Here is a 236,480-nt window from a genome sequence, read left to right as displayed (position 1 = left end):
CTAAAATTATGTACTTTACAGGAATGAACCTGGATACAAGTGTCACTAGGGATCAAGTCAAAGTGGAGTGCGAAATTTGCACTTTGAAACTTTTATGGTTTCCAAACATTTGTGTGTGAGTAGCAATGGTATCTAGTGAAATATATATACCTACAAAATATTTAATGTAACAGCTGTTTGACAAGGTGGGCTCTTTGAATTTATGGTCTAGCATACCAGTAATTGAACTGTGGACTAGCTCTTGTAAACTCAACCCATAAAGTATCGAAACTATGTAGATATCAGATATATCGGGAACTGAAATATATAGCAAACACTTATTTAATGTATATAAAGCGCAGCTTTCTCCTGAGCATTTTGATACCTCTTTTGTTGCTCTACGATATCATTTGGTCGAGTTATGGGCGCTTGAGTGGCTTCAAGTCAGATTTTGAAAGTTGCTCCTATATTCAAGCCAAAAGTTAAGACATCTTGTTCAGAGCATGCTACGACGAATCCAGGCAGTGATAGACAGTGATAGTGGGCACACCAAGTATTGAGATTTCAGCAGAAAGTGTTCATGAGATAAGTCGGAGATAAGGGTAGCAAGTATTGAAGTTGGAAGTCGAAGGAGTAAAATAAAGTGAAGTTCATTGTTAAGTAAACAGAACGCATTGGTGTCCTTTGTCTTGATGGGGTGTGTAGGGGTGTGTATGTACACGACGAATGCTAATTTGGCTTGAATAGGAGCTAAGTGCAACTTTCAAAATCCGACTTGAAGCCACTCAAGCGCCCATAACTCGACCAAATGATATCGTAGAGCAACAGAAGAGGTATCAAAATGCGCAGGAGAAAGCTGCGCTTTATATACCGTATTCATTCCAATAAGCGCCCATGCCCCAATAAGCGCCCACCCAGGGTATATTCAATTTGCTAAAGGGTACCATTAATGTTGAAGTGACGGATACATGTTGATATAGTGAAATAGCTGGAGGACTACCCATCCGGTGTAAACTTGCAATACATTTTCTACATCAGAAAAGCTACTAGAACGTCTCAGGACCCTTTTATAACATACGTAAATTCATCTCTAATAATCACCTCTCACAAAAAATTAGGTAAACCAGGTAAAAAATAAGTGCCCACCCAAAATGACTTTGTTAAGTGCCCTGGGCGCTTATTGGAATGAATACGGTACATTAAATAAGTATTTGCTATATATTTCAGTTCCCGATATATCTGACCATCTATAATCGTTTCGATACTTTATGGGTTGAGTTTATTTGGATTTTGTGGCTAGGGACTGAATTTATCAACTCATTTCCAGTGCCATTGGACTTTTAATACACACTTGGTCTGGAAAGTAGGCCAGGACAACATACGACCTTCTGGTAACCTACCAGGAATTCAGACCGGGTAACTTGTATTTTTTAGGATCAGGCCGCAATTCGTCAACAGGAGGAAGTTTCTTCTTACCATGCTTACTTCGTGTTTAACCATGTCTAGTTTACTGGGACTGAAATCAAAAATGAACTTTGTAATTTACCTTTTAGCTCTTTTAGTGGTCTTCATGCATCTAGGTGGTAAACGGCCTTGCTTCTTCTCCTCGTGTTCTCTCTCTTCCCCCTAATCTTTTTTCTAAATTCCAACTTAAAATATTTATTTCCTGTTTCCTTACAGAGTACAAGCACCTCGTTCAAGAATCACAAAAAATACTCTACTACTTCAACCCTTCCAATGCAGATACTGTTTACGATGGTGGTCAAATTTTGAGGGGTATAGGACGCACACAAGAAGTCATCAGAAATGGAGAAGTAGAATCTCTGAAGTGCAGGAGGGTGACAGACTGTACCAAAGTCAAAACACAGAGCAAGTAGCACTTGATCTAGGACTCCCTGTTGTTCAAGGAAATGGATTTCAACAAACAAAAGGGACAATTGAATGTGACAAATGCAAGAAACATTTCTTAAAGCTTTCAGCATTTGATGACCACAAATGCATAACAGACAGTGGTTCAACTCATCAAGCGATTCATGTCCAAACAAAATGCAAATGTGCAATGGGTTTTGCCACATATGACACCCTGAAGGAACACAATTATTCAAATACATTTATTCAGAATTCACATTCTACGTGTGACCACTGCAAAAGGAGATTTGGAAAAAACTCATCTTTAAAAAAACATTTAAAGATGTCTCATTCTGTGGATTTTGCCACTAAGGACAATCGGCAACAAACAAAGAAAGTTTCCCATATTTCTGTAGCATATGAGTGCGACAAATGCACAAAGCGTTTCTTAACGCTTTCAGTGTTTGATAACCACAAATGCATCTATGACACTCAAAGTGGTTCAACTCATCAAGGACCTGGTATCCAGTCAAAGTGTAATCATTGCAACATGCGTCTTGCCGCAACATCAGATGTGGCCAGACATGAGAAAAGGCAACATTCGCTCCTCCGATGGATGTGCAGAAAATGTGGAATGGGTTTTGGCACAAATGATGATCTAAATGAACACAAAACAATACATGAAGCTAGCGACACTAGACAGCCACATGAAGATGAAACGGAGTACAGAAGTAAAGTGGCTAGCAGTTTGGTAGCCATTGAGTGTGATAAATGTAGGCAGCAATTCCCTTCCCTAGTGAGGTTTACCCTCCACAAATGCATCTCAGATACTAGAAATGGTGTGGCCATACTTCGTGCCACCAGCATACCCAGGAAGAGGAATTCACATCCTCAATGCGAGCACTGCAATAAGCATTTTGGAACAAAACCAAATTTAGAAAGTCCTGTAGATGCATTGAGTTTGGCCACTAAGGACAACCTGGAGAAAAATAACAAATTTATTCCACTCATCCAACTGCACAGTCATTTTTCATGCTCTCTGTGCAGTGCATCATTTTGGAGCCAAAGGGGTTTTAATATACATGCAAGGGTAGCACACCCAGAATGTCCATGCACTATTTGTGGGAAGTGTTTTATGAGCAAAGAAGAGTGGACCAGACATGATCAAATGTGTGTGAGAAATATAGGCAACAATGACAAGGGCGTACCAAGATCCTTAGGGGCCCATGGACAAGGAGCTGTGCGGGGCCCTTTAACAACTCCTTTATCAGCACTTATGTCATTTTCGCCTTTGCACAGAGCCCCTGAACCCTCGGGGCCCTTGGACTTCGTCCACCCTGTCCTCCTGCTTGCTACGCCCCTGAACAATGATGACAGTCCAAAAATTCTGAGTTGTCATCAGTGCAATAAAGTATTTAAATCTCAAACTTCCTTACAAAAGCATGTAAATAATCATGAACATAATCGGAAAAGAGAAACTGAGATGTGCATGTACTGCGACATGAAGTTGAAAGGGAAACTGTCTCTTACGGTGCATAAGAAACGCCATCATGGCGAGACTCCATTTGAATGTATGCAATGCTTAGAGAAGTTCTCGAGCAGAGAAGAGCTGACTCAACATCGGACAAGCCATGTTGATAAGAAAGCGCTGAGTTGTCATCAGTGCAATAAAGCATTAAAATCTCGAAAGAACTTACTAATGCACATAAAGAATTGTGAATGTAATAAGCAAGGCGAGATGGTGTGCCTGTACTGTGACAGAAAGGTCAAAGGGAAAGTGGGTCTTGCTTCTCATATGAAAACTCATGTCGGTGAGACTCCATTTGAATGTTTGCAGTGCGGGGATGAGTTTGCATCCAGAGAAGAGTTGACTCAACATCGGACAAACCATGTTGATGATAAAATAGCTCTGAAATGTCACCATTGTGTTACAACATTTCCAAGTCTGCTTAAGTTACAGAGACATTTGGGTGAAATTTCGACGGGGTTTAAACGTTCGAGGAGTAAATGCAATAAATGTGGAAAAGGATTTGCTTCAAATTATCGAAGGGATATTCACATGCGAGAAGCTCATACCGGTGAAGACATTTTTCGGTGTACAAACTGTGGAAAGAAGTTCCTACAAGAGAGTGAGCTAAGCCAGCATGTGGAAACAGGGTGTCAAAGTTTGAAATGCCATGAATGTGTTAAGTTTTTCAAGAGGAAAAGTTTCTTGAAAGACCACATAATAAGTATGCACCCAAAAGAAAAGCCTCCTCACCTTCAGCATGTTGAGTGCAAGTATTGCTTAAAAAGTTTATCAAGTGAAAGACAGTTACAAAGGCATATCAAGAGCATTCATGAAATTGACGTTTCAAAATGTGAATTTTGCGAGAAAATTTTTACCCTGGAGGAATATTTGAGGAAACACATAAAAAACAGGCATCCTGATACTTTGCAGTACAAATGCACCCACTGTGGGCATAAAGTTTCTACCAGCAGACACCTAGCGGCTCACATAACACTCAAGCACAGTGCTACTGAAACAAGTGGGACAAATGAGAAGCACCTGTGTTCATACTGTGGCAAGTGCTTCTCAAAAATGTATCAGCTAAAAAGGCATCAGGAGATACATGCGGTAAACAAACCTTATTTATGTCCTTCATGTGGCAGACGTTTTTCCACAGATTCTGGACTCAAATCGCATTTGAGAACCCATGACGGGAAGAAAGAGTATCAGTGTAATTTGTGTGGCAAAGGCTTTGTACATAGGTATTCATTGACGTCGCATATGAAAAATAACCACAAAGATAAAGACTAAATGAGGCTAATGATATGACCTAAATAGCATCCAATGGGCTTTTCCTGTTGACAGGTTGAAATCCATCACAACCCTATGGAAGACTGAAGGCATTACAGGGGGTGTAGATTTTAAATGGAGTTGACACTCAATTGGGTAATCCCATTTGAAATTCACACTCCCTGTGTGGAAGATTAAGGTCATGTCTACCATATGAGGTGTAACGATTTCAACTGGAATAACCTGCTGTGAATTTACACATCAATCACAATAAAAAAATCATCATAACCTATATAAGCCACAATTTATGTAATTTCATTTGACATTTTGCACAATTTAAAGATATATTAAAACATTTCCATAAGAAATAGAATTGTATTATTTTGGTATAAAATATTAATTTCCACTGTCAGATATGTCCTGTTTTAATTTGGGCCAAAAGATACGAGGTAATACAAAGAAAAAATCGCTATTTAATACCAGGGCATATGTCACCAATGCTGGTTTTAACCTGTTGTAGATTATGTATTTGATGGTTTTTATGCTTCTTGTAGTTTTTCTGCCGAAAGCAGTATGTATTGGAATTGGAACCTAAAACACGACTATTGGGCGGAATAATAGCGGATTGCCATGACAAATCATTCTGTCAAGACAGTATTAATAGCGGTCAGGTTTGGGTTACATTTCCCATGTTGCCCCGAAATTCATACGGTACAAAATGCTGAATGTGTCTGCATGTCGGGCTAATGAATTATGCATTCGAAAATAAAATGGCAGGGACGGTCATAAATTCTTTATACGGGGTTGTTGTAAAATGGTTGCCTTGAAGAGTGATTATAAAATATGTTTGACTTGATTCTGGACTTTGAAAAGAATATAAAGCTTTGAATGTGTAAAGTTTTTTTGTTTTAAAGAAGTTAATCTGAAATAAGGTATCTGTGAAGGATTTTAGGGATATTTAGAGGGCCTGCACCCCCGCCTTACAAAAATGTCGAATTTTTTTGAACGGCACCTAAATAGTTCAGCCTGAGACGAATATTTAGGGGAGACCGGGGCAAAGTGGAACACGGGGCAAAGCGGAATACCTCCATTAACTTTTGTATATGCGGCCCTCAATCGCCAAGCTCATGTAATAAGAACATCTTTTTAGCCAAATATACCACAGAGTCGTGCGATATGTCAAACTTTGCCTCTGGTCATAAGGAACATATCTGTAGGATAATTGGTTAATGAGATATAGTCACTTTTTCTACTTTGTGCATTTAACCCTCTATCTTGTTAACCAAAGTTTTCCTCTGGTCATAAAGAACAAAAAAGTCAGTGGTCGCATATCTGTAGGATCATTGGTTAATGAGATATAGTCACTTTTTTCTACTTTGTGCATTTAACCCTCTATCTTGTTAACCAAATATACCAGAGTCGTGCAATATGTCAAACTTTTCCTCTGGTCATAAGGAACAAAAAAGTCAGTGGTCGCATATCTGTAGGATCATTGGTTGATGAGATATAGTCACTTTTTTCTACTTTGTGCATTTAGCCCTCTATCTTTTTAATCAAATATACCACAGAGTTGTGCGATATGTCAAACTTTTCCTCTGTTCATAAGGAACAAAAAAAGTCAGTGGTCGCATATCTGTAGGATAGGGTGCATCAGATGCCCCTCATGTCAATGGATTCATCTGTCCCTAGTCTTAAAATGTTCCTATTGTCACAAAACTAACATGTGCCAAGTTTGAATTAATTCGGAGGTCGTCCTGGGGGCCACCGAGAGCCTAAAGTTACAATGTGTGTTCCTATGTAGTAAAGTTCGTTGACCCCTGTACAATTCCAATTAGAAGCCGATCGAACGATTTAAAGTAGCTGCCATATCAAAACCGTTAGGACTTAGAAGCTCAAATCTTTTGCGCTTATAGTACTGATAATCATCTTCGAATCGGTGATAAAAATTAATCACCAACAAAATGAGCATGTGTGGAATTGGCACAAGCGCCCTCGATACAAAATTTCAGTGAACTAGGCATTTTGTGGTAATTTTTACCTCAAATTTTACAAATGTTGATGTCCTGGTTGTCATTACACTTTTACAAAGCAGATTTTCTGAACTTTAGATCAATATATAATACATATTAACAACTTTCAGTGTGAAATAAAGTATTATAGCACTTGGTTAAGACAGAAATTATAGATTTTCCCAAGAATATGGACTGTGGGGGCGCTTTTGACAATAAAACACACACAGTCATTTCTTTGGAGATGGATTTTCATCACAGATTCAAAGATGATTATCAATACCCTTAGCTCCCAAGCACAGCAGCTGATAGGTGTAAAACACACACAGTCATTTGTGTATCCCATCATGCTCTGCGGTACTATAGTAGAACTGCACATGCCATAGAAAGTGTACACAAAATCCCTTCCTTCAACTTCCAATTACTTGCTTATATCAGGGAGCTTAGACTTTGTTTGAAAAATATGATCTCTGAAGTATTGTGAAACTATCCAAAGCTCTCAATATCTAAGCGGCTCTTACTTATGTTTTATATGTATTTGCTATGGAGCAAGAAGATAGACTGCAATGCATGATGGGATACTCCCTCCAGCTGCTGTGGCTCCCAAGATTTGAGCTTCTAAATCCAAACGGTTTTGATATGGCAGCTACTTTAAATTGTTCGATCGGCTTCTAATTGGAATTGTACAGGGGTCAACGAACTTTACTACATAGGAACACACATTGTAACTTTAGGCTCTCGGTGGCCCCTCAGGACGACCTCCGAATTAATTCAAACTTGGCACATGTTAGTTTTGTGACAATAGGAACATTTTAAGACTAGGGACAGATGAATCCATTGACATGAGGGGCATCTGATGCACCCTAGTGTGTAGGATCATTGGTTAATGAGATATAGTAGCTTTTTTCTACTTTGTGCATTTAGCCCTCTATCTTTTTAATCAAATATACCACAGAGTTGTGGGATATGTCAAACTTTTCCTCTGGTCATAAGGAACAAAAAAGTCAGTGGTCGCATATCTGTAGGATCATTGGTTGATGAGATATAGTCACTTTTTTCTACTTTGTGCATTTAACCCTCTATCTTGTTAACCAAATATACCACAGAGTCGCATGCGATATGTCAAACTTTTCCTCTGGTCATAAGGAACAAAAAAGTCAGTGGTCGCATATCTGTAGGATCATTGGTTGATGAGATATAGTCACTTTTTTCTACTTTGTGCATTTAGCCCTCTATCTTTTTAATCAAATATACCACAGAGTTGTGCGATATGTCAAACTTTTCCTCTGGTCATAAGGAACAAAAAAGTCAGTGGTCGCATATCTGTAGGATCATTGGTTAATGAGATATAGTCACTTTTTTGAAATTCACGCTCCCTGTGTGGAAGATTAAGGTTATGTCTACCATATGAGCTGTAACAATTTCAACTGGAATAACCCGTTGTGAATTTACACATATATCAATCACAATTAAAGGCAAAATCATCATAACCTATATAAGCCACAATTTAGGTAATTTCATTTGACATTTTGCACAATTTAAAGCCATATTAAAACATTTCCATAAGAAATAGAATTGTATTATTTTGGTATAAAATATTAATTTCCACTGTCAGATATGTCCTGTTTTAATTTGGGCCAAAAGAGATGAGGTAATACAAAGAAAAAAAATCGCTATTTAATACCAGGGCATATGTCACCAATGCTGGTTTTAACCTGTTGTAGATTATGTATTTGATGGTTTTTATGCTTGTTGTAGTTTTTCTGCGAAAGCAGTATGTATTGAATTGGAACCTAAAACACGACTATTGGGCGGAATAATAGCCGGATTGCCATGACAAATCATTCTGTCAAGTCGTCACCCTCATAACCAAAGTGCCCAAGTCATTATTACATGTTTCTCATTTGTAATTTTGAAGTAGCGGGATAGCAAGAAGAATTATTATGGAAATATGGGGTAAGTGGGACACTATATACTACATTTTCATTGCAGCACTAAATTCCACCAATACGATACCGAATTGTGACTTACCCCATTGCAAATATGTATGTTATAATTTCACTGCTCAATATTGGAGTTTATTTGGTATTTGAAATGCGGGTAGATGCTTGAGACCAAAATACAACCTTGATGTTGCGGGCAACTTTTATACTTAGGGGTGGTGCAATAATTATGTGTACCCCCGGGGTGGTGAAATATAGGGGGGGGGGGGAAGATTTTTTGGCAGGCCAAAAGGAGGGTGCAAGCATTTTTTGGGAGGTTGAAAGGGAGGTCAAGTGATTTTTGGCAGGTCCAAAGGGGGGGGGGGGCAAGTAGTTTAAAAGTTAAGATTGTAGTGAGTAATGGGCTATTCCAGAAAATAAGTGCACACCCCCTATAGAGGAGTGAATTTGAAATGAGAGAAAACTCGATTTCCAAGCTTATCACTGTACAAAAGTCTGGATTTCCGGTCACAGAGAATCAAAGAAAAAACCCGGGTTTCCATATTCTTCATTAAAAAGTGAAAATAACCCGGAAATTTTAACCACTTTCATGTTGAAGTTTCGGAATTCCAACTTCATATTGTACAGAAGGGTATAGAGGAGTGGCATTAAATATGAGGAAAAATCCGGATTTTTTAGTGATAAGTGGGTAAAAGTCCGGATTTCCAAGGGGTATAGAGGAGTGACATCAAATATGTTGAAAAAATCCGGATTTCCAAGGGGTATAGAGGAGTGACATCAAATATGTTGAAAAAATCCGGATTTTTTAGTGCAAATGTCAAAAAGTCCGGATTTCCAAGGGGTATAGAGGAATGACATTAAATATGTTGAAAAAGTCCGGATTTTTTAATGACAAATGTCAAAAATTCGGATTTCAAGGAGTATAATGGATGGCCTTAGATACGATGAAATGTCCTGATTTTTTAGCGACAAGTAGGAAATGTTCAGATTTCCAAGGGTTGTAGAGGAGTGGCATTCAATTTGATCAATAGTCTATTAGAAAAAAAAATATTTTGAGGTGATAGACATTAATTATGATAAAAGCAACAAAAATTAAAAAATTAAAAATTTTTGACTGTGAGTGTATGGGGGAACAATTTGAATACAGTATTTGTATTTTTTAGCCACAGCCTACATGGTTGATTTTTTACTGGTTTAAAAGTTTAGGACTTATAATTTCTCTTTTATATTTTCGCCAGCGTTAGCTGGCTATGATCTAATTCGGAGATCGTCTTTGTTTGCTAAAGAGATTACGGGGTACTAGCATTGGTTTGAATTACTTTGAGGAACTTTTTATGGTGAAAATATATAATAGACCTGTTATTGGATTTGTAAGAAAAAAGAAAGTATGTATTACCGTTTCAACGAATGAAAACGAGTGAGAATTTCAAAAGTTATGGTTTGAAGGAAATATGACATTAAAAGTTCATGCCAGGCCTATAATAGTTTCCACAGCATATCAACGAAAGAAAATTATAGAATCCTTGTTATCAGGCGTTCTTAGATTTACATTCGCAGACCTCCTGGAGATCAGCACAGCATGAGATGTGAGTGTATTGATAACATGATTAAAACCTTTATGGACGTAAAAGTCAAAGTAAAAATATCCTATAATCTGTATCGTTTTATGGATAAAAATGACTCAAAATGTCATTTATGAAATAATTTATATCTTAAACATCAGTTTTGTCTTTTCAACGGAAAAATTCGATGCAATTTCAGGGCCTATTTTTGATATGAGTATAATTTATATACATGTAGGCCTATTATAATTGAACAATATCAGTCTTTATACATTTTATAATGTGCTATATTAAGTATAAATTGCGAATTAATATAAAATTAATGTGCATGTATAAGGCAAGTAGGATGGCAGTTTTTAGCCAATTAACTAAAAACTGCATTTCTTTATATTAATAATGAGCTAAGGGTAGCCTAAAAGGCAGAAAAGACAAAAAGACAGAACAATTTGGAGTAATTAATTGACAGGAAGTTATAGGAGTTGTTTGGTTTGCTGTTTCTGTGTGCATGTTCTCATCATTGATGGTTTGGTGGACTGTCATGAAACATGATGGATCATAAAAAGAGTGATCCTAAAAATGCCACCACCCAAACTAATTACAAGGCATCTTCTGCATTGAAGCTGGCTTTCCCTTTAAAGGGAATTTTTATTACATATTAAATAAATGTCATTTTTATTTTTGACATGATTGTGAATTTAATTTACAGCTGTACAAATGTGTATGTTGTTTATTATTGAAGTTAATGGGCTACTAAAGTACTATTGAAAACTTTTGAAATTCCTTTCTTTTCAAGACAAATAAACCAACTGCATGATTTTTGAATCACACTTCTGATAGTAATCTGATATGCGTGTATTAGACTATGCTTTATCACAGACACAGGCAGAGCAGGGTTGTATATCTGATCTTTAACCTTGAGCCAACCACTATTTAACCTCTAGCTCTTTGATACTGTAGGGGGGAAATTTGATTTTTTAAGGTGGAGTATTTGCACTGACATACAAATTGCATGTATACTATAAGTATACTAGTACATGTACTTTCTATGGCATTGGCATTAAATGCTTTTGGCATTTTGCATATATATAATACTTATTTACACCTATTAAATATGTCATATAATTAAATACACAAATTTGTTTGTAACAATTTCCATGAGGAGGTTTTTTTTTGCAAAAAGGGGTTTATGGAAGTTCCCGAGGGAAGTTTATTGCTTGAAGGATAGGAGTCATAGGACTACTTCCAATGCCAGAATTTGGGATCATATTATCCTGTTTTGCCAACTTGCTAGTAACACAAACTATTATACTGAAAAGTCATATTTAATGTTTTATTGGTTATAGGTCTATATACCAAAAACATGTTTTATAGGGTGTTTTTGTATGCTGTGACAATCAACCCTATAGTAAATTGTACATATTCAGTAAATACCAGTCTATCATGAATCATGATATCAATATGTGACCCGCATTGACAAAACCAGGAACAAGTCGCATTTTTGACATTTCATAATTTGAATAAAATGTAAACACAAGACAATAAGCTTTAAAATGATACCAAAATTATAAAATAGCATCAATACTTTTCAAGATGAATAATTTTGTAAATGATACCTTGATATTTTTGTCAAATTGCTATTCTGAGTAATGGGCCAATTAGTTTCATAGCATCAATACTTTTCAAGATATGGATAATTTTGTAAATGATACCTTGATATTTTTGCCAAATTGCAATTCTGAGTAATGGGCTAATTAGTTTTCTGCCTATTGAATAGGGATTATCATATTTCAACTGTTATTTATTGATTAAATAAACCTCTTTTTAATAAGTACTTTCAATGATTTGAAAGTCCACTTAGTCCCACAGGTTTATACCATGAAATTAAGAATTCCACAATTTAATTTCTTTATGGGAATGTAATCTTTAAAGGCCTATAACTCAAAAAAAAAACATGTCTGGCGACTTGTTCCGGGTTTTGTTGGAGCTGGTCACATATGCAAAGGAGTGTTCAGAAATGGGGGTTTGAAAATAATATTTTGTAATGAGTCGAAATGGAACGTAATGGAAATGGGTCCAACTATTTACCAATAATGGAAATAGGTCCAAAATGACCCAAAATAATAATATTAATAATAATTATGATGATGATGATGATTAAGTTTTGTAACCTTAGGCCAAGTAAAAAGTGTTCATTTGTGGTAGGTAGGCCCCCTCTAATGATCACAAAACCTTCCAAAAGTGTTTCTTATATAAAGCATTTCAACTTCCTAGAAATCTTTCAAAAAATGTTATAACTCAATTTCAAAAAACTTTGAAATTGAAGTTACCTCAAAAAAGGAAGGGGTAGGGGATGAGAAACATGTTTTTTACTTGGCCTTATACCGGTACTGACTGGTATAAAATGAACATTTTATTTTAAAAGTTGATTAGTTGAATATGAACCGACCACAGAGAAAAGATCCATTGTCTACCCCGGGCGTTCCGGGGACAGGGGGCACTCCCACGTTTGAGGTGACTTTTTGCATGCTTTGCGTGCATTTTGGACTATTTTCATATTTTTAGCTTAAAGTTATTTTTCAGGGTCACTGACAGCCAATTTTTTGCACATGTGCATAATGAACCCAATTTTCTTGATGCCCTCTTTTTTCGACAAAAACTGCCATAGACCCCTAGTGTTGTAAGGCACAGGTCACTTTCATATTCGAGTCCCCCTGGCTAAATCCTAATCCTTTAGTTAGTTTTAACTGGCAATAAAAGTCAAATTTCAATAGTTTTGCAATTTGAGGGAAAATTACTAAAAGCATGCAATTTTGCATGATTTCTTACAATTGCAGTCACAATATTCAAAGCTCAATTCTATGTATTCAAAATTTTGAGTATAGGCTATGAGTTTGTTCATAAATTTAATATTTTATGTTAATTTTGAAAATTGAGAATAAAAGATATAATTTTTATTTAGAAATTGTGTTTTCTGAAAATTAGAATCCATAACCTGAAATTGGTTTTAGTACAAGGCTGGTCTTGATTGTCACGGCCAGGATTTAGCTAAGCCTATATTTCATTTGCCAAAACAGGATAATATTTATTTTATTACAAAAAATTAGTATTGTATTTTTCTGGAGCCAGTGTAGTGTGAGCATCGGTATTATTGGGATTTTAGATGCAAAAATTTAACATGGACTGCGAAAAAGGTCTAGTGTATGGCAATTAAAGCCACAAGACGTTCTGAGAATTACTTGGGCAAAAAATGCAAATTTAAATGAATATAAACAGACTTATAGTATTGGGACTCGCCATAAGTACAGGTACGGGTTTTGGACCATGAGTACGGCACGGGTCCCAGGCCATGGGTACGGGTATGGGTCCCAGTTCATGAGTACAGATACGGGTCCAAAGTCAAAATAGGGCATGAGTACGGGTAGTGCGGGCCCGAAGCCGTGGTACGAGTGCACGGGCACGGGTACAGAAATTGGGACTTGAGTATGGGTACGGCTCCCAATATGGGTACGGGTACGGGCCATGGGTAAAGGTGATGTAGCTTTCGAGTGTGGACTCGGACTCAAGATCACTTTTTACCGGACTCGGTCGGATTCTGCAAAAAAGTACTTGGGTTCAAGTCGACCCCGAGTCCGATTCCAGTCCAATCAATCCATGTACAATGTGGAAAAATTATTTATCACAAAACATCAATTGGAATTACATTAATTGTCCACAATTTTCCAAGTAAGTGGAATCATTCATGCAGTTGACATGCACATCTACATCCGCCAGATTATCCATTAGCTTAATCATAATTATTATCATTAATTATGCACATCCAGTTTATTATATCCGTGTTTTATTAATACCGGTATTTAAAACCCCCTATAAATCTCCTATTAACCCCAAATTTCTGTATATGGTAAGGACCTCTGTATTCATTGACTCAGATCACAGACCCTCCTTCTAGGGTCTGTGCTCAGATGCACTAGTCCAAGCCTGGGCACAAAAAATACATGTGATGTGGCTAGCTGGCAGAAAATCTCACACCAGTCACATTATCATGTAGTTCCACATGTGTGCAGCATACAAGTAGTGGAGTGTATTTGGATGGGGAATATCCGGGGGAATATCAAAATGATTAATAAACATAAAAGCTATATAATAATGATATTTTAACATGATAACTTGAAATTCCCCACAAAAGAACAAATCTTTTTGCTGGTTTTTTTCTGTATTAATTGATCAGTCATTGTGTGAATGAGACATGTAGCATATATGATAGCTTATGATACATGAATATGGGTGGCAAATGTGCACAGGCTGTTACAGTGAAGCAGCATTCATGACCATTTTGTGGAGCCAGGGCTGGGTTTATCTTTTTCAGGGCCATGGACCAAGCTTAAATAAAATTATTAAGGGCACTTGCTATAGCTTTCTATCGGGATCCATGTGTTACTCCCCAGTCCCCACCCAACACTGACACTCCTAGTCAGGACTTATGTCTGGCCTTGGAGGAATCTGCTTGTTTTTCACCTGCCATGGTGTGAATTCACATACATTTGCACCAAAACTACATGATTTGGATGCATTTCTGTGTTATTAAGTTCACAATTACACCCACTTGGCACCACCAAGGGACTAAATTCTGTAATTGTAACTAATTATTATAATCATGATAATGTCAATTTTTACCAATACATATACCGTATTCGTTCCAATAAGCGCCCGTGCCTAATAAGCGCCCACCCAGGAAATTTCCAATTTGCTATTGGGTACCATCAATGTTGAAGTGACAAATAGACGTCGATACGGTGATGGCTGGAGGACTACAAGTCCTGTGTAAACTTGCAATACATTTTCTACATCAGAAAAGCTACTAGCTAGAACGTCTCAGGACTCTTTTAAAACATACGTAAATTTGTCTCTATTCAACACCTCTTACGAAAAAATTATGTAAACTAGGTAAAAAATAAGCGCCCACCCAAAATGACTTTGTTAAGCGCCCACGCTTATTGGAATGAATACGGTAGGTCCTATTGAAATTCAATTACAAAATTTGACCAAGCTGTATTACATTTCAATACTAGGCCTACATGCAGTAAGTTACACGGCAAATGAAATAAAGTGTCCAGCTTGTCCGAGTCCGAGCCGAGTCCTATTGTGTCCGAGTCTAGACTCGAGTCCAACTCGATCCGGGGGTGCCTCGGGTCCGAGTCCAACAAAAATAAGACCCGAGTCGGGTGGACCCAGTCAGAGCCCATGCCGGGGTTTGGTGTTGGGGGTCATTTAACTTTATGTGACAGGTATCTGTCTACTGGCATTGCATAGTAGGGGCCTATTTGTATAAAATGATGCTCTAAAAGGGGTCACAGGGTATAACAAAATGAAAAAGGAGTAATTTGGTATAACATCTTGAAAAAATGGGTCATTTGGTAGAACATTTCCAAACAATGGAGAAAAATTCTAGATTTTGCTGAAATAAGAGAATTTGAAAGTTTCCTCTTTATATTTTATGGCATTTTGAAAATTATAGAAAGATAGCCAACCTCAAATGGAGCCTATAGTGACAGACTCATAGTAGGGAGACCGGGGCAAGTCCGCCCTCGGGCAAGTCCGCCCACCCCATGTTTCTGATCTCGTGACTGCTGGAAAAGTACAATGATGATGTAATAAGCTGGCACACGTCATAGCTAAGTACCCAAGAAAACAAGACAGTCCGACACTTTTCGCCAGAGTAATATTATTATTATCGTCAAAAAACATTTTTGAGTCGAGGAAGTTTACATTTTAAAAATTAGTAATATTGCAATAATCTCAAGACCTTACAGAGACGGTTTTGGTTCTTAAATTCAGTTGGAAGGTGAACGTTTTGCCAACATATTATGCAATTAAAAGATCAACATATTGTGTTTAGTCATGTTAGTAGGCGTACACACATGGTAAAGAAAAAAAGTACCGTTGGGGCAAGTCCGCCCTGTATGTGAAGGGCAAGTCCGACCTGTGTTTTCCGTGAGGCGGACTCCGCTATGGATTTGCCCCATCGGGCGTATTATGCAAAATATTGATAATAATACCTTTAAGAACGGTAAAACTACATGCAAGCATATTTTTTTAAGTTAAGTGGTATCAGTATTACTCATACCACCGTTTATGCTCTAAAATCATAAATGTTGAAGTTGTAAATAAAGGTTTGTTCATTTTGGTCCCCTACATTTATTAGCTTACATTATACCCCTCCATTAAATTTAGTAGACTCTTTGGAAGAGAGTGAGCGCCTAATATACCCTTTACTAAACGTTTGCATTAAATTTATAATTGTTTTGCAATATTATTTCTTTTTATCGGGGCGAACTCACCCCACCATAGGGCGGACTTGCCCCAGCACGGGCAAGTCCGCCTGTCATCATGATTTTTATTTACCCTTCTCCTGCCGTTACTGAAATGTGGTAGTATTTAGCTATAGTGTACAGCTTAAAAATGTAAAAACTATAGCCTTCTAACATGAGAATTGCCCTCTCTAGGCGAGATTGAAGAAAATAGGGCAGACACTAGGGTGCATCTCTTGCCCCTCATGTTACCCAAATTTCTTGTCCCTAGTCTCAAAACGTTCCATTGGTCAAAATATTACTCCATACCAAATTTAAAATTATTCCGAAGTCGTTTAGGGGGGCCTCCGTGACATTGAAATTCTTGGTCATTTGCCATACCATATGCATAAGGCAGCTATTTTGTTTAGATGGTTAACATTAGAAATTACTGCTGCCTTATGTATTTTGTCCATGTAGTTAGGACTATTATGAATCAAGATGTAAAAAAAGCCCATGTCCCAAAATTAAACATAAGGGAGCTATCTACAAGGACCAAGTTTATGTAAACATAAATGGCTGCCCTTTGCTGTCTTTACTGTGTAATTGTGAAATTACTTAAATATTCATAACTTTCCTGTTTCCATGCCAACTTTGAACCGTTAGGCTGATAGTTACTACTACAGACTATAATGATCACACACTTGCATCTAGACCTTGCTGAATTTGATGAGACAACACACACAGGACTGAGGTTCTTCAAATCTTGATATTGGATATCTCCGACTGGTACTGGCATGATCATTTTACCTCATTCGGCTTTATACATTGTCTTTGTTGTTGCCGTTTAAGCCAGTGCTTCTTCTGTGTTGGTACTTTGTCAATTGTCACTGCAGAGTGCAAAATTCTGCAAAGAGTACCATTTTGTTTGGTTTTACATTGCAACTTTCTTTTATGTACTATGATTTAACTGGCATTGAAATTATATGATTCACATACTTAAGTAACCTTTGTAGGCCTATGAATATTTCCATGAGAGGTACATGTAGTTCTTCTTGGATTGGAACCTCAATTCAAGTAAGCAGATCTTTATGGGGAACAAAAGTTTTGCCATTCGTCTGGCCTAGCATCTACAATGCTCTGGAATCTTAAACTTAACTTCTGAGTTTGCTCACCACTACCTACAATAATGCAATTCACAACTTCAAGAATCATCTCTCTGCTGAGAACTCCGATCTGAAGATTTGAAGAACCTCAGCCTTCCATTCTTTTTAACGTATAACATGATGCTGTCTCATCAAATTGAGCAAGGTCTATAAATGTGCAAGTGTGCGATCACTCTTCTGTAGTAGTATCAGCCTAACAGGTCAAAGTTAGCACGAAAACAGGAAAGATATGTATATCTAAGCAAATTCACAATTACACAGTAAAGACAGCAAAGGGCAGCCATTTATGTTTACGTAAACTTGACCTCTGTAGATAGCTCCCTTATGTTTTATTTTTTTGAGTTAGACTATTTTAACATCTTGATTCATTAATAGTCCTAACTACATGAACAAAATACATAGGGCAGCAGTCATTTCTAATGTTAACCATGCAAAACAAAATAGCTGCCTTATGCATATGGTATGGCCATTGACCAACAATTTCAACGCCACGGAGGCCCCCCTAAACGACTTGAATAATTTTAAATTGGGTATGGGGTAATATTTTAACCAATGGCACATTTTGAGACTAGGGACAAGAAATTTGGGTAACATGAGGGGCAAGAGATGCACCCTAGCAGACACGCCCCGGTCTCCCCTACCTGTCACTTGTAAAGTTGAGTGCCCCCTGCCAAATCCATGTCGAATATTAAGTTATAATGTTATAATTTTATAGCAAAGATTCCAATAGAGAATTTTGAACAAATTCCATAAATATACATGTACACTGTCACTGTAAACAATAGAGAATTAAGATTAATCAAGCTGCTGCACAGTAATGCTGTGGTCAGACTCTTCTCTGTTCTTTTACAATGAGACAACTATACCACCCCACACCACTTCCCCTATACACACCCACTGTCAAACCCCACCCCACACAAGTGTCACAGTCATTTCCATACCCTAGGTAACTCCGAAGGTAAAAACTACATGTACGGTATCACATGTCAACAGTCCGCTGTGACCAAAGTATTCTAGTGTGACACACACTACATATAAGTGGCCAGGTACTAGAGAAGTGTCACTAGGTTGCATGTGCAGCATACATTGTCATCATCATCATCATCTTCATAATAATATTAATACTTATAGAAATTCACCGTTTCAGAAATATGTTTTGTGTGATATTAATCAATTATTCTAAACATCTTTTTTATTTTTTTTAAATTGGATAAATATCCCAGACAAATGTTCAGTGACTGCCCGTAAGTAGTGAACACAAACACTAGCCCTATGGATGGGGTGTACATGTCTGTGTGCATGTTTTCTCTCTTTCAAGAGTTTAGCTCCATGAAAGAAGTTTTAGATATTTTTATACAGTCAAAATGTTTATTAAATTCTGTATAATTATCAATTATTTCATTAAAGATAACAGTATTGATTCTGGGAAGTGACAGATAAATCTAAATAATTTGGTGGATATGTAGGATATTATGACAGATCACAGATTTGACAGCCCCAATTAATTAGGAAAATGGGCAAAAGTGAAGTCAACAATTTTGAATCAAATTTGAGATCTATTTTGACATTTTTTAGATAATCATTTCACATTTTACATGGATTTAATTGGACATTTTGTGTCCAAGTTTGAGCCGAGCCGAGTCTGTTTTTGTCAGAGTCCAACAAAAAGTGGACTCGAGTCCGGACTTAGAAGTAGATTTCGCAACTCATTCATTTTACACTATTCAATATGCAAGCTACATTATGTTGAGAAAGGACTGGCATAAGGCAAAAAAAAAATTTTTTTGATTGATGATTTTTACAGATTTGTTCAAAAAATCAATGTTTTTCACTTAAAATTAATATTTTATTGAAAGACTAGTCTTTACTTGATGTCTAACAGGTATCCAGAAGTCAAAATTGACAAATGTCCCTAATTGAAGAAGCATTATTTAATATTTGAGGGAATTAAAAAAAACTCAACACAACATTTTTTTTTTTTGCCTAACTTCACTGTGTACCCGGGCTGTGCTTCACCCAGTATCAACAGGTATATTGAGAAGTTGATGCATATTTACAATTTAAGAGACTGAAAAATTATAAATCAGCCGCTTGATAGCTTGATAAATGAAGAAATTAAACTTATTTGATTTTTTATATTCTGTATGATTTGTTTAAATTACAACCTCTTTACAAACGAAATTTTGAACTCAATGATTTAAATTAATTAAAAGTAGCATTTCATCCAACCCTAAATTGTCAATCAATTTACAGCCGTTTTAGCCTAATTATATTTAAAAAAAATTGAATTAATAATTTTGACCCCAAGTTTCCAAACCTGCCAACTTGATGCAAAAAATTGTAACTTGAATCAATATCACATGTGGTTTGTTCAGGGACCTGTGGTATTGAAGTACACATACTAAAGCTGGAGCATCAGAGCTGCTGGGCTGGAGCACAGGGTGGCAGTTTGAACCAAAATCTGTGTACACTGCATGTGAAACAAATAATATTGTATTAAAACAAGTAAAATACCCCGTGTGGGGTTCTACCTGGTTGAAGGTATGTGGGGATATGCCATGATTTTGGGGTCCTTTTCAACGATTTTGGTATTCAGTGGAGACCAATATTTGGGGGGGGGGGGGATGTGCCAAATTAGGGTAAATTTGGGTGCTTTTTGTGAAAACTTGGAATACTCATAGCCGAGTGGCAAAAGCAGCAAGAAGTAGGCACAATTTTTCAGCCTGATGTGTCAGCAGGCCCGTACGCAGGGGGGGTATACAAAAAGTATACAAAAAGTCCCAAAATTTCAGAATCTGCAAGCAAAAAATCAGGTTTTTTACATTTTTTTGGTCAAAAAAGGTCCAAATTTGGGGAAGAAAGTCCACTTTTCACAAAATTGCCCCCCCCCCCTTGTAAAAAAAGTCCACTTTTTCAAAATCAGCACCCCAAAAAATCCTGCGTGCACGGCCTGTGTGTCAGTGACGTAATGCGGCTGATCCATGCGCGCATCTATTGCGCGTCTTTAATCACGTGTGTGCGTATGCCAGCACTTTAAGCGTCCACCAGCTACATAAATAAATAAATAAATAAATAAATAAATAAATAAATAAATAAAGCTGTGTAGCTGTGAAGCACATGAAGCTGTGTAATGAAATGCACACCGACATCACTGTTATATCAGGGTGAAAAATGGTTTAGAGAAATGCCTGGCACATCCCTGTAATCAAAATTACACCCCCCTCTGCGGGAATGCCTTTTCTTGTTTACGTTGGCGTTAATGTGTGTGTGTGGGGGGTCATATGATTTTCATGTAGCTCGGAGGGGGGGGGTCATATGGTTTTATTATCGGAGAAGGGGTCATATAGTTTTCGGCAGTGACTTTCTGTCTGCTCCCCCCTCCAGTAGAAATATTAAATGAACGGTCCCTAAACTTTGTGAGAAGTTGAAGTGGGATATATCTAGGCAAAATATGTATTATGATTATAAATAAATATTCTGTTATTAATTGATAATATTATTACGATTCAACTATTGTGACAGATAAATCTAAATATAGACCCCTTGGCAAATAAGTGAAGCCAACCAATTTAGGATCAAATGATCAAATGACTCGGCTCCAAGTTTGAGTCATATTTTTGGGTGGTGGTGGGGGAGGGGAGGTGGTCATCTCCTATTTCATAAAAAAAGGGATACTAACCCTTTTTTATTATTATATTTATGATCTTCTGGCTACTAGAAGATCATGGCCACTGTTTTATAATCTTCCCTGTTTTGAGACCCACCCCTGCAGATACCAGACATTTGTACGACCCTTCCAATTCACAGACACAAATACCCAGATATCTGTATTATTTTGTACATGTACATTGATTAAAAATTGTCTTCTTGATGGTAGTAAAAAACAGTGACCCACTGACCCCCTCCCCTTTCCGAAGAAAATGACTGCCCCCTTGTGTCCGAGTGTGAGTATAGCCAAGTCTGTTTGTGTCGGAGTCCGAATCCGACAAAAAAAGTCCGAGTCCAGACTCAAAAGATGAAAATCTGGATTTCGGAGCTTGGATGAATAGAAAAGTCTGGATATCCGAACTCCTCTATAGGTCAAGCGTATGGCTATGTCTGAGTCTTACCGGAGCTTGTATGCATAGAAAAAGTCTGGATATCCGAACTCCTCTATAGGTGGAGCGTATGGCTATGAGGGGAAAATGTCTGAACAGTCTGGATTTCCGGCGCTGGTATGCATAAAAAGAGACTGGATATCCGAACTCCTCTAGAGGTCGAGCGCGGTACTATGTAGGGAAAATGTTTGAAAAGTCCGGATTTCGGAGCTTGGATGGATAGAAAAGTCTGGATATCCGAACTCCTCTATATGAAAAGTCCGGATATCCGGAGCTTGGATGGATAGAAAAAGTCCGGATATCCGAACTCCTCTATAGGGGGTGTGCGCTTATTTTCTGGAATAGCCCAATCAGTGCTTGCCACTATCTACATTGCAAATTAATATAAAATTATTTTACAATAAAATGTGCATGTAAGGTAAGTTTATATAGTGAATTTAAAACTAAAACCTAGTGTATTTGTGACGTGGTATATCGAAAGCAGACACTTTTGGGCAGGATTGTAAATAGAGAAATAGCCAAACATCTGCCCGGGGTGATTTTTTCACGATTTGGGTTAATGTTTGAAATATTGTCTGATCGTTTCAGACCGGAATATTAACTTGTATCTTGTATTTTTGAGTCATTTTTAAAGGTAATTCCTACTCTCAACATTGTCAATAATATTTTCAAAGGCCGATATCTCAATTTCCAATTTTATAATACCATACGAACTCAATATCTTCACTTAGGAATGTCCGACTTATATTGGGGAAAACAGCATTGTGGAGCAAACTAGCTCTTTATGTAAAAACCTCAAAATTGATAAAAGTGTCTGTTTTTGACATGGTATGTCACACTTCTTAATATTAACAATGATAAGCATGGTAAAACAAAAAACATGGGACAAATTAAACCCCGTTTTTGACATATGTCACACTTCTTAATATTAACAATGATAAGCATGGTAAAACAAAAAACATGGGACAAAATAAACCCCCAAAACAGAACAATTATTTGGAGTAATGAATTAAAGGAGGATTTCGTGATCCTAGCATCCTCTTTTTATGACATGTTTCAGTAGATATCCACGAAAAAAGCTTATTTCCAAAATTTCAGTTGATTCCGATTTTGCGTTTGCGAGTTATGCATGATTATGTACACTGCTCCATAGACAATGTTTGTAATTTCGTTCTGGTGCACCAGAACGAAATTCAAATTTGGCGATATTTTTGCTAAACGAATTAATCTGCAAGAAATATTTGGTACATAAACATTATGTAGCCAGAGGTATCCAGTGGTGTAAAAATCTCAACTTTTTTTGGGAAAAGTGGGGGGATGAGGCTGTGGATCACGAAATGCCCCTTTAAAGAGTTGACAGGAGATTAGGAGTTAATGTTTTCTGCTGTTTCAGTGTACATGTTCTCATCGTTGATGATTTGGTGGACTGTGCATGTAACATGGTCCTAAAGCGTGGTCCTAAAAATGCCTTTCACATTGACCAAAAGTTATTACAAGACCTCTTCTACATTGAGGCTGGCTTTCCCTTTTAAAGGGAATTTTTATTCCTAATAGTCTGTTTAAAAAAAGACTTTGTGTGTTTTAACAATTCATTATTGTGGGTCTCTGGGGCGGGGTATACCACAGTTGAGACCAGTTCAACTGGTTTTTAATGATTTCTTTGGAAATGTACCGAATCTACCGATTTGGAATGCCTAATTTTAATATATTAACGAGAAAAATGTGAGCTTTCATATCTGATACCAAAATCTGCATTTTGATGGGGTAAAGTGGGGAATGAGGCTGTCAATCAAGTTACCTTCCTCACATCTTTTCACGTCTTTTGAACTGCTCACATCTTTTGAACTGGTTGTCCAAATTTAATAGGGTTAAAATTGTTTGACTGATTTTGCTTGATCACACCACATTTGCAATTTTCTTCTCATTCTGTATATAAACAGGCCTCGTATCATTTAGCATCTTGTATCAAAGGCATTCACGCTGCTATTTCACTAGTAAACCAGAGTTCGTAGTATCTGATCCAAGAAAATGCACTTACTGTGTACGTTTCAACAACCACTGTTGTCTTTGTCAACACTTGATGAGGAGTGACTGCAATCAAGTGTTGACAAAGACAACAGTGGTTGTTGAAACGTACACAGTAAGTGCATTTTCTTGGATCAGATACTACGAACTCTGGTTTACTAGTTTACTCTACCGATCCTGATGAATTTGTTCAATCATGCTATTTCACAGTTGAATAATTCTCTGAAAAATGACCATGTAACTAATCATTCAGATTTTGTACATTTATTGATACATTAAAGCCATATTGTAAACATTTCTGTAAAAGTAGATTAGTATTTTTTCCATAAATGTTAGCTTTTACTGTCAGATATGTCCCCTTTTAATTTTGAGCTGAACAAGTGAGGTACAGCAAAGAATATTAGAATTTACTACCAGCGCCAAATGCATGTTACACCAGCGGTCGCAGTATGGTACAATCCTTTGATGTGTCCTGCACGTGCCGTGTACGTAAATCTACAGATCCTTGTCAATTTTCATGACCCAAACGAGTAGTTAAAGTGTTATAATGGTTCACATTTTGTGACACTTTTAAAGGATGTCTCCAGCAATCACAACATTATGCCTTACACATAGACGAATCCAACGAGCTAAGTCATGGTCAGGATTTGGTCGGCCATTACTGGGTCCCCGCAGCCGCAGCACCAAACTGGTGTTGTGACTCAGTGCCCAATTGGGTGGATTAAAGCCGCTTAAAATTTGATGTTAGATTCTTTTGTGTTGTAAACTGTCATCATTCTTTTGTAACATCATGTGTAACACAGGTGATAGAATGCAGTATACGTATACCCTCCAAGGCCGCATCATTTCACATTTTAGGTGAGATGGAGCCGACAGGGACCCAGCTATGGCTGCCATTAACGTGCAGGAATGTGTGATTCGTCTATATGATAGAAAATTAATTATCACACGAATCACATGGTTTTTACTTGAAACGAACTCATAATGATTGGGCATATTGTTTCTCATTGATTAAAATAGTCCATGGCAAGCTGTAGATACCACTGAATCACAATGTTTATTGTCTACAGGCCTGGAGGGCAAGAAAACAATTTTTGGCCTTAGCCCAATATTATATGTGTACATCCATATCAAAAGGATGCACTTGTCGGCTGGTACATGTGTCTCATTGGGCTATTCCAGATAAATCATGCCCACCCCCCATAGAGGAACTCGGATTTCCAGGTTTTTTTTACATTATTATGGACCGGAATTCCAGTTTTTTTCCCTACTGAACACAGGATTTCCAGGTAATTTTAAGTCATTACACAATTTACCAACCGTGGGACCCATAGAGGATATCGGATTTCAAGTTTTTTTTTACAAAATTATGGACAGGAATTCCAGTCTTTTCCCCTACTGAACCAGGATTTCCAGATAATTTTAAGTCAACACACAATAAACAAATGTGGGACCCATAGAGGATATCGGAAATCCGGGGTTTTTTTACATAATTATGGACTGGAATTCCATTTTCCCCCTACTGTACAACATGCTTTTCAAGTAATATTAAGCAGATCTTTATTTCTAAAGGGGCTCTACAAATCACACTCCTGTGATGATGCTGTTAAGGAGAGCTGTAGGAGCTCTGGAGCAATCGAGCTCCTTAAAAACGAGACCCATAGAGGAGTAGGAAATCCAGCACCCCCCCTCGGACAGCACTTCCAGCTTTGACCTTTGACGTCATGAAATTCAGATTTTTACACAATACCTTTTTCAGTACTAAAACATCAATTTTTTTTGGACATTTTATTCTTTCAAAAACTGAATCTGATGTTACCAATATAGGATTCTTTGACTCATTTAATTTTCAAAATACTTTTATGTACTTTGGATTACTAGCAGCTGGCCAAGGCACGAAACGCTAAAGTGGTGGGTGCGGGAGGGGCACAGAAGGTTTTGAAATCGGCATGTACTTCATATGATGAATTTTACGAATTATATATTTTACCTTAAATTGTGAAATTTACCCTAAAATTAATTTACCTTAAATTAGGGCCTATTTGGGCCCTATGGTAGGCTACTTGAGGGCTGAGACGAATTCGTTTCAGCTTGGGGCCTACAAAAATTCTTCCGGTTCCATCCCGAGCCACTGGCTAAACATGTTTAAAAAAATGTCTATCATTGCTTAAAGCCCAGATTTCGTGCGTAAATCGATAGGCCTATGTTCATTCATCGTAGGCCCTATGCCAAGGAAAGTTTTAGAAAAGAGTTGTACTTGTAGGCCTATTGGATTTTATCGTTTGGTTCAAAGGGGGTTGCTAAACCCGCGATTCAATAGCAGCCCAATTGGACGAAATTTGGAGATTTTCATTGCATTGTCAGTTTCCACATTTTCCTGAACATTCCATAAGGGGGAAAGGGCGACTTTTCAACATTGGTGCACACGATCTTCAGTAGGTATAGTATCCCACTGAAACTAGTAGCTAAGGAAATAATTTATTAATTAGGTGACTTTTTGATGATATGACTCGCGATTGGGGCTGAGATTTGTTTGGCAAGCTGGGAGGGGCTATTCCAGATAAAACATGCACCCCTAGAGGGCCAATAAAATGTATTCTAAAATGTCTGGAATTCCGAGACATACTTGAGGAAGAAACATTTTTCAATTGACTAACCAAAAAAATCTGGAATTCCACAGAGGTATAGTGGGTTTATAAAAGTGCCCAAATAAAAAGTTGGAATAGCAATAAAAGTCTGGAATTACATGGATAGTATAGAGGGTTTCTAAAATTACACCAGTAAAAAGATGGAATTGTTAAATTGACTACCAAAAAAGTCTGGAATTCCATAGAGGGTATACAGGGTTTCTAAAATTACACAAATAAAAATAAAATAAAATAAAAAGTTGGAATTTTTCAGTTAACAAAAAAAAATCTGGAACTCCATAGAGGGTTTCTAAAATTACACAAATAAAAATAAAATAAAATAAAAGTTGGAATTTTATCAGGTGACCACCAAAAAAAGTCGGAAATTCCATGTTATTTTCTAAGGTCTTTTCTGCTTCAAATTGCCATGACTGTTTCCCATTGTTCTGATAACTTATATTAAACCATATTCATTTAGGAAAACTGGTCACAATTTATTAAAATAATTTTGTCACATCAAGATTAATTTTATGTCGATGTTTATTTTACGGCCCCATTTTGCAATAGTTACTTAGGCCTAAAAAAATTGTTTGATTGGTGTAACCCGACCGACCTTAAAAATAGGCCCGACCCTAGACTTTTTTTTTTTTTATATTTTTAAAAAATTGAAATAAAAAAAAAATGTTTAAAAAGTTCCAATTTACGCAATTTACAGCTTTAAATGTATGTAATTTTTTTTTAAATTGCCGACCGACCTAACCTTTTTTTTTCATGTTACGCCAATCAAACCATTTTTTTAGGCCTTACATGAAGGGAACGAGGTAATCATGTTGCTTTCTCAATGCATAGCAATATTTTGTTAAACCGAGTTTTAGGTCCATGAACTGAACCACGCAAAGGGAAGCATACTCCCGGGAGCATACTCTGGTGGCAGCACACATTTTGAACATGAAAGGATTGGATTGTGAAACTCAGCTTCTTGCTTCAGTTTTTGCTAAAAATTCAGGTTATTCCTTCATGTAATTTTACACGAAATTAGGGTTAGGGTTAAGGTTAGGGTTAGTTTAGGGTTAGGATTAGGGTTAGGATTAGGGTTAGGGTTAGGATTAGGGTTATGATTAGGATTAGGGTTAGGATTAGGGTTAGAGTTAGGATTAGATTACACGAAATAATTACATGAAGGATCGACCAAAATTCATTAGGGCAAAGTTCTATCTTTATGTCCTTAATTATTCTTTATTTAATCCTGTTCTTTCTTTCTTGAGGCCTAGATCTGTTTTTTCTACCTTTCAACTCGAATATTGTTGATTTGTTGGGGCCTATTGTCAATGGATGTACGTAAGAATTCAAACTTTCTTACTTTGGTTTGAGCGGAGACTAAAATACCTAAAGCCTCAAATGTCGTTTTTATATTAAATATACCTGTATTGGAATGAAATAAATATATTATACTAGATTTCGCGGTTCTCGGGTCGGGCGCCTCTCGTGATAGGCCCATTTCTAATTACCCAAACCCGTTACCCATTATACATGCCCTGACTTTTTAAACTACTGTGAAATGCGTCTCTCAATGATCAAGACCCAACTTGACACAACTTAAAGCCATATTATAGGCTAACATTTTCAAACAAAATAGATTACCTTTTCTTTGCCATAAAATGTTAGCTTTTAGGCCTACTGTCAGATATATCCCCTTTTATTTTTGAGCCGAGCAACTACGGCAAAGCAAAGAAAATTGGAATTTACTACCAGCGCACATGTCGCCAATACGTACCACTCCTTCGGTCATGTTGTGGTACGACCCTTTTGTATATCGCCGTCCCACACGCCGTGTACGTACTGTGTGTTATGAACATCGTGTATGCGTTCGACTAATAATTCCATCGTAATAATAAAGCGCCGGTTCCGGCGTTTTATTCAAAATATCGGATTTTGACAAAACTACCACACCTAGAGTCTTGATTTTTGCAGGGTATATTGGTTTAATAAAGTACAATTTAATCGTGTAAAAAGGGAATTTTAAAAATTCAGTGAGGGCGTCTTCCTCAGCAAATGTTATAATATGGCTTTAATCAACTCTGTTTGTTTTATAGGTGTGATGCTTACTTCGGTAGTTCGGTAGGCTTACCCATAATCTGGAAACCCACCATTTGCCTCTTCCAAGCCCTGCCCTGTTACCACCTAGTCCGAGGTGCTCTGACGATAACACTCCGATCGCCAGGCAATCTACGTTATTATTGTAGTAGGCCAGTGGGACAACGAAAACGCTACGTGAACGAGCTAGTTACCACCGAAACCGAAATTAGTATCTGGACGTGGATATCTGATATAGGCCGTTACTAAAGTAATGAAATCAATCGCGAGAAACGTGAACGCAAAAACGGTTATAGGCCTTACCACAACGGATAATTTTTATGTTACCCATTCTGGAGGATTCCGGAAATAGTCATGTTCTGCTGAAATAGGCCTATATGCACGTGTTTGGTGTGTGCACGTGTTTGGTCCGATGAGATGCACCTGTTAGTCACACTGTAATGCTTTTCCGATGCGCGGACTGTACTCCGCGCACACTCCCGTTGATACCATAGACATAGGCCTACCACCTAGACCTATTACTGCCCATCCTTTACCACAGCGGGAGGTGAAGTCCCGTATCCAAGGTGATATTGACGGATTGACGGGTTACTAGGCGCAGAGAAATATTGCATACATGTTTGACGCGCTCGTTTGCGTGATTACTGCGCCGTTATCGCCGCGTCAAATGCAACATGTTCCATAGACGCGGACATGCCTGCTTGTTTGCGTCCGGGTATGCGACCTTGTCAAATTCGTTGCTAAGCAGTGTCGGCTTCACTACGCGAGTCAAAGTCATTGGTCTGGGGTTGATACGCCGCGATAGCGCACCGCGAGCACGTGATAGTGCACCGCGTGAACGCGAACCGCGCGAACGCGCGGACGGACGGACGGACACGCCGTTATTAGTATTAAGATACAGGCTACATGATAAATACATGAAGCCACAGCAAGTAGAACGAGTCCGATCATGTCACGCCGATGCATGGTGCTTACCTTGGTACTACACAGGTGCTCCTTTGTTAAAAGGGAATTCCCTGATTGGGGACTGTCCACAGAATTAAAACCAGAGAACCAGGACTCGACCGCCATCTTGATACAGCCATGGAGCAAAAATTGGGGGTATTCGGTTTTCCTCGGAATGCGCTCGAGGCATTCGTTGTCATGCAGGCGCGACATAGATAATGGGCGCATTTGAGAGACGCACTTGATGCGACCTGCACGCGAGTACCAAGATGCTACAGATGAGACGCAGAATTGTTTTCGTTCGTCTCCGCGCACCGTCGGCAAGGACCCGAATACCCCCAATTTTCTCCCCATAGCTGACGGCGCGAGTGTGCAGTATAGGGAGTCCCGGTTCTCCTTCTCTAATTCTGTGGGACTGTCAAAAAGATTATTATATAAATTCTTTGGGGACTGTTATACTTTTTAAAGTTTTTTTGGAGTGGGATCATGTCACGCCGATGGTGCTTACCATGGTACTACGCAGGTGCTCCTTTGTTAAAAGGGAATTCCCTGATTGGGGACTGTCAAAAAGCTTATATAAATTCTTCGGGGCCTGTTACTTTTTTAAGTTTCAACGCCCGTGTACATGCCACATATATGAAACCTCCAGTCTTGAATTAAGTCTTTGTAATTTTCCAAGTTTTTATAAAAGCAGTGTCATAGGCTTAGGAACCGGGGGCTGGGGGTCTTTGGAATACCTTTCACCCCCCCCCCCCCAAATAATCCTAGGTGAAATTTTAAAATGATGACAAAATAGAGTGAAAATGGGTGTTTGTGACCTATATTTTGCAAATTTTTCTGACTCCAAGGGGGAGAGAACCCCACTCGGCACCCCAGAATGCCCCATAAAATATTTTTTAAATTGTCAGTCCCACCCCCATGTTAAAAATCTTCCAAAGCCAATGAGTGTTGTCATAATTTATACATATAGTGATCCATATGAGCCCCACTGCAGTAGACATTATTAGGACTTTCTGTGAAATTTTGTTGCAAATTGGGACTGTCTTTTACGCATTTTAATGTATGACTTTTTTTGAATTGTTATTTTTATTGACACAAGTATATGGTCGAATCCAACCAAAAGTGTCCACGGGCCAAAAATAAAAGTCTGAAATAAAAATGTCTCCACAATTTTTTCCTTTTGCCCATTGATTGATGACACATTGGCCTTACAGGAACCAAAAGTGCCATTACTAATCTTGAAAAATAAATCCAGGGCGTGTGATAGTAAATGTGATATCAAAACCCAATGTTACCTACTGAATACCACTAGGATGCTTTCACTATCGCAATACTAATCAACCTAAAACAAATGGAATATTCCCATTAACGCTTTTTTTGTAGTGTAGACCACAGGGTGTCAGGAAAATGCTAGCTCAACCAGAAAATATTTGTTTTTATTTTTATAACACGATCAATATGATCTTAGTCAATTTATGCTAGTTTATTTTTGAAAATGAAGTTTAGGTCAGTTTCTGTATTTTATTTATCAAATGAGTATGAATCAATTTACACACTGTATAAGAACGAGTATGATATATGTTTTCAAGAATATTAGGAATTATACGCATACACCTAACGCTTTATACAATGAAAAGGTGAAGAAACCCGGGTATTCGTAGGTAACATGAGCGATTTAACAATATCTATATTGAGTTTATAGGTTTAAATTTTGCTATTATGGTAATGAATTAATAAAATGGTAGTTTTTAGACCTCTTTCAGATGGTACGTCCAAATGAATAAATGCTATTACCTTAGATCAAAAATTTTTTGATGCTTTTAGCAAGATTTTGACCACTTCATTTTGATATACAAGTAGTTAATCAGCAATTTTACATAATAAATAATTGTTGAATGAATCCGTATATGGGTAATAATAGTGCCCTGGGGTACCGCTTAAAGTTTTTGACAATTAATTTCCATTGGTAGGGACACTTCATTACACATGTCATGTATTATGCTGTATTCGCAAGTAACATTTCAGTATTTGTAGGTAAGAATTAGACTTTTGGTGAATATCGCAATCAAAACTTCATTTTATAAAGCACTATGAATGTATTATTTTCTTTATGTGCGTTTATTGATACTTTAGACCCTATCATGTATCAATAATGTTGGTTCACAGCGGTTGAAAGAGGATTGAAGTAAGAAACAAAGGCACTAAAGTGACTTTAATTTGTAATTGCACACAAATCGCTTAAAACCGTTATTGCAGACTTGTGAAGTCCATCTTGGAGTCAGTTACGTCTTGTGGCCTTTCGTTTGAGGGCAACTACAATTAGCTTTATACCAGGGTCCATCAATGTGTTGTCTAGATCATGAGACAATGAGAACAGTCGTTTTTTCCATGGTATTCGTAGGTAACCTTAGCGAAAACGTCAAAAGTTACCTTGAATAAATCAATTTGGACACAAATTACTCAGAAACCAGAAGGTCGGTAAACATTTAAAATGAAGCACACATGACAGTTGACAAATCCAAGTATTTATCCCCATCTAATCTTCTTTGAATCTGATTTTTCTTTCAAATGAGCAGACCGTCGTCTATTTCAGTACATATTTTTCACCAATTAAGCCGTATTCAGTTTTGCATGGTGGGCATGTATGTGAATTCGCAACTTTCATTGACATATGATTTGATAGCAAACATACAGGCCTTCGTTATGTACCAATATGGGCATTGACATGAATGGCGGTGTTTCACAATACTGTCATGAAGTCAAAGTGTATTCGTAGGTAACATTCGGTTACCGAAATTTACCTACGAATACTTGCTTTTATTGTTGACATCTCAGAAATATTTAAACGCAGGTTATTGAAACTTGGTAGAAATAAAGAGTGTATTACCCTGCACCTATTGCTTATACTATTGTTTACTATTCTCTCACTTTGTGGAAATGGCACAGCTTTTAACATGTATTCGGAGGTAATGCATATTTTTTACCAAACCTACCTTTGTGCCATTTAGAATTTCTGGCAGCTAAACACAATAATAAAGATGTCCGAATGCAATGCATTTCAGTATTGGACATATCAAAGCTTGTATCAATTAAGCATTTATTAGTGATTTCCATTTTTTAAAGATATATCTAGTGCTATGAAAAATTGTATTCGTAGGTAATGTAAAAAAATACCACTCAAAATATTATCACAAAAAATTCATAATTATGTACAAATATGTGAAAAATTAAACAGGCAATCTTTGAATACACACCTTTCAGGCAATCAATTTAGATTCAATCCAATGACTTCTTTTCATAACTGATTTAGATGTTTTTAAAAATACTTTAAGAAATATTTTGAAAAAATGGGTAAAAATAGCATCTTTTGGGGTCTCTGTGTCTAAGTTTTTCACAGAAGGGGTCTTATTATATATGGTAGCGGCGTATGATCAAAAGCGAATAAACACAATACAAAAAAGAACGCCAATTGATTAATACTTTTAAGTTATGGCCCTGAACATGCCGTGTACACTTTTCGTTGGATTCGACCATATATTTACCTTTTCATACATATGCATATTGTGAAAGTGTCAAAGTTTTTTTTTTATGAAATGGCACTTTGTAGGTCAATAACATCGAGGCACTGAAATCATGCTTTTAGAATTTGCCAAAAAACATGGCCGACATGGCACAAGATCAACAGTCCAGGTATTTTTTTTTTTCACAACAAAATTTAAATGTTATGGGTTAATATGCATCAAATAGTAAACTGAACTGAAAAGTTTTGTGGATTTTTTTTCTGCAGTCATGTGTGCAGAATTCTGACATTTTTAGGACAAAATCGCCAAAATCCATACAAGCTGAAACTTGATCAATAATTATATAAATATTATTCTGTGTATATGTGTCAGGCTCCATAATATTTTTCACAAGTAACAGCATAAGAATATCCTGTAATTAATCTTAATTCAGCAACCTTGTCAGCAAAAATCACCATTTCGCCCAACCCATCATATTGTTGGGTTTTGTAATACACAAAATAACTGAATCACAAAAAAATGCATTTTTCAACTCAAGTATGAGTATCTCAGCCCACGTCACTTTTCAGAAATGTCAGGCGGGTAAAATGAAAAGATCATGAACGTGATTTTGGTCAAAAACATAGTTTTTGGTCTAAATTGTGATTTATTTTATTCTTGTATACATGTTTTGTTTTCCTTTTCTAAAACATAACTTGTTTTGAAATTGGGAAACAAATGGTAACTAGAGGCAAATGGTGGTCATAGACCACAAACCTAGCTGGGGCATGTTGGTGTTGTGGAGGTATCTGACCCCTGCAAAATGTTCCAAAAATGTTCCCCTGTCATGAGGTTTGTTGTCACCGAGTTTTGAGTCCTGTACTCCTCACAGATGTCCAGAAAATGCAATTCTAAGATTTGACCCAGATGACCTTTGACCAGACCCCTGCAAGATGTTCCATAATTCACCCCTGATCATGAGTTGTCACCGAGTTTGAGCCCTGTACCTCTTACAGATGTCCAGATAACGCAATTCTAAGATTTGGCTCCAGAACTTAGTGATGTCTTTTGAGCTGACCCGTGCAAAATGTTCCAATATGTTCCCCAGGTCAATTGCAAATCCACAGTAGGGTTGCAAATATACCATATGTCACTCGGAGTGCGACAATTTGTACAGATAAATTTATCACAGGTATTTTTTTATTAATTTGACCATTCGTCTGCATATTACCAAATATAACCCATTTTGGGCTACCGTTTTTCCTGAAGGTCATTTATGTCGACAAATTGTTCACAAATCCACAGTAGGGTTGCAAATATACCATATGTCACTTTCGTGGTCGACAATTTGTACAGATAAATTTATCACAGGTATTTTTCTATTAATTTGGCCATTAGTCTGCATATTACCAAAAATAACGCATTTTGGGCCACCGTTTCTCCGCGAACATCATTATGTCGACAAATTGTTCGCAAATCCACCACAGGGTTGCAAATATACCATACGTCACTCAGAGTGCGACAATGTGTACAGATAAATTTATCACAGGTATTTTTCTATTAATTTGACCATTCGTCTGCATATTACCAAATATAACCCATTTTGGGCTACCGTTTTCCCGCGAAGGTCATTTATGTCGACAAATTGTTAGCCAATCCACAGTAGGGTTGCAAATATACCATATGTCACTCGTAGTGTGACAATTTGTACAGATAAATTTATCACAGCTATTTTTCTATTAATTTGGCCATTCGTCTGCATATTACCAAAAATAACGCATTTTGGGCCACCTTTTCTCCATGAACATCATTATGTCGACAAATTGTTCGCAAATCCACCACAGGGTTGCAAATATACTATACGTCACTTTCGGAGTGCGACAATGTGTACAGATAAATTTATCACAGGTATTTTTCTATTAATTTGACCATTCGTCTGCATATTATGAAATATAACCCATTTTGGGCTACCGTTTCTCCGGGAAGGTCATTTATGTCGACAAATTGTTACGCAAATCCACGGTTACTTTTAAGGATATTAATACATGGCATAAAATGTGACAATTTATCAAAATAATTTTATAATGAACGCTTTTATGGATATTTGCCAATACAATACACCGTACATCTGACATGTACATGGTATATTAGGTATGCTAGGTGAATTCAAATTTGCCATCAAACTGCATCATTCTATATATCAAATTAAAGCTCTTGAGCAGGGGTAGCGTTTTAAGGGGTCTTGGGGTCCAGGACTCCTTGATTTGGCAGGTCCCCGTGATTTGGACCCCTTAATTTTGTACGTCTGTGTAGAATTAGATGCCTGGACCCCTTTATTTGCCAATTTGGACCCCTGGACTCAGCAGGTCACCGCTAACCCTGCTCTTGAGTAAACAAAGCCAAAACGGAAAACCTTTTTTTTCATGGCACTTTCCGTAGCAAAGTTACATCTTGTCAAAGATTGACTTTCATCAAAAAGATTCAGCTAGCAAAATTCCCCAAAACGGCATTTCGGGGTGTTTCTAGATCTTAGTCTCATTATGATAGCAGCTTTTTTTAATGGAACTGCTATCAATATCCCTCTAAAATTCCTTGTGCGATTGTCTTATCACCATAAAAAATCATATATTTGGGTCAAGTGAAGTATAGAAAACATATTTATGTAGGTTTCCTTCTTCGGCCAGTTGTTTTAAATTTCTATGTAAATATGCACATAGATGAACTCCTGGATGGGGCAGCTTTAATTAGCATGAGGCCACATTGATATGTAAATAGCGTATTGTTATTTAAATTTGTGCCCAGACGTATTGAGGGCGACAGTCATGTTACCCAGACGGAGAATGGCTGCATATGCCAGGCATGTCAATTTGCTGAGTGAAGGCTGATAATCACCTTTCTGTATAGGTAATAAGCTAGTATATTTCGTGTACCAGTTGGTTATAACAAAAAATGAGTATCATATTAAATATATTAAATGTATAAACTTTGAAATTTACATGAATTTGAAAAGCAGAGCTTCGAAATCTAGCTAAGTCAGGTGATGTGAAATTCTGCTGCTGATTTATCAGCATTTAAAATATATGTTAATTAACAAAGATAAATAATAAAGAGTACAAATGGCAATTAACTAGTAAACAAGCCTGAAATCTTAAAATGTTGCCACATGATTTCCCGAACACGTGATATTTCAACATGTGACCACTGTTCAGATTTACCGTAAATATTTGGAGTATGCTTGCACATCATGCACATACACTGTGCATTTCTTTACCTCCGTATAAAATCAATAATTCATGCTGGGAGCCAAGTAACATTGTCTACTCAGTGCAGATTGGTATTTTATTTTACTTGAGAGCATAATAGAAATACATAAGACGAATAAGGCGCCATGATGGAAGGTCAGGTCGGGTATCAAAGGTTATTATAACTTAAATACTACTTGTATTTCCCACATTGCCTCTGTCACATATTTCCTTCATATTATTGCCAGCAAGTCCTAATTTTGACTTTGCAAATTGCAAAATGTCATTTCATATCAAATTAGTAGACTTTCTTTGAAAAAACATATCACTGGTGCCTGATGGGAATACCCGTCCGCCATTTCATTAAACTGGATCGTTTTCGCCTGGTTTGTGCCCAGATGTATTGGGGCGCGCTATACTCTCATTGAACAGGCAAAGTTCGCAAAACTAACAACGTTGTTATTTGCGAAACTCAATTAACATGATCCAAGGGGTCGAACATGAATTATTCATAACGAGCTATAACGGATCGATAACTGGCCTCACTTTCTAGCTAGTAAACCAGCTGAATTTTTCATAGATTTTGCGTTGCTAATAGAACAACCGTGAATTTAGTGTCACCCCCTTGATTTGCATTTTGTCGGCGAATTTGGCTGACTAGCAAATGTGTTAACTAAGGTTTGCCTGGGATGAGTACATCATCAGGTTGTAGTAAGCTACAAATTTCAAATGTTTGAGGACTTGTTCTCATTGCTTACCTGTGTTTTCACATCATATTTTGTGGTCAAAATGATTACAAATGTGTAATTTGCAATCATTTCCGACGGCTAAATAAGATGGCCTTGAACAGGGATCTCTGATTTGAATGCACACTAACCAGGGCCGTGACACTCGTATTCAATCCCTGTATATCAGTAAGCTTAAAGACGAAATACCTAGGGGAAACTGGGGAAAAGTGGAAAAACATTTTTTGTCCAGCCCAAACAGGATTACGAAGCAAGGCAAGGCAAAACTTATTAAGGTTTACAAGATACATATTTGGTGCATACGCACCGATATGAACCTCGCGCCAATCAGGCCGTCTTCACGTACTAGAGGTAAAGTTTGACATATCAGATATCGCACGACTCTGTGGTATATTTGGTTAACAAGATAGAGGGTTAAATGCACAAAGTGCTATATCTCATTAACCAATGATCCTACAGAGATGTGACCACTAACTTTTTGTTCTTTATGACCAGAGGAAAAGTTTGACATATCGCACGACTCTGTGGGATATTTGGTTAAAAAGATAGAGGTTTGGTGCATAAAGTACAAAAAAGTGACTATATCTCATTAACCAATGATCCTACAGAGATGTGACCACTGACTTTTTGTTCCTTATGACCAGAGGAAAAGTTTGACATATCGCACGACTCTGTGGGATATTTGGTTAAAATGATAGAGGGTTAAGTACACAAAGTACAAAAAAGTGACTATATCTCATTAACCAATGATCCTACAGAGATGTGACCACTGACTTTTTCGTTCTTTATGACCAGAGGAAAAGTTTGACATATCGCACGACTCTGTGGGATATTTGGATAAAAAGATAGAGGTTTGGTGCATAAAGTACAAAAAGTGACTATATCTCATTAACCAATGATCCTACAGAGATGTGACCACTGACTTTTTTGTTCCTTATGACCAGAGGAAAAGTTTGACATATCGCACAACTCTGTGGGATATTTGGTTAAAAAGATAGAGGGTTAAGTACACAAAGTACAAAAGTCACTATATCTCATTAACCAATGATCCTACAGAGATGTGACCACTGACTTTTTCGTTCTTTATGACCAGAGGAAAAGTTTGACATATCGCACGACTCTGTGGGATATTTGGTTAAAAAAGATAGAGGGTAAGTACACAAAGTACAAAAAGTGACTATATCTCATTAACCAATGATCCTACAGAGATGTGACCACTGACTTTTTGTTCCTTATGACCAGAGGAAAAGTTTGACATATCGCACAACTCTGTGGGATATTTGGTTAAAAAGATAGAGGGTTAAGTACACAAAGTACAAAAAAGTGACTATATCTCATTAACCAATGATCCCACAGCGATGTGACCACTGACTTTTTCGTTCTTTATGACCAGAGGAAAAGTTTGACATATCGCACGACTCTGTGGGATATTTGGTTAAAAAGATAGAGGTTTGGTGCATAAAGTACAAAAAGTGACTATATCTCATTAACCAATGATCCTACAGAGATGTGACCACTGACTTTTTTGTTCCTTATGACCAGAGGAAAAGTTTGACATATCGCACAACTCTGTGGGATATTTGGTTAAGAAGATAGAGGGTTTGGTGCATAAAGTACAAAAACATGTGCAATTTCACTTAGTTGCCAGCGGAAGAAAACGGGAAGATTACAGTGGTTTGTTGCCAGCGGAAGAACCCGAACGATTACAATACCTAGCTGGGGGGTGTAAACCCCCCAGCTAGGTAATGATGTGGATATTTATTTGTTTCATATACATTAGGGAGTGTTCATAAATACTTTGGTGGGGGGTTGGAAAAGTTGGAACCTCGGACGTCAAAAATTTTGATCCCCCTAAAAAGGGTGGATTTTTTTATCCCCCTTTTATGGTCTAAAATTTTTGACCCCCCCTTCATGTCCTAAAAAGAAGCCAAAAATATACATCATTAACAGTGGCATAGATTTCTTTTTGACATATGGGTTGGTGACAATTTCTTGAAGTCCAGTGAATCCAGCACCTTTTGCTGACAAAATAAGTTTATGGTACAAATGCGCACAAAGCGCGCAAAAAAATTTGCCATATTGAAGCTAAACTGGTAAAATGTAGTACAAAACTGGAATTAATTTGCACGAAGCGCATAAAAATTGGCACTTAAAATAACCAAATATGGGGTTAATTTTGGTTAGAAACCCATATACAGGCGTCAACATTGGGGGGATGATTGTATGGACCATTGCCCCTAACAAAATATTGGGGACCGGAGATTTATCCCCCACCCCCGGGATCTACCCCTATGGTCATTAACTCATTAGCTAAAAATTACCGTTTGGAGTTATTACTCATTGAAGTCATAGTGTTACACACAAATTGTAAAGTGCGCACATTTTGTTGATTTGTAGCTTGAGATTACAAAATTGAATACTCATGCGCGTGGAGCGCGCAAAATTTTTGGAAATTGCCTTCTCGTACATTTTACCCCGGAATTTTACCCTCAAATATTTTGGACCCCCACTATTAAGGACTGATTTTTTTATATTTATTCCCCCTTTTTAGGACCCAATTTTTTTGATCCCCCCCCAATATTTTCCAACCCCCCCACCAAAGTATTTATGAACACTCCCTTACCAACCTAAAAATTCCGGACAGGTCTATATTTCGATTGAACATCTGCATTTTGTACCATTCAAAGAACAGTAGTTTTACTTTTAGCTAGTATACAGTTAATAATATTGATGAGAATTTTAATATTGGATTCATAGTCCCTTTTTTAAATGCTATCAAAGAGATGGATTCGTCTGACATTTGGTTTGTAATGTGGCATTTTACAGATACAAAACATGTAAAAAAAAACCAAAATCAATGTCCGGATTTTTCATTTAATATAAATTAATTTTAATATGCACTTCTTGATTTTTGCTTTTGGATTTTTAAACGTATATTTAAGAAATAAAGGGTAATGCATGATCCTTTACACGAAAATAATGTGTCCGAGGCAGTAAAAACGTAAATAATGGGTGAGGCGCAGCCGAACCCATTATTTAAACGTTTTTACTCCCGAGGACACATTATTTGCATGTAAAGGATAATGCTGCACCCTTTATTTCTATTCTATTACCACAAAATAGTGTGATTTAAAGAGAAAATATCAAAATTTTTGCCCAAATATTTCAAGTTGTTTACCTCAAGGTGGAGCGCATACGCGTAGCCAAAGCGTATGCACATTCCAATGACACAACCTAACATTCCATTCTCCCCTATAAGCAGGTATGCACATACAATAACACACCCCTGACATTCCATTCTCCCCTACATAAGCAGGTGTGCTGTGCGCTGTGATGATAGAAGAACATAAAGTTCGTTGCCCTTGACACATTATCGCTAATTAATGGTCTGTCACGTGACGCGTTTCAACAAATCACAGTGCGCGATTTTGAATAATGGGTCGTGGGGGTAATAGAATAAATTTTAGAGTCCCTCTTTCAAGTTTTATATTTATGTGTAATCTTTGTATTTCATCGCTATATGAATTTGCTGATACTTGGTCAAAATTTACATTAAAATGATCAGAAAAAAACTAGTATTGTCAAAATTTCAGTTTTTTGTGTCATGTTATTTATTAATCTAAAAGTATTTTAGGCGACGAAAAAACCACACCATGTTGTACGGGCGGATGAAAGTTCAAGTAGGGTCGGGTGGTTTGTTTTGTTTGTGTGCTTTTTTTTGAGGGGGGAGGCTAAAATTACCCTAAAATATCATCAAAATCTGAAGCCACATCCCCCCACTTTTTTCAAAACTGGAAACCTCTGGCTACATAATGTTTATGTACCAAACATTGCTGATTAATTCGTTTTTAGCAAAAATATCGTCAAATTTGAATTTCGTTCTGGTATACCAGAACGAAATTACAACACTGATCTTATGGAGCATTGTAATGCATCATGCATATCTCACAAACGCAAAATCGGAATCAACTGACATTTTGGGAATAAGCTTTTTACCTGGATATCCACTGAAAAAATGTCATAAAAAGAGGATGCTAGGATCACGAAATCCTCCTTTAAGCAAAATAAATGTTTTAAAAAATTCTCAAAAACACAAATTCAGGGTCACGAGCTGTCACTGTTGGGCCCGTATAGAAGGGTTTTTTCGTAGCCTTTAATACTATTATTTTTTTTTTTTTAAAGCGCACCAGTAAATTTTAAAACAGATGATAGGAAACATAAACAGGGCTACTGCAGGAGGCAAGGTTTATGACCAAGAAATACAATATTGATTTTCCCTTTGTGTGTGTGTGCCATGTACCATGAACAATTACGTAATAGTATTGACTTTTGTTGAACTTGTTAAATGTAGGCCCTAAAAGGTCAGTGAACCCCAATAGGTCTTGCAACTCATCACTCATCACCAGAGATCTTCTCTCTGCTCATAACAAGTGAACTTGTTTTCATTTACAAAAAGGGGGAGGCATTTCAGACTTCGCTCAAAATTGGGAATATTGGCTCAATTTTTATAGGCTAATAAAAACTTGGAACATTTTTTGATACCAAATAAGCTAAATTTTAGTCCAAAATTGCTTAAAAATCCAGGAAATTCATATATTTTGGTGGCTGTTTCGTTAATTTGATTTATTTTTGGGTCACTTTATAGACGATCGGATACACATTCATACGCAAACTGAAATCAGGACTGTTTTTAACAGTTTTTCAGCTATGCCCTATTGGAATTACAGGTTCCTCCCCCCATTTTATAATGCTTTCCATGTTTTTTGGGTCATAAACATAATTCCTATCCAACATAATTTCTCTATGGCTAATTGGAATTTCATTTTTTTTTTTTTTGTTGCATTTTGCAACAATTTTATAAGTTTTTGTCACATTATTTTTTTTGCTCCTCACTCCTGGATTTCCAGAAATTTTTTGGGGTGGCTAATGGAAATCCAGTTTTTTTTTCGATCAAAATCTTATTCCTCAACCCCCTACCACAATATTGTTAACCGGATTTCCAGACTTTTTTGCTCCTCACTGCTGGAATTCCAGAATTTTTTGGGGGATGGCTAATGGAAATCCAGTTTTTTTCCTGATCAAAATATTTTTCCTCAACCACCTTGAACACACTTGCTATCTGGATTTCCACTTTTTTTGCTCTTAGTGTGAGGATTTCCAGATTTTTAGAGCATCAGGTTTCCATATCCTCTATGGGGGGTGTGCATACTTTATCTGGAATAGCCCATTTCACATAATTACTGGGAATAAATACCAGACTCATTTCAAGCTGAGGTCACTTCAATTCATTCCCAAGTCACATGGCTTATTAAATACAGAGAACATTCCATAACCATGTCACTTGGGGATGATTTGAATTGACCTCCACTTGAAATAAGTGTGGTATTTAGTCCAAGCCATTATGTGAAATGAGACAGATGTAACAGCCGACAAGTGCATCGTTTTGATACGGATGTACACATATGAGCACTTATTAGAGCGTTTTGAATTTGAATTTTTAATTTCATTAAGAGCCATTCTCAGAGATTTACTTGGCTGAAAGCCCCATCTCTTAAGGAAATAGGGTGTCAAAATGTACCGGATTAGATAGTGCATCTATCAAAAAAACAAAGTTAGCCCAATATGGTTCAGTTTTGAAATTGTGATTATTTTTCCAAGTGTAAGCCAAGGATACTTTCTTGGAGCAGTATATGACCATTTTATAATGTTGCTGTGAACAATATAATATAAAGAAGTTGAATAAGTTTATACTAGTATTGGCTATATCTCAAAATTTACTTTCCCAACATCTGATTCGATTTGCTTGATCACGTCACATCAGCTTTCACAATACAATTAAGTAAAAAAAAAGCGCAGATTTATAGTGCGCTACGCACAGACACAACGCCTAGATGTTGATCCACAAGCCTCAGCACACTTTACAGGTTGTCACTGACCACTACGGCCCCACATCATTCCATAAACCATTTAACAACAAATCAGGGACTTTTGCTGCTACAAGAGCGCACACCCTAGACATTCCACAAATAACCATCGCAACCAGGATCAGCTCCTCGAGTTCCGTATGGGTTACAATGAGACAATTAGCAGTAAGTTCCTTGTCCAGGGGAATTTCAAGCTAACTTAATTTTTCCACAAGAGCATACTAGGCACCACCCGGGTGTGAACCTGCAACCTTACACCATAGTCGAACGCCGAACGATTGAGCTACCCACCTAACTATGGACCAAAATGGTCTCATCTCAATGGCATAGTTCAACTTCAATAACCTCAATTAAACAATCATAGTGCAATTTGACCTTAAATCACAGACTTTGAGTTTTTGTACCCAAATTTTCAACGGTCATTCAATGAATGTAAAAATGTATTGGGTTTTAAGAACTGCACCCATATAGATGTTGTGGCGATATATTATTTTATAGCCCGTGCCTTCTATTTTAATTTATTTATTTATTCAAAACTATGGTGTCATTCACCTCGAGTGAGATCACTCTCTCGTATCATTTCGATTAGACTATCGTTAACCGTCACCGTGGTCTTTTTTTAAAGAGAGGTTTTGTGGACGACGCAAACTGAGAATGAATTGTAGTCTGTGGCATTCACTCAGATGGTTAACATCTCTCCATAAACTCTCCGTGTGCGTCAAGATTTGAACACAACTTCTTAGTTTAGAGCGAGTACAATTCTCGCTAATTATTACTGGATAATGGAGTTTGTTCTACTCCTAGTTCTCTTGTTAGTTTTAATATAAAGTTTCATACCGAATGAAGAAGATGTAGTAAGTAATAAATATAACTTAATTAACTGTAAATTGGGTTTTGAATGTCTTCATGTTTGTGTGATAATACTCGTGCTTGGCTGATTCTAAAAGCCTAAATAAGTCCCTGGTTGAACCTCTGGTTCTATGAAGAACTTTATTTTAGCGCCCCTACTCAGGCCTATGATGAAGAGACGATGAACCGAATACCAATCTGAGGGACTAGTCGAGACGAGTGAACCAAGACGCATCTACCAAGCCGTGTGATTATTCCCTGGTACCTACCTCGCCGGTTAAAATATTTAGCGAGTCCTATTCCCAAAGTTCTTTATTAGATAGATGAGCATGTTTTGGCTCCTAGTGCCTGCTTTTACACAAATGGATGTTAATTAAGTCATACACATCAAATTAATTTTCCTCATCTAGTCTTTTTTCATCTTTGTGGTTATGCTTCATGTGAGACGTCAATGAATACGGATGTACAAAGCCTTTACCCCACAAATTACACAGATACTCTTTCTTCCCGTCATGGGTTTTCATGTGCGATTTGAGTCCAAAACCTGTGGAAAAACGTTTGCCACATGAAGGACATAAATAAGGCTTGTCTCCTGTATGAACTTTCAGATGTCGTTTTAGATAATACATTCTAGGGAAGGTCTTGCCACAGTATGTACACAGGGGCTTCATATGCGTCACACTTGTTTCACCACCACTGTGGTACCGTGTTACGTGAGACGCTAGGAATCTACTGGACGCTGATTTATGCCCACATTGGGTACATTCGTACTGTAGGGTATCAGGATGTCTACTTTGTATGTGTTTCCTCAAATAAGCCTCCAAGGGAAAAATTTTCCCGCAAAATTCACATTTTGAAAGTTCTGAATCTCAAATCTCATGAACTCTCTTGATATGCGTTTGTAACTGTTTTTCACTTGATGCACTTTTTAAGCAATACTTGCACTGAAGGTGAGGAGGCATTTCTTTTGAGTGTATACTTATCATGTGGTTTTTCAAGAAGCTTTTCCTTGTGAAAAGCTTATCACATTCCTCGCATCTCAAACTTTCACACCCTGTTTCCACATGCTGGCTTAGCTCACTCTCTTGTAGGAACTTCTTTCCACAGTTTGTACACTTAAATATTTCTTCACCGGTATGAGCTTCTCGCATGTGAATATCCCTTTGATAATTTGAATCATATTTTGTTTCACATTTTTCGCATTTATACGTCTTACGTTTATACCCCGTCGTAAATTTGCTCAAATGTTTTTGTAACTTAGCCAGAGTTGGAAATGTTGTAACACAATGGTGACATTTCAGAGCTATCTTATCATCAACATGGTTTGTCCGATGTTGAGTCATCTCTTCTCTAGATGCAAACTTATCCCCGCACTGCATACATTCAAATGGAGTCTCACCGACATGAATTCTAATATGAGAACAAAGGCCAGCTTTCCCTTTGAACTTTCTGTCACAGTACATGCACACCAACTCACACAGGTGCTTTGTTACCTCATACTGAGTTTCAAATGTTTTATCACATTGGCGACATTTCAGAGCGTTCTCATCATCAACATGGCATGTCCGATGTTGAGTCAGCTCTTCTCTAGATGCAAACTTATCCCTGCACTGCAAACATTCAAATGGAGTCTCACCGGCATGACTTTTCATATGAACAGCAAGAGCAGCATTCCCTTTAATCTTTCTGTCACAGTACATGCACACCAACTCACATAATATATTTTTATGTATGTGCCTTCTCGGTTTCTGGGTCTTATTTCCTCTTTTCTGATCATTATACTTTGACCTGTGACATTGCTTCTTACGTTCATGATTATTTACATGCATTTGTAAGGAAGTTCGAGATTGAAATGCTTTATTGCACTTATAACAACTCAGCGCTTTCTTATCAACATGGCTTGTTCGATGTTGAGTCAGTTCTTCTCTACACGAGAACTTCTCTAAGCACTGCATACATTCAAACGGAGTCGCACCACCATGGTGTTTCATATGCAGTGCAAGAGAAAATTCCCGTGTGAACTTCATGTCGCAGTACATGCACACTATTTCGGTTTCTTGCTTATCAAGTTCATGATCATTTACATGCTTTTGTAAGGCACGCCGAGATTTAAATGCTTTATTGCACTGATGACAACTCAGCGCCTCCTTATCAACGTGGCTTGTCCGATGTTGAGTCAGCTCTTCTCTACACAAGAACTTCTCTAAGCATTGCATACATTCAAACCGATTGTCATGCTCATGACGTCTCATATGCAACGAAAAAGCTATTTTCCCTTCAAACTTTCTATCACAGTATGTGCACACCATCTCGGTGTCTTTGTGATGTTGAATTTCCCTGTATTTATCCAGATCTTCTTGACTAGAATTTGCTTTTACCATACTATGACTTACAGCGTGCAAGAGACATGCTTCTCTGCTTATAAATTGCTGTCCACAAGAACCACACTGAAAGTGAGTCTTGTTATGTTCATCCAGCTCTTGTTTGCTTGCAAAATTCCTGTTACACAAATTGCACAGAAATTTTGGACTATCCTCATTGTCACCTATGTTTCTCACACACATTTGATCATGTCTGGCCAACTGTTTTTTGGTCATAAAATGCTCGCCACATTTGCCACAAATAGTGCAGGGACATTCTGGGTGAGCTACACTTATATGTATATTAAGACCCTTCTTGCTCCAAAATGATGCACCGCACAGGTGGCATGTAATATGGCCATGTGGTTGGATGAGTGTAACAAATTTCTTGTCATTCTCACGGTTGTCCTTAGAGGTCAAACCCATTACAACTACAGATCTTTCTAAATTTGGTTTAGTTCCAAAATGTCTGTTGCAATGCTCGCATTGAGGGTGTGAATTCCTGTTCCTGGGTATGCTGGTGGCACAGAGTATGGCCACACCATTTCTGGTATCCAAGATGCATTTGTGGCTGCTAAATCTCGCAAGTGAAGGGAATTGCAGCTTACACTTATCACACTCAATGGCTACCAAACTACCAGCCACTTTACTTCTGTATGCCATTCCATCTTCTTGTGGCTGACTAGTGCCGCTAGCTTCATCTGCATGTATTGTTTTGTGTTCATTTAGGTCATCATTTGTGGCAAAACCCATTCCACATTTCCTGCACATCCATTGGAGAAGTGAATGTTGCCTTTTCTCATGTCTGGCCACATCTGATGTTGCTGCAAGACGCATGTTGCAATGATTACACTTTCGCTGGATACCAGATGCTTGATGAGTTGAACCACTTTGAGTGTCTGAGATGCATTTGTGTTGATCAAACTCCGTAAGCATTAAGAAACGCTTCTTGCATTTGTCACACTCATATGCTACAGAAATTTTAGGCACTTTTTCTGTTGTTTGCTGCCGATTGTCCTTAGTGGCAAAATCCACTGAATGCACCATCTTACTATGTCTTTTTTTAGCTTTCTTTGTAACAGTTGTTTTTTGCCCATTGTCCTTAGTAGCAATATCCACTGAGTGCAGCAACTTACTATGTCTTTTTAAACACGAGTTTCTTCCCAATTGCATTTTGCAGTGGTCGCATGTACAATGTGAATTATGCACAATTAATTCATGTGCTTTTAGGGTGTCAAATGTGGCAAAACCCAATGTACATTCGCTGCACGTCCATCTGTGCAATGAATGTTGCCTCTTCTTGAGTCTGATAACATCTGATGTTGTATCATGATTGGCTTTTGGCTGGATATGAGTCTTTTGATGAGATGAGCCACTTTGAGCGTCTGAGATGCATTTGTGGTGTTCAAATGCTGAACGTTTTAAAAAACGTTTCTTGCATTTGGCACACCCATATTCCTTTTTTGTTTGTTGAGTTCCATTTCCTGGAATAACAGGGAGTCTTTGTATGTGGGTTACTTGATCTGTGTTTTGACTTTGGTACAGTCTGACACCCTTCCTCACCTTGGAGATTCTACTTCTCCGTTTGTGATGACTTCTAGTTATATGCCTCCTATACCTCCCAAAATTTGACCACCATCGTAAACAGTATCTGCATCTGAAGGGTTGAAGTGGCAGAGTACTTTTGGTGATTCTTGATGGAGGTGCTTGCACTCTGTAAGGGAACAGGAAATAAATATTTAAGTTAGAAGAAAGTTCAGGAGGAAGACAGAGAGAGCAGCACCTATGCTGATGTATGACAACCACTTTTATCTAAGGCAACCTCAATTTAAGACTTATCGTATTGTTTGTAATAAACGCTCCCCCTCTAATAAACACCCCCTCCAAATTTTCTGTGAAAAATTGACAAAAATGCAAACATTTCCATGCTATATCATGTGAGTAAGCTTGAAATTGGCAGCAGTCATCAATTTGTCAGTGATGATCGCTAAATTGCATGGACAAGACCTATTATGACTCACACTTCCATCCATTCCATTGCCTAATTATGGTAGAATTTCACCAGATTGTTGCTTGATGATGCATTTACGGGTGTAATTTTGATGTATTTACCACGAAAATGATATTTTCCATGGGCATCCCAATAATACTAGTATTCGTGTAGCCGTAAATCCCTCCTTTCTACAGGAGCACTATCAGTAAATTTAACCCGATTTTGAAGTCTGACAATTCACCTTCAATAAACGCCCCCTTTTGGAAAAATGCAAAGCCCCAGGGGCGTTTATAATATTACAAACAATATGATGTTGATTTTACGTAAGCTAAGGTAAACTACAAAGTCAATTTTTGATTGAGTCCCATTAGCCGCAACATCCAAGGAGGAGCATGGCTGTTGACCACCTGTGCATGACAAACACTTTTATCTAGGAAGGCCTTAATTTAAAGCTTATTGGTTTATGTAAGCTAGGTAAATTACAAAGTCAATTTGAGTCCATTAGCCACAACATCCAATTACAAGAGGCCACAGTTGACAGTTCAATTCAAATGCTAACTAGACCATAAATTCAAAAGCCAAACCATGGCAAACAAAGCTGTCATTTACATTTAATATTTTGTAGATATATTTTCACTAAATATCATATCATTGCTACTCACACACAAATGTTTGGAGACCATAAAAGTTTCAAAGTGCAAATTTCGCAATCCACTTTGACTTGATCCCTAGTGACACTTGTTCTCAGGTTACCCAGGTACATTCCTATTAATTACGTAAAGTACCCGGGCATAAAATTACCAGGAAATCACAGCCTTAATGGCTCGGTTAGCGATGTTTTCACATAATTTTTTGTGGGACCTGAGAGCACCACAGACATATCGAATTGCATTTTTCAAAACAGGAATGTCCTTCTGATATCAACAACAAAATCTGAAAAAATTTAGGTCTTTTGGAAAAAAAATCTATCTTTTTGGAAGGTCAAAACTTTCAATTAATCATCGCCTTTTCATCCCAGTTACACACACTTACAGTACATATCATTCATTAGATTTAGGCCTATACAATTAACAATTTACTTCCGACGACTGTTAAATTTCAAAAATATCAATTTTTAATCATTTGTCATAAAATATGTATTACATGTACATCGTGAATTTAAAAAAAAAAATCAAAATTATTTGATATCAGAAGGACATTCCTCGTTTTAAAATTGCAACTCAATATGTCTGATGTGCTCTCAGGTCCTACAATAAATATGTGAAAACATTGCTATCCGAGCCCTTAACAGTAACCTACCTATTTTGGCTATCGTGCATTCTGTATTTGGCTTTCATGTTTGGGTATGGGGACTTCACATGGTCTGGAGTTGACTAGTGTTGTTCCCCCAGCCAGATTGTTTCCTGCAGAACAAATCCCTGCAAAACAAATGCTGAAATACAGAATTGAAGAGCAAAATCAATAAGTAGTAATACAATTTGCACAATTTTTTTTGAGACAGGCTGTATTGTAGAATTTGATTATGATATGTTGTTATCAGTATGTATAGGAATTATTGTTAACGATATCATAACTTAATAATTGAGGTTTGATGACCAACACTATGACCCAAAGTCATAGCTTATTTTTCTGATATTTATGTGATTACCAAATTTCACATAATTAATAATGTCGAAGTTGGTCTTTGAGTTAAACACAATAGTTTTAATGAGGAACTTAAACTTAGTTGTGTAATTGCTATTGAAACTTTCCTAACTGAAAGTTTAACAGAGAAATATTTAGTCCGAGTTACCTGTGCCGACCCCTAGTCCGCACATTCATTTGTACAGAGCCATAGCAGAGGTGGTACCAAAAGTAACTCAGGATATTATTTTGTTGATGTGAAAACTTCTACCAGAAGTTCTAAGAAAATGAGTCATACCCTTGATAAATCAATCTTTTGTGCTATGCTCATCACCATGATGATTTATCAATACGGTGCCAAAGAGGACTTAATTTTACTTTGGAATCCTCTTTGTGGTCACAGTAGGAGCAAGGTGTTTGACCTGCCTACCTACCTGTTTGTATGTACTTTATGAATGCAGGAATGTAAATAGTATTAATTGGCAGTGTTAATTTGTTTAGATAATTGCGCCTACTTTTAAAAAGTCTTTCATGAATGATGACTTTCAATTTCAAGTATGACAACATTAAGATAATTACTATGTTTTTGGCTAAATAGTATGTTAATACAATCAGCTAATTAGTCACCCAGCTACCAATTACTATTTTAATGTTAATTAATTAGTCTTGATGCAATTAATTAATTATATGCTAATTCTAGTTTGTTAAATACCATTTGATCACTTTCATAACTATGAATTTGACTTTTGGCTTTAACTGATGAAAGATGCTCACTTCAAAAGATGTTTATCTAATTATATTCGAGTATTAAGGAATGTGTGGTGAGAAGACTCTAATACCCTCCAAGGACTTCTCTTTTACAAGTTTGAGTCACATGACTGCTCATGATGAATGAAGCTAGAACTTATTTGTGTTGCCATGCCAACCAAAGTGGTTGACCTTAATATATTTGGAACTGGGTCATGTACTTTCGCTTGTTAACAGTTTGGTCTGTTCTATGCATTTTATCAATTGATGATTGTGTATTATAATGAGATATTCTTAATAATATGACCATTAGGAGTTATGATGTGCCATTTCTATGACCGTGATGTAATACGCTCCTGCGAGGATGCGTTATGTTTTTAGTTTGGATTATTATATTATTTCCAATTCTTTACATTTCAGTCATGGCTTTGATGATTGACTGGCATGATCATGTTTGATTGTCATATTATCTGATTTCAATTATGTTTATGTTTACTTAGTATTTAGACTTATATTATTTTAGTAGATTTAGTTTATTATTTAAAATGGGTAATTCAAACCATTTATTGGATCATTCCAATACTGAAGCCAGCGACGGAACATCTGCACCCTTTGCTCTTAAGTCTCTTCTTTGTTTGATACAGGTGCCGGGACCATCAGCACTTGCCGACGACGCTCCATCATGATGTCGCCTGTCGCTTGAGGTACCCGTCACCAACGTCACTGTCATCATCATACGTGTATGGTTGTTTACCATTTCATAATCTCTTGACATGAAAGGCGATGAGCGCCTTCGCAGATTTACTTTAGTCAATTCAAGTTGATGAACTTGTGAGTTTGGATGCAACGAACTCTTTATCGCACCTCAATGACATGGGTGGCTTCGATCACTTTTTCTACATTTACTTCCATTTTGTTGAACGCATGAACTTGTATGCGTGATAATGAACTTGTGCGTATGTGGACTTGAGCCTCCATCTTCGCTTCGAGATCGCCGTTCATTATGACTCTTTATTCGCGACAAAATGGCCATAGTGTTTGTATATGTACACATGTGTTGATCACTGATTGTTCATGATATTATAATTTATGCTTTATATTTGTTTTGATTGCAACTGATTTGCATAATAATGAAGTATTAATAATAATAATTACTTTTGCTTTTGGATTACCTACAAATTATGTTATCCACTGTTATTGTTTTTAATTGCTTTTATTTTTAGTAAGATTACTTGGATCTACTTAGTAGACCACGAACCTGCTCCTCCTTGACCTTCTGAGTCTCGAGAGGGGTCACAAAAAAATTGATGTTTTAAGCTTCTTTTCAAAAAATGGTTTTAGCTTGTTACAAAAACGGGAAAAAAAATCGTTTTTAGCTTGTTTGCAGGTCTTTGTTTGATATTTTTGCTTTTAAAATAATAGTTTAAAGCTTGACTCCTTAGATGAAACTTAGTTTAAAAGGGCATTTCGTGATCCACAGCCTCATCCCCCCACTTTTCTCAAAAAAAAAGTTGAGATTTTTATATATCAGGAAACCTCTGGCTACATAATGTAGGTAACCCAGGCAAACCTTAGTTAACACATTTGCTAGTCAGCCAAATTCACCGACAATGTCAATGCATATTTACATAGAAATTTAAAACAAGTGGCCGAAGAAGGAAACATACATAAATATGTTTTCTATACTTCACTTGACCCAAATATATGATTTTTTATGGTGATAAGTCACTCGCACATGGAATTTTAGAGGGATTTGGATAGCAGTTCCATTAAAAAAAGCTGCTATCATAATGAGAATGAAATCTAGAAACACCCCCGAAATGCCGTTTTGGGGAATTTTGCTAGCTGAAACTTTTTGATGAAAGTCAATCTTTGACAAGATGTAACTTTGCTACGGAAAGTGCTGTGAAAAAATGTTTTTCAGTTTTGGCTTTATTTACTCAAGGGCTTTAATTTGATATATAAAATGATGCGGTTTGATGGCAAATTTGAATTCACCTAGCATACCTACATAATGTTTATGTACGAAATATTTCTTGCAGATTAATTTGTTTAGCAAAGATACCGTGAAATTTGAAGTGCACCAGAACGAAATTACAACACATTGTCTATGGAGCAGTGTAATACACATAATCATGCATAACTCGCAAACGCAATATTGGAATCAACTGAAATTTTGGGATTATACATATGCTTTTTTCGTGGATATGTGCTGAAAAATGTCATAAAAAGAGGATGCTAGGATCACGAAATACTCCTTTAAGAATAAAGAATCAGTATCCAAAAGTTTAATGCGTCATTGGGCCCATAATTCTTCAAACTGCAGGTATTTATGGAACATATCATCAGCAAGTAAAGTATATAGGCCTATAGTATCTACCAGACAATCCCAGACAATATTAAACCATGATGAAATAGTGATATTTGAGCCCTATAATAGCGCGGGTGGTCTAAAAGTCAGGATAACATCAATTATCAAACAATTCATATTCAAACCTTTTTACGTCAGCAGGTTTTCTTATCCAAGACCCAAGCTGGCAAGTAAGCTTATAGTAAAAACATGGAATAAGAATAGAGCACGAACACCACATCAGCACATACATATATCGGCAAGGTCATCAAGCGATCAAGCTTCCGGTTGATTTACCTCATGAAGTAACGCACAGATCCAGCTCAACCAACTTTAATATTTTAAAAATATACGGTGTGGACATTTACCCTTTTAATAGGTAACTTAATTTTTTTAAACAAAAGGAATAGATTTGTTGTTTTAAATTAGTAAATAAACAATTTATCTATCCGGACACTAATGTTATGCGATTTTAACCATAAAATAATGTTCAACTGAAATATTTTATTGAATATTAAAAAGTAGTAGCACAAGGAAGGCACGTTACAATTTACACTACCAGCGCCAGGCTAGCGACACTCCGGCACTTTTTGGAAGACATGAAGTACAGCAGACAGTTACATGTACAATGTGATTTTCTCATTTATAATTAGGATTACGTCATTGCCAGAATGCCAGAGCTTGTTTCATTTGTTCATTAGAATGATTGACAGCGGTGGGCGGAGCAAATACTCTAAAAATGTGATTCTCTAATAAATTATAGGTCACTAGGTCAATTCGGACCGTCTCTTCCTCAGATCTCTATGTAGGACTCTATGGTATCTTCTCATTACACGTTCGTAGTAAGACTTGGCCGGCGATGACGCCTGTCTTCAACCGCTGTATAGCACGGTATAGGCAGTTTGCAGAGAGTGTCGCTTCTCTACCTTTATTTTCTCTGCCAGCGCTGGTTTTTATCAGCTGTTTTTTGCGTGCAAACAAACTCGGGAGAGGAGACGAAGAGACAAACCTGTAAGTTTACATAATAATTAATATTATTTCAAAAGCACTCAGGCAATAAATATGAGTCAGGATTAAAGCCTTAATGTACGATCTTTTTAAATTTTTAGATTTTTCTCAGTTTTTTCTTCTAAAATGATAATATGCAATCATTATGAAAGTTCCCAATACATTTGGACGCGAAAAACATTGGGAATTTGCCCCGGGGGGGGCAGGGGGCACTTCAATATGAAATGGATATAGGTGTAGGGCTGGCACTTTCGCACTAAGGGGCATTCGGTGAGAGCAAAATGTAAAAAATATGGGGTCATTGGGTGAGAGCATGATTTTTGGCATTCGGTGAGAGCAAAATGTGAAAAATATGGAGTCATGGGTGAGAACAGTGTCCGAAATAAGGAAAATATGGAGGTTATCCTGAGGATAACTAAAGCATAAATTCTGCTTGTCCTCACTACATTTTGGTTGTCCCCAAAATGTGTCATCCTTTTGGAGGTAAAATATAGTGGTTGTCCAGGGGATAAGTACTTAGGTTAGCTCAAATATGGTTGTCCCCAGTGATTTTTGGACAAGAGGACAAGAGGATAAACTGTGCTTATTTCGAACACTGGGTGAGAACATGACCTTTAAATGGAATCTTTGGGTGAGAGCCAAAAAAGGGCCACAGAAACCTCGAAAATTGAGTATTTAGTTCTAAATGGCTTCAAATTTCCTTGTTTTTTCGAAATAAGTAACAAAATCCATGATAAATGAAAGTTACTGTTCAAATTGGACTTGGGTCTTTGGGTGACAGATCAAATGGAAAAATAGGGGGTCTTTGGGTGACAGAGCATGGACAGAGCATGTGTTCGTAAAAAAATATGGGGTCTTTGGGTGACAGCGATGCTGAAGCGGGGAGCCAAGCTAGTTTTGTACGAGACTACGGTTTGCGATCGTGGCCGACATAAAGTCATAATCTAAAAAATTATGACTTTATGTCGGACTAACAGAAAAATCGTCCCGTTTTACTACAAATAGGACGAATTTGACAGTTTGCTCATAGATTTAAGTTAGAACATGTGTAAGTATTACAAATATGCCAAAAAATCGGTTTTGAAAAAAATAAAGGTAAATTCTGAAAAAAAGATCGTACATTATCATGATTATGACTTTAAGGGACCGTTCACAAACCCCGGGGGGGCACCGTACTGGCGTACTTTTTAGTGGCAATGGCTGAATGGGGACGGGGTATCAGGGTGCGTCCATTAGTCTAGTCCTGCCAGCAAGACTTCAGTCTTTATCATAAACATAATCAGTGACATTGAATTAGTATGCATTGCTAGCTGTTCAATAGAAACAAAAATAATTAAAATGTACTTGTAACTTAAACTTTATCCAACTTCGTAAAAAAAATTGGTGACTGTGTACTATAGGGAAGCTACTATTCCACTACCCACTTCTGGCACTGAGCAGTTGATATTTATTTATGTGAGATCTGAAACAGAAAATGAAAAGATTAGACCAGAAGTAGGTAAGTGGAATAGCTGCCCTGTGAACATTTGGCAATTTACACTACAGTATATTATACTCATCTAAGCATATCAGCCACATCTGGCACTGAGCAGGATTTGCCAAAATGTGAGATAGAAAACTGAAAATGAACAGTTTGGACCATGCCTCTTAAATTTCTTTACTACTAGTTAATCTTGCTGTATTTTTTGTATTTCAGCATTTGTTCTGCAGGGAACAACACTAGTCAGCACCAGCCCATCATGCCCATGAGAAATCCCTGTAGACTCAACATTCAATAACCCAAACATGAAAGCCAAATACAGAATGCAGTGTAACCAAAATAGGTAGGTAATACTGTTAAGACTGGGATTTTCTGGTTATTTTGTGCCCGGGTACTAAAATTATGTACTTTACAGGAATGAACCTGGATACCTGTGTCACTAGGGATCAAGTCAAAGTGGAGTGCGAAATTTGCACTTTGAAAATTTTATGTGAGTAGCAATGGTATCTCGTGAAATATTATATATACCTACAAAATATTTAATGTAACAGCTGTTTGACATGGTGGGCTCTTTGAATTTATGGTCTAGCATATATTGAACTGATGTCTCTAGCTTGTATTTGGATTTTGTGGCTAGGGACTGAATTTATCAACTCATTTCCAGTGCCATTGGACTTTTAATACGGTACACACTTGGGCTGGAAAGTGGGCCAGGGCAAGGCTTGTAAACATATGACCTTCTGGTAACCTACCAGGAATTCAGACCGGGTAACTTAACTGTATTTTTTAGGATCAGACCGCAATTCTTCAATGGGAGGAAGTTTCTGCTTACAATGCTTACTATGTGTTTACGACTGCAATAAAAAATAACTTTGTAATTTACCTTTTAGCCTATGTAAAACCAATAAGTTTTAAATTGAGGCTGCCCTACATGTACATGTAGATAAAAGTGGTCTTTATGCATAGGTGGTAAACGGCCTTGCTTCTTCTCCTTCCCCCTGTGTTCTCTCTCTTCCCCCTAATCTTTTTTCTAAATTCTAACTTAAAATATTTATTTCCTGTTTCCTTACAGAGTACAAGCACCTCCATCAAGAATCACAAAAAATACTCTACTACTTCAACCCTTCCAATGCAGATACTGTTTACGATGGTGGTCAAATTTTGATAGGTACAGGAAGCACACAAGAAGTCATCGGAAATGGAGAAGTAGAATCTCTGAAGTGCAGAAGGGTGTCAGACTGTGCCAAAATCAAAACACAGAGCAAGTAGCCCTTGTTTCTGTTGTTCCAGGAAATGGATTTCAACAAACAAAAAGCACAATTGAATGTGACAAATGCAAGAAACATTTCTTAAAGCTTTCAGCATTTCATGACCACAAATGCATCTCAGACAGTGGTTCAACTCATCAAGCGATTCATGTCCAACCAAAATGCAAATGTGCAAAGGGGTTTGCCACACATGACCCCCTGAAAGAACACAGTTATTCAAATACATTTATTCATAATTCACATTCTACATGTGACCACTGTAAAAGGGAATTTGGAAAAAACTTGTCTTTAAAAAGACATTTAAAGATGCATGATTCTGTGGATTTTGCCACCGAGGACAATTGGCAACAAACAAGGAACGTTTCCCAAATTTCGGTAGCATATGAGTGCGACAAATGCTCAAGGCGTTTCTTAACGCTTTCAGTGTTTGATGACCACAAATGCATCTCTGACAGTCAAAGTGGTTCAACTCATCAAGCATCTGGTATCCAGCCAAAGTGTAATCATTGCAACATGAGTCTTGCAGCAAAATCAGATGTGGCCAGACATGAGAAAAGGCAACATTCACTTCTCCAATGGATGTGCAGGAAATGTGGAATGGGGTTTGCCACAAATGATGACCTAAATGAACACAAAACAATACATGCAGATGAAGCTAGCGACACTAGTCAGCCACGTGAAGATGAAACGGAGTACAGAAATAAAGTGGCTAGCAGTTTGGTAGCCATTGAGTGTGATAAATGTTGGCAGCAATTTCCTTCCCTTGTGAGGTTTAACAGCCACAAATCCATCTCAGATACTAGAAACGGTGTGGCCATACATCGTGCCACCAGCATACCCAGGAAGAGGAATTCGCACCCTCAATGCGAGCACTGCAACAGGCATTTTGGAACGAAACCAAATTTAGAAAGAACTATAGATGCAATGGGTTTTGCCACAAAGGACAACCTGGAAAAAAACAACAAATTTGTTCCACTCATCCAACCGCACAGTCATTTTCCATGCCATCAGTGCAGTGCATCATTTTCGAGCCAAATGGGTCTTACTATACATACAAAAATAGCTCACCCAAGCATTATTTGTGGCAAGTGTGGCAAGTGTTTTGTGAGCAAAAAAGAGTGCACCAGACATGAGCAAATGTGTGTTAGAAATATAAGCAAGGATGACAGGGGCGTACCAAGATCCTCAGGGGCCCATGGACAAGGAGCTGTGCGGGGCCCTTTAACGACTCCTTTATCAGCACTTACGTCATTTTCGCCTTTGCTCAGGGCCCCTGAACCCTTGGAGCCCATCTACTTCGTTCAACCTGTCCATCCGCTTGCTACGCCCCTGAACAATGATGGTGGTCCAAAAACTATGAGTTGCCATCAGTGCAATAAAACGTATAAATATCAAACTTCCTTAGAAAAGCACATAATGATTCATGAATGTGGTCAGGAAATAGGAACTGAGATTGTGTGCATGTACTGCGACATGAAGTGCAAAGGGAAACTGTCTCTTGCAACGCATATGAAACGCCATGGTGGTGAGACTCCATTTGAATGTATGCAGTGCTTAGAGAAGTTCTCAAGCAGAGAAGAGCTGACTCAACATCGGACAAGCCATGTTGATAAGAAAGCGCTGAGTTGTCATCAGTGCAATAAAGCATTTAAATCTCGAACTTACTTACTAAATCACATAAAGAATAATTGTGAATGTATTAAGCAAGACGAGATGGCGTGCATGTACTGTGACAGAAAGATAAAAGGGAAAGCCGGTCTTATTACTCATATGAAAACTCATGTCGGTGAGACTCCATTTGAATGTTTGCAGTGCAGGGATAAGTTTGCATCTAGAGAAGAGTTGACTCAACATTGGACAAGTCATGGTGATGATAAGAACGATCTGAAATGTCGCCATTGTGTTAAAACATTTCCTACTCTGCTTAAGTTACAGAAACATTTGGGCGAAGTTGCGACGGGGTATAAACGTAAGAGGATCAGGAATAAATGTGATAAATGTGGGAAAAGAGTCGATTCAAAGTATCAAAGGGATATTCACATGCGAGAAGCTCATACCGGTGAAGAAATTTTTCAGTGTACAAACTGTGGAAAGAAGTTCCTACAAGAGAGTGAGCTAAGCCAGCATGTGGAAACAGGGTGCGAAAGTTTGAAATGCCAGGAATGTGATAAGTTTTTCAAGAGGAAAAGTTTCTTGAAAGACCACATGCTAATTGTGCACACAAAAGAAATGCCTCCCCATTTTCAGTGCAAGTATTGCTTCAAAAGTTTATCAAGTGAAAGAGACTTACAAAGGCATATCAAGAGCATTCATGAAATTGATGCTTGAACATTCAAAATGTGAATTTTATGGGAAGAATTTTACCTTAGAGGTGTATTTGAGGAAACACATAAAAAACAGGCATCCTGATACCCTGCAGTATAAATGCAGGCATTGTTGGCATGCATTTTCTACCGTCAGACACCTAGCGGCTCACATAACACGGAACCACAGTGGTGATGAAACAAGCGGGACAAATGAGAAGCACCTGTGTTCATACTGTGGCAAGTGCTTCCCAAGAATGTATAAGCTAAAAAGACATCAGAAGCTACATACGGTAAACAAGCCTTATTTATGTCCTTCATGTGGCAGACGTTTTTCCATAGCTGCTGGACTCAAATCGCATTTGAAAACCCACGACGGGAAGAAAGAGTATCAGTGTAATTTGTGTGGCAAAGGCTTTGTACATAGGTATTCATTAACGTCGCATATGAAAAATAACCACAAAGATAAAGACTAAGGGTGTGTTCACATTAGGATTGTTGACACTGGACCCGAGTTAACACGGGTCAAACAGTTCTGTTCACACTAGCACAGCGAATCAGGGAAAAACCTGACCCGCATCGATCAAGATTGGCAAATCGGTATATTTTCAAAGCTGATGGCATCAGTTGTTTTGATTTGCAATTCGTTATGTTCGCGTGAATGCATAGCAACCCACCTGATTGGTTACAGATTGCGTCGTATTACCGCGTTCTGTGTAAATGAAGCATCAAATTAATCAAGTTGTTTTTGCTGTACCGTAGTCGTTCTAATAGCCGCTAATGTGGCAATGCCCCTATAATTAAGCGCCCACCCATCATATTTTGAAGTAATAAACCAAAAATAATCAACCATGTACCCAAAACTATTCATAAAGCTAACATACTGAATTCAATATGACTGAAAATGGCCAAAATCATCCTACATAAGCCGGGTCGAAATGGCATTGCTGTTCACACTACGATCGACCCAGGTCCAACCCTGGTCAGACCGGGTTAAACCCTGCACTTTCCCAGGGTTGAAATTTTCGACCTGGGTTGTTTTTCCTTAGCAATTTGCAAAATTGCTAAGGTCTGTTTCTGTCAAGTTCTTTCTTTGTTTCTTTCTTTCTTTCTTTCTTTCTGTCAATCTTATAATGAGCCACCGTAGCCATATGCTTTGAGCCATGTTGACCATAGTTGGTCATTAGGACCATTAGGTGGGGGACAAATGAAACATGGTCAACTTCAGGTCAAAGGTCATCCACTTCCGGTCAATGGCCAAAAACGTGATTTCACTAAAATGCTACTTCTTCCACAAATTATACAGCACGATGATGGCACTTGGGTACATGCATCAGCTATACCCACTGTCTAAAAGTTATTGTCCAGAATTGGGGTCAAAGGTCATTAAGGGATACTCACGGTATATGACCAAATACCCTAAAATGTTGCTGCTGTCGCAAATATATATGGTACAACAATGTTACTTGGTCATCAGGACCAATAGCTGGTGGCACAAATGTCACATGACCAACTCAAGGTCAAAGGTTATGGAAAGGTCATTATGGCCGAAAAAGTTATTTCCTGTTATTTTTACTAAAACTGCTACTTCTTACACGAATTACACAGCAAGATGATGTCACTTGACACATGCATTAGCCTTGAGGTCAAAGGTCATACTGAAGATCATTATGGCTGATGTGATTTTCTGTTCTGTTACTAAAAATGCTAAGTCATTCCACAAATTATAATATAGCATGATAACATTACACATTGTATTCATCCATTGGGGTCAAAGGTCATTGGGGTCAAAGGTCATGCAGATATTACTTCGGTATGTAGAAAAATACCTTAGGAAGTCGCACTCTAATAGCGCATGACCAAAGTTGCACAGAAATATTTACATGAATATTGAATAATTTTGGTTAACAAAATGATTTCACAACTGGAAAATAATTATGTAATATAATTAATAATTATAAGGCCAAATAAAAAAATAAACATGTTTCATGTACCCTCCGCTTCCTTTTTGAGGTTTCTTCAATTATATATTTATTCAGTTATAACTTTTCAAAAAATATATCTAGGAAGCAGATATATTTCTATAGCCTTGCTAATATACAAGAAACACTTTGGAAGGTTTTATGAAAATTAGAGGAGCCGCCTATATCCTCAGAACAAAAATAAAAAGAGGCCAGCTCAAATTATGGGTATTCACACCGATTTTGCCATGAAAATATAAAATAAAAAGCCCCTCTTCCTCCTTTTTTACAAAGACCGGACTTGAAACATGGTTTTTATTTTACTTGGCTATATGATACTATAAACTTCTGTTGTAGTTATACATGTATATTCCAATGAATTACACCAAACTGCTGGACCTTTTGAACTCACATATGCTATAGGTGAGCTAACAAATTAACCTTGCTCCCATTGTCCCTATGGTCAATTTCAAATTACAGTTCATTTCAAAAAAGACCTCTCAGTAAAATCAGCATATTATACTACTGCTGGCTGTTTATGCCTTAATACATGCATGCATGCTAGATAGCTGGGCTAATTAGCCATGGGCCTAGTTAATTAGCTATTGCTAAGGTCGCGTATATGTGTATGCGCAATTTAGCTCTAGTTTTAGCCTTTTTTCTGTTCACATTACACTTTCGATCCGGGTCATCCCAGGTTCAACTTGGGACGTGGGTCAAACTAACTATAGTGTGAACACGCCCTAAATGAGGCTAATTTCATGTCTATGACCTCTAAATAGCATTCAATGGGGTTTTCCATAGGTGCATTAATAAAAATTCCTTTAAAAAAGGAATGTGGCGCCCAATGTGAGCTGGACGGGATATGGTGAATTCCATGGTGATTAGATTTGGTATTATAATGATTTTTTAGGGAAGAGTAGAAGATGATCAAATCGAGAGAAATGCTTCATGGAATGAAGCTTTCGTGTCACTTTGTGATTATGTGGGTGGGAGTTCTGTTTTGGGGGCCGTTGTAGTGAGGATATTGCTTTGGATATTGAATATTGTTGAATTTCGTTATCAGGGCCTAGGGTATATGATGGATAACTAGAAGACACAAATAAGTAAGCTTCCCCCTAGTCATCTATATACACTCATTCTTGTCACACGAAAAATGGGCTCCTACCCAGTTGTCACTTGAAAGTTTCATAGGTGGCTCTCAGGGTGTTTATTAGGTAGAATATGTTAACATTTAATATATGCTTTACAGAAACGTGTGTACATAATACCTTTATTTGTAATACAGTGCTCTCAATGTATAAATTATGAATCATACGATTGTCCAAATTGGACCCTTTCTATATAATTTTGTACATGTATGCATGTATGTGACACGATGTGCTCCATGAAAAGTTATTATAATTGTTACCAGCTATTACCTTATACATGTTATACAAACATTGGGCTATCATATATTATATACTGCATACTTGTTTCTCAAGTTCTGTGATATTTTTGCCTGTATCTCAATTTCAACTTTCCTCCTTTGGCCCTCACGGTCCAGATAGCAGGATGGTGCAATATTCAGAATTCAGGTTTCCCGACGGCATATGTCCACATAGAAATCCAGTTGTCCGACTGATACTAATACTAAAACCGATGGAAAATATAAATTCAAAATATGCAATCCTATTGGTTTGTGCAAATCATGTACGTCATGAGTTTTCATTTTCTGTCAACATGGTGAATGTCTCGGCGGCACTTGCAATGATTGAACATGTTGAATAAACATAAACCAATTGAGGTGAAACTTCTGTGCCTTCTATCAGTTTTTGTTTCATAACTTGGTTATTTCTGTATCATTTGGCATCACTGATATCTGAAATTAAAGAAAATATCCTTGCTGTCTTTATGCTCACCTTGATTTTTGAAATCAACCTTCACTTGGGCTATAAGGTGATGATTCATGAATTGCGTGTACATATTCATTTGTTTTGACTTTTCTACTTTTCTTCATTTGGCTATAGACGAATCCAAATACACGCATTCCTACACCTGACTAGCAGCCTTTAGTTGGGTCCCCGTCGGTTACAATGCATCCAAAATGTGAAATGATTCGGCCTTGGCGGGAATTTTAAACTGCATTCCATCACTCGTTTTACACCTTCGCGGAAACACAGGTAGACAAAAGAATGATTAAATACAACACGATACAGTCCCAACAGTTGTGCAAATAAAAGCCGCCTTACACCTAACGAAGGTCGAGGAGGGTTAATTGAATAATAGGCCTATAATAGAGATAATTCCGCAGGTAATCCCGCCGTCGCATCTATTCATAGATGTACAAATGGATGAATAAAAGGACTATATGAATAGGTGCGGCAGGATTACCTCTATTGTATATATTATTCTATTATTAACCCTCCTCGTCTTTGCATCTTCTCTAGGTGTTAGGCGGCTTTTATTTGCACAATCGGGCGCTCAAAACACCAGGTTGGTGCTAGCAGGAAACTAAAGATGGCAGACCAAATCCTGACCATGACTTTGACTATGCCATATATAGTCGAATTTTATTTTATTAAAAATATGTTATTATTATGATGAACCCATTTCATTGAACTCAAAATTATACTGATGTTTATTAAAATTAAAGTACCGTATTCAATAGTAAAATGGTCATAAGGAGTTAAAAATATCAGACGATTAGTGACAATAAAAGTAATTGAATGCAACATTATCTTGCATAATTATAACGGCTCACTTTAATACTGAACAATTCTGATTTTGGAATCTACCAGTTTATTGATAGCGAACCCGAAAATTCGACTATGAACTTTGAATTGTAAGCAGAACTTTACCCCCTGGACTTTGCTCTCTAAAAACACACTGTCAAGCATACTTGTTTATCAGTCCATTAACCACTAGTACGCGCTAGATGTTTGATGAGAGATTAACTTTCGCGTCAACACAAAAGCGCCGCAAATACCACAGTTGTTTACGGTGTAGTTAATGGTAATGGCGCGGGCCCAGACGATTTAAACCATAGCGGGGTATGGGTGACCAATCACAAGGCAGATCCATTTAAAGATGCATTACATCATGGCCAATTTTAGTTAGGCCAGAAATTGGCCTAACTCTCCATAGAGTCCCGTGTTAAAAATCTTAACCGCAAGGCAATGTCAGTAGTCCACTTGGGAAGCTAACAAACAGAGGGAGTAGGGTGACTGATCAGATGTGAAAATCAATTGTGCACACATTAATTAAATCAGAGTTTTAAGCTTAAATACAATATCCAGAGTATGCACAATGGGCAAGTGGACTACGGGTTGCATGGATTCGCCTAATCGCCTATACTGTAAAAATCCTTTTTGAGATACAGGGTTCAAAAGAAATAACTCCCCCTTAAAATTACCAAACATTTCTTTGCATAACTTGACATATATTTTGTTGATTTGAAAACTGATCCTTCAGGCATCCATGCAACCATCATTCAGTGCAAAACAAAGATTTGTTGGATTTAATTTTGGCATAAAATTAGATTTCTTTGAAGTTTTTAATCAGCAGTTGTTTCAAAATGATAAATCACTATGAAGGAGAAATGAGCTCTCCACGCATAAAGTTGACCAAAAGGGTGAACATTTACCTGTATTGGGTCAGTTGAAGCATCTTGCATTTTGATTTAAAATGATGGCTTTCTTGGATAAAGGTGTAACATTCATGATGTGGCCACAAGAGATTGGCTGCATGCAGTTAATTGTCTGGATGCTGACTTCCGGGGCTGACTTCCAACCTCCAATCTTTGTTGGCCATTTCTTCTTGCTCATGTACGCCTTTATTCAAGAGAGCCGTTGCTATATAGATCTTTGCAACTGTTTCAGTCTACCATTTGCAAGTAAATTTTTCATCTCTTCAAACCAATGAAAGAAATAAGCATCACACTACAAACTCCTAGTGATTTTACCAATTTTCGAAACACCAACTGAAAACCCCTTTCATACCCAACTAAAGCTGCTAGTCAGGTGTAGGAATGCGTGTATTTGGATTCGTCTATACTGACACCACAGACCGAAGCTGACTGACAGTGCATATAACACATTGTAATCAGGTGTGGCGGCAAAGAGAGGCATGGAATCCCCCGTCCGAAGTCTTGAGTAAAAATCTAAAATTGTGAAAATTTACACTCTTTGCTGCAATTTTGCGCACAATTTGTTGATTTTGCCTTCCCAAATTCACTTTTCCCCCATGCCCCCCCCCCCCAAAAAAATCCCGGTCCGCCACTGCACTGGGCATACCCTTATTGGATAGGCTTGATGCCTTTGCCAGAAGCATGAAATCCAACTTGAAATACCGGTATTATTATCAAATAGTATACAAATATTGACTGCTATGAGGGGCATGGTTAAAATTATAGGCCCAAGGTGATCTCAAAACCATTACTATGCCCGAGGCGTGGCCGAGGGCATAGTCGTGGTTTTGAGATCACCAAGGCCTATAATTTTAACCATGCCCCTAATAAAAAGCAGTCAATATTTGTTTTATATACCAAATCTTAAGATTCTTGTCATCTGTTTGGTTAAAAGCATCGATTTTGGGAAGAGAAATTAATAGTTTCAATGCGAACGGCACACAGATTACAATCTGCGCTTTCTGCGTAATTATAGCGCGTGAAAACATTAACGCGTGCGTAATATCATTTACGCTCGGAAAAACGCGCAGTTTGATCATGACGCATGTGACCGGTCCATAGTTCATTTCCATGGACCGGTCCATAGTTCATTTTGCGGGCATAGTTAATTCAATGACTGCACTTTCAACCAATCAGATGACAGGAATCTTTATATGAGGTATATAATCAGTAATATCAATTTTCTTAGCCAAATGGCATTTTTGTAACTGCATGTGTTCATAAATTTACATTAAAGATTTTGTCCAACAATACATTCATTTTACTGATTTATTTTTATTTATTGTTGATGTCATGTATGTTTAAGTCTTGAAGTGCAGGTTAATCATTCATACTCACATAATTTCTGGATTTTCTTTTGTCAAATGTCAGAAATAAATAAGGAAATCAAGCCTGCATAATCATTTTATACCCTATCAAAAAGGTGTGAGTTCACTTTGGGCCTCCCTTCAATACAGGGGTGGGTGCATTAATTAAACAACATTGAACCAGCAAGGGTCCCAAACTTGCATTGAATGTAAATAAACCTAGCTGGCTAGAGGTAGCTCCATATTGTCAAGTTCAAGGTACCCCATAAAATTTAATGAAGTACTTGACTGAGTTTTGTCACAGATTGGTTTTGTGAACTAACCCAAAAGGTCATGGGTATAATGTAGGAGTAATTGAGGATCATAAATCGAGAAGTAGGCCCATTGCTATTATTATATTATACATTGCTCTAAATTACAATGATAATTTTTTCACTTTCCCAAAAAAGAATATGTATTAATTTGACATAACATGCTGCTGTAATAATTCTGAAGATAAATGAAGACTATTATAATATAGCATCACATGATTTAAGAATTACTCATTAAACATGGTTTGTAAATAAAAATTTAACCTCAATCGAATAAAAGTTGACATTATAAATTTATCCAGGAGTAAGCCAGCCCCTGATGTCTGATTGTCGGAGTCCATCATACTCTTTAGTCATGTCAAGTTTGCATCTTGAATGTCAAAACATGCCCATTCATGATAGGGAATTCCTACTTGGGTTTGATTTGGGATACTGATATTTTAAAAGAAACTCCAAAGTCCTCAAGTGACATTATTTATGGCAGGTATTAATGTTGTAAACATTTGGAATTTTGGATGAAAAAGAAACCCACAATGTGAGTGAACATTTGGCTAAATTTTTAGTCTAATAAATTCTCCTAAAATAATGTTGTGAAATGTTTTCACATGTCATTGCACAATATTTTGACATGAAAGTGGAAAAAATACATGAGGGGAGTAGTCTTTCAAGCAAGACTTGTAACCATTTATGACATATTTATGATAAAAAATGATACAAGGTACTGAATTTAATACAGTTACTAGGAGAGGGGGCCTAGGCATAGATCTGGCATGGGGTTTGGGATAAATTCCGTCTGGGAAAGGAACTCCCCAAACTTACTCAGCGAGCAGTAGGCCTACCTGACGATACTTGTTTTTGACTCGTAGTTGTAGTGCTCATTTTTTCAGTTCAGGCCCGGGTTTAGGCCTTGGAAGCTTTACTGAAACTGACTGGACCAAATGAACATTTATCCACAATATCTTTTTTTGCTGTGTTGTGCTAGCTACACACATGCACAATTTGTAGTTTGTACATGTATGCTCATGAACTTGACACTGGGACTTGGCAGTGAAAGTTACTTCTGGAGGTCACTAGGTTAAATTCCAAGGAGTTAGTACTGATAGGGTAATAAATTTTACTGCCCTTGTCAAAGCTTGCCCAAGAATCAAGGGTCAAATAAGTGAACTTTTTATATCGAGTTCTGTGATTGGTTTATAATCAATAATTACAAAAAAGTAGGCGGACTTGTAGAAATTTATAGCCTCTTCTACAAACTCAAGGTTGAAAAAGTCATTTGCTGGTACTCATGCATGTGATAAAGGGGAACTTGTGTACTTTGTAGCAGAGGTTAAATTGATGGCAGCAGACAACTATTTAAAAAAAAATCCAAATGGAGGAGCTTGACAGACTCCCTTTAATCTCACACACAGGGAGTGTAGATTTCCATCCCATTTGAGATTCGCACTCCCTGCGTGGAAGATCAAGTCCCATCTTCAATAGGGGGTGTGAGGATTTCAACTGGAATAGCACATTGCCTGTTGCTTGCTGTTGATTTGCGATCCCAAAGTGTCACAAAAAGTGGACCAGTATAACATAAACATTTTATATTTGAGTTTGGGCCCATAAAAGCTTGATGAGGGTGTGTATATTTCAAACCTAAGGGTCTGAGTCTGGGTCTGAATGGCACTTGAAGATTTTGGGTCATAATCTGCACTGGTTTAAACTGATGTGTGATTTGCATAAAGAATAGGTTCCTATTTAAATGTTAGTTTGTATGTATGATTGTATGTAGGCCTATGTATGTACTGATCACATTGTCACATACTCCCATTTTAATTTCAAGCCAAACAAATGAGACAAAGAAAACTAGTTAACTACTATTTCATTACAGCGCCTACAATGCTTTATATCATTTAGCTCGATCTGTGAACTCTGAATAAAACTGAAGATCTCTGGATTAATGGTAATATAAAATCTTTAATTTTATAGTAATTCCCAGCAAACACAAAACGTTTTCGACATCATTCGCAAAAGGTTATAAAAGGTTATCAGAAAACGTTTAAATGTCGGGTTATATAAAGGGTATATTAAGAGTATAAAACGTTTTCATAACCTTAAAAAACATTTTTGATAATCTACTGCTCAGCAAACAAAAATGTTTTACAGAAAACGTTTAAATGTCGGGTTATATAAATGGTATAAAAACGTTTAAATAACATTTCAAAAACATTCTTGAAAACTTACAAAACAAAACTTTCTAAACAGAATGTTATTTTGGGGTTGAAAAAATATTTTGCAAAAAATGTTTGCCAAAAATATTTTCATTAACGTTTTAAAAACGTTTTCATGACCTTTATATAACCCGACATTTAAATGTTATTAAAAGGTTTTGAAAAAACATTTTAAGAACATTTCTGTGTTTGCTGGGTTCAAATATTTCAACATATGTTATTTAAGTATTGACACAATATTTGGCAAAAATGTTTGCAAAAATAGTTTACAATAACATTTTTTGAAAACATTTCAAAATATTGTTGTAGTGTGTTTTCATACAAAACGTTTTAAAACGTTATCATGACCTTTATATAACCCGACATTTTAATGTTATTAAAACGTTTTACCTAAACCAAAAGCCAAAATATAACTTATTTAAAACGTTTTTAAAACGTTTTTGTGTTTACTGGGTTAAAGCACTTCAGGCTTATTCTTTCACATGTTATTTTAGTACACCACTGGGCATTACAATCATGAATGCAAAAAATACAAATTTTAAAGAAAAAATGAGGGAGCTAAACTGCATTCAGTACATGCAGTATACTACTTGTTTTCATGTACTTGAAAAAATTCTGCAGGGTTAGAATTTCATATCACAGTGTGAGAATTAATTTTGCTTACAACAGATTTTCAGGAATCGTTTGATTCTTACCATGCTTACAGCGTTAGTGTTTGTAGACTTCATAAGAAGTTATGAGGATCAAACTTCAATATCTGTTCACAAGAATCTACATTTCAATGGATTAGTACGTGCCAGGCGGACATATCTGCATTTTTTTTTTTTGCGTTCTGTATCAGTCAAGATTAAAAGGAAAAAATTTTCACATGAAAATTTTCTGGACATGTTAGCATTATCGAATGTGACCCCGAGCACAGCGGGTTTTCTTCCAATGTATTTGAATAGGAAGAATTTCTACTTGGATTCAAAATAAGTTACTTGTCGGAAGTAAATAATGTTATAAAAAGAGTTTCCGTAGATAAATATTTTTTCCGTAGGTAAATATTTTTGAAATTACATTTTATGATATTAATGTGAAGAAATTAAGATCCCATAATATTTAATAATTTTGCAATGCATTAATTTCTATCGAAAGTGCGGCCAAAAATACAATTCCAATTTAAAATAACTAAGACTTGAATAGCGAGGTCACCGCCGGGGGGTCAGGGATCAGGCTCGAAGTTACACTCACATTGATACACATGTCCAGAAAATTTTCCCATGAAATTTACCTACTAATCTTGACTGTGTATTGTGCATTTTTTGCATTCTGTATTGTGCATTTGGCACCAGGCAGCTAATATTACAGATAAGGCCTTCTTTCCCTAAACCCTCATTATGTATTTTTGGCATAAAATATTATGTAGGAGATAAAGTAGATATCATCAGCAGTGGGGGAGAGGCATTTTCCCCCTCCAAATATTTTCCTTGCCCCCCCCCCTCCCACTCCCACTTGTGAGGCAAAACCCACTTCTTACGGCAATTTTGAAATTAACTTTGCCCCCCCCCCCAAAAAAAAAAAAAATATTCCTGGTGCCGCTACTGGATATTGGTGGTTTAGGGCAAGAAAGCCTTATCTGCAATAACTGCCAGGTGTCATACTTTTTGTGTACAATAGAGGCCGCCAGCGTGACGTCGTATGCCGCCATCTTGTGGGTACAGCCTGCGATGGTCGTTCGATCTCCATGCGTGAACAGCAAAATCACCGTGGTGATGCGTGATAACAGCTGCGTGGTAAGCTGCGCCCTGCGCGTAGTGTCCGACGCAGAATCCAGCGTATCATTTGTATCCACAAGATGGCGAAAGGCTGACAGCCTCTATAGAATGCAGAAATTATCCAAATGTCTGTGGGCCAGGCAGCTATTGCAGATAGGGCTTCCTGGTCCTAAACCCTTGATTTATTCATTTGTAACACAATCTTGGGGCCAAAGATGGTAAATTGAGATAAAGGTTCCCCCGGCTACTGCGCCCAACAAAACTTTTATACAGGTGTATGCTCTGCAGAGTTATGCTAGCGTATGGGATTCAATATAATTATAGAGCTTATTTCATACCGTGTTTAGTCCACAAACCCATGTTTCTGATTTACCTGGGCAATATTGCAATAGGTTGTGATGCTATAACGTATTATAATTTTAGTTGGATGCACCATTACAAAGCAAACAGTGGATGGATGCACAGTAACAATTTACCATGTGAGGCTTTTGTTTCCCACATGAGAACAATAGTGTGCATATTGTTTTGCAGCATTGTTATGATAAATAATGGCTTGTTGATGGTACAACTTATTGTTGTAATGTCAAACTTGTCAAAATGATTGTGCTTGTATCACACAAGTAAATGAGACACATGGGGTTGTGGATTTAACACGGTTTGGAAATGAGCTCTTATTTGCGAAATCAGAGAAGATGAGAAATACACAGTTCCCTACATTGTAGGACACAAGAAGTCACTATCAAACACAAATAATCATTGTATGGATTAATATTATTTATTATCATGACAGATAATTATTGTAGCCTTGCAAAATAAATTAGCTTAAATTTATCAATACGCTGGCGAAGTTATGTAATAATCGGATTAACTACCATACCAATAGGTGAAAACAATTTTTGAATATATAAACCACACTGCACTGGTACGTATGTTCATGCAGTACCTCTGCATTGAGCCATTACCATAATACCATATGCTGATCACTCGCATCTGTAAGATTAGTATCTTTGAAAAGACTAGTATTGTATTGACTATTCAATCTATGATTGCAGACATACACAGGTGATGAGTGCAACCTGCTTGTAGTGCAGCACAATATATTCAAAATTGTTTTCACCTATTACTATGGTATTTAATCCGATTTATTACGTCACTTGGCCAGCGTATACACTTGATACAAAATGTGAATGATTGGTTACTGGTCATTTTTTTTAAATTTGTGAGAATGATTTTAACCCCTCCCAGAAATAGCTAAGTTGGTAAAATCTTATTACTTATATTTAAGAAATAAAGGGTAATGCTTTATCCTTTACACCCAAATAATGTGTCGAGGCAGTAAAATGTAAATAATGGGTGAAGCGTGGCAACCCATTATTTAAACATTTTACTGCCGAGGACACATTATTTATGTAAAGAGATAATGCTGCACCCTTTATTTCTATTCTATTACCAGAAAATAGTGCGAGTTAAAGAGAAGATATCATTTTTTGGCACAAATATTTTAAGTAGCAGTGGGCTATACAGAGGTGAAAACTACTTTTTTTGTCATATGATTTTCTAAACAGTTTTTATTTATTCCTTTAACCCTATCTCAATATGAAATGACACAATTTTTGGCCTGGTGTCCGAGAAAAAAGTGTGCAGCGCCTCTTGTGTCACCATACCTTATCATTGTTGAGGGAGTGGATTCGAGTTCAAAATCCTTCAAAGTAGTCCTTGTCTGGCATGTTGCTATGATTTTGGTGTCTAACTATATGTAAATGAGCTCAAAATACCTAATTTTGGAAGTTGCATAAAAATTGGACATTGCGTTTTCTTAAAAATGGACAATCCATTTTGGGTCAAAATTGAGCATGAGGGCGCTTTTCATGATCTTTCGAAAGTTAACGTCCATTCGCTGTTTTTAAGTTAAATAATAGCTATGAAGATGATCATTATAGTTCAAACTGCTCAAGAAATTTGAGCATTTTATCACAATTAGTTTGTCTGTAGCACTCGTTTGAATGTTCCTTCAATACTGCTATACAAACACATGGGGGTCAACAACCTTTTATCATGTACAATCCAATGGTGGCATCCAAATGAACGTTCTGATGAGCGTTGCGGACAAACTACTTCTGCTAAAAAGCTCAAATTTCTCAAGCAGATCAAACTTCGGTGTATCTCCATAGATGTAAACATTAAAATACCGAAAGGAGAGAAATTTGCGCAAAATCTTGAAAAGCGCCCTCACGCTCAATTTTGTCCCAAAATGGCAATTTTAAAAAAACCGGAATGTCCGATTTTCACGAAACTTTCAAAATTAGGTATCTTTAGCTCATTTACATATATTTAGACACCAAAATCATAGCAATATGCCAGAAAAGGAGTACTATGAAGGATTTTGTACTCAAATCCACTCCTCCACAAAGATAAGGTATGGTGACACAAGAGGGCGCTGCACACTTTTTTCTCAGACCCCCTGCCAAATATTTTGTCATTTCATGCTGAGATAGGTTATATAGAACAAAAAAAACTGTTTAGAAAATAAAACAAAGTATGAGCCATCTATAGCCCACTCCTATTTTAAGTTGTTTACTTCAAGGTAGAGCGCGTACGCTTAAGTGACAGCGAGTATCGCGGAAATATTGCACGCGTAACCAAGCGTGATGCTGTGCGTAGAATAGAATGTTTCGGCGCTCGACCCATTATTGCAGAATAATGGGCTCTCACGTGACGCTTTTCAACAAATCACAGTGCGCGATTTTGAATAATGGGTCGTGGAGGTAATAGAATACTAAATAAAGTTGAATCTGAATCTGAATCGGAAGTGTTGCTTAGACTTGTTACACTCAGTTGATACCACACTGCTAACTACTTTATTTCTGTACTCCGTTTCATCTCCTTGTGGCTGACTAATGTCAATACTTTCATCTGCATGCATTGTTTTGTGTTCATTTTGGTCATCATTTGTGACAAAACCCATTCCATGTGTTGTTGCTTGACTCGATTTTGGTTGAACAAAAGCCACTGAACTACTTTGAGTGTTTGTCACTGAACTACTTTGAGTGTTAGTCACTGAACTACATTGAGTATTAGTCACTGAACTACTTTGAGTGTTAGTCACTGAACTACTTTGAGTGTTAGTCACTGAACTACTTGGAGTGTTAGTCACTGAATTAATTTGAGTGTTAGTCACTGAACTACTTTGAGTGTTAGTCACTGAACTACTTTGAGTGTTAGTCACTGAACTACTTTGAGTGTTAGTCACTGAACTACTTTGAGTGTTAGTCACTGAACTACTTTGAGTGTTAGTCACTGAACTACTTTGAGTGTTAGTCACTGAACTACTTTGAGTGTTAGTCACTGAACTACTTTGAGTGTTTGTCACTGAACTACTTTGAGTGTTAGTCACTGAACAACTTTGAGTGTTTGCTGCCAAAGTTCTAGCCACTTTATTTCTATTTGTTGTTTCACTACCAAATGACTGACTTGAGTCACTACATGCAGCTTCATCTACATGTACAATAGAACCGCTGTTGCTCCTACTATCACTGTTACTTGAAGAAACTCTGTTGCTCAAATCATCATACAGATTTGTTTTTCTCACATGGGTTTGAGCATGTCCGAAACACTCCTCTCTGCTTATAAAAAGCAGACCACATTGACCACACTCAAATTTAGAGCAACTTTGGGAATGTTCATCACGATCCTGGTTGATAGAAAAATTATAGCCACAGATATCGCACAATCTCCTCACATGGATTTGAGCATGTTTGAAACACTCCTCTCTGCTTTTAAAATGCAGGCCACATTTACCGCACTGAAAGGAAGAGCAAGTCTTCGCATGTTCATCATAATCGTGGTTTTGCGGAAATTTTGGGCGTACAAATTTATCTTGATCACCTTTCCATTTCTGATGACTTCTCATGTGCTTCCTGTACCTATCAAAATTTGGCCACAATCGTAAACAGTATCTGCATTTGAAGGGTTTAAGTTTGATTTTACAGGGTTCAACAGGCTCACAAACCACAGCACACACGTCATGGCATTTCATATGCAGTGTAAGAGCCGCACTCTGTTTGAAGATTCTATAACAGTACATACATACCCACTCACTTCCTATTTTCTGGTCGTCGTGATGATTTAATTCCTGCTGATGCTGTTTCAACGCTTTGGGAAAATTGAACTTTAAATTGCATTTCTTGCACTGATGTACTTTCCTGCTGCACTTCTTTTGATGATCACCTTTATCTTTTACCTTATTGGCCTGACTATGATATGCTTGTGTTGTCTTCATTTCATTATGTTCACTGCTTTGAATTACAAATTCGAGATGTGTTTTAATGTGGTTGCTCAGATCTTCTTGGCTAGAAAAACCCTCCTTACAAAGGAAACATTCTAGTGTTACCTGTTTATCAACACGAACATTAGAACCGCTGTTGCTCCTATTATCATTATTGCTTGAAGAAACCATGCTGCTCAAATCATCATACAGACTTGTTTTTCTCACATGGATTTGAGCGTGTCTGAAACACTCTGAAACACTTTTAAAAAGCAGGCCACATTGACCACACTCAAATTTAGAGCAAGTCTTCTCATGTTTATCACGATCGCAGTTTCGTGGAAATTTTGGGCGTACAGATTTATCTTGATCACCTTTCCATTTCTGATGACTTCTCACGTGTTTCCTGTACCTATCAACATTTGGCCACAATCGTAAACAGTATCTGCATTTGAAGGGTTGAAGTAGTAGCGTATTTCTGGTGATTCTGGATGGAGGAGTTAGGATTCTGTGAGAAAACATGTCAAGAAAGTTTACATTGAATTTGACTGATGAAAGAGAGTGTACATGTGTATTGCAAGCCATCTGGGCCCCAGGATAGAGGGTTGGTGTGATCCCCCCCCCCTCCCTTCCCAACCACATTAATTTAATACCTACATCTGGAATTAACACTAATAAAGTCAACCAAAACAGCTCAATACAAATCAGGCCTTGCCGTCTAGATTTTAAAGGCGAGCGGTCACTCACTCGCTAGCATGATGCTAGGCGAGTGGTTGAAAATCGCTCTCTAGAAATTGAGTTTGGGCGAGCGGTGGCGATCGAGCGAGAGGGATCGCTCGCCTCATACAGCATGGCCTGTACAATACTTTAGCAGAGTTGGCAATTCCAATTTAAATGCAATAATCAAACAAACTTTCATTAAAAAGCAAAATAGTAACAATGTTTAATATTAACTGCATGAAAATTAATGTTGCTTCAAATTACTCCCAACAAGTATAAAAGACCTACCGTATTTGTTCCATTAACCGCCCATGCCCCTATAAGCGCCCACCCATTGACATACTACACATGATCCTCTATCATTATACGCAGAATCCATGCATGCAACTACTTGTGTATCAAACACAAGGCCTCTATACACAAAGTCCATATTCTGGGCCAATTTTTACATAATATGTAATAATGTAAACAATATAAAAAACAAGTGCCCACCCAAAATTACTTTGTTAAGCGCCTTGGGCGGTTAATGGAATGAATACGGTACATGTGCAGGGGAACTTACTATAATCATAAAGAACTTCAAAAATAGGCTGAAATAGATTTAGCTCATTCTACAAAATCCTGTGCCCAGGCCCGTACGCAGGATTTTTTTTGGGGGGGTGCTGATTTTGAAAAAGTGGACTTTTTCCAAAAGGGGGGGGGCGATTTTGTGAAAAGTGGACTTTTCCCCCCAAATTCGGACCTTTTTTGACCAAAAAACGTAAAAAACACAATTTTTTTTGCTCGCTACGCTCCCAAATTCTTACATTTTGGGACTTTTGGGATACTTTTGCAAATTTGGGGAGGTGCAGTCGCACCCCCCGCACCCCCCCCCTGCGTACGGGCCTGCCTGTGCCAATCACTTTCAAACCTGAGAAAATAAAAGTTGTTCAAAAAGACCTGCTTTTTGTGGTTTTTAAGAGTAAATATATCACTCCTTTTGGATATAAAACACCACACTTTCATAATTGTGAAAAAATCAGCCCATTTTAAAAGAATGAAAATTCAAATCTATTTGCTGGTAAAATGACTGCTTTAATCTTTCCTGTATATGGGATGTACATTTGTAAGACTGATGATCAGTCAGTCAGTCGGTAATCAGTCTAAGATTTTGAACCTTTGGATGATCATCATATATCATACATACAGCTTACCTATGACCATTCGGCATTCTGAATTACAACTTTACATCAGATTTAGTCTGCAGTCTGCATGGGCTGTGTGTTGAGCTGAAGAGTAAATGCTGAAATACAGAAAATGAAAATGGTTTCAGTACAACAAACAGAAAGGCAACTAATTTCAAACGGGACTATACCAAATCATTTAAAAAATAGCAAAAGGCAGCTATTGTACATGCAACTTTTTTACATTATTAACCCCCTGAGCACTACCTGCCGATCTACATTTGTAACATTGCCACTGATTGGTCAATTACATATATCTTCACTTTAATCACCAATCAGAATGGAGCTTTGCAAATAATTCACCCCAATTTTTTGTGTGGTGAAATTATTCTAACAACGTTGCTAATTGGTCCAATTGATAACTTCTTTCTGGCCAATTGGTCAATTTGGCGCCCCCTAAGGGTAGTGCCAGTGGCGTAGCTGCCGGGGGACAGGGGGGGGGAAATTGCCTATTTGGGCCCCCGCCCCCTCAGACCCTGCGCCCCCTAGCGCTATTTGGGCCCCAGCCCCCTAGCGAAGGGAAAAAAAAGGAAAAGGAGAGAGGAAAAAAGAGAGGGAGAGAAGGGGAAAAGAGATGGGGAATCCATACGATATGCAATACCGTACCATATACGATTATTGTCAATAAGCCTGGCAAAAATTGTCTATTTGGGCCCCCGCCCCCCTAGTGCGGAAAAAAGAGAAAGGATGGAGGGAGAGGAAAAAGATGGGGAAGAGAAGGGAAAGAGAAAGGGGGAATCCATAGGCCTACGATATGTAGGGCCATACGATTATTATCAATATACTCGACAATATACTTGTAATGACTTCTTGAAGACAAAGAAATATAAATCTTTTGAAATGCTAATTGCAAAAAAGCACATAGGAACAGTATATTGACTAAAACAATAAAATGGTCAACCCAAAAAGAAAAGTCGAAAAAGGTGGTCAAGAAGGCTGTGTCCAACATGTTTCTTGTAGCATGCCCCAACCGAAAATTTTCAGTATCGACACAAAATTGGCCGATTAAGTCATTTACCATTGAGCTATTTCAAACTTGGGGCCGGATTTACGATTAGACCAGATGGGTACCGGGTCCAGGCCCTAAAATAGCCTAAGGTATGTTCCCAAAACACCATGTTTTGGACCTAAATATGGTAACATTGCTTACATTTTATGCGGCTTGGCACAAGACTGGCCTTTTACATAAAATATTTACCTTCATTTTGGGCTACAATTGTCTGAAATTGGAAATTTTTAGCGCGCTTCGCCACTTTAACCAGGAAGTTAGCAAGAATTATGGCCAAAATTCATTTCTATATACATGTAAGACCAAATTAGTAATAAAAAAGCAAATTTTTCTCAGTAATAACCCGGTTTACCATTTTCTCTCTTGGGCCACTGTATTGCCAAATTTAAACGTATAATTTAATATTTACCTTTGTTTTTTATTTTTCTTTGATATATTTGAAAGTTGAAAGTACACTTTGTTTTCAATGGGGGTGCGTCGCACCACTCGCACCTACCCCCATTTTCGTTTGGTAGATTTGGGCCCCGTCCCATACAGGCTTGCCCCCCCCCCCCTGGAAAAAATCCCAGCTACGCCACTGGGTAGCGCCCGGGGCACATTTCCCCCCTCTGCCCCACATAGTTACGCCACTGATTATATTACACTGCTGACTGCTACATTCTGGTACACCAGAACATAATTCAAATTTGACGATATTTTGAAACAAATTAATCTGCAAGAAATTTTTCGTACAGCCAGAGGTTTCCAGTGGTATAAAAATCTCCATTTTTTTGGAAAAGTGGGGGGATGAGGCTATGGATCACAAAATGCCCTTAAAGAGGAAGCCCTGCCAGAGCAGTTCTTCTGGGATGAAATTCATCAGTGATAATTGAAAGTGACTTAGCTATATAATGACAATGTTTATACCACGCCAGAGTCATTTGTTTGGCAACATTTCCAAACATGATCAAGGACATTTATACACTCCCAGAAGGTTTGGTTCACCCCAGAAGAACTGCTCTGGCGAGGCTCCCACTTTATGACGAAATATTAATTTTAATTAGAGAGGGCGGCCTATCTGCTGTGTCCTGGCAGAACATCAGTCGATATGAGACATTAAATATTAAATGCGAGGATCCTCGCATTTAATATTTAATGTCTCATATTGACTGATGTTCTGCCGGGTGTTCTGCCAGGACACAGCAGATAGGCCGCCTCTAATTATAATTAAAATTACATTAGCCGTGAGACATTTTCGAGAGAATAAAATCATTACATGTTCAATTCGCCGATAGATTCGCCATGAGCTGTTGTGGCGTGTGGTGACGAGCTATACGACATGTAATCGTTAGTGCTCGCTGGTTCGAATCCGAGCGGTTCTGATTTTTCTCTCCTTTATTATAATGCCAGTTTGTCTGAGCTCCGTTTCTTTAATTGAAATATTAATTTCATAGCTAAAATGATAGACAAGACAACATTATACGGTATAGTAGTACTGGCTGGGCCACATCTAACAATAATAAAAATAATCGTAAATAAAGAAAGATTTCCATTCGTAAATAGGTTAATTTTTTTCAAACCTGCATTTTTTGCATATTTGTGATGTTTACACATGTGATATGTCCCAACTTGTACCTAAATAATAAATGGAATCAGCCGGATGTGCATATGTGTTCTGTTTGTACTCGTGGAGTCGTGAGTTGTGTATGTAGATCAAAAGCACAATTTTAACATAAAAGTCATTGACATTATTAAAGTTGATAACAAACTTAACGATTGAAGGAAATTGTAAATAATATGTTACATGTATGTCTTAATACATTCTGGATTGATCATTTGCATGCAGTGGTGCTGCGAAAATTGAAATATTTTTATAGATTAAAAAATACATACATGATCATTGATGATGTATGTAAGCCTGATGCCCTACAGGCATGATAGGCTAGCTACCATGTACACTATATTTACCCTGTTTCCCGGGGGGGGGGCACTCAACTTTAGAAGTGACGGGTATGTGCCTACCGGCGTCGCGAAGTAGGGGCCTATCGGGTTCAAAGCGTTATTTCAAAAAAGGGGGTCATTGGGTATAATATTTTGAAAAAAGGGGTCATTGAGTATAAGATTTCAAAAAAAGGGTCATCGGGTAGAAAAATTTGAAAAAATGGAGCAAAATTTTGACAATTTCGGCATAATTTTGAAAAAATTGAGCAAAATTTGAAAGTTTCGGCATTATTTTTTGGCATTTTGATGATGCTATTCTAGAAAATCTAGAAAAAAGGGGGTCATTGGGTAGCCGCAACCAAAAAAAGGGGGGCATCGGGTAGCCGCAACTAAAAAAAAAGGGGGTCATCGGGTATAGTCGACTTCAAAAGAGGGGGCCTATTGACAGGCACATACCGTCACTTCCAAAGTTGAGTGCCCCCCCGGGCCCTGTTTCCCACAGCTGATGATATTGCAGCACAGTCATAAACTATCAACCTCCATTCATGAATTTACACTATCATACATGTATGTACACAGTGATGGACTGATTGTAATGTAAACAAACCAGCAATGAACAATGAGCAATTTCCACTTAAATATAACGTGCCTTCTGTGCTATATCTACAAAATATAGGTGATTTGAATATTATGTGTTTTAATATTTAACGACAAATTTGCGCATAAAAATGATTTATAATTCATATATTATATATATTGATTTATAATTCATTCATATAAATGCTATTTTTGTGTGTCATTAACTATAAATTAATTCTCAATTCAGTACTCCTATATTTATAGCACATCAAAGGCACGTTACTGTTGGATTGTCAATTAAAGCTCTGATTAAAGGTCATTTGTTCAGCTGATCGTGAAAGAAGCAGAGGTAAGCTTAAATTTTCTAAACTTAAGAATGTACCAGAGCCATGTAGTAATATAACTAAAAATGTCGAACTTATTCTCTAGAACTTTCTTCTTCTTCCTTATAAGTGCCTCCCTCATATGTATGAGTATTATCGCACTGATGTACTTATTTTTTACTCTGGAACCTGGCAGTGAAGTACCGGCGGTGTTTGCACAGTACTGACGCGTTTTGGGTCAAGCTGGGAGAAAAAAATCCCAGGTCGACCCAAAATAACGTATCGCACACGATAGACCACCTAAGTTATCGTAAATCGGTTTCTCCCAGGTCGACCGTAAATTTTGGGTTGCCATATTCGGTCCGCAAACGCCCAGGATTTTAACCCAGGTTGACCGACGACAAGCATGCAAATAGGCCTACATAACGTGACCCGACCATGGGGATATACATGTGACGAGTATAAACATGTACAGCGTTCATTCACAACTTGTAAGCGCCAGTGACTCGGACTTTTACGATCAGTTTGTCTTGGCATCTAATTTATAATTCACAGTAGGCCTACTCTCATATTCGTATTTTATTAAAGTATTCTTGTTTTAGTTTGCAAAATACAGAGGCAAATTAATGGGATATATAGTCATACTTCCAAGTTTTCTACTTTCTTCAATTTGCGTCAACATGTACACACGAATACACACATGGTATAAAGGTTAAGCTTACATCCAAGTTCGCATTGACGGTACGACTCGATGTTTCAGACTTGTGAGAAAAAGAAAGTAATAAATTATGAGACGAGGTCACAGATAGGATCAAATAACAAAGAATCACCCTGCCTAAAGTGCCGGACATAGGCCTACATGTTTTACTTTATTATTATTTGGTAGACAACAACAACCACTACGAATGGAGTGCCAATTTCTATTAGCCTAAGCTGTCTTTTTATCAACAAGCACGGAATCTCCCAGCTTGACCAATTCGGCAGTACTGACTGTGCAAACACCGCCGGTACTTGGTGGTTATCACGCACAGGTCGCGTGATACGACGGCCTACATGTATATCTTGAAATGAGCACTTTTACATCTATAGACTAGTTCGTTAATGTCCATTTCATTCAGTTTACTTAAAAAAATTGTGACTTCTGGAGCATCGCGTATCTCTGCTGGTAGGAGATTCCATTCGATCCCGTAGTGCAGGGGTAGAGTGAGTATTGGTTCTTATTAAAAGCCGGAATGTATAAAAGATGTGGTCCATGAGAATTTCTGGTTTTGCGATTGGTTGTATTGCTTAGGGGCGGTGCAATAATTATCAGCCCCCCCTCAGGTCTGAACGGCTCGCCAAAAATCGCTTGTCCCCCCTTTGGCCCGCCAAAATTGCTTCCCCCTCTCAGCCCGCCAAAAATTCTTTCCCCCCCTTGAACATGCCAAATTTTTGGATCCCAAATTTCAAACTTTCAATGGTAGATGTATGTTGCGTGTGCAGCGAGCAGGAAAATTTGCATATATTTAAATGTTTCTAGGCCTTTTTAGAGCGCTTTTATTAAAAGGCGCCCTGTGAATGCGTACCAAAATCGCTTGCCCCCCTTCTCGGCTTGCCAAAATTGCTTCCCCCCTTTTTTGGCAAGCCAAAATTTCTATCCCCTCCAATTTTACCCTCCCCCCAGGGCTCATAATTATTGCACAGCCCGTTAATGGCTTAACATTCATTTGATGGCGCCAAGTTGTGAATTGTAGTTAAGTGGAGTTTGGTGCGTCGGTTTTCTAGCGTTTCCCATTGGAGATTAGTCAGCATTTTTGTGACACTTGATTTCCTGGAGTGATCATTTGGAACGAAGCATGCAGCACGGCGTTGGATTTTTTCTAAAAAGTAGCCTTGTTGGAGAACTATTGATAGGGATCCCAGATAGCGCTACAATACTCTAATTTCGGACGCACAAGAGCCTTGTATGCCATTTCTTTGACTGTCTTGTTGCATGAGTACAGATTTCTTCTCTAAAGTCCGAGCATTTTATTTGCTTTGTTCTAAGATGTCTGTTTTATCTGGTGGGCCCAATTGTGGTCGCAGCTGATTTCGACCCCTAAGTATTTCTGCTGTTTAACATTCTGGAGAGCAACTCCATTCATTGTATAATCATATGATGAACTGGTTTAGTCTTGTGAGTGACGTGCATGGAGTAGCATTTGCTTGAGTTAAACGACATTTGCCATGATTTTTCCCACTTGCAAAGAGTCAATGTCATTTTGGAGATGAAGACTGTCCTGAGCAGGGGTGCAAATTGTGATTTCTTCCTCAGGAGCAAAGGTTTTTAGGCTTCGATTTCCTTAATCATACCATGCATAAAATGCTTTATTCTTGCCTTCAAAAGATGAGAATGTTACTCGTAACATAGCGTGTATTTTTAGAGCGACTGTATATTAGGTCTTCTAGCATCAAAAAAAGGGTTTATGGTGACAATGTGCGCGCGTAGCGGGCAATAATGGGTATTTTACACTAGTTTGGGGTCAATTTTGGTCAGACAGAGGCTCCTTTCCCCTTTTATTTTCCTTTACCCCCATTCCTCTTTCTTTTTTTGCCAGAGGAGCACAACTTGTTTAGTGCTTTATGGTTCTTCTTTTTAAATTTCCTCAATATTTTCCAGTTTGTCCTCTTCTCAGTGTATTGATACACTGAATTCCCACATGACTTTTGTTCCCATAAAATCCTCATTGCTGCCTCTCTATATATTTCCTCAGATATGATTGCTGCCTCTCTAAATTTCCTCAGAGATGAGCCCTGTTTCCACCTGTCTTCATCCAACTTCTTTTCTTCCTGTTAAATTACATTGAATACCTCCTATGGTGATGAATTGTAAATTTCCTCATATCCCATTTCTATATTCTAACACCAACACCTTCTTCTTTTTTTTTTTTTATTTCTTATTTCTTGAATATCTCCAAATTTTGCACAACCAGTGTCTTTAAAGATATCCTCGCATCCATTCAGTAGCTTCACTTCCTCACAGCCCTCCCCTATTATCTTGTACCTCATTCTTCTTCTTTTTCTTTCCTCTTTTCCTTCTTCCTCTTCACTTTTCTTTTCTTCTCTTTCCCTCCTTTTTCCTCTCTTTCTTTTTTCTTCCCATATGGCATTATTTTCTCAATTTTGACTCTCATTTCCTAGGAGCGGTGCTCCCCGCTCCCGCACAATTTGCATCCCTGGTCCTGAGCACTCTTTATCTCTCTGTATATAATGCAGTCATCTGCAAAATGTCTCACTTTACATGACACAGCAGCCGGGAGATTGTTTATATAAAGCAAGGAAAGCAAGGATCAAACACAGTCCCTTGAGGGACTCCTGAGGTAACTGGTGCTTCTGGAGACGATTCTCCTTCAATCTGAACTCTTATCATATATCATACACATATCAGCCACTTGCGTCACAGTCGATATTGCCTAAATGTGAGATAGAAAACCGAAAATGAAAAGATTGGAAAACACATCTTTAAATTTCTTTACTACATGTATGTTTTAAAATTTGCTGTATTTTTTGTATTTCACTCAGCATTTGTTCTGCAGGTACTAGTCAACACCAGCCCATGTGAAGTCCCCCTGTAGATTCAACATTCAATAACCCAAACATGAAAGCCAAATACAGAATGCAGTGTAGCCAAAATAGGTAGGTTACTGTTAAGGCTGGGATTTTTTCTGGTAGTGTTGTGCCCAGGTACCTAAATTATGTAATTTACAGAAATGAACCTGGATACCAGTGTCACTAGGGATGAAGTCAAAGTGCCAAATTTGCACTTTGAAAATCTTATATGGTCTCCAAACATTTGTGTGTGAAGAGCAAATCGAGGGCTTAGAGAAAAAACTAGCTATGTCCACAATTACATGTTACTCATTTCGGCAACAAATGGATGGTTAATCATGCCCTCCATGCAAGTGAATTTGGGGTATATGCATGGTCACTTAAAGGGGCACTTCGTGATCCACAGCCTCATCCCCCACTTTTCTCAAAAAAAGTTGAGATTTTTATATCACTGGAAACCTCTGGCTACATAATGTTTATGTACAAAATATTTCTTGCAGATTAATTCGTTTAGCAAAGATATCGTGAAATTTGAATTTCGTTCTGGTGCACCAGAACGAAATTACAATGTATTGTCTATGGAGCAGTGTAATACACATAATCATGCATAACTCGCAAAGCGCAATATCGGAATCAACTGAAATTTTGGGAATATGCTTTTTCGTGGATATGTACTGAAAAATGTCATAAAAAGAGGATGCTAGGATCACGAAATGCTCCTTTAAACAGTTAGCATGGTTAGTTAGACGCAAGTGACCATGTACATACATACATGTACCCCCACAGGGTTCGTAGCGGTCATTAAATTCCTTAAAAGTCAGTGAATTTGAAGCAAGGTCATTAAAGTCATTAAAAGTCATTAAATTTTGTAGAAAAGTAAAAAAAAGTCATTAAAAGTCTTTGAAATATATTTGTATGAAGGAAAAAATAAAAATACGATGTATGTTAATAATTATTTTATTTAATTTATGATTACATACCTGCCAACCGTTCCGTTTTGGCAGAACTGTTACACTTTTTAAACCTCAAAGTCGGTAAAAAGCGGAACTTTTTGGACACATATATTTCCAATTTTAAAATGAAAATTCCTTAGAATCCTGACTGGATGACTAGGCTAGATAATGGTACTCATTTAACATGCATGTGGGCCCCCTCCCACATACCCGAAGGTGTGGGGGGGGGGTCAAAATTTGATGAATCATTGTTTTTATATTGCGCATTATATATATCAATTTCAGTCATGTAGGCCATGTTATTAGGCAAAAAAGAAACTTTGAAGGATGTCTCTCATGTACAAAACTATAGGAAACTGAAAACTTTAAAGCATGTTTTCTGGAAGAAGGAAGCACTTTTTATTAAAAGTGTAAAACAAGCCAGGAGCTTTGAAATACACATTAGTACCCCCTCCCCATGTGGGCCCCTCCCACATACCTGAAGGAGGGGGTGGGGGAAAAAATTTAATGAATCATCGTTTTTATATTGCGCATTATATCAATTTCGGTCATGTAGGCCATGTTATACAGGCAAACAAAAACTTTGAAGAATGTCAATAGTATAGGAAACTGAAAATTTAAAACCCCTTTTTTAGGATGAAGGAAGCATTTTTTCAAAAAGTCTAAAACAGGTCAAAAATGGTTTAAAAACCCTCTGGCTTCGGGGGGCTTCATCCACTCGACCCCCACCGGGGCTTTGCCCCTGAACCCCCGCTGTTATATGCTCGATCGCACAAGTGCTCCCGCGCAATATGTGTTCCACTTTTGGGGTTTCTGGGGTTGGCAGATATGTGATTATTATGTATTACTTTATACTTTCCCGTTAGATAAATTAGAACAGTAGATTAGTTGAGTAACCCTTCAGAATTCAGCAGCTGAACCTGCAGGCTGTAGTATCAATGTATATTTGTATAGGGTAAAACTAACTGGTACTTATATTAAGAGGTACAAACATAACTGGTACTTATATTTTATAAGATGTACAAACAATACTGTTCAACACATCCGAGGTATGAGATTTAATAAAAAGTCATTGAAAAGTGTATTTGAAAGTCATTAAAAGTCATTGATTTCACTGTGGGCTTGACACTATGAACCCTGCCCCAAAGTCACTTACATTATTATTATTATAGGGGGCAGAATTAACCGTCCATTTGTTGCCGAAATGAGTAACATGTGGACATAGCTAGTTCTTACTCTTAAGCATGCTAAAAGCCCTCGAAATGATATCTAGTGAAATATATATATACCTACAAAATATTAAATGTAACAGCTGTTTGATATGGTTTGCTCTTTGCATTTATGGTCTAGCATACTAGTAATTGAACTGTGGCCTCTTGTATTTGGATTTTGTGCCTAGGGACTGAATTTATCAACTCATTTCCAGTGCCATTGAAATGGCAAGGCTTGTAAACATATGACTTTCTGGTAACCTACATGTATTACCAGGAATTCAGACCGGGTAGCTTGTATTTTTTAGGATCAGGCCGCAATTTGTCAACAGGAGGAAGTTTCTGCTTACCATGCTTATCTTTGTGTTTTACCTTTAAGCCTGCGTAAAACCAATAAGTTTTAAATTGAGGCTACTTAGATAAAAGTGGTCGTAGGTGCATAGGTGGTAAACGGCCTTGCTTCTTCTCCTTCCCCCTGTGCTCTCTCTATTTCCCATAATCTTTTTTCTAAATTCCAACTTAAAATATTTATTTTCTGTTTCCTTACAGAGTGCAAGCACCTCCATCAAGAATCACCAAAAATACTCCGCTACTTCAACCCTTCAAATGCAGATATTGTTTACGATGGTGGTCAACTTTTGAGGGGTATAGGAGGCACACAAGAAGTCATCACAAACGGAGAAGTAGAATCTCCAAACACCACAAATGCATCTCAGACACTCAAAGTGGCTCAACTCATCAAGCAACTCATATCCAACCAAAATGCAAATGTGCAAAGGGTTTTGCCACACATGACCCCCTGAAAGAACACAATTATTCAAATACATTTATTCATAATTCTCAACCTACACGTGATCACTGCAAAAGGGGATTTGGAAAAGACTCGTCTTTAAAAAAACATTTAAAGATGCATCATTCTGTGGATTTTCCCACTAAGGACAATCGGCAACAAACAACAAAGAAAGCTTCTCAAATTTCGGTAGCATATGAGTGCGACAAATGCACAAAGCGTTTCTTAACGCTTTCAGTGTTTGATGAACACAAATGCATCTCTGACAGTCAAAGTGGTTCAACTCATCAAGGACCTGGTATCCAGTCAAAGTGCAATCATTGCAACATGCGTCTTGCAGCAACATCAGATGTGGCCAGACATGAGAAAAGGCAACATTCACTTCTCCAATGGATGTGCAGGAAATGTGGAATGGGTTTTGCCACAAATGATGACCTAAATGAACACAAAACAATACATGCAGATGAAGCTGGAGACAATAGTCAGCCACATGGAGATGAAACAGAGTACAGAAATAAAGTGGCTAGCAGTTTGGTAGCCATTGAGTGTGATAAGTGTAGGCAGCAATTCCCTTCGCTAGTGGGGTTTACCCTACACAAATGCATCTCGGATACCAGAAATGGTGTGGCCATACTTCGTGCCACCAGCATACCCAGGAAGAGGAATTCGCACCCTCAATGTGAGCACTGCAACAGGCATTTTGGAACAAAACCAAATTTAGAAACAACTATAGATGCAATGGGTTTGGCCACTAAGGACAACCTGAAAAAAACCCACAAATTTGTTCCACTCATCCAACCGCACAGTCATTTTCCATGCCATCAGTGCGGTGCATCATTTTGGAGCCAAAGGGGTCTTGATATACATACAAGACTAGCTCACCCAGGAAGTCGAAGCTTTGTTTGTGGCAAGTGTGGCAATTTTTTTGTGAGCAAAAAAGAGTGGACCAGACATGATAAAATGTGTGTGAGAAATATATGCAACAAAGACGGGGGTGTACCAAGATCCTCGGGGGCCCATGGACAAGGAGCTGTGCAGGGCCCTTTAACGACTCCGTTATCAACACTTATGTCATGTTCGCCTTTGCTCGGGGCCCCTGAACCCTTGGGCCCCATCTACTTTGTCCACCCGCTTGCTACGCCCCTGAACAATGACAATAGTCCAAAAATTCTGAGTTGTCATCATTGCAATAAAGCATATAAATGTAAAACTTCCTTACAAAAGCACATCAAGAATCATGAACGTGATCAGAAAATAGAAACTGAGATAGTGTGCATATATTGCGACATGAAGTTCAAAGGGAAACAGTCTCTTGCGACGCATAAGAAACGCCATCGTGGCAAGACTCCATTTGAATGTATGCAGTGCTTAGAGAAGTTCTCGAGCAGAGAAAAGCTGACTCAACATCGAACAAGCCATGTTGATAAGAAAGCGCTGAGTTGTCATCAGTGCAATAGAGCATTTAAATCTCGAAAGTACTTACTAAATCACATAAATAGTAATTTTGAATGTAATAAGCATTGCGAGATGGTCATGATGGTGTGCATGTACTGTGACAGAAAGGTTAAAGGGAAAGCCGGTCTTAATTCTCATATGAAAAGACATGTCGGTGAGACTCCATTTGAATGTAAACAGTGCGGGGATAAGTTTGCATCTAGAGAAGAGATGACTCAACATCGGACAAACCATGTTGATGATAAAATAGCTCTGAAATGTCACCATTGTGTTAAAACATTTCCAACTCTGGCTAAGTTACAGAAACATTTGAGCAAATTTACGACAGGGTATAAACGTAAGAGGCTTATATGCGATAAATGTGGGATAAGACTCGATTCAAATTATCAAAGGGATATTCATATGCGAGAAGCTCATACCGGTGAAGAAATATTTAAGTGTACAAACTGTGGAAAGAAGTTCCTACAAGAGAGTGAGCTAAGCCAGCATGTGGAAACAGGGTGTGAAAGTTTGAGATGCGAGGAATGTGATAAGCTTTTTAAGAGGAAAAGCTTCTTGAAAGACCACATGATAAGTATGCACTCAAAAGAAATGCCTCCTCACCTTCAGTGCAAGTATTGCTTCAAAAGTCTATCAAGTGAAAGACAGTTACAAAAGCATATCAAGAGAGTTCATGAGATTGGAGATTCAGAACTTTCAATATGTGAATTTTGCGGGAAAATTTTTACTTTGGAGGTTTATTTGAGGAAACACATACAAAGTAGACATCCTGATACCCTACAGTACGAATGCACCCAATGTGGGCATAAATCAGCGTCCAGTAGATACCTAGCGGCTCACATAACACGGTACCACAGTGGTGGTGAAACAAGTGTGACGCATACGAAGCCCCTGTGTACATACTGTGGCAAGACCTTCCCTAGAATGTATTATCTAAAACGACATCTGAAAGTTCATACAGGAGACAAGCCATATTTATGTCCTTCATGTGGCAAACGTTTTTCCACAGGTTTTGGACTCAAATCGCACATGAAAACCCATGACGGGAAGAAAGAGTATCTGTGTAATTTGTGCGGTAAAGGATTTGTACATCCGTATTCATTGTCGTCTCACATGAAGCATAACCACAAAGATGAAAAAGACTAGATGAGGATAATTAATTTGATGTGTATGACTTAAATAACATCCATTTGTGTAAAAGCAGGCACTAGGAGCCAAAACATGTTCATCTATAAGGGGGCAGTTCTGTAACCCCAATACATTAGTACATTAATGAATGACCGTTGAAAATTTGGGTACAAAAACTCAAAGTCTGTGACTTGAGGTCAAATAATTGCACTATGATTGTTTAATTGAGGTTATTGAACTATGCCATTGAGATGAGACCATTGTGGTCAATAGTTAGGTGGTTAGCTCAATCGTTAAGGCGTTCGACTATGGTGCAAGAGGTTGCAGGTTTGAACCCGTGTGTTGCCTAGTATATGGTCGAATCCAACCAAAAGTGTCCACGGGCCAAAAATAAAAGTCCGAAATAAAAATGTCTCCACAATTTTTTCCTTTGGCCCATTGATTGATGACATATTGGCCTTATAGGAACCAAAAGTGCCATTACTAATCTTGAAAAATTACCTACAAATACCACTAGGATGCTTTCACTATCGCAATACTAATCAACCTAAAACAAATGGAATATTCCCATTAACGCTTTTTTCGTGTAATGTAGACCACAGGGTGTCAGGAAAATGCTAACTCAACCAGAAAATATTTGTTTTATTTTTTATAACGCGATCAATATGATCTTAGTCAATTTATGCTAGTTTATTTTTGAAAATGAAGTTTAGGTCAGTTTCTGTATTTTTTTTATCAAATGAGTATTAATCAATTTAAACATTGTGTAAGAACGAGTATGATATATGTTTTCAAGAATATTAGGAATTATACGCATACACCTAACGCTTTATACAATGAAAAGGTGAAGAAACCTGGGTATTCGTAGGTAACATGAGCGATTTAACAATATCTATATTGAGTTTATAGGTTTAAATTTTGCTATTATGGTAATGAATTAATAAAATGGTAGTTTTAGATCCCTTTCAGATGGTACGTCCAAATGAATAAATGCTATTACCTTAGATCAAAATTTTTTTGATGCTTTTAGCAAGATTTTGACCACTTCATTTTGATATACAAGTAGTTAATTGCAATTCTTTGTAAAAACCACATGTGCCTGCTAACGGTCAAAAATTTTTTATTGCATAAGGTGAAAGGGCTTTGGTAGTAGGTTACAAAAAGTCACATCAAAAATTCCTCCGGAGCTTGTTGCCATAGCAACGGCAGATTTTATGATTTTGTATGACTTAAATAACATCCATTTGTGTAAAAGCAGGCACTAGGAGCCAAAACATGTTCATCTATAAGGGTGCAGTTCTGTAACCCCAATACATTAGTACATTCATTGAATGACCGTTGAAAATTTGGGTACAAAAACTCAAAGTCTGTGACTTGAGGTCAAATAATTGCACTATGATTGTTTAATTGAGGTTATTGAACTATGCCATTGAGATGAGACCATTGTGGTCAATAGTTAGGTGGTTAGCTCAATCGTTAAGGCGTTCGACTATGGTGCAAGAGGTTGCGGGTTTGAACCCGTGTGTTGCCTAGTATATGGTCGAATCCAACCAAAAGTGTCCACGGGCCAAAAATAAAAGTCCGAAATAAAAATGTCTCCACAATTTTTTCCTTTGGCCCATTGATTGATGACATATTGGCCTTATAGTATTTGTAGGTAAGAATTAGACTTTTGGTGGATATCGCAATCAAAACTTCATTTTATAAAGCACTTTGAATGTATTATTTTCTTTATGTGCGTTTATTGATACTTTAGACCCTATCATGTATTAATAATGTCGGTTCACAGCGGTTGAAAGAGGATTGAAGTAAGAAACGAAGGCACTAAAGTGACTTTAATTTGCTTAATTGCACACAAATCGCTTAAAACCGTTATTGCAGACTTGTGAAGTCCATCTGGGAGTCAGTTACGTCTTGTGGCCTTTCGTTTGAGGGCAACTACAATTAGCTTTATACCAGGGTCCATCAATGTGTTGTCTAGATCATGAGACAATGAGAACAGTCGTTTTTTCCATGGTATTCGTAGGTAACCTTAGCAAAAACGTCAAAAGTTACCTTCGAATAAATCAATTTGGACACAAATTACTAAGAAACCAGAAGGTCGGTAAACATTTAAAATGAAGCACACATGACAGTTGACAAATCCAAGTATTTATCCCTTCTAATCTTCTTTGAATCTGATTTTTCTTTCAAATGAGCAGACCGTCGTCTATTTCAGTACATATTTTCACCAATTAAGCCGTATTCAGTTTTGCATGGTGGGCATGTATGTGAATTCGCAACTTTCATTGACATATGATTTGATAGCAAACATACAGGCCTTCGTTATATACCAATATGGGCATTGGCATGAATGGCGGTGTTTCACAATACTGTCATGATGTCAAAGTGTATTCGTAGGTAACATTCGGTTACCGAAATTTACCTACGAATACTTGCTTTTATTGTTGACATCTCAGAAATATTTAAACGCAGGTTATTGAAACTTGGTAGAAATAAAGAATGTATTACCCTGCACCTATTGCTTAACTATTGTTTACTATTCTCTCACTTTGTGGAAATGGCACAGCTTTTAACATGTATTCGGAGGTGATGCATATTTTTACCAAACCTACCTTTGTGCCATTTAGAATTTCTGGCAGCTAAACACAATAATAAAGATGTCCGAATGCAATGCATTTCAGTATTGGACATATCAAAGCTTGTATCAATTGCACATTTATTAGTGATTTCCATTTTTTAAAGATATATCTAGTGCTATGAAAAATTGTATTCGTAGGTAATGTAAACAAATACCACTCGAAAAATTATCACAAAAATTCATAATTATGTACAAATATGTGAAAAATTGAACAGGCAATCTTTGAATACACACCTTTCAGGAAATCAATTTAGATTCAATCCAATGACTTCTTTTCATAACTGATTTAGATGTTTTTAAAAATACTTTAAGAAATATTTTGAAAAAATGGGTAAAAATAGCATGTTTTGGGGTCTCTGTGTCTAAGTTTTTCACAGAAGGGGTCTTATTATATATGGCGCGAAGCGTATGATCAAGGCGAATAAACACAATACAAAACGAATGCCAATTGATTAATACTTTTAAGTTATGGCCCTGAACATGCCGTGTACACTTTTCGTTGGATTCGACCATATGCTCTTGTGGAAAAATTTCAGTTAGCTTGAAATTCCCCTGGACAAGGAACTTATTGCTAATTGTCTCATTGTAACCCATACGGAACTCGGGGAGCTGATCCTGGTTGTGATGGTTATTTGTGGAATGTCTAGGTTGTGCGCTCTTGTAGCAGCAAAAGTCCCTAATTTGTTAAATGGTTTATGGAATGATGTGGGGCCGTAGTAGTCAGTGACAACCTGTAAAGTGTGCTGAGGCTTGTGGATCAACATCTAGGCGTTGTGCTTGTGGGCAGCGCAATATACAGGGTGTCCCAAAAAAAAGAGGCCCCACATTGCGCCCTCTTTTTCTCCTATTTCTGAAAAGTTGATCAAATATATTTTGGTATGTAAAGAAACCTTCAATCGTTAGCTTTAATAAACTAAAACAATTATTTCTATCGGCTCATAACTTTTGAAGATATGTCCTTTTAAAGAAATGTATCCGTTTTTCACTCTGTCCACGGAGGAGGTTTGGCTACTTCAAAGATTGGAAAGTGCATATACCATGCATGAATATAACACATTCCTCGATGATAACTTTATAAAATAACAACTTTATTTAAGGGAATGGGCTTTACCGGTGGGCTTATGGGTTATGGATTTTGTTAAGTGTCATTAATTTGGGCGAAATTGATGTGGGATGGGACTTCTTGCAATTACTTATGTTTTTCTCGTTTCTTGCTTTCTTTTTATTGACAGCTTAAGTCATTTCTCTTTTTGGAATAAAAGGTAGCCCTGAAAAGGGCAGTTTGTCTTTGGTTCTTTTGAAGTGAGTTTACTGTGCTGCTCTGCCCTCTACCTGGTTGCCTCAGTGACGAATACAGGTTTCAGCCCTAGTTCTCATTGCATTAATTGCGTTGCGTACCATCCTTAAGGCCTTGTGCGCCGGATACTTGCAAATGCAGCAGTAATATGGGGTTGCGAAGATGTTTGAAGCTAGCTGGTGATCCTCGCTTATAGTGAATGCTTTCCCAAGACTAATGCTATTATCTATCCATGTCATTAACCGTGTGTTTTGTTTAAATCTTTGATGTAGCCAAACCTCATCCGTGGACAGAGTGAAAAACGGGTACATTTCTTAAAGAGGGCATATCTTCAAAAATTGTGGGTCGATTGAAAGAATTGTTTTGGTTTATTAAAGCTAACGATTTAGGGTTTCTTTACATACCAAAATATATTTGATCAACGTTTCAAAAATAGGAGAAAAAGAGGGCGCAATGTGGGGCCTCTTTTTTTTGGGACACCCTGTACAATGTAAATCACTGCACTTTTTTTTACGTAATTGTATTGTGAAAGCTGCATGTGACGTGATCAAGCAAATTGAATCAGATGTTGGGATTTTGAGATATAGCCAATACTATAAGTATTCCGGGGGGGGCACTCACATAAATGGTCTGTACGCATGCGTGACCAAAAAAAAAATAAGTAAAAAGGGGTGTTTTTTTAGGCAAGGCAAGTTACGCGTGTGACGCATTTAGGGTCTTAATAAACACTGATTTTCAAGAATAAGGGTAGTTTTCAGAAACTGAACAACTTGTTTAGGGTACCTTTTCAAATTTTTGGTAAATTACGAATTCAAAAAGGGTAGGCCTACATTTGTTGCATTTTGACTAGCCTAAAACTCATTAGGGGGTAAATTCTATATTAAATTACCTTATTTAGGGGCTAAATTTGCTGGTAGAGTAAAATTCGTTTAGGGGGTGTTTGAAAAAAAATTTGGCCATGCATGCGTACATGGTCATATTTGAGTGATCCCCCCGGGTAAGTATTCAACTTATAAATATTGTTCTGAGCAACATTATAAAATGGTCACATCTCTGGAACCTTAAGAGATGAGGCTTTTAGCCAAGTAAATCTCTGAGAATGACTCTTAAAATGAAATCAAAAAGTCAATTTTGATCAACATCAGACTCATGTAGCTTGATCACATCATATAATAATGTGCTACACATGTAAATGTATGTAGCTGCCAAATGTATACAAGGGTTGTGCAATAATTATGTGTATCGCTGGGGTGGTGAATTCTCAAAGTGGTCAGCCAAAATTGCTCCCCACCACCCCCCCCTTCGGCCATCCCAAAAATCTTTGCCCCCCCTTTTGACATGCCAAAAATCCCCCCTCCTTTACACACTAAGATTTTGGGGAACCTGAATTTAAAACCTTAAATCGTCTTTTAATCATATAATGCGAGCAAATTTTGCATATATATTTGAACGTGTTCCTAATGTTTTCCTACACCTTTTTAGGTGTAATATTGTGATGTGCCCTCAGTAATTTAATATGATGATTTATCTTTGTTTACAACATGAGTGATGACATTTTGGGGGAATTTCCCTCTCAAATTGAGCAAAACAAGTTGAATCATATCAAATTTGGAATATTTGGAAAACCCCTGAGGTTATAAAGTGAAAATGATGTAATGGAATTCCCTAAGGAAGTGATGTAATGAGAAAGGTTAATGTTATAATTAAGGCTTGGGAATTCCCAAGATCACATTTGGCTATTAATACTTGGGATTTCCCATTGCTTGATATATAAGAAAATGTAAACACAATTATTTTCACAGTTGGTAGTGTTGATCTGGGCTAGCTAGCTAATATGCTTACAGTCCAATTCCTTCAAAGAAAGGAAATAACCAGAAATATTTAATGTAGTCAAAGTAATACTATTTGCCAGTGTTGTCGGAGAAGATCTAGAATACGTCAAAGAACGTACTTCTTCCAAGAAAGGAATATACATTCTTCTGCCGATTTGCTGAAGTCTGGTTAAAGGAGCAACATAACTGTCAAAATAAGTGGGGACAACTGCATCGCAGTCCTGCTTCCTGAAGATATTGTGTGAAAGGTGGAAATAGCCCCAAGTTTGGAGAAAGCAGCGCAAGGAGATAACGACAAGGAGAAAGCAACACCACTTTTGTGTGAGGATTTTATAAACTCAAGTGTACACTGGACTTCGCTGCTTTTCGCAGGACAAGTGAATAAGGATATATTACATCAGTCGTCCAGAACATTGCAAGAACTTTATGATTATGATGCTGGCTAAGTACTAAATAAGACAGCATTCAAGCTTTGACTTGCATTTGGCGGATACGCGTGTGAAAAAAATATTTAGGAGTGAAAACAGTCAAAATTCTTGATTGCTTAAATGTTTCTAGGGGTAAAATGTCACATATTTTCAGATTTTGGCACTTAAAACCCCTTATTTTTCACTGATTTTGAGAAAAAATTCATTTTTTGGTCCAATTTTGGCCGAAAATGGCCGTTTTGGGGTGACAAAAATTTTGACTTGCTAATTTCCTGTGAGTGTATGAACATGAAAACTACTGAGTAGTGCCTAATTTTTTATGCTAATTATGTGACAAAGGTACATTTGTGATATTCAAATCATTAAATGGGATAAATCTGTTTCTTTATTTTTGTAACAGGGTTAGAAAGTTGGGGGTCAGGGTGACAATTACTGACAATTGATTTGGGAAAAAATTAAATTTTCGCCCAATTTTGAGCTTGAAAAAGCCATAGCTCCTCAATGGTATGAGCTATTGAGATGCTTTTTGTGTCTTTATGTTCGGTATTTCACTAGCTAAATAGTGGTATAAAACTTGACACAGTTGAATGTACTGAAAAAAATTAGAGTAGTAATATGTTACCCCTACCCCTAACATTTCGGCGGGTGTGAAAAAAATAAAGGCCTTCGCAAAAAAAATAAGTCCTTCAAAACTGTGAGGTTTAAGGCTAAACAAATATAAACTTGCTATAGCCAAGACCTCCCTCTAGAGCAAGTTTATGTTTGTTTAGCCCTGAGAGTCCCAGTTTTGAAGGACTTATTTTTTTTGCGTCAATTTTCGCTCAAATTTGAGGACTTCGGGCAGAAATATGCCTGTACAGTGCTATGGGGAAAATTTTCAAGTTGACAATTATGCATTTTTTTATGTCAGATTCAGTTTCTACACAAAATTTCACCCCAGAAAATGTTCCTTTAAGTAGGATATCTTTCACTTTAAGTTCCCACCATTCTGTCCGCCAAACGCAAGTCAAAGCTTGAACGCTGTCGTAAATAAAGAGTGATTATATTTGATTATTGTGTATGTGCATTTGTTGTCATATATTATACCAATCATAATGTGCTTTCAATTAAAGACTTAGATTTTGTTAGCTTAACCTAACAGTGTATTTGTGTTGTGCATTCGTATGAGTTCGGGTAAAAGGTGATTTTGGCCTTGAGTCTAGTACGACTTGTAACAATATAGAAACGGTGCCCAAAATATCTGTGCCAAAAATCGCTTGACCCCCCACCCCTTTTGACCTGCCAAAAAATGCTTCCCCCCTTTTGGCCTGCCAAAAAATCTTTGCCCCCTCCCTATAATTCACCACCCTGGGGTACACATAATTATTGCACCACCCCTAATACATGTATGTGCTTTAACCCTGGTCTTACCAAGGTAATTGGTCCAGAGAAGATCAATGTACATGTAGCTTACACTTTTCATAATACATTTGTCCCATTTAATTTTCTGTACTGATTTGCTATCTAGTGCAACATGGCTTGATAAGTAACGAAATATACCTCAATGAACAGAGAACATCCAGATCTTGCAAAATATGTTTATTTCTTGACTATCAACCCATGTTTAGCCAAAGGATTCTGGGAAGGGTAAGATATCTTCTGGGTTGTCTCCAACAGGTTTTTACCTTGCGCACTAAAACGCTCCAATAAGTGCTCATATAATTGGGCTAAGGCCAAAAAATTGTTTTCTTGCCATCCAGGCCTGTAGGCAATAAACGTTGGTGATTCAGTGGTATCTACAGCTTGCCATGGACTATTTTGATCAATGAGAAACAATATGCTCAATACGAGTTCGTTTCAAGTAAAAACCATATGTGATTCGTGTGATAATAAATTTTCTATCATATAGACGAATCCCAATTTCACCTACACGTTAATGGCAGCCATAGCTAGGTCCCTGTCAGCTCCATCTCACCTAAAATGTGAAATGATGCGGCCTTGGAGGGTACGTATACTGCATTCTATCACCCGTGTTACACATAGACAAAAGAATGATGACAGTTTACAACACAAAAGAATCTAACATTAAATTTTAAGCGGCTTTAATCCACCTAATTGGGCACAGAGTCACAACAGCAGTTTAGTGCTGCAGAACCCAGTAATGTCCGACCAAATCCTGACCATGACTTGGCTCGTTGGATTCGTCTATATGTAAGGCATAATGTTGTGATTGCTGGAGACATCCTTTAAAAGTGTCACAAAATGTGAACCATTATAACACTTTAACTACTCGTTTGGGTCATGAAAATTGACAAGGATCTGTAGATTTACGTACATGACACGTGCAGGATACATCAAAGGATTGTACCATACTGCGACCGCTGGTGTAACATGCATTTGGCGCTGGTAGTAAATTCTAATATTCTTTGCTGTACCTCACTTGTTCAGCTCAAAATTAAAAGGGGACATATCTGACAGTAAAAGCTAACATTTATGGGAAAAATACTAATCTACTTTATAGAAATGTTATAATATGGCTTTAATGTATCAATAAATGTACAAAATGATTAGTTACATGGTCATTTTTCAGAGAATTATTCAACCGTGAAATAGCAGCGTGAATGCCTTTGATACAACTTACAAGATGCTAAGGAGTCCAAAATCACCACAATCAAAAATAAGGAGTCCCTGGACGCGCAAACTCCTTAAATCATGCGGTACATTTCCAAAGAAATCATTAAAAACCAGTTGAACTGGTCTCAACTGTGGTATACCCCCGAGACCCACAATAATGAATTGTTAAAAACACACAAAAAGTCTTTTTTTATTAGGAATAAAAATTCCCTTTAAAAGGGAAAGCCAGCCTCAATGTAGAAGAGGTCTTGTAATTACTTTTGGTCAATGTGAAAGGCATTTTTTTTTTTTTTTTTAGGACCATATGTTACATGCACAGTCCACCAAATCATCAACGATGAGAACATGTACACTGCAACAGCAGAAAACATTAACTCCTAATCTCCTGTCAACTCTTTAATTCATTACTCCAAATAATTGTTCTGTTTTTGGGGTTTATTTTGTCCCATGTTTTTTGTTTTACCATGCTTATCATTGTTAATATTAAGAAGTGTGACATATCATGTCAAAAACGGGGTTTATTTTGTCCCATGTTTTTTGTTTTACCATGCTTATCATTGTTAATATTAAGAAGTGTGACATACCATGTCAAAAAACAGACACTTTTATCAATTTTGAGGTTTTTACATAAAGAGCTAGTTTGCTCCACAATGCTGTTTTCCCCAATATAAGTCGGACATTCCTAAGTGAAGATATTGAGTTCGTATGGTAGGGTACCTGCAGGGAATATGGGACCATTAAGGACGTTTAGCTTATTTGCATAAAAACTAAAGAAGATATGCCCACAAGAGATTGTTATGATGAACAACCTGTCCTTTAAGATTAATAAAACAGGCAATGTTACCTTGTTTTTATGTTTGTTTGGACGCTATGACGTCAAAATGACGTCATCGTCAAGTGTCCCATATTACCTGCATGTGCAGGTAATATGGGACACAGTGTTATCTCTATGGTGAAAATCAAAAAGTTCAGAAAATCACTCTTTTGTTCTAAAAACATTTTTGTTACATGATTTTGAATGTTAAATGCAAATTTCTACAAGAAAATTCAATTTTCTAAATAGTTTTGCTTTTCGCATTGACAATGCACACAATTTCCTATGTGTCCCATATTACCTGCACCCATTCAGTTGAAAATCAGAGAAAATAATCATTTATAAAGGAAAGTGCCACTTGTCAGTGGAATTTTACCTGCTGATAAGCTTAACCCATCACCTAAAGATCATAAAAAATGACAAATGCCCCCTCAGTACCAGAGTTTTTGGATACACAATCATAAAATGTGACGTCATTGATTTTATATCAGGCCAAAAAAACGACGTAATGTTTTGGGCAATTTCACTCTTTTTGGCATTGATTTCCAAGAGTTTGATACACAGACTCCAAAACTGCATTTCAAGAGCACAATTGATGTCTCTAAACACTTAACAAATCAACTTAAAGTGTTTACCTTCTCAAGCTACTTTTTGTTAAAATGAAAACAGGTGTCCCATATTACCTGCTGTCCCATATTACCTGCAGCTACCCTATTATAAAATTGGAAATTGAGATATCGGCCTTTGAAAATATTATTGACAATGTTGAGAGTAGGAATTATACCTTTAAAAATGACTCAAAAATACAAGATGCAAGTTAATATTCCGGTCTGAAACGATCAGACAATATTTCAAACATTAACCCAAATCGTGAAAAAATCACCCCGGGCAGATGTTTGGCTATTTCTCTATTTACAATCCTGCCCAAAAGTGTCTGCATTCGATATACCACGTCACAAATACACTATATTTTAGTTTTAAATTCACTATATAAACTTACCTTACATGCACATTTTATTGTAAAATAATTTTATATTAATTCGCAATGTAGATAATGGCAAGCACTGATTACTCACTACAATCTTAACTTTTAAACTATATACTTGCCCCCTCCCCCTTTGGACCTGCCAACAATCACTTGACCTCCCTTTCAACCTCCCAAAAAATGCTTGCACCCTCCTTTTGGCCTGCCAAAAATATCTGTCCCCCCCCCTATATTTCCCCACGCCAGGGGGTACACATAATTATTGCACCACCCCTAAGTATAAAAGTTGCCCGCAACATCAAGGTTGTATTTTGGTCTCAAGCATCTACCCGCATTTCAAATACCAAATAAACTCCAATATTGAGCAGTGAAATTATAACATACATATTTGCAATGGGGTAAGTCACAATTCGGTATCGTATTGGTGGAATTTAGTGCTGCAATGAAAATGTAGTATATAGTGTCCCACTTACCCCATATTTCCATAATAATTCTTCTTGCTATCCCGCTACTTCAAAATTACAAATGAGAAACATATGTAATAATGACTTGGGCACTTTGGTTATGAGGGTGACGACTTGACAGAATGATTTGTCATGGCAATCCGGCTATTATTCCGCCCAATAGCCGTGTTTTAGGTTCCAATTCCAATACATACTGCTTTCGGCAGAAAAACTTCAACAAGCATAAAACCATCAAATACATAATCTACAACAGGTTAAAACCAGCATTGGTGACATATGCCCTGGTATTAAAAAGCGATTTTTTTCTTTGTATTACCTCATCTCTTTTGGCCCAAATTAAAACAGGACATATCTGACAGTGGAAATTAATATTTTATACCAAAATAATACAATTCTATTTCTTATGGAAATGTTTTAATATGGCTTTAAATTGTGCAAAATGTCAAATGAAATTACTAATAAATTGTGGCTTATATAGGTTATGATGATTTTGCCTTATTGTGATTGATATAGTAAATTCACAACGGGTTATTCCAGTTGAAATTGTTACAGCTCATATGGTAGACATAACCTTAATCTTCCACACAGGGAGCGTGAATTTCAAAAAAGTGACTATATCTCATTAACCAATGATCCTACAGATATGGGACCACTGACTTTTTTGTTCCTTATGACCAGAGGAAAAGTTTGAGATATCGCACAACTCTGTGGTATATTTGATTAAAAAGATAGAGGGCTAAATGCACAAAGTAGAAAAAAGTGACTATATCTCATCAACCAATGATCCTACAGATATGCGACCACTGACTTTTTTGTTCCTTATGACCAGAGGAAAAGTTTGACATATCGCACGACTCTGTGGTATATTTGGTTAACAAGATAGAGGGTTAAATGCACAAAGTAGAAAAAGTGACTATATCTCATCAACCAATGATCCTACAGATATGCGACCACTGACTTTTTTGTTCCTTATGACCAGAGGAAAAGTTTGACATATCGCACAACTCTGGTATATTTGATTAAAAAGATAGAGGGCTAAATGCACAAAGTAGAAAAAAGCTACTATATCTCATTAACCAATGATCCTACAGATATGCGACCACTGACTTTTTTGTTCCTTATGACCAGAGGAAAAGTTTGACATAAGAAGCATAAAAACCATCAAATACATAATCTACAACAGGTTAAAACCAGCATTGGTGACATATGCCCTGGTATTAAATAGCGATTTTTTTCTTTGTATTACCTCGTCTCTTTTGGCCCAAATTAAAACAGGACATATCTGACAGTGGAAATTAATATTTTATACCAAAATAATACAATTCTATTTCTTATGGAAATGTTTTAATATATCTTTAAATTGTGCAAAATGTCAAATGAAATTACATAAATTGTGGCTTATATAGGTTATGATGATTTTGCCTTATTGTGATTGATGTGTAAATTCACAACGGGTTATTCCAGTTGAAATCGTTACACCTCATATGGTAGACATAACCTTAATCTTCCACACAGGGAGTGTGAATTTCAAATGGGATTACCCAATTGAGTGACTCCATTTAAAATCTACACCCCCTGTAATGCCTTCAGTCTTCCATAGGGTTGTGATGGATTTCAACTTGTCAACAGGAAAAGCCCATTGGACGCTACATGTATTTAGGTCATATACATGAAATTAGCCTCATTTCGTCTTTATCTTTGTGGTTATTTTTCATGTGCGACGTTAATGAGTACCTATGTACAAAGCCTTTGCCACACAAATTACACTGATACTCTTTCTTCCCGTCATGGGTTCTCAAATGCGATTTGAGTCCAGAATCTGTGGAAAACCGCCTGCCACATGAAGGACATAAATAAGGCTTGTTTACCGCATGTATCTCCTGATGCCTTTTTAGCTGATACATTTTTGAGAAGCACTTGCCACAGTATGAACATAGGTGCTTCTCATTTGTCCCACTTGTTTCAGTAGCACTGTGCTTGAGTGTTATGTGAGCCGCTAGGTGTCTGCTGGTAGAAACTTTATGCCCACAGTGGGTGCATTTGTACTGCAAAGTATCAGGATGCCTGTTTTTTATGTGTTTCCTCAAATATTCCTCCAGGGTAAAAATTTTCTCGCAAAATTCACATTTTGAAACGTCAATTTCATGAATGCTCTTGATATGCCTTTGTAACTGTCTTTCACTTGATAAACTTTTTAAGCAATACTTGCACTCAACATGCTGAAGGTGAGGAGGCTTTTCTTTTGGGTGCATACTTATTATGTGGTCTTTCAAGAAACTTTTCCTCTTGAAAAACTTATAACATTCGTGGCATTTCAAACTTTGACACCCTGTTTCCACATGCTGGCTTAGCTCACTCTCTTGTAGGAACTTCTTTCCACAGTTTGTACACCGAAAAATGTCTTCACCGGTATGAGCTTCTCGCATGTGAATATCCCTTCGATAATTTGAAGCAAATCCTTTTCCACATTTATTGCATTTACTCCTCGTACGTTTAAACCCCGTCGAAATTTCACCCAAATGTCTCTGTAACTTAAGCAGACTTGGAAATGTTGTAACACAATGGTGACATTTCAGAGCTATTTTATCATCAACATGGTTTGTCCGATGTTGAGTCAACTCTTCTCTAGATGCAAACTCATCCCCGCACTGCAAACATTCAAATGGAGTCTCACCGACATGAGTTTTCATATGAGAAGCAAGACCCACTTTCCCTTTGACCTTTCTGTCACAGTACAGGCACACCATCTCGCCTTGCTTATTACATTCACAATTCTTTATGTGCATTAGTAAGTTCTTTCGAGATTTTAATGCTTTATTGCACTGATGACAACTCAGCGCTTTCTTATCAACATGGCTTGTCCGATGTTGAGTCAGCTCTTCTCTGCTCGAGAACTTCTCTAAGCACTGCTTACATTCAAATGGAGTCTCGCCACGATGGCGTTTCTTATGCACCGTAAGAGACAGTTTCCCTTTCAACTTCATGTCGCAGTACATGCACATCTCAGTTTCTCTTTTCCGATTATGTTCATGATTATTTACATGCTTTTGTAAGGAAGTTTGAGATTTAAATACTTTATTGCACTGATGACAACTCAGAATTTTTGGACTGTCATCATTGTTCAGGGGCGTAGCAAGCGGGAGGACAGGGTGGACGAAGTCCAAGGGCCCCGAGGGTTCAGGGGCTCTGTGCAAAGGCGAAAATGACATAAGTGCTGATAAAGGAGTTGTTAAAGGGCCCCACACAGCTCCTTGTCCATGGGCCCCTAAGGATCTTGGTACACCCTTGTCATTGTTGCCTATATTTCTCACACACATTTGATCATGTCTGGTCTACTCTTCTTTGCTCATAAAACACTTCCCACAAATAGTGCATGGACATTCTGGGTGTGCTACCCTTGCATGTATATTAAGACCCCTTTGGCTCCAAAATGATGCACTGCACAGAGAGCATGGAAAATGACTGTGCAGTTGGATGAGTGGAATAAATTTGTTATTTTTCTCCAGGTTGTCCTTAGTGGCCAAACTCAATGCATCTACAGGACTTTCTAAATTTGGTTTTGTTCCAAAATGCTTATTGCAGTGCTCGCATTGAGGATGTGAATTCCTCTTCCTGGGTATGCTGGTGGCACGAAGTATGGCCACACCATTTCTAGTATCTGAGATGCATTTGTGCAGGGTAAACCTTACTAGCGAAGGGAATTGCTGCCTACATTTATCACACTCAATGGCTACCAAACTGCTAGCCACTTTACTTCTGTACTCCGTTTCATCTTCATGTGGCTGTCTAGTGTCGCTAGCTTCATGTATTGTTTTGTGTTCATTTAGATCATCATTTGTGCCAAAACCCATTCCACATTTTCTGCACATCCATCGGAGGAGTGAATGTTGCCTTTTCTCATGTCTGGCCACATCTGATGTTGCGACAAGATGCATGTTGCAATGATTACACTTTGGCTGGACACCAGGTCCTTGATGAGTTGAACCACCTTGACTGTCTGAGATGCATTTGTGTTCATCAAACACTGAAAGCGTTAAGAAACGCTTTGTGCATTTGTCGCACTCATATGCTACCGAAATTTGGGAAACTTTCTTTGTTGTTTGTTGCCGATTGTTCTTAGTGGCAAAATCCACAGAATGAGACATCTTTAAATGTTTTTTTAAAGATGAGTTTTTTCCAAATCCCCTTTTGCAGTGGTCACATGTAGAATGTGAATTCTGAATAAATGTATTTGAATAATTGTGTTCCTTCAGGGTGTCATATGTGGCAAAACCCATTGCACATTTGCATTTTGTTTGGACATGAATCGCTTGATGAGTTGAACCACTGTCTGTTATGCATTTGTGGTCATCAAATGCTGAAAGCTTTAAGAAATGTTTCTTGCATTTGTCACATTCAATTGTCCTTTTTGTTTGTTGAAATCCATTTCCTTGAACAACAGGGAGTCCTACAACAAGGGCTACTTGCTCTGTGTTTTGACTTTGACACAGTCTGTCACCCTCCTGCACTTCGGAGATTCTACTTCTCCATTTCTGATGACTTCTTGTGTGCTTCCTGTACCCCTCAAAATTTGACCACCATCGTAAACAGTATCTGCATTGGAAGGCTTGAAGTAGTACAGTATTTTTGGTGATTCTTGATGGAGGTGCTTGTACTCTGTAAGGAAACCGGAAATAAATATTTTAAGTTAGAAAAAAAGATTAGGGGGAAGAGAGGAGAGCAGAGGGGGAGCAGGTGGTGTATGACGTGCAGTCCCTAAATTCAGTAAATTTTCATCGTCAACCGTGTAATTGAATGGGATTATTTTGAAATTTTAAAACGCTCGAAATATCACAAACAAATAGGCCTATGTTGATAAATAATATAAATACAAGCTAAAACCGTTGGGGTTCGATAATGAACCCCACAAAACTAACTGAGTATATGGAAAATGCCATACGGCCAGGCGGTTTCACGAGTTGCCGGTTCGATCATGTCATCCGCCGCCTGAGGGGGAGGGAGAAGGAGAACTGCCATTTACCACCTTTGTACATATGACCACTTTTTTCTTGATTGAAAGATTTTAGTTTGATTTGAGTCCCATTAAACTAGACATGTCTAAACACAAAGTTAAGCATGGTACGCAGAAACATCCCCCATTGATGAATTGCGGCCTGATCCTAAAAAAATACAAGTTTATACCCGGCCTGAATTCCTGGTACTATATATATTTACAAGCCTTGCCCTGGTCTAGTTTCTAGACTAAGTTTGTGTTAAAAGTTCAATGGAAATGAGTTGATAAATTCAGTCCCTAGCCACAAAATCCAAATACAAGAGGCCACAGTTCAATTCCTGGTATTCTAAACCATAAATGTAAAGAGCAAACCATGCAAAATAAAGCTGTTACAGTAAATATTTTGTAGGTATTATGTTTTCACTAGATACCATTGCTACTCACACACAAATGTTTGGAGACCATAAAATTTCCAAAGTGCAAAGTGCACTTTGACTTGATCCCTAGTGACACTGGTACCCACAATCAAAGACATTATATATAGTTGGCACACTTTGACAATATGTTGGCACTCTTCATTGCTCTGAGAGTTCAGTGAAATTAGTATATTTTCTATGTTTGATGAGAAGTACAAACCTTCCCCTTTCCCATTCCCATTCCCTCCCCCCATTCCCCCTCATCCAATGTTGGGGGAACTGGAGAGCCCAATGTCAAAATTGCTTCATCAACATTGAATTGGGGGAGAGAGGCAGCGATTCATAGTTATTATGCCAGTGGGTTACGGTTCGCTATCTCTAAGGTTCGCTATCCCTAAGGTTCGTTATCACTAATTACGAAAAAGGTCCACTATACCTAAGGTCCAATAACACTAATTTTGAAAAAGGTTCGGTATTCCTCAGGTTCGATATCACTAATTTTAAATAAGGTTCGCTATCTCTAAGGTTCGCTATCACTAATTTAAAATAAGGTCTGCTATATCTAATTTTAACAATCCCGGTATCCCTAAGGTTCGCTATCTCTAATTTCAAATAAGGTCCGCTATCTCTCCGCTATCTCTAAGGTTCACTATCTCTAAGGTTTGCTATCTCTAAGGTTCGCTATCACTAATTTCAAATAAGGTTCGCTATTTCTAATTTCAAACAAGGTTCGCTATCTCTAATTTATAATAAGGTTCGCTATCTCTAATTTGAGATATCTCATGGGCTGGTGTTGACTGGTGTTGTTCCCTGCAGAACAATTGCTGAAATACAAAATATACAGCAAAATTAACAAGTAGTAAAGAAATTTAAGAGGCATGGTCCAAACTTTTTATTTTCAGTTTTCTATTTCACAATTTGGCAAAATCGACTGCTCAGTGCCAGATGTGGCCGACATGCATGCAGGTATTCATTTTGCAAAAGTTTCTTACTTCTCAGGGGGCACATCCCCCCTCAGACACCCCCCCCCTGACGTCGCGCAAGCGCGATGCGATGTCCCCTACGTGGCCATTTTCAACATTTTATTATTTTTTATCATCACACCCCCCTTGAAAAATTCCTGCATACGCTACTGCTTAGCCGGTACTGTTACATGTTTGTAACAGTTTCCAAAATTACGTCCCCGCCTAAGTCCCCGGGTCCCGGAGCCTCGGAGGGAAGGGACTGCAACTGCAACTGACAGGGTTGCATTAGGGTAAAAAATCATGCTACTCATGCTAATTATAGTACTTGTTGTTCTTTGCAAATTTCAGTCTCAGAAACAGTGTTCGAAATATGCCTCAAAAAGTTACAGACCAAATGGGCTTGGCCTTAAAAAGTTACCGGCCAGCCAGGTCTGCAACTATATGCCAGTCAGAAAAGTTACCGGTCAGGCCAAAAAGTTACAGGCCAATGGCCGGCTGACCGGCCCTATTTTGAATGCTGCTCAGAAATACTTCTTTTCTTTAGGGTGGTTTTTGTGACTGAGTCCCGGACGCACCCTGATACCCTAGTACAGGAATCTATACGATGATTTTTATTTTGGGTGGATCATCGTATGTAGGCAAATGACATAAAAAATACATGTCACCCAATGCACCACGCAACTGAATAGCAAACCGGCACTGTACAGTACCGGCTTTGGCTGGTTACCAGTTGTACTCATTATGTAATTGGCAATCGGAGCCTACAAAATGTGGCGCATATATCATGCAATCTGGAATTGATGCAAATATTACGTACGGTAAAATCAGTCATACCTAGAAAGGATCAAATTTAAATTCAAATAGAGAAAATATTCTAGGTATGACTTTTTGTACTATAGAAAAATTATCAAATTTGTGTACATCGTGGAACATAGACCTACTCTTTGCATGGCTGTACGTAGTAGTAAGCAGTTACAGTACGCAGATAGCCTCGCTAATATGGACGCGTAGTCTAGAGTAGCGTTGAGTACGCGCGTGTAGTTAGCATGATTAGTCGCGGAGTAACAAGCGTAGTTGAATGTTCCACGATGTTCACGAATTTAATATTTTTTTCTATAGTAGTACTACTACTGATAGTACCCCCGCACAGCGATATTTCCCTACCCAAAAAATAGCGCCATCTCTTGATATACGGATATGTTTGACGGCAATATTTTGAGGCATTTCCGAAACATCTAGACTGGCCCCAGTCTCGGTTCGGTTCCATCTCTGGATAATGTAACAATAAATAATTACGTAATGCCCTATGAAAAAATGCCAACTCCCCCCCTTATTTTCTTCAATGCCAAAAACCCATTCCTCTTCATCCACAAATCGACGCCACTAATTACACCCACCACAGTCAACCATGCAGCAATATAGAAATATACTCGTATTATGTGAACGCGAAAGTCCATTGTGTATTGGGTTGATTTTTAATGCTATGTAATCTACATTACCAGTCGTTCTCCACGGACCCGAGGGAGGGTCTACGAAACATCCCGAGTAACTAAACTATGCAAAACTATCCGTACAACCACTTTCAAAACAAAACCATTCATGTAGAAGATCATTTTACAGCTCTCATATTCCCAAGAATACAAACTGTATTGTACAAAATAAACGGGTTGATATTTGAATAGTTTCAAGCAATTTCCGAAGGGCTATTTTTCTAAAATTTTCATCAAAGGCCAATATGCTGATGACATTTTGTATTCCAATTTTACAATATTTTTCGAGTTTTGTTGAGAATTTTTGAAGTTTTCTAGGGTGTATACAAGTACAATGCACTTGCATGCATATGGCATCTTCCGCCTTTTAGCGGATTTTTCCGCCTTCAACCATCAATTTGGTCATTTCTTCGGATTTTATCGGACCTGCCTTTTACTACATATTCCACGCCTCGACATGCTTTCGGATGTATTACAGTACACAGACCTACTTAAACAAGTAGAGGTTAATAGAAGCGAGTTTCAGTTTGCAGTTAAGTACCGAATAATAGCATGGAATGTAAATATACCTTGTGGTATCAGTTAAACTCTAAAGTTCTTTGAGCGAATTTTATAAACTCATCACAAGAACTCTGTTAGCAATATGAACAAAAGAGTAAATCCGAGTATTCATGAAACCAGCATGGTAGCCCTCATGATAAATGCCTGGTATTGTCTCTTGAACATGCTCTGGCCGTGCTTGGTACAACCTTGAAATAAAGTACAATGCAGTCTTGGGTTCGAGTCCAGTAGAGAAATAATAATTTGGTACGTGGTCAATAGATGAAATATCGCTGTGCCCCGGTGGGGTCACTCAACTTGCAATACTGACCGCACGATCGTTACCAAAATCAAGGAAAAAGGGGTCATTTTTAGGGCATGTCCGCGGACAAAATTGTCCGTGAAATTGGAAAAATAGGGGTGTTTTATTGCACAAATGTCTGCGAAATTGAAAAAGGGGTTCTTATTATTTTCTCCTGATCCCGTGGCCAGATAAAAAAAATCACAGGAATAAATTTGGTTTCCTACTTTGCACTCATCCCGTGATCAATATTGTTCTCGGTTCTGATTTATATGCAAGGGGTACTACTAGACTAATTCCAATCAGCCGTCTACAATTCGCATGTTGACGACTGAGGGCTGCAGTCTAGGGTACTACTACTTGAATTCTGTGACGCCCTTCCCTTGTTAATTACTGAAAAAAAAACATTCATAGGCCTAAAAATCCCTTTCTTGAAATGTTGAAATAGGGTCAAAATTGCAAATGTGTCTTCGGAATCTAAAAAATAGGGGTGTTTCAGAGTACCATTTTGTCCTTGTTTTGGAGTAAAAAGGGGTAAAATATCATGATTTGTCCTTGAAATCGACTGCAAAAGGGGGTAATTTGTACTTGTGGTAACGCCCGTCCTATGCATCCCCCCTGCCAGGGAGTGACCCCACCGGGATAGTGGAAGGTGGGGCATAACGGACCCCCGGGGCAAAACGGACCCAACGGAAAAATAGGCCTTGGCAATACTGCCGTCTATGCAAATTATATTGAGGAACACAAGTATGGCCACACAGATTTACAACAAAAAATTGATCTGAAACAATCTACTGACATCCGAGCAAGATCGAGTCAAAAATTACAACCTGTCTGACGTAAGATATGTAGATGTTTAATGCGCGGAAATTTTACTTCATTAATATCGGATTCCCAAATAATTGTGTATATTGTAAACACTAAGGTACTAGCTTTGAGCTGTATGAACTGCATGGCCTATATGCTACAATGTATTATGCATGCAACCTATTCCTAAAAAATCAGGTATAGGGCAAAACGGAACCCCTAGTGTGGGGCATAACGGAACAGGGTTCCGTTTTGCCCCAGGCGTTTTGCCCCACAGATGGGTTCCGTTTTGCCCCAATTGGACATAATACGTATTCACTCAAGGAAATGTAGGCGTTATCTAGGGGCCTACTCGAGCATGGTAAACACTTCGCTGAAACATAGGCATATTAAACTAGGCCTACAGATAGAATTAATGATTAAAAGTTAACTTACTCCACAGAGATGGGTAGGCCTACTTAATATTTCTTTCTAATCAAATATTGGTCATACATATTATAGGCCTACTAGGTCTATAAGTTAACCACTCACTCCATAGAGATGGTAGGCCCACTTAATATTGTTACTGAATATAGGCCTACATATAACTAGACCTAGGGCCTACCGATGGAACTACTGATATAAGTTTACACCCAGGGTGCCGTTTTGCCCCATAGGGGGGTTCCGTTTTGCCCCGATAGTGGGGCAAAACGGATTTATTTTTTTTTGATTATATTTTTTCATTATTATAAAAATTGTAAGATTCAAGTTATATTGGTTAATGGTATATTAAAGGTAAATACAAACTTCAACTGAACATATACTTTTTACAGTCATATTACTTATGGTGACGTCACAGAGCATCCTCGAAGTTAAGTGTTCCGTTATGCCCCACCTTCCCCTACCCCGTTCCTCCTGCCCTGGCACCTGCATTGTTTGGCTTTTGCCAGTAGGCCTAGCTATACTAGTGATTAGTGCTCCCCCCCGGGTTTGTGAACGACGGTCCCTTAAGTTAACCCCAGGCCTGAATGGCTCATATTTATTGCCTGAGGGCTTTTGAAATAATAACAATTGTTATTAAATACTTTAAATGTATAACTTTGCTAGTTTGTTCCTCATGTCTCTTCACCCCTACGTGTATGTGGTATACCCACCGGTACTCATACTCATGCACTCAATTCAAACAGCTGATAGAAACCTTAACCAGCGCACACCGACACCGCCTGGCTAATAATTATTTGGTGCAGAAGGGACACTAAAATGAATACACGGGATCGATACACGTGAATTGCTATGCACGATTTTGATATCAGACGAAAATCTTCTGATACCGGGTTAGAAAATGATGAATATCTCCCGTCATGATTTTTTCTCAAGAAACCAGATTTGGTCTCATAAACTTGGAAATACGTGTTGAACAGATATGATAGTCGCTAGAATGCGCTTTGAAAATTGGCCGTGCGCTTTGAACTCAAAATTTGACCATTTTATAATGCGTTGGTCCTGTTATGGACTACAGCGTGCAGCGTGTAGTACAGCTGCACTCACTGTAGGCAGTATAAAAGTCGATGACCATTGACCTCAATGGGGTATACAAGCTTAATCACGCACAACCAAGATCGATTACCCGGCTATTGTGAGTAGCCTTAGTTATGTCCCTCGACTAATTATTAGTTTAAAAGAGCTTTAAAGGTTTGAACCAAATGGCTAATCGTGGCTGTGGATTTAACCTACCATGGCGATTCCTGCCATGAAGATATAGGGTCGATGACACTGTGCAGCGCTGATACCAGTAGTGTAAATTGTAACGTGCCTTCCTTGTGCTACTAATTTTTAATATTCAATAAAATATTTCAATTGAACATTATTTTATGGTTAAAATCGCATAACATTAGTATTCGGATGGCTAAATTGGTTTTTTTACTAGCTTAAAAACAACAAATCTATTCCTTTTGTTTTACAAAACTCAGTTAGAATAAATGTTCACACCGTATTTTTTTAAAATATTAAACTTGGTTGAGCTTGATCTATGAGTTACTTCATGAAGTAGAATCAACCGGAAGCTTGATGACCTTGTAGTGTTTTTTATAAGCTTACTTGCATTGCGTGCTTGGACCTTGGATAAAAAATCCTCCTAAGGTTTGTTTGATAATTGATGTTTATTTTACTTTCTGTAAAAGGAACCAGTAATTGCTTTATAAATATTTATTTATTATTTATATTCATCTGAATGCTACGTCATGTACGTCGATCAACGTTCAAAATCTTGATGGCAAATTGGACAAAGTCAAAGACATGAAAGAAGCACATGGTCAGTGATGGTCCTCCATCGAGCTATTACATGATTAATTAAAGGTGAAACTCATTGAAAATAAAGTTATGCATGTATATGAATGGAAAGCTTATGATGTCAGGAAGCAGAAAAGAATATTTTTTATTTGCCTTACGTACCAGGCATGCTAGTCGGGATTATGCACTTTCAGTTTCTCACGCGTTTGAACGGGAATTGGATTGCGTACTTTTTCGATGTCTAGTGAGCAAATTTCTTCAATATTTTGAGAAAATGATGTCAAATTTTCTATTCTATATTGTTTGGTAATAATGTCTTTTGCCAATAGTATGTTTAAAGTTGTAATTTTGTGTTTTTGATCGCAAAGATCGGATATTTTCGTTCCCGATTCGAATTCGGAACCCTTCGCAAGGGTGCCGATTTCGGCAGAACTTTGACGATAATTTTGCCTTTTTGGACACTAAAATGCATTCGATCCTTAATTTTGTTTCAATCGAGTCTTAAATTAGCAAGCACAATAAGGTTGGTACCACTTTTATATACATTGATAAAATTGTAAAGATTTTTTTTCAAGTTTCTAACCGGCGCAAATCGTTAAGTGTGTATTTCCCATTGACATCCAAAATGGGAAATACGAGTCTGATGGACATAGGAACGGCGTCCATGAGACTCAGCGAGTCTAAGGCATGCAGGCGCTACTAGACATAATCTCCATGCAAAGATTGGATATTGGCACCCCCCTAAATTACATGCCAGGCAGAGAGGGTCTAATTCGAATTCTGCATAAAACCGGGCAACGTTATTTCTATAGATCTGCTGCGCATTCAAATTGCATTGTATTGCATCAGGGCCGTCGCAAGGTTGAAAAATGCGGGGCGGCCATCACAAATGTGGGGCGGCCAAATTACAAATATATACCCAAATTGAAATAAAGATATAAGGCCAAATAAAAAAATAAACATGTTTCACGTCCCCTCCCGCTTCCTTTTTTGAGGTTTTCTCAAATAAATTTTTATTTTTGAAATTCAGTTATAACTTTTCAAAAATATGTCTAGGAAGTTGGGATGCTTTCTATAGCCTTGTTAAGATACAAGAAACATCTTAGGAAGGTTTTGTGATCATTAGAGGGGTGTAACTCTCAGAACAACAAATAAAAAAGGGCCTCCTCCTTTTTCCAGGCATTATTGTATGTACGGATTATACGCTAAAACAGCTCTAAGTATGGGTATTTACACCAATTTTGCGATAAAAAATAGAAAATAAAAAGCCCCCTCTTCCTCCTTTTTTTTTTTTTTTTTACGTGAAACATGTTTTATTTTTTACTTAGCCTAAAGAAAAACATAACAAATGTCTTAAAAAGTGGGGCGGCCATGGCATCCCCGGCCGCCCCGCTTGCTACGGCCCTGTATTGCATCGTAATTTCATTTGTGTCAATTATGTTTAAGTGCGTACCACCAGTCAAAGCCCGGGGGGGTACTCAGTACAAATGACCATACGGGGACGTGCCGCAAATATGGGTAGCATTTTTTCAGCCTTCTGGTACAGCAATGACCCCTTTTTCAAAGCCTATTTTGGTATATGAATGGGTCCTTTTTTCATATTTTTCTCAATTTTTTTCGGAAAATAGCCAAATTTTTCCTTAATCTAGACAAAATTTTCAAAATTTTCCCTAAATTTTGGGAAAATTTGTAAAAATTAAGACAATTTGGGTTAAATTTGGCCGAAAATTTTGACTTTTGGTATATAAATGGGTCCAAATTTCTTGAAAAATTGGTATGTGGCTTATTCCATGAAGTTGGGGCACATTACAAATTGGCAGAATTTTATAGTATAAATGCAGTTTAATATTTCTTATATGAACCTTTTCTCCTCAGTTGATATTTTCTAAATAGATATGAAGTTTAACTTTCATGTAAAAGTTACTTGAAAATTGTACCTATCATATTTTTATTTTTACGGGCCATTAAGTGGTTGGTGTCCAGCACTTTTTAGGGCAAAAAACGTGACATAGACAAAGCAAGTATATGGAATACAAATAATTTCAATTGTAACATCAAACAGTCACAGTTTTACATAATATTACATGAATTAATGTTGGTAGTAACTAAAAAGTACATTTAAACAAAACAGAAACCAGTCAATTAAAATTTATGGGATGTCAAAAATGAGCTTCCCGATGCTACACGCGGTGTCCAGAAAAATAAGTGTAGCATCGGTATAACAGCTCACCCACAGCACATACATGTATCATTCAAATCAATTTGTTTTGTGTTTTTATTGATGTAAACGTGTTTATAGGAAATTTGACCAGCATTTGTGCCCAAGCTCTCAGTCGTTTTAAAATTTCATGAGAAAATGTCACTGTGGTGTCCACGTGTAGCATCGGGAGATTTCAAACCATTATACTTGCTTACAGCAAGGTCAGTACACATACTGACATGAATGGACTTATTTTAAGATGTGACTGGGTAGGGGTTTTCAAGGGAACTTGATTTGAGGAGCTGCCATTTTACCAAAGAGTAAATATTTTGAAAAAATGGTGCGGTGTCCATGTAGCATCGGGATGTAGCATCGTGATCAAAGTATAGCATTGGCCTTGGGAAGCAAACAGTTAAAATTTATGTAATTTCTTCTTATATTTTGAAACTAGATAACAACTAAACATATTAAATTTTGAGGGCAGGCAAACATTGTAAAATATTTATGTGTTCAATACAAATTTTTATGCACTATCAGACACGGTGTCCATGTAGCATCGGTACACAGTTTTGTCAGTTTTATGTATTCACCAGCTTTTTAGGTATCCTTGTTTTATTTTTTCTACAACTTTTAATGTCTGTAGGCCCAAATGTAACTTTATAAATCACTTTACCACAAAGTATGATTACTTCTTGTGCAAAACTCACAATCCTACCGATTCTACAGGACACGGTGTCCAAGTAGCATCGGTAGAATTATGTTGAATTTTTGCAACAAAGGCAAGTTTTTTTTACTTCTAGTTTCAAAATAAACTACCAGCTGTGAATCTAATGCTTTCTGAACCATCCTAGGTAGCTGCAAATAGATTCCTTGTGAATTTTAGATACAAAAAGAAATCAAACATAATTTTGAATAGATTTACCTGTCATCCTTCATTTTTGATGCCTCATAACTTTTGTTTCTGATTTAAGATAGTGTAATTGGTAATATTATGCGAATTTGCCATGGTAGGACATCATAAAAAAGCATTTTATTAAGACATGTCATGGACAGTATGTTTAAAATAGAGAGAGCTAGTATAAAATGGTGTCCATGTAGCATCGTGATATTTGCCTTGACTGCTGAACAACAAAGCACTACCACAGAAATTCTGTACTTTCCAATGTAAAAAGATCATTTTTTTGTTGAAGTATGATAGTTGAAGTAACTAAAACACACATTACATTTAGAATTAAGTCATTTTGAAATTTTGACCCTTATGTCACACTTTGTGCCCCAACTTCATGGAGTTAGCCATATTTATGGGTCCACTTTCAAATTCTCAGCGGCACGTCCCTACCAAAACCAAACTTGAGTACCCCGAGTCAAAGTCTCTGCCTCATCCGATAATGAGGGTCGATTGTTCCGTGAAATGCGACAGGCGAGACTGCTACGCAATTACCGCATATTTTCATGGTCTATCGTGTAATCGCAAAAGCACGCAACGCTCTATCGCGTATACGCGAAGGCACGCAGCGCTGGCGTGATTGTTAGACACGACATGATCGAACAATCGGCCCTCATGAATATGCGAGAACTTACACCATACAATACATGGGGACTTTGACTGGTGGTACTTTCTCTGTTTATCTCTTTCCTCTATGCTGCTATCATAATGAGACTAAGATCTAGAAACACCCCTGAAATGTCGTTTTGGGGAATTTTGCTAGCTGAATCTTTTTTGATGAAAGTCAATCTTTGACAAGATGTAACTTTGCTACGGAAAGTGTTATGAAAAAAAGGTTTTCAGTGTTGGCTTTGTTTACTCAAGGGCTTTAAAGGTCCGTGACCCGATCGACACCATCATCCCCCCGATTTTTCTCATTTTTTGTCTAGGGTCTGTGGTTTTTTTATACAGGGTGAGTCAAAAAAAGTGCAATAGAGCAAAGAATCGATATTTATGCAAGAACCAAGTCAAACTTTCTCATTATTGAAAATTTTTATAAATGCCACACTCAAAAGTCACCTTCTGTGAAAATATGAAGTGAATCGCGACTACCGTTTGATTTTTATAAGTCCTTTTGCTGCGATACCCAATTTCGTTATTTGTCCACGAGATACCATGCATTTTGAATGAGAGCACACAATGCACGGTAATAGGCATTAGCTCTGAAACTGACATCAACTTAAATAAGGTTGATTTTTGCGTTATTTTAATTTCTTTTTTTCTGTTCAAACAAACTTTCTAACATTACTTTAAGTCCTTCATACCTCACTCGACTCCAACTCCAGTTTTGAATGCCAATATGTCCAACTTACTGGATATTTTGTAATTCACTCCTCTTCAAATTGCACGCATTTAATCAGGGCAGCGGAAAATAATTTCCTTTCTGGGAACATGAAGTGCTGTTTGGAATATTTTCTGCCGGAGCACAGCCCCAGCGGGGGTCCAGGCAGGGGCTGGCCATTGTACTGAAACTACTGAATTACAAGCAGGTTGCAAAATTTATACCAAACATCAGTCAATTTGAGAAAGTACTATACGATGTAGTACGAAACGTCATTGAGGCAGGCGCGTAGCAAGCGGGGGGGACAGGGTGGACGAAGTCCATGGGCCCCGAGGGTTCAGGGCACAAGTTTAAGAGAGGTTCACAATGCTTGGCGCCTCCAGTTGGTGATGGGTAGTTAGTTATCATGATTGACTGCCCAAGTGACCATGACAACCAACTTTCTGGTTGAGTAATTAAGCAGGATTGAAGATGAGTTGCCAGACCTATTACCAATGGTCCAGTGACCTTTGAACCTATTCAACAAGTTCAACAAGAGCCAATACTATTACGTAATTTGGCCATGGTACATGGCACACACACAAAGGGAAAATCAATATTTGCTTGGTCATAAAGCTCCATGCATGCAGTGTATAATATACTGCATGCAATAGTACCTTTGTGCATGTATGTTCACTAGTATAAATAGTATCATCTTAGTTTCAAAATTTACTGGTGTAAATTTAGAATATTTTAGGAATAAGAATATGGGTAGATAGCCGAGAAATTCTCTAAATTCGGGGCATTTAAAAACAAAATTACCCATCGTGGCTCGGGGTTTTAATAACAGGCTTGGTTTATTTTCAATAATGGATACAAATTTTAAGTTAGCATCAAAGTTTTTGATTATAAAAAAATCAAATAAATTTAATAATAGAAGGGTGACCAAAAAAAAACACCCAAAAACCTGCTCTGCAGGCCCGACCGACAAAAATGCCTGATCCCTTACTTCAGTAGAACTGGGTGAGATGTTTTTTTTGTCGCCTAAAATACTTAATACAAAAATAAATTACATGACACAAAATACAGAAACTTCCAACAATAATAGGTTTTTTTCTGATCATTTTAATGTAAATTGTCAGCATATTTATAATAATGAAATACAATATTAAACATAAAATTTGAAAGAGAGACTCTAAATATACATTTAAAATCCAAAAGCAAAAATCAAAAGTACATAGTAGTAGTACTCGACAATGTACACCTAAAAAAATCTGGACACAATAATTTTTGTTTTAAATGGTTTGTATGTGTGGAAAATTAAAAATCAAATGTCGGGCAAATTCATCTCTATGAATTGTCTGAAATTGATAAAATATGAAAGAGGGACTATGAATCCAGTATTTATTAAAATTCTCACCAATATTAACTGTACACTAGTTAAAAACTACTGTTCCTTGGCACAAAATGCGGATATGCAAAATTATAGAGTGTACTAGGTATGTCCAGATTTTTTTAGGTGGGCAATTAGCAATATGAAACAAACAAAAATCGACATCAAATATTATCATTTGTTTCCCAATTTCAAAACAAGTAATGTTTTAGAAAAGGAAAACCAAACATACAAGAAAAAAATATGAAATAAATAAGTTAATCATATGTACACAGGAATTTCTGTTTTTCCACCAGTTTTGCAAAATCTCATTATAATATAATTATGGTTCTTTCTATGATGTTCTCTTGTTATGTTACAAAAGAAATGACCTCACAAAATTAACACCCTAATGCCAGTTTTAAGAAAGGCCTGTGTACATTTGTGTACACCTTCATAAGTAAAAGTAAAAGTAAAAATTTATGAAAAAAAAGTTTCCTAAATTATCCTGGTTACATGTAATGTAGGCTCAGAAATATCTAAGTCAAATTAAGTCTCAAAAGAACAATGTTTTTCAAACATTGACATACTTGTATTATCATGAGCAATGCCATCACAACATTGTTTCTTTTTCTTTTCCAGCTTCCCCATTTTGAGATTGCAAGATACTCAAGCAAGGAAAGCAAGAAAACAAACAAGACCCGATATGCCATGAATGCATCATGGAAGTATGAACTGTAAAAACTTAACTTTGCAATGTTAGAAAGAATCACAATACTGGGAAATAATGACAAAATGTGAAGCAATAAATAATGCTTGCAAGTTGCAATTGTTATGTGAGTATCACTATTCAGACAAGACGAGTCATTAAAACCAGGCACTCAAAATCAAAATTTCATATTGCCCTTGTTGTTGCAAAAGATTTCAAATAGTAAAATTGTTCACCGCATGTGCAGAATTCATTAACGTTTAGGAAAAAATCACCAAAATCCATACAAGCTGAAAAAATTCAATTTATAAGTTTGAGTGTTCCAGGCTCCATAGTATTTCATCGTAATTCAAATACCAAGGGTGTAGAATTCGGCAACCGCGTCTAAATTACAAAATAAAGATAATTTTGTTCTGTTTAATACCTCATCCGATACGATACGAATTATTTTTCTATTAAAGTTATAGCAATTTGAATAAAAAAAGAGCTTTTCAATTATTTAATATTTGTGACAAAAATTTGCATTGACTTTTCATTGATACTGATCACAGCAGAGTGAGCATTTATGCCTTAGGCTTTATTGAACCCACATAACAAAGGTAGCAGAAATCAACTTGAAGGAGGAATATCTAAATTTGTCACTTTTGAAACTGGACCGTTTGGCATTCAAATGAGTATATAGCTTTTAATGGAACAAAATCGCATCATGCAGAATAAGGTATCGAAGTACGCAGAACAAAATTCTCCATCTTTTGACTACCGGTACTTTATTTTGCAATTTAGATGTAGTGTCTTAAGATATGGCTTTTGTTTTAAGTGTTCGGATACTTTTTGGTTTTGGGCACAGTGTACCGTACATAAAATATAAATTAAACACATTTAAATGTGTAAAATTTTCAATTTTGTATTCGAATATGACAACAATAAAATTGTACATGTATATACATGTATCTGTTTTGTGTGCAAAATCATGTAAGATTTTCAGGATGCCAAATAGGCTGAAATAGCACATAAACATGACTTTGTGTCTCTTTTATACCCCATTTTGAAATGACAATGATCAAAGCAAGAGAGATTTACATGAAAGCATGAAGCAAACAAGCAAGAAATAACTTGAAGCTTGTACAATTTGAACGAGAAGATAATTTTACCTTTCAACTTAAACTCTTCTAATAATTAAGCCAGAATGCCATTCATTCTGGAAAGTCATGATCAATGTAATTATTACCGTACTGACGCGGGCATAGTACCACCTTCGAGTAAAGTCCCACACCCAAGTTATTGTTTTAAAAAAAAACTTATTTAGTGTTTTGGTTTTGAAGTGTCCCTGACCAAGAGCCAAATGCTGGGATCATTCATGATTGACTTATTAATTAATTGGATTTGTATCCATTTTGAAATCATTAGAGTAGGACATGAATACAAACTATCACTTTTCATAATAAAAACAGAAATAATTTTTTTTTAAATTCTAGTACATGTATATCCCAACCCCCCAATTTTGAAAAATGTTCACCTAAAAACAGGGTGGGACGTACTCATGTATTATACTCGAGTCAGTACGGGTATTGGGCATTGGCAATATAGTTTTCAACATGGTAAAATGCACATTTAACAAATTTTTACTTGCCAGGCAAAATTCTACAAATCTGCCACTTGATGGAAGTTCCACATGCATGACTGCATGTACATGCAACTTTTAATGCAGTATTATTTATAGCGAGACATACATGTAAGACATTCACAAATATCATTTGAACTACAATTTACATGCGGCTCGTAGGCCCTAATACAATATCTTCTTCTTCAAATACACAGAAACTTCAGACCGTAAAAAATTATTTCTTCATTCTCGTCACTGTTTTTTTTCCTTCAATTTTAAGTAAATTTTTTTGATTTAAAACTCCAGCCATTTATTACGATTATAAACATTTAATAGCAACCAGAATCATTTATAAAAAAAAAAGGTTTTTGTAGTATTCTACCCCCCAGATCAGTACCTATAAAAAGGATCTGCCAATTTTCCATTGGGGGAAAAAAACCTCCCATCATCTCATGAAAATCTTCCGGACGAGAACCAAAAAAATAATTTTTATAGCAGCCCAACTTAAACAAGATCTAGTACAAATGAAGATGTAACAGAATTTTGATGCTTTATCCATGAACAATAATATACCGTACCATACTAACATTGTTCAGACTAGCCAGAGTGTATATAATCCCATGTTATTTCAAAGCTATGAAGAAATTTAGACAATGAAAATATATGGCAATTAAATAAGGCAATTAAATAACTATCAATATGACTTTTCCTCTGTTGGATTCAATAATTAATAGTAACATTCAAGTCAATAATTCATTTCACAGACTTGTGCAGTCTATGCTAAGTCATATCATAGGTTTATGCAAAACCATGCAAAGTGTGTGCATACAGATGTTAGTCTTTACACAAGTCTTGTTTAAAGTTCAATAAACATGATAAAGTACTGTAAAAGTGGGAATTTTAATGTGTGTAATTTTTTACACTTTGCCAATTTTGACCTGTTTCAATTGTTTTTTTGTTTTTTTTTAATTTGCGATACAAAGCTGCCATACATTGAACTATGACACACTATGAACATTCGAGCATTTTTATTTTCCCAGTTTGCTGCTTTGGAAAGTAAAAATAAGAGAAGCATAAAATATGTCCACTTCTACAGTAAATTGGTTAAAAATTTCAATTTCATAGACGTACGTGCACAAGTCTGAAACTTACTGAATAAACCAAATACATAGTGTAAGGTGTGTGTACACTGTACAGATTAATCTCTGTACAAGTCTTGTCTGACATGTAGAGGAATACAGGGCAGGAAAATGTAAATTTCCTTTCAAGGCAACTTAAAAATGTCCCCCAATTTTCACAGATGTACAATGTATGACCTGCTCTCATAAACAAAATGAACAAAAGTTACCAGGGCACCATGATATATATTCCATTAGGCTATTAATTGATTCCAAGTTTCACGCCACCCGCCCGCATCACCTTTTCATTTTGGCCAAAACTTTCACTATTTTTATGAAAAAGTTGATTATCTGAAAATTGAGATGGAAATAATCTAAAATGAAACTCTCAAATGTCTGACATTTTAGTTGTTGGTGTAGAGGATGTAGTCAATAATGGAAATTTAATGCAAATTTCATTATATTTTAAATAATAAAAACAACTTAAAATCTTCTCTCAATCTGTTGCAAAATGTCTGTGAAGATGGTCTAAGCATTAATCCATGCTGACATGGTCCTACATCAACAATGCAATATAGGTAATATTTACAGTTCAATAATGAATAAAGAAAGAGTCACCTCATCACTGGACAAAAAATATGTGACGTGGAAACTAAACATCATTAATAGCCTTGAACACAACAAAATTCAATAAATACAACAAAGGAAATTCTGGAATTTTGAAGACCAAAGCAAGGAGCAACTAAAAACAACAGATATAGGCACAGAAGTAGGTAAAGTTCGATAGCCAAAAATTACCATTTACCATGTCCACCTTCAGTATGTTGTTTTTAAAGCTTAAAATATGGATTTTATAATATAATTTATATGGAATATTGTTAAAGTGGATATTTTCACAAGATTAAGTTTTTGCACTTTGCCAATTTGGAACTGTTTTTAAATTCGCAATTCTAAGTTTCCTTACATTGATCTATACACAAAAGAAATATATTATCGCGCTGTTACTTGCGCGGTAAAAGCATGAAATGCAAAAAGTGCGAAAGTAAATGAGCACAAAATTTCAACTTTTACTGTGATTTCTATGTCTGATATGCCATGTACCAGAATTGTACATGCAAGATGTTTTGTACAGAAAGAAATGGAACACTGTACAACTCTTTATCAAAGCATGGACTTGGAAGTGTTGGTTAAATATTAACAACATGTCCACATTTTTTGCACACTCTTTCTTCTGACCCTTTGAAGCGTAATACGTAACGACCTTTGCATCCTGTCTTTTCAAACATGTAGCATGTCTTCTTATTTTTTGGAGAGACCTGAATGGATGCAGTGTCTGTATTACTTCTTTGCTGGTGGTTCCCAATTACAAGTCTCATCTTCTCTTCGGAATGTCTCACTGTACAATAAATTCTCTCGATAGAATTGATATCCTTATGAACACTTTCAAGTCCATGCTCCGATAAGAGTCCTACAGTTCTCCATTTCTGGACAAATTCTGGTACGTGACAGATCAGCATGTGCAATTTGGGAGGTATGCTCTCATTTGGGAATTTCTTTGGGAACCAGGTGCCTAACTCCCAGCACCTTACACACAAAGCTCTTACCTCAATATCAGTTAAAAATTCTGACTTAAAAAGTCTAAATATACTACGCAGTCGCTTAAAAAGCCCCAACATGTTATTTTTAAATACACAAGCGGGAATTACATCAAGTAATAATTCTATTTTGCTCAGAATGATTTTGCAGTGATTGCCCACAAAGCACTGGCTGTGATAAGCTTGTCTCTGCACTCCAATCTTCTTCAATGTATCATTCAAATTTGTCTCAAAACTTCCTCTATTCTTTACCACTTCATCATAAATATCATCCAGAGCCTTTTTCTTGCTTGTATATTCAGTTTTTTTATCATTTACCAGTGCTTTGTGGCTATTCACTCTATCTTGCTGCAACTTAATAATATCTTCTGGACCAGAAACCTCTCCACTACATATTGGACACACAAAGTCATCATTCTCGTCACTCTCCGACTCCTCCTTACTAAGCCCCACACAGTAAGAGTGAAACCACCCCTTCGTCTGTCCTTCCCCACATTCAATACATCTTATCCAAGAAATATCTGTTTTTTTTACTTCATTCGGTGAGCAATTCTTTAGCTTACAAAGGGGCATACAACACGCATCATTGGTCATACCTTTAACACTCCTCCCCTTTGCAGCTTGCTGGAGTGATTGCAAAATCTCCAGTTCCTCATTTAAAGCGTCTTGGTTTTCTCGAAGTTCTAGTTCGGCTTTCTTAGCAATTTCGGAGATTGTTCTCCATGAGCTGTCCAATTGCTCAACCCCATCTTGCATATCTCCTTGGTCTAGATGTTGGCACTTCTTTTCAATAAGTTTGAAGTACCTAACAACTAGACCCAGAAGGATATGCAATGATGGGGGAACAATTTGGAGCAGATCAGATGGCAGCGGAAGAAGGGGACGCCTTGAGATGCTGTGGTGATCTCGTCCACTGATTCTGCTCCTGTCAGCTTCATCCTCTTCTTCCGCTAAAAGATTGGCCACATCTTGCTGGAAAGATTCTTGTGTGCGTGATGTAGGCCAATCTTCATTTGGGACATATTTATTGTTCACCAATCTCATGGGGCAGTGGGGGGCTCCATTTGTATTACGTAGTAGTTTTAGCTGGATGTTGCACCAGAGACATGGATACGATGAAGCACAACCCATGTGCCCAAAGCTTTTACACAGATATTCTGTATCGCCAAAGTAGAAGATGCGCAAAGGGTGTACAATTCCATTTATAGTTATAGTTTTCTTCTGCTGAAGTGCAGCCAGTTGGTCTGTAAAATTACCAAAAACATGTGCCATGTTGCAATATGTATCCGTTGCTTCGAACATTGACAAGATATTGGTGGCAGCAGCTGAGTTTGAATTGTTCTGATTGACGAACTGGAAGGCCAGTTTGGTGGTGGTACCTCCCTTATCCCCCTGTAGATTAAACAAACACACAAGCATAAATTAATATTACTAACATGTTTGCAGTGCTTTTTTTAAGTGTCACCTAACAATAGTCAAGACCTCTAGATCAAGACCGAGAGCTGCCCATCCGAGATCGAGACCGAGACCAAACCTTCCGAGACCAAGACCACCCTTCCCGAGACCTTAAGTTCCGAGACCTTGGTTTATCACAGTGGTGGCGGAAGCATTAAATTTAAAGGGGGCCGGGAACGAGCATCTATTTTTCGGTTTTACTGGCACTTTTTTGTCAATGTCAATTTCAGACTACTTTAACCCAATGAAGGTGTTTTTTGCTATTTGATTGGCCAATGTGTGCAAGGCACTCTTGCCCTATTTGGGCCCAAAACAGTTTTTAAATTAGAAGATGCACAGGGCAATTATTGCTTTCTTTTTTCTTCTATTAATGATTTTTAAAGCGGTAGTCCCACCTTGCAAATTATTGGGGGACTTTTGAGGTCAGAGACCGAGACCTTGATAACCGAGACCCGCAAAACCAGGTCTTGAGACCGAGACCTACAACACTGCCTAACACACATAATTTAGATTTCATTCACATAGGCTTGACTTTTAAATAGGAAATGTGATCTTTCAAAAACTTTAACATTTTCTGAAGAGCAAGGAGAGTTGATTCATGTTACATAATAAAGTGATGTATTAAATCTCTGTGGTCATCTTCCAACAAGATTATCTTCAAAAGAACTTCCCCCTCATTTTTACCATTTTTCTATATAGTATATAATCAAAACAAACATTTGTAAAACTCAATTCCGTCAGTGTAGGAAATATGTTTAAGGCAATTAATTTTGAGAGAAAAATCATGGCCTCCACTCTCTTGAGAAAGTGTCTGACATACATTCTCAACATGCTAAGCCATCAATATATGCAAGCAACTCATGCTATACTCAAATGCTCTGTCAAAGCCATTAACATCAAATTTGGAATAAATAAGGTATGTGTACTTACCCCAATCTTGATCCAGAGTTCTTTGTTGAAGTGATCATGACTCCAAGTGTTTCCTAATTCCATTTGTTTTTCAATGTGCGAGATAACATAGTCTTCGAGGTTTCTGACCCGGAAAAATGCAACTGGTGACTCCATGGCATGTGCGGTCTTTCTTAAATTCATAACACCAACCTCTACCATGTCTTCTGATTGGTATTGACGTACTGAAATCAAATATGAGCATGTCAATTTATAAAATGCTTTATTTCAAAGAGGTTTCTTTTTAAATAAACAGGACAACGCTATGCGTATTTTGTCTTCATATCTCAGCCCTGTACACTTATCACTGAGTAGGGTGTTTTGCAGTGCCTTCTTGATAAATAATTCACCCAAGCTATACCATTCATAAAACAAAACACATCCCCAGTATAACAGCACTGCCTAGAGTCAAGTTTTTGGATGGGAGCGGTTCTCGTTCTGAACTTGAATTCATTCTGAGATGAGTTGAAATTGAAGAATGAATTTCAAAAAAGGGCTATGAAGTAGACTAACCATGGAGTCAATGCCATATTGGGATGTATCACTTGCTGTTCAACAAAGAAAAATAAAACATAAAAACAACAAAAAGGAGGGGAGACAAAGAAAAGAAACTTACCTTTCATTTCATTATAAAGGTGCTTGTCTGATGGCAGAAGTTTCACACCAAACTTGCTAAGAAATCGGCGAAGGTCTCGCATCCTTGTCATTGGTAACCGCAGCAAAACTTTCAGATCTACTGCATCTTTGGCATTAAGTTCTGCAACAAACAAATCATCAAATACATTAAAACTCTGTAATTCTGTTACAGTAATGATTTTCTCCTTGTTGGTTAAATTTAGCTTTGAAATGAAATTTACACACAGAAAAATTAATAAGAAAACCATTAAAATTATAAACTAAAAGGCTGACCCTGATTTTGGCCAATTTTGGGTCGGTCGGTGGAGGGTATAACAAATTTATTTTGGCCTAATGGCCGAATGAATTGTGACCATCTTGACGGCTTGTTAGATTCATCTATACATATGTACCGTATTCATCCCAATAAGCGCACAAGGCGCTTAACAAAGTCATTTTGTAGTAGATCCAAGTAAAAATGTGTCAGAATCGTAAAATATAGTGATAATTCCCCCTATCACTAATACAACTTTCCTTAAACATGTGTTTCTTCTAAAACATGGTAAAAAATAAATTTAATCACCTGTTGCAAAATTTATTTTGGCAGACTTGCAAGCTGGGATGGCTATGTCTGGATTCTGCCGCAGGAAGGCTGCCAGGGTCTGTATGACATCAGCAGAAGATGGGTTCTGTCTTGCTGAAATAAGTTTCAAAACCTGAAATGAAATTAAGGAAAAAATTTAATGTATAAATTATAGAAAAGAACAATGTCATGTAATTTTGGTCAACTTTTTTCATTTGAAATTATTTTGCTATATTGTGTACCGGGTACATCTATCTAAAAGCAGAGGACAATTCATTATCCCTAAAAATGGAAATTGTTTTATGTGCTCGCACCAATATTTTACAATGGAAAATCATACAGAACCATGGTATTCTTGAATACAATTTACACAAATAGACGTTTTAATCTCCTCTGTTTGGAAATGCTGGACTCATGAAGAGTATCATTGTGAAGACAAATATTATTAACCCTAACACCCCAGTTGCTTTTTGGGGAGGAAGGAAGGAAGGAATGAACAAAGAAAGGTGCAGTTTTGAACCAAGGACATGGTTTCTTTAGGGTTAACATTTGAAAGACATTAAAAAAGATAGCGTTTATGTATTTTCTCACTGACCTGACTTAGCTGTTCTCCTCGTCTATGTAGAGTCCGTTTACTGGCACTACTGCTTGGGTTCTCGTGGTTTGGTAGTGAGATGGGTAAAAAGCTTGATGGTCTTGTTTTGTTCCCTATTTTCTTGCCCTGCACAGTCCCATTTGTCTTCCTCATCTCGTAGTGGTTCTGGTTAAGTTGTTTTAGCTGCCGGTTTTCATTTCTTAGTTCTTCAATTTCATGTGTTTGTGCTTGATATGCTTCCCTTAGATCTGCCAATGCTTGTTGTGTGGTCAAAATCCTCTTACTGAGTTCATCCAAGTCTTTTTGTTGTGCTGTAATTATTGTTTCCAAAGTTTGAACAGTCTGAGATGTTTTAGTAGATTCTAATAGATCATGACGATATTGTTCCGTTGTTTCCAAAGCCTGAGTATATAGTTCATTGAGTTTCTTGGTTTGTTGTTCAAGTTTAGTACAGTCCTTAACTTTGGTCTGAAGCTGCTTGAGAGTGTTTTGGTATGTGCTCCTCACCGTATCAAGTTCACATTGTGTTGCGCTCAACATCAGTCTGACTATGTTGAGTTCTTCATAACTTACGTTGACATCCATCACCTCATTTATAACTTGTTTTTCACTTGTTGTTTTGACACAATTGTCTACATGGACTTTAACACACACACCATACAATGACTTGACCCATATGTAATCTTCTCCAACTATCTCAAAAATCTGACCTGGGATCAATTCCACAAAGCCACTGGTAATTTGCCATGCAACTAAAACTGTCCCTCCCTTCTTTAAGTCACTACTCACTAAAATTAATTCCCTCATTGGTTTTGGATTGTCCTGATATGTTATCTTATACTCCCTCCCTTCACATGCATCTGATTCTAAAATGTATGAATCATTGTCAACCTTTGTCTTCACTTTTCCAACATACAGGCTTGTCTTGCCTACCTCGCCACCTTTCGATTCAAACACCACATTATCACCAATATCTAAGTTCAAGGTGGGCTTTCTTTTCCTCTTTCTGTAACCTTGTTTAAAGATTCTTTTTCTCTTTCCACTGCTACCTTTCAAGTTCATATTTTTAAGGTGACTTGTGACAGGTTGACTTGTGACAGGTTGACTTGTGACAGGTTGACTTGTAACAGGTAAACTTTCATTATTTTCTTCTTTGTCTGATTGATCGGTATCAGAAAGATCACTTAACTCAATATCAGACAACACTGCAAATTGATTGGCCAACATGCTTGCACAGATTATAAACGATAAACTAGAAGTTTGTATGGCAACAAGTGGAAAAAGTGGAGACAAAGTTTCACAAGTACAAATGTACAATTAACTTTAAGGCGTGTTAATAAACAAATACGAATATACACATCAGTTGTACAATGTACTTCAACAGATAAATGAAACTTTCCTGTTTCTTGAATTATCGCTATGACTTGAACTTAAAGTACATGCAGGCTACAGCGCAGAGTACATAGGCTTTCAATTATGTATCCTAACACAACATACATGTATTGTATCTAAAGCACTAGAGTAAACAGGTATTTTAGATTCTACGAATGTAGCGAGTGTGTCATGTGCCCATCAAAGATGAAGTAAAACTGTAGTCTGTACAGTATTTTTTTACATCTCTCACAACAAAACAGTTCCAATCAGACGACAAAACAAATTCTGCGTGCGGACAGACCTTTCAACTTTCAAGTAGTATTCATAAGTATTGTTAGGTCGGGTCGGGTGTCTACTTTTTGCCCACCTTTTCAATCCACTTTTGGCCAAAAAGTGGCTGATTGTACAGCAAATTTATAGAAAAATCTCCGAACAAAAAATTACGGTCAGTTGGGCCCGTAGAACAAGTTTTGTCGCCTTAAAACAATAACATCTAACTCCTGCGACTTAATTATTAATATCATGTACCGTGATCATCACCAGTCAATGAGTGAACTCACAATTGGAATCAAAACTATTGTACTATAATTCTACACCTGCAACTTCTCAACTTACAAAATTTACCTCATTGAATACTGCAGTGATCGATCTTGACTTAAATGTTACCTGTGAGATGTGTACAGCTGATCTACATGTACATGTATTTAGGCTGTGCAATTCTACGAATACATGTAAATGCAAATTAGCAAGTTGAAGGGACGTTTGTATACTGGTACACAACTCCTGCCCCTAGTCAAGAACAAAATGTAATTATTCACAATCAACTGGAAATTTTCCAAACAATGACATACAACCCTTCTGATACTACATGTACTTCGTTCACATACATGTACCAATAATAACCCTTCACAATGGTAGTTCAGATTCTTGTATTTAAACAATTTAGGTTGGCAGAATTTAAGTTGGCAAATTTAATAAGTTGGCAGAATTACTAAACACAATCTGTTATATTTACAACATCAGCGTATATTGTATACTACCAAGTTTTTAAACCAAAATAATATTTTAATAATGTTATTCATATATGCTATGACCATCAATAGGCACAAAACAGAGAGTTAATACAAATTATTGTGGAATGTAAATATGCCTACACAAATTACAAAAAGTGTGGCTCCTTGATGTGTGTATGACTATGATACAGGTTGTAAGCCAAGAAATAGTGCACTACTTTGTAATATTCAGCATAATGATGATATAAAAATAACATGGACGAACTGCATGTGCTTGAGGACCTCGAAATTATCAGACCTGTAAAATAAATAAAGAAAAAACAAACACAGAATTGGTTTCCTGTTCTTAATACAAATCAGGTTTTGTTACAGTGTGAATGCTATTATAGATGATGCATGTTAAGCTTTATTGTTCGAAGTTATCTCACACGATAGTCGATATGGCATAATTTTTGCATTTTAGTCCCTATTTTCATTGAAAAATTGAGGGGGGTGGCATAGGGGAGCATTTACTGTACTGACTCGAGTATAGTTCCACCCCGCTTTTGGGTGAACATTTTTCAAAATTGGGGTGGGACTTAACTCGAATAAAAAAAAAAAAATAAGAATAAAACATAATTATGAAAAGAAAACAAAGGGAAAGAGTCCCTGGACCTAGATCTAAATGCTAGGAATTCATGGTTGATTTGAAAAAAAAAAAAAAAAAAAATCGTAGGCCTGTGTTTTGAGTAAATTTGTACTCACGTTATACTCTATTTAAAATGATTTCAAAATGCATACAATTTCAATGCATTTTGACATCATTAATCTAGAGTATGACATGAGTACAAATTTATTCCAAAAACATAGGCCTACAATTTTTTTTTTTTTTTTGAAATCAACCATGAATGATCCTAGCATTCAAATTCAATGCATTTTGAAATCATTAATAGAGTATGACATGAAAATGAATACAAATGATCAATTTTCATATTAAAAATACAAAACATCTTGAACTTTTTTTTTTTTTTTTTTTTTTTTTTAGGTCAACCATGAATGATCCTAGCATTTAGGCCTACGTCCAGGGACACTACAAAACCGAAAAAATAAACAAGATGTTCTTGCACTCATGCATCAGTGTGGGATATTTTTACACACACCGTCAAGCTATAGCTATAAGTTGCATTTGATAAAGGCTTTGAAACTTTTTTTTTATTTAATTTTTTTTCCAAAAAAAATTTGCAAGTCAGGGTCAGGCCTACTTTTAGGCTCGGTAGGGCTATGTGTGCTAATCAAATTTTTTTAAGGCCTTACTTTGACCAATGTATCGATGCATCTTTACTGTGTGGCAACTTCCTGATGAAACTCATAGTTTGGAAACCCCTCAAACATTGCCCATTTTCACATGTTTGTCAGCCAAAAGATCTGGATTGAAATTTTTTCACACAAGTACATGTATATCATGGAAATGGAATCATGATCATATAAAACACATTCACAGCACACACATTTCTATGACACATGTCAAGAAACCCCATTGAAAAAAAAACACAACTTGAGTGAAAGGCTGCTGAATTTGGCTACTTTAGGCTAACAATTGGTGAAAAAGGGCCAATGTTTGATGGGTTCTTTCTTTCTCGCAGTTCCGAGTTGACATGGAATTCAGAAATTGTAAAAAAAAAAATTCTTTACGGTACCGGGTATTCATTTCTTTTCCGGATTTGGAGACTGGAGTGTCCCTGGACCTGTAGAGCTAAATGCTAGGTTAATTCATGGTTGACTTTAAAAAAAAATGTAGGCCTATAAATGATTTCAAAATATTGAATTTGTATCCATTTTGAAACCATTTTAAAATAGAGTACGACATAAACACAAATTATCACTTTGCATATTAAAAACACATAGGCCTACAATTTTTTTTTGTAAGTCTGCCATGAATGGTCCTAGCATTTAGCTCTAAGTCCAGAGCTGCACATGTATATAAACAAGATGTCAGACAAATACATAGCAGCGATACGCATACAGTTTATATGTCAACACGAATAGCGACATGCAGTTTAAACATAAAATTGTAGGCCTATTAATGGTTTCAATACATCCATTTTGAAATCATTTTAAAGTAGAGTAGGCCAATGACATAAACACATTAAAAACACATAGGCCTACAATTTTTTTTGTAAGTCCTAGCATTTAGCTCTAGGTCCGGAGCTGTACGTAAGCAAGACGTCAGACGAATAGTGATATTATGCATACATTTCATATTAAAGCTGGCATTATCGGGCGGGCTCGCAGGTACCCGCCGAGATTACATTACCCGGCAGGAAATACCTGCCAGGGTGCCCAAATAAAAAAAAATAAAAAATTTGCCATTTCGGTACCCGGTTACCCGCCCAAAAATGCGCCGGGTACCTGGGGACAAAATTACCCAAAAATGCCAGGCCTAGTTCATATGTCAACACGAATAGCGACATGCAGTAAACGTTACTGATTCAAATCATTTGATTGACTCGGTCGGTGAATTTAGAACAAAACCGCATATCTCCAGATTTAAAATTGAATTAAATCTTAAATTTTACAGTAATTAAAGCACTGTACTTCAGGCTTAGTCTATCATGTGGTATTTTAGTATACCACTAGGCATTATAATTATATGCAAGTTAGTTGAAATTCAAGAAAAATTGAGGACCTCGCTGGGAGCAAAAGAAATGGTGCTGTAAGGTGACAACAAAAAATTTGTTCTATGGCCAATCAGACGGTCTGTCGTTTTGGGGGTTTCATTTTCTGGAGGCTAAGATTATTGCAAAATTTTCTATAAATGTTCAGCCAAAATTAATATAATTTTACATGGACTGCAAAACAGCCGATTTTACATGATTTCAGCAACAAAAAAAATCCAAAATTATGCAAACTCTAGTTCTAACAGTTTTTTTTCCTGTACTAAGCACCCTGATTTTCAGGAATTTATAAAAAATGTAACTTCTGGGAACATGGATGTAAAATCTCTAAATCAGCTGAAGCTGTTGTGGGCAACTTGATTTGTTTTGATTTCCAAAATTAGGGGAGGTAGGCCTATAATTCCGACAAAGATTACTGTTGGTCTTTCTTGAGAAAGTTTCGAATTTGCTTGATACATGTAGCTTCACAATTCGCATTTGAGGCTAGAGTCTGAACCTAGTAGAAATCAATGAAGCATAACACCAACATATAATATTTTAAAAAGCACAGTCAGAGGAAGTTTGGAAGTAAAAAGCCGCTCACAACAGGTTTATATCACATCAAAAATGTTTGTTCTAAAAGATATGGTTGACTCGCAGCTTCGGACTCTATGCTGGACAGAGTCGTCCGGCACTCACAATTCTTTTTTTTTTTTTTTTTTACATTTCCCGAAGTAAAACAAAAAGAAAAAAAAATTTTAATCAATATCAATTCAATATTTTAACCAGTACTTTTTTGGGTCCTGGTGACAACCCTGGCTGGTCTAAAATGCGTAACTATTTTTGTTCTTTAATTTTTCAAAGCATGGAAAAAAAATTTGGGTCAACAAATGACAACTTCCACACAATCAAACTTGCACCATTGTCGCTGAAGGAATTTGCAATAGAAGCTACTGGGAACCATATTTCATGGAACGGCAATGGTGCCACTGCACAACCCCACTTGAAACCAGCTAGTCCAACTAAATTATTCATGAGCCCAGCACATGACCATATTCAGAAGCCATCGGAAGAAGCTGAGGTGAATTTATGAATGAAAACAAGATTTTATGAAGATCCGGAAAGTGCCGAAATCTTAAAAATTAAAGATGGCGGGCTGTCATTATAGTTTCCAGAATGGGAATCCATTATAATGCTACCGAACGAAAGTTATAGCTGTTTGAAAACTGACTTTTTACCAATATGAAAACACACACAATTTGCGAGTGTCATAGAAGCTTAAATTTCATCCTTTCGTAACTTGATTTGTTATGGTGAAGAAGGAATTTGTTTAGCGTAAATGGAAGTTCAAATGTTTCATGCAGCCATGGCTATGCTCTTGTTTACATTGTTCGGTTCTGCATTTCCATGTTCGCAAGCAATATTCATGAACGTTTTTTCTCCTGAAATTCTACCAAAAAGTGACCAATCTCACGCACATGATTGGCTGGTTTTGAGCATGTGATAGTCATTAGTAGAAGTGCTTTTGCTCATTTGCATAGATGAAGTTCGGTTGGCAAGTTTGATTGTGTTCCATCGGCAAAAATATTTCTGTCGGTACAATTACATTGTGCCCCCCCCCCCCCCGTTCCGAAATCCTGGCTACCCCACTGGCATTGACATGCTGAGTTTTCCCATGACAGAAAATTAACAAGTAATGCCCCTTTAAATATTAGAAGACACTACCTTTAGATAAGAAAAATCCTTTAACATTAACCCCGGGCAACACACACAATAATCCATAATCAATATAGTAACTCATCAATCACCTGAATCGACTGTGTACATCTCGCTCCAATTTGTCAACAGGGCATTATGGCAGTACAAATTTTACTGTAAATTTAGTATTTATACCAATTTAATCATGACATTTAAGCATTTGTTTTACATTATGACATCACCAAGTATATATCTGCTCTGTAAAACTTGTTTTCTGATGGCAAAATATCGCTGCAGATATAAGCTTAAGCTTTCTTTTTTCATCGCGCGCAAATCATACAACTTCGCAATCGACATGCTGTTCCTAATTTCACTACTGAAAAAGAACTACTGAACCGATTTCAACAAGTAAGGTATCATTACATTCAGGAAAGAACATCGTTTTTCAGAAATATAAAATTTTATATGGTTACGATTTGAAAAAAACGAGTTTTTAACGATTATTTACGAGTTACTTACCACTTCGAAATTGATGAAAATTCAACAGTCCGTCGTTTCGTCAAACGTGCACTCACAGATCCCGGAAGTGTTTTCTGAATGAGAGTCACCCCTTGGCTTGCCAAACATATCATGAAAGACGATCTACTATTGGCCAATTTTTTTCCCTGAAGGCACTAGTTCATGCTTCCAAGGGGCTTCCAACTGGCCAATAATCGAGCCGGTTTCATTACTTTAACACAGGAGGCGGAGTCAGAAACTAACCCAAACAATGACGTCATAGGATGTCATGCATCACTCGCCGCTGGTTCCCGTTTAGTTCCTTGAACGTGAATCGGGCAATCGATAACGAAGCCAAATAGACTTAGCGGGACATATTTTCGACGTATGTGGCGGCGCTGTATATTATGAGCTATTTTTAATTTCTGTTAAACCTGTGAGGGGCCCCGAGCCCAAAAGCAAAAATTAAATGTCCAGGGCCCCCCAAAATTGCCCTATGCATCTTTCTTTTAACCCCAATAACAGCATGTTTTTTGGCCAAAAGAGGGCAACATTGTGAAATTGTCCGCGCTCCGCGCGCATTCAAATGGCAAAATTTATGTTCAGTGATCTGGGCTAAAATAGTCTGAAATTGAATTTTTCGCGTGCTTTGCGCGCAAATGTCCTATTAACATCGTAACAAAATATGTTATTCCCCCTCTATATTATATGTAGGCCTAAACCAAAACTTGGCCACGATGCCTTCATCGGCACGTGAGTTCGGGGCCTCCGAATTTTGGCCTGGCCCAGGGTCAACATAAGATAAATCCCACCCTGGTTACAAGGGCCCTGGTACTGCTCCTTGTCCATGGGCCCCTGATGCTCTTGCTACGCCCCTGCATTGAGGTATGTTTAAGATCTTTATACCGAAATACTTTTGGATTTGTACACAAGAACATTTGAAAATTATGAATTATGGATAATCCTGATGAATTTATTTACGGAATTTACTACTTTTTGAGAAAATTAGCGCCATATAAAAAGGCCAGATTTTCCCGTGTGGCATCCGACTGCTAACCATGTTTTGACCTCATCTATTCATGCGCACATAATCGTAAATATCACTCAAATTGTCGTGTTTTCATTTCAAATTTGTAGAGATCACATTCACAAGTTCCAGCAAACATAATTTTCAACACTAAAATTGTTAATATTGTACCGATTTTGCACAATTTTTATGCAAAGTTGAGACTATATAGCCGATTTAGTGGTATGATCCCTTGAAAAACAAGATGACAGTTAGACTCTACCGCATTTACTTTCTGGGATCCCAGCGGTGTCGTCTGGTCTGGAGCTCTTGTTGACGCAGCAGCGTTAGAGACTACAGTGGATCGAGTCATACAAAATTTAAAATCAACAAATTAAAAGGCGTCTGTTTATTTTCATATTTTGTTTACAAATATTCCTCGCGTTCAATTTTATTGATCAGCTATAAGCTATCCTCAACAACTCTCAAAGTTCGCAGAAATATATTTTACAAGAGGTGGTTTTCACAGAATATTTTCAGATCTGAAGGAAAATGGTATTAAATGATTATTAAAACTATTTTACCGTCTTGTTTTTTTTTTTTCTGCGACTATGAATTTTTTCTGGGAACGCCGGTACCACGATACCAGGGATTTCGTAGCCCTGCATTTAATTTTGACATTTAAAAAAACCCGCCTACAAATTTGTATGTTTTTTATTGAGAATAAACATCTTTAAAGTAAAGGTAAAATGAAAATTACAACAAATAATGTTTCTTTTCCTTAAAAAAGACCAAGGGCAATAACACTTTTGGTGCTCCATTTAATTTCAATGCCAATGAGGTTAAGAAAATGGCAGTTGTTCCAAATCTACCTTACACAGAGTGCACTGACATTCAAATTTTAGATGTCTCTTGGACAAACATTTAAATTGGGTATCGCTATAAAATGTGTCATAAAAACAAAACGGTAAATGCTAATTCCTTTATTTCTTCACACAAGGTTGCTGATGAATATATCATATATAACATGTTTTCAAACCTAAAAGGTTCAAGTCGGTTCTTTAATAAATGGATTCATTTCTCTATTGCACTTTTTTTGACTCACCCTGTAGTTGTGGAGCACCAAGTTCATGAAGTCATAAAAGAAATCAGGGACCACTTATTCCCATTTTACATATCAATATTCCTGTGTACAGGAAGAGTCAAACCCTGTGCATGTTAAGTGTCGAGCTATTTGAAAAAAGAAGGGGGACCATCCCCGGTTCTGATATCTGCAATCAATCCTAGGTTCCAGGATCGTGCATAAGGTAAACTGTGCACGTAAAGCCCGTGCGTTGATACTCAACCATTTGAGGTAAGCACGTATATGGAAGGAAGGAAGGAAGTTAAGGTGGTACGGGTATGTTTCAGGCTCTCCGGCAGTTCCTTAGCCCCACATTTGGATCTGCTCCAGTTCTTTGAGCCTCAAACTCTGACAATTGTTATGTAGCTCTTTAAGCTCAAATTTGGAAATAATTTAGAAATTTTTAGCTCAACAGTGTGTAATTTGGCCCTAATTTCAATTCTTCAAGCCCCTATTTTGCCCGAAAATCAGTTCTTAGTTCCCAAAGTTCGGCGCTCCGCGCTGCACACCCCTACCAAAATTTAATTTGAGTGCCCCCCCCCCGGGCCTGTTTCCCGTTCGCGTCCAAAGTAGAGAATTGCAAAATATTTAATTATTTTATTTTTATTGTGGATTTTCTATTTTAAAATAACTTTTAATGACTTCCATTTGCTACTTTCTGACTTTGATCATATCAACTATAATGATGAATAAACAAGGAACATAACTGTACCATTACTTATGTATAAAATCAAACATAGAACTTTGTAAAATAGGTAAATGCATGTTCCAGTGTTCCTTGTCAAAACGAGTTGATGTAGGTTGTGACATCTTGTTTCAAAATAAAGAAAAATAATAGATAATTAATAATTAAAAGTCGCCTTGTCCCTTGTTAGGCATGATCACAAAATTTTCAAGTTAGGTTTTTTCACATGGAAATTATTTTGTTTAACTTAAAAAATGAGGGCCGGTCAACCACGTCTGTAGCTCAAATATCAACAAAGTTATGGGCAAATGTCTGTTTTTTAAATTTTTCATTTTTCTGCGGCCATCATTGACAATTGTCCATATATACTAGCTTCATTTTATTTGAGCAATGGCCAATTCTCTTTAAATTGCAAATCTTGTGCAAATTACCGATTTCGCCTGTTTTGTCATACGGTTGTAAATTCAATGAACTATGACTTTGCTAAAGTGCACTTACAAATTGATATGATTCAGTGGGAGCCCGAAGAAAATGGGGGTCATGTGTTTGGGAACGCTAAAAATCGGATGTCATTACCGTGAAAAATAATATTCTGGACAAAAAAGTATGAAATCTTTTGTTAAATTTGTTAAAAATGCACACAAAAGAATTTGGTGTTAATTTCTATTAATAAGGGGTCATTGGGTGCAGGGATTGGGTGTAAGCAGATAAACTCAAGGATTTACCTTCCTTTGCATTTCACTATAATGTTTGAAGCAATACTAAAATGACAATATCTTTCAAATTTCAACACCAATCGATGCAACCCAAGTCGGCAAATCCACGGCCATGTGGATGTCTATTTCACCCAAACATTTGCTAATCACCACATAAACAGAATTGCACACGCAACACTTTGGATGACATTACCATTTCATAGGGCATGTATGCATTAATGTACGTGTGCATAAATGGGTGTGCATTCAAGCCAAACATGCCAAAATGGTGTTGATTCCGTTGAACTTAAAGCTCCTTGCCAATGTGATGACCATCATTATAGTATACAGAAAGTTCCACACATGAGCAGGTAAAATAACTGATGAATCGATTTAATTAGCTCCCATTTTGGTTGTGATGGGCTGATGGCAATGATCAATTGAAAACCTGCTATTTTTGCAAGCGCCCGACTGCTAAATTCGGTTCCACAGCAAAACCAAATTCAGGAGGTAAATGATTAAAATGAACGAAAATAAAAGACCTAAAAAGACCCAATTTTGCCGGACTCGAGGAGGACTCGGAGCCGAGTCCCAAGTCCTTGTGGTCCAAGTCCGAGTTTTTAGCTTCCGAGTCCAAGTCCTTGAAAAAAGGACTCGACTCCGAGTCCTCCAACACTGGTAATTGAACTGTGATCTCTTGTATTTTGTGGCTAGGGACTGAATTTATCAACTCATTTCCAGTGCCATTGAAATTTTAATACACACTTAGTCTGGAAAATAGGCCAGGGCAAGGCTTGTAAACATATGACTTTCTGGTAACCTACCAGGAATTCAGACCGGGTAACTTGTATTTTTTAGGATCAGGCCGCAATTCATCAACGGGAGGAAGTTTATGCTTACCATGCTTACTTTGTGTTTACTGGGACTGCAATAAAAAATAACTTTGTAATTTACCTTTTAGCCTATGTAAAACCAATAAGTTTTAAATTGAGGCTGCCCTGCATGTAGATAAAAGTGGTCTTTATGCATACCCAGCAAACACAAAACGTTTAGAAAACGTTTTCTCTAGGTTCTAGTTTGGTCTTTTACGTCTTCGTCTTCCAAAACGTTTTAAAAACGTTTTAAAAACGTTTTGACTTGGTTAAAATATTGTTCGTTTTACCATAACGTTCAGAAAACGTTTTTAAAACGTTACAAAATATTTCGATTTTTTACGTTATTTTGCCACGTTTATAATACGTTATTTCCAGAACGTTTTCCGAACGTTTTGTACAACGTCAATTAAATGTCTTTCTAAAGCGTTTAATTATTATTTCATATTATCAAAATGTTTTAACACGTAGCCTACTCTGGTTTAAGGCACTGTATGGTCGTAAATCCTGGGGGACAGCGGGGACACGTCCGCATACACTTTGGGATATCAAATGTCACCCCCACCCTGTTTTCGGCAAACACTTCCCTGGTCTAGTTTAGAATTGAAATTTTCTCGCGCTCCGCGTACTTCATCGAATTCAAATTCACCTTCATATTCACATCCAATTCACCGTGATTGGGGGCTAAAATAGTATAACAAGATTTGTGTGAATAATACGCGCATCTCCCCGTAAACTTGACCGGTAAAAAGCAATTTGTCTATGTCATACCCCTGATATCTGGTACGTCAGCAATTAACAGAAAGGAAAAAGAGGAGCTATCATGTCAGATGACTGAGGAAAAGGACGGAATCGAAGGATTGAAGAAAGTAAAAAAAAGACAAGATACACATGACAACGCCGACTAAATATTAAATCAACAGGGATTAAATAATTCCTTGAATTCTTATGACAACCCCCCCCCCCGACATCTCAAAGAAGAAAAAAGTGAAAGAAAAAGTCCTTGTTGTTTATAGATAGCATTAAACGCCTTGATTTGGTATAAAATAGTGTAAAATTGCATATTTTTGCGCGCTTCGTGGGAAATGAACCCAAATGTGTATCAACTTTCACTTCAAAATATGAAACTTAATGTTCGCCTGCTGTGCGCGCATATAAATCCCAGCAATTGTGAAGTCAATGATGTCTGTATATTGTTGATGAATACAAGTTTAACTGTTTAATTCTTTATTATATGTGCATCAATCAGGAAACATGTACCTAATTTGGCAAGTGTTTCACGCAGTCCTTTTATTATAACAATCTCTTCATCACAGCACGGTTCAATTATATGCATTCGACAACATCACTTCTCGGACGTTGATCTCAATTTGTAGAGATAAGCTTTTGCAACCAACATTTTAAAGTCAGCCTAAGCCTAGCATAAGCTGCTGGTTAGTGAGGAACTGTGTCTTAGAGATTGTGATGTATGACCCGGTGTTTGACTTGCTTGACATCTTTAAGTGTGACCTATATAAAAGTTTTATGGTTTTGTGAATCGTCTGGCAACCCAAAATTCAAACCTGGAATGTGAAAAATTATACGTTTCACACGATCGTTTATGCTGGCATGCTGTTCTAAGGAATATACATCAAGTTGCTCATCAAAAGGAACTATTTGCATCTGTTTCTTTCAGTTCTACCAAACAAAGGTAATATTGTATTTTATTATTACTATATTTGCATTAAACATGTTAAAGCGTGTATGTTTTTAGTCAATTTAATCAGTGAAGTTTTAAGTACAATGAGTAACATATGGCATCCACAATATAATGACGGTTGATGTAATTTGAATTCGAGGAAAGTCTTTAAAAGCTGAGGACTTAAGATGTTTTTAATAGGATATTGTTTTTCTAATTATTTACCATTCTTGACTTAAAAGTATGTTGTAAGGTTTGATGATATTCATGGTTTAATTCCGTATTGGTACTACTAAATAAAATACTTGTATGTTCGTGATGCATTCGTATAGCTGGCCTATTCGTCGTGATTGAAAGCTTTATAAAATTGCAATCTCAAAATTGAAAAAGATCGGCGATGTTGTCAGAATCGAAAGGCCGTGCCTACAATTAATTATTTGGTTGAAATTCAAGGTGGTTTATTGACTTGAGTTTTGTCTTGTTTGTCAAATTGTTATACCTATTTCATAAGTCTATCTGACATAATGTGTTAGATGAGTATTAGATTAGCATGACACTCATGACACTCGATCATCAGATCGTCGGACAACTTAGTACCTGATTTAATTACAAGTAGGCTATATTATTATTCTCATCTATATCATGTATATTTACACAGGCAAATTCCTGAAAGTAGTAAGAGAAGTCATCAAGTATAAAAACAGAACACGTGAGAAGTAACATTATTAATTACAAGTGCAAAAAAGAGTGGCCGTGGTTACCCAATATGTAAGCAATATGTGATTAATAGGGAGTATTTAGCGCCCAAAACCTCATAATTTGAATAATTACTTTAAAGTCAGGCAGAAGGGTTTACTGGAAATCCATTGAAATGATTATCATGTTGCCGGTTATTGCACCCAGAGGTGTATTTTGTGCACCCAGAACTTCACCTGTACCACCTCAGTCTTGACCTATGTTCTGGGTTAGTCACAAACTCCAAGTCCATGGTTAAAAACAACAGATGGTATGACCTATAAATCATATATTACCCAGAGAAGTTCAAGTACGCTAATTTTTGCCCTAAACAATGGAATGTTGCAGATGTTGGAATATTTATGAAATGATTGCAAATGAATAATGATGTATATTGATTGCTTGGAAGTGGAACACATTTGTTTTTATTTTTAGTGTAATTAATTAGGTTTGTGTTGCCTGAAAGCACTGAATTAAAAAAAATCAAAGAGATCGATGACCAGTACGATTCTTTAGCCCTAGGTATGCATGCATAAGAGTTCAAAATGATTAAAAACAACAAGTAGAATTTTTTAGCTGTAAATTAAGACCAAAATCAAGTTCATGTAGCCCCTGTAGTCATTAATTTATTCAAGTTACACATGCGAAACGCCCTGTTCCCATAGACTTTGTGTGCTCCTCTTCCCCATCCTTCCCTCACAACTTTCGATCAACCACACATCTCCAGTAGTTGAAAAGCTACATTGTTCATATTTACAGGGTTGCTAATGTTAGTGGTGTTTTAGCTTTCAAATGACACCAAAACAAACTATGACATTTTATCAATTAAACAGATCACAATTTAAAAATACATAACCCACCACCCTGTTTGGGTGGCGACTGGGAAAACGCATATCCATTAGTATTAGATTACCATCTCTTGTAATCTTAGTTGTTCTCCTTCGTATAAAGTTTTAAAAGCAAGACAATTACTTATTTTGTACATGTAACATGTCATAAAATCATATAGGCCTTAAGGTCTGGCAACTGCTGTTTCAGAAGTTTAAGATATTGTCCTTCGTTCTGTTGAAACATTTTTCGATGTGCTAAGAACATTGTCGAAAAATATCCATATTCCATATTTTGCAACATTGAAGTTTATCATTTGTTTAAAGAGTGATAGAGTTACGCAATCTGCTGTTTAGTTAGTTATCAATTAGAACTTTGTAAAGAAACATGACAAGATAGCTTTTTATTGTACCTGATTGAAATACAAAAAACTATGTCAATATTTTGGTGCACTCTTAAGGGATCTAAAATGAGCGTTTATTGCGTTTCGACAGTATTTTTAGAGGGACATGAGAGCACCTCAGACCTATCGAATTGCATTCTGTATACGAAGCATGTCTTTCTGATATCAAATATTTTTCATTTTTGAAAATCACAATATAATACAAATTTTATGACAAATTATAAAAATTGATATAAATTCAAATTTTTGATATATAACAATCCTCGAAGTAAATTATATAAATCTAATGACATATTCTTAAAGTGTATGTAGCAGGGAGGAAAAGCCGACGGTCAATTGAAAATTTTGACCTTTCATATTGAAGATATGGATTTTTTTCCCAAAAGACTTTGTTTGGGGAAAAAATCCATATCTTCAATACGAAAGGTCAAAATTTTCAATTGATCGTCGGCTTTTCATCCCACCTACATACACTTTAAGTATAAATCATCAGATTTGTAAAGTTTACTTCAAGTACTGTTAAATATCAAAAATATCAATTTTTAATGATTTGCCATAAAATATGGATTACATTGCGAATTTCAAAAAATCAAAATTATTTGATATCAGAAGGACATTCTTCGTATTCTGAATGCAATTCGATATGTCTGATGTGCTCTAATGTCCCACAATAAATACTGTCCAAACGTTCATACCCCAGCCCTTAACTATAAGTTTTGCTTTTTGCAAAACATGCACATGAGGGCCGCATGTGGTTTTATATTAAAACTCCACTCAGCCAAAAATATTTCTATATACATGTATTTTAATATAGGAATATCGAATAGACACGAGAGGTTCTTTAAATATTTTAATATTTCTCAGGAACTGTCATTTTATACCAAACAATCATAACCTGTGCAAAATGTTCCCTTGCCTCCACCCTATACTAGCTTTAAAAACAAAATTATGAATTAAGATGCAATTTTCGTGTGTTCAAAAGTACACAATATGAAATTGTGGTTGATTTACACAATTGAAGTACTAATAATCATGATCATTTATAAATAGGCCATAATTCAAAATAGGCCTATGTTTGACATTTTGCACTTGCGATGAAAATCACAATAACTTTATTCAGTTGTGGGTCAAAGTATCACAAGATACTGAACCATCAACAACGGCAACATCATAAACGATATTGACTTCCAAATTCCATGCGATAATGCATTAAAATATTTAGCTTTGATTCATATGTCTTTATTCCAGATACGACACCTTAGTCTTGTTGGAGGACATGATCTCAACGAAACCATCAGGAGGATGATGAGGAAGCTGGGAACGAACAATTTGTGGTCCTCCTACAGTGTATAGGGAGAAAAGGCAAGCTGAGCATTAAAGATAGCTCTTTCAAGTTTCTACAAAGTTATCGTCAGTAAGTTTCATAGGCCCAAGATACAATCTATGATTAACATAATATGTCAAATCACGCAGGCCTTTCCTTTTGGGTGAGAAAACAGATCCATAAGCTTCCATAGAGCTAAGATCGGCTAAGCCTAAACAGAATGCATATAATTTGTCATGCTGTCTGAACCAATCATAGTGGGTGTAATATACTCATATTCTGTGACTATAAAATTAAAATAAAGATATATAAATCTAAACCCTAAATCGGACATACGTTTCCAACTTGGTTTTTGTTGTTGTTATTTTAGATTATATGTGTATACTTTATTCATAAACTTATCAAATAAAAAATTCCCTAAGACCACAGACCGCACGTATGGTAACACGTCGACATGTAGGCTTTTGGAAAATCCTAATATTGAGATACAGACCGTTTATTTTGATAAAGGAGTTTAATTTAATACTGAACTCATATCATTTCCACCTTTCTATAGAAGCTTGCATGAAGAATCATCCTCAAGCTAAGGAGGTTGAGATAGAGAAGGGACTTGGAGATTATCTGAAAGAACACCAAATCTTCCAGGTGGAAAAAAGTATAAAGTAAGTTCAAATATCATTGCTGAAATGCCAAATTCATTTATTTAATTCATGTAGGCCTAAAACAATGTCTAGGGATTATAATATAAGCACTCATTCTAGACACCACCTTGTCCTCTATTTGTAAACACGTTTAAATGCTAAACATGTTTAGGAATTAATATGTCTTAATGTGTTTAGATATTAAACATATGATGTTTTGAAATTTGACATTGGTGTTTAGGTTTTAAACGTATTTACAAATTGAGGACAAAAAAAAGTGTTCAATCTCTAGACACTGTTTTTGCAGTGTATTACTATGTTTCTGTATCTGAATATCAAAAGTGCATAAATATTGTTCGTTGAATGTAAAATGAAAAAATATCGCATATCGCACAGCTCATTTTCTTTTAAAAATAATGTTTAAAAAATAATAAAGCATAGCACAAAGCTATTTTACCAAATGTATCTGAGACATACTTTTTGTCCTTACATTTCACACACCTACGTGATGGTTCTTTCTCTATGGAGCATTTTTGTTTATTTTCACTTCTCTTAGGTTCAGTAGGGGCACCATGCCCCTCCCCACACACACCCCACGCGCGCATTATGATTTCGTTATGGTTTATACAGACCTTGAAAATTACTCAGAATTAATGATACTGATAATATAAATAAGTTGTCTGGATATCTAAGGGTGACCATAACCTGATAGTATTTTTTTATTCATAGAATTTCTTATGCCTATTTATATATATTTTGTCATGGCTGCTATTTTAGTGAGCTGATAGATTTAAGGGGAATCGGGTTTCAGTTCAATTTAAAAAATGATGTTTCCCAAAATGATGATCATGCTTATAAATAGATTGTTTTCCATTTTATTATCTATAGAAAGCTGGGAATGTGGATGCAGCGGTACCTGTAGGGGAATTGGAGGATGATGAGCGCGGCGAAAATGAACGTGGCTCCCAACAGGAAGAGGAAGAACAAGACTAGGGGACACATTGAAACTGAAGACCACAGGCACTGTACTGGTAAACACATGCTAGTTTTACAACATTGTCGGACAAGGTGCTCACTGTCTATTGAAGTATATATATTCGATAAATATAAGGTTTAAGTTTAAAATAGCTGTGATTATATATCAGACTTTTATTTTAAAACATTTCTCATAAGCATGTTAAGATGTTTTTGTTTCTGGCGAAGTGACGTCCTAATCGGATTAACTACCATAGCAATAGATGAATACAATTTTTGAATAGATCGCTCTGCACTACAGCAGGTTGCACTCATCACCTGTCTTCAATCATATAATAGATTGAATACAATACCGCTCTTTTCAAACAGGCTAATCTTACAGGTGCAAGTGATTAGCATTTCTTTGACATAATATATGGTTCAATGCATCGGTACCGCATGGACGTTGTAGGCATACGGGGGATACAGTCAAAATTTTATTCATCTATTGCTATGGTAGTTAATCCGACTAACTACGTCACTTCACCAGTGTATAATCACCTAGTATTCGCTGAGTGCCTTTCCACAATCGCTGATTTATATTAAGCCTTTTTGAAGTATGGCGGGCACAAAAGAGGGAGTACTTTTATTTGGGTAATCTTTTGTATGCTGAAAGAAAGCATACACAAGATTACCCAAATAAAAGTACACCATCTCCATTTGTGCCCGTCATACTTCAAAAAGCCTTATTGTTGCAGCGTCGAGGTCCGTTCAAACTACGCCGCAATGCAGTGCGATGCGGTACCGATAAATCGATTACTTTTTGCCTCAACTCAACGCTACTCGTCGCATTTCCAAGTTAAAATGCATTGAACTTCATTTATTGAAGTATTCTGCAGTACGGCACCGCACCGCACCGCAATTGCGGCGTAATATGAACGGCCCTTTGGTCAAAGTTGCATTAAAGGCCATGTATGGCTTGCGACTTGACGCTCGAGGGCATGCTATAATCTGAGCCCGAATTAAAAAGACTAATTTGCGTCTGACATCCTGCCAACCAGACCGAAAATGTACTCGGACTTTTAAATTCTGCCTCAGATTATAGCGACTTATCGATTATAGTAACTATACCGTGATTTTAATTTGCTGTAAAACGAGAGCATACTTCCGCGATGTTCACAATGCGCCTCCGATCCGAAGCGTAGGCCTACTATGTGTGCTTTACACGCCGTACGTGTTGTTATTTCTGTCGCCATACTCGCAAGTTGCGCCTTGTCAATCGCGCAAGTACGCTCTTGTCAACGGTTTACAGTTAATCGCTCTGCCCATCAGCAACGGAAGTGATGATATTATCTGTATGTTGTGTAAACAATGTAAATTAGTGGTTTTTTCGTTGTATTTGGGGACACTAATAAAGAGGTAATAATTCAATTTGAGGAGTTTTATTTTATCTTTGAGACTAGACTATGCGTATTCAAATTATTTGACGTGTTTAATGACATTAAGGGATCTGGAATGAGCGTTTTGAGCGTTTCGACAGTATTTTTTGTGGGACATGAGAGCACATCAGACATATCGAATTGCATTCTGAATACGAAGAATGTCTTTCTGATATCAAATAATTTTCTTTTTTTTAAATTAACGGTATAATACAAATTTTATGACAAATTATTAAAATTTGATATTGTTCACATTTTGATATTAACAGTCCTCGAAGTAAATGTTATAAATCTAATGATATATTCTTAAAGTGTATGTAGCTGGGAGGAAAACCCGACGATCAATTGAATATTTTGACTTTCCATATTGAAGATATGGAATTTTTCCCCAAAAGACCTATTTTTTTGGGTGTTTGGGAGAAAAAATCCATGATACGAAAGGTCAAAATTTTCTAAATTGATCGTCGGCTTTTTATCCTAAATAAATACACTTTAAGTATAAAACATCAAATTTATAAAGTTTTCAAAAAAATATCAATTTTTAATAATTTCACATAAAATGTGTATTACATTGCGAATTTAAAAAAAAAATCAAAATTATTTGAGAACAGAAGGACATTCTTCGTATTCAGAATGCCATTCGATATGTCTGATGTGCTCTCATGTCCCACAATAAATTTTGTCCAAACGTTCATACCCCATCCCTTAAAGGAACAACCAAAAAGATCGAGGTTTTTGGGAGTGGGTTTCAAATCTCAATGACGTTTGTAAAAATATTTCTTTTAAGAAGATAATTTTCAACATTTGTGGATTTACGTTTCTGGCAGGGAGGGAGATGATGGCCGAAAACGAAAGTAGTTTCGTTTATATAGGACTAATTTGCTCGTTAATGCTTTGGGTACCGGTAGTTCCTAGCACTCTGTACTCTGATACCTGTATGATGATTTTCCACTGCGCTCGCTGCTCGCTCCGCTCGCTGTTCGAGAGGCGTCGCGGTTTGAGAACGGGGCTAGTTCCATAAGGGAAATGCAGACTTATCATCTTTATAGGCCTACATTTAATCAATTTAGGTAATGAGCCGTGAAAAGGCTCATGAACTGTACATTTGTCAATATTATGCCTAAAATAAATGCATAAATGTTCATGGTACTTTTATTTTACAGAATTCTGCCTTAAAACTTGGTCAATCAAAATGTATAACGTGTTGTTAATTCCGTCGCCATATATTCGTTGTGAGTTGCGACTTGTCAACATCGCGCAAATACGTTCTTGTCAAAGTGTCAAACCGGACCACGTTACTTTGCATAAATGCTAATTAAATTTGAGAGGGGCTAGACATTACGAACATAGTAGGCCTATGGCAAAAATCTACAAAATTAAAGTAAACCATGAACAATAATTATGACTTAATTTTAGCAAAGTGTTGGCAAAAGTTACGAGCACTTTCAAGTCTAGTCATCATCAACTCTCTAAGAAATAATTGTCCTCTCAGGAGAACCCGCCCTCTTAGATCTTGAACCTCTAAAAGGTTCTTTAGTTTGGGGTCATTTTCGATGGTCTTGGAACCTTATTTGGTTCTTTAGAAAGCCTCTAAGGGTTCTCCTGTGAGGACAACTTTAGAATCTTTTTAGAACCTTTATTTCTTAGAGTGTTAACTGCGCTTTGTACGTGAGAGTAATCAATTAAGTTTGTCGAATTTAACTGAAGACCGAATTGAAAACATTAGTTTGCGTCTGACGTCAGGGCAAAGGCGCGGTGTGATTGGTTGCTGACCTGCGCAGAACGGCATTTTTGGTCTGGTTGACAGGACATTATACGCAAACTAGTCTTTTGAATATTATTCTGTCTTCAATTATAAATAGTAACTTATATTTGAGAGTTTTCATGTATATAAATCATGTTTTAAAACTTTTTATCCTATAAATGTACAATAATCGGGTTTCATGAGTATTCCATCCATGCATATGTATTAAACAATAATTATTATAAATCGAGTAATAGAGTGTATAAACAGTCATCAATGGTCATGACAATAGTTGACTCGATACATGGTAACACAAGTTCCACATGTTCCATGGGGTGATTTTGCATAGCATGTTTGTATAAAATTAATTTATGTTTCAGCAGTATTTTCAACGAAAATGAATGAAGAATAGTATTCATACACAGGAATAAAGTTTAATGAATCACACATCAAATCAACATTAATTGTCTGGTGTGATTTATTATGTGTCGTGTAAGTCGTAAGTATCACTAATTTGCCAAACTAACTTGTTTCATGAATTTTGTATTGGCCTAATTTAATAATATTTGATATTTGTTTTGGACTTTTATTAAATTACATTTTCGCTTTATTTTCATTGTCTTAAACTAATAAAACATAGCACGTTTTCTAAACGTCACTAAAACGTCAAGAAAACGTTCTAAAAAACGTAGTAGAAACGTAACATACGTTTTCTGGTGGTGAGTAATGCATCCTCCAATACGTTTTTTACGTTGCTATAACGTTTTCAGGACGTTTTGGACGTTTCTGCAACGTTCTTAGTACGTTAGTTGCGTGCTAGAACGTCCAATACGTTTTCTGTAGGTCCTGGATACGTCTTGGGTAACGGAAAGATAGGTCTTAAAAACGTCTTTTACGTTGCGAAAACGTTTTAGAACGTCTTTTAATAACGTTTTTAAAACGTCAAAAACCCTCCACAAAATTACGTTTTAAAAACGTTTTATCAGAACGTCTAGAAAACGTCAACGGTACGTTCTCACAACGTTCAGAAAACGTTTTTTGGTTAGCTGGGTAGGTGGTAAACGGCCTTGCTTCTTCTCCTTCCCCCTGTGTTTTCTCTCTTCCCCCTAATCTTTTTTCTAAATTCTAACTTAAAATATTTATTTCCTGTTTCCTTACAGAGTGCAAGCACCTCCATCAAGAATCACCAAAAATACTCTACTACTTCAACCCTTCAAATGCAGATACTGTTTACGATGGTGGTCAAATTTTGAGGGGTATAGGACGCACATGAGAAGTCATCAGAAATGGAGAAGTAGAATCTCTGAAGTGCAGGAGGGTGACAGACTGTGCCAAAGTCAAAACACAGAGCAACTAGCCCTTGATCTAGGACTTCCTGTTCCAGGAAATGGATTTCAACAAACAATAAAGATTTGAGTGTGACAAATGCAAGAAACGTTTCTTAACGCTTTCGGCATTTGATTACCACAAATGCACCTTAGAACCTCAAAGTGGCTCAATTCATCAAGCGACTCATGTCCAACCAAAATGCAAATGTGCAAAGGGTTTTGCCACACATGACCCCCTGAAAGAACACAATTATTCAAATCCATTTATTCATAATTCTCAACCTACATGTGATCACTGCAAAAGGGGATTTAAAGATGCATCATTCTGTGGATTTTGCCACTAAGGACAATCAGCAACAAACAACAAAGAAAGTTTCCCAAACATATGAGTGCGACAAATGCACAAAGCGTTTCTTAACGTTTTCAGTGTTTGATGAACACAAATGCATCTCTGACAGTCAAAGTGTTTCAACTCATCAAGGACCTGGTGTCCAGCCTTTGACGACTCCTTCGCTTGCTACGCCCCTGAACAATGACAATAGTCCAAAAATTCTGAGTTGTCATCATTGCAATAAAGCATATAAATGTCAAACTTCCTTACAAAAGCACATCAAGAATCATGAACATGATCAGAAAATAGAAACTGAGATAGTGTGCATATATTGCGACATGAAGTTCAAAGGAAAACAGTCTCTTGCGACGCATAAGAAACGCCATGGTGGTGAGACTCCATTTGAATGTATGCAATGCTTAGAGAAGTTCTCGAGCCGAGAAGAGCTGACTCAACATCGAACAAGCCATGTTGATAAGAAAGCACTGAGTTGTCATCAGTGCAATAGAGCATTTAAATCTCGAAAGTACTTACTAAATCACATAAATAGTAATTTTGAATGTAATAAGCATTGCGAGATGGTCATGATGGTGTGCATGTACTGTGACAGAAAGGTTAAAGGGAAAGCCGGTCTTAATTCTCATATGAAAAGACATGTCGGTGAGACTCCATTTGAATGTAAACAGTGCGGGGATAAGTTTCCATCCAGAGAAGAGATGACTCAACATCGGACAAACCATGTTGATGATAAAATAGCTCTGAAATGTCACCATTGTGTTAAAACATTTCCAACTCTGGCTAAGTTACAGAAACATTTGAGCAAATTTACGACAGGGTATAAACGTAAGAGGCTTATATGCGATAAATGTGGGAAAAGACTTGATTCAAATTATCAAAGGGATATTCACATGCGAGAAGCTCATACCGGTGAAGAAATATTTAAGTGTACAAACTGTGGAAAGAAGTTCCTACAAGAGAGTGAGCTAAGCCAGCATGTGGAAACAGGGTGTGAAAGTTTGAAATGCCAGGAATGTGATAAGCTTTTCACAAGGAAAAGCTTCTTGAAACACCACATGATAAGTATGCACTCAAAAGAAAAGCCTCCTCACCTTCAGTGCAAGTATTGCTTCAAAAGTCTATCAAGTGAAAAACAATTACAAAAGCATATCAAGAGAGTTCATGAGATTGGAGATATAGAAATTTCAAAATGTGAATTTTGTGGGAAAATTTTTCCCTTGGAGGCTTATTTGAGGAAACACATACAAAGTAGACATCCTGATACCCTACAGTACGAATGTACCCAATGTGGGCATAAATCAGCGTCCAGTAGATACCTAGCATCTCACATAACACGGTACCACAGTGGTGGTGAAACAAGTGTGACGCATACGAAGCCCCTGTGTACATACTGTGGCAAGACCTTCCGTAGAATGTATTATCTAAAACGACATCTGACAGTTCATACAGGGGACAAGCCCCATTTATGTCCATCATGTGGCAAATGTTTTTCCACAGGTTTTGGACTCAAATCGCACATGAAAACCCATGACGGGAAGAAAGAGTATCTGTGTAATTTGTGCGGTAAAGGATTTGTACATCCGTATTCATTGACGTCTCACATGAAGCATAACCACAAAGATGAAAAAAGACTAGATGAGGATAATTAATTTGATGTGTATGACTTAAATTAACATCCATTCGTGTAAAAGCAGGCATTAGGAGCCAAAACATGCTCATCTATAAGGGTGCAGTTCTTAAAACCCAATACATTTGTACATTCATTGAATGACCGTTGAAAATTTGGGTACAAAAACTCAAAATCTGTGACTTGGTGTCAAATTGCACTATGATTGTTTAATTGAGGTTATTGAACTATGCCATTGAGATGAGACCATTTTGGTCCATTGTTAGGTGGGTAGCTCAATCGTTAAGGCGTTCGACTATGGTGCAAGAGGTTGCGGGTTCGAACCCGGGTGGTGCCTAGTATGCTCTTGTGGAAAAATTGAGTTAGCTTGAAATTCCCCTGGACAAGGAACTTATTGCTAATTGTCTCATTGTAACCCATACAGAACTCGGGGAGCTGATCCTGGTTGCGATGGTTATTTGTAGAATGTCTAGGGTGTGCACTCTTGTAGCAGCAAAAGTCCCTGATTTGTTGTTAAATGGTTTATGGAATGATGTGGGGCCGTAGTGGTCAGCGACAACCTGTAAAGTGTGCTGAGGCTTGTGGATCAAGGTCTAGTGCCTGTGCGTAGTGCACTATAAATCTCTTCTTTTTTTTTTACTTAATTGTATTGTGAAAGCTGATGTGACGTGATCAAGCAAATTGAATCGGATGTTGAGATTTTGAGATATAGCCAATACTAATATAACTTATATAAGTATTCTGCTTCTTTATATTATATTTTTCGGAGCAACATTATAAAAAGGTCATATCTCTGGAACCTTAAAGCCATATTATAACATTTGCTAAGGAGGACGCCCTCACTGATTTTTTACAATTCATTTTTTACATGATTATATTGTACTTTATTAAACCAATATACCCTGCAAAAATCAAGACTCTGAGGTGCTGAAGTTTTGTCAAAATTCCGAGATTTTGAATAAAACGATGGAACTGGCGTTTTATTATTACGATGGAATTATTAGTCGAACGCATACACAATGTTCATAACACACAGTACGTACACGGCGTGCGGGACGGTGATCTACACAACAAAGGGTCGTACCATAACATGACCGAAGGAGTGGTACGTATTGGCGACATATGCGCTGGTTGTAAATCAATTTTCTTTGCTTTGCCGTAGTTGTTCGGCTCAAAAATAAAAGGTGATATATCTGACAATAAAAACTAACATTTTATGGCAAAGAAATGCTTTAAGAGATGGGGCTTTCAGCCAAGTAAATCTCTGAGAAATGGCTCTTTTAATGAAATTAAAATTGATCAACATCGGACTCATTTAGCTTGATCACATCACATAATAATGTGCTACACATGTAAATGTATGTAGCTGCCATATAAGGGTTGTGCAATAATTATGTGTACCCCAGGGTGGTGAATTCTCAAAGTGGTCTGCCAAAAATTGCCCCCCACCCTTTGGCCGTGTCAAAAAAACTTTGCCCCCTCCCCCTTTTGACATTTTAAAGTAACTTTGTCTCCCCCCTTTTGACATGCCAAAAATCTTTGCCCCCCCCCTCTTTATACACAAAGATTTTGGCAAACCCGAATTTAAAACCTTAAATTGAATACCTGAGTGGAAGAAGGGCCCAACTCCAATTTTTTACAAAAATGAGTTAGACCCAGCATTTTATTGCCAGCATACTGTTCTCTTGTGTGTAAAAGATGAGCCAAAATCCACTCTCTAAAATAGTCTTCCACATACACTTAATCATGGTTTTCATGGAAGAAAGGCCCAACTCCATGGATTTGGGCCCTTCTTCCACAAATAATGGATTAAAGAGGAATTTTGTTTATCATGAAATCTGCTTTTCACTGGAATAAACTTTCTTGCTAACATATTACATGCTTCTACTTGGACAATTAATGGATAATTACCAAATTTCTGTAGCTATTTACAACACATCTGCTTACGGAACTGGCACTTACGGTATATTAGTGGAAGAAGGGCCCAACTCCAGCGCGTATTAAGACATGTACCATTGCCATGGAATCAGCATATATAATTTCGAATGTATTTAATACTGTGTGTTCATGTGTTAAAGGTATATTAAGTTTTTTCTTAATATCTCAAAAACAGCTGTGATGGAGTTGGGCCCTTCTTCCACTCAGGTATTCAATTGTCTTTTAATCATATAATGCGAGTGCAGCGATTAGGAAATTGTGCATATATGTTTGAACATGTTCCTAATGTTTTCCTACACCTTTTTAGGGTGTAATAAAGAAACGGTGCCCAAAATATCTCTGCCAAAATCGCTTGACTCCCACCCCCTTTCGACTTGCCAAAAATCACTTGACCCCCTTTTGACCTGCCAAAAATGCTCGCCCCCCCTTTTGGCCTGCCAAAATTCTTTGTCTCCCCCCCTATAATTCACCACCCCTGGGTACACATAATTATTGCACCACCCCTGATATGTGCTTTAACCCTTGTGCCCGGGGGGGGCCACTCAAATATGACAGTGTACGCATGCGTGACCAAATGTTTTTCAAACACCCCCTAAACGAGTTTTACCCTACCAGCAAATTTAGCCCCTTAATAAGGTAATGTAGTGTCGAATTAACCCCCTAATGAGTTTTTGGCAGGTGAAAATGCAACAAATGTAGGCCTACCCTTTTTGACTCATAATTTACCAAAAATTTGAAAAGGTACCCTAAACAAGTTGTCCAGTTTCAGAAAACTACCCTTATTCTTGAAAATCACTGTTTTTTAGACCCTAAACGCGTCACGCGCGTAACTTGCCTTGCCTAAAAAAACACCCCCTTTTACTTGTTTTTTTGGTCATGCATGCGTACAGACCATTTATGTGAGTGATCCCCCCGGGCCCTTGTGTTACCAAGGTAGTTGGTCCAGAGAAGATACAATCAGCTTGCGCTTCTCATAATATATTTGTCCCATTTAATTTTCTGTACTGATTTGCTATCTAGTGCAACATGGGCTGATAGTGACGAAATGTACCTCTATGAACAGAGAACATCCAGATCTTGCAAAACATGTTTATTTCTTGACTATCAACCCATGTTTAGCCAGACAAAGGGAACCTGTACATTTTAATGGGAGTGTCATTTTAATGTAATGAGGTAATGTATCATGTTGCAAAGGATTCTGGGAAGGGTAAGATTTCTTCTCTGGGTTAGCTCCAACAAATTTTTATCTTGCGCACTAAAATGCTGCAGTCACTAGGATCCACAACATGCTCATCTATCAAGGCACAGTTACTTTAACCCCAATACATTTGAACATTCATTGAATGAAGTTGACAATTTGGGTACAAAAACTCATAGTCTGTAACTTGAGGTCAATTTTTGTACTATGATTGTTTAATTCAGATTATTGAACTACACCATTGGGATGAGGCTATTGTGGTCCACAGTGAGTACTCATATGATTGGGCTAATCCGTCCCTTGCCCCCAATCAGTTGTTTAAAATAGCATGTAAAATTGTGACTATCCACATCGAAACGCTCGTAAAGTCGGCCCCTGGTCAATTTTGTTTTCTTCCGTGTTTAGAAAATATATATCATAAGCTTTACAATGATATATCATTTGACTTCAAACGATATCCAGAAGCGGAGTTATGGCTTGTTCAACTTTGCTCCTTCAGTAAAAGGGTACATTATTTTGGTGCTACAATATTTCTCTTTTTCTACGTTGCTGGTATTAGATATTAAATTGTGATAATTGGCGGTCACTTCAAATCATCCCCAAGTCAACGAGGTTCAGGAATGTCCTCTCATTGTTAATTGTTGGTTAACCCACCACTTGAACAGGATTTAGCCATAGCAAACAAAGACTAAAGCTATTTACTATAAGTATAAGCTTATTACCCTCTTCAACAATAGGATCAAAGATTGATGTGCGGACTGGACTGAAATGAGAAACTTGTAGGACAATTATTGGGTACATTATGAATACAAGCTTGATGCACATTTTGGACTGTAACTCGAAATACAATTTGCCGACTTTACGAGCGGTTTGAGATGGATGGTCACAATTATGTAATTTTTAAGAAAAGGTGAACACTGATGGTGCTATTTATACCCAGAGGATGATTTAAGGAAGCCCCATCATGCACTGCAAACATGTTATCACTAGAGTTTCAACTGCCACTTTACTTTTCAAATCCCATTGAATTCTGTGCAAAAGATGTTGTTTAAGAATTGTGCGTGTGTCATTATTACTTGGTCGATTTCAGAACAAAAGTGATGTATGCATAAAGGATAATTTATCTGATTTATACCTATCATGTTTTCTTCTTTACAAGACACTGGTATAATGGCACTAAAACATCAGAAAAAGAGTAATGAATAGCAAAGAAATTTTCAAAAAACTTTTTATCATGAATCCTGAATAACTTGTATTTGGCTAAATTCTCAAACCCCAAAATGAAAAGTTGCAATTTTAACGATTCAATTGTGCCTGTTGCACTGTGTGCTTTATTGATTGGTCCGTGGTGCTTGTGAGCAATACAACGATGCGTTCCCATTGAAAATCGTTCAAAATGCAACTTTTGATTTTGGGGTTTGAGGCTTTGGAGGCGCATATCTTGGTCAATTCTTGTTTGTTTTTCACGAACAGGGTGTCAAATGAGAAAGCAAAGTCCAATTAACAAAATGTATATTTCAGAATAATCCCAAATTATCAAGTTATTGAACAGCAAGGATGAATATAACTGACGAGTTTCTTTTTGTGCCTGGTGTATATGTGAATAGCACCCTCAATTTGCACTCAAATATACAATTTATAGAATAAAAAATACCACAAAAAAGATGAATAAATTGAAAAAGAAACAAAAAGCTATGTTAAAAAGAGCTGGAAATATGTGATGCGATCAAGCAAAATCAGTCTGAACCTTGGAAATATTTCATTTCAGTTTCTTTTTGGATAAAAGTAATTTAAGGCATTTTCAAAGCTGCATTTTGCAGTGAACCCAATTGAAATTGAACAACCAGTTCCAAAGATATGAGCAATGAAAGAGCTTCCAAAACAAAAGGAAATATTTCCTTTCTTTGGCTATATCTCAAAACCAATATTTCCGAGTTCTGACAGATTTTGCTTGATCGCATCACATAATATATGTACATATTAATGTGATAGGTGTTGGTATTGTCCAGGTCTAGAATTAAACATTATATAATGTGTTGTTAGAATTTAGTTTTATGATCACATCAAACAGCCGTGCACTGTAGTGAGAAAGTTTAAAAAACTTTGTGCATACCACTTTAGCCCATCTTAATTTAAGCCTGAGTCTCAAAGCTTGTGAAAATTGAAAACGTAATGTGGAAATGGAATGCATTTATTTTATTTAGTATCAGTATACAGGCTTTGGGACAAGCATTTCGTGCAGAAAGTATCCAATGTCTGTTGCAAATGTTGGAATAGTAGACAAATGAAGTCACTGCTAAAAAATCATTCTTCTGTGTGTGAAAACTTGTTGAAATCTTGAAATGATATATAAGAATTTAATGTTTTATTTTTGCATTTTTGTTACTCAGGATTTAATTAAGATGGACTTACCCAAGGATAGGGTGGTTGATCAAAATTTGCCCTGGGGTAGGGTGGTTGTCAAGGGTAAGTGGGGTTGTTTAGGACCTTTTGTATATATTTTTGCTCTTCCACGAACAGTGCCTCACATTTATAAACGAAATCACATTTTTGACCAAAAATCATGTATAAAATTGGATACTTTTGCATGATGCCTGAATTGTTACCAAAAAGCACATTTTTTACCAAAAGTCATGTTTTGACCAAGAAAAGATTCTGAAAACATGATAAAATTTGATGTTTTTTTCACCTAGGCCTAATACAAAATATATTGGTCTCGCTATGAGTTTAAAAATATTAGACTCAACTTCGCCTCGTCCAATATTTTAAAACTCATAGCTTGACCAATAAATTTGTGTATTGGGTTCAAATCATCCAATTTTATATCAAACTTGGTTTGGTAATTGGATAATGGTAGTCTGATGTGGTCAGCAAGGCAAACTCAATGTCTGTTGTTACAAAGTCTTTTTATGAATAAAGCTATTGCTTTTAATAATTTTTATTTAAAATCAAACGTAAAGATTCACCTCTTTGTGATCTTTGTAAAAATTCCCTGAATATGTTGTTCATATTTTTTGTGAATGTGAGCTTGTAAAACCAATTTGGGATGATTTAGTAAAGGTTATTCAAGACAAACATGATATTAATAATTTTTTCAATGTCAAATTTTTGAAAAGGTGTTTGGGGTTTTTTAAAGACAATTTTCTTAAATATCTATGCTTGTCTGTAAAATATTAAATTTTTGTGTGTAAATTTCAAAATAAGAAGCCCTCTTTTATTGCTTGTAAAGTATATATTAAAAATAACAGGAAAACCAAGTATTACATCAGTCTATAATATTGAATTGATTAATTCGAATTAAATTCATTGATGTTAGCACTGGGTAGTAGCTATTACTGCCAGTAGACAGGAAGTCTAGAAAGTTGACCTCAACACTGTAGTGGTCTTCAGGCCTGTGCTTTTGAATGGGACAGCAGTAACCTTGGCCAATTATTAGACCAAAATTTTGGGTTTTCAGAATTTTTTCCAAGTTCATGAGAGCATAACAAGACTATCCGTCGATGGATTTTTATTTCCGTTGGTAAATAGTTTGTAAATTAAGTTTTTCATAACATATTAAAAAGGCAGAGACCCCTGCTGTATAATAAATCAGCCTAGGTAAGTTTTGAGTAACCTTGATACTACTTCCATGCCTTGATGAAAATGATCAAAAAAGTGCCTATTCTTTTGTGTGTGTACAGACCATCACCTGTCACCTAGTAGTCTTGTAACATGTCTAATGGCGCTGCCCATGGCCACTCGATGAATTGTTTAATTCGAATTAATCAATTCGATATTATAGACTGTACATTGCTAAAAAAAGGGTAAACTTTCTGCTCATTATAAAAAGTGGAGATTTGACCTTTAATTTTGTTTTTGTGTATGTACTGGGCTGTGTTGAAGACAGTGTTAAATTACATGTATTTGGTAAAGTAGACTTTTAAATGATGTAACATTTTTATATTGATGCTGCATTTGTGATTTTTCTTGTGTGATTTTTATTGATTCTTGTGATTTTGAAAATATATAATGAAAATAAAAGCACAGGGCACTTTGTGTCTTGTGGAAAGATAAAAAAAAAGTCTTTTTATGATATCTCCGCATTCTCCGGCAATCACAACATTATGCCTTATGTTAGAAAAATAATTATCAAACACGAATCACATGTTTTTATTTCATTTTGACCATTAAAACGAATAAAAACAGCCAGCTCTCAACATGGGATATTCAAAATACCCGCATAGAAATTGTCATGTGGTTACTTGTGTTTTCAGTTTTTGTTGTATTGCACTTGACAATTTTTGAATATCGCATGTTAAGAGACGGCTGTATTAATTCCGATTTTCAGCAGACAATGCAGCCAAACATCAGAGTGACTTCAAGGGCACAAAACTCCAGACGGATGCCATGATGATGATGATGGTCAATATGAGTTTGTTTCAAGTAAGCAGTCAAGTTAGCTCAATCGACTATGGTGCGAGAGGTTGCAGGTTCGAACCCTGGCGGTGCTTAGTACACTCTCGTGGTAAAAATTGAGTAAGCTTGAAATTCCTCTGGACAAGGAACTTACTGCTAATTTGTCTCGTTCATCCATACGAAACTCGGGGAGCTGATCCTGGTTGCGTAGGTTATTTGTGGAATTCTAGGGTGTGCGCTCTTGAAGCAGCAAAGTCTCTTAATTGTTGTTTAATGGTTTATGGAATGATGTGTGGCCGTAGTGGTCAGCGACAACCTGTGCTGAGGCTTGTGGATCCACGTCTAGGCGTTATGCCTGTGCGTAGCGTACTATAAATCAAATAAAGCATAATGTGATTGCCGGAGACATCATATAAAAGTGTCACAAAATGTGAACCATTATAACACTTTAACAACTCGAGTTTGGGTCGTGAAAATTGACAACTTGGAGTTATGTACATGGCATACGGGACACATCAAAGAACGAAATTACAACACATTGTCTATGGAGCAGTGTAATACACATAATCATGCATAACACATAATTTTGGGAATAGGCTTTTTTCGTGGATATGTACTGAAAAAATGTCATAAAAAGAGGATGCTAGGATCACGAAACACTCTTTTAAACAGCATCTGCAAAGCTACATTTTGTAGAAAACCCTATTAAATTTGGACAACCAGTTCAAAAGATGTGAGCAGTTCAAACGATGTGTTCAAAAGATGTGAGGAAGGTAACTTGATTGACAGCCTCATCCCCCACTTTACCCCATCAAAGTGCAGATTTTGGTATCAGATGAAAGCTCACATTTTTGTCATTAACATATTAAAATTAGGCATTCGAATTTCTAAATCGTTATATTTCCAAAGAAATCATTAAAAACCAGTTGAACTGGACTCAACTGTGGTATACCCCGCCCCAGAGACCCACAATAATGAATTGTTAAAAACACACAAAAAGTCTTTTTTTTTAAAGACTTAGGAATAAAAAATTCCCTTTCAATGTGAAAGGCATTTTTAGGAGCACGCTTACATCCATGTTACATGCACCATCAAATCATCAACGATGAGAACATGTACACTGAAACAGCAGATTCATTACTCCAAATTGTTCTGGTTTTTTTTTTTGGGGGGTGGTTTTTTGTCCATGTTTTTGTTTTACCCATGCTTATCATTGTTAATATTAAGAAATATGACATATCATGTCAAAAACAGACACTTTTGAGCAGTTTATCAATTATGAGGTTTTTACATAAAGAGCTAGTTTGCTCCACAATGCTGTTTTCTCCAATGAAGTCGGACATTCCTAAGTGAAGATATTGAGTTCGTATGGTATTATAAAATTGAAAATTGAGATATCGGCCTTTAAATATATTAGAGACAATGTTGAGAGTAGGATTTACCTTCAAAAATACAAGATGCAAGTTAATATTCCGGTCTGAAACGATCAGACAATGTTTCAAACATTAACCCTAATCGTGAAAAATCACTACGGGCAGATTTTTGGCTATTTCTCCATTTACGATCATGCCCAAAACTGTCTGCTTTCGATATACCATCACAAATACACTAGGTTTTAGTTTCAAATTTACTATATAAACTCACCTTACATGCACATTTTATTTTAAAATAATTGTATATTAATTCGCAATGTATAAATAGTTTAGTAGATAGTGGCAAGCACTGATTACTCACTACAATCTTAACTTTTAAACTACTTGCCCTCCCCCCCCTTTGGACCTGCCAAAAATCGCTTGACCCCCCCTTTCAACCTGCCAAAAAATGCTTGTCTCCTCCTTTTGGCCTGCCAAAAAATCTTTGCCCCCCTATATTTCACCACCCAAGGGGACACATAATTATTGCACCACCCCTAAGTATATAATTCCTCAAAGTTGCCTGCAACATCAAGGTTGTATAGTTGTATTTTGGTCTCAAGCATCTACCCGCATTTCAAAATATTGAGTAGTGAAATTATAACATACATATTTGCAATGGGGTATGTCACAATTCGGTATCGTATTGGTGGATTTAGTGCTGCAATGAAGATGTAGTATAAAGTAAGTGTCCCACTTACCCCATCTTACCCTAATAATTCGTCTTGCTATCCCGCTACTTTTTCTTCCGCCGCCCCTTTCTTTTTTGCTGCCCCTGCTTTTACCCCGGGGGCTTGTGCCCCCATAGGCCTATCCCGGGGGTTACTCCCATTGTGGCCTGTACACCATCAACTTTTGAAAAACACCCTAAACAAAGATTTAGCCCTTGGCTAAGGGGCTGTGCAATAATTATGATCCCTGGGGAGGGTAAAATTGGGGGGGCAAGAAATTTTGGCGAGCAAAAGGGGGGCAGGCAATTGGCCAGCCGAGAAGGGGGTGGGGCAAGCAATTTTTGGCACACATTTAAGGGGAGACCTTTTTAATAAAACGCCCTAAAATGGCTTAGGAAAACAGTACGGAAATGCTTTAATATGCAAATTTTCCTGCTTGCTGCGCTCGCAACATATATCTAGACCATTTAAGGTTTGCAAATTGGGATCCCAAAAATTTGGCATGTGTAAGGGGGCAAAGATTTTTTGGCAGGGGGGGGGTAAGCAGCAGGCCGAGGGAGAGGGCAAGCGATTTTTGGCGGGCCGTTCGGAAATTTTACCCCCCCCCCAGCTCATAATTATTGCACAGCCCGAACGATACCCTAAACATACCTGTTTACGTTTTCGCACCCTAAATAGGGATATTTTTTCCTTGCATCAAATTTCATACCCTAAATTTCGTTTCTGCGTATTAGCAATTGCATTTAGGGGCTGTGCAATAATTATGAGCCCTGGGGAGGGTAAAATTGGGGGGGGGGGGGAAAGAAATTTTTGGCGAGCCGAAAGGGGGGCCGGGGAAAGAAATTTTGGCAAGCCGAGAAGGGGGCAAGCGATTTTTGGCACACATTCACGGGGTGCCTTTTTAATAAAACGCTCTAAAAAGGCTTAGGAATGAGTACGGAAACACTTAAGGCCGTGTAAAATTAATATTTTGGTTCTCGTCCCTCCTCCTCAATTTCTGGGATTTGTCAGATTTGATTTTTTAAGATTTTTCAATTTTTTAGACTTCGGAATGATTTATGAAATCTTCATACATATAAATAAGTTTATTAGAGAACAAGCATCACTTCCAAGTCTTTTTTGTGGTACTCTAGGGGTTTATCCTCAGAATCTCACATTTGAAAAAAAAAAAAAGGGCCTCATCGTTTCCTCGAGCACTGTTGGAGAAGACCGAAAACTACTGACAATGCTAATTTTACATAATTTTTTGAAAAAAAAAAAAAAAACACCTCCCTCCCTCATCAATTCATGAAAATCCTCTGGACGAGAACCAAAACATTAATTTTATACGGCCTAAATATGCAAATTTTCCTGCTTGCTGCGCTCGCAACATACATATAAACCATTTAAAGTTTGAAAATTGGGATCCCAAAACTTTTGCATGTTCAAGGGGGGGGGGAGCAAAGATTTTTGGCGGGCCGAGAGGGGGGGCAACCGATTTTGGCGGGCCAAGAGGGGGGGCAAGCGATTTTGGCGAGCCATTTGAATTTTATCCCCAGAATATAATTACTGCACAGCCCCTAGGGAGTGTTCAGAAATACTTTGGTGGGGGGGGGCTGGAAAATATTTTTTTTAATGTCAAAAATTTTTTTAACCCCCCCTCTTCGGGAACCAAAAACTTTTTTGACCCCCCCCCTCTTAATGGACCTAAAACTTTTTGACCCCCCTCATATAGGTTCAAAACTATTTTGACCCCCCCCCCCCATCATTCAATTCTACTACCATTCAAATGGCATTAAGGGATCTAAAATGAGCGTTTATTGCGTTTCGACAGTATTTTTTGTGGGACATGAGAGCACCTCGGACCTATCGAATTGCATTCTGAATACGAAGCATGTCTTTCTGATATCAAATAATTTTCATTTTTGAAAATCACAATAATACAAATTTTATGACAAATTATAAAAATTTGGTATTTTTTTTGATATATAACAGTCCTCGAAGTAAATTATATAAATCTAATGATATATTCTTAAAGTGTATGTAGCAGGGAGGAAAAGCCGACGGTCAATTGAAAATGTTGACCTTTCATATTGAAGATATGGATTTTTTCCCCCAAAAGACCTAATTTTTGTCTCGCCTGAACTTTGTTCAGGATGGGACTTAGTAATCACTATTTCTGTCTGTCCGTGCGTGTGGATGTGTGTGGGGGTGGATGTGTGTGTGGATGGATGTATGTGTGTCCGTCCGGAGCTGTATCTGGGGAACCGTAAGACCTACGGCGACGCTACTTGGTGGGAGGAAGGGTATCCAAGTTTGCTCCGTAACCGTATGTTTTCGGGGAAAATATGCAAATTAACATAGCTAATTTGCATCATTTATGCGCAAATCAGCGCAAATTGATAGCGGAGTTTGTGGACAGACTATCTCAAGATCCGTCAGGCGCATGGTAACGAAACCTGGTGACAGGAATGATACACACCTGCTTATCACCTGATTAGTTTTTCGGCGAAAAGTATGCGCATTTAGTTGTTAATTTGCATAATTTATGCGGAACGATTCTACAAATATGGTTGGTGATCTGAAGAAATCCGCCTTGTGGAGCTGTATCTGGGGGATTCGTAAGATCCCTAAGCCCTATGATGATGAAACGTGTTAGGGGGTAGTATGACCAGAGGATCTCAACCCGATTCGATTTTCAGCGCAAAATATGGTAATTAAGTACCTAATTTGCATAATTTATGCATAAAATGCAAAAACCTATTTTCTCGGAGACTAGGGGTCGCACGTTCTTCAAACTTGGTGGGTGGGTGCATCTTCACCCCAGACAGAACAAGTTTGTATTGGTTAGTGCGTCAAGGTCACCCAAGGTCATCCAGGGGTCATCTGAGGTCAAATGACTAAAACTGTCGTATGGGCACGAAACTTGGTGGGTACAGTCAACATAATGTGGTAGGGGGTAGTATGACCAGAGGATGCACACTAGTACCCCCCATGTGGCCCCTCCCACACACTCAAAGTTGAGGGGGGGTCAAAAATTTAATGAAATATTGTTTTTATATTTAGAGAATAAATGATAGGATTTTGTCTTTTGCCTATCAATATCGTGTCATAATGGATGGGCTGGCCAATATTTTGAGTAGTGGATGCCGGCGCAGCCGGTATCCACTACGATAAAATATTGGCCAGCCTATCCATTATGACACGATATTGATAGGCAAAAGACAAAATCTATCATTTATTCTCATTCTTATTCAGTTTTAATGTAATTTTGCGAGAAAAACTGCCTTTTTCAGAAAAAAATAAAGTTACTTTTGTGAGGACATCCCCGTTGTTTTAAATGAACGAAACCATCACGAACATCTAAGCCGCCGAATCGCGTTCTTAGTTCTCGCACGTGTATTACGCGAACGCATTATCGCGCGATCATTGAGGAGCAACAAGAGTGCCGCCGTTGCGTGGCGGCGCGCGCCCTGACTAATATCACTATCAACTATTGTGAGATATTATACACCAGAAAACCAATCAAATTACGTGAATTCTTTACAAGACGCACCCATTGAATAAGAATGCGCATTACATATATCAATTATAGTCATGTAGGCCAAGTCATTAGGCCATAAAAAGACTTTGAAGAATGTCTCTCATGTACAAAAGTATAGGAAACTGAACATTTAAAACCACCTTTTTAGGGTGAAGGAAGCATTTTTGAAAAAAATGTTTAAAACAGGTTTTATGTCCCCTGATAACACAAAGAGGTTGGCCCGACGTCAGGTATTGGTCGGCGAAGTCGGCAAGGGGTCGGGGTCCTGCTGAAGTAGTCGGGCGGACATCGGCCCTACGTCACTAGGTGAACGTCGGCCTGCTGACTTTGGGGCGACGTACGTTGAGGTCGGCCCCACGTCACTAAGTGAATGTCGGCCCGCTGACTTTGGGGCGACGTCGGGTTGAGGTCGGCCCTACGTCACTAAGTGAATGTCGGCCCGCTGACTTTGGGGCGACGTCGGGTTGAGGTCGGTGAAATTCATAAAATCTTTGATGTTGGGCCAATGTTATTAATCCAAATGTTTTATTTTTGCATGTATATTACTTTATAAAGAAAACAAATTAACAAATTTAGTATATGTTATCAATATTTACAGTAAATTTGATCAATATCCTTTAAATAATACACTTTAGCAGGTTTAGCCATCAAAATATTGCTTATATTAACTTAAAACACTTCATCAAATCTAGAAACCTCGGTAGCTCAGTCGGTAGAGCACCAGATTTATAAACCGAAGGTCCCTGGTTAGAATCCCGGTAGGTCCAATAAGTGACTTGTGCAAATTAAGCTAGGAAATTTGTGTTCGTTGTAAAATAGAGAGTAGGTAAGTGCATTACTTGGTTTAAGGGAGTGTTCATAAATACTTTGGTGGGGGGGGCTGGAAAATATTTTTTTTCATGTGGAAAATTTTTTTAACCCCCCCCTCTTCGCGAACCCAAAACTTTTTTGACCCCCCCTCTTAATGGACCTAAAACTTTTTTGACCCCCCCCCCTCATATTAGGTTCAAAACTATTTTGACCCCCCCTCATTTGTACACTATTTTCGCCCATGATGGGGATGAAAATGCCTTTATTGTGACAATGTGCGCATAGGCCTACAGCGCGCAAACGTTTTGTATTTTACACTATTTTGGCCCATGATCAGGGTGAATTTGGGTGGAAAAGGGGTTCCTTGCCCCTATTCTTTTCCTTTGCCCTCCAGATTTTATCTTTCATTTTTCATTCATCTTTGTCATGGGGGCACTTTCCCCCCTTGCCCCCTGGCTACGCTACTGCCGAAATGGGGTGTTTTGCTATTTGCTGGGCCAGTTCGTGCGATCGCGAAGCGCAAAATTTTGCAATTTTACCCTATTTGGGCCCAAAACACGGTGCTTTTCGATGTGCTAAAAAAGTTGCATAGGGCAGTTATTGGTTTTTTTTCTCCTACTAGAATCTTTAGGGGGATGTCCCCCATGGAAAAATTAGGGGGTGGAAACGTGTACCCCGGTTCTCCAAGATTCGTCCGCCTATAATTGTAAAGCAACATGATTTAGTTGATAATAAATTAATAATCTGTACTGCATGAAACATTATTGTAAAATTGTCAACACTAAAGAAGAACAAAGTTATTGCAGTCTTTTGGTGATTAAAAGAGCAGATCAGAAGGAACTGACACAAACCTCAAAATTAAGTTATAGACAACAAGACAATTTTTAACACTTCATACTTATATTGAATGACTTTTCAAAATACATAAAGGACTTGATCAAATACCCTTATCTGGAATGAACTTTTATTCTGGTTTTAGGGGAACATTTGCGCGCGTAGCGCGCGAAAAAAATTTCAGGCCATTTTATATTTTTTGCTTCAGGACTAATGTTTCTAAAGTATTTACACCCCCCCCCTCTACGTGCCCAAAAACATTTTAACCCCCCCTGTTCATACAGCCAAAACTTTTTAACCCCCCTCTTCAGGACTCCTAAAATTTTATGACCCCCCCTACATATTTTCCAGCCCCCCTACCAAAGTATTTATGAACACTCCCTAAGCAGAGTATACGCTACTAAATAATATTTTTGATTTTTTTTTTTATGATTTTTTTTCTCATTGGGCTATAACTTGCCAATCGTTGGATGGTTGGTCCAACGTAGATCCAAGGTCGGGTCGACGTTGTTGAAGTCGGGTTAGGGTCGGCACCGGCTTTTAAGCAGTCGGCATTACGTCGGCCGGTGGTCGAACCGAAGTCGGACCGACCTCGTCGGCAGGACATAGGCCCCTATACCCAATGAGCAGCCGACATCTGAGCCGACGTTCAGCCACCGTCTATGGCGACCAATACCCGACGTCGGGCCAACCTCTTTGTGTTATCAGGGTCAAAAATGGTCTATCATACAATGTAGTCTTCATGCACACTAGCACCCCCCCCCCATGTGGCCCCCTCCCACACACTCGAAGTTGGGGGGGGGGGGGTCAAAAATTTAATGAAATATTGTTCATTTATATTGCGCATTATGTATATCAATTTCGGTCATGTAGGCCAAGTTCTTAGGCCAAAAAAAGACTTTGAAGAATGTCTCACATGTACAAAAGGATAGGAAACTGAACATTTAAAACCACCTTTTTAGGGTGAAGGAAGCATATTTTCAAAAAAATGTCTAAAACGGGTTTTTATGGCAACAATGTCTCTTTTGGGGTGCTACATCGAGTCAAATGTTTGGAAGATTATTTCGGGGTCATCTGAGGTCACCCAGGGATCATCTGAGGTCAAATTACTAAAAACTGTCGTATGGGCATGAAACTTGGTGGGTACAATCAACATTTAGAGTCAAATGTTCGGAAGATTATTTCGCGGTCATCCGAGGTCACCCAGGGGTCATCTAAGGTCAAATTACTCAAAACTGTCGTATGGGCATGAAACTTGGTGGGTACAATCAACATTTAGAGTCAAATGTTCGGAAGATTATTTCGGGGTCATCCGAGGTCACCCAGGGGTCATCTAAGGTCAAACTACTAAAAACTGTCCTATGGGCATGAAACTTGGTGGGTACAGTCAACATTTAGAGTCAAATGTTCGGAAGATTATTTCGGGGTCATCCGAGGTCACCCAGGGGTCATTGAGGTCAAATTACTAAAACTGTCGTATGGGCATGAAACTTGGTGGGTACAGTCAACATTTAGAGTAAAATGTTCGGAAGATTATTTCGGGGTCATCCGAGGTCACCTAGGGGTCACCTGAGGTCAAATTACTAAAAACTGTCGTATGGGCATGAAACTTGGTGGGTAGGCCTACAGTCAACATTTGGAGTAAAATTTTCGGAAGGTTATTTCGGGTTCATTCGAGGTCACCCAAGGGTCATCTGAGGTCAAATTACTAAAAACTGTCATATGGGCATGAAACTTGGTGGGTACAGTCACCATCAGCCAGGTAATTGTGCCCAGCCGAGACCCACCAAAATTTAGGGATCAAAGGTCAAATTCAATATTGGTCCAATCAAGCTCAAATTGAACAGGCAAATCACCATGGGTTGTTGCAGGTTCATTTACTTCTACCAAAAGTAATCGTAAAAGCAGGCGATCGCGAAAGCAGGCGAGACTCGTGGTTCGAGAACCGCCTTGTTTTTGGTGTTTTGGGGAAAAAAATCCATATCTTCAATACGAAAGGTCAAAATTTTCAATTGATCGTCGGCTTTTCATCCCACCTACATACACTTTAAGTATAAATCATCAGATTTATAAAGTTTACTTCAAGTACTGTTAAATATCAAAAATATCAATTTTTAATGATTTGCCATAAAATGTGTATTAAATTGCGAATTTCAAAAATCAAAATTATTTGATATCAGAATGACATTCTTCGTATTCAGAATGCAATTCGATAGGCCTATGTCTGATGTGCTCTGATGTCCCAAAATAAATACTGTCCAACCGTTGATACCCCAGCCTTTAATGATACTAGAATTTGTATTCAAGTGCAATGAAATTGTACACATGTCATTGATATAAAATATGTGGAATTGTGGAAATGTTTTAAAGTACGTACCATAGCACGCTATAATGTTTGCCATTTGGAAGCTAAACGAATGAAATTTGATGTAAAAGTGCCGGATCAAATACGCGCGAAGCGCACAAAAATGTGTACGGGGCTAAAATGGCCAAATATGAGCTTAATTTGGTCAGAAACACACATACAGGCGTCAACATTGGGAGGATGATTGTAATTTGTATGAGCCATCCCCTCCGGGATCTCGCCTATGTTTACGGGGACTTTTTGTTGCGGCGAAGCGCGCAAAAACAAGACTATTTTAGCTCAAAATACAGGGGCGTAGCCAGTTTTCTTGGTCTACACTACTGCCGAAATGGTGTGTTTTGCTATTAAATTAGCTTAAATTGATGGGCCAGTTCGCATGATCGCGAAGCGCAAAATTTTTCAATTTTACCCTATTTGGGCCCAAAACATGGTGCTTTTCGATGTGCTAAAAAAAGTTGCACATGGCAATTATTGCTTTATTTTTTCTTCTTTAAGGATTTTTAGGGCATGTCCCCCATGAAAAAAATTAGGGGGGGATGGGTACCCCAGTTCTCCAAGCTTCCTCCGCCTATAATTGTAATGCAACATGATTTAGTTGTAGGGCCTATATATCAATGATTAATAAATTAATAACCTGTACTACATGAAACATTATTGTAAAAATTGTCAACACTGAAGAAGAGCAAAGATATTGCAGCTAGTTTTAGTGATTTAAAGAGCTGACCAGAAAGAACTGACACAAACCTCAAAATTAAGTTATAGACGACAATTTTTAACACTGGATCAAATGTACTTTTGTTGTGGTTTAATATGGGAACATTTGCGCGCGCAGCGCGTGAAAAATTTTTACACCCCCCCTCTAGGCCTAGGCCTACGTGCCGAAAAACTTTTTAACCCCCCTTGTTCATACACCCAAAACTTTTTTAACCCCCCCTATTCAGAACTCCTAAAATTTTATGACCCCCCTACATATTTTCCAGCCCCCCTCCCCACCAGAGTATTTCTGAACACTCCCTTAGTGCTAGGCCTTTTTCCCGATTTTTCATGTACAGCCCACAATGGGAGGGGTGTCATATAGACCTACGGCAGTGCCCACTTGCAACCGGATGGAACCGGCGGGCCACCGGCGGTCGAGCTTTGATTTGATCCCTAATGATTTCGCTGATACTGTAGTTATAGTATGTAAATTGTAACGTGTCTTTCATGTGCCACGTACTTTTTAATATTCAATAAAATAATGGCTAAAATTGCATAAGATTAGTATTCAGATGACTGAATTGTTTATTTTTGTTATTTGCTAGTTTAAAAATAACAAATCTATTACTTTTGTAGGAAAAAAATAGGGTTAGCTATTAAAACAATATTATGTCCACATCTTTCTATTTAAATAGATGAAACCTCGTTGAGCTTCATCTCTGCGTTACTTTAAGTTAATCAATCGGATTTACCGGAAGCATCAAAACATGATGTAAACAAGACTTGCAACTTCGGTTTGACTAGACTCGCTTGCCAGTCCTATATACGCCGTACCTATGTATATTGAGGACTGGCTTACGCCATTTTGGATGTCAATGGGAAATACACACTTAACGATTTGCGCCGGTTAGAAACTTGAAAAAAAATCTTTAAAATGTCATCAATGTATATAAAAGTGGTACCAACCGTATTGTGCTTGCTAATTTAAGACTCGGTTGAAACAAAATTAAGGATCGAAAGCATTTTAGTGTCCAAAAAGGCAAAATTATCGTCAAAGTTCTGCCGAAATCGGCACCCTTGCGAAGGGTTCAGAATTCGAATCGGGAACGAAAATATCCGATCTTTGCGATCAAAAACACAAAATTACAACTTTAAACATACTATTGGCAAAAGACATTATGACCAAACAATACAGAATAGAAAATTTGACATCATTTTCTCAAAATATTGAAAAATTTGCTCACTAGACATCGAAAAAGTTCGCAATCCAATTCCCGTTCAAACGCGTGGGAAACTGAAAGTGCGATAATCGTGACTAGGTTTGACTATGAATTGTTTGATAATTGATGTTTACTTTTTCCAGTAAAAGGAGTACTCGAGAATCCTTGAGGAAACTTGCAATTTATAAATCTGAAGGCAAGCCGATACATGCATTGTTGCTGCATTACATTTGGTAAGCTTACACATTACAGCTGAATTCCACAGCCTTTTCCCGGTGCCCCGGGCCTAGAACTTCCAGTAACTGTAACTCGTCATACCTAGATCAGGTCAGTAGATGTCATTATGTTTATGATAAAGACTGAAGTCTTGCTGGCAGGACTACCCCGGGCCTGGCTTTGCCTGCCCTGCTGCAGTGCTAGTCCGAATAATCAGACCCAAAACCAGGGACAGACGTTAAGTTTCAGTTTTCTACTGGCCCTCCGGGCCAGTGAAATGGCAAATCTAGTGGCCCTGCAATAAATTTACTGGCCCAGCTTTTTCAATATGTTCTACTGCAAAAAAAACAAAAACAAAAAAAACTTTTTTGTCGGTGCTTTTGGGGAAAAATCTATATAAATTTTTAATCATTTGTCATCATACAATGCATGTGTATCAGGCCCATGAAAGTCAATTCCGAGTTTATCATCCCCTTTTTTTTCCAGGTTGGTGAGGTGACTTTTTCATTTTTCATCAGATTTCATTATTGACCTAAAATGCGTGTTGATTTAAAGCCACACTCATACACGTTATGTATAAACATGTTTTTATATGGGTAGGGACTAGAAAAGTTAGAAAAGAGCCTGGTATTGATAAGCCTAAGTTATGAATTTATATGTTTTATAATCAAAAATATATGTTTCCAATTGCTAAAACTGGTGAAAACACTGATACTTTGAAAATAATGAATTATTTTGGCATTTTTGACAATTTGACGCGGGTGTTTTTGGTTTCCAAAAAGTGACGCGGGCGGGTGACGATAAACTCGGAATCGACTTTCACGCGCCTCATATCGCAAATATCAAAAAATCTAAATTAATTGATATTCCTCATTTTCAAAATGCAATTCGGTATATCTGACGTGCTCTCACAAAAAATATGTGGAAACATCACTATCCGAGCCCTTAAAGTCAAGCAAACCTTAACATTTTAATTTTTTTTGTACTGAATGTACTCAATGTAGAGAGTGTAGTCACTAACACAAGTTCAGTCAGTAGTCCTGCCTTTTTTAGTTCCAAAAGTTTCAAACTAGGCGGTATCACTATTATCATCAGATATAATTATGTAGCGCATGGAAGAGCTAAGTAGTACATAGGCCTACTACCATCGTAAAAAGCGGCCGTATATTTCCAACTTGTTAGCAACGCAAGAATTAGAATAGGCTATATAAAATATTATACAAAAAAAATCATTGAATAAAGATATAAATTTCAAGTAAAGAAGCGAAGAATAATTATAATGTCGTAAAAGAATATTCTTTTACGACATTATAATTATTCTTCGCTTCTTTACTTCCTTCATCAAATGTCGACGCAGTTAATTTTCTACTCTATAAATTTCAAGTGACAGGCAGAGCAGAAAACTGTGTAAATATGACCATCACTGATATCTTGTCTCGTAAGTGTTATATCAGGCCCAAAAATCTAGTGGCCCGCCGGGCCAGCATTGTTGGAAGTTTACTGACCCGACGTAAAATCCACTGGCACCGGGCCACTGCTTAAATCCGTCCCTGCCAAAACAAAATATTAATTTCTGACATGATCCTGTTCTGGGTCTGAACTGTTTCCATATGAAATCTTGATGGCAAATTGGACAATAGGGCTATTTCATTATAAATGACAACATTGAGTCCCAAAAGGGGTCAAAATTCAAACTCATTTATTTCATGCAAATTCATTATCATTTCAAAGTTCAGATGGTGTGTCAATAATTCTCAAAATATTAGAGCGTCAAACCCTCAGGAACCATTAAAAAATTAAATTGAATTTTTGCTGTGTAAAACATAGCTGCCGTCTGGAGTGGACATTTTTTTAAACAATTTAATATATACACAACTTTGAAAGAGTATATGTAACCAACATTGGGTTCATACTTATTCATATTTAGTCTGTAATAATTGTTGTATGTTCCTTTACACTTCAGTGTCTTAAATATGCCAGTTTCAATATAAAACAATTAGTAAATTGATACTAATCCAGATAAATGGTGCAAAATTACTACATATTTTAAGGATAAACTTTATCTTCACATGAAAAATTCATGAAATAGTCATTTTGTCCTGCCCAATAGCTACACTGATGCATAAGTGAGTATTCTGCGTCAATCTGTTGTACTAGTCATGGAAAACCTAAAATAAAAGACCCTCCTGTGTCATTTGTTCTGGATAGGACACATTTTTAACACATAATAAAGCATACTTTAACTTTAGAAATAGCTGCATCAATATTATTGCATCAATATTATTGCATAAAAGATCCCCAGCATTTAAAATCCACTACAAACAGGGTTAATATTCTGGTTAAATTAGGAATATTGCAATTTTTAGCTAACCGAAGTTCAATGCAGAATAATATCATATGTGTTCTCAACAACTGGACAATAATTTGAACACTAAAGTGGTTTGTAAGCATAATTTGCAATAAAATGCAAAAAATTTCTTGTGGGTTTGGCTCTTTGAAATTTTTATTTTTTAGTTTGTTTACCAATTCATGGAAATGACATAATTGTGCTGGAGAGGACATTTGTTAAATTGCAAACAGAATCGTGGATACAGGCTTGCAAAAATGCAACAAATACCAAATCATGTGCCACCTTGGTAGAAGGAAGACCACTCTTCCTCTACAAATTTCACATTCTATGATATAATCCTTCTTATTTCAACAATTAGTAATTAACTTCAGTTCTGGAGAGGACAAATTTTAACGCGGAACTGTGGTATCAAGAACAAGTGGTCTACTGTATGTAAAATAAATGAATTCCTCAATCAGTGCCCTGTCCCATCAATTGGTAATATAACACAGATTATACAGGTAGGGTAAGGGTTTATATTTCCTCTTTAATGTTAACAAAAATGGAGGCATGAATTGGAGAGGACACTCATTTTTTATTTAACGCAAAATGCCAATTTTGCAAGAATCTACAAATTTTAACATTTTTGCACCAATTTTCACCATTCAACTTGCATGATGTTCCACACATATCATATTTTCATTGCAACAAGCACATTGCCATAGAATGTACCTAATTTTTCAAAGAATTAATTCAGAATACATGGGCAAAATGAAATGGGACTCCAAAATTGGGTTAAAAATGTACCTTTTGGCAATTATTTATACAAAAAATAGACAGAATTCTGTAAAAATGCTCATGTAGCTTGTAGTTTGTGGCATACTTAGAATTAAGTTAATAACACTGCATTATCACCCTAATTATATCAACCAGATATGATAAAAGCCATTTTTGTGAACGTGTCATTTATAATGAAATCTCCCAATAGAAGCACATGGTTCTACGTGACAGCTTTTTAATCCCTATTCATGTTACATGAATCACGCTATTGTGGACCATGATGAGTACGAGTGTTTGGACAAGGGGAACGGTCTTTTGTCTACCTCTCTGTTTGTAAACAAACCAGGAGGTCGAAATTGTCCTCCTCGCCGAATACTAAAGTCGGCGTAATAGTGCGGCACTACTGCAGTGCATGCAGCATACACAGCGTCATTATCCCTATACATGTATATCTTTGTGTCAGAAATTGCCATGATAGGAGGGCGACTCCGCTAGTTCTTCAACAGCTACACATGGCGATTTTGTTCCGCTGGCGCTGGCTGGCCAATGTGTTTTATCATGAGTTTCGAGATAGCATGGCCTGGGGCCGAGCAGCTAAAGCATGCTATTAAACTAAGGCTTTAGGTTAAGCTGTAAGTGTAAGTAACTATGCACACCACCTGTATGATAGATAGATACGTTTCTTTCCCACTACACTCTACAGCTGATTGAAAAGTCTATAGATCCTCAATCCAGCTATGGAGCTATCTCCAAACGGTCAGAATCAGTGAAGCATGACACCATGTAATTGTAAAGCAGTGGAAATTCGGAAGTAAACATTAACAACGCTGATCACGACGGGTATAGCGCCCAAAAAAGTTGCACAAATGACACATCGGCTAATTGTTGGCATGGTAACCTGACTAACCTTTAGGCCTAACTTAAAGATTAGCACACTTTGCTCTGAAGATACAGACAAGTCATCAAATAAATTTCGGTACCGGTAAACATTAAACTTCACAAAGAATTGTTTTAAAAGTTTGAAAATCGACGACAATTGAATTGATTGATTGATTGATTGATTGATTTTATTTGGTACTATAAGAATAACATACAAATTACACTACATATACAGTATTATTATAACAAAATAAAATATATTGCACATCAAAATTGTATAACGAAATTACAAATCAACACAAGTACCAAGGATAGCCCAAAAAGCCTTGGGAAAAGCTTATTTCCATTGGGGTCCTTTACAAGTAAGAGAAATATAGGAACAAACTGCCATACAAAAACAAGAACAGAGACAACGTGCACAAAGGACGCAAAAAGCAGATATGTGAGACCAGCTCAAACTCTAAAAATCAAATGGACCCTTGATGAGCTAAAAACTGTTTGACAGATTGTTTGTACAATTTAAAATCATTGATGTTCTTGATTTCATTTGGCAGTGAGTTCCAATGATGAATTGCACTATTAAAGAAAGTGAGGCTATTTTGGCCCTTGGAGTGAGGAACCTTAAAGTTGAATGGACTACCCCTGGTACTGTAATTATGAAGAGATGATACTCTAGTAAAATGCATTTTCATATATTCAGGACAACAGTTATGGAAAATTTTAAAAACATGACTAAGTTTTAATTGAACTACTCTGTCTTGACTGGATAGCATACCCACCAAATCCAATTCTTTCTGCCCAATATGAGTACGTGGCCCCACATCCAAAATAAAACGAACGATCTTGTTTTGCATAATTTGTAATTTGTTTTTGTAGTTTTTAGATAATCCTGTATACCATGAAGAACATGCATAATCGAAATGACAAAGAATTAAAGCTGAACACAGTGTCTTGCGTGTTTTCATGCATAAAAAGTCTGCATGTCTGTACAAGAATTTGAGTCTCCCGTTTGCTTTTTTGATAATATTAGAAGCAATTGATTCACCGGAAAGAGTGTTATCTAGGGTGACCCCTAAATATTTCACAGACAGAGAGGTATTAATTAGCTCTCCATTGCAAGCAACAGTAAAACTATCAACTGAATTGAGCTTCCTTTTGGTACCAAATAAGATGGCCTCAGTTTTACCAAGATGAAGGGAGAGCTTATTATCTATCATCCATTGCCTGCAAGAGTCTAATTCGAGACTCAGTTTATCAGCGATCTTTTGGGGATCTTTGTCAGAAACAAGCAAGACACTGTCATCAGCGTATAAAAGTGATTTGCAGTCGACACTGGTGGGCATGTCATTCACATAGCAGAGAAAGAGGAGTGGACCAAGGATACTGCCTTGCGGAACTCCACAGGAAATATCAAGTGGGGCAGAATCAACCTGGTTGACATTGACGATTTGCCTCCTACCAGTTAAATAAGATTTAAACCACTCAACCGAGGACACTCCCAAGGCCTCTAATTTTTTCAAAAGAATGACATGGTCAACAGTGTCGAAAGCCTTTTGCAGATCAATCAAAACCATACCAGTAAAATTGCCAGAAGCGGTCTGACTATGAATATAGTCAGTAAGGTGAGTCAAACATGTGTCCGTTGAGAAAAGCCCCCTAAATCCAGACTGGAAGCTGTAAAGGATGTTATTCTTTGTTAAGTAGTTCTCAAGCTGGACATAGACGGCCCTCTCAAGGATCTTGGAAGTGACACTAAGAATGCGCACAGGACGATAGTTACCAACTTCTGTTCTTACATTTTTCTTAAAAAGTGGTTTAACACGAGCCATTTTAAATTCGGTTGGAACTGAACTTGAACTGATAGATAAATTGATAATGTGCGTTAAATGATCTTTGATGACCAAGGCTCCATCCCTAAGAAATCTTGCTGGGATACCATCGAGCCCAGTACTTTTAGATGTGTTTAATGAACAGAGTTCTTTAAAAACAAAATCAGAAGTGATGGATGAGAGTCTAAAACTGTTTGGTTTCACATCCTTTTCTTTATAGTAATTTTTAAAAACTTCAGACTCAGTCGAAAAAAGACCTTTCGATGGTGGGAGATCTTTCACTAGGTTGCCAGCAACAGTAGTGTAAAAATCATTAAAACAATTGGCAACTTTTTTAGAATTAAAAAACACTTCTCACCATTCACAGTTAAAACAATTTGAGAATGATCTTTACCTTTGGAGCTGTAGCCAAGGGATTTAAATTGTTTCCAAAGACCTTTAGGATTGTTTTTGTTTTCTTCAATTTTGTTAGAAAAATATGAAGCTTTTGCCTTCTTAATATCCCGTTGAATTTGATTTCTGATTTTACAGAACTTTGTGTAAACCTCAGGATTGTTATCATGTTTAAAATTGTGCAAAAGCTTATCTCTTGTACGGATGTTATCCAAGATGTCATTATTCATCCATGGTTCGGTTTTATTTTTTATTCGAACCTCTTTGACAGGAGCTATTTTGTCAATGACACTCAACAAGTTCATTTTAAATACATTCCAAGCAGAATCCACATCACTGCAATAAACATGTGACCAGTCAGTATCAGCCAGTGCAACCAGCAGATCATCTTTGCTGTAATTCTTAAGAGAACGCACGTTGACCACGTTGTGTTTATTGAACTTCACCTTCTTTGTCTTTCTAGTGCAATAAATAAGAAACTGATGATCGCTAATGCCTACACCGACTGTACCTGATTGGGTGATATTGTCAAGGTTATTGCAGATGACATGGTCCAGAATAGAAGATCTTGTTTTACACACTCTAGTTGGGGAATCAATAACTTGTTTACAATCAAACATTTGCAACACATGTTTCATTTTTGACAAAAGATAGTCTTGTTTTAAGGCATAATCGACATTAAAATCACCAAGTATAATGAGTTCCAAATCAGATTGAATTCTGGACAAAGTGTCTTCAAATATGTCAAAAAAGTGAGAGTTAGTTTGAGGGCGGTAGCAAGCGCCTACAACAATTGGTTTTGTTTTGGGGAACAATAATTCAGCCCAAATCGATTCGATCTGATCATTGCAAAGGTCTAATCTTGCATTAAAGGCAATGCTATCTTTAATGTACAAACACACTCCCCTCCATGTCTATTTCTGTCATTACGAAGAACATTAAAGCCTTCTATTTCAATTTCAGAGTCTGTAACAGAATCATCAATCCATGTTTCGGATATAGCAATTATTGAATGACTATAGTAGTTATAGTTCCACACTCTATCTTCTACCACACAGAACTTCTTTAGCCTTTTCAATACTGACACTGTGCTTCATAGAATTCAGAATGGGCAGAGTGGCGGAGGATGTGGAGGTGGGGATGTGGTACACACAAACTCTATGGGATTGATTTTTTGGCCCCTGCATGTGGGGCTTAGGTTATCATCCAGATGGTGGCTTGTTTTTTGGTATCTTTGTTTGGCTGTCCGGGCGGAAGCAAATTCATTAATCCACTGTGCAGCTCCAACGCAAGGGGCGATCAACTTGGTACAGTGATAGAATGGTGACCTCATGTGCTGTATAGTTTTGTGTCATATTATTTGCATATTTATGCATATTAATAAGCTCATTTGCATATTTTGGGTACATTTCCGTTAATCCACTATGCAGCTCCAAGTCAACGCAATGGCCGATCATCGGACTTCTCTGATTTGCTCTTCATTTTCTGTATTTCAGCATTTGTTGTGCAGGGAACAACAGCATTTGTTCTGCGGGGAACAACCCGGCCGGGGGAACAACACTATAGTCAACACCAGCCCATGTGAAGTCCCCATACCCAATCATGAAAGCTAAATACAGAATGCACGGTAGCCAAAATAGGTAGGTTACTGTTATAGGGCTCGGATAGCAATGTTTCCACATATATTTATTTTGGGACCTGAAAGCACATCGAAAACATATCGAATTGCATTTTTAAAACGATGAATGTCCTTCTGATATCAAATAATTTTGAATTTTGAAATTTGCGATATTATACACATTTTAAGGCAAATAACAGTCCTCACGAGTAAATTGTATAAAGCTAATGAGTAATGATAAATACTTAAGTGTACATGATAAATACTAAGTTAAGTGTACGTAGCTGAGATGAAAAGGCGATGAGCAATTGAAAATTTTGACCTTTCTTATGTTGAAGATATAGATTTTTTCCCCCAAAAGACCTAAATTTTTTCCAGGTTCATCATCAGGACATTCCTGGTTTGAAAAATGCAATTCAATATGTCTGTGGTGCTCTTGGGTCCCACAAAAAGTATGTGAAAACATCGCTATCCGAGCCGTTAAGGCTGTGATACAATACATTTGTATGTAATTTATAGGATGACAGGAATGTACCTGGGTAACCCGAGTACAAGTGTCACTAGGGATCAAGTCAAAGTTGAGTGCAAAATTTGCACTTTAAAAATTTTATGGTCTTCAAACTTTGGTGTATGAGTAGCAATGATATAATTATTTATAAGGCCAAGTAAAAATAAAAACATGTTTCTCGTCCGGGTTTTTAAAAATTAGGAGAATGAGGGGCTTTTTATTTTCTATTTTTTATTGGAAAACGACGCTAAATACCTGTATTTGGCACCATATTTTGGGTATTCGACATACAGATTGATATCTGAGAAAAAGGAGGAGGCCCTTTTTATTTTATTGTTTTGAGAGGTAGACCCTAGTGATCACAAAACTCTTCTTAAATGATGTATTATGCATTTACAAAGCCGTAAAATAAGTTTCAACTTCTGAAACATCTTTTTCAACAAGTTATAACTGAAAGTTTACAAAATAAAAAGAAATTTGAAAAATCTTCAAAAAATGAGGAGGGCGCGGACGAGAAACATGTATTTTTTTTTACTCGGCCTAATATGATATTTGGTGAAAATATATCTACAAAATATTTAATGTAAACGGCAGCTTTGTTTGCCATGGTTTGGCTTTTGAATTTATTGTCTAGTTATCATTTGAATTGAACTGTGGTCTCTTGTAATTGGATGTTGTGGCTGATGGGACTCAATCAAAAATTGACTTTGTAATTTACCTAAGTTTACATAAAACGCAAAAGGCCGCCCTAGCTAAAAGTGTTTGTCATGCACAAACAGCCATGCTCCTTCTCCTTCTCATATATCTCTCTCTCCCCTTAATCTTTCTTCTACATGTAACTTGTATATATTTATTTCCTGTTTCCTTACAGAGTGCAAGCACCTCATTCAAGAATCACCAAAAATATGCTACTACTTCAAGTTCAACCCTTCCAATGCAGATACTGTTTACGATGGTGAAGTAGAGTTTACGATGGAGAAGTAGAGTAGCTGACACACTAGGACTCCCTGTTATTCCAGGAAATGGACTTCAACAAACAAAGAAGATATATGAGTGTGCCAAATGCAAGCAATGTTTTTTCATACTTTCAGCATTTGAACACCACAAATGCATCTCAGACACTCAAAGTGGCTCATCTCATCAAAAGACTCCTATCCAGCCAAAAGGCATCCATGATACAACAACAGATGTTATCAGACTCGAGAAGAGGCAACATCCATTGCACAGATGGATGTGCAGTAAATGTACATTGGGTTTTGCCACACATGACATCCTGAAAGCACATGAATTATTTGTGCATAATTCACACAGCAAAATGCAATTGGGAAGAAACTCGCGTTTAGAAAGACATAGTAAGATAGTGCATTCAGTGGATATTCCCATTGAGGACAATCGGCAACAAACAACAGAGAAAGTTCCTAAAATTTCTGTAGCATATGAGTGCGACAAATGCAAGAAACGTTTCTTAACACTTTCAAAGTATGATCAGCACAAATGCATCTCAGACAGTGGTTCAGCTCATCAAGGACCTGGTGTCCAGCCAAAGTGCAATCATTGCAACATGCGTCTTGCAGCAACATCAGATGTGGCCAGAACAAGGCAATGTTCACTTCTCCAATGGAAGTGCAAGAAATGTGGAATGTGTTTTGCCACAAATGACGACCTAAATGAACACAAAACAATACACGATGCAGATGAAGCCAGAGAAACTAGGCAGCAACAAAGAAATAAAACAGAGTACAGAAATAAAGTGGCTGGCAGTTTGGTAGCCATTGAGTGTGATAAGTGTAAGCTGCAATTCCCTTCGTATGCGACGTTTAGTAGCCACAAATGCATCTCAGATACCAGAAATGGTGTGGCCATACTCTGTGCCACCAGCATACCCAGGAAAAGGAATTCACACCCTCAATGCGAGCATTGCAACAGACATTTTGGAACTAAACCAAATTTAGAATGATCTGTAGTTGTAATGGGTTTGACCAGTAAGCATGGTAAGGACAACTGATGAGAGAAGGACAAGAACTTTGTTGCACACATCCAACCACAGGTTTTTCGTTGCGTATGAGACGTCATGAGCATGACACTCGGTTTGAATATATGCAGTGTTTTGAGAAGTTCTCGTGTACAGAAGAGCTGACTCAACATCGGACGAGTCACATGGACTCAAGGAAGCGCTGAGTTGTCATCAGTGCAATAAAGAATTTAAATCTAAACAAATTGCATTTCGCATTTGTTTTCAAACCACTTGTGAGCTTTTTTTTTTTTTTTTTTGCCCTACTGGGACATCATTGCACTCGACAATTTTGGCACCAGGGAATGTTTAATATCACATGTTATGTTGAGGAACAACTATTAATTCGTTTTTATGATCAATATATGTGATGCGATCAAGCAAAATCAGTCGGAACTCGGAAATATTGATTTGAGATATAACCAAACAAAGGAAATAGTTCCTTTTGTTTCCTCTTGTTTTGGAAACTCTTTAATTGCTCATATCTTTGGAACTGGTTGTTCAATTTCAATGGGGTTTTCTGGAAAATCCAGCTTTGTAAATGTTTTTACTATTCTGTAAGAAACTGAAAATTTAATATCTCCGAGTTCCGACTGATTTTGCTTGATCGCATCACATATGAGTTTGTTTCAAATAATACCATGTGATTTGCGCTTTCATAATTAATTTTCTATCAAGCATATAAAGCATAATGTTGTGATTACTGGAGACATCCTTTAAAACGTCACAAAATGTGAACCATTATAACACTTTAACAAGTTTGGGTCGTGAAAATTGACAAGGATCTGTACATTTAAAGCCAAAGACCTAAAGGGCTCTTGAAGATTTGGCTTATTTCATTATAATATTAGTGGTGGGTTAAAGAATGATGATGTTTCAAATTTCTTAGGGAACCAGCTTATTCTGCTCCTGAGCAGTTTGACACCTTTTTCATCCAAATCGGCCAAAAAATGAGGTGCCGGCCAAAACAAGTATTTGGACAAGGGGTCTGAAAATCAATATTTTCATCAATAATCATTATTATATGCCTGATTTTGTTATAGTTGGTATGATTTGTATACATGTACATGTAATTGATGTTAAGATTTCCATTTTTGAAAGTTGCATTAAAATTGGAGTTGTTGTTTTCTTAAATTGCCATTTTACGTCCAAATAAGGATGTGAGGGTGCTTAAAGGCAGAATTTTTAGGTCATTTCGAGGTCACCAGGGGTCATCTGAGGTCAAATTAGTAACCACTGTCGTACGTAGGGGCATGAAACTTGGTGGATACAGTCTAAATTTAGAGCCAAATTTTTGGAAGGTCACTTTGGGGTCACCAGGGGTCATCTCAGGTACAATTTAGTTTTACTGACCGCTCAGCCAGGGGGATCGCGTTGTTGAGAACCACCTATTTTTGGAGATTGTTTGCTAGTCTGAAAGCAAGGTTGAAGGTTTGCTAGTCCAAAAAATAAAAAAGGTTTGCTTGTCTGAAAGTTAAGTCTAGGGTCAGAGTCATGGTTAGGGTCAGCGTTCAGACCAGCGACCCCTTTCTGTCATGGTTTCAGACTAGCAAACTTAAGGACTAATGCACCTTATACTTGTACTGGTGTACCTCAATTTTATCAGCAGGTTAAGAATTCAATATTTTTGTAGCCATATTTTAAGTGCTGAGGAGGACATGTCAGTTTATTTTAATTCTGGTTTTTACACGATTGTAATGTACTTTACTAAACAAATACCTTGCAAAAATCAGGACTTAAGGTGCTGTAGTTTTGTCAAAATCCAAGATTTTAAACAATCTGTCTTAATGAGACGGTTTCAATATTAATAATAATATTAGTCGAACATGTATGCGATGTTAATAACACAGTACGTCTATGGCAAGCCAAGGGGTCCAAAAGCGTGGAACTGCTACGCGTAGCTTCTTTCTCGTTACGTGCAGCTTATTAACCAATCAGATTCGCGGTTTTAAACACGTGGACCTGATGTAAACATCCTCTCTCACAAATATTACGTTGTTAATTTTTGTAAATGAAAATATCTGTAGTATATCAGCAAAAATGGTATAGGTGCTATTAAAGTAATATCTGAACAGAATGATGATTGTTCTATATTTAGGGGCTATCATTTTCTTCGGAAGGGGATCCCAAATATAGGGGTCATACTTTTTGGAAAGAAAAATAAGGGGAGGGTGTCATAAATTGATAATGACAAAATGTAGGGAGTCACAAGATGACTACAGATAGTGTGTTTATTGTATTAAAAAAGACTGATTTCAATACAATTTTAGCCTGTCTAGGGGGTAAGGTGTATCGGTGGTTGGAGTCGGGGGTCATAACATTTTGATGCCGAAATAGTGAGGGCCGCAATTTTATTGACGCCGACTTTTTGTAAATTTAGGAACCCCCCACCCCTTTCTGAAAAAAAAATGATGACCCATTTTACTCTCTCCATATTTACACAGTGGCATGTGATATCGCTTTCCCTGCAATATCTTTACACAGCGCTTTACATCAGTATTAGTTGTTGTTTGACCTTCATATCCCCTGCACCGCTAATACAGCCCGAGTATAACAGTATAAAGTTACTTGCTATTAAACACGGTGTAAACTTGGAAACACTAAATAAATATGCTTTGTGTCATTTTAGCCAGGCATTAGCAACATGTTCTCTTGACAGAAGTTGACACGTGCTGTGATTTGGCCTCCTTTACCCGTTCGTTATCTATGCTAATTCCGTAAATTAATTACAAGATAATAATTGTGAAAGAGGATACCTATAACTATACTACGCGCAGCTAACGACCCAACCACGTGATTAAATTTGACTATTTTGATTAGTCAAACAGCTGCTCGTAACGAGAAAGAAGCTACGCGTAGCTGTTCCACGCTTTTGGACCCCTTGGCTTGCCATATACGTCATGTATACGACATGCAGGTCTAAACTTGTACTGCCGGTGTAACACACATTGCCGCTGGTTGTAAATTCCAATATTCTTTGCTTTAACTGACTTGTTCAGCTTAAAATTAAAAAGGGATGTAAAAGCTAACATTTTATGAACAATAAAATAATAATCAATTGTTTTTTAGAATTGTTACAATATGGCTCAAATGTATCAATGAATGTACAAAATTGGAATGAATGGTTACATGCTTATTTTTAAAAGAATTATTAATTTTAAAACCTTAAGGGATCTGGAATGAGCATTTCGACAGTATTTTTTGTGGGACATGAGAGCACATCAGACATATCGAATTGCATTCTGAATATGGAGAATGTCTTTCTGATATCAAATAATTTTCATTTTTTGAAATTCACGATGTAATACAAATTTTATTACAAATTATTCAAATTTGATATTTTTCAAATTTTTGATATAACAGTCCTCGAAGTAAATTTTATAAATCTAATGATATACCGTATTCATTCCAATAAGCGCCCATGCCCCAATAAGCGCCCACTAAGGGTATTTTCATTTTGCTAAAGGGTATCATTAATGTTGAAGTGACAGATAGATGTTGATACAGTGAAATAGCTGCAGGACTACAAGTCCTGCATAAACTTGCAATACATTTTCTGCATCAGAAAAAGCTACTAGAACGTCTTGGACACTTTTATAATAATACAAAAATTTGTCTGTAATAAACGCCCCATAATTATTATAAAAAAATTAGGTAAACAAGGTAAAAAATAAGCGCCCATCCAAAATGACTTTGTTAAGAGCCCTGGGCGCTTATTGGAATGAATACGGTACATGTATTCTTAAAGTGTATGTAGCTGGGAGGAAAAGCCAATGATCAATTGAAAATTTTGACCTTTCATATTGAAGATATAGATTTTTTTCCCAAAAAGACCTTTCTAATTTTTTTTTGGTGTTTTGGGAAAAAATTCTGTATCTTCAAAACGAAAAGTCAGAATTTTCAATTGATTGTCGGCTTTTTTTATCCCACCTACATACACTTTAAGTATAAATCGTCAGATTTATAAAGTTTACTTCTAGTAAAACTGTTAAATATCAAAAATATCAATTTTTAATCATTTGCCATAAAATGTGTATTACATTGCGAATTTCAAAAACCAAAATTATTTGATATCAGGACATTCTTCGTATTCAGAATGCAATTCGATATATATATATACGTCTGATGTGCTCTAATGTCTCACAATAAATACTGTCCAAACGTTCATACCCCTTCCCTTAATGTACGATTTTCTTCAAATTTAAATTTGTTATTCTTAAAAGGGCATTTCGTGATCCACAGCCTCATCCCCCCATTTTTCTCAAAAAAAGTTGAGATTTTTGTATCACTGGAAACCTCTGGCTACATAATGTTTATGTACAAAATATTTCTTGCAGATTAATTCGTTTAGCTAAGATATCGTGAAATTTGAATTTCGTTCTGGTGCACCAGAACGAAATTACAACGTATTGTCTATGGAGCAGTGTAATACACATAATCATGCATAACTTGCAAACGCAAAATCGGAATCAACTGAAATTTTGGCAATATGCTTTTTTCGTGGATATGTACTGAAAAAATGTCATAAAAAGAGGATGCTAGGATCACGAAATACTCCTTCAAGTCAAAATGCTGAAATAAAATAATACTAGTAATAATTGTTGGGAAGGATTTCTGTCAATTTTGAGCTAAAATAACAAGATAAAGTGAAAGAAACCACACTGGTTACTTTGGTCATTTTACATGCAGTTCTATGGGAGGACAAAAAGTCAATATCATGAATTATGACTTTATGTCGAACTTTGCTCTGTTGACCTACAAACACAACAAATTTGGCTGATTCCAAAGGTGCAAGTAGGGACATGTGTAAACATTACTAATATGCCATAAAATTGGGTAAAAAAACCCACCAAATTTCACATTATAAGATCTTACATTATATAGCAGCATGAATGCCTTTGATGCTAGATGCCAAATGATATGAGGCTTGTTTACAAAAATGAGAAGAAAATTGCAAATCATGTGGTGTGATCGATCAAGCAAAATCAGTCTGAGGTTAGACATAGGCCCATACTCAATTTTGAGTTTCTTATAGGAAAGATGTGAGCAGTGGGTAACCTGATTGACAGCCTCGTCCCCCACTTAATCCCATCAAAATGCAGATTTTGGTATCAGATGAAAGCTCATATTTAAAGGCGTTTCAAATCGGTATATTTCCGAAGAAAAAAAATGTCGTCAAATTAGTCTCACCCGTGGTATACCCCCAGAGACCCACAATAATGAATTGTTAAAAATACCCAAAAAGTCTTTAAAAAACTATTAGTAGTTGCTCCCCCAGAATTATTATTGTATTCATTATAGACTTCTCTTTCATTTTGAACCATCCACAGTTGTACCATCACTACCATGGCCACTCCTACCCGAGGGGGGGGGGGGCTGCAGAAAAGGTAAATTTTGCTGCCCCTTCATCAATAGCCCAAAAGGTTGACCCAATTCAAGAATCTAAAAAGTAGGGGGTATTAAAGAATGTTTCATTTACCTATGTACGGTACACACCAAATCATGTCAAGGTCAATGGGTTTCTATGGATATTGACCTATTTGGATGTGAAATCAAGGTAATGAAACACTCTACATATTGCTAACTAGCATTAAGATCATTTATTCAAACAAAGATTTTGACACATTTTCATCCAAATAATTTTGGCCCTTTAGAGGTCAATGGTTGACCTTTGACCTTTTTGGTAATAACTCAAAAAAGGTATATCATACATAGGTAAAACTATATTTTTTCCGAATCATTATGACCAGAGGATCTACATTTGTAATGTTTTTGACACGATTTGGTGAAGTTTGAAATCTGATCCCTTGTAGTAAAGTTCAATGACCTTTCCCCAACCCATGTCACACTATTTTGTTTGGGGAACAAGAAAATTTGTGTACTATAGGGACTTTAAAGATTACAAAGTAATAGGATAGAAAAATACACATTCAGCATGTTCAGGTGCATGCAAAGCCACGTGGTGACTAAACTATAACTTATAAGTATAAGGATCAGTTTTAGAAAATACCAGTGCCCCACATATGAGGAGTGGCACCCCAGGGACCCACAATATTAAAAACTAGACAGTGTTCATAACACGACCGTGCCAGGGCTGGAAATACCAATTTTAAAATTGACATTTGACCCCTACAACTTGACTTTTGGGGTCATAAATGTTTGTAACATGTTAAAAAAAGTCATTGGACCAATTTTAAAATTTGACCTTTGACCCCTAAACGTCCCACCACACCATACCCCCATCCCGATTTTGACATTTGACCTCATGAATATTTTACTGACTTTTGGGGCCATTAATGTTTTTAACATGTTTAGAATGTCGTGAGCACCCCCCGGCTATGGCTCTGATTATGGTGGAAACGGGGTTCTTGCGCCTTTACTTTGCGTTCCCGATTTTCTCTTTCATTTTTTGTCAGGGGGGCACTCTGCCCCTGCCCCCCCCCCCCTACTGCCTCAGCTAGTCAGCTACTGAGCATAAATTATGCAAATTACCAACTTCATTATCATACTTTGCGATAAAATATCAGGCCAAAAAAAAAAAGGTTTGTCTCAAAGCTCACGAGAAGTTTAAAAACAAATGCGAAATGCGATTTTTTTTTTTTTTATGTCCGACTTTTTCATGGTATTTTGAGAAAAATTCTGATTTTCGCCGATTTTTACTGGAAAAAACTAAAAAAAATTTTTTTTTTGAAATAAAAAAATTTCCGCATTTCTTTTTTTCAAATCGTGCGATTTTACAAACGCGCGCGCAAGCTTTGAGACGAACTTTTTTTTTTTTTTTTGCCTAAGCAAGTGTGCAACTATAGTAGATACGTCCTTTGACCCGGTTTTGCTAGCAGGGCCCTACACCAATCAGATCTGGCAAAAATTTGTCCACAAGCTTGATTTGAACACATTTCCAACCATCATATTTGTAGACTCGTTCCGCATAAATTATGCAAATTTAGCATAGGCCTAATTTTCGCTGAAATGATTCTAGGACAATTATGTCTGGTGTTAGGCCTAGTTTTGGGGCGATACTCCAATTCAGTAGGCCTACAGAAGGGGGGGCCAGTGACTCAACTGTTCCACTAACCCCATTACCCCAACACTTTGGGGTAAGTGGGACACATTCTGGGGTAAATTTGACACACATATTTATGAAATTATTACATTAAAAGAACATATTTGATAGCAATGACAAAGCCAAAAAAACCACGATTTGCGATTTTCAGCCACAAAATTAATAATCAAGTCATTCAATAGGCGCGGCGTGCTCAGAATTTTATTTAATTTTTGACGTTGTTGGGCGTCATTATATATGCAATTTAACTTAGTAATTTTATTATTTTTTGTATCAAAAATTAATTTCAAGAACCACTGTCCCAGTATGTCCCACCTACCCCAAGTGGATGGGGTACGTAGGACACCGTATAGGCCCTAATTGGCTCATTTACCATCATTTTGCATAATTTCATTATGATTTTCTGCTATCAGGCTTGTAAAAAGCATTCTTTTTACGGTAAATGAAATATAAGCCTATTATTTCTCAATTTGTAAATTCTCAGCAAAAATGTTCAAATATTTGGGTATAAGTATAATTCCTCAAAGCTAAAGATAGCCGCCACATCAAGGTAGTGTTGGTGGTCTCAAGCATCTCCAGCAGCTAGCTCAAATACCAAATAAACTCCAAAATTGAGCAGTGAAATTATAATTTTCAATGGGGTAAAAATCACCATTCGGTATCGTAGCCCTATTGGTAGATTTAGTGCTGCAATGAAGATGTAGGCCTAAGTGGCTAATTGCCCCACTTAGCATGCTTAGGGGTGGTGCAATAATTTCCTGCGGCCTACCCCGGGGTGGTGAATTCTCAAAATGGTCTGCCAAAAATCACTTGCCCCCCTGGCCGTGCCATAAAAATACCCCTGGTGCCAAAAATCCTTTGCCCCCCCCTTTGTGCCAAAAAATCTTTGGCAAATTGCCCCCCCCCCCTTACACATGCAACTTGATTTTTGGGCCACCTGAATTTAAAACATTGTCCCGGCATATTGTCTTACCATATAGGCCTACTAGTAGGCCCCTGGGGGGGGGCACTCAACACAAATGACCATACGGGTATGCTCCCCCGGAAAGACCCCCCCTTTTGGGTTTCGCAGCTCTGAAAGACCCCCTATATTTGACCAAAATAAAGCTCCGAGAGACCCTTGATTTTGATAATTTCAGCTCTAAAAGACCCCAAAATTGCTCATTTCTCATATTTCTTGTTCTTTCAGGCGATTTTCAACCAAAAAGCCCAAAAGACCCAATTTTACTTGTTCACAGCCCGGTTCGCAGCTCCGAAAGACCCCCTTTTACCGGTACGTCGTCAGCTCCCAAAGACCCACCACCTCAAAATTCCGGGGGAGCATACCCACCAAAATTTTTTGATGTGCCCCCCCCCCAGGAGTAGGCCTAATGCGAGCACAGGGGAGCAGGAAATTTTGCATATTTGAACGTGCTCAGTAACGTTTTCCTTCATCTTTTTAGGGCATAATATAGAAGGGCCCAAAATATCTGTACCAAAAATCGCTTGCCCCCCCCCCCTTTCGACCTGCCAAAATAATTGCTTCAATAGGCTTGCCATAAAATCTTTGCCCCCCCCTAATTCACAGTATTCACCACCGTGCACCCTGGGGGTAGGTAGGCCTACACATAGCCTAATTATTGCACCACCCACTTACCCCCTATAGGCCTAGGGGGCCTACTTTAATATTTATTTATTATTTATTTGGCAAAATTGACAACAAATGCGGCCTACAAGCAATTATCATCACAAGAAACACACAACCAAGTCAATGAGCCAGGATAACCCACATGGCGAGTTGTTAATATAGGTTTTAGTTCGCAAATATTAAAACCTGCTCTGCTCCGACAACCGGGTGGAACCAACGGGCAACCGGCGGTCGAGCTTTGATTTGATCCCTAACATCATATGGCTCGCTGATAGTGTGTACATTGTAACGTGTCTTTCATGTGCTACTTTCTTTTTAATATTTAATAAATACTTCAATTGAACATTATTTAATGGTTAAAATCGCACAAGATTAGTATTCAGATGACTAAATTATTTTTAAAATAACAAATCTATTACATTTGTACGAGAAAAAAATAGAGTTTGCTATTAAAAGAATAAATGTCCACACCGTCCTATTTAAATAAATGAAACCCGATTGAGCTTCATCTCTACGTTACTTCATAACTAGTAATCAACAGCTAGGTACAGCATGATGACGTCAATGTAAACAAAGTTTTTAAAGCTTACTACAATCAATGAATCAATGTACATAGATCGTCAAGCTACAAGCTTCACTGATGTTAAAGGTTTGATTTAGGGGGATTGATGTTTACTTTTCTGTAAAAGGGACCAGGGAATTGATTTATAAATAAGGAAACTGCATAATCTGAAAGCTAAATCAAATCGATGCTGCATGCTGCTACATGATCATGATTGATGTAGGTATGCTAGGTGAATTCAAATTTGCCATCAAACTGCATCATTTTACATATCAAATTAAAGCCCTTCAGTAAAGAAAGCCAAAACTGAAAACATTTTTGTCATAGCACTTTCCGTAAAAAAGTTACATCTTGTCAAAGATTGACTTTCATCAAAAAGATTCTGCTAGCAAAATTCCCAAAAACGGCATTTAGGGGTGTTTCTAGATCTTAGTCTCACGGCGATAGCAGCTTTTTTTAATGGAACTGCTATCAAAATACCTATAAAATTCCAGGCCATGTGCGACTTGATTATCACCATAAAAAATCATATATTTGGGTCAAGTGAAGTATAGAAAACATATTTATGTAGGTTTCCTTCACCGACCTATTCTCGAAAAAAAATTCAAATTTCTATGTAATATGCATTGTGTTTGGGCCCCGGTCAGACAGGGTCTAATTCTGCATAAAACCGGGCAACGTTATTTCTATAGATCTGCTGCGCATTCAAATTGCATTGTATTGCATCGTAATTTCATTTGTGTCTATGCTAATTATGTTTACACAACATGAACTCACGTGTTTTCAAGCAAATTCGCCGATAATAGGTGATCAAAAGCGATCAGAATGTTACAAAAGTACAGATCGCATTCAGCTTACTTCATATGAGATGATCTTTGGAAAAATACGGCATAATTTGTCTTGGTGTTTGCGGAATGCCATGCAGTAAAATATTAATACGTTGCGGCAATTCATGATTGACAACTAACAATCGGCGTGTCCTTCGTATCCTCCACTGTCAATTTCTTATCCACTCACTAATCCTCACAAAAGCTTTGTGTTGATTACGTAATGTGTGGAGGCAAATTGCAATAAGTACAATGAAATAATGAGTAGGGCGGGCTCCGAGGTGGGTTTCTTCTTCATCTTACGTAAAAGTATTGTTATCCAAAAAACCCGGAAGCTTGTCGTTTGGAGCTCTAGCTGAAATACAGCAAGATAATGTAAGATAGTAAATGTAAACCTGTATTTTAGCTAGAGTATCTCGAGCTAGCCCCGGTCTCGGCGAATTTCACTGACTAGCAAATGTGTTAACTAAGGTTTGCCTGGGATACCTACATGATGTATAATTAACTTGTAAAGCTTTAATACAGCTCATGATCATGACATGAGCTGGCTGAATTCCCGGGGGGGGTCACTCCCATTGTGGCCTGTACACCATCCGCGATAATCAACTTTTGAAAAGCACCCTAAGCAAGGATTTAACTCTTGGCTAAAACGATACCCTAAACAGGGATTTTATTCCTTGCATCAAATTTCATACCCTAAATTTCATTTCCGCGTATTAGAAATTGCAATTTTGCTACCCTTTTTTCCAATATTTCATGTTTTTGACACCCTAAATGCGTTACGCGCGTATCGTGCCTTCCCACGAAAAACTACCCTTTTTACGCGTTTTCATTATCGCGGATGGTGTACAGGTCACAATGGGAGTGACCCCCCCCGGGGCTGAATTCAATCAATTCCATGATTCGACAGCCTTTGCCAGCCCTGCGTGCAGTGCACAGCATCATCATCAAAATAAATTTCGGTAACATTTAACTTAACTCATGAACTTAACAAAGAATTGTTTTAATACATTTGAAAATCACCGACGATTGAATTACTGAAATAGTTAAAAGGGCATTTCGTGATCCACAGCCTCATCCCCCCACTTTTCTCAAAAAAAGTTGAGATTTTTATATCACTGGAAACCTCTGGCTACCCTTACCAAAGTGTCAGGCCTGAATTAAACCAGAATTCAGCTAGAAATCAGGCCTGAAATAATGACTGAATTCAGGCCTGATTCTAACCTGAAAAAGGGCCGAAATATTTAAATGAGATAAGCCAGAAATGTTAATTTCAGGCCTGAAATTTTAGCCAGAAAAATTTAACCAGAAATAATAAGCCAGAATTTTAGCTAGAATTATTAAACAGAATTATTAGCCAGAAATATTAACCAGAAATGAAATCAGGCCTGATTCTAACCTGAAAAAGGGCCGAAATATTTAAATGAGATTAGCCAGAAATGTTACGGCTGAAATCTTAGCCAGAAAGATTTATACAGAAAAAATTAGCCAGAATTTTAGCTAGAATTATTAAACAGAATTATTAGCCAGAAATATTAACCAGAAATGAAATCAGGCCTGATTCTAACCTGAAAAAGGGCCGAAATATTTAAATGAGATTAGCCAGAAATGTTACGGCTGAAATCTTAGCCAGAAAGATTTATACAGAAAAATTAGCCAGAATTTTAGCTAGAATTATTAAACAGAATATTAACCAGAAATATTAATATTTAAATTAAGTATGTGTATGTCTCTGGCATGGTACAGAAGATAAATCCCCCAATATTTAACAAGGGGGGATGCTCCATACAATTACCCCCCCCCCCCCAATGTTGATGCCTGAATATGGGTTTCTGATCAAATTAACCTCATATTTGCCCATTTTAGACCCAAAAGTGCAAATGTGACATGATCAAGGGGAATGAGTCACATGTCGGCAATTTTCAATTAGACATTTTGTGCATCAATTTCTGTCAGTTTACAAATGCTACATTTTGATGCAAACCCCATTATAATCAGACATTTGGTTACCGAGTTATGGGCAATTTACCAATGGCTAAAAACAATATAAAACTAGAGTCAACAGACTCTGAGTACAAGCCGCCGCAGTTGACCTTTGACCCCTAAACTTTGACCTTTGGGGTCATAAATATTATTATATTTTTAACATGTTTAGAATGTCGTAAGAATAATTCCTGTTGAATTTGAGCTCGATTGGACCAATTTCGAAATTTCACCTTTGACCCCTATAACTTGACCCTTGGGTCACGGATGGGGTCAACTGCTCTTGCATTGTGCTTAGGATGTCATAAGAAAGATTCCTGGTGAATTTCAGCTTAATCGAACTTATACATGGATTTTGATTTTTTAAATTTTTGATTGACCTTTTGACCCCCTTAATGACCTTTGACCTCAATGAAAAGAAAACCTTATGTACACCGACAAAATGCATTGTTCCAATTTTAATTAAAACATTCTATTATGTTAAGTTGTTGAGATAAAAATTCTTGAAGTTATTTAGCTAAAAACAGAAAGTGACCCCTTAATGACCTTTGACCCCCAAAATAAAAATACCATGCATACATCAGGTAACACTGATTCATGTATGATGGTTATATTACTCTGGTCTGTTTACATTTTGAGATAAAATTTTTTTGAATATTTCGGTTTTTGACTGGTAGTAACCCCTTAATGACCTTTGACCCCAAAACTGTAGGCATCCTAAAGACCCTGGCTAGTAGCGATGCATGTGTGCTAAAGGCGACTCTCTGCTATATAATTTGTAAAGACAGTGATTTTTTGAATATTTTTAGCTTTCAGACCGGAAATGACCCCCTTAATGACCTTTGACCTCAATTCTTTTTAGCAAGTTTTAAGTACTGCTACATGTTGATTCATATGCATGAGTCACATGATCATTGCATGTAATTTGTGGAAGGAGTAGCATTTTTTGTGAAATCACATTTTTGACCATTATAGCTAGGTCAAAGGTCACAGCAAGGTCAAAGTCAAATGGAAGGTTTGGCCTAGCCCAGTTGTCTTTTGGGTGAAGTTTGGTTGAAATCTGTCAATCTCTTGCGGAGCTAGATGCAGTTGATTGGTTGCCAGAAGAAAGAAAGAAGAAGAAGAACTAGAGTCAACAGACTCTGAGTACAAGCCGCCGCAGTTGACCTTTGACCCCTAAACTTTGACCTTTGGGGTCATAAATATTATTATATTTTTAACATGTTTAGAATGTCGTAAGAATAATTCCTGTTGAATTTGAGCTCGATTGGACCAATTTCGAAATTTGACCTTTGACCCCTATAACTTGACCCTTGGGGGACCAATTTTCGAAATTTGACGTGTGACCAATCCCTTGCGGTTGATTGCGGTTGCCAGAAGAAAGAAAGAATCTGAGTCAATAGAAGTACGTTATTTGCAGGCTATCTGGGTACGTGTCGTAAGATAGGGGAATTTCACTGCACATGCGGTCAAATTCTTCATCAACATCCAATGTCACCTGAAATCCCAAATGAAAAACGTTTGTAAAGAACTAACAATATAATTTATTTCAGGTTAACTTCAGCTGCAGACTTTTGATCATGTTTTGCTTGAAGGCATCCCGCCTATTTCTGTAAATGTATTCTTTTGTCCTTCATTTCCCAAATAGCAAGTGTAGTAAAATTATTCCTTTTGCTTCTCGTATAACTATGAGGTAAAGCTTACACTTTTGGTTAACAAAAGTCACATTATTAGTTTAACATCATATTACGAATGATTGAATAAGTAACTTGCAGCTCCTTGTACGAGGGGTATACTTGATAGGAATCGATTCAAAAATTGTAAATCAAATTTAAATACTGGTAAACCTTGTAATGATAGTTTTTAGAAGTTGACGTCTTACCCTTATATTTGTGACAATTAGACTGTTGACTTCTCATTTGATTGACAATTTTTGAATAGATTCCTACTAAGTCCTCCTATACAAGGTACTTATTCATTTCTGATAGGAATGTTTTTAGCGCGCAGGGGTCCAAACAGATATTGGTTACATGCGTTTCACTTTCAAAACTACCTCTTAAACAAGGATTTTGCAGTTTCATAAATCATATTAAATTGTACCGGTATCCTCTAAAAAAAGTTTTAATCATACCGTATCTCATTATGAATTCTGTTCTAACCATGTCTCTTTCTTCACTTTTTGATAGCTCCTGATATCTAAAACTTTGGTATTTGATGCTTTCAAGATATTCAAGAAAATGCTACAATTAAAAAAAAACTGCCCCTTATTACGTTTGGCCAGATTTTGACAACATAACTAAAATCAATTTTGCACTTCGAAATAGGATACCCGTTTATCCCGATCCTCAGAAAATTAACGTTTTTCCTTTTTTTTTTGGTTCACCTGCATGTGATGTAGACTTGATCAAGTCTTTTTGACATTAAGACAGTAAAATTTAATTAATATCAATGAAAACTCACGTAGGTCTATTACGTCATGAGGGCCAGTGACATAATTATTAGGCCTATATCATATACCATGACAGTTATCAGTTACTATACATTATAGAATCATTAAAAATAGTGATAGGCTGTACAGCCATAAAAAGGGGTGATGTATCAAAAAGCTTAATTAAATTAGGTACCAGCTGATTTGAAGCAGCCTATCCTCCTGAGCATTTTGACACCTTTAAAAAAATCAGTTAAAAAAGGAGACAGTGCCGACCAAAAAACTACACATTAAGATTTCTAAAAAGATTCATTATTTCGATTTTGTTCTTACAAAGTTCAACATTCGGAATGCTTGAGGTTTGCTATTTCAAAACCCAATCATGACTCATTTTCTATTTTGAAAACCAAAAAAGGTACCAATTAACATTTAATATTGAGAGTGACTATTAAAGATGATATAAGATGAGTTAAAGTGGATTAGATACAGTTCAAATGCTATTTCAATACTTGTTCCGTGTCAAATATATATATATATACAAAATTTAGGTTTTTTTCAAGCAACCATCGGTTTCACGCACCGATGGTTGCTAAAAAAACCTAAATTTTATATTGTATAATAAGCTCTGCAAATCATGCATCAAGCACTATTTTTGCTCCATGATATAACTCTTGTGTTATATATATATATATTCCACGGTGTTATGTGGTATTTATTGGAAAATGAAATATTTTTTCTATTTCTTTTGTTAATTTCTTTCACTATTATTGATTGTTTTATATTTGGCTTGTTAAAATATTCATGTTTTTTAAACATATCTCAACTATCTATAAGCACAATCATACATTACATTTGAATTCGGGTTACATCAACACTGCCCCCAAGTGACTAAATTTAGTTAGTCTGACCAAATTTAGTCACTTGCTGCTTTGCTGGTAGTGTTGAGGTTAACACAAATTCAAATATAATTTATGTTTGTGCTAAAAATAGACAGTGAACGTGTCCAGAAACAAGCTAACATATAAGAGTTATTTAATCTTGAAAGAAATTAAACAAAATTAACAAAATAAAAATCAGAAAAAGAGTGTATTTTCCAAGAAATAACTCTTAGCAGCACAGAATATATATACTGGAACAGAACAAGCTTTGAACATTCCAGATTAAGTCACTTTCATTCATCTTACATCCTCTTTAAAGAAATGCCAGTAAGTCTACGCATTTATCATGTTTACTCTTACCTGGATTTCTGTGAAACTAGTTGATGAGAGTGACAGTTCTTTCAGAAGGGGATTATTAACCACTCTAACTGCTGTTGCTTTGATAGTGTCGCCAATTTTCACTGGTGATGTGGATTTCTTTCCCCAAAGGGCCAACTGCATTGTTTTGTTGCTTGTTCTGTCTTCAAGAGTGACATTTAATACGCGACACCTGTACTTCTTTTTTGGGGAGTTTTCCTGGTGGAAAGATGATACATGTAATGCATTCAATTATACAATTTTATTCGAGTCATCACATTCACAATCAAGATAAATGGTTTATCTCGCTTCATATGGGGTGAAAAATGAAGTGTTTTGATCACTTTTACGTTTCAAAATTTAACAAATTGTGCGACGTTAGGTGTTCAGGTACAGTTTTTATGGCAAGTCAAGTTTCATTTACTGAAAGAGCGATTTTGGACCGTCTTTTACAGAAAAACCGAATGGACATTCACCAAAAGTTTAAGGGGCTGGAATACAAACATTTTGACATATTTTTTATGGGCCCTGAAAGCACATCAGACATATATTATATAATATCGAAATGCATTTTGAACACCAGGAATATCCTTCTGATATTAATTAATTTTGATTTTTGTAAATTTCCGAATATATATGGCAAATGATTAAAAATTGATATTTTTGAAATCTAACAGTCCTCGAAATTGTATAAATCTAATGTCTATCAAAATGTTGACCTTTCGTAATTCAGGTCTTTTGGGGGGAAAATCTGTATCTAGTGAAATGTCAATATTTTCAATTGATCAGAGATGAAACAACAATAAGATTATTTATCATCTTTGCACATCTAAATTGGTGTGTTTCATACTGAATCTGCATTGCAATTGTTTCTTGATATGAGCAGAATGTCATACATTTAAAGAAGTGTTGATATTATGGTTAATGTTTGAAAAATATACTGATACCCAAAAAACCTGCATGTTTCGGAGGCTTCACATTCAAGTTAACACCATACTTAACAAATGGGTCAAAAATAAGAAGTGTGATAAATCTACAATATCTGCCACATAGAATTATTGATTAACTAAATTATACAAGAAAAATAACATCTTAGATGATACCAACAGTGTTCTTTTCAAAAAAACTACTTCCAAAATGTTAACATGAAGCCTCAGAAACAAAAAGAGCCTCATTTCATGACTTGCTGTGATAATTTACTTTTTTGTCACAATTAAGAGTCAAATTTAGACGCAAAGCATGAAAATTGATAATTGTGATATTTGTTACCAATTTTTCACGCCACGCCGAACCTGAAATACGCCTAAAATGCACCACGCCAGAATCGATAAGAACAATGTGTTAATATGATTATAACATGTAAGGCCTACAAAAATCTAAGTTATTTAGTACAAATGAAAATTTGGGCATAGTGGTCCCGCGTGGCGCCATGCCAATATCAAGCTAAAGTACGCCACGCCGGAACCTGAAATACGCCCTAAAATGCACCACGCGAGAATCGATAAGAAAAATGTGTTAATATAATTATATAACATGCAAGGCCTACAAAAATCTAAGTTATTTAGTCAAAATGAAAATTTGGGCATAGTGGTCCCAGCGGCGCCATGCCAATATCAACGACACTTGCGAACGACATGGCATGCATGTATTGGCAAGGTATCATTATAAAGTTTGACAAATATGATATAAAACACAACTACCCGGTACCTATTGGCAAACGAAAAATTGGGCAGCATGGGCCCACGCCAATAGGTATAATACATGCAAATGGCATACTAGTATGCATTGGCACATATTAATATTTTGAAAATACATCCAAGTTTTTGAACGCAATTGAAAATTTATGCATAGAGGCACCCCTCTAGGTGCTGACGGATTTTCAACAATACATAAAGATGACACACCGGTATGTATCTTTATGTATCATCACTATCTTAAAATTACAACATAATAAAACAATGCTTTTAGCTGAGGCTACAATGTTTGCATACTAATAATAATCATGAATAACGTCAAAAGTCAGACAATATAAATAAACATATAATAAATTGTGAAAAATGAGAAAGAGAGAGTATTATTTTCCAAACGAAAATAATACAACGCGAAAATATAATAATCCCTATTAATATTATGCACAACATGCCATCTCTAATGATTAATTAAATCTAAGAAATAGTATTCGGGGAAAAGCAATTAGTGCATGTGTGCTACTGCGGTACGTGCATCAATCCTCACGTCCGCCACGGAGCAATCACGCAACAATGAAAACCAAATAAATTTAATTATAAAAATAATATAAGATAGACGAACTAAATCAGTCATTTCTCTCCTTCCGCTTTACATAGAAAATTCTGTTACATACCAACATGAGCAGAAAGGAACGCTATATTGTTTAAAACCTATGATTATGAAATACGAACACGATAAAGCATGATTTTGGAGGTGAATTTGTAGCCAAAAACACCGGGCAAAAACAACAAGAAATCTGAATGGATGCGCTATGCTCCGTATACACTCTGCAATGCTAGTATAGCGTTACTGTTGCACATACTCACTCCGCAAGAAAACTTGCACCATAAGCTGCAGAAATAGAAGAGTATCAGTGCCGTAAGCGTCCATTGAAATCATCCCATGCAGGCTATATTATATAATCGTCCTCCCTATCATGTAAATGGTTAAATTAAATTACGGTACCGCTATTTCTGGCTCTTCGATGCAATCCAAATCACAGAAAAATAAAATCAGAGGTCGCCTAATTGGTGACGGCTGTGTTTAGTACTGACTACGGGCGCACACCACCAAATCAGTCCAAGGGCATCCCTCTTGATTCAGTTTAAAGGAGTTATATGGTAGAAATATGATTTTACTACAATTAGATGTAGACCTCCCTTATCAATAATGTTGCATCACTGTAGCAATAATGGGCCCTATCCGTCTTCCATAGGCTGAGATCCAGCTACTTTTCTGTAATTTTAAAAAAAATTTTTGCAAATTTGACATTTTGACCTCCTTAATGACCTTTGACCCCAATTAAAAAAACCCTCATACACACCGAGAAAATGCATTGTTACAGTTTAAATAAAAAAAATATACTATGCTTAGTTATGGAGATAAAAATTCTTGAAGTTATTTAGCTTAAAACCGGAAATGACGTCTAAATGATCTTTGACCAAAAAAATAAAAATACCGTGAATACATCGGGTAACACTAATGCATATAAGAAGTTTATGTTACTCTGGTCTGGTTACGTTTTGAGATAATAAAAAAATGAACATATTTGATGATTTTTGGTTTTTGACCGGAAGCGACCCCTTAATGACCTTTGACCCCGAAACTGTAGACACCCCAAAGACACTGGTAGGTAGCAATGCATGTGTGCTAATGACAACACTCTGCTATGTAATTTGTAAAAACAGTGATTTTTTGAATATTTTTAGATTTCAGACCAAAAATGACCCCCTTAATGACCTTTGACCTCAATTCTTTTTGGCAAGTTTTAAGCACTGCCACATGTTGATTCATATCCATGAGTCATATGATCATTGCATGTAATTTGTGGAAGGAGTAGCATTTTTTGTGAAATCACATTTTTGACCATTATAGCTAGGTCAAAGGTCACAGCAAGGTCAAAGTCTAATGGAAGGTTTGGCCTAGCCCAGTGGTCTTTTGGATCAAGTTTGGTTGAAATTTGTCAATCCCTTGTGGAGCTAGATGCAGTTGATTGGTTGCCAGAAGAAAGAAAGAACTAGATCTGGCTACAGATCTGGACCTAGCCGGGGCCGGAAATGCCAGTCTTAAAGTTTGACCTTTGACCGGCTATTATTTGATGTCAGTGATTGATATTATGGACATCTCACACCATTAATGGTGCATCACTGTAGCATGTAGGGGCTTCATCCGTCTTCCATAGGCTGAGATACAGCTACTTTTCCGTAATTTTAAACATTTTTTTGCAAATTTGATGTTTTGACCTTCTTAATGACCTTTGACCCCAATATAAAAAAACCTCATATACACCGAGAAAATGCATTGTTACAGTTTAAATTAAAAAAATCTACTATGCTTAGTTATGGAGATAAAAATTCTTGAAGTTATTTAGCTTCAAACCGGAAATGACGTCTAAATGACCTTTGACCAAAATAATAAAAATACCGTGCATACATCGAGTAACACTAATGCATATATGAAGTTTATGTCACTCTGGTCTGGTTACGTTTTGAGATAAAAAAAAAAGAACATATTTGACGATTTTTGGTTTTTGACCGGAAGTGACCCCTTAATGACCTTTGACCCCAAAACTGTAGACACCCCAAAGACCCTGGTTAGTAGCAATGCATGTGTGCTAATGACAACACTCTGCTATGTATTTTGTAAAAACAGTGATTTTTTGAATATTTTTAGCTTTCAGACCGGAAATGACCCCTTTAATGACCTTTGACACCATATCTGTGAACACCCTATAGACACCGTTCAAAGTCAAGTCACATGTCCTAAGCATGTTACCATCACATGTAATTTGTGGAAGAAGAAGCATTTTGAACATATTTGGTTTTATACCGGAAATGACCCCTTAATGACCTTTGACCCCAAATCTGTGAACACCCTATAGACACTGGATATAGCCGATGCATATGTGCAAGTGACGTCATTGTAGGATGTAACATGTAAGAGAAGAAGCATTTTGAAATTTGTTGCCAGAAGAAGAAGAAAGAAGAACTAGATCTGGTTACAGATCTGGACCTAGCCGGGGCCGGAAATGCCAGTCTTTACCTTTGACCTTTGACCGGCTATTGTGGACATCTTAAAGTTTGACCTTTGACCGGCTATTATGGACATCTCACACCATTAATGGTGCATCACTGTAGCATGTAGGGGCTTTATCCGTCTTCCATAGGCTGAGATGCAGCTACTTTTCCGTATTTTTTTGGCAAATTTGACGTTTTGACCTCCTTAATGACCTTTGACCCTAATATAAAAAAAACGTCACATACACCAAGAAAATGCATTGTTACAGTTTAAATTAAAATAATCTACTATGCTTAGTTATGGAGATAAAAATTCTTGAAGTTATTTAGCTTAAAACCGGAAATGACGTGTAAATGACCTTTGACCAAAAAAATAAAAATACTGTGCATACATCGGATAACACTAATGCATATATGAAGTTTATGTCACTCTGGTCTGGTTACGTTTTGAGATATAAAAAATGAACATATTTGATGATTTTGGTTTTTGACCGGAAGCGACCCTTAATGACCTTGGACCCCAAAACTGTAGACACCCCAAAGACCCTGGTTGGTAGCAATGCATGTATGCTAATGACAACACTCTGCTATGTAATTTGTAAAAACAGTGATTTTTGAATATTTTTAGCTTTCAGACCGGAAATGACCCCTTAATGACCTTTGACCCCAATTCTGTGAACACCCTATAGACACCGACCAAAGTCAAGTCACATGACCTAAGCATGTCACCATCACATGTTATTTGTGGACGAAGAAGCATTTTAGAGTAAAATCGCATTTTTGCCATTGTGAGCAGGTCAAAGGTCAAATGGAGTTCAATGTCATGTCACATGTAGGGACATGGTCAGTGGTGTTTGTGACCAAGTATGGTCAAAATCGGTCAAAGCATAACAGAGCTAGGGCGAAACGTGGCAAGTCACGCACGTGTTGCCAGAAAGAATCAGAAGAAAGATCCGATAGCATCACAAGACCTAGCCGGTGTCCCGGCTAGGTAAAGATCCGATAGCATCACAAGACCTAGCCGGTGTCCCGGCTAGGTAAAGAAAGAAAGAAAGAAAGAAGAAGAAAGAATTGGAAGAAGACAGAACAACCCGACGTTCGTCGTCGGCTTGTAAGAAACTAGAGTCAACAGACGCTGAATACAAGCCGCAATTTGACCCCTATAACTTGACCCCTGGGTTACGGATGGGGTCAACTGCTCTTGCACTGTGCTTAGGATGTCATAAGAAATATTCCTGGTGAATTTCAGCTTAATCGGAACTTATACATGGATTTTGATTTTTTGAAAATTTTGATTGACCTTTTGACCCCTTTAATGACCTTTGACCACAATGTAAAAAAAACCTTATGTACACCGACAAAATGCATTGTTCCAATTTTAATTAAAAAATTCTAACATGTTCAGTTCTTGAGATAAAAATTCTTGAAATTATTCAGCTAAAAACAGGAAGTGACCCCTTAATGACCTTTGACCCACAAAATAAAAATACCATGCATACATCAGGGAACACTAATTCATGTATGTTGGTTATATTATTCTGGTCTGTTTACATTTTGAGATAAAAATTTTTTGAACATTTTTGGTTTTTGACCGGAAGTAACCCCTTAATGACCTTTGACCCCAAACCTGTAGGCATCCTAAAGACCCTGGCTAGTAGCAATGCATGTGTGCTAATGGCGACTCTCTGCTATATATTTTGTAAAGACAGTGATTTTTGAATATTTTTAGCTTTCAGACCGGAAATGACCCCTTAATGACCTTTGACCTCAATTCTTTTTAGGAAGTTTTAAGCACTGCCACATGTTGATTCATATGCATGAGTCACATGATCATTGCATGAAATTTGTGGAAGGAGAAGCATTTTTGTGAAATCACATTTTTGACCATTATAGCTAGGTCAAAGGTCACAGCGAGGTCAAAGTCAAATGGAAGGTTTGGCCTAGCCCAGTGGTCATTTGGGTCAACTTTGGTTGAAATCTGTCAATCCTTTGCGAAGCTAGATGCAGTTGATTGGTTGCCAGAAGAAGAAAGAAGAAAGAAAGAAGAAAGAAGAAGAATTGAGAAGAGACAGAACAAGCCGACATCCGTCGTCGGCTTGTAAGAACTAGAGTCAACAGACGCTGAATACAAGCCGCAATTTGACCCCTATAACTTGACTCCTGGGTTACGGATGGGGTCAACTGCTCTTGCATTGTGCTTAGGATGTCATAAGAAATATTCCTGGTGAATTTCAGCTTAATCGGAACTTATACATGGATTTTGATTTTTTTTAAATTTTTGATTGACCTTTTGAACCCCTTAATGACCTTTGACCTCAATGAAAAAAAACCCTCATGTACACCGACAAAATGCATTGTTCTAATTTTAATTAAAAAATTCTACTATGTTCAGTTGTTGAGATAAAAATTCTTTAAGTTATTTAGCTAAAAACTGGAAGTGACCCCTTAATGACCTTTGACCCCCAAAATAAAAATACCATACATACATCAGGTAACACTGATTCATGTATGATGGTTATATTACTCTGGTCTGTCTACATTTTGAGACAAAATTTTTTTGAACATTTTGATAATTTTGGTTTTTGACCGGAAGTAACCCCTTAATGACCTTTGACCCCGAAACTGTAGGCATCCTAAAGACCCTGGCTAGTAGCAATGCATGTGTGCTAATGGCGACTCTCTGCTATGTAATTTGTAAAGACAGTGAATTTTTGAATATTTTTAGACTTTGACCAGAAATGACCCCTTAATGACCTTTGACCCCTTATCTGAGCACACCCTATAGACACCGACTAAAGTCGAGTCACATGATATAACCATGTCCTCATCGCATATGAAATTTGTGGAAGGAGTAGCATTTTTTGTGAAATCACATTTTTGACCATTATAGCTAGGTCAAAGGTCACAGCGAGGTCAAAGTCAAATGACAGGTTTGGCCTAGCCCAATGGTCATTTGGGTCAACTTTGGTTGAAATCTGTCAATCCCTTGCGGAGCTACATGCAGTTGATTGCGGTTGCCAGAAGAAAGAAGAAAGAACTAGATCTGGCTACAGATCTGGACCTAGCCGGGGCCGGAAATGCCAGTCTTAAAGTTTGACCTTTGACCGGCTATTATTTGATGTCAGTGATTGATATTATGGACATCTCACACCATTAATGGTGCATCACTGTAGCATGAAGGGGCTTTATCCGTCTTCCATAGGCTGAGATACAGCTACTTTTCCGTAATTTTAAACATTTTTTTGCAAATTTGATGTTTTGACCTTCTTAATGACCTTTGACCCCAATATAAAAAAAACCTCATATACACCGAGAAAATGCATTGTTACAGTTTAAATAAAAATTCTTGAAGTTTCTTGATTATTTAGCTTCAAACCGGAAATGACGTCTAAATGACCTTTGACCAAAATAATAAAAATACCGTGCATACATCGAGTAACACTAATGCATATATGAAGTTTATGTCACTCTGGTCTGGTTACGTTTTGAGATAAAAAAAAAGAACATATTTGACGATTTTTGGTTTTTTACCGGAAGTGACCCCTTAATGACCTTTGACCCCAAAACTGTAGACACCCCAAAGACCCTGGTTAGTAGCAATGCATGTGTGCTAATGACAACACTCTGCTATGTATTTTGTAAAAACAGTGATTTTTGAATATTTTTAGCTTTCAGACCGGAAATGACCCTTTAATGACCTTTGACACCATATCTGTGAACACCCTATAGACACCGTTCAAAGTCAAGTCACATGTCCTAAGCATGTTACCATCACATGTAATTTGTGGAAGAAGAAGCATTTTGAACATATTTGGTTTTATACCGGAAATGACCCCTTAATGACCTTTGACCCCAAATCTGTGAACACCCTATAGACACTGGATATAGCCGATGCATATGTGCAAGTGACGTCATTGTAGGATGTAACATGTAAGAGAAGAAGCATTTTGAAATTTGTTGCCAGAAGAAGAAGAAAGAAGAAGAAAGAACTAGATCTGGTTACAGATCTGGACCTAGCCGGGCCGGAAACGCCAGTCTTAACTTAAAGTTTGACCTTTGATTGATTATTATGGACATCTCACACCGTTAATGGTGCATCACTGTTTATCCGTCTTCCATAGGCTGAGATACAGCTACTTTTCCGTAATTTTAAACATTTTTTTTGCAAATTTGACGTTTTGACCTCCTTAATGACCTTTGACCCCAATATAAAAAAACCTCATATACACCGAGAAAATGCATTGTTACAGTTTAAATTAAAAAAATCTACTATGCTTAGTTATGGAGATAAAATTCTTGAAGTTATTTAGCTTAAAACCGGAAATGACGTCTAAATGACCTTTGACCAAAAATTAAAAATACCGTGCATACATCGGGTAACACTAATGCATATGTGAAGTTTATGTCACTCTGGTCTGGTTATGTTTTGAGATAAAAAAAAAAATGAACATATTTGATGATTTTTGGTTTTTGACCGGAAGCGACCCCTTAATGACCTTTGATCCCAAAACTGTAGACACCCCAAAGACCCTGGTTAGTAGCAATGCATGTGTGCTAATGACAACACTCTGCTATGTAATTTGTAAAAACAGTGATTTTTTGAAGATTTTTAGCTTTCAGACCGGGAATGACCCCCTTAATGACCTTTGACCCCTTATCTGTGAACACCCTATAGACACCGACCAAAGTCAAGTCACATGACCTAAGCATGTCACCATCACATGTTATTTGTGGAAGAAGAAGCATTTTAGAGTAAAAATCACATTTTTGCCATTGTGAGCAGGTCAAAGGTCAAATGGAGTTCAATGTCATATCACATGTGGGGACATGGTCAGTGGTGTTTGTGACTAAGTATGGTCAAAATCGGTCAAAGCATAACAGAACTAGGGCGAAACGTGGCAAGTCACGCACGTGTTGCCAGAAGAAGAAAGATCCGATAGCATCACAAGACCTAGCCGGTGTCCCGGCTAGGTAAGAAAGATCCGATAGCATCACAAGACCTAGCCGGTGTCCCGGCTAGGTAAGAAAGAACTAGATCTGGTTACAGATCTGGACCTAGCCGGGCCGGAAATGCCAGTCTTAACTTAAAGTTTGACCTTTGACCGGCTATTATGGACATCTCACACCATTAATGGTGCATCACTGTAGCATGTAGGGGCTTTATCCGTTTTCCATATGCTGAGATACAGCTACTTTTCCGTAATTTTAAACATTTTTTGCAAATTTGACGTTTTGACCTCCTTAATGACCTTTGACACCAATATAAAAAAAACCTCATTTACACCGAGAAAATGCATTGTTACAGTTTAAATTTAAAAAATCTACTATGTTTAGTTATGGAGATAAAAATTCTTGAAGTTATTTAGCTTAAAACCGGAAATGACGTCTAAATGACCTTTGACCAAAAAATAAAAATACTGTGCATACATCGGGTAACACTAATGCATATATGAAGTTTATGTCACTCTGGTCTGGTTACGTTTTGAGATAAAAAAAAAATGAACATATTTGATGATTTTTGGGTTTTGACCGGAAGCGACCCTTAATGACCTTTGACCCCAAAACTGTAGACACCCCAAAGACCCTGGTTAGTAGCAATGCATGTGTGCTAATGACAGCACTTTGCTATGTAATTTGTAAAAACAGTGATTTTTGGAATATTTTTAGCTCTCAGACCGGAAATGACCCCTTAATGACCTTTGACCCAAATTCTGTGAATAAATTATAGACACCGACCAAAGTCAAGTCACATGACCTAAGCATGTCACCATCACATGTTATTTGTGGAAGAAGAAGCATTTTAGAGTAAAATCACATTTTTGCCATTGTGAGCAGGTCAAAGGTCAAATGGAGTTCAATGTCATGTCATATATGGGGACATGGTCAGTGGTGTTTGTGACCAAGTATGGTCAAAAACTGTCAAAGTATAACAGAGCTAGGGCGAAACGTGGCAAGTCACGCACGTGTTGCCAGAAAGAAGAAAGATCCGATAGCATCACAAGACCTAGCCGGTGTCCCGGCTAGGTAAGAACTAGAGCAACTGTGCCCTTTGCAAGGGCACGAGGTAAGTTAGGCGGATGATTGTGACGATCTGATGAAGCAGCAATACTGTGCTGGATAAGATAAAGGATCATTGCCTTTAAATTTCAGCTCAATTGAAGCATTTTGAAAACTTGACCTTTGACCCCTTTAATGCCCTCTAATAACCTTAAATGAATCTTAAAATGTTTTTAAAATGTTCAGAACATCATAAGGATCATTGCATATAAATTTCAGCTCAATTGGAGCATTTTGACAAACTTGACCTTTGACCCCTTTATTACCTCTTAATGACCTTAATTGAATTTTAAAATATTTTTTAAATGTATAGAATGTCATAAGGATCATTGCATTTACATTTCAGCTCATTTGGAGCATTTTGAAAAACTTGACCTTTGACCCCTTTGTGGCCCCTTAATGACCTTAAATGAATTTCAAAATATTTTTAACATGTTTAGAAAGTCATAAGCATCATTGTATTTAAATTTCAGCTCAATTGGAGCATTTTTCGGTTAAATGACCTTTTTTGACCTCTGTGACCCCTGGATGACCTTGGACGTTGAAAAACCCCATAACTTTTGTAGCCATCCACCCAATACTGCTTGTGACTGAGTTTGGTCGAAATCCGATCAAGGATGTGGCAGAAGAAGCAAATTGTGAGAAAGAAAGAAAGAAAGAAAGAAAGAACTAGAGCAACTGTGCCCTTTGCAAGGGCACGAGGTAAGTTAGGCGGATGACCGTGACGATCCAGAGAAGATGAGAATATCTCTGAACGATCTGATCAAGCAGCAATACTTTGTGCTGGATAGTATTAATTTTAATAAACTGTTTCATTAATTGCGGTTTTAATATATCTTGATCGTGGAAAGCTTGCATTTTGAAAACTTGACCTTTGACCGCTGTATGACCCCTTAATGACCTTAAATGAATTTTAAAATATTTAAAACATGTTAAGAATGTCACAAGGATCATTGCATTTAAATTTCAGCTCAATTGAAGCATTTTGAAAACTTGACCTTTGACCCCTATATTGCCCCTTAAATGACCTTAAATGCATTTTAAAATGTTTTCAACATGTTTAGAATGTCATAAGGATCATTGCATTTAAATTTCAGCTCAATCGGAGCATTTTGAAAAACTTGACCTTTGACCCGCTTTATGACCCCTTAATGACCTTCAATGAATTCTAAAATGTTTTAAACATGTTTAGAATGTCATAAGGATCATTGCATTTAAATTTCAGCTCAATCAGAGCATTTTCGGTTAAAATGACCTTTTTGACCCCTGTGACCTCTTGGATGACCTCTGACGTTAAACAACCCATAACTTTTGTAGCCAGCTACCCAATACTGCTTGTGACTGAGTTTGGTCGAAATCCGATCAAGCATGTGGCAGTAGTAGCAAATTGTGAGAAAGAAGAAAGAAGAAAGAAGAAAGAGGAAAGAAAGAAATGGCAAGAAAGAAATAAGTTAGGCTGCCCGCCTAACTTAACTAGAGCAACTGTGCCCTTTGCAAGGGCACGAGGTAAGTTAGGCTGATGATTGTGACGATCTGATCAAGCAGCAATACTGTGCTGGATAATTTTATAAGGACTGTTTCATTAATTGCCATTTCAATATACATTGAACGTGGAAAGCTGGCATTTTGAAAACTTGATCTTTGACCTCTGTATGGCCCCTTAATGACCTTAAATGAATTTTAAAATTTTAAGAATGTCATAAGGATGATTTCATTTAAATTTCAACTCAATTGAAGCATTTTGAAAACTTGACCTTTGACCTCATTATGGCCCCATAATGACCTTAAATGAATTTAAAACATCTTTACCATGTTGAGAATGTCATAAGGATCATTGCATTTAAATTTCAGCTCAATTGAAGCATTTTGAAAAACTTGACCTTTGACCCCTTTATGACCTTAAATGAATTTTAAAATATTTCTTAAATGTTTAGAAGGTCATAAGAATCATTGCGTTCAAATTTCAGCTCAATTGCGGCATTTTGAAAATCCTGACCTCTGACCCTTTTATGACCCCTTAATGACCTTAAATGAATTTTGAAATATTTTTAAAAATGTATAGAATGTCATAAGGATCATTGCATTTAAATTTCAGCTGAATTGGGAGCATTTTGAAAAACTTGACCTTTGACCCCTTTATGACCTCAAATGAATATTAAAATATTTTAAGCATGTCATAAGGATCATTGCATATAAATTTCAGCTCAATTGAAGCTGAATTGAAAACTTGACCTTTGACCCCTTTATGACCCCTTAATGACCTTAAATGAATTTTGAAATATTTTATACATGTTTAGAATGTCATAAGGATCATTGCATTTAAATTTCAGCTCAATTGGAGCATTTTAAAAAACTTGACCTTTGACCCCTTTATGACCCCTTAATGACCTTAAATTAATTTTAAAATATTTTTGAAATGTTAAGAATGTTATAAGGATCGTTGCATTTAAATTTCAGCTCAATTGGAGCATTTTGAAAAACTTGACCTTTGACCCCTTTATGACCCCTTAATGACCTTAAATAATTTAAAAAAATTTTTAAACATGTTTAGAATGTCATAAAGATCATTGCATATAAATTTCAGCTCAATTGGAGTATTTTTTGGTTAAAATGACCTTTTATTGACCCCTGTGACCCCTTGGATGACCTCTGACTTTAAACAACCCATAACTTTTGTAGCCAGTTACCCAATACTGCTTGTGACTGAGTTTGGTCGAAATCCGATCAAGGATGTCGAAGTGGTAGCAAATTGTGAGAAGAAAGAAGAAGAAAGAAATAGCGAGAAAGAAATAAGTTAGGCTGCACGCCTAACTTAAGAAGAAGAATTGAGAAGAGACAGAACAAGCCGACATTCGTCGTCGTCGGCTTGTAAAGAAAGAATTGGAAGAAGACAGAACAAGCCGACATTCTGTCGTCGGCTTGTAACAAAAGAATTTGAGCACTGTTTTTGCCAATATCTCAAAAACAATATTAGCGACATCCGACTCATTCCCCTTGATCATGTCACAAATGTTGGCACGCTTTGCGCGCATTTATTCCACTTTTGCACCATATTTCATCAGTTTAGCTTCAAAATGGCAACATTTTTTGCACTATAGACTTCTTCTGTCGCCAAAAGGTGCTGGATTCACTATACTTCCAACAATTTTTTCCAACCCCATCACCCCCAATGTCAAAAAGAAATCTACGCCACTGGAATGCACCAGTGGCATAGCGTCATTGCAAAATTTAGAAAATCCCATAGGAAAATTGCCAAAAAACAGCTTGTGCCCCCCAATCAGACCTGGTGCCCCCAATCATGGTCGGTGCCCCCCCAATCGGATGACCCATGCTACGCCACTGGAATACACCCAGGTGAAAAGTGTTACTGATGTTCTTCGGGTGTTTATGAAGTGGGGAAGGGATATTTGGAGAGTTCAAATATGGTGAGTTATCATTTGGAGAGTTCCAATATGGCGAGTTGTCAATTGGAGAGTTCAACTATGGTGAGTTGTCATTTGGAGAATACCAAAGTGGCGATTTGTCACCTTGAGCATATTGGAAGTTTTGTTTGTAAAGTTGGGATGTGGTGTGCTATGTCAATGTAATGGGAAGGTTTCTATTTTGAAGTGGGGAGGGTAATTTAGAGAGTTCAAATATGTATAGCTACCTTTAGCATATATTGGAAGAGTTTATGTTTACAAACCACATCCTAACGGTACTACACAACTCTCCCAATATGCAGAAGGTGACAACTCACCATATTTGAACTCTCCAAATAACCCTCCCCCACTTTAAAGTTCAAACATCCCCAAGACATAAACATGACATATATACCACATTGCAACCTTTACAAAATATAACTCCTGGATGTAGGTGATAACTTAGTGCTCATCCTGGTGCACTAAACTCTCCAAATGACCCCGATCCTCCCATTTCAAAGTATATACAAACACTCCCAATTTATGCATCAACAGGTACACCACACCCCAAGTTTACCAAAGCACTTCAAATTTAGTGATGGTGAAAACTCACCACATTTAAACTCTACAATGACCCTCCCCCACTTCAAAGTAGAAACATCCCCAATACATCAACATTGCCCGAAAATCATCCCAACTTTAAAACCAATACAAACGTACCACTATCATGATACATAATGTTCATGTACAAAATATTTCTTGCAGATTAATTCGTTTAGCAAAGATATCGTGAAATTTGAATTTCGTTCTGGTGCACCAGAACGAAATTACAACGCATTGTCTATGAAATGGAGCAGTGTAATACACATAATCATGCATAACTCGCGAACGCAAAATCGGAATCAACTGAAATTTTGGGAATAGGTTTTTTTGTGGATATCTAATGAAAAATGACATAAATAGAGGATGCTAGGATCACGAAATACTCCTTTAAGTTCCACACTCAGTATCTTCTAACCACACAGTAACTGTGTGCTGTCAATATTGGCATTTATGAAGTAGCTATCGTGTCATCGTTGATAGTATGTAGATTTCTCGATCAATATTGAATTATAGGCCTACCGTATGTTAATTTGGAGGAACTTTACTTTAGAACGCTACATGTTACATGTAGCTTCAAATTTGCAAACGATAAACGCATTCCCTGTGGGGGGCCACTCAAATATAATGATGTAAGCATCATAAGCATGCGTAACCAAAAAAACGTGTTAGACAGGTCAAAATTTGAGAATTTGTGCTTTATTAAAAGGTTGGAGGCATTTCGTGTTAAAAGTGGTTAAACAAGCTTTTTAAGATAATTCGAGGGTGCTGAATACGAAAATGCTGTTTAACCGGTTCAGTTTTTGGAGTCTTAGCCCTCAAAATTCAAAAAAACAAAATGGCCGCCATTTTCAACATATTTTTGATAATAACTTGAATTTTAATCAACATAAGAGGTTAAAAATGGTGGCAATATCCATGTTTATGATACAGAGGAGCCCAAATTGATTGTTACTGAAGTTTTAACTGGTATGGTTTTGCTGCCATGTTGAATTCCAAAATGGCCGCCATTTTCATCAAATTTCTGCATTTTCTGCTACAACTTGGATAGTAGGCAACGTAGAAGTTTATAAATGACGGCAGTACCCATGTTTTTAATACTAAGGATTCCAAATTATCTGTTACCTACTATCTCTTGTAACTAGTTAGGGTTGCCACCATCTAGAATTCCAAGATGGCCGCCATTCATTAGGTAATTTCTGGGGTGTGTTTCAGAAAAACAAAATTGTCATCGTTTTCATAAGGGTAGGTTACTTTCTCTGGCTAAATGCACTTTTAATTTCTTTAGAACAAAAACAGTGATATTGAATTAGTTTTCCAAGTGCATTTTAAAAGGTTAAAGATTTCAAAATGGCCGCTTTTTAGCTACTAGGCCTATACTTTACACCATACAACTCATAAAACTGGTAACATTGGCACTTGATTTTACTTACGGCTAATTGTTCTCGTTAGGATCTTGCAACTATTTGATTCTTTCTATTTGACCTTTCACTTCGTAGTACAGTGATTCCAAACTCTGATTAATGGCTTTAGCCTCTTCTGTTTTTGCACTCTTGTTGGCTGTTAAATGTGCTTAGCCATTTTGCAACTGCAATCGCCATTTATACATGCATGAAACTATCTGGCGACATGCTTTGGGAATTGGAGGTAGTGTCATCAGTTGTGGAGCCAGGTTCTATACTTTCTATCTATGTAGGTCCATCCCATGTCAGTTACTTTGGGGAGAAATGGTGACTGCTTGTTTCCAAATACAAGCCTGGTAATGTGCACATACTTTGTATGAAGCCTTACTGCATCAGATGTTGGTGGTAGATTCTCCTGTGGACAACCCTTGAAAATAGTATCACCCGTGCCTTATCGCATCTGTCCACATCATCTGGCAATATATGGACATCCCAGCAAACACAAAAACGTTTTAAAAACGTTTTAAATAAGTTATATTTTGGCTTTTGGTTTAGGTAAAAACGTTTTAATAACATTAAAATGTCGGGTTATATAAAGGTCATGATAACGTTTTAAAACGTTTTGTATGAAAAACACACAACAATTTTTTTTAATTGTTTTCAAAAAATGTTATTGTAAACTATTTTTGCAAACATTTTTGCCAAATATTGTGTCAATACTTAAATAACATTATGTTCAAATATTTGAACCCAGCAAACACAGAAATGTTCTTAAAATGTTTTTTTCAAAACCTTTTAATAACATTTAAATGTCGGGTTATATAAAGGTCATGAAAACGTTTATAAAACGTTATTGAAAATATTTTGGGCAAACATTTTTCGCAAAATATTTTTTCAACCCCAAAATAACATTCTGTTTAGAATGTTTTGTATCAAGTTTTCAAGAATGTTTTTATAATGTTATTAAAACGTTTTTATACCCTTTATATAACCCGACATTTAAACGTTTTCTGTAAAACATTTTTGTTTGCTGAGCAGTAGATTATCAAAAATGGTTTTAAGGTTATGAAAACGTTGTATACTCTTAATATACCCTTTATATAACCCGACATTTAAACGTTTTCTGACAACCTTTTATAACCTTTTGCGAATGATGTCGAAAACGTTTTGTGTTTGCTGGGATGGTGAGCATTCTCTTGCTTTCATCAGAGCACACCGTGATGGTGTCTGGGATCTCCACTTGTATGCCTTCAGTAGGACGCTAACTTTCTTTTTTAGGTATGATCATACCACTATGCCAAATGGGGTACCACTTATATGGCAGAAATTATGAGCTACCTTCCACCATGTCCACCAAAAGTCCTCCTTGAATTCCAGGCAGGAAATTTCGTTGTAAAGGAGTACGGGCGGAAATTCAACCAAGTATCCCCTGATTATAGCCAAGAATGGTTGAATGGTACTGGGAAGAGGTGGGATTGTAGGTATCACAAGAAGTATCACTGCATTAGGCAGATGGGTACTCTCTTATATAACATGAGAACTTGCATGCATATCAAGTAAATTAGGCAAGTGCTGATGATGGAACACTCCCAATTGGAAAGTTAGTATGTGTACAACGAGATTACACCATCCAGCGTGACAACCTCGATGAGGAGAAGTCGTCTCAGCTTTCGGATGATTCAATGTTTTCAGCAAGGGGTACCATCTCCTGTACTGTAGAATATTGCAACCAAAGATTTGGCCAGTGCTAGTGGCATAGATTTTATTTTTGACGACATGGGGGGGGTCAAAAAATTTCTTGAAGTATAGTGAATCCAGCACCTTTTGGCAAATTTTGCACTTTTTACAGTTTTAGGCTAAAATGGTCAAATATCATGTTAATTTGGCTGGAAACACACATATACAGGCGTCAACATTGGGAGGGGATGATTGTATGGACCACCCCCTGGTAAAATATTGGGGAATTTATTCCCCTATCCCCATGAATGATTTAGGGTCATCCCAGGTCAATCGATGAGGAAGTTGCTTGATGACCTGATCCCAACCATGTGACAGATTCACTCTAAAGCCCCCGCTCCTGTTGAGGGACGGTTGTTCGGCTTGTACCCACACTTCTTTGACTCCCTGCTCGAACCAACATAGTTCACGGTCCAAAATGACAAAAATGTCAATGTCAAAGCTGTGACCGCTGCCCTCAAGATGTTTGTAGAGTGCTGAATCGTTGTCACTTGAACTAGCGCGTCTAAGTTGGGATATATGCAACTCTGCAGTGATTGGTCGGTTTTACCAATGTAAAGTGCTTGGCACTCCTGATCTTCAGCGCACTTGACACCATAAACAACACCACTAATACGGCCCTGGACCAGATTCTGCAGCATGAACTTATGCCTGTTCAAATTTCACTTGCTGCCATGAATGGGAGTCTGCATACAAGCAGTGGTGGCTGAGTTTCAGAGGATTGAGGTAACCTTTGACAGATTACAAGCATGATTCCATCGAGACTAGAACCAGAAAAAAACAAACCCGAGCTAACGACCAGTATGCCGGGTAATAGAAAACCACAACGTTCTCTACCGAATAACTGGACTAACTTTCTCTCACTTGGAGAGAATAAAGCAACTCTTGCCGCTCCTATCTCAACAGCTTATGACAAATGCTGTATCAATTGCACCCACAACACTTGTAGTGGCTGGAGGATTTGCACATATAACAGAAGTTAGATCTTCAGATTCAGGGATGGACACAACAGCCCTAGAGGCCATGAGGAGGCGGATACTCACTTTGTACTTCATTGCATTAACACAGATGCTGAAGCTGTAGTGGTTTCAGTACGTGACACTGACATACTTGTCTTGCTGGCTGCTTATTTTGACAAGATGCTATGCACTCAGCTGTGGATGAAGGCAGGATTTGTAAGAAGCCCAAATACATCCCAATCCACAAAATCTATCAGAAACTGCTGCCTTGCCAACTGGAAGCTTTGCTTCTATTTCATAACTGGTTGTGACAGTCACAGCTTGCTGGCTACGGCAAAAAGACAGAGGTGTTTCAAGCAATTGTTGACAGCTCTTAGCACAATTCATTTGCAAGGTGCATGCCAGATGATGTGCACAGATGTGATAAGGCACGTGTGAAGGGTTGTCCACAGGAGAATCTACCACCAACATGCAAATGTACCAATGGATGTATAAACAATTGCAGCTGCCATGCACAGATGGTTGTGCATACGTGTGCATTTAACAGCCAACAAGAGTGCAGAAACAGAAGAGACTGTCAAGTCTCTTCTGTTTCTGCACTCTTGCCTTAAAAGGCATTCAATTAAAGTTAGGAATCACTGAACTACAAAGTGAAAGGTCAAATAGAAAGAATCAAATAGTTACAAGATTAGCCGTAAGTAACATTAAGTGCCAATGTTGACAGTTTCATGAGTTGTACGGTGTAAAGTATAATAGGTAATTTGGAAATCTTTAACCTTTTTAAATGCACTTGGAAAACTAATTTAATATTAAATTAAAATTAAAAGTGCATTTAGCCACAGAACGTAATGTACCCTTTATATGAAAACGATGACAAATTTGTTTTTTGAAATTAATACACCCAGAAATTGCCAAATGAATGGCAGCCATCTTGGAATTCTAAATGGTGGCAACCCTAACTAGTTACAGCAGGTAGTAGGTAGCAGATATTGTGTAATCCATGGTATCAAAATGATGGGTACTGCCATCATTTTTTAAACTTCTATGTTGCCTACTATCCAAGTAATAAGATGAAATGCAGAAACTTGATGAAAATGGCGGCCATCTTGGAATTCTAGATGGTGGCAACTGTGACTAGTTACAACAGATATTAGGTAACAGATAATTTGGAATCCTTGATATTAAAAACATGGGTACCGGTACTGCCATCATTTTTAAACATCTATGCTGCCTACTATCCAAGTTATAGCAGGAAATGCATAAACTTGATGAAAATGGCGGCCATTTTGGAATTCAACATGGCGGCAAAACCATACCACTTGAAACTTCAGTAACAATCTATTTGGGTTCCTCTGCATCATAAACATGAATATTGCCACCATTTTTAACCTCCTATGCTGTTTAAAATTCAAGTTATAATCAAAAATATGTTGAAAATGGCGGCCATTTTGTTTTTTGAATTTTGAGGGCTAAGACTCCAAAACTGAACTGGTTAAACAGCATTTTCAAATTCAGCACCCTCGAATTATCTTAAAAAGCTTGTTTAACCACTTTTAACACGAAATGCCTCCAGTAAGCACAAATTCTCAAATTTTGACTTGTCTATGTGAAAAGGGGTGTTTTTTCTTGGTTGAGCACGCTACGCGCGTGACGCGTTAAGGGGGTAAAAAAAACGGTGATTTTGATGGGGTAGTTTTAAAATCGTTTGTAACGCATTTAGGCATATAGACCCTGGAAGTCTATGATTTAGGGTCTACGGGCCTACCGGTACCATTTTAATCCACTTTTCAAATTTGCTGAAACTCCGATAATTCCGAAAAAGTTTATTCCTCTGCCGGAATTCCCCGTTCATAGAAATGTTTACAGCATACTCCAAACCTAGAATGTCACTCTGTTATGCAATTATATCTTTCATGACTTGTTACATGTGATTTAATGGCCTCGTATTTCTATGTAATACCATTTAGATTAAAAAACATGCATATTAATTAATGACGTCACATAAATGTTGCTTGAATTATCTGATTATGATGGGTATAGTTCAATGGATAGACGGGGAGACGAAAATATCATGTATTTCAAAAAGATTTTCAGGACTTATAGATTCCTCACATTATTTACTGCTCCTGCTGGTGGATAAAATTGTGAGTTTCCCCTTCTCTGGATTACTTTAGGAAATTATATTTGCGGTAGAAAGTAAGGCTGGCATTTTCAGTCGGGTAAACGGGTACCCGCCTGAGATTACATTACCCGGTAGGAAATACCCTCCCGGGTACCCGAAATTTTTCTTTCTTTTTTTTTAAAGTTTTTTATTTTTCGGTTTTGTAGTGTCCCTGGACATTTTCGGGTAATCAATACATTTTGAAATCATTAATAGACTATGACATGAATACAAATTATCAATTTTCATATAAAAAATAACAAAATATCTTGAAATTTTTTTTTTTTTTTTTTTTTTTACGTCAACCATGAATGATCCTGGCATTTAGGTCTAGGTCCAGAGACACTACAAAACCGAAAAAATAAAAACTTTTAAAAAATTTTTTTTTTTTTTTTTTGCAATTTCGGGTACCGTACCCGGTTACCCGCCCGAAAATTGCGGCGGGTACCCGGGTACAAAATTACCCGAAAATGCCAGGCCTAGTAGAAAGCATGAAAAGGGCACACAATACCGGGACACCATACGATGTGAATACTGCTAAACGTTGCCTCTGGATAAATTACGTGTTATTATTTATGTAGTATAAAGTGAAGTGACAAGTTTATAGGCCTACAAATCAATTTTACAAAAAAATTGTTCAAGTTGTCAAAATCCATCAAAGCTTGTAAAGTGGGTCAAATTTAGTCAAAAACTTGTTTAGGGGGTCACAATTAGACAAAAACTTGTTTAGGGGGTCAAAATTAGACAAAAACTTGTTTATAGGGGGCAGCGATCGAATTCGACGGTATCGCATCGCAAAATGCGATGCAATTTCCATCAACTGCTATGTACTTTTCCAAAATGCATAGCTAAAAGTGCTATACTGCTATGCAAACATGTGTTTTGCATCTATAGCACAAACTGTGATGCAAAAAAAATGACTGAATTCGAACCCTGATAGGGGGTCAAATGTTTGGGGGAAAGCGTGCTAAAAACTTGCTTAGGGGGTTATTTTGCTCACAGAGGAAAACTTGTTTAGGGGTGTTTTGAAAAAAAGTTGGTCACGCATGCGTTCTCTCCCAAAATGAGCATCTGTGCCCAAATTTGACCACACAGATGAATTCATCATTAAGTCATTGCCATTCTAAATATATACTTTTTATTATAATTTAGTAGAATTAGGCCCAAAACTTTCTTTAATTCCAGGGTCAAGACCACCCTTTGTCAAAGACAACTCACTATCCGTCCTGACGACAGTGGCGTAGCTGCCTGTGGGAAAATAGCCCCCTGGTAGAAATTGCCTATTTGCCCCCCTAGTGCAGGGGAAAGGAGGGAGAGAGAGAGGAGGGGAGGGAAAGAGAACATTGCATGCCCCAACCTAAAATTGTCAGTACCGACACAAAATTGGCCGATTTTAGTCATTTACCATTGAGCTATTTCAAACTTTGGGCCGGATTTACCATTAGACCAGATGGGTCCGGGCCCAGGCCCATTTAATATTGGCTAATGTATATTCACACTTTTGGGCATGTTATCAATTTTGAGGTTTTTTCATATCTTATAGAAATATTTTGCTCCAAAACGCCGCTTTCCCTAGTGAAATCGGACATTCCTAAGCGAAGATATTGTATGGTACGGTATTATAAAATTGGAAATTGAGATGTCGGCCATTATTGACAATATTGAGAGTAGGAATGACCTTGAAAAACGTCTGAAAAAATACAAGATGCCAATTATATTCCAGTCTGAAACCATCAAACAATATTTTAAACACATCACAAATTTGCAAAAAACACAAGTTATGAAAAAAATCATCCTGGGCAGATTTTTGGCTATTTCTCCATTTATGACTTTGCCTAAAAGTGTCTGCTTTTTTTATATACCACGTCACATTTTTGCTGAGATATCAAAATGGCTGGAGCAAGCAATGCAACTCAAAATTTGGAAAAATGTCAGTCCCAGAGGTGGTTAAGTGCAATAGCTGCCATGTGTAGTTGCCCTAGTATGTATGCCATGTGTAGATGAGTACAATATATTGCCAAATTTCACAGGGCAGCTATTGCACTCGCCCACTTCTGGCATTGAGCAGTCGATATTGCCTATAAATGTAAATTGCCTAAATGTTAATTTTGCTGTATTTTTTGTATTTTAGCATTTGTTCTGCAGGGAACAAACCGAGGGAACAACAATAGTCAACAACAGCCCATGTGAAGTCCCCGTAGACTCAACATTCAATATAACCCAAGCATAAAAACCAAATACAGAATGCAGGGTAGCCAAAATAGGTAGGTGCTGAAATATTCCAATTCCCAAGTTAATTGGCCCAGGCATAGCTATTACATTCAGACATAAAATAGGTGTTTTATGTATGAATGTAATAGCTATGGGCCAATTAGATGCACATTTTATTTTGTCTTGCAGTAGACCCAGGGTTGGCAATCCTGCAATGTGGTAGTTTAAATTTGGCAACTGTTGACCATTTGCTGTTGCATAAAAATCAATGGCTAAAAAAGTTGGTGACTTTTAACATTGAACATTAACATCCCCCCCCACACACTCTCTTTCTCTGTCACCCCTCTCCCACAGCAGTTGATTCTACAAAAGCATGAGCTATTAGGGCTCATAATATTGAAATACCCTACCACGCTTTCACACAGAAAGAAGGCAGGATTCCCCTCGCTAAGCCCGCGCCTCAGGAAAGCTTGGTCATAAAACGGATGGATTATATGCATCAGTGATACACCCTGCCTTTTGAAGTGGTCTGGTGACAAGGATTATAATAAAAATTTATCAAAGACTGGCAATTTTATTGATTGTTGAACTAATCGGCTCATCGCACAACCCAGGAAAGCGCGCTCCTAATTTAAGTGGCTAATTGCAGTGTTATAATCACACAGGATTTTAACAAAAGAAGGCTAGCACAGGAAAGCTGCAGGATGGCGCACACCTTCCTGTGTAAGGGAATTTCAATATGAGCCCTTATGAAACACAGAGATAAAGAGACTAGTTCGCGTCTGATGTCAGGGCAAAGGCGTGCCGTGATGGGTTGTCGACCTGTGCAGTATGGCATTTTCTGTCTATTGTCAGAATTTCAGATGAGAACCAGTCTTTTTATCTCTGTCTACTGTCTTTCATTATACCAGTGAGTGTTTTGTGGGTAACTCACTGGCCGCAATTCATCAATGGGTGGTTTCTGCTTGCTTACTACATGTTTAGCGTGTCTAGTTTAATGGGACTCAAATCCAAAATTGCAAAGGTGGTAAACAGCCATGCTCCTTCTCCTTCTTCGTCTGCTCTCTCTCTCTTCCCCCAATCTTTTTTAACTTAAAATATTTATTTTCCGTTTCCTTACAGAGTACAAGCACCTCATTCAAGAATCACCAAAAATACTCTACTACTTCAACCCTTCCAATGCAGATACTGTTTACGATGGTGGTCAAATTTTGAGGGGTATAGGAAGCACACAAGAAGTCATCGGAAATGGAGAAGTAGAATCTCTGAAGTGCAGGAGGGTGACAGACTGTGCCAAAGTCAAAACACAGAGCAACTAGCCCTTGATCTAGGACTCCCTGTTGTTACAGGAAATGGATTTCAACAAACAATAGAGACAAATGAGTGTGACAAATGCAAGAAACGTTTCTTAACGCTTTCAGCCTTTGATGATCACAAATGCATCACAGACAGTGGTTCAACTCATCAAGCGACTCATGTCCAACCAAAATGCCAATGTGCAAAGGGTTTTGCCACACATGACCCCCTGAAAGAACACAGTTATTCAAATTCATTTATTCATAATTCACATTCTACATGTGACCACTGCAAAATGCAAAACTCGTCTTTAGAAAGTCATGTTAAGATGCAGCATTCAGTGGATTTTGCCACTAAGGACAATCGGCAACAAACTACAAAGAATGTTTCCCAAATTTCTATAGCATATGAGTGTGACAAATGTACAAACCGTTTCTTAACACTTTTAGCATTTGATGAACACAAATGCATCTCTGACAGTCAAAGTGGTTCAACTCATCAAGCGACTTGCGTCCAACCAAAAGGCAATCATGAACAGGTAGGGAGACCACATTCGCTGCTCCCGTGGTTGTGTAATAAATGTGGAATGGAGTTTGCCACAAATGATGACCTAAATGAACACAAAACAATACATGGTAGCAACACTAGTCAGCCACAAGAAGATGAAACAGAGTACAGAAATAAAGTGGCTGACAGTTTGGTAGCCATTGAGTGTGACAAGTGTAGGCTGCAATTTCCTATCCTTGCGAGGTTTAACAGCCACAAATGCATCTCAAATATTAAAAATGGTGTGGCCATACTTCGTGCCAACAGCATACCAAGGAAAGGGAAGGCCCATTTAGAAAAACATGTTAAGATGCAGCATTTAGCGGATTCTGCCACTAAGGACAACCAGCAACAAACGACAAAGAATGTTTCTGAAATTTCTTCACTAAATGAAGATCACTCAGATACTCAAAGTGGCTCAACTCATCAAGCGCCTCATTTCCAACCAAAAAGTATTCATGATACAACATCAGATGTTATCAAACACAAGAAGAGGCACAGTAGCGTAGCCAGTGGGGTGGCAGTGGGGGCAGACTGCCCCCTCGGACACCTAAAACGGGAACGAAGAAACGGAAAAATAGGGACAAGAAGAAGGGGAGAAAGAAAGGGAAAGGAGGGAGAAAGAGAAGGAAAGGGGAAGGAGAGGGCAAAGAGAAGTGAAAGGGGAGGAAGGGAAGGGAAAAAGAAAAGGGAAAGGGAGGAGAGGGAGAGTAAATATAGGGATGATACGTTTGCCACAAACAACGTTTGCCACCCTGGACTGACAATGCTGGCTACACGCCTGAAGTGGCAACATTCATTGAACAGATGGATGTGCAGTAAATGTACATTGGGTTTTGCCACACATGACATCCTGAAAGCACATGAATTAATTGTGCATAATTCACATTGTACATGCGACCACTGCAAAATGCAATTGGGAAGAAACTTGTCTGTAGTAAGACCTAGTAAGATGGTGCATTCAGTGGATATTGCTAATAAGGACAATCAGCAAAAAACAACAAAGAAAGCTAAAAAAAGACCTAGTAAGATGGTGCATTCAGTGAATATTGCTACTAAGTACAATCAGCAAAAAACAACAAAGAAAGCTCCCCAAATTTCTATAGCATATGAGTGCGACAAATGCAAAAAACGTTTCTTAATGCTTACGGAGTTTGATCAACACAAATGCATCTCAGACACTCTAAGTGGTTCAACTCATCAAGGACCTGGTATCCAGTCAAAGTGCAATCATTGCAACATGCGTCTTGCAGCAACATCAGATGTGGCCAAACATAAGAAAAGACAACGTTCAGTCCTCCAATGGATGTGCAGGAAATGTGGAATGGGTTTTGCCACAAATGATGATCTAAATGAACACAAAACAATACATGAAGCTAGCGACACTAGTCAGCCACATGAAGATGAAACGGAGTACAGAAATAAAGTAGCTAGCAGTTTGGTAGCCATTGAGTGTGATAAGTGTAGGCAGCAATTCCCTAACCTGGCAAGGTTCAGCAGCCACAAATGCATCTCGGATACTAGAAACGGTGTGGCCATACTTCGTGCCACCAGCATACCCAGGAAGAGGAATTCACACCCTCAATGCGAGCACTGCAACAGACATTTTGGAACAAAACCAAATTTAGAAAGATCCAGAGGTTCAATGGGTTTAACCACTAAGGACAACCGGGAGAAGAACAACAAAGTTTCTTCAACAAGTAATAGAAATAATGGTGGTCCTAATGTCTCTTCACATAATGAAATGCGGGTAACATTAAATGAATGTTTGCTTTGTAACAAGGTTTTTTCTAGCGAAGAAGATTTTGCACAGCACAATAAAAGTCATCATCTTAAAGACAGAATAGGGGAAGCGACGTGTCTGAGTACAACAAACAAGAATGATGAATTGGAAACCAGTGGTGATCCCGATAAGTCTGTACACAACGAACCGACATTATTTGAAAGCATGCTCCGGACTAAGTATTTTTCTATTCATAAAGATCTGGTTAAACTTTGTGAAACTCAACTTAACAAAGACACAGAGAGGGTGTGCCCGTACTGCGACAGAAAGTTTGAAGGGAAAATAGCTTTTTCGCGGCATATGAAACGTCATATCAGTGACACTCCGTATGAATGTATGCAGTGCTTGGAGAAGTTCTCGAGTAGAGAAGAGCTGACTCAACATCGGACAAACCACACTGATAAGATAGCGCTGAGTTGTTATAAGTGCAATAAAGCATTTAAAGTTCGAACTTACTTACAGCAGCATGTAAATCGTCATGAACTTGTTAAGCAAGAAACCGAAATAGTGTGCATGTACTGCGACAGAACGTTCAAACGGAAAGTGTCTCTTGCACTGCATATGAAACGCCATGGTGGTGAGACTCCGTTTGAATGTATGCAGTGTTTTGGGAGGTTCTCGTGCAGAGAGGAGCTGACTCGACATCGGACAAGCCACGTTGATACGAAAGCACTGAACTGTCATCAGTGCAATAAAGCATTTAAATCTCAGACTTACTTACTAATGCACGTAAATAATCACGAACGTAAGAAGCAATTATACAGATCAAAGTATAATGGTCAGAAAAGAGAAACCAAGAAACGAAGAAGGCATGTACCTGAATGTGAGATGGTGTGCATGTACTGTGACAGAACGATTAATGGGAAAGCTGGTCTTAATTCTCATATGAAAAGACATGTCGGTGAGACTCCATTTGAATGTAAACAGTGCGGGGATAAGTTTCCATCCAGAGAAGAGTTGACTCAACATCGGACAAACCATGTTGATGATAAAATAGCTCTGAAATGTCACCATTGTGTTCAAACATTTGAAACTCGGATTAAGTTACAGATACATTTGAGGAAATTTACGACGGGGTATAAACGTAAGGTGTATAAACGTAAGAGGTATAAATGTGATAAATGTGAAACAAAACATGATTCAAATTATCAAAGGGATATTCACATGCGAGAAGCTCATACTGGTGAAGAAATTTTTCAGTGTACAAACTGTGGAAAGAAGTTCCTACAAGAGAGTGAGCTAAGCCAGCATGTGGAAACAGGGTGTGAAAGTTTGAGATGCGAGGAATGTGATAAGCTTTTCATGAGGAAAAGCTCCTTGAAAGACCACATGATAAGTATGCACTCAAAAGAAAAGCCTCCCCACCTTCAGTGCAAGTATTGCTTAAAAAGTCTATCAAGGGAAAGACAGTTGCGACAGCATATCAAGAGCATTCATGAAATTGATGCTTCAGAACATTCAAAATGTAAATTTTGTGAGAAAACGTTTACCGTGAAGGTTTATTTGAGGCAACACATAAAACGAAGGCATCCTGATACTTTGCAGTACAAATGCACGCATTGTGGGCATGCATTTTCTACCAGCAGACACCTAGCGGCTCACATAACACGGCACCACTGTGGTGATGAAACAAGCAGGACAAATGACAAGCCCCTGTGTACATACTGTGGCAAGTGCTTCTCAAAAATGTATCATCTTAGAAGACATCAGAGGATTCACACAGGAGAGAAGCCCTATTTATGTCCTTTGTGTGGCAAACGTTTTGCCAAAAGTTTTGGACTCACATCGCATATGAAAACCCACGACGGGAAGAAAGAGTATCTGTGTAATTTGTGCGGTAAAGGATTTATACATCCGTATTCATTGACGTCTCACATGAAGCATAACCACAAAGATGAAAAAAGGCTAGATGAGGATAATTAATTTGATGTGTATGACCTAATTAAATCCAATTGGCTAAACTATTGAGATTTGTTATTATGTTGTGAAAGCTGAAAGCCAACAGTATACAGTAAGGTAAAAAATTAAGGTACCGGTACAAGTTATGTTCACCCCCCTGTATATGTATATGGTCATTTTCACGGTAAAGGGTGTAACTTTGGATTTTTAACATTTTAAACCGTAGTGTTCTAATAAAGCCACAGAATTCCATGATTTTTTGCCACATAAGTCATCTAGTTAGCAGCTACCTTGGGTAGCATAATCAGCTTTGGGAGTTACTGCGTTCAGTTTTAGCAGGCTTAAATGTACTTAATATTGCCATTTTGAAAAACTATAAAAAACAGTAACATTTTGTAAAACCCTGTGTTTTCTTCAGTTAGTTCATGGATAATTTTTCTTATCCTGAAAGTACAGTCATATGTTCAGTAAACACTGCCACATTAGATTTAATTGTGAACGGCCCTGTATTTTTGAGAACCGGACTTCAATATTTGTCGTTTCGGAGGCTTCATTTTCCGTTAACAATTGTTAACAAACTTTGTGGGTGTAGCTTTGGTTCATAATTCTTGGTTATTTCTTCACTTCTTCTTGATTCATAACAGTTGTTATCTTAACTTGAAATGGGTAACAAAAATTAGCCGATTTGCAAGCTTTTAAAATTTTTATAAAATCTTGACTTCAAATAGCCGTTTTTCCGTTAACTTTTTTGAAGCCTCCGAAACAAACTGTTCAGCAAGCTTGTGCAAATATAAATAAAAGAGCTCATCCAATCTATTTATCAAAATGTAGCAAAGTAGATCCTCAAGTCACATGTTTTTAAATCGTGGAGATATATATCAACGTTTGAAAATGGGACCCAATACAAACTTTCCGTTAACAATTGAAGCCTCCGAAACAAATGAAGCCTCCGAAACAACAATAAACTTAATTATCATCTATGCATATCTAAATTGGTGTGTTTCATACTGATATCTGCATTGTAATTATTACTTGATATGTGCAGAATGTCATAAATTAAAAAAAAAATTGAGATTATGGTTAATGTTTGAAAAATATACTGATACCTTAAAAAGCCTGTTTCGGAGGCTTCACATGCAAAAAACACCATACTTAACAAATGGGTGAAAAAATTAATGTGTGATAAATCTGCAATATCTGCCGCATAGAATCATTGATTCAATACACACAAGAAAATAACAGCTTAGATGATCCCAACACTGTTGTTTTCAAAAAAACTACTTCTGCAATGTTTAACAATTGTTAACATGAAGCCTCCGAAACAAAAAAAATGACTTGCTGTGATAATTTAATTTTTGTCACAACTGAAATTCAATACTTAGAAGCAAAGCATGAAAATTGGTAATTGTGATATTTTTTACCTATTTTTTTATGTCAACTTGTAGTAATTAGCTAAATATTTTACTTTTATGATCACCTGTGTTGTTAACTGAAGCCTCCGAAACACAAATCGCTTGAATTGCCAATTCTAAAAAATAACTCCAATTTCTGTGAAACTTGGCTGGGAGGTTCCTTTCATCAAGTAGTATTTGTACATGAAGTTAGACATTGAAATTATTTTAGGAACCCAATTAAAACTTAAAAAATATGTTTAAGGTTTGGAAATTTCCATTGTAAATGACACTTGATGTTAAAAATTTTCAAAACTGCAATTACAAACATAGCAAAACATGGTATAAAATTTAACTTATATCTGTTGACTTACTTTGGAATGGAATTTCACATGTATTCCAGCTTTCATGTCAAAATTTTCTGAGGTTATGTAAAATACATTTTTTCTTAGATTTTAACCAAAATGTTATGCAAATGTCAAATTTTTTATTAGAAATCAAAAGGTTTAAGCCTTGAAACATTATTTTACTGGAATTTAAGTTGTTTCTATGCATGATTTCAGTAAACAGAAACATATTTAAGTGGTTTGAAATTTTGACCCTAAAAATCAAAAGTTACACCCTTTACCGTGAAAATGACCATATCCTAAACAAAGACAGATACCGTAAACGTTCGCCTAATGGCGCTTTTGGATTCTTAGAAATGTGAGAGCGCCATCCTTGTAAAATCTCAACAGCATTAAGGATACGTGTATGTTAAATTGAGCAACCTGGACATAATGCCTCAGAAAAAAAATATCGTGACATGATCCAATACTTTAGGTCACTAGGTTAGTTGCTAGAGCAGCAAATGTTTTGGGGTTTCTTCAGGTATTCTTTCTCAAAGTGCCATTGGACTTAATTTGTAAATCGATTCATACGTTATACCTAACTCATTTTGGTGAATCTTTTTATAACATTGTAATTTCTTCATATTTTTTTTATATTCTTCAGTTCAAAATTACACCCTTCTATTGTCTGACCCGTTAGCTCAGTCGGTAGAGGGTGCGCCTTGAATGGTGAATGGTACTTGTTCGAATCTTGATTTCTGCCCGCACTTTTATGTGAAGAAGGGTCAAGAAATGATTTTGGATTTTGTCCCCATTTTACGAACGAATATTATGAATTTTTTAAATTTAATTTTCTTATTTTTTTAAAGATAAATAGGCACTGCGAACAAACGGCAACAAAAACCGCTGACAAAATTTGCTCCACCTGCTACCTATCAATGCGTGATATATTCCACTACATTTAACAGATTTTGAGATATAGCCACACAAAGGCAATATTTCCTTTTGTTTCCTATTGTTTTGACAACTCTTTAATTGCTCATATCTTTGGAACTGGTGGTTTAATTTCAATGGGGTTTTCTGCAAAATCCAGCTTTGTAAATACTTTTTACTATCATGTAAGGAACTGAAAATTTATTATTGCCGAGTTCCGACTGATTTTGCTTGATCGCATCACATATAACTATCAGACCACGAAGTAGTTACGTAACTCCGTGATGGTATCGGAACCAAGCACTGTTTGTATGGCGATCATTACGATCACGCTATTTTGGTATGCCTTTTTTGTGTACTGATTGTTTCGATCGTGGTTCATTACTTAAGTGCGTGATCCCGTTGACATAGTAACATTACGTAACTTCGATACCGGGCTTCGATACTGAATAGTTGTTGAGTGCACATAATATGGAAAGCCATTGGGGTATTGTGTGCCTTCCAAAGCGCCTTATAACATGTTCTCATTGTGTTGTGGAATCCTAGCCAGTATTCAATGATAGCTATAGAGGCCTTGCGTTTATCGATTGGCTCCAAACAAAGGATTTGAACCGGTTTCTTCCCCGTAATCATGGCGCAGTGCAGTCCATTCAATCAAATGTTGTCATCAACCTATTTGATCGTAGTGCATTTTGTTATGTGTGTGAGACGAACTGTCGCGGTAGATGCAAATCATGCTTTTGTTGAATGCATTTGAGTAGTCCGCCATATTTACGGGATGATACGTCATATGCACAGCCTCTATTCAGTTGGTCGTTGTATGATTTGGTTCGTTCACTCATTCAAATTTTATTTATATCATTTGAAGACTGAGCCTATTATGATACATCCTCCGTGGAACAGTTTCAAACAAATATAGCTAGGGATTATTGGGGCAGAGGTTATCTTTTGAATCCTCTTAGAGGGCTATCATTTTTTTCGGAAGGGGGTCCCAAATTTACAAAAGTCTGCGTCAATAAAATTGCGCACCCCCTATTTCGGCAACAAAAATTTTATGATCCCAAACCCCAAAATTGTATTGAAATCAGTCTTTTTGAATAAAATAACACACTTTCTGTGGTCATCGTGTGACTTCCTACATTTTGGTCATAAAACATTTTATGACCCCATCCTATTATTCTTTCCAAGACTTTATGACCCCCGTATATTTGCCCCCCCCCCCCTTCGAATAAAATGATATACCTCTTATGACCACTGATGCATAGGCAAGGACACTCGCGCGAATTGAAAGACTTGTCCCACGCGACAGTTCGTCTCACACACATAACAAATGCCTATACAATCAAATAGGTTCATTACAACATTTGATTGAATGGATTGAGTTACTCTAAAATGAAACGATAAAAACAAAGAATCATGAAAAAAGACACATACAAAAATAATAATAAAATAATAAAATTATATAATCAATGTTAAAGATAAAATCAAGAAAATAAAGAATAAAATTTCCTCAAAATCAAAAAAAAAAAAAGCATTGACAGACATCATAATCTGTCAGAAATTACTGCATGAGATTCGAACCATCAATCTTCTCCACAAGTTCTCTTTATCCTCGCACTATAGTCTAATGCTCTGCTCACTGGGCCACAACGTATCAGGTGAATGATTACCGCGTTATCATGAACAAGTTTGTTCGATCTTGTTCATAATTGTATGTGTCGATAGGTTTCACCCTTTAACTACACGTACCCTTAATGATCAGTGATAATAGTCGGCTTTTACAGGGATGGCGCTCTCTCATTTCCATAAACTCCATAGCGCCATTAGGCGAACGTTTACGGTATGTCATAATGGATCCAGCAGCCAATAGCTGCATCTTTTAGCTCAAATTTAAAACCTCATTCATTGAAATTGTTTCAGAAATAAAGACACAACAATCCAGAAACCCAAGAAAGATGCAAATTCAAAAGTTGGATGCCCTCTAAGTACACAAAGCGTTCTCAAGCAAGATAAATAGCACCTGACCGTGCTTCCATTGATTATTACCATGTTAAAACCAGTGTTGTGCTTTCAGCAATTAGAACACACAAAAGTGCAACTTTAGATTGCTTCTTCCTTAGATTTTAGATCACAGTTTCTTTCATTCTCAACCAATTTCAACAAATAAGGTCTTAAATTGGAGCTAAAGAGTACAAGTATTGGCTGCTAATTGTTTTAATTTTAAAATATCTTTGTTTAAAAGGATATACAGGGTGAACATAACTGGTACCTTAAAGGTCTATAAGCGTTGGCCTGGTCAACTGGCAGGTTTGTGTAGGAACTAAATACCAACAATTATGTTTATACTAGGACTACTGTCTGTATGTATCGTGATCAAGCTAATTGTGTCAGATAATTTTGAGATATAGCCAATAGACATGATAGAGGCCGTCAGCCTTTTCTGCGGGATCCGCCATCTGAGCATGTGCAAATCGTAATAATGTGTAGAATAGAAACTCTGTGGTATCTCATATGATAGTCAATGGTGTAAATGGTATGCTTAGCCTGAGTCGCTCGGCCTATCTTGAACAAAATCGCCATGCGTAGCTGTTGAAAAACGAGAGGATTCGCCATACTATCACGGCAATTTTTGACACGAAAATATAGGGATGATGACGTTGACATCACAATTACTACCTCTATACTAGTATTCAACTTCTTTATATTTTACTGTTCTGAGCAACATTATAAAATAGTCATTTCTGGCACCTAAAGTAAAATTATGATGGGGTTTTCATCAAAATAAAGCTCTGAGAATGGCTCATTTAATGAAAATTTAAAAGTAAATTTTGATTTTGATCGACATCAGACTCATTTAGCTTGATCACATAATGCTACATATGTATGTAGCTGCCAAATGTATATTATTTGTATTTTAAATAGCCTGTGTCCTACCAAGCAAGGTGGTTGGCCCAGAGAAGATATCTTGCACTTCCCATAACGCATTTGTTCCATTTAAATTTTCTGTACTGATTTGCTAACTAGTGCAAATATGGGCTATTCAGATGTTTTCCGCACCCCCCTATGGAAGACATTTAAAAAATACAATTCCAGCTGGAATTGAGATGTGTCTAGAATTCCAGCAGTCATTTTTAACACAGATTCCGGCTGGAGGGTATGGAAGACATTGAGATTAGGTGAAATTCCGGCTGCTAAAATTAACAAAAAAGCAAGAGTGGGGATTGTGAAAGGTCATGATGTGCCTATGGAAGACATTCATATTTCTTAATATTCCGGCTGGAAAATGGTCAAAAATGCTCCAATTCCGGCAGGATCTTCACTTATGGTCGCCATCTCGATTAACCTATGAATGACATTTACAATTTACTTGAATTTTACATTTACTTGAATTCCGGCTGGCCATAAAAAATAAAAAAGGGAACCTGTACATGGTAATGGGGGTGTCATTTGATGAAATGAGGTGATGGTTCATGTTGCAAAGGATTCTGGGAAGGGTAAGATATCTTCTCTGGGTTGGCTCCAAATAAGGCCAAAAAGAAAAAAAAAAGTTGTTTGCTTGTCGATAGATCACTTTTCGAGTTTGACGCCATGTGACCGACTCATGAAGATTAATTAGCTGTTTATCCGTCATTTAAAACTCATTGAGAGTATTGTTTTAATTATATAAGTTGTGCTCGATTGACACATTTTAACATCATGAGAAAGATTATAGCAATCATAACTTTAGGGTTTTTGATGTTATCATTGGCAGATGGTTTTTGGGGAGGGGGTAGGGTGGTTAATCAAAATTTGCCTGGGGGTGGGTGGTCAAGGTAAGGGGTGTTGTTGAGGCCTATCAGTAGTAACTTTTGCTCTTACACAAATATTCCAAGTAATATTGGTTTAATTCATACTTGATATTTTGTTATGATATGTGATTTTCATTCTTATTTTAATAGCCAAAAATCTGGTGACAAAATATTCTCTTCCACCACTGGTTTGATTCCACCCCTCTTCAAAATCCATCTGCCAATGATACAATGTAACATCACAAACCCTTTCTGATTGCTAAAATCTTTCTCATGACATCAAAATGCATCAATCAAACACAACTTGAAACAATCATGCTCTCAATTGGCGGATAAACAGCTAGTTTTAAATATTCATGAGTCGGTTACATGGGGTTGATGCTTCATTTTACATCTCGTAGCCAATCATAAATAGCGTATTATGTTAAAATTGGCAGACGTTTTGCGTGTCAAGAGCGAGCAGAATAATCAAAATGCCGTTGGAGGAGACAAAGTACATTATCCGATTCAGTGTGTGTGTTGAACATTTCTGTATTTAGTTGTAGTACAATGTAAAGGTTAGTAGGAGTAAGGGATTTTGTTTAACTGTCATTTTTTGTATTGTGCCTCTATAGACGAATCTCACGAGCCAAGTCATGGTCAGGATTCGGTCGGTCATTACTGGGTCCCCACTGCACCAAGCTGGTGTTTTGACCGCCCAATAGTGCGAATAAAAGCCGCAAGGACGAAGAGGGTTTATAGATTTGTACAATAGAGATAATTTCGCAGGTAATCCTGTCGCATCTATTCATACATAGTCCTTTTGTTTGCAAGGACTAGACATTTATTTGAAGTAGTGTTTGATATTGTGTATGACTTTATTTTCTTTGTACCGCGGGTAAAAGGCAATAGACCATGCATGTAGAAGCTGTGTGTTTTGCCGAAGGAAATTCTATTGTGTTATGAACTTTCATCATTCTTTTGTCTATGTTATTTTCGCCGCAGATGTAAAACGGGTGATGGAATGCAGTTTAAAATTCCCGCCAAGGCCAAATCATTTCACATTTTGGGTGCATTGTAGCCGACGGGGACCCAGTTATGGCTGCCAGTGAGGTGTAGGAATGTGTGAAATGAGATTCGTCTATAATACCAAATTTATTAATTTGTTTTTAATTATTCATTGATTTTAGCACTGGAAGCATCCATTACTGCTGGTAGACAGGAAAGGAGTGGGTGGTGGGACAGAAGTTAGCAGTCTATTTTTCCACCAAATTGTTTGATTTTTTCCAAGTTTGTAAGAGCATAACAAGACTTTCTGTCAATAAATTGTTTTTTTGCTGTTGGTAAATTTTTTTAATTAAGTCTTTCATAACATATTAAAAGGGCAGAGACCCCTGTGGTATAATAAATTAGCTAGGTAAGTTTTGAGTATACTTTCATGAAAATGATCAAAAAGTGCCTATTGTTTGTGTGTGTATGGTCCATCACCTGTCACTTGGTAGTCTTGTAACATGTCTAATAGCGCTGATGAATTGTTTAATTCCAATTAATCAATTTGATTAATCGCTGTCGTAGTGCATGTTACTATCCATTGGATACTGGATCAAGTCTAGGCCCATACACCTGTTCCAATTTATGATATGCCATAGGCTTCGTGTTAAATTGTGCTCATTTCGATCAGTGGTTCATAACAAAGAAAGCATGAGCCAGTTGACCTAGCAACGGTCATATTCTAACGTGCACTCCGACAGCGAATAGACTGATAAAGTAGGGGCGAGGCAAGTGTTGCAACCCTGTCAGGATTTTTTTATAAATGTTAGTAGTACCATAATCATGATAAATTTATTACTATAAAAGTGGAAATTAGCACAGACCATCCAGCACAACTGAGCCCTGAAGTCGCCAATCATCATTTTGAGATATTCAACCAAAATATTCTGCTTGAAATTAGCTTTAAAATGATGTATATCATGTCTATAGTACTTGACATTTAAGTAGTGAAAAATCAATAAAACAGTCAATAAATCCTTTGTTTCCTATTGTTTATTGTTAAGTTCAATGGAGCATATCTCAATAGTGGCACTGGCGACATCCGGGCTCAGTTGTGGTGGATGGTCACATATGTTTATGTGCTAGAATCAAGTGAGATGGAATATCATTTTATGTACATAGGAAATTCAAATTTGTGAATTCCCAGCAAACACAAAAACGTTTTAAAAACATTTTAAATAAGTTATATTTTGGCTTTTGGTTTAGGTAAAAACGTTTTAATAACATTAAAATGTCGGGTTATATAAAGGTCATGATAACGTTTTAAAACGTTTTGTATGAAAACACACTACAACAATATTTTTAAATGGTTTCCAAAAATGTTATTGTAAACTATTTTTGCAAACATTTTGCCAAATATTGTGTCAATACTAAAGGTCCGTAACCCGATCGACAGCATCATCCCCCGATTTTTTTCATTGTTGATGAGGTTTTGGTATCACATAATAGATACTATTTTTCTCATTACTATCCTGAAATTTGACGCTCCAAGTCGATGTATTTCCGGAGAAATCATGAATCACAGCGGTTTTTACAGGTATACCAGTTTGTAAACAATGGTAAATACTTTGGAATTCTGGGAGGGAATTATGAACGAAATATCAGTCACCGCAAGACGGTGCGCCGTATATAGTTATGAAAACGGCAACGGTAAGCGTGGTGTGCTAAATAGCTCAATTGACTAGCGCGTTTGTTTTTTACCCGAGAGGTACCCGGTTCAAAACCCGGTCTCGGAAGGGTTTTTTCCTCTCCATTTTACCCAAACTTTTTTATATTCATTTGAAATGTACATATTGCAAGGGGAAATATATTTTGTTTCCTTTTTTCTGAAACGGTACGAAAAAAAACATTTTCCGTTCAATACGGGCCGGGCATTGTACAGCATGTCAGCATTCGTCATTGCCTGCCCAGAATGCAATTCACGTATACCAAGGTATTGGATTGCAAATTTGGCTATTTATTCACATTTACGCTGAAAATGCTCTCGTTTTTTCACAAAGCAGCATAAAGGAGGCGATATTTGATATTATTATGTAATTTTAAAGACAATCCATATCCAAAACCAATAGGGTTACCCCCTTTAAATAACATTATGTTAAAATATTTGAACCCAGCAAACACAGAAATGTTCTTAAAATGTTTTTTTCAAAACCTTTTAAAAACATTTAAATGTCGGGTTATATAAAGGTCATGAAAACGTTTTTAAAACGTTATTGAAAATATTTTGGGCAAACATTTTTCGCAAAATATTTTTCAACCCCAAAATAACATTCTGTTTAGAATGTTTTTTATCATGTTGTCAAGAATGTTTTTGGGATGTTATTGAAACGGTTTTATACCCTTTATGTAACCCGACATTTAAACGTGTTCTGTAAAACATTTTTGTTTGCTGAGCAGTAGATTATCAAAAATGTTTTTTAAGGTTATGAAAACGTTTTATACTCTTAATATACCCTTTATATAACCCGACATTTAAACATTTTTGACAACCTTTTATAACCTTTTGCGAATGATGTCGAAAACATTTTGTGTTTGCTGGGTTGGAAGTGCAGCAAAGTAGTTGAAAATCTGCAAGATGTGAAATATTACCACTTCTTCTATTGGTAAAGAAATACAAACATTCATGCATGGTATTACAAATATCTCGGTATTATGATTTCTTCAAACCTGAAATGGGGGGACCATGTTAAATATGTCACTTCAAGAACCTCGCGGCTTTTGGGATTTATTAGGCGGCTGGTCCGCTGTAATGATCCAGCTATTTTGGTCAAATTATATACCACCCTCTGCCATCCAATTCTTGAATATGGGATCCCAGCCTGGCTTCCACATCAAAGTGGACACTTAAAATCATTGGAATAAATACAGGAACGTCTGGCACATGCCTGTATTCCATGCAGCACCCAGGGTAGAGCTTGAGTATGGTGTACGCCTGGAAAAACTAGGTCTGATGTCTGTGTGCAATAGATACAATTATCTTGCTATTTCCTTTATTGTCAAGTGTTTTTACTGTAAGCATGATATTGATCATTTGGAGTATATTTCCATCAATGCTTGTCATAGTAACTCTCTTTTATAAGTTCACCCATTCTTATGCTAGAACTGACAGTTTTAAATACACTGTCTTCAATCGTTTTCCAGTTTATTTTGATCAACTTCCTACATCTCTCAAAGACCAATTCTTATTTACTATTGCTAATTTCCTGGACAATC

General features: G+C 37.2%; 8 protein-coding genes and 2 long non-coding RNA genes across 13 annotated transcripts; 6 read left to right on the top strand and 4 right to left on the bottom strand.

The window, feature by feature from the left end:
• Nucleotides 1-39,461: 39,461 nt before the first annotated feature.
• LOC140145711 (uncharacterized) lies at nt 39,462-52,956 on the bottom strand. Its single transcript, XM_072167394.1, has 3 exons — nt 52,842-52,956; nt 49,275-49,407; nt 39,462-47,696 (listed from the first exon to the last, which is right to left on the bottom strand). The coding sequence occupies exons 2-3, from the start codon at nt 49,310-49,312 to the stop codon at nt 44,492-44,494; spliced, it is 3,243 nt and encodes a 1,080-aa protein (XP_072023495.1). The 5' UTR covers nt 49,313-49,407; nt 52,842-52,956; the 3' UTR covers nt 39,462-44,491.
• Nucleotides 52,957-53,265: 309 nt separating this feature from the next.
• LOC140145694 (uncharacterized) lies at nt 53,266-58,779 on the top strand. Its single transcript, XM_072167379.1, has 3 exons — nt 53,266-53,706; nt 55,400-55,526; nt 56,256-58,779. The coding sequence occupies exons 2-3, from the start codon at nt 55,489-55,491 to the stop codon at nt 58,777-58,779; spliced, it is 2,562 nt and encodes an 853-aa protein (XP_072023480.1). The 5' UTR covers nt 53,266-53,706; nt 55,400-55,488.
• A 12,610-nt stretch (nt 58,780-71,389) lies between these two features.
• LOC140145677 (uncharacterized) lies at nt 71,390-79,692 on the bottom strand. Of its 2 annotated transcripts, none has more exons than XM_072167363.1 (3): nt 79,131-79,692; nt 76,145-76,233; nt 71,390-74,739 (listed from the first exon to the last, which is right to left on the bottom strand). In XM_072167363.1, the coding sequence occupies exons 2-3, from the start codon at nt 76,159-76,161 to the stop codon at nt 72,744-72,746; spliced, it is 2,013 nt and encodes a 670-aa protein (XP_072023464.1). In that variant the 5' UTR covers nt 76,162-76,233; nt 79,131-79,692; the 3' UTR covers nt 71,390-72,743. The 2 variants fall into 2 exon arrangements, with proteins under 2 accessions (XP_072023464.1, XP_072023465.1); XM_072167364.1 differs by having other exon boundaries at nt 79,560-79,692.
• A 3,859-nt stretch (nt 79,693-83,551) lies between these two features.
• On the top strand, nt 83,552-90,055 carry LOC140145715 (uncharacterized). Its single transcript, XM_072167396.1, has 2 exons — nt 83,552-83,659; nt 86,286-90,055. Exons 1-2 carry the CDS (start codon nt 83,622-83,624, stop codon nt 89,125-89,127), a joined length of 2,880 nt encoding a protein of 959 aa, XP_072023497.1. The 5' UTR covers nt 83,552-83,621; the 3' UTR covers nt 89,128-90,055.
• Nucleotides 90,056-100,876: 10,821 nt separating this feature from the next.
• Nucleotides 100,877-104,806, bottom strand: LOC140145713 (zinc finger protein 711-like). The gene has a single exon (XM_072167395.1). It carries the CDS (start codon nt 103,498-103,500, stop codon nt 101,845-101,847), a length of 1,656 nt encoding a protein of 551 aa, XP_072023496.1. The 5' UTR covers nt 103,501-104,806; the 3' UTR covers nt 100,877-101,844.
• Nucleotides 104,807-111,745: 6,939 nt separating this feature from the next.
• On the top strand, nt 111,746-153,162 carry LOC140145675 (zinc finger protein 711-like). Its single transcript, XM_072167360.1, has 2 exons — nt 111,746-111,813; nt 149,506-153,162. The coding sequence occupies exon 2, from the start codon at nt 149,989-149,991 to the stop codon at nt 151,669-151,671; it is 1,683 nt and encodes a 560-aa protein (XP_072023461.1). The 5' UTR covers nt 111,746-111,813; nt 149,506-149,988; the 3' UTR covers nt 151,672-153,162.
• LOC140145709 (uncharacterized) lies at nt 117,539-129,434 on the bottom strand. The gene is made up of 5 exons (XM_072167392.1): nt 127,003-129,434; nt 126,408-126,540; nt 125,826-125,966; nt 125,192-125,394; nt 117,539-124,198 (listed from the first exon to the last, which is right to left on the bottom strand). The coding sequence occupies exons 1-5, from the start codon at nt 128,227-128,229 to the stop codon at nt 122,399-122,401; spliced, it is 3,504 nt and encodes a 1,167-aa protein (XP_072023493.1). The 5' UTR covers nt 128,230-129,434; the 3' UTR covers nt 117,539-122,398.
• Nucleotides 153,163-170,268: 17,106 nt separating the features above from the next.
• On the top strand, nt 170,269-181,510 carry LOC140145701 (uncharacterized). 3 transcript variants are annotated; one of them, XR_011858122.1, is made up of 3 exons: nt 170,269-170,397; nt 178,634-178,777; nt 180,135-181,510. It is a non-coding gene; the product is annotated as an uncharacterized lncRNA (long non-coding RNA). The 3 variants fall into 3 exon arrangements; XR_011858121.1 differs by lacking the exon at nt 170,269-170,397 and adding an exon at nt 170,816-170,944 and having other exon boundaries at nt 178,658-178,777; XR_011858120.1 differs by lacking the exon at nt 170,269-170,397 and adding an exon at nt 170,816-170,944.
• A 9,018-nt stretch (nt 181,511-190,528) lies between these two features.
• LOC140145697 (uncharacterized) lies at nt 190,529-221,910 on the top strand. Its single transcript, XR_011858117.1, has 3 exons — nt 190,529-190,613; nt 220,194-220,326; nt 221,396-221,910. It is a non-coding gene; the product is annotated as an uncharacterized lncRNA (long non-coding RNA).
• Nucleotides 221,911-221,943: 33 nt separating this feature from the next.
• Nucleotides 221,944-225,821, top strand: LOC140145691 (uncharacterized). Its single transcript, XM_072167378.1, has one exon. The coding sequence runs from the start codon at nt 222,156-222,158 to the stop codon at nt 225,819-225,821; it is 3,666 nt and encodes a 1,221-aa protein (XP_072023479.1). The 5' UTR covers nt 221,944-222,155.
• Nucleotides 225,822-236,480: the final 10,659 nt, after the last annotated feature.

This window comes from Amphiura filiformis, unplaced genomic scaffold (genome assembly GCF_039555335.1).
Source record: "Amphiura filiformis unplaced genomic scaffold, Afil_fr2py scaffold_594, whole genome shotgun sequence".
Taxonomy (NCBI): Eukaryota; Metazoa; Echinodermata; class Ophiuroidea; order Amphilepidida; family Amphiuridae; genus Amphiura; species Amphiura filiformis.
The sequence above is the reverse complement of the archived record's forward strand: the minus strand, read 5'-3'. Positions and strand labels throughout refer to the sequence as shown.

Coding starts and splice junctions, on each gene's coding strand:
- LOC140145711 (XM_072167394.1), bottom strand. CDS start 49,312: ATGAAAGCCAAATACAGAATGCACGATAGCCAAAATAG. Junction 47,697..49,274: donor ATGCACGATAGCCAAAATAG/GTAGGTTACTGT, acceptor GTTCCCTTACAG/AGTGCAAGCACCTCCATCAA.
- LOC140145694 (XM_072167379.1), top strand. CDS start 55,489: ATGAAAGCCAAATACAGAATGCAGTGTAACCAAAATAG. Junction 55,527..56,255: donor ATGCAGTGTAACCAAAATAG/GTAGGTAATACT, acceptor GTTTCCTTACAG/AGTACAAGCACCTCCATCAA.
- LOC140145715 (XM_072167396.1), top strand. CDS start 83,622: ATGAAAGCCAAATACAGAATGCAGTGTAGCCAAAATAG. Junction 83,660..86,285: donor ATGCAGTGTAGCCAAAATAG/GTAGGTTACTGT, acceptor GTTTCCTTACAG/AGTGCAAGCACCTCCATCAA.
- LOC140145713 (XM_072167395.1), bottom strand. CDS start 103,500: ATGTGTGTGAGAAATATAGGCAACAATGACAAGGGTGTACCAAGATCC.
- LOC140145709 (XM_072167392.1), bottom strand. CDS start 128,229: ATGTTGGCCAATCAATTTGCAGTGTTGTCTGATATTGAGTTAAGTGAT. Junction 126,541..127,002: donor GAGGAGAACAGCTAAGTCAG/GTCAGTGAGAAA, acceptor ATTTCATTTCAG/GTTTTGAAACTTATTTCAGC. Junction 124,199..125,191: donor AACTCTGGATCAAGATTGGG/GTAAGTACACAT, acceptor TTTAATCTACAG/GGGGATAAGGGAGGTACCAC.
- LOC140145675 (XM_072167360.1), top strand. CDS start 149,989: ATGCATCATTCTGTGGATTTTGCCACTAAGGACAATCAGCAACAAACA.
- LOC140145691 (XM_072167378.1), top strand. CDS start 222,156: ATGGAGTTTGCCACAAATGATGACCTAAATGAACACAAAACAATACAT.